This window comes from Megascapheus bottae, chromosome 17 (genome assembly GCF_031878675.1).
Source record: "Megascapheus bottae isolate mThoBot1 chromosome 17, mThoBot2.hap1, whole genome shotgun sequence".
NCBI lineage: Eukaryota > Metazoa > Chordata > Mammalia > Rodentia > Geomyidae > Megascapheus > Megascapheus bottae.
In genome coordinates this window covers 10363495-10607287 of record NC_143525.1, presented here as the reverse complement: position 1 = coordinate 10607287, position 243793 = coordinate 10363495, and the positions used below count along the sequence as shown (strand labels likewise).

The 243793-nt window shown below is 46.7% G+C and overlaps 5 protein-coding genes and 1 long non-coding RNA gene across 12 annotated transcripts; 2 read left to right on the top strand and 4 right to left on the bottom strand.

Moving 5' to 3' along the window:
- Window positions 1-421: 421 nt before the first annotated feature.
- Window positions 422-12905, bottom strand: Ccdc42 (coiled-coil domain containing 42). Of its 4 annotated transcripts, XM_090349575.1 has the most exons (9): window positions 12493-12905; window positions 11966-12133; window positions 11605-11717; window positions 11220-11325; window positions 10787-10891; window positions 9220-9417; window positions 4009-4230; window positions 3733-3891; window positions 422-674 (listed from the first exon to the last, which is right to left on the bottom strand). In XM_090349575.1, exons 1-9 carry the CDS (start codon window positions 12514-12516, stop codon window positions 600-602), a joined length of 1170 nt encoding a protein of 389 aa, XP_090205701.1. In that variant the 5' UTR covers window positions 12517-12905; the 3' UTR covers window positions 422-599. The 4 variants fall into 4 exon arrangements, with proteins under 4 accessions (XP_090205701.1, XP_090205702.1, XP_090205704.1 ...); XM_090349576.1 differs by lacking the exon at window positions 12493-12905 and having other exon boundaries at window positions 11605-11722; window positions 11966-12055; XM_090349578.1 differs by lacking the exon at window positions 12493-12905 and having other exon boundaries at window positions 11921-11977.
- On the top strand, window positions 12092-35925 carry LOC150050955 (uncharacterized). Its single transcript, XR_016538277.1, has 3 exons — window positions 12092-12150; window positions 18442-18605; window positions 35771-35925. It is a non-coding gene; the product is annotated as an uncharacterized LOC150050955 (long non-coding RNA).
- Window positions 22074-24351, bottom strand: Mfsd6l (major facilitator superfamily domain containing 6 like). Its single transcript, XM_090349573.1, has one exon. It carries the CDS (start codon window positions 23903-23905, stop codon window positions 22187-22189), a length of 1719 nt encoding a protein of 572 aa, XP_090205699.1. The 5' UTR covers window positions 23906-24351; the 3' UTR covers window positions 22074-22186.
- On the bottom strand, window positions 27640-45996 carry Pik3r6 (phosphoinositide-3-kinase regulatory subunit 6). The gene is given in 15 exon segments (XM_090349574.1): window positions 27640-28081; window positions 28535-28647; window positions 29766-29864; window positions 29866-29885; window positions 32607-32697; window positions 33673-33743; window positions 34022-34109; window positions 35488-35598; window positions 37551-37673; window positions 39000-39078; window positions 39357-39768; window positions 40791-40877; window positions 41740-41908; window positions 44904-45087; window positions 45929-45996. Coding segments are annotated over 15 exon segments (1857 nt in total). The 5' UTR covers window positions 45982-45996; the 3' UTR covers window positions 27640-27924.
- A 23473-nt stretch (window positions 45997-69469) lies between these two features.
- On the bottom strand, window positions 69470-127244 carry Pik3r5 (phosphoinositide-3-kinase regulatory subunit 5). The gene is made up of 19 exons (XM_090349572.1): window positions 127171-127244; window positions 88193-88308; window positions 86769-86869; window positions 86026-86094; window positions 85027-85165; window positions 79031-79100; window positions 77958-78132; window positions 77520-77673; window positions 75972-76055; window positions 74944-75688; window positions 74681-74831; window positions 74250-74375; window positions 73741-73869; window positions 73459-73552; window positions 72938-73014; window positions 72651-72744; window positions 72483-72565; window positions 71901-72013; window positions 69470-71735 (listed from the first exon to the last, which is right to left on the bottom strand). The coding sequence occupies exons 2-19, from the start codon at window positions 88293-88295 to the stop codon at window positions 71594-71596; spliced, it is 2649 nt and encodes an 882-aa protein (XP_090205698.1). The 5' UTR covers window positions 88296-88308; window positions 127171-127244; the 3' UTR covers window positions 69470-71593.
- An 8538-nt stretch (window positions 127245-135782) lies between these two features.
- Window positions 135783-216296, top strand: Cdrt4 (CMT1A duplicated region transcript 4). Of its 4 annotated transcripts, none has more exons than XM_090349569.1 (3): window positions 135783-135869; window positions 214098-214173; window positions 215778-216296. In XM_090349569.1, exons 2-3 carry the CDS (start codon window positions 214134-214136, stop codon window positions 216230-216232), a joined length of 495 nt encoding a protein of 164 aa, XP_090205695.1. In that variant the 5' UTR covers window positions 135783-135869; window positions 214098-214133; the 3' UTR covers window positions 216233-216296. The 4 variants fall into 4 exon arrangements, with proteins under 4 accessions (XP_090205695.1, XP_090205696.1, XP_090205694.1 ...); XM_090349570.1 differs by lacking the exon at window positions 135783-135869 and adding an exon at window positions 136201-136287; XM_090349568.1 differs by lacking the exon at window positions 135783-135869 and adding an exon at window positions 184565-184722.
- The last annotated feature ends 27497 nt before the right edge of the window (window positions 216297-243793 follow it).

Sequence of the window (243793 nt, the reverse complement as noted above, 5' to 3'; positions counted from 1 at the left end):
ATTCCTCAGTACCACATACATAGAAAAAAGCTGGAAGTGATGGTGGCTCAAGTGGTAAAGTGTTAGCCTTGTGCAAAAGATGCTCAAGGACAGTGCCCTGAATTCAATGAGGAGGAGGAGCCAGACTCTGAGTTCAACCCCAGCACCAGTGTTTGTACACATGCACACGTATACACACACACACACACACACACACACGCGCACACACACACACACACACGAAGTGACAGAGGAGAGAAAGGTTCTTTGAACTGTAATTACCCTATCCCAGACTTTTACTATGTTTAAGTCCAAAGACTGTGAGACCTAAGGTCTAGTTTCCAGCTCTGTAGCTGCCTAAGTGACCAGCTTAAAAAGTTTTCTCCATGAACAAATGGCCAAAGAGAAAGAGAGAATTTTGTAACAAACTTCTAATAGCCTTTAATGTTTTCAGGGCTGGGGTATACACAAGCCTGTGGTGAGGGATGGGGTGGGGGGAGGAGGAGGAACAGCAGTATTTGCTGGCAGAAAGCAATCAGGTCCTCTGTGGCTGGACCACAAGTTCACAAGGAGCTTTGTCAGTCTCCTATCTCAGAACATTCTGGAAACATGCTACCTTCTCACGCCCGGGATATCTGTTCTTTCTTCTTTACCTCTCCCCAGATGTCTGATAGGTCTTGGATAAATTCCTGGATCTGAGAAGATATGGAGATCTGGGTTCATCCCACCAGCCGGAAGCTGCCCCCCAATCCCAAGATAGAACAGCTCCTCGGACTCAAGACATCTCTCCCCTACACCTGCCTTCGCCTGAGCCTACACCACCTCATTTGATCTTTCTCCCCTCCCCGTCCCCAGGAGAAATTAAGTAATAAGGTTCCTATTCAGTTGAGTATGGCTACTATTCCATTTCTAGTATCTACAGTAGAAGGGAGAAGAGAGAGAAGCCATCCCAGATGGTCCACAAATAACATTTAACAGGCAGGGCCCACAGATGGCCCTGACCAACTTCAAAGCCCTGGGAGGTGGTCGTGGACTTGGAACCCAGACCTGATGCTCGTTATGGCCATCTTGAATCATCAAGGGAAGTTTAAATTCTATTCGCTGACTTCTGTTTTAATGAGCTTGCAGGGAGTGTGACATAGCAGTGCCACGCATATGAGAAGCCCCTGCTGGCCTTCCCGTGCAGCCCTGGGGAAATGACTTCATCCTTCTGGAACTCCTCCTTCTTCCCTTCCCCCTTCCTTCTCCTCTTCCCTATCTTTTCATTTTCACTTCATTGTTTTTATCTTCTTTTTGCAGTGTCTGGGATGGATATCCAGGGCCACACACATGTTTGCTGAAGAGCCGCATCCCCAGCCCTGTTTCTGCATCTTTAAAGGTGTATCTCAGAGGTAGAGTGTGTATTTAAGCTCTGGATTCCATTTTTTTTTTGGTCAGTTGTGGGGCTTGAACTCAGGGCCTAGGCACTATCCTTGAGCTCTTTTTGCTCAAGGCTAGTTAGTGCTCTAGCATTGTGAGACACAGCGCCACTCTGGTTTTCCAGTGATTAACTGGAGAGAAGCCTCTCACGAGGACTTTTCTGCCTGGGCTAGCTTCTACCCATGATCCTCAGATCTCAGCCTCCTAAGTAATTTAGGATTGCAGGCATGAGCCACCTGTGTCCAGCTGGATTCAATTCTGAGTATGGGTTCCAGGATGGGCTGCCACAACAGACTGGACACAGAAGCATATAGGACAGTCCACCTAGTATTTATTAAGCTAGATATTAAGGAGATGTGTCCAAGTGATCAACATTGACACTCTCCTCACAATTTTTTAAAATCTGTTCATGCCAGTACTGGGTCTTGAACTCAGGATCTAGGCACTGTCCCTTATCTTTTTCACTCAAGGCTGGTACTTCACTTGAGCCACAGCTCTACTTCTGGTCTTTTGGTTGTTAATTGGAAGTAAGAATTTCATGGGGGCTAGGAGTTTAGCCTAGTTGTAAAGTTCTTGCCTAACATTCACAAAGTCCTGGGTTCAATTCCTCGGTACCACATACATAGAAAAAGACAGTAGAGCTCTAGTCTTGAGAAAGCCCAAGGACAGTGCTCAGGCCCTGAGTAGAACCAGCAGGAAAGAGAGAGACAGAGAGACAGACAGGGGGAGGGGGAGAGGGAAAGAGAAGAGTGTTTTATGGACTTTACTCCTCTAGGCTTTCTTCAAACTGTAATACTCAGATCTCAGGCTCCTGAGTTGTGTAGCCACAGTGGCTGGCTAAAGTTAACGCTCTATCACTTAAGCTACAAATCCACTTCCAGGAGTTTTTTTTTTTTTTTTTTCTTCCCCAGCTAGCTTTAAACCATGCTCCTCAGATCTTAGGCTCCTGTATAGCTAGAATTATAAGTGTGCCACCAGCATTTGGCCAGTAAACACATTTTCTCTTATAAATTTTTTTATGATTGTTTTGAAATGAATCGGTTACACAAATAGTTTTGACTTTGGGATTTGCTAATTATCCCTAGCAATAACCTATAGAAAGAAATGCTCCCTGGTCATTGCTGAATCTTTACAGTGCGAAGGTATCCTGCTACCAAAAATAAAAATAAGATTCTGAGAATAAATACCCACTTTTAGAAGAAACGTTCTGGCAAATCCCCTTCTGTGGACTAAAAAACAGGTTCCACGCACTATGCCTTAAGATGCAAGCTGAGTATTTTTCCTAGCCAGTTATGGGGGAATTTGGATCCCATGACTTCCATTTCTTACAATCACCCTGTCGGTAGGCCAAATAACTGTTGAGCAGCCATTAGTTATTGGCTTGGGTTTCACATTGACTCACCAAATACTCAAGTGCCTACTTTCCTGTCAGGCAATGTCTGAACAGCAACAAAAATCTCTACCCTTAGGAGTGTTGTAAAGATTCGAATAATTCATCATTATTCTCTAAATGCAGCAAGAACTATGGAGGGCAACTGGGGTACTTTCCCTCAAAGTGGGATTTTAGGTGGCACACATGGGTGGCATTAAAGAACGCTGAATCATTCAATGAGAAATCTATTTCCTTTCTGCTTTTCTCTTTCATTCCTTCAAAGAACATTCTAGTTTGGTTGCTAACGTGACTAACACTTGGTCTCAACTTGACAATGTTGCTTTTTAACAAGAACCGGGCTTCTAACTCAAGTGTCCAGCAAGCCACAGGGGCTCCTTGGAACTTAATCAAGACTGTTTCGCACAAATAATGAATTCAATAGTGGGTCCCTGCCCTTGCCCCTGTGGTTTGGGGCCAGAAAGAGCTGTGCAATGACCCTTGGAAACACTTCAGTATTACTTGGGAACTTGCTGACTATGCAGATTCCTACCTTTTCATGGCAGAGGCCCATCTACTGAGTGGGGTAGTGGGATGGGATCCAGCAAAACTCCCCACCCCACTACCTGCTGATTCTGTTGGTGGTGGTGGGGCTTGAACTCGGGGCCTGGTTCCTGTCCCTAAACGTTTCTTCTCAAAGATTGCATTCTACCATCTCTGAGCCACAGCTTCACTTTTGGGGTCCTGGTGGTTAATTGGAGATTAAGAGTCTCATAGACTTTCCTGCCCCCCTGCTGGCTTTGAACCGTGATCCTCAGATCTCAGCCTCCAGAGTAGCTAGATGATTCTACTGATGACTGCTAGTCATAGTCCAGAGCCTCAGCTCTTCTTGGCTGAACTGGAGATGTGAGCCTGTTTGGTCCCCTCCCTTCATCCACGGGGCCCCAAGCGCTGTCCCCCCCTACCATGTCCAGCTGTTTGTGGGTGTCCTCCAGGGACACTTGGGCGGCCTCCTTCTGCTGCTTGCTGACGATCTGGAAGAGGTTTAGCGTGGCCATCTTGATGGTGCCAAGGAGAAGGGTCTTCTTGGCGGCGGTGTTCTGGATGTGCGCCCAGCGCGATTCCTGGGGAGGTGGTGTGGACAGGGGTGTGTGTGTGTGTGGCCCAATCGCCGCCATCAAGCTCCCAGATGGCCGCACCATCCTTCCCTCGCCGCGCGGGGCTGGGCCAGGGCTGCTCACCCAGAAGATGACATCGCTGCGGGCCCGGTCGAAGCGCATCTGCAGCCGCGCCAGCTCGTTGTTGTGCTGGAGGACCTCGTCGTCCTTCTCCTCGGTGTAGCGGGCCAGCCGCGCCTTGGCGCGCTCGATCTTCTCCTGGCCCTCCTGCGCCGACTGCATGAGGTCGTGGCGCATGCTCACCAGCGTCTTGTAGCGTGCGATCACTTCGTGGATCTCCTCGAACTGGAGTGGGGAGGGGGAGGCGCGCTTGGGGTCGGGGCACCCATGGCCCTGATGCTCAGGCCTGTCACCCTGACTACTATGACAGGAGGCTGAGATCTGAGGATCACAGTTGGAAGACAGCCAGGACATGAAGGCCTGTGAGATGCCCATGTCTAGTAAACCACCAAAAAGCCAGCGGGGAGCCGTGGCTCAAGGGGTAGAACAGCATCCTTGAGTGACAAGGCTAAGGGATAGCACATAGGCTCTGAGTTCAAGCCCCAGTAATGGTGTACACACACACACACACACACACACACACACACACACACACACACACACACACAACCAAAAAGCAAAGGAGGGGGCTGTGATATATGATAGCCACCTGGGGCAGGCAGACCCAGAACCACAGTCCAAGATAGGCATATGAGGACTTGAGTCTCTCGATCCCCTGTACCCACTCTTAGCGGATGAGTTGCACCCCTGGAGGCTCAGATTAATAACAGGTCTGACTTGGCGTCAGGTATCTAGATATCGCAAAAGATGTCCCAGGTGATTGTAAGCACAAGCAGGGTAGACAGTTTTGCTTGGGAGACATTTGGAGATGGGTGGATAACCATTGCAAGCCCCAGCAGGAGATAAAGAAAGCTAGCCTCTTCTCTGAAGTTTACAGCTGGGAAGCGGGGAGGGGTGAGGTGGGGGAGGCCAAAGGTGCAAATAAGTCACTGGGCATTCAGAGAGTTGGGCTCACTGGAGACTGAGGCAGTACCTCTGAGCCTGGTACCCTGGGGATATCGGTTCACCATTGGCAGTGGGAGAAGTAGGGGTTGGAGAGAGCCCACCAGTGAGGCAGGTGACCTGTTAAGGTCAGCTTGCCTCCTCCAGCATAGTCCAGAACCAAGCCACGCTCTGGCCCTAACCCACAGACTCTGCCAGCAGCAGCAAAGCCATACCATCCATCTTCTTCCTAAGACCATCTGAGCTCTAGTTCCAAGATGCCGCTCCCCCACCTCACCCCAGGGGCTCATCCAGGGAATGTCAGCAGAGACATTCCCTGAGTGCTTTCCTCAGATCACGACATTTCCCAGTGACAGACTGTCTGGGAACTACCCTGTAGCCATTTCCCTCAGATATGCCCTTGGGAGGCCCCCATGGCTCATGCCTGGGATCCTAGATACTCAAGCACCTGAGATCTGAAGATGGTGGTTCAAGCCAGCACAGACAGAAAACAATTCCTGAGATTCTTACCTTGAAAGCTGTTAGTGGAGATGTGGCTCAGTGGCAGAGTGAAAAAGAGTGGCATGAGTGAAAAAGCTAAGGGTATGAGATTCTGAGTTCAAGCCCTGATATTGGCTTAGTGCGGGGGTGGGGGAGACATATCTTCCAACTAGTGCTGGAGAAGGTGGGAACAGCCAGAAAAGGGTTCATAGAAGAAAAGATGGCTGAAGTAAGAGAGGAGTTACATATAGAAGGCAGTCAGAAAAAAGCAGGTGGAGGAACAGCTTAGAAAATGAGGAATGGGGACATGGAGTGATTATTTGGGAGGTTCAAGGTAGTAGCACTCATAGAAGTGTAAAATGTAAGTACTTAAATGGATTTAATAAGCTCTCCTCTCTATTTTGTATATGCTTGTATTTTTCTATGATAAGAATATTTTTTAAATTAAGCTGGGTGAGGTGGCTCACGCCTGTAATCCTAGCTACTCAGGAGGCTGAGATCTGAGGACCATGGTTCAAGAAGCCAGCCTGGGCGCTAAAGTTTGTGAGACTCTTATCTCCAATTAACCATTAGAAAACTGGAAGTGGTGCTATAGCTCAAGGGGTAGGGTGGTAGCCTTGAGCTGAAGAGCTCAGGGACAATGCCCAGGCCCAGAGTTCAAGCCTCACACAAAAAAAGAATATTTAAAAATTATATCATTGAAATCAGATGCTGCCAGGTCACACCTGTAATCCTAGCTACCGGGAACGCTGAAGAATGAGATTTGGAAGGGCACATGGGAGTTTCAACTGCCAGTAGTGTTTCCTTTAGGAAAAATGAACCAGGAAAATATGAAGATTTGACAAAGCTGTGTGGGGAGTGCCCAGGGCTGTTTTGTTTCTCTAAACTTCTAGTATGCTATTTTGAACAAAATAACGAGAAGAGAGGTGAGGAGACAAAAAGAAAAAAGACCCAGAAATAGAGAGAGAGAGACAGAGAGAGAGAGAGACAGAGAGAGACAGAGAGAGAGAGAGACAGAGACAGAGACAGAGAGACAGAGAGAGAGAGAGAGAGAGAGAGAGAGAGAGAGAGAGAGAGAGACAGAGAGATAGACAGAGAGAAGAGAAAGGATGAAAGGGAATGAGAGAGAAAGGAAGGGAGGAAAGGAAAGAGGAGACATGGAGGAAGGGGAAGAGAAAAGATGGTAGGGAAAAGAGGGAGAGAGAGAGGAAGAAAGAAGAGAGGAGGGTGAGAGGGAGGAGAAACAGGAGAGAGAGGGAGGGAGGAAGGGAGAGAGAGAGCATGAGAGGACGTGTGTGTGTGTGTGTGTGTGTGTGTGTGTGTGTGTGTGCGCTCATGTGCACAAGCATGCTTCAAGCTGGCTTGTAAATGCCAGCTGAACAGCAGGCTGGCCAGGAATGGCCCAGAGCTGACTCTAGATGGACCCTGGAGGACAAAGCAGATAGACTGGATTCCAGGAATACTTAGGAGGCAGAATTGACCAGATCTGTTGATTGATAACAAACTGTGGGACTGAGTGAGAGGAAGGAGTCAAGGGGTTCTGGGTGGCTGTGGATAGGTGGGTCTGCTACGCACCCGCATAGGACCCAGCTGAAGGGCTGGCCTGGGACTGGCTGGAAGCAGATGGTGTAGACAGGGTGGGTTAGGCACCAGGCTTAAGTTTAGGTGGGCTAGTTTGCTCATTGTACTAACTCTGATTCTGAAACATATCCTAAAATTTATTTCCTACTTCAATATGGTGGCTTTGTCCTACATTCCTCCACCACAAACCCCTAATTGTTCAGTGAATGACTTATCTTCAGCAGGTAATACTTTGTTTATTTTTGTGGCAGCAGGGATTGAACCCAGGGCTCTCTTGATGGCTAAACATCCTACCATCTATACCTCCAGCCCTAACAATTTCTAGCATTTTGCTGGCTAATTGGAGTCTCATGAATTTTTCTGAACTGGCTTCAATCCTCAGATGTCAACCTGCTGAGCAGCTAGGATTTCAGGCATGAGTCACCAGTGCCTGGCTTTTGTAGGGACTTTATTTATTTATCGTGCCAGTCCTAGGGCTTGAACTTAGGGCCTGGGCATTGTCCCTGAGCTTTTTGCTCAAGGCTAGAACTCTACCACTTAAGCCATAGCTCTAGTCTTGCTTTTTTTGTGTGATTAATTGGTGATTAAGGGTCTCAGACTTTCCTGCTCAGGTTGGTTTCAAACTGTGATCCTGAAATCTCAGCTTATATCTAGGATTACTGGCACGTACAACTGGCATCTGGCTTGTCTGCAGGGACTATTTATTTATTTATTTTTGCCAGTCCTGGGCTTGAGCTCATGGCCTGAACACTGTCCTTGGACTTTCCTCAAGGCTAGAACTCTGCCACTTAGCCACAGCACCTCTTCCAGCTTTTTCTATGTATGTGGTACCAAAGATTTGAACCCGGATCTTCACGCATGCTAGGCAAGCAATCTACCACTAGGCCATACTCTACCTCTAGGTTACACTCCGGTCCCGGGAACAGGATATTGATGTGTGGGTGCCCATAGGAATTGATTTGTGCTGAGACAAAGGCTCTGGAATGTGTAAGGAAAGATCTGGGGAGAATGGGCCTGAGGGGAGGCAGAGGTAGGAGACAGAAAGAGTCCTAGCATCATGACACACATCTATGTCACATGTCACAGAGGAGCAATGTGGCAACAAATACTGCAAGAGGGCAGCAGGCAGAAGGCCTGACCTCTGACCTCAGGACCTGGATATGTGAGTGGCTCTTTGGGCATGATAGGGCTAACAGAAGAATGGGGAGGAGGAAAAAAAATCACAGCCTTCTGCCACTTACAAAGCTATGAGACCCTGAGTGGGTGCCTTGATCTCTCTGAGTCTCCATCTCCTCTCCTCTGCTCTTTCCCAGAGGCTATGAAGAGGACTGACCAAGGCCCCCACACAGCCAAATGCTAAGAACTAAAGCTTTGTAGTAGGTTGAGTGTGTTTTCAGTCTCTTTCCTGTGTGTGTGTGTGTGTGTGTGTGTGTGTGTGTGTGTGTATCCCACTATGGCTCATACCTGTAATCTTAACTACCCAGGTGGCTGAAATCTGAGGATCCTGGTTCAAAGCCAAACTCAGAAGGAAAAAAAAAAGCCAATTTTTGGGCTGGAAGTTTAGCCTAGTGGTAGAGTGCTCACCTAGCATGCACAAAGACCTGTGTTTGATTCCTCGGTACCACATACATAGAAAAAGCCAAAATTGGTGTTGTGGCTCAAGTGGTTGAGCTCTAGTCTTGAGAAAGCCCAATTACAGTGCTCAGGCTCTGAGTTCAAGCCCTAGGACTAGCCAAAAGGAAAAAAAGACAACTCTAGGCAGAAATGTCTGTGAAACCCTTATCTGCAGCTAACGACTAATGGGGAGTTATGGCCTTAAGTGATAAAAGTAAGGGACAGTGCTTAGCCCTGAGTTCAAGCCCAGTACTGGCCCATGCAAGTACATATATACACTTGCACACACATACACACACAGACATAAAGAAATCCACAAACCATACAGCTGCATTTTACTATTACATGCACAAAGACACCTGAAGGATTCCACCATACTCTCCACCTTTTGAGAAGCACACCCAGCCTCAGCAAGGCTCGGGGCCAGCTGCCTTCCAGAATTGCTCCTTCTCTTAGCAGAGAGACCATTCCTGCAGAGGCTCTGGGGTCCCTGAGGCGCCCCAAGGCTAGCCAGCTGAAGCTCGACTCCACCCTACAACCCCAGTTCCTGGGATTAAGTAGAGGGCCAAGGTCCAGTCCCCTGCCCTTGGGACCCACCTCAGAGTTCTCCACCACCTTCTCCAGGTACTTCCTGAAGATAGCATAGTCCTGCAGCTTGACACTGAGCCGCTGGTGCTCTTGCCGCAGGGCGGCCATCTCCTGCTTGGCCTTGGCCAGTTCCCGCAGCCTCTGCTTCTTCAGGTCCCGCTCCTTGTTGGCTTTCTTTAGGGCTCGGATGCGTTTCTGATCATTTTCCTGGGATGAGGGAGGTAATGTGATCAGCCAGCTTTCCGGCGTCCCTGGAGTTCTGGACTGGGTGAGGCTGGTGATACACCCTCAGTTGCCCTCATCTTCAGAGCTCAGACTACCTTGAAAGACAAGCCAAGCTCAATTCTGGTTATTGACGGCACTTGATGAAATGAAGGGATTTCCATGGATGGCTCAGGCCAGTACTCCTAGCTACTCAGAAGCTGAGGTCTGAGGATCATAGTTCACAGTTAGCTGGGGAAGAAAACCCCGTGAGACTCTTATCTCCAATTAACCAGAAGGGGGAAAAAAAGCTGGAAGTAGCTCAAATGGTAAAGTGGCAGTCTTGAGTAAAAAAGTTAATGGACAGTGCCCTGGCTCTGAGTTCAAGCGCCAGTACTAGGACAAAAACAAATAAGCAAAAAGCTATTGACTCATTGAAAGTCATTAGGAGAACCTCTTTCCTCAAATCTCATGCCACACCAGCTTTTCTCTGGTCTTGATAAAATGGACCATAAGAGAAACACGCCCAGATGCTCAGATACCTGTCCCACACAGCAGGACAAAGCAGCTTAAGATCAGAAAGTAACTGGCCTTCTCCATCCAAACCAGGTCCCTCAGAGCTCCTTTAGAAACCAGGACAGGATTTCAAATCAAGAAATCAGTGTGTGTGTGTGTGTGTGTGTGTGTGTGTGTGTGTGTGTGTGTGTGTGTGTGTGTGCGTGTGTGTACATGTGCTAGTCTTGAGCCACAGCTCCTTTTCCAGTTTTTTGTTTTTTGATTTTTTTTTTTTTTTGGTGTTTAATTGGAGATGTGTCTCACAGATTTTCCTACCTGACCTGGCTTTGAACTATGATCCTCAGATCTCATCTTCTTGAGTAGTTAGGATTATAGGCATGAGCCACCAGTGTGTCCAGCAAGAAATCTGGATTTTAAGATGATTAAATTAATCCTGGGAGGACTGATTGAGGGGGTTGTCTTGGAACATTCTCTGTTACATGAACTTTTAGTGGTGCATCATTTGCATCCACTCTCCTATCTTTGGTGGGAGGACAAAGACAGGTAGAGTGAGGGAACTAGAATCCTGACTCATTCATTGCTGTCCCCAAATGCTTATCCTTGACAAGGGCATATCCATCCATCCATCCATCCACCCATTCATCTACCTATCCACCCATCCACTCATCCATCCACTGGATAAAACTCTGCTCCAGGAAATACAGAACAGCCATCTAGAGAGGGCAGAGATTGACAAATAGGACATCGAAAACTTAAGTGGGGAGACATGAATGACTGGGGAAGTGCCAGGTGTGAGGACCCCATGACATGGACATGGCAGAATATGGACCCACTATGTTCTGCCTTCCCTCTTTTGTACCTGGATGAATTGCTCAAACTTCTGAATGTGGGCCTTCAGCTGTTCTTCCTTGACCCCAAGTTCTTCCCAGCGCAGGTTCAGGTTTTCCATCCTGCGCTTAAATGTCTTTGGGGGTGCAGGAACAGAGAGGTCAGGAAGACCCTGACATAAAAGCTCAAGAACACCCCACCATCCTCTACCCCGGAACTTCTATCTCCAGACTCAGAGAGGGGTAGGAGATCTCTCAGGTGCTCTGGGTAAAGCATCCCAGAACATTGGAAATCCCAAGACTTAGATCTTTTCTGTTCTCCACAGAGGAAAGAAACTAGAATTACCAAGCAGGACTCCACCTCCAGGGCTCCCTCCCACAAAGTTACTCTCTCCAAACCTGAGCCACATCCCTCTCCTATTGCACAGCTCCATACTCCTCCCTGAACCCGCTCCCCTCCCCAACCTCTTTCTTCTGTTCCATGGCATGGTGCATGATCTTAGCCTCCTTTTTCTTCTCCAGCAGTCGGATAGATGGAGAATCTGACTGCTCCTCCACGCTGGGGAACTTCCTGCCCAAGACACGGACAAGAGAGCTGGGCAGATTATGCCTGAGGCCAGGGGCAGGCTGGTGCAGATGGGTCTGGAGAGAAGGGGGTCTTCACCCCTCAATCAGAATGAAAAGAAGCAGTGTGATGAGAAAGAGAGACGTGTGCTGGTATTTAGGGGGAGCAAAGCATGTGAGGGTGATGGGGCCAGGTGACTGGGGTGCTGGGTTTACAGGAGAAGAAGGGTGGTTGGAAGGTGAGGCACAAGGTGCATGGCAGTGGTCTCAGACCCTAGACACTCACTGGAGCAGTTTCAGCAGCCGCTCCCCATACTGCAGCCGGAAGTACTCGGCCAGGTCTTCCTCCTCCATGATGCCCAGGCTCATGGTGGCAGTTGTCTCAGGGCCCAGAAGGGCCTACACTTCACAGAGAAACAATGAGTGGCAGAGCCACAGGGGGAGGGGGACTCAGGGGTGGTGTGGGGGGCACCTTGATTCTTCGGGTCCTCTTGCTTTCAAGGTTAGGGGGATGGTGAGATTCAACAAAAACCAGGCAGAGGCCAAGCAAGGGCGGGCGGCTCAGGATAGGGCGGTGTGGTGGGAATGGGAGATCCCGTTACCTAGCAACAGGCTCCTGAGTTCTATGGACCACAGCTGGAACTCACACTGTGCCCTTTGCCCTCTGTCCGCTCGCACCCGACTTCTGCTGGGATCCTGCGTCTCTGTCTATTCCTGACCTCTCCCCTCAGGAATTCTGAGGACGACGGTAGGCCAGATGGCCCTCCGGTTGTCATGGCACCCGTGGTAGAGAGGCAGAGTACGGGTAGCGGGAGCTGAAAAGCAGAAATTGGTAGGGAAGAAACTGGGGCTGTGTGGATCTGGGCTCCTGAGGGCTCCCCTTCCCAGGTTCAGGGGTGGGTGCGGGAGGAGGGGAGGCTGGGTCTCAGGGGACAGCTCTGGAGAAAGGAGAGGGGGAAAGGTGGGAGGGGCGGGGCAGAGGCCTGAGGTTCAAGTGCGCTGCCACCCAGGTGTGGGTGCAGGAGGGGGCGGAGGCGTGGGGCCCGGCGAGGCGAGGGGGGCTGGACGCGCGGGGACGGCACGGCTCTCCGGACAGCCGGGTTCTGAGGTTCGCAAAAGAAAGGGGAGGAGCGGGGGAATCTTTTCAAACGTTTCTAGTCTGGAAACGGTTTACTTTACAATGGCGGCGGTCCCCCATGCCGTCAGCAGCTGCCTCGTCCAACGAGTCCCCACCCACGTGGTAACCTGGAGACCTCGCGTGGGGGGCAGGTCCCCGGGGGCTCCTGCTCCGAGCCCAGCCCTGTGGGGCGGCGGCGTGGGGAGGGGGACCCCCGCTCCCTCCTGGTCTGGGCTCCTGGCTCCCCGCGCGCCTTCCGCCTCTCCTCGACCCGTCCTGTCCTCCTCGTCCTCCCTATTTGTCTGCAAGCCGGAGTCCGCGTGCGTCCGTGGAGTGGAAGTGGGGTGTGGCTGGGGGTGGGGGGGCTCCCCGCGGTGTCGCCAGCGCAGCGCCGGTTGTCTGGTGACCCCTGCCGGCGGCACCACGCAGCGACCGGAGACCCTGCTGGGAGGAAGAGACACCCGGGGCGCCCGGCCCCCCTGCGCGCGAGGGCGCCCCCGACCTGCCCGCCCCCCGCACGCGTGGGCGCCCTGCCCGCCCCGGATCTGACCCCCTGCACGCGTGGGCGCTCCCGACCTGCCCTCCCCCCGCACGCGTGGGCGCCCTGCCCACCCCCCCACCTGGCCCCCGCACGCGTGGGCGCCCTGCCCACCCCCCACCTGGCCCCCGCACGCGTGGGCGCCCTCCCCGCCCCCCACCTGGTCCCCCCGCACGCGTGGGCGCCCCCATCCTCACCCCCGCACACGTGGGCGCCCTGCCCACCGGACCCCTCTGCACAACCTCCCCTTAAGAATCAACCCTAACCCCAGACGCTGCCCGCCAGCCTGGTGGACGAACACCACCTCACTCAGGACGCACACACCCATGTGCGTCCCCTTCACCAGTTTGGGGCTGGGGGTCTATGTTATGTGAGGCTATCTGCTTCTGGAATCTTCCGCTCCCTCTGGACTGTTTACGACACCTCCTTGCTGCTCGGAGGCGGCTGGGTGGGGACCAGGCCGGTCCACGCAGGTGGCCAGCATCAAGAGCCGCGAAGATGGCCTTGCTGCCCACTCCCCCTCCCGCCTGGAAGCTGCTTCTGCGGCTTCATGGAGGGCTTGCACGAGTCAGGAGGACTTCGTGTTTCACTGGCCATCATCCTTCACCAGGGGTCTCAGTGCCTTTCTCCACCCTATGGAGCTTTCTGGATTCACACAAGGCTGTGGCTCCCCAGCTTCCCCCCTTCCTCCCTCTCTCCCTCCCTCACTCCCTCCCTTCCTTCCTTCTCAGCTTTTCCTACTTTGAGCAAAATCCAACTAACCAACCAAACAAGAACAACAACAAATCCTCAGGGCCGGTGTGCAGACCCTGAGTTTAAGCCCCAGGATTGGTACCAAACAGTGTCAACACTCATCCTTAAAAAAAGTCACTTTATGAACATGATATAAAATATCTGAAGCCAGCGGACAGCATTTACATCAATGACATTCTTGTTAAAGATAGAGACAAGACAGAGCTTCTGTCTCACTGTGATCATTCAGCATTGTTTTGGGGGCCTGGGCTAGGACAAATGAGAAGAAAATCAAGTTTTTCCTTTCCATCTTTCACACAATGGCAGATAGCTGTGATCACATACTATGGAAATCCAAGAAAATGATTGATGAATTAAAATACCGTGAATTTAATGTGACACTGTGCAATTTGCAGGAAGAACGAGGTTGATTTTTATGCGTTGGAGGAGTATTGGTGATAAATTCAGTTACAAAGTGGCACAAGCCTGTAATCCTAGCTACTCAGGAGAATAAAATCTGCGAACTGAGATTCAAAGCCAGCCTAGGAAGAAAGTTCCTAAGACTTTTTCTCCATTTAACCACCAAAAAGCTGAAAGTGGGGTTGTGGCTCTATTAGTAGAATACTAGCCTTGAATGAAAAGGAACAGTTAAAAAAAAAAAAAAGAAAAGGAACAGTTAGTGTCCAGGCTCTGAGTTTAATCCCCAATATTCACACACACACACACACACACACACACACACACACACACACACACACTGTGAAGTAGACAAGGACTGTTTAATGAAATGCACACAAATCGTTAACTACACCATTCACACAGCATTTCACGCTTAGGAGAGGCATCTGTGGAGTTGATATTCTCACTTCTCAAGAATTCCTAACTAGGTCCAGATTTTTGAAGGAAAAAAGAAAGCAATTTGTAAATTAAATGGCATATAATTTCAAAAGCAAAATTATACAAATCCTTTCCCTTCCTTCCATACACATTATTTTTAACATCCATAGAGTGCATTTTAATGGATTTGTTACAGCAGCATTTAGGCTTGGTACAGGAGCCCTATTGGGTTAGGTTGTCTAAAGATGATGCATTTTCATAAATTCATCTTTCTATTATTTGCTAGTTGTGGGTCTTGAACTCTGTTGGACTCTGTCCCTGGGCTCCTTTTGCTCAAGGCTAATGCTCTGCCGCTGAGCCACACAGCACCACTTCTGGCTTTTTTAAATTTTTCAGTGATTAATTGGAGATAAGAGTTTCATGGACTTTTCTGCCTAGGCTGGCTTTGAACCATTGATCCTCAGATCTTAGCCTCCTGAGTTGCTAAGACTACAGGTGTGAGCCACCAGTGCCCAGTTCCTCTTATATAAATGTTCCTGAATGAGTACATATGCAGCAGAAATGTTAAGAAATTCCATGAGTAACAAATAAATAAAATAATAACCCGCTATCAGTGGAGTCTTGGTGGGGTGAAGGGAAAGCTATCGGTGCATGGAGGCTTAGCTTGCTATGCATTGGTAAGATGTTTGTTGCCAATGGTATGTCCTTTGAGATTTATGAAATATTTGTAATATTTCAGAAGTTTTTTTTTTTTTTTGTTTGCGGGCCATGGGACTTGAACTTGGCCTGAGCATTGTCCCTGAGCTCTTAAGCTCAAAGCTACCGCCCTCCTCTTGAGCCAAGCCCCACTTCCTGTTTTCTAGAGGTTAATTGGAGATAAAGAGTCTCAGGTCTTTTTGTGCCCAGGCTAGCTTTGAACCTTGATCCTCAGATCTCAGCCTCTTGAATAGCTAGGATTGCAGGGGTGAGCCACCATGCCAGGCAATCTTCTTCTTCTTTGTAGACATGTCCTCTCCTCCTCCTCCTCCTCTTCTTCTTCCTCCTCCTCCTCCTCTTCCTCCTCCTCCTCCTTCTCCTCCTCCTCCTCCTCTTCCTCCTCCTCCTCCTCTTCGTCCATTTTTTTTGTTTTCATAGTCTTCATTTTCTTTCTATTATTTTTTTCTGGCACCAGGGCTTGAGCTCAGGACCCCACATTTTTTTGCCAGTCCTGGGGCTTGAACTCCATCAGGCCCTGGGCACCGTCCTTTGGCCACTTTTTGCTCAAGGCTAGGACTCTGCCACTTGAGCCACAGTGCCACTTCTGGCTTTTTCTGTGTAGGCAAGCATGCTACCACTAGGCCATGCTTACAGCCCCAAAGTCCCCCCTTTCTCATTTCACATTCTTGCTCACAGCTTATGACCTACCACCTGAACAGTTCCTCCTACTGAGTACTTTTTTTTTAATTAAAAAACTTATTAACATTGATTTTTATATCATATTTAAAATGACGTGTTTAACAAGTATTCAAGAAGGGAATCTCTATATACAATCACTGGCACTTAGATTTTAGAATTTAATCAAAATTAGGCTGAGGGTTTGTATGTCATAGATACATAATAGTCTATGTAATAAAACATTATGTCTATAGAGTAATAAGTTTTTATTTCTATGTACTTGTGTTTGTATTTCCAGTACCATGTCCATAGCATTGGGTGTGCAAATATTGAGTCATCGCTCTTGTACTGTTTGGATCTAATAGCCACATATTAAGGATACCATGCGCCTTTTGTTCCTCTGGTCTTGACTTGTCTCACTCAACATGATTCGCTCTAGATTCATCTACTTCCCTGCGAATGCCATTATTTTATCTTGTCTGTTGGCTATGTAGAATTCCATTGTGTGTGTGTGTGTATATATATATATATATATATATATATATCACATTTTCTGTATCCATTCATCTTCAGTAGGGCATCTGGATTGTTTCCATCTGCACTATTGTGAATAGTGCAGAGATGAACATAGCTGAGCAGGTGTCCTTATCATATCTTGGGTTATGATGTTCAAGGTAGATGCCCAGAAGTGGTATGGCGGGATCATAGGGAAGGTCTATTTTCAGTTCTTTAAGGAACCTCCACATTGCTTTCCAGAGTGGCTGAACTAGCTTACAGTCCCACCGGCAGTGCAGTAGGGATCCTTTTTCTCCATAACCCCGCCAGCATCTGTCATTGTCTGAGTCCAAAATCTTGGCCATTCTTGCTGGGGTAAGGTGGTATCTTAGGGGTTGTTTTCATTTGCATTTCCTTTATGACCATGGATGATGAACATTTTCTCATATGCTTTCCTGTCATTTTAAACTCTTCTTTTGATAAGTCTCTCTTTAGTTTCCTTGCCCATCTAGTGAATGGTTTTTGGGGTTTGTGGGGGATTAGTTTCTTGAGTTCCCTGTAGATACTGGATATTAAGCATTTGTCAGATGTATTATTGGTAAATACATTTTCCCAGTTGGTTGGCTGTCTCTCTACTTTTGTGGCTATGCTTTCATCTGTGCAGAAACTTTTTGTTTTTAGGTAGTCCCATTTATCGAGTCTCTCTCCAATCTGTTGTGACCCTGGGACTCTGCTCAGGAATCTTTTGCCTATGCCTACGAGTTCCAGTGTCTCTCCTACTCTATCATGTAGCAGTTTCATGGTTTCTGGTCTGACGTTGAGGTCTTTGATCCACTTTGAGTTAATGCTTGTGCATGGTGAAAGGCTAGGGTCAATTTTTAGTTTTCTGCATGTGGCTGCCCAGTTTTGCCAGCACCAATAATTGAATAGCCTGTGTTTCTTCCACTGTATATCTTTGGCTCCTTTGTGAAATACAAGCTGACTATAGGTATGTGGTTCTATTTCTGGGTCTTCTATTCTGTTCCATTGATCTTCTGGTCTATTTTTGTGCCAATACCATGCTTTTTTTTGTTATTATGGCTCTATAGTAGTGTTTGAAGTCTGGTATTATAATACCACCAGCATTGCTTTTTTTTGCCTAGAATTGTTTTGGCTATTCTAAGTCTTTTTTTGTTCCATATGAACCTTTGGATTGTATCTTCTATTTCAGTAAAGAATGTCTTTGGGATTGCATTGAATTTGTATATCAATTTTGGCAGTATAGCCATTTTCACTATGTTGGTTCTCCCTATTCATGAGCATGGGATGTCTTCCAATTTCCTAGTGTCCTCTTTAATTTCTTTTGTTAGGCTTTTATAGTTTTTATTAAATAATTCCTTTACATCTTTGGTTAAGTTAATTCCTAAGTATTTTATTCCTTTGGGGATATTGCGAATGGGATCGTTTTCTTGATTTGGCCTTCTGTTTGTGTATTGTTGTTGTTTTTTTTAACTGTATTTTTTTTGTCTTTTTTTTTGTACTGGGGATCGAACCCAGGACATACTTGTTAGGCAAGTGCTTTGCCACTGAGCTACATTGAGATGAATACTTTTTCTGGTTAATTGACAGTAGTCTCCCAGACTTTTCTGTCTAGGATGACTTCAAATCAGGATCCTTCTGACCTCAGTCTCCTGAGTAGCTAGGATAATAGGTATGAACCTTTTATACTTGCCCAAATCTCCCCTTGATCGGTATTTTCCCACGTTTCCTGGGAACACCTTTTGCCAACACCTTGCCCTTCCCTGCCTTCCCTGAACCTTGACTGACACCCATCCTCTAAATCTGACATCTGTTCATGCTAATAACTCTCCTTTGCTAAGTATTTCCCCCATTGAGTCTCTTTATCTCCTTGGAAGCAATAGTCTTAAAATATTTCAATATGCCTTACATGAACTACCACTGCTTCACTCCCCATGCACACTCAGAACTGCAGAGCTAGAACAATCTACACTCATCTGTTCTCAATTTCTCATCATATCATTTTTTTAAAGGAAGCTCAGAGAATAAATCTCATCTTTGGCCACAGCAAAGCCAGGAATTCCCCAAGGCTGAAAACCAGGAAAAGCTCTTGCGTCCTGCTCTCGAGGCTACTGGGATGCAAGGATGGGTGATGGGTAATTGGAAATCCAGACAAAAATGGAGAGGACCTCCTAGGGTGAGTGATAGATGTGAGGGGATGGCACGGGGGCTGAGCTGTGCTTTTCTTCTCATTCATGTTTTCCTGGCAACACAACTGTGGCAAATCCTGTCACCACAGGATGGCAAGAACCAAGCAAGCCAACACCAGCTCAGCACCCACTCAGTACCTCAGTTGAGAGGATAAGGACGGCCAGGTATGCTTCTATGTCCCCTGAAGGGGACAGACCTATGCTCCTTCTTCTGCGGGTTCCTTGGACTGAATTGGGTCCCCACCCCTTCCATTTGTGTGTAGAAGCCTTAACTCCTTTATGTGATTCTGTTTGGAGAAGTGAGGTCCTAATCATGGAATCCTAACCCCATGATGTAAGAAGAGACGCTCAACAGCTCACACAGCAAAGACTGTTACCACACTGTGGGAACGTGGCTGTCTACAACCAAGGCAAAATCCTCCAGACAGCAATCCTCCCGACAACATCCTGATCCTGGATGTCCAGAGAAAATTGTGTGTGTGTGTGTGTGTGTGTGTGTGTGTGTGTGTGTGTGTTGGTACTGGGGCTTGAACACAGAGCCTGGGTGCTGTCCCTTAGCTTTTGTTTGCTCAAGACTGGTACTCTCCCACTTTAACCATAGCTCTACTTCCAGCTTTTTGATGATTAATTGGAGGTTAAGAGTCTCACTGATATTTCTGCCTGGGCTGGCTTTGAAATTTGATCTTCGGTTCTCAGCTTCTTGAATAGCTAGGATTATAGGCAGGAGGCAGCAGCACCTGGCTTGAAAATTGTCTTCTCTATATGCAACAAATTGCAAGTACTGTTCTGTTTTTCCTTCCCCTTTCACTTTTTTGGGTGGTGGAATCATTTCATGAAGTTAAATGCAATTTTTGTTGGTCATAGGGCTTGAACTCAGGGGCCTGGGCGCTGTCCCTGAGTGTTTTCACTAAAAGCACTCTACCATGTTGAGCCATGGCACCACATCCAGTTTTCTGGTGGTTAATTGGAGAAAAGAATCTCATGGACTTTTCCTGCCCAGGCTGGCTTTGAATTGTGATCCTCAGATCTCAACTGCCTGAGTAGTTAGGATTACAGGCGTGAGCCACCAGGGCCAAGTGAAAAAGCAATATTTTTGCCTCTCCCCCAAGTCATCTTTTGTCATTAATAAATGTTACTCCCCCTTAATTCCCACAATCCTTCAGATTGCTGCCTCCTGAGTGGTAGGGATTATAGGTGTGAGCCACCACACCTGGTTGGCTACTGGCTATCTGAATTTAGACGATCTGTGCTTTCACATTCTTTAGGGATTGGGGCTAGTCCAACACTAAATAGCCAAGTATCTGGACTTTTAAATCATTCTTCTATTTAGCTCCGCTGTCAGTACCACCCACATCTCCAGCTCATTTTAGTTCAAAGGGATATGAAGACATCCATATCTAGGCATTCTCATGGGTCATGTTTCATTAGCCTGATCCTATAGGAGCCGTGCTGTGGACACAAGCACGTGGCAGTGATTCCTCCTTCCTTCTTTTCTTCTTTTTAGTCACACTTAGTATCTTAGCTCCTTTGCCAGTTCTTCTTGGTGTAGGTCAGGAGGGCATATCTGTTTATTGCAGCATTATTATATGCTCTGCTGTATTGTAAATACTAGATACTATCCATTTTTCCCTCTCTCCACCAAATTCTTAGCTCCAGATGATTTACTAAAATCTCAGGTCCTGGTGCCACTCAACTCAGCCACCCACTAGCTGTGGGGAGCCAGCTCCTTGAGTTAAAGGGAACCCAGGCACTGGAACGAGGCAGATTTAGATATGAATTCCATTGCCAATGTAGTTGTACAAGTTCCTAGTTAATGATTTCATATCCACCCTCAAATATTAACAAAATCATTTTTGCTTGGGGTGCCACTGCATCCAGATGAAAAGACTCTGCTTTTCAGTCACCTTTGCAATGAGATGGCAAGATAACAGAAGTCATCCAAGAAGTTCTGGGGAGGCTTCTGGAGGTTTTTTTTGTGTGTGGGGGGGTCATGGGGCTTGAACTCAGCCTGGGCGCTGTCCCTGAGCTCTTCAGCTCAAGGCTACCACCCCCCCTTGAGCCAAGCCCCCCTTCCCGTTTTCTAGAGGTTAATTGGAGATGAGTCTCAGGTCCTTTTGTGCCTGAGTTGGCTTTGAACCTTGTTCCTCGGATCTCAGCCTCCTGAGTAGCTAGGATTTCAGGTGTGAGCCACCATGCCTGACACTTTTTTTTCAAATCTCATTTCTCTCCATTGCTCTATTGTCCTTCCTTTTGCTTCCTGCCTAGAACATATGCAAGAATCTCAGAAGGACAGCAGCCATCCTGTCATTGTGAGTACAAATATGCGAGGGGAAGATGTCAACAAGCTGAGTGTGACAATCAGGAGAAGGACTCTGTCCTCCTGGTGTCTGCAGCAGCCACTTGAAATCTGGGTGGTCGCTGCCTTTACATTTCAGGGGAGACAAATGGATCTCTAAGGTAAAGTGATTTCCTGTTAGTTATTTATAACCTAAAGTTTCCTAGGGAGAAAATGAATAAAGACCCTAGAACCATGTCTCCCCAGTGAACATTCATGTACTGCTGCCTCTCCTCTAGCTCCGAGTTACAGCTACATTGGTGCAACAAGGCTCCTTCTAAATCTGGATCATTTTTGATTCTCAGATAGCACAACTGGGCTACTGAAGACTGGCCTCTGAAATAAAGGGCCAGGGAAGGGGGCTAACATACACATTTGAGAGGAAGAACGAACTCCATCACTTTTTCTAGTGCGTGTACTCTGTGTAGGTGTGTGGTGTGTGTTGGGAGAAGGGTCAGTGCTCAGTACCTTCTCACCCAGTCTACCCGAGCTTTTACAGAGCAGCCCACTTCCTCTGTTTTTTTCTTGGCTGGTACTGGGTTTCACCTCAGGGCCTTGTGCTCTTGCTTGGCTTTCTTTCCTTTCTGCTCAAAGCTGGTGCTCTACTGCTTGAGCCACAGTTCCACTTCTGGCTTTTTGATGGATACTTGAAGATCAGAGTCTTGTAGACTTTACTGACTCAGCTGGCTTCCAGCTGTGATCCTCAGACCTCAGCCTCCTGGGTAGCCAGGATTGTAGGTTTGAGTCACAGCCACCACTTTTAGGAGTCCTGGGAACGTTCATGTCTCAGCCAGGCCAGCCTCCCCCACCACTGCCTACGGCGCTCTGCAGAGCCCCATTGCCTTCCTGCAGCTGCCACTGCCCTGCCATCATGTCATCTATTCCTGGGACTGAATGTCACACCAACCAGTGCAATGAAAGCCTTCCCAGACCTCTTCAAAACAAAGTGCATGGAAAGGAATTTTTAAACGAAATATATTATTCTCTATTATTTTTTTAAAGACTGAATGGCAAAAAAAAGAGTCAAAAAATTTTTTTTTACTTCAAAAGAAAATTATAGAATGAGGTGATCCTGTTGGGCCTCTGCACACACCCAGGCTCTCCCAGTCCAGGAGTGTGTGTGTGTGTGTGTGGTGGGGGGGGATCCCCTCCTCCTCAGATCCTGCCTCCTGATTGGACTACATTCTGTCCAGTCCCCCAGTGCCTTTCCCCGGTGGGCCTGCGGTGACCTGCTCAGCCCTTCCAGCTCAAGTGCTCCACCTTCATGGCCTTCACCAGCCAGTCCCGCTCGGACCCCTGCTCCGAGTCGCTGGTGTCGCTCCCCTCCACCGCCAACAGCTTCGAGTAGTTGATTCTCTTCCCTTTGGGCAGCCTGGATTGGACCGACAGGAACACGGCCAGCCAGACCACGAGGATCACGCAGCACGACCGGTAGAGCACCGCCAGGTTGAACCGCATCACCACGAAGCCCCCCACGAAGCTGCCCACGCTGCACCCCCCCCCGTAGAAGTGGCCTTGGAACATGGTCCCCAGCGGCCTCTCGGTGCCTGGCGTGGCCCCCTCCTCCACGGAGGCCGCCACGGCCCACCACAGGGCCCCGCCGCTGAGGGCCCCGAGCAGCTGCGCGGGGAGCACCGACCACCAGCTCCAGAGGAAGGAGTAGTAGAGCAGCTGCGCCGCCAGGCAGCCCAGCCCCAGCCCCAGCACGCCCTCCCGGGTCAGCTTCCTCTGCAGCGCCGGCCGCAGCGGGTGCAGCAGCAGCTCGCCCAGCAGGCTGAGCGCCACCGAGGCGCCCATGAGCAGCTCGCTGCTGCCGTGGTCTCGCATGTGCCAGAACAGGAAGTTCTGCACCGTGCTGGCCACGGCGCCCAGGCAGAACACCGTCAGGGCCAGCAGCACCAGGTGGGGGTCGCCCCCGACCACCGACAGGGCTTTGAGGGTCTTGGAGCTGGCCTCGGGCCGCCTGGCCGCGGGCACCGGGAAGGCCACGCTCACCAGCGAGGCCAGGATGCTGACCACGGAGTAGCTGTAGAAGTGGAGCACGCCCCGGGGGCCGGTGATCGTGGGGAAGCAGGCCAGGCGCCCCACCAGGGCGGCGATGGCGCACACGCCGGCCGACATGCCCAGCAGCCTCCAGACCCACAGGTGGCGGAAGCGATCCGTGGCGTCCACGAAGTCCAGGTATTCGTAGAGGCTGTCGTCCGCCACCTGCTCCAGCGGGGCGCTCAGCAGCTCCCAGAACACCAGGAAGCCCAGGGACAGGAGGAAAGTCCACCGCAGCCCTTCCAGGGACAGACCCCAGGCCTGGGCCGACTCCCGGACCCCGGACTCGTTGTGGGCGGGAGGGCCCGGCGCCGGCCCCCAGGGGAGCGCCGCCTCTCTCCCCTCCGAGGTGCTGGGCCGGGCCAAGGGGGTCGTGGTCCCGGGGTCTCCGACGGGGTCCGCCCAGGACCGCCGGGGGTCACTCGGGCGTGCGGGGTCGTCCTCGCGGGGTTCCTTTCCGAGGTCCGGGAGGCCCGGCGCCCCTGCTGGCGGGTTCGAGGTCCACTCTCGGGCGGAGATGGGGACCCCCGGGATCGCGGGCCCCCGCGGCGGGTCCGTGGCGGGCACGCCGGCGCTCTCGTTGCAAGAGCTGTCCAGCAGGTGTCCATCCATCGGGGGCACCAGGACCATGAGCAGGCTGGCCCCCGCCGAGCCCAGCAGCGAGCCGACCAGGAGCATCCGCCTCTTCTGGTAGCTCCTGGCCAGGAAGGTGCAGACCGGAGCCCAGCAGGCCGCCACCAGGTGCTTGGTCCCCATGAGGATGCCCACCCAGGGCGCCGCCAAGCCCAGCTGCCGCAGGTACAGCGTCAGGAACGGGGTCACGCAGGCGTCCCGGACCCCGCACACCAGGTGGAAGAGCCGGGCCACCCCCAGCGCCCTGCCGACGTCCCACTGGGGGTTGGCGCTCATGGCCACCCAGCTCCGTCAGATCCCGACCTGGGGACGGCGGAGGGGAGCGTGGCGCGGGCGCGGCGGCGGCCGGGGAGGGCGCGGCTCCATGACCCCCGGGGAAGGAGGCTAGGGGAGGGGGGAGGGGGAGTCCCGGCTCCGGGCGAGCCCCACTGCGGCCGGCCTCCGCCCGGGGGCGGCGCCGCACTCACCCAGTCAACGGCCGCCCGCACCCGGAAGCGGCCCCGCCCCGAGGGGGCGTGGTCCGGAGGGGGCGTGGCAGGGCGTGGCAGGACCCTGTGGGCGTGGCGTGGCGGAAGTGGGCGGGGCCGGTGCACCTGTGCCCTGCACCTGCCACGTTCTGCAGGTGGCTTTCTCCGCTGGCTGCCCTCACTTGCCTGGATGTGCACAGGTGCGCGACAGGCGAGATGGAGTACAGGCTCCACCTGGTCCCTGCGTGTCCTGTGACTTCCTTCCAGGATGTCCAGGCCAGGAGGGGGAGTGGAGGTGGGAGGAGAGAGAGTGGAGAAGAGCTCTATTAAGCTCCTTCCTCTTTAAAGCGTTATAGAAAGGCTTCCCAGTCCATGGCACCGACACAGAGATCCCCAACCCCTGTGCACCAAGTGAACGTGTAACCCCAAGACTCGCCTCCACCCCCTGTTTAAAAGCTCCTACATCGGGGCTGGGAGTTTGGCCTAGTGGTAGCATGCTTGCCTAGCATGCGCGAAGACCCGGGTTCGATTCCTCGGTACCACATACATAGAAAAAAGCTGGAAATGGTGCTGAACCTCAAGTGGTAGAGCTCTAGCCTTGAGAAAGTCCAAGGACAGTGTTCAGGCCCTGAGCTCAAGCCCAGGACTGGAAAAAAAAATAAAAAAAAATAAAAGCTCCTACATCTTTGTTACTGTCACGTGTTCTGCCCTCCTAGGTCTTGTATTTACATTGCTTATTGTTTCCATGCAATCAAAGCTTCAGAAAGGCAGGTATTTTTTCTCTTTCTCTTTCTTTTTCCTTCCTTCTCCCTCTCTCTCTCTCTCTCTCTCTCTCTCTCTCTCTCTCTCTCTCTCTCTCTCTCTCTCTCTCTCTCTCCCTCTCTCTCTCTCTTTCTTTCTTTCTCTCTGCCAATCCTGGGGCTTCAACTCAGGGTCTGGGTGCTATCCTTGAGCCTCTTTGTATTCAAGGCTGGTGCTCCACCACTTGAGTCACAGTGCCCCTTCTGGCTTTTTTGAGTTTATTGGAGAGAAGAGTCTCATGAGGACTTTTCTGCTCAGGCTAGTTTTAAACAGCCATCCTCAGACCTCCTGAATAGCTAGGATTACAGGTGTGAGCTTCTCTTCTGTTTTTCATAGTGCTGGGCATTGAATCTAGGACCTTGCACGTGCTAGGCAAGTGTTCTACCACTGATCTACAACCCTAGCCTTGGCAGTGAGTAGGGTTGGGGTAGGAATATTTGTTAATCTCTCTGCTTGCATAGCAGAATTTGGTCTAAGACTTGGAGTTGTTAGAGAACTGGGGAGAAAGCCCAGTGCTTTTTGCACCTTAACAGCCAGAAAATTCTAAACATGTCTACTTAAAGACCTCGTGAATATGAAAAAGTTTATTTCCTGCCAATACTGAGTAAAAAGGAAAAATAATTCAGCTGCCACCTGGCAAACTCACCAGCTTCAATCATACTGCCTGGAGTCACTTCAGGTGTCGAAATACCTCAGCCACACTGTGGCCTGTCCTTTGACCCTGTACTGGCCAAGTTCTTCGTCCATCTTTGTCTTGGTCGTAACTTGTCGCAGGCTCCTCTGCCCTGGGAGGCAGGCACTCTGCCCACTACTCTGCCTCAGGCACTCACATCTACATTTGGGCTCCAGGTTCTGAGCTTCACACTACTGATCATGGCCTACCTTTTCCCCTTGGACATTCCTGTCTACATGAGGAAACTGGGCCCAGTTCCCATGGCCCCGGCTGAATACCTGCAGGTACAAGTACCTGCTAGGTACTTGTCTCAATTCCTAGGACACTGAGAAGCCAAAATGGAACACACATATTGTCACTGTGTGTGTGTGTGTGTGTGTGTGTGTGTGTGTGTGTGTGTACCAGGGCTTGAACTCAGGACCTGGGCATTATTCCTTAGCTTTTTGCTCAAGGCTGGTACAGTACCACTCGACTCACAGCTCCACTTCCATCTGGAAGATGAGAGTCTCATGGACTTTCTTGCTGGTTTTGAACTTCGATCCTCAGATCTCAGGCTCCTCAGTAGCCAGGATTATAGCCATAGGCATCACCTTTCTACTCTTATATTTTCACACATCAAAGGGCCTCTCCAAATACTGTATGCCTGCAGAGACTTATCCAGGGGCCAGGCTGGGCTCAAGTCTTTGCCTTCTCTTGGTTAGTTTATCCTGGGGGTGGAAATTGCCTCTTCATGGTGGGAATGTTAGGCTAGTTGTCATTAATTATTCCTGTTTTTATACCTGTATGTTTACATTTTGAACTCCAATGTTAAGAATTGTGGTGTCTTCAATCTCAAGATCCTTGGAAATGACCGAATATTTCCACTTCTGTTTGGGGAGGGTGCCTTGTCAGGACTGTCCAAAGCTAATGAGAAGGTCTGCCCTCTGATTTCTATTATACTATAAACATGGTTGGGTATTAGACAAAAAGCAGAAAGATTTCAGTGTGCATGCATCAACTCTGTCATTCTTTTCTTCAGTGGGAGAAATGTGCCGTGGCAAGGATGCAGTGAGCAGTGATCTGAGGACAGGAAGCGAGCAGACCCAAGAGGAAGTCACTATGCTCACCTTTGACCTTCTTCCATCTTGCCCCTTGGCCCTAGAGCAATGGCTGAAATAGCAGCTCTGATATTGGCTTTTGTTTTTCATTTAGGTTTTTTAAATTGTTGCTATAAAGTTGAAACACAGAGGTGAACATAAGTAATATAAATGACAGTTACATAAATCAAGTAAAGAGTACATTTCTTTTTGGATAATGTCAATCATTTCATTGCTCTTTCCCAGTTGTTTCTCTTCCATAATTGTATAGTTTGTTTTCTCTTTCTCTCTTCCTTCCTTTCCCTACTTTTCCTCCCCCTCCCTCCCTCTCTCCTCTCTTTCTCTCTCTTTCCCCTCCTTTCTCTCTCTCTCTCTCTCTCTCTCTCTCTCTCTCTCTCTCTCTCTCTCTCTCTCTCTCTCTCTCTCTCTCTCTCTTTCTTGTTCTGGGGTTTTTAGTTCATTTTCTACATAGTGTCTAGTGGGTAGTACTGCTGCATTTGTTCGCCTTTTGTCCCTTCATTTCTGTGATCCTCTTACTCCCCACCCCCCTCAAAACATAGAAATGAACCAACAAGACAAAAAGAAAAAAAAAACCTATTCTTGTTTCCATATCCTGGAATTCATTTCAATAAATATTATTTTATATGATCAGCAGCACAGAGGCATTATGCTTTTGTGTTCCTCTCCTAAGAGTATCTGATGCTGTTTTTTTGGGGCTGGGTGGTCAGCTTCAGTGGCCAAAGACAAGGGTAGAAGGGAGCAATAAAAAACAAATGCAAATTGGGCACCAGTGGCTCATGCCTGGAATCCTAGCTACTCAGGAGGCTGAGATCTGATGGTCTCAGTTCAAAACCAGCCCTGGTAGGAAAGTCTCTGAGACTGTTATCTTCAATTAACCACCAAAAATCTGGAAATGGAGCTGTGGCTCAAGTGGTAGCCTTGAGTGGAAAAGGTTCAGGAACAATACCTAGGCCCTGAGTTTAAGCCCAAAAATGAACACAATGGGTGCTTCACAAGAGGTGCATGTTTCCATTCCATCTCAGCTCAGCTCTACTCAGCATCCGCTGGCCCTGGTCTGCAATCCCCATCCTCATACATCCCTCCCTGGCCGGGTCTCTGAGCTTCCAGGTACTCTCAGACCCCTGGTCAAAAACAGCTCTTCAATGGAGCCAGGCCTTTGTTTCAGCTGTGGGTATGAGTCTTGGAGAGCCTGGAAATAGTGTTTCTTGTTAAGCCTGCTGTCATGGTTCCAATTCTTCCACTTTCCTGGTAGAGGGTTCATTGGATGATGCCAGAGAAGGTGTTGATGGGCATTTGAAGGGGATTGGGCATGGTTTGAGTCTGTTCCATTGTCTTCTGCTCTTCTGGATTGAGCCATGGCATCTTGGATTTCTGGGTCCTTAAACATGGCTCTGGGCAGGGATCAACCTCGAATCTGTGGTGGGGACAGACCAGATCAGAGGACCCATCTGAGGTCCTCTTGAAAGGTATGGAAGAGGGTGGCATGTGGAATGAAGAGGAAAAATAGAAAGGAGAAAGAATTTCATGGGGAGGAGATGGGTTTCTGTATCTGTCTTTTTTACTAAACATACATTCCTAGGTAAAGCCTGCAAAGGTCATGTTAATTGGTGGCACGGATGCTCCTGGATGCTCCCTGGGTGGAAGGCCCCCCAGTGCTAGTATGAGGGGGTTGGGTTGGGAGGGTTGAATGTGCCCTTGGGCGTCTCAGCCTCTTCCCAGTGCCATTCTCTGCTACTTAGATTCAAGTCATCAGGACATGTGTCTGGTGACAGATGTCCTGGTTTGTGCCATGGAGCCTGGAGTCCTGGGCTAGGGGGAGGGAGGGGGAGGGGTGGGGAAGGGACAATGTGTGGTGGGCCCAGCTCACCTAACCACATCCCTGAACATACGCTGATTGTCCTTGTCCAAACACAACATCAGTGGCCTCTGGTCCTGGCTCTGGACCTGGATACTGGAGGTCCGGAAGGTGTTGGTCACCATCTACACACAGAGACAGAGCATGCGTGTGTGGCCATCGCTCAGCAGGTGGCCCTGTCCACACCTCCTGCTCTGGGTATGTGGCTGCTTCCGTGCCCTGCTTGCTTCTTGGAAATGACTCTAGGTAGTGACACCCCAGCCTGTGCTGCCTCCCCATTGTCCCGGACGATGGCTCTCAAATAGATTCTGAGCTGCTTCTTCCAGTCTGAATGCCACGGCCCATGCATGCTAGACTACTATAATTCCTGGGTTAGCTTGGTAAACATTTAGTAGTACTTCTACATGACCAACTGAATGGCTAGGAGCACTCATTTCTCAATATGAAATTCCATAAACAATTTCCTTATCTTTTGTTGTTGTTGTTGGTTTAGGGGCTTGAACTCAAAGCCTGCGCGCTGTTCCTGAGCTTTTGTGCTCAAGGCTGGCATTCTACCAGAGTAAGCCACAGCTCCACTTTTGCTTTTCTGGTGGTAAACTGGAGATGAGAGTCTCATGGACTTTCCTGCCCAGACCAGCTTTGAACCCTGATCTCAGCCTTAGGAAAAGCTAGGATTATAGGTGTGAGCCACTAGTGCCTCCCATTTTGTTTCCTTTGGTACAGCACTAGGGCTTGAACTCAGTGTCTCCTGCCCTCCTGCTCAAGGCTGGTGCTCTACCACTTGAGCCACACCTCTGCTTCTGGCTTTTTGGTAATTAACAGCAAATAAATCTCATAGACTTTTCTGCCTAGGCTGGCTCTGAACATGGATCCTCAGATCTCAGCCTCCTGAGTGGCAAGGATTACAGGCGAGAGCCACAAATGCCCAATAAAGACTGATATTCTTTAGGAATCTGGCTGCTGAGTGGTACTCAGGGATGCTGGGGGCACTTATGGTGGCTCCCGGGACATGTCACAGGTCCTCAGATGGTCCTGGGATGGAGGACAGGGCCTTGACTCTTTGAGTGCTTTCCTTAGCCTTGGTGCTCTGTGTTGGAAACAAACTTTCTGATCAGAAGCTCCATTTCTATGGTGAAGCTTGCAGACTCTGGTCCTCTCCTGTCATACCCTACCTGCACACAGGCTCTCAGCCACCCGCCAGCTCCCATCTGCCTGTGTCCTTCACCTCTCCACTGGAACATACCGAGAAGGACTTTCCTGCCAAGTGGCAGGACTTGACAACCTCCGAGACGCTCACATTCAGACACCTGTGGTCCATCGCAGACGCAGCCACTGGAGGGAGGGCAGTGGGGGAACACCAAAACTAAATTAGATAAGGGAACTGTGAGTGGGACTCCTGAGAAGTGTCCACTGGAGATTCTGGGTCCAGAGAAGAGCATTCTAGACCCAGTTCACCTCATCCCCCAGCTCCACCTCCTGGGCCCCCACTTCTGGATTCTTTCTTGCACTAGTTAAGTTTCACTTGCTTTCCCATCACCCAGATCCCTGGAGAACCAGGTAGGTTTCTGTCTCCTCAAGACCAGGCAGCCATTGTCAACCCCAACCCCTCCCTTCAGTGCTGTTCTCTGTCTCCTGCCCCACTTTGTCAAAGGAAGAATGCTCCACTGGATTCTCTGGTAGCCACAGACACCATGAGAATAAAAGAATTGCTAGCCAAAAGCAGTGTGATGAGAGAGTATGTTCTTCCTTCTTTCCTCTGACTGTGGAGCGAGCGTGTGTGTGTGTGTGTGTGTGTGTGTGTGTGTGTGTGTGTGTGTGTGTGTGTAGGTCAAACCCAGAGTCTTAGCTTTCTCATTCAAGTCTAGCACTCTACCACTTGAGCCATAATTCCCCTTTAGCTTTATTGTTTTTTGCTTTAATTGGATAACTGGAGATAAGAGTCTCATGGGACTTTTCCTGCTAGGGCTGGCTTCAAACTGAGATTCTCATATCTCAGTTTCCTGAGCCACCAGTTCCCTTGACTTAAAAAAAAATTAAAAACTTATCTGTAGTGCTGGGAATTGAACCCGGGACTCTCCCATGCCAGGAAAGTCTACCACTGAGTCCCACTCCCAGACCTCCACTAACACAATCATAATGACTGTGTGGCTGGTGTCAGGCTCATTTCCCTCCCTTTGGCTAAAGGGGGGGTTGCTCAGGCCAGTGCCTCTGAGGGACACTCTGGTGTTACTGCTCCAGATCTGATATGGTTGGGTGCAGGGGAAACACAAGTAATTCAGTTATAATTATAAGCTCCAAGATTCCATTCTATCCAAGATTTACTCTGTGTCACAAATGAGTGTTAGAAATCTCTTTTCAAATGCAGAGAAGTCACAAGCAACTTTCACAAGGTCACCAGGTGTCAGGTGGCAAAGCCAGAGCTCAACCTCTGCCTGTCGGGGTCTGGCCCTGCTGATCCATGGTCTGTACCTACCTCTACGCCAGCAGCCACTGTGTCTCCCATGGGTTTAGGGACCACAAGGAGAGAACGTCTGTGAGTGAATTTCACATGTCACTCATAAATCTACCTCAAGTGGAGCTCTTGTGTCCCTGTAAGATCCCAAATGTGGTTTGACACTACTAGCCTATAATCCTAGCCATATAGGTGTCTGGGATCTTGAGAATCAAGGTTCAAAGCCAGCCTATGCTGAAAAGTTCACACGACTCATCATCAAATTGACTTGCAAAAGGCAGAACAAGTGACAGGCCATCAGCCTGTACGAGCACAAAGCCCTGGTACCATCAACATAAACAAAGGAGCAGACACAAATGCAGGAGGCTGAGGCAGGAGGATGTTCTAGACCAGCCTGGGTTATCTGGAGAATTACTGTCTCAACTAAACAAAAGAGCACAAATTCAGTAGACAGAGAATACTGGTACTAAGGCTTGAACCTAGGATCTGGGTGTTGTCATTTAGCACGTTTTTGCTCAAGGTTACTGTTCTACCACTTGAGACTCACCTTCACTTTTTGGTGGTTAATGGAGATAAGAGTTTCACTGACTTTCTTTCTTGGGCTGGCTTGGAGCCTTGATCCTCAGATCTTAGTTTCTTGAGTAGCTAGAATTTCAGGCATGAGACACCCACACCTCACAGGGTAAATCTTCTTCTTCTTCTTCTTCCTCCTCCTCCTCCTCCTCTTCTTCTTCTTCTTCTTCTTCTTCTTCTTCTTCTTCTTCTTCTTCTTCTTCTTCTTCTTCTTCTTCTTCCTCTTCTTCTGCCTCCTCCTCCTCCTCCTCCTCCTCCTCCTCCTCCTCTTCCTCCTCCTCCTCCTCCTCCTCCTCCTCTTCTTCTTCTTCTTCTTCCTCCTCCTCCTCCTCCTCCTCCTCCTCCTCCTCTTCCTCCTCTTTCTCCTCCTCCTCCTCCTCTTCTTCTTCTTCTTCTTCTTCTTCTTCTTCTTCTTCTTCTTCTTCTTCTTCTTCTTCCTCTTCTTCTTCTCCTCCTCCTCCTCCTCCTCCTCCTTCTTTGCCAGTCCTAGGACTTGAACTCAGGGCCTGGACTCTGCCTTTCTTTTGTTCAACACTAGCACTCTACCACTGAGTCACAGTGCCACTTTTGGCTTTCTTCTGTGTAAGTGGTACTGAGGAATCAAACCCAGGGCTTCATGAATGTTAAGCAAGTACTCTACCACTAAGCCACATTCCCAGCCCATGGGTGAAAGTTCGTTGGCTCAGAAATGACCTTCAAGTCTCTGTGTTCATGCCTCTGAAGTCATGTGTGAGACTGGGTGTGGGGAACAGTACGCCTTCACAGCAGCCTTCACAGTACCCGGGCCCAGCTTTGATGATGCCTTTTAAATCTCCAGGTGCAGAAGCCCAGGCCAGAGTCTGGGTTACTGACAATGAACCAATAAAGAGCCGAGGTGCTGCTTCAGTCAGGAGAGGACAAAACTCAGCTTGTCCCAGCTGGAGTTCTGTGACCAGATATAGGAGCCCCCCCCTCCCCTTGCTGGCTCCTCCTTCTCCTGTCCCTGTTTCCTTCTCTCTCCCTGACTTCCTTCTCTGCCCTTCTCTCTCCCTCTTTGCTCTGCACCCCCTGGCTCCTTACCTTCAGTGTCACTGGCAGGAATGGCCTTCAAGATCAGCCCAGTGGCCCTAAGGGAGATGGTGACCTCTCGAGGGCGGTGGCTCAGCAGGACCTGGGGTGGAAGTGGGGGTTGAGGAACAACTGGGGTCTGGGTTGTGCCTCTCTCTTCTTGCACCCTCATATCTCCAGTCCGGTCTTTCCTGTGTTTTATCCTGCCCCGAATGCTGCCTGTGGCACTGTCCTGAACAAGCCAGGGGAGGAGGCATGGAGTCTGTCTAGTTTGCCATCTTCCAGCCCACAGGTTCAAGTCCCCAGTAGGATTAGTTCAGGCATTTAGTCAGATTTGGAGCTGGGTTGAGGAGAGTGGGGGGCAGCCCTTTCCTTCTATTTTTTTTTATTAAAGAAATTATTAACACTGATTTTTACATCATATTTCAAATGGCATGTTTAACAAACAAGTATTCAAGAAGGGAATCTCTATATACAATCACCAGCACTTAGATTTTAGATTTTAGAACATAATCAAAAGTAGGCTGAGGGTTTGTATGTCATAGATACATATGAATCTATGTAATAAAACATTGTGTCTATAGAGCCCTTTCCTTCTTTAAGTTCCATCACCGCCTGTCCATACCAGTCGACCTTGACCCCTTCTCTCCCATCTTGTCCCTGAAAGCCCTTCCACGGCTGAAAAGCCTAAGAGCTGCAAGGAAGGTAAAAGGAGCCTGTTACCCACTGCTCAAATCTGAAATTCCAGCTGCCCCAGAGTCTGAGATCTGAGTATCACACATCAAAACCAGCCCAGGAAGACAAATCTGAGAGACTTTAATTCCAATCAACCAGCAAAAAAAAAAAAAAAACCATATGTGGGAGTATTTCTCAAGTGGTAGAGTACCAGCCTTGAGTGAAAAAAAAAAGAATCAAGCCAGAGTGACTCTGAGTTCAAGCCCCAGTAATGACACACACACACATACACATCAAAAAAGAAGGGAAAAGAAAGTTCCTTTGGCTCCTTCTGCCCTTCCAGATTCCTGAAGCCACCAGCGGAACCTCCTGGCCCCCTCCTGACCACAGCCAAGTCACTGACCTTCCGGTAGCTCAGGGAGAGCTCAGCACCCAGGCTGTCCACTGCTCCTCGCCTCCTGGGTGAAGTGCCCTCTGTGAAGGGGGAAGAGAGGAGGGTGTAAACTAGGGGTGAGGTCCTCTGCACACTGAGGCCAGGCTGAGCTGCTGGGCTGACCTGCAGATGCCCTGGGTGCTAAGCTAGGTAGCATCACAGGGGGACCAGGAGGGCTTCTCGGTTGCAGGAGCCCTAGGGAGGGAGGCAAAGGCAGCCCGGGTACTGGCAAGAGGCAGGGTTGAGCTGCCGGGGCAAGAGGTGGGAGAGTTGAGGGGAAGCTGAGCCTGAGCTTTGGGAAAGGGGGAGCACTGTTCACCTTTGGAGGGTCTGGTGTCATGAATCTTCACCTTCAACTCTGTGAGGAAAACGTCCTCTGTAGGTTCTTGGCTCAGATCACTGAAGATCTGGAGAGAGGCAGGAGAAGAACGGGAGGAAGGAGGTTTGGTTTGGAGAAGGACAGCTCACGGGGCCTCTGCCTCACAACAGCCATGCTTTATTCTTTATTTTAATTATTTATTATTTGTGCTGATACTAAGGCTGGAACTTAGGGGCCTCAGGCTTGCTTAGCTTTCTTCTCTGTTCAAGGATGGCGCTCTACCACTGGAGCCACATCGCCTCCGGGCTCTCCGTTGGTTCATTGGAAATAAGTATCTCACACACTTTGCTGCCTGGTGGCCTTGATGTGGCTTCTCAGATCTCCATCTCCTGAGTAGCTAGGATTACAGTCGTGAGCCACTGGCGCTGCCTGGCTATGCTAGATTCTGAGTTGAATCCATCTACCGCTACAGAAATTCATTATATATAATTATAACATTGTAAAATACAATGTTATAATATTATATTATATAACTTATACTATATAGTATAATAATATAATATGTAATACTATACCTCTCTCTCTCTCTCTCTCTCTCTCTCTCTCTCTCTCTCTCTCTCTCTCTCTCTCTCTCTCTCTTTCTCCATGAGCCAAATGAGAGATAACTATGTTTTGGTCTATAACAGAACACACACACATACATAGATTGCATACATATACGTACACATGTAATGGATCTTGATCCTATGGATTGTAATAGAACTGAAAATTCTCCCCACCTAGAGGTGTCATAGCTATTGCACACATTCGTGTGATGGTGCTGGTGGAGATACACCTACACACTGCCTATTGAGTAAAGGGAGAGCACACACAATCACATCTCTGCCTGATCGTGAGAACACTTTGACTGACTGTACATTTGGTCAATGCTCTACCATATGCTCCTTTAATGTATAAAAGAGTAGTTGAGCCGAGTAGAGATGCCTTATAGCTGTCATCCTAACCACTCAGGAGGATGAGATCTGAGGATCATGGTTCAAAGACAGCCTGAGCAGAAAAGTCTGTGAAACTCTTACCTCCAATTAACCAGCAAAAAGCCAAAAGTGGAGTTGTGGCTCAAGTGATAGAGTGCCAGGCTTGAGTGAAAAAGCCAAGGGAGAGAGCTCAAAGACTTGAAACCCCAGCACCAGGGGTGGGGGAGGGGGGGGAGAGCCTTGAACTAATGGGAATTCGTGGCTCTAAGATTGGAAATGAGCTCAGAGTGTCCTGTCCTGGATCCCCCACTCTTCTGCGTGGATCTGAGCCTTAGATATTCTCGGTGATCGGATCCATCAAGCCACTAAGAGATAAGGCATTGTCACTGAGAGCATGGGGGTGAGTCTGTGACTTGTAGCACAAGGGATCCAGTTCCCAAGGGATCCAGGTTCTGACGTGGCACCCCTAGGGGTGAGGCATGGGAGGTTTACCTTGACCCTGTAGATCTGGAAGTAGATAGGTTGGGTACCCATGCGAACATAGTAAGTGATGGCATCCAGGATGAAGGGGTCGACCGCCTGCGACGTATCCAGACAGGGAGGCTGTGAGGGAGACAGAGGTTGCCTTCAGCCAGTTTTATCCAGGCTACTAATGAGGCGCCGTTTCTCCAAGAGACTTCACAGATTCTCCACAATGCACAGACTCAGCTGGCCTTTCCACACACCCCAGTCCTTCCTGAGCACTTGATTTCTACTCCGTTTCTACTGTTCACAGGGTCTGCTATTGGCTTATCAAAGCTGAAGAATGAGTTGAGGAAGAAATGGACAGAAGCTAAAAGGACAAAGAAGCGAATTCTCCAGCATTCTATTGTAATTCTCAAAATCCCAATAGAACTTAAAACCCAAAACAAAACATGAAAGGTTAATTCTATAATTTATCAGGAGGAATAAAGAGTTGGCATGTTCTGATGCATTTTATAAAAGAAGGACAATGGTAGAAGCTAATCCTGGCAAATATTAAAATCAAAGGGTAGATTTCTACCAGATCCCAGAGAGAGAGAATGAGTGTCCAGAAATAAACTCAAGCAGATGTAAGAATTTAGTCAATGATAAACAAATATGACACGTGAACAAGGCCAGGAGACTAATGCAATAAATAGCTTCAGGACAACTGGCTAAACCTTTGGGGAAAAAAGCAAAATGGCTTGCCTTATGTGAAACACTAAAATTAATTGCAGATGGGCTGATTAGCTAACTGTAAAATTCAAGGCACTGGAAGTGTTAGAGTAAATCAACAGTGAATATTTAATTTTGGAGTAGGGAAGGACTTTCAAAGCAAGACACTGAAAAAGAAGCCCCAAAGAAGAAATGTGCTATGTCTGACTACATTACACCTTTTAAGTAAACAAGAAAACCCAGACACACAAGCAAACACACACAAAAAAAAGCCTGAGCCAGTGGCTCGGGGGGCCCTAAGCCTAGCTAATCAGGGCACTGAGATCTATAGGATCCAGGTTTGAGGCCAGCCTAAGCAGAAAAGTCGATGAAGTTATCGATCATCTCCAACCCACTAGCCAAAAGCTGTGCTGGAGTTGTGGTTCAAGTGGTAGAATACTATGCATGGGTGGAAAAGCTGAGTGAGACCATGAGGCCCTCAGTTCAAACCTTAAAAACAATAGAGAAAACCAAGAGATAGGTAATTTACAAAGGGGGGAAAAAGCATGAGCAATGTGTGTATAGCTGTGACTAGCTGAAAACCCTTATCAGAGTGTTTTTGTGTAGCAGAGGCCTGACCTGGAGCCAGGCCGCTGAGTACCTAGGGCCCTGCACAGCTCAGCTCATTTATTACTAGTCTCTTTCTGCCTCAGTGACTTGTCCTGCACAAAGGGGCTGTGTGAACAATAGCAGCTTGGCGTGAGAGGACCTGACAGGGAGGCAAGGAGAGAACTAAGCAAGTGAATCCCTTCTTAGGAATGCTTTATATGCCAGGTATTGGGGCTCACAACCATAACCCTAGCTACTCGGGAGGCTGAGATCTGAGGATCATGGTTTCAAGCCAGCAGAAGAGTCTGGGAGACTTTATTTTCAAAAAGCCAGAAATAGAGCTGTGGCTCATGTGGCAGAGCACCAGTCTTGATCAAAGAAGTTAAGGGACAGCGCCCAGGCCCCGAGTTCTAATACCATTAGCAACACACACACACACACACACACACACACACACACACACACACACACGGGGAGGTGCCTGGATTAGTGCTGGGCATATAGTAAATGCTAGGGAGTGCCAGCAAATGATCCCAGAAAGGTCCCAGAAAATTTCCTTCCCTAAAATGGGTTTATTCCACCCTTTCCACAGTACCCGGCTCCAGAGAAGGCTCAGAAAGTGCTTAATCCCAGGATATCCGAGTACTGGCAGCACAAGCCTCCCTGGCACCTGTTCCTGGCCCATCCTCCCTTCCCTCCTCACTGGGTTCTTTGTGCCCCATCTGTGCAGTCCTATATCTCCCTCCCTCCCTCCCTCCCTCCCTCCCTCCTTGCATCCGAGGAGCCCATACCATTTCAGCCAGCTTGTGGATGGCAGGGCACAGGGTATTGACTGTGCTCTGGTACCAGGGGTCTGCCTGGCCCAGGAATGTGGCCAGCTCTCCCAGCTCCTGCTGCCTGGATGCTGCAGGTTCCTGGAGACAAGAGGATGGATTTAAGAAGTGGTGCTCTGGCTCAAGTGGTAGAGCACTGTAGCCTTGAGCTAAAGAGCTCAGTGACAGTGCTCTGGCCCAGAGTTCAAGCCCTACCACTGACAAAAAAAAGGATAGGTTCATCCCTCAGGTCTGCCTCCTGACCTGGGGTTCCCCATACCCCAGCCTGTGCTTTTTGAGAGAGGCCAATCTTGAACATTCCAGGGCCTCATCTTGCATACTGTGTATAATTAATCAGAGTCTGCTTCCTGAGCTCAGGGGAGGTGGGGAGGGCTTTGGCTGAGGGTCCCTTGCCAGGGATGATTGAAAAATAATCCTTAGCCTCAACAGGGGAGAGGAGACCAGTTTTGTTTTGATCTTCCTGCCAAGTGGCAGGAAGGGAAACCACAGGTGACTTTCTACTCTGAGACTTCTTTCCATGCTTTTCTCTTTTTTGGGGGTGGGGGTTCCTGGGACTTGAACTCAAGACCTTACATTCTCTCTTAGCTTTTTTTTCGAGGCTGGTGCTCTACCACTTGAGCCACATCTCCACTTCCAACTTTTTGCTGGTTAACTGGAGGTAAGAATCTCATAGGCTCTTTTGTTCTTGTTGGTTTCAAACTTCAACCCTCAGGTCTCAGCTTCCTGAGTAGTTAGGATTATGGGTGTGAGTCATCAGGGCCCAGCTTTTTATGTTTTTATGTGATCCTTGAAAGTGTACATGTGTGAAAGAGAGAGAGGAGAGAGAAAGAGAAAGAGAGAGAGAGAGAGAGGAGGGAGAGAGGAAAAAAACCCTATGTTTAAGGAGAAGCACAATCATATTCTACTACAAAACCAAGCTGGATAAGTGGCTCCTGCCTGTAATTCTAGCTACTCATGGTGCTGAAATCTGAGGATCACAGTTAAAGCCAGAAGGAAATTTCATGAGGCTCCATCTCCAAAATAACCAGCAAAAAGCAGGACTGGAGGTGTGGCTCAAGTAGTAGAGTGCCAGCCAAGGAAGAAAACAGCAAGTGCCAAGCTCTGACACTTTCAAACTCTGATATTGGAAAAAAGAAATCAAATGAATACAAAACTAAAACCAGACGCAGCCGCGGACAGCAGGCAGGCCTGTGTGGTGAGAGACCCTGTCTTGGCCGCTTGTGGTCCCTAGCACACTCTGGAAATCTGTCCCAGCTCTGCATTGGCAGTGGAGTGACTGGCCCCTGGGTAATGAGATTGAGATTACAGAAGGATTCTTACCCCTCCCTGCTCCACCCAGCCCTGCTCCTGACCCCATCCACCCCTTTCCCACGCTCCCCTCACCCACTCCGCTCCCTGTCCAGTCACCTTCGAGGACAGCACAGGGATGTAGTAGAGCTGGAGGCTGAGTCTGGGGGTGAGGCAGAATTTCTGGGATTCCTGCTTCCTGGGAAAGTACAGTCAGAGTAGAGTGGGGAAGGGGTCACAGCAGGGAGACAGTAATTCTTCCTCCCCTCCCCTTCCCTCCCTTCCCCTCCCCTCTTGTCCCCCTGCCCAAAGATCTTGGGTTTGAACTCGGGGCCTGCACCCTGTCCTGTAGCTTTTTTGCTCAAGGCTGGCTCTCTATCACTCGAGCCACACCTCCACTTCTGGCATTTTCCTGGTTAGTTCTGCCTTTTCTGCCCGGGCTGGCCCCCCACCCGCGCCTGCTCCAGAGGGGCCTACCTGAGCCTGCAGTAGGCCTGGGCCAGGCGCCCCAGCATCCGGTCGTCTCCCAGCACCAGCACCCGGGCGGTGCGCACGCGGGCCACGCCGGGCAGCAGCTCTCCATCCCCGCCGGGCCTGGCGGTCCTGCGGTGCAGCCCCGGCGACCCGTCCCAGGAGAAGTCAGGGGGCCACAGGCGCTTCTTGATGCCCCCCTTGCGCTGCAGGGCAGCCCGCTCCACCTCCGGGCTGCCGGGGGCCGGGATCTTCTCGGTCCCCCAGGGAAGGTCCCGCTCGATGCCGCTGTCGGTGGACAGCACGGACACGCGCGCCAGGTCCGGGTCTGGCCCCAGGCCCTGCAGGTCCAAGGCCTCCAGGTCGGCGCTGAGGCGCAGCTGGGATGGAGAGCGGAGGAGGCGTGCCAGCTCCTTCCCTGGGGGCAGGAGAGCAGGGGTCCCCTCAGAAAGGCCTTCCAGGGTTGCTTCGCTGCAAGGAGCTATGATGGACAGAGACTCCTAATCCTGCACGCTCTGCCTACCCCTGTTGAGAGCAAGAGAAGACCGCAGAAGTCCTGGCCTAACTCCTTCACTTAGCTCAGCGGGGACCCCTCCTGGGAGCTTCACTCCCTGAAGGCCCCTCAGGGACACACATTCTTGTCATCGGCACCAAGAAAGGAGCCAGTGGGTCTAACCCACTGTGCGTGCGTGTGTGTGTGTGTGTGTGTGTGTGTGTGTGTGTGTGTGTGTGTGTGTGTATGTGTGTGTGTGTATTCTGGGCTGGAACTCAGGGCCTGGGCAGTATCCCTGAGCTTTCTCACCCAAGGCTAGCATTCTACCACTTGAGCCACAGCTCTACTTCTGGCGTTTTGGTTAATTGCAGATAACAGTCTCACAGACTTTTCTGTCCCAGCTGGCTTTGGGTGCTGATGCTCAGATCTCAGCTGAGTTTTCTTTTTAATGTATTGCATTATGAGGACAGTGTGGCTTAGAGAGAAAGAAAATCGAGTCCATCTAGCGTGAGCCAGCCTACAAAAGCATATGAAAACTATTAGGACTTGAACCCAGGTCTCTCTCTCTCTCTCTGGCTGGGGGCTGGATATCAGGTATTAGAGGTTTGATGAGTGGGGTCTCCCTGAAAAAGCCTCCCCAGCTCTAGGTGCTGTGTAAGTTCATGTGAACCTTCCTTCCTCCCTCCCTCCCTCCTTCCCTCCCTCCCTCCCTCCCTCCCTCCCTCCTCTGGGAGCCCTAGGCCTGCTAGCATCAACACAAGCTCCTGGCCGGTGAGACCAGAGACACCAACCCACAGCTATTCCCACCTCGACACCAGCCGTCCTTCCAGCCACTCAGTGAGCAGCCACAGATGCACATACAGACACGGGCACAGACACACATGTGCACCCTCCCCCCCCTGCCCCCCCACCCCAGCCAAGTGCAGCTAGCTCCCATGGACACGTACAGAGCTGCTCCTGGCCAGTCCACAGATGGAAGGTGATGGTGGGGCTGGGTAGTGGGCTGCCTGGTGGCCCGTCCTGGAGAGGGTCCCCTGAAGAGAAGGGCAGCCTGTGTGAGGCCCATGGAGACAGGGCTGGGGGCTTGCTGCTGTCCTCCCTGCCCAGCTCCTGAGGTGGGTGGGCATGGATAACAACCCCTCCTTCCCCTGCTTCTAGAAACTCCATGAGCTCCATAGAGATTCCAGAATCTTCCGAACACTGCTGGGCTGCTGTGAATTTCCCTACCCACATCGGGTCTGTGGCTATTATGACATTAGCTTATATGTAAATAGAATCTTGAAGAAAATTGGTGACGTAAATGTTTCTGATGTCTGCTATATGAGTCTTTCTGGACACCTGGATTTGCATCTTGGCACTCCTAGTTTTATTGGACAAGGTGTTTTTGTTTTGCCAGTACTGAGACTCGAACTCAGGGCCTTGTACTTTTGCTCGACTTGAGCTGTGCTCTACCACTTGAGCTGTGCCTCCAGTCCAGCTTTTGGTTGATCAGTTAGAAGATGTAGCCTCACAAACGTCTCTACCTGGGCTAGCTTTGAACCATCATCCTCCAGACCTCAGCCTCCAGGAGTACCAGGTGGGGAGTCACTAGGTGCCCAGCTTGGGCAAGATTTATGTTCTTCACTTTTATTTTTCTAACTCAGTCTCCTCCCCAGTAAAATAGGGGTGAGGGTAGATCCGAATCTCATTAGTTTACTGTAAAAATTAAATAATTTATTATATGTAGGTGATTCAAATATACCTAAGGAATCAGTCACCTTCTGGGGAAGGAAAGGGTGCAGCCATGGCCCTAGGCTCCTGGAACCTCAAGTCCTCATGTCCGAAATCCCAGCTCCGGGCGGGCACAGCGCTGCTCCCCAGCGCCCCCTGCTGTCCCCGGCCGCCCAGGTCGCTTACCTGCGCAGCGCGCCCTGGAGGCCGCCGCGGGCCCCAGCAGCGAGCGGTAAATCTCCTGCAGCCTCTCCAGGTGTCCAGCCGGGCCATGGCTGCCCTCGCCGCAGGCCACCTGCTCTACAGCTGCCACCACGGCGTGGAAATAGTGCTCCAGGACGCGGCGGGAGCTGGCCTGCGGGGAAGGGGGTCATGTCAGAGCCCAAGGTCCAGCCCAACTCGGGGGTGGGGGGAACCCCTTTGTCTCTCACATCCTAGGATGGGGAGATAGCTGGTGGCCTGTCACTTTAAGGTGGGGGTCACATAGAAAGAGAATTACTCTGTGCACACACCTGCAGCTTGCTATGTTTCTTGTGAGCTTCTGTGGCGTTTTCTTCCATCTTTTAAATAGCTGTGTAAATATTCCACTGACTGAGCCTGGTGCTACTGTAATGTTGCAGTGAATTTATTTTGTAGTCTCTCTCTTTTTAAAAAATATGCTTTAAGTGAATAAGACACCAATATTCAAATGTTCAGAGGGTGTTCTTATTTTCTCAGAAAGAATGTAACAGAAGATTAGAGGAAGAGTTGGATTGGAAGGGCTGGGGAAGAATGATTGAAGAGGTGCTATCCATCAAGATGCACTGTGTTTATCAACTGATTTTTTTTGCCAGTCCTAGTGCTTGAACTCGGGGCCTGAGCACTGCCCTTGGGCTTTTTCAAGACTAGAGCTCTACCACTTGAGCCACAGCACCACTTCTGGCTTTTTCTGTGTATGTGGTACCAAGGAGTCGAACCCAGGTCTTTGTGCATGCTAGGCAAGCACTCTACCACTAGGCCAAACTCCCGGCCCATATATAAATTGTACCTTTGGTACAATTACTTAAAGATAATAAAATAGTTTTTAAAAAAAGAATGAAAAGACATTGCCCAGATGCCCACCCCTCCCCCTGCTCCCTCTCTGCCAAAGAATACAAGATGTGAGGTCCAGAATGGAGGTTTCAAGATAGAAAACTGCAAGGAGAGCCACATGTATTAGAATGGGCAGAGCAGTATCCTTGCTTGGAGCATGACAGCAGGGACGGATGTGGACAAGCAGTGGACAAGCAGTGGACAAGTGGACCCTTAAATGAACCCTCCTTTCTGGGGGCCTGGCCTCTCCCACACAGGCAGCTCCCGGGCTCTGAGTCTCAGCAGGTCCAGCCTTAGCCATTACTCACTTCAGTCTTCTCCACCTTCCTGAGTCCCCAGACTACCCACAAAAGGTCACCCCAACTGACAGGAGCCCTACCCCTTCCCAAAACTTAAACACCTGTGGCTGACCCTCTGCTGGAAGGTCACCAGCCTGCTGGGTTTTCCCAGGCCTGTGCAAAGTCTGGAGTTAAACCACAAACAAGCCGGGAAGTATGGAAGTGTTGGGAGTTGGCAGATTCTGCAGGGCATTGGCTATCTATAACAGCACATGCATAAGACAGAATATGTTCTGAAGCCATCAAACGTGTACATTTTCTATCCAGATATGGTGATACAGGTCTGTGGAACCAGCTACTAGGGAGGCAGAGGGAGAGGACAGACCCTACAAAATTAGGGACACCTTATCTTAAAAAATGCAAACATTATAGAGATTTCCTTCTTGAGTACTTGTTTGTTAAACATTTGATGGAAAGACTTGGAAAAAATCATATTAAGTGAAGTAAGCCAGACCCAAAGGAATGTAGGCTCCATGGTTTCCCTCATCTGTAATAATTAGTACATTTCCAAAACTCTCCTAGCAGAGGATTACAGTAGCTCAGACCCTAGATACATAAGGCCATATAGGATGAGGCCAAATGAATGGACCTCCAGGACATGGAAACAGGAGCTGAATTATGTGACTGTTATTCTTTATGTATTATGTTTTTCTCCCTTCTCTTGTGTTGTCCACTTTGTTACCTGGTATATTACATAGATGTTTACCTGTTTATTTGAAATAGGAGGGGAAAAATGAGGGAAGGGAGTGGGGGAGGGAAATGGGGACAAAAACATAAGAAGGGATATCAATGTGTGAGAAGTAATGCACCCTCTATCTGGCGAATATAACTGTAACCCCTCTCTATACATTGAAATAAAAAAATGTGGCTTCAAAAAAAGAAGAAAAATGACATTTGAAATATGACGTCAAAATCAGTGTTGATAAAAATCTTTAAAAAATGCAAACAAAAGCTGGGTACTGGTGGCTCATGGCTATATTCTTAGCCACCAGAAAACTGGAAGTGGCACTGTGGCTTGAAGTGGTGTAATACTAGTCTTGAATGAGTGAAATGACTCAAGTGTTACAGCTGTTCCAGCACTTCTGGGAGGCCCTGGGTTCAAGTCCTAATACTACAGAAAAGTATATAGTTTTGAAGGACAAGGTTCTCATGTGCCATGTCTCCAATAGTGTTATATGTTATATCAATTGGTGACAGAACCCAGCACGGTAATCCTAACTACCCAAGAGGCTGAGGTCTAGAGGAACATGGTTCAAAGCCATCTCTAGGCAGAAATATCTACAAGAATCAATTACTAAAATTCTGGGGGAGTGGCTCAGATGGTAGAGAGCCAACCTAGGAAGCAAGTTGAACAAGTGAGAATTGAAATCCTGGTACTGGCCAAAAATAAAAATAAATGAAAATAGTAAAAAGTAGTGACAGCTTTTGACTTCTCCATTTTTTTCACAAACGAATGGGGATGGAAGCCGGAAGATGACAGAATATAGCTTGATATCAGAGAGATCAGAGTTCAAGTGCTGGTTCAGTCCCTTTGCAGCTTATGTGACTCCCAAGTAAAAATTTCAGCCTCTCTGGGTCTCAGTTTCCCCATTGGTTAATGTAGAGGGTAACTGCATTCATTGCATAATGTTGTGGGGAGAGTTTCACAATGTGTTATCAAGGGATGGGCACAGTGTTTAGGACCCAGTCGTGAATAAAGCAATGAGCTGTTCCAATATGGGTGCCATTATTAAGGAAATAAACCCAAATGTTATTTGCTATGGTTTCTAGGCAGAGAAGCTGAGTCGTTTTCATTTTTCTTCTTTTTCACATGCACATGGCTCAGCAACCATTTTATTATTCCTTGCTGATCTGTAGAGGGATTTACAGGGCAAGGTGACAGGAACTGGAAGTGAGTGGTGATGATTGGCCTGGACATACAAGGACCCGGAGGTCAATTACCTGCAGCTTCCGGTGCACAGCACCCACGTGGCAGGCCTCTCCCAGAGCGGCCTGCAGAGCGTGGGCCACCACGTGGCGCATGCAGGCCTCGGGGCTCTGCTGCTCCTGGGCCGCCTGGATCTCCAGCAGCAGCGCGCTGCACACCGAGGCAGACACCAGCTCTGGGTCCACGAAGAGGAGCACCCTGGGGGCAGGGGCAGAGGGACAGTGGTGGCCACCACAAACTTGGTGGCTCCCCCCATCCACCTCCAGCCAGGGGACTTGGTTCTTTGAGATGGTGAGCAACAACTCTAGAAAGAAGAGCTTCATTCAAGCCAGGCGCTGGTGGCTCAAGCCTGCGCCGGGCTAACCAGCGCCTTGGCTACTCAGGAGGCTGATAATTGAAGATCATGATTCCCAGCCCAGCCCAGGTAGGGAAGTCCATGAGATTCTAATCTCCAGCTAGATCCCAGAAGACCAGAGGAGGCTCTGTGGCTCAAAGTGTTGAGCAGGAAAGTTTAGGGACAGCATCAGGCCCTGAGTTCAAGCCCCATGACCACCCCCCCCCCCAAACAAACAAACACATAAATAAAAAAAAATTCAAATTCAGGAGAATCAGAGTGAGATTGACAAGGGCCCAGGATGGGGTTCTCAGCCATACAGATCCACTGTTTCCATTAGGGGAAGATATGGAGTCCTGTGTCTATGGGAAGTCTAGCGTAAACACATCCTCCCTACCTGGTCCAGGGATATTTATTTATTTATTTACTTTTGCCATTCTTGGCTTGCACTCAGGGCCTGAGCACTGTCCTTGGGCTTTCTCAAGGCTAGGGCTCTACCACTTGATAGGCCACAGCACCGCTTCTGGCTTTTTTCTATGTGTGTGGTACCAAGGAATTGAACCCTGGTCTTCATGCATGCTAGGCAAGCACTCTACCACTAGGCCATGCTCCTGGCCCCTGGTCCAGGGACTTTTAGGAAGCATCACAAAGTTCCTCCAGTACCTTCAGAAGGCTGAAGGGAGCAGCAGCCCCAGGCCCTCTCACCTCTCCTGGTAGGGGTACAGTTCGCTCCTCAGGTTCTGTTCCGCAATGACCATCCTTTGGTACAGAGTCCCTGCAAACCAGACCCTCTGTCAGCAGCCAGCTTTCCTCCTTACAGGGTGCTGCTGAGAGTAAAGAGCACCCTGGCATCCTGGAGAAAAGAGGTAGTCTTGGAAGTGGTGCTTGTCTTGTAGCCCAGGCCTGACGGCTCTCACCTGGGACGGCTGTCTCTGTTTTCAGCTGTATGGCACAGTCCAAGGCGACTGTGCAGTAGGGAGCAGGCAGGGTCAGCAACCTGGTACACAAGGTGTAACTTCTCCGGTATAGCTCTTCAGGGATGCCTGTAGCCTGGGTGAAAGGCAGGAGTTGGGGTACGCAGAGAGCCTTCATTCAAGAGTGGTTCTGGGTAAGATGGGATGGGTGGGAGGGAGGGGGAGAGGAGGGTGGCTTCTGAGGGGCTCTCTGCCTCTCCCCATTGTTGGGGTTCACCAGGCTCAAAAGCTTGGAACTCTTTCTGGGGTCTCCTTGGCTACTCCTTTCATTCCACAGGTACAGATACCCACAATGCTCTAAGGCTGTCCTTGCTCCCTAGCCTCAGTGGGCCCTGAATGCCTGGGGCCCCTCCCCAGGGCATGCAAACCTATAGGGACCAATAGCGTAGCGCATGTATGAACAACACAAGGATACCCAGGGATCACTGAGGCACTCCTTGCCCTCCAGCTTCATCTCTGGGGAGGGGGAAAGTGTATGGGGTGCTGCAGGCAGTCTAGGAGTTGGCCTAGGCTCCCTCAGGCAGAGGTCAGGTGCTTGCTAAGGGGAGAGGAGAGTGTTGGGTGGGCTTCGGCACTCGTGGCCGCCTCCCTCCAGGCCTCCAGCTTACCTTGGTGAGCTCATACATTAGCGTGTGCAGCAAGGGGATGATAATATGCCTGTGGTCCTCGCTCTCCGCCTGCAGAACAGGAGACACCAGCTGGGTAACCCTACCTACTCAGGAGGCTGAGAGTCGAGGAGTGTCTGTGAGACTCTTATCTCCAGTTAACCAGCAAAAAGCCAGAAGTGGAATGTGGCTCAAATGATAGAGTGCCAGCCTTAGGCACAGCACCCAGGCACGGAGTTCAAGCCCCTGTATCCCCCACCCCCCTCACACATACACGTCTATATAAAAAACGAAGCCAATGACCCACATTGGGGGGGTGCTGAGTGGCTGGACTGAGCCCCATCTCAGCGGCCCCCTCTCTTCCTTTCACCCCCTCAGTCCGTACACACTCACCTTCTCCAACTCTCGGAGCAGAATGCGCACCAGCATTGGGCTCTTGGCAGGATCACGATCCACCTTCTTGTGCAGGGCCCATCTCCACATGCCTGGGCCAGGGAACAAGGGAGCCCGGCGTGACGAGGCAGGCTGGGGGCTCTTACAGGAGATAACCTGGAGCCCCACGCCCTAGACTGTAACTTTGACCATGTGGCTAATGTTGGGTCCACATGTGACGTGGGATCTGCAGTCTGGGGCAGAAAGAGGGGAGGGGGCCATAAGTGGGGACAGGTGTGTGTGTGTGTGTGTGTGTGTGTGTTGCAGAGAAGCCTCTGGACTCTCGGGGCTCCAGGTATTTCTAGCAGGAGGGGGTGGATGGACTGGAAGCCCCACCCTGGGACCCTCTCCTGAGATGCCCTTCTGAGGGTAGAGTGGGGTAGCTTACACCTATGCACAAGCTCTCACCCTGGTTGCTCTGCAGGGCTGGGGCCGGGGTGTTGAGCTCCCTCAGCACAGCCTGCACGCTCCTTTGCAGGTCCAGCTCTATATCTGCAGGAGGAGACATTGAGGAAGAGAGCTTTGAGGAAATCCCCTGGTCCTGGGCAAACTGCTGAGAGCGAGCTGCCAGCCAGTGTTCTATTCAGGGTGGGGAGACACAGATTCCTTTGCTGGCCCCATGTTCTTGGTAAAATTGGCATTTCTCAACCTGGGCCTCTGTGAAATTCTTCCCTGACCCGACATCTTGCTTTATGTAGCTGCAATCTACTTTTGGTCAACTAAATAAGCCATTTTATGGAAAACTCTAGAAACGAATAATTTTCCCTCCTCCTTTTTTTTTCTCTTTGGTCATGGGGTTTGAACTCGGGAATTGGGCGCTGTCCCTGAGCTCTTTCGCTCAAGGCTAGCACTCTACCACTTTGAATCCCAGCCCCACTTCCAGTTTTCTGGGGGATAAACTCTAAGGCTGGCCTCAGACTGTGATCCTCAGATCTCAGCCTCCTGAGTAGCTAGGGTTACGGGCATGAGCTACTAGTGCCCGGTGGCAACAATTTTGAATAAAGTCCTTTGTGTGTCATTTTGACACGCATCAGGGAAATTTCCCCTGAATCATGGTCTGTGGACAGGCTGGGAACATGGAGAAGGGACACGAGGGAACCGTGCACAACCTTGATTGCCCACACAGGCAGTGTACTTGACTGTGGTGCCAGGCTGCTGGCAAAGTCATCCCTCAGTGTGAGACCACACCATGAGGGGTAATTTTGTCCCCAGCTTTTCTGACCATGTGATCATGCCTATCTCCCAGTCCCAGTTAGTCTAAGGCTGTCTCACCCCCCCCCCCCGTCTCCTTCATTGGGGGTGGAATTTGCCTCCCAGCCAAACCCCCATGCCCTTCTTGTAGGCTAGAAGAGCTAGAATTCAGAAATCAACATTGCCTTAATGCCCAGGCACTGGTGGCTCATACCAGTTATCCCAGGTACTGAGGAGGCTGAGACCTGAGGATTGAGGTTCAAAGCCAGCCTGGGTAGGAAAGTCCGTGAGACTCTTATCTCCAATGAACCACCAGAAAACAGAGTGGAGCTGTGGCTCTAAGTGGTAGAGCACTAGCCTTGAGTGAAAGAGCTCAGGGACAGTGTCCAGGCCATGAGTTCAAGAACACCACTGGCAAGAAAGGCTGGGGGGGGCAGAGGAGGAAGGAAGGGAGGGAGGGAGGGAGGAAGGAAGGAAGGAAGGAAGGAAGGAAGGAAGGAAGGAAGGAAGGAAAAGAACTTTTAGAAAAAGAAAGGGGGAAGGGAAGAGTAGCTCTCTCCCTCTGACCTTGTCCATGTGCCCAAATAATTAGTGCCTTCTAGAAACAGAACAAGGATATCTTAAAGAAAGATCCTGCCTTGGGTCAAGGGGAAGGGAACAATTAGGATAATGACTCTTTGGGCATGAAATATGCTTTCAAAGGAAAATATGTATCTCAAGGATAGCCACTGGCTTTAATGGGAACTTCAGACAGAATCCATGCTTTGTTTAGAGGAATGCTTAAGCATCTATGTCACAGACACAAACGTAATAAGTGAAACCAACTTTGAAATCATCGGGACCAATTAATAAAAGATAATGGATGTATCAACAAGAGTGATGAGATACAGCAGGTGTTGGAACAAAGGGAACTCCAACTTTCCATTATAAACGTGTGATGTTAGAGTCCCCATTGTGTTGGCTATCCGATGTCTGGGTTGGGTGTGATCTTGTGAGCTTTCCTTTGCTTAGCTTTATTAATATTTGCTGTCTTGTTCTGTACTGTGATACATCCTAATACATCAAACGAGACACTTAGCGCTCTTACTTGGCTTTTTCCACTCAAAGCTGGAGCTTTATCACTTGAGCCACAGCTCCACTTCTGACTTTTCACTGGCTATTTGGAGATAAGAATCTCATGGACGTTTCTATCAGACTGATTTTGAATTGTGATCCTCAGATCTCAGCATCCTGAGTAGCTAGGATTCCAGAGCTGAGCCACCCACCAACCCCTGGCTCTAAAATTCTTTTTAGTGACAACATCATGGGGGGGCCAAGGACCTGGAAAAGGCTTCCCAAAGCATCGTCGATTCCAGTATCACTCGCACATCAAATCCATATCTTTTCCGAAGAACCAGACAAGAAGCATGGGAGACCTCCCCACATGAAAATCCCCCTTGGCAGCGAGCTCCCACCAATGGCCTCTGTACAAAACAGCATGTGGTTTCTAGTGGCCAGAAAAAACCCAACACTTGTGAGGGTTTCCCTTTTTGATGTGGCCATTGCAGGCCAATTGGGACCCATTGTAAAAAAAAAAAAAAAAAATGAGCTTAGCTCAAGGGGCAGGAACCTTTCCTCTTGGGTGCTTCATCATGGTTAGCCTCTCTCTCTCTCTCTTACTCCCTCCCTCTTTTCCTCCCATTCCCCTTCCTTCCTTCCTTCCTTCCTTTCTCTTTCTGTTTTCTTCCTTCCTTCTTTTTCTCTTTTGTTCTCTTGCTCTCTGTGTCTCCTTTCCTTCCCCTCTCTTTCCTTCCGCCTTCCCTCCCCCCTCCTCCCTCCCTCCCTTCCTTCCTTCTTTCTTTTCTTTTCTCTTCCTCTCTGTGTCTCCTTACCTTCCCCCCTCTTTCCATCCTTCCCACATCCCTTTTTCCTCCCCCCACCTCACCTCTCCCCTTTTTGTGGGCTTCCCAGAAAGACCTAAAATGGTGACAACTTGATTTCTTCCTCATTAGAAGGGCAGTCAAGCCCTAAGTTCCCTGTTTTGCCAGAGGAATTACATTTTTATGGTTCAAAGACAAGTTTGAGAGAAGTTGCCAGTAGGCTGGGGAGACAATCTTGAACAAACTTTGTTTTTAAAAGTCAGGACAACAGGAACAAACCCTTAGGCTTCCTTCCTCCCAAATGTGGCTTGCAGACATGTTTTGTTTGGGTTTGTGGAGTCTCTCTTAAAAGATAAATTAGCTCCAACACTCATGAGTCAGAAGATTTTGAATGGAAGTTTGAGTGTCTGGCAAGTCTAGAAAACCAGAAACTGGATTGACAGGGCATGCGCTGTCTGTGTTCTGATGAGGGCTGGCTGAGGGGATTGGGACAGATGCTTCTTCCCAGGTTGTTTCTCTACTTCCAAGTTGCCACTCTCTCCCTCTTCCCCCACCCCACATCCTACTCTTCTGTTTGTAACCCCTGCCTGGCCCCTGGGGAGCCCCCCAGTTAGCTAACTGGGCCTATCAAGCTGGATTGTCACTGGAGGGTGGGAATGAGGACAATGGTTTTTAGTTAAAGGTGTTTTCTTCTTGTTGTCGGTCATGGGGTCTGAACTCAGTGTCTAGATGCTGTGCTGGAGCTCTTTTGCTCAAGGCTAGTGCTCTACCACTTGAGTCACAGCACCACTTCTGGGGATTTGGTGGTTAATTGGAGATAGGGATTGAGAAATGACACAAGAGGCTAGGCCCAGGAGAGACTGTATGTCAGTCAGTTATGTACTCCTGGGGTTTGAAACACAGAAACAAACACCCTTGAAAATGTTCTTATATCCAGAGCTAAAAGACCACAGGGAGGGAGGTAAAGGAGACTGTGGCAGAACCCCTCATAGTCTAGCGCCTGCTCCTCAATTCCAGGCCATTCAAATCTGTCTCAAGACTTCCCTCTTGCTGCCTTCCTTTTCCCCATGGCCCTCCTTTTCCTGTGACCGTACACAGAGAAAAAAATCCCTTCTTGGCTTCTTTCCATAAGAAGAGTTTACCTTTCCACACACTTGAGCACCTACCACAGCTAAGGGTATTAAACAGGCCCTCCCCATTAAATCAGATCTTCCGGGGTGGGACCACATCACAGAACTTTTTATAGTCCCCCAGGGGCTTCTGACATGAAGCTCAAATGATCATGACTGGCCCAGGTGGACAGACTGGAGTTTCGTGTACTTGCTGTGTTAGACAAGAAGGGAGTCAGGTGGCAAGATGCTCAGTGCTCACAGAGGACATTTATCTGAATTGAGGAAGGTCACTGCGTCAGGGCAGCAGCAAAGAGGCTCCTGGTTTGTCCTCAAGCAGTGGTGGGAGATTTAGATGAACAAAAACTGGAGAAAGTTTATATAGGTATATATGTGTGTATATATATGTATGTATATATTGTTGATAGCTTGTTTTGTGTTCAGAAATGTGACCTTGGAGCCAAATGGTAGATAGTCGCCCCCTAATTCCTTTAAGAATCCACTCTGATTTGCATGAAACCTGAGAACTTGTTTTCAAGAAAACTGATCTTTCTTCTCTTCACATCACCCTACTTGTCATACTTGATTCTTTGAATTCACTTGACTGGACCATAGGATGCCCAGGTAGTTGGTCAAACATTACATTCTGCGTTGGTGTTATTGGATGTGATCATCATTTAAATGGTTAGACTGAGTAAAACAGAGTGTCTTCCTTATAAATTGCTCACTTTTTTTTTTTTTTGGTCAGTCATGGGGCTTGAACACTGGGCCTGGGTGTTGTCCTTGAGCTCTTCAGCTCAAGGCTACTGCCCTACCCCTGGAGCCACAGTGCCACTTCCTAAATGTTCACCTTTTACCATATCTCTTATTACAATAAAAGACACAATAATACCTGTTGAAGGGGAGCAAATCAGTTCATATTTGTCAAGTGCTTTCATTGATCCTTGGTATAAGGTAAATATCAGTTCTTGTTTATCCACAATCATTTAATGCTAAGCCTTGGCTCTTTTTACTACTTTCCCCATTGCCCAGCTTAGCAACCTGTAAGGGGACAGGGCCACATAAAACTTGTGGATATCCATTGCTCACGAGGTCCTCACCCTGGGAGGGAGGGCAGCTGAATTGGAGACTGGAAACTTGGATGAGTGCCCGGGTGGTCCTGCCAGTCCCAGGGTTCACCTGCCTGTGCAGGAGTTCAGTCTGGCTCGCTAGACCTTCCTCTCCACCACACTCACCTGAGCCCTCCATGGAAGCCTGTGGGGTCTGTGAGGAGGATGTGGTTGTCTCAGGAAGAAGAATGGAAAGTGGCGTGGTTGTTCTTTGCATAGAGAATCTGCAAAATAAGAGGCAGATAGTGAGGGCCTGTGGTGAGTACAGAAAGTGCCTATGTGTGATACATGGTGTGTCTCCCAGGAGACCAGGTGTCTACAGGTGTCTAGTGTATGGGAGGAATACAGACATTTAAATAAGAAACAAACTCCGGGCCTCATACTTGCTTGGCTGTCTCACTACCGCTTGAGCCATATCCTCAGTCTTGATTTTTGCTGGTTCTTTGGAGATGGAGTGTTATGAATGTTTCTGCCTGGGCTGGCTTCAGTTCCCTGGATCTTAGCCTCCTGAGCAGCTAAGATTATAGGTGGGAGCCACCAGGCCCCAGAAGTCATGCTTAAATAATGTTGATATATTTAAATGGTGAGAAGACTAGATTTGTTTAGAAATACAGCCAGCTTTCCAGATATTTGAGTTTTACAACCCTTAGATTCAACCAACCGCAGATGGAAACCATTCCAAACCCCTTAGCATCCATACTACACACATAAAAGTGTTCTATTTTCTTGTCATTATTCCCTAAACAATGTTTAGGACAACTATTTACATAGCATTTACATTGTGTTGGGTATAGTAGAGGTGATTTAACGTCAATGTTAGGGTGTACATGGATTATGGGAAAGCATCATAGCAAATTATACAAGAGGCTTGATGTCTGTAGGTTAGGCTACCTAAAACCAATCCAGGATCAGCTACCCCTAATTGTACTTAATTACTTAACGGGTGCTTATTACATATGGAACACACACTGACATTTTAAAAATACCAACTACTCTGTGTGTGTGTGTGTGTGTGTGTGTGTGTGTGTGTGTGTGCGGGCGCGCACACACACGTGCACACCAGTACAGGGGCTTGAACTCAGGGCCTTTTGCTCTGACTTGTTTTTTTCACTCAAGGCTGGCTCTGTTGAACCACACCTCCACTTCTGGCTTCCTGTCTTTTGGGGGTGACCACACCAGGGGGTGGGAGGGGAAGGGACAGGGGAATCGGCTTGCACTGGGGACAGGAAATGGAAACTTTGTTCATTCTCAAAATTTATCAACAGCTCATTTGTCTCTGCTGCAGGCAGGAGATATATTTCTTAGCAGGTGAAGTTTCCCTTTTCAACACAAAACCAAGGCTCCAAGAGTTGTGTCTAAGACTCTCCATGGGAGCTGATTGGACTTGGCCACAAAACAGAGAGGCACACAGGGGCTGTGTGGGCAAGGCAGTCCCCGGCCTTCCAGCCAATGACTCTTGTTCTCAGACTTCTGTGTGTTTCTCAGTTTCATGATGCTGACTGGGTTCTGCAGACAGGGAGTGAATGGGCCCCAGCCTAGCCTAAATACTCCAATGACCTTTCTGCAATTTACCCAGAAAGGGAAGGTTCAGTTTTATGTATCTGACATTGGTCTGCGAGAAGGGACCTCTTTCTGGTTTAAATAAATTGCCACTGGCATTGGTTTTAGCTCTTCCTTAGTCATTTTTGCACTTCTACACAACAGCTAATTTTCAGAAGGTTGGGAAGCCAGCTAACCTTATGTAATTGTCTTGAGCATAAAGATAACAGAAAGTCAAAGAGGTTGACGTATGGAAAGAGAATAAGATTTCCTTTCTTGGATTACAGCATCTCCTCAGGGGGATCAGAGGGCCTCTCTGGTTCTCTTCCTAGGTCCTACATCCTTGTGCCTGAGATTGCTAAGTACAGCAGAGCATTTATGGGACACTATCTGTGGGGGCAGGATATTGTGCAAGAATTGACAGTTTAGAGATAAATAAATGAGACGTTACTTACAGGAATTACTGGTCTACCTATCAGTGACTTTTAAATACCACAACGTGTCTTTAGTTGATCAGGGCTCTTAGAGCAGACTTCCCTCACTCTTGGACTATTACTAACACATGAATCAAATCTCACAGATATAATGTCAGTAACAAGCAAAATTATGGGTCATCTTGATCTTGATTGGGTTGGGGATGCTCAGATAACTGGCAAAACATTATTTCTGGGTGTATGATATTAGAGTGTGTGTTAATCATCTTTCTATTACTGTAAGAAAATGTCTGAGATGGTTAACTTATGCTTAGAAAAGGTCTATATTTTTTTTTCTGGTCATGGGGCTTGAACTCAGGTCCTGGGTATTGTCCCTGAGATCTTTCTGCACAAGAGCAGTCTAGTACTCTACCACTTTAAGTCACAGCACCATTTCTGATTTTCTGGTGGTTAATTGGAGATAAAAGTCTCATGGACTTTCCTGCTGGGGTGGGGTTTGAAACACGATCTTCAGATTCTCAGCCTCCTGAGTAGCTAGGATTATAGGGTGAGCCACCAGCACCTGGCTGGTCTATTTCATGGTACAGTTTTGAAGGTTTCAGTGAAGCTTAACTTTCTATGTTGCTATGGGCCTATGACGTGGCAGCACTTCGTGATAGGAGTTGATGACAGAGCAAATCTGCTCACTTGACAAGCCAGGGAGCAAAAGAGAAAGAGGAAGGGTCTAAGGTGTCACAATCCTCCTTGAGACCACACCCTCAATCCCCCAAAGACCTCAACTGAACCCGTCTCTTAAAGGTCTCTCACCTCCCAGAAACATCACCACGGATACCAGCCATGACTTTAATAATGGTTCTTTGAGGGGACATTCAACACTCCAACGATGGCAGTGTTTCTAGAAGAGTTGAGCCACTTTCACTACTGGACAGCTGTGGGATGGGGAGTGAAACACCACCCCATCTTTTGAGAGCCTAGAGCAAAAAGGTGAAACAGGGTAAGTGTGCTCTCTGCCTGAGCTGGGATTCCCATCTTCTGCCTTCAGACATCAGGGCTTCTGGCTCAGACTTATACCTCACTCCCTCATTACCCTGGTTCTTATACTAGAACTACAGCATGGAGCTGGATGGCTCACTCATGTAACTTTAGCTAATCAGGAGGCTGAGAGCTGGGGAGATCTTGATTCCAATCCAGCCTGAGCAAAAAAGTCGATGAGACTTCTCCAGTTAACCAGCAAAATGCAAGACTAGAGTCGTGGTTCAATTGGCAGAGCACCAACCTTGAAGAAGAAAGCCAAGAACTATAGCATAATGAGCTTAACTGGACCTTCAGCTTATTGATGGCATATGGTGGGAATTATCTGCCTCCTTACTCATGTGAGCCAATCCCACAATGAATTCCTCTTCATATGTATATGAATATCCAGTGGATTTGGTTTATTGGAAACACACTACCTACTCTAATGTTTAACAAGTCTCCTTATCCACAAGGAGACCCTGGAGATTACACCTGTCTATAGTGTAAAAGGCTGAAAGGCAAGCATCCTCTTCACCTGTCCTCTGGTTCATCTAGTTCTTGTTCCTAGAGGGAGAGCTGACACTATTTAGAAATCTCAATCTGTGGCCAACATTGAAAGAAAAAGTCACAATTTGGAAGTGGCGCCATGGCTCAAGTGTTAGGCCCAGAGTTCAAGCCCACGACCTATCCCTCCCTCTCCCCCCCAAAAAAATTCACAATCTGCTATGGATGCTGGTGGCTCAAACCTGAAATCCTAGTTATTCAGAAGGCTGAAATCTAAGGATGGAGATTGACCTGGCTAGACAAATCTGAAAGGATCTTACTGTCACTTAACCAGTGGAGGTATGGCTCAAAAAGTAGAGTGCTGGCATCATCGAGTGAGAAAACTAAGCAGCGAGAGTTCAAACCCTATTTCCATCCCTCTTCTAAAAGAAAAACAACAAGAAGTCGAGAGACAGACGTAATGGCACAAGTGACATTGTGCTTTGTCACACTCACATGGTGGTCACTTTAGTGGTGGCTTATCTAACTCAAGTCCCATCTTGGACTTGCTGCTATTGTGCCACAAAATGATGGGCAAAGTGCATGTCACAGTCTCTGCCCTCTCTCACTTTTCACAGGAACCACCAGGATGCAGCTTTGCAGGATAGCAGGACATCAAGCTCTGTAAATTCAGGAAGAGTTTCAACAGTGGGCATGAGCATAAATGCTAACATCAGGGACTCCAATCTCTTGCTTCTACTGCCGGAAGCATCTATTGGCTGTCATTCATTCACACGATGTATTATATCCTACTGACCACAGGAAAAAATCTAGGTCTTCACTGAAGACTGCCTAAGTGAGTGGATCCATCCATCCATCCATCCATCTATCCATCCATCCATCCATCCATCCATCCATCCATCCATCCATCAATCCAACAAATATAGAATTCCTTCTATAAGGCAGACAATGTTCTGGGTCCTGCAGATATAGCAGCAAGTGAAAATAAACAAAAATGCCTTTTATAAAGGTGTATACTAAGGGTGCAGATAATCATCTAAATAGTTAAATGGTTTTTCAGAGGATGATAAAGTGTCAAAAAAAAATCAAGTTGGGAAGTGGAATGAGAGGCTCCAGATTTCACTTTGAGTTTATTGTATACATTGTTTTTAACTTTAAAGGCCAGGTTCTGGTGGCTCACATCGGTATTACTAGCTACTCAGGAGGCTGGACAAGGTCCAGGCCAGATGTCAAGCCTCAAGACTGGCATACACATACAAACACACACAAATGTATGATCATCACACACTGTGGCTGACATGGGGAGAACAGCAGTTCTAGGCCACCAGGACAAAAACATTCATGAGCTGGCCTGGGCAAAAAATGAAAGTTTATCTTAAAAATAACCATCATAACTCAGGGACAATTGCATACAATGGGTCATTATTAATTACAGTTACAATGCTATGCAAAGTATCTCATATAACTTATTCCAAGTAAAACTTTGTGCCCCTTCACCAATGTGTCATCTCCTTGACCCCCAAATGTGTATACCATGTTTGAAAGAGTAATCTGAGAAAAGTTTCCTAAGACATTTGAGTGGCATATAAAAGAGATAAGGAGCGGGTACCAGTTGTTCATGCCTGTAATCCTAGCTACTCTGGAGGCTGAGATCTGAGGATCACAGTTCAGAGCCATTCCAGGCAGGAAAGTCGATGAGATTCATTTTTTATTTTGGGTGGGGGGGTCTGTTATGGGGCTTGAACTCTGGGCCTGGGTGCTGTCCCTGTCTTCAGCTCAAGGCTACTGCCCCACCCCCCCTTGAGCCAAGTGCCACTTACAGTTTTCTAATGGTTAATTGGAGATAAGAGTCTCATGGTCTTTAGTGCCTAGGCTGGCTTTGAACCTTGATCCTCAGATCTCAGCCTCCTGAGTAGCTAGGATTACAGGCATGGGCCACCATGCCTGGCTATGAGACTCTTATCTCCAAATAATCACCAGAAAACTGGAAGTTGGGCTGTGGCTCAAAGTGGGTAGAACATTAGCCTTGAGGAACAGTGCCCATGCCCTGTGTTCAAGCTCTTGATCAACAAAAATACATAAATAAAATAAAAATAGAAGAGATAAGGGATACAGTGCTATATTTACAGGAGAAATGTCCCAAGCAAAGAGAACAGTAGAGGTCAAGTTCTGAACAGGAGGAGTGGCTGGCCTACTATTCTTCAGGGGACAGTACAGCTGGAGGTGGGGAGGGTGTTGGGAGATGATTCTCCATAGGCATGGTTTATACAGCTTAGGGTGTCTTCAAAGTCGCCTTTTCAAGAATGGGTGGCGGCTGAATGCTGGTGGTTCACACCTGAAATCCTGGCTACTCAGGACTGAGATCTGAAATCACAGTCCAAAGCCAGCTAGGGCGGAAATGTCTCTGGGCGCTCTTCTCTCCAATTAACCAACAAAAAGCTGGAAGTGGAGGTGTGGCTCAGCCTTGAGTGAAAACGATAAAGGAGAGCATAAGACTCTGAGTTCAGGCCTTAGTACTGGTACACACACACACACACACACACACACACACACACACACACACACAGATCCTTTACTTTGCTTGAACAGCGGGATGAGATCCAAGTTAGAATGAATCAAATAAATGAAGACAACAACCAGTGAACTGGGGTCTAGAGAGCATGCATTCTCTCTTAAATCCAGAACATTGGCCAAAAAATACAATATTGCTCTCAGGGTGCATACACAGGCCAGTGGGCAAAATAGGACCAAGAACCCACTTTAAGGGGGTAGGGCCAAGTGAGCGAGAGCACTGGCGTACTGTGGCTGGTGTGGGGAAGAGGCTGGTTAGAGGATGGCTGAGCAAGAGGAAGAGGAGGAGGACGCTCCTGGCTCAGTTTCAGGATCAGATTTCAGCTCAGTGGAGCCCAGGCCTGCCAGCCCCTGCCTTCCCGCACCTTCCTCCATTCCCAGCTCCCAGTCACAAGGCCTAGACAGAAGACACCAACCCTCAACCTCCCTGTGCCCACACCTGATGGGCAACCCCCGAGAGCAGCCTCTGCCAGCCCCACACTCCAAGGGGACTCTAGAGCCGGTGTGCCACTTCCCCCTTGGGGTGCTCCTGGAAGTTCCCTCACCCCAGAGCTGTGCTTCCCTCTCCTCACCACACTCCCTGGCCCTGGGTTTCATGGGCAGATCAGATCTTGGACTCAGCTTATACCAACACAGGCTCAAGACGGCTAGAGGAAGGAGGACCCTGCTTCTTTGCCCTCCCCCTTGGCTTCCTCCCTGGCTGGGAAGGAAACACCTGGCTGGGAAGAAGCCTCTGTGTGTGTGTATGTGTGTGTGTGTGTGTGTGTGTGTGTGTGTGTGTGTGTGTGTGTGTATCAGCATTGTTCCGAAGGGCTGGGTGTAAGGGAGCTAGATGCTGAGTGAAGAGTGGAAGAGGGGTGGGTGCTCCTGAGCCATGCCAGCCAGGTGCCTTCTGGGAGACAGTGGCGAGGGAAGGATGCAGGGGTGGGGGATGCTTCACAGGCCCTAGTGCAGAGGAGGGGCAGGGTGGGCTGGGGGGAAAAGCACAGCACTATAGCCAGGGGCTGGTATGTCTTGTCACTAGGATCATTTGGGCTGGTGGCTTTACTTGGTCACTGAGGCTGGCCTGCCTCAATCCTTCATTTTTTTTTTTTTTTTGCCAGTCCTGGGCTTGAGCTCAGGGCCTGAGCATTGTCCTAGGACTTTCTCAAGGCTAGAGCTCTACCACTTGAGCCTCAGCACCACTTCCGGCTTTTTTTCTATGTATGTGGTACCGAGGAATCGAACCCGGGTCTTCATGCATGCTAGGCAAGCACTCTACCACTAGGCCAAACTCCCAGCCCCCCAATCCTTCATTTTTAAGAGACTTGGTTGCAACATTTTCCTCCAATCTTCAATTATCCACCAAAAAGCCAGCCAGTGGAGGGGGAACCATTCAATTGGTAGAGTGCCAGCCTTGAGCAAAAATACTAAAGGAAAAGGAAAGTTCTCTGTCCCTGAGTTCAAGTCTCAGTACCAGCATACCACCCCCCCACACTAATATGAACATATGGCATGCAGCTGGAAGAATCTCTTTATAAGACTGCCATGAAGACTAACTCACCTGTTATTTGAAAACCACATGGAGAGCTCAGAGTCTAACTCAAGAGAAGAGCTCCTGCCTAGCAAGTGCAAAGCCCTGAGTGAAATCCCTTGTGAAGAAGAGGAGGAGGACAAGGAGAAGGAGGAGGAGGAGGAGGAGGAGGAGGAGGAGGAGGAGGAGGAGGAGGAGGAAAGAAGCAACAGGAGGAGAAGTAAAGGGACAGGAGGACTACTACTTTGAGCTCAAGAGCAGAACAAGCCCCTATGACCAGCACAAACACCTCTGTGTATCACAAAGAACCTCTAGTGAGAAGCCTGACCCACACACCCACTGTCCTGTGACCTCTGCCTCCTCTCTGCATGTCAGGCCCACCCTCTTTCTTAGTGGCATTCAGAAGTACATCCCAGAGTCTTTTGCTGACTTTGTGCCTGGGCCCTCTCTTTTCCACTTTGGCACAGCCTCATCTTCCTAGGCCTCCTATTACATTTTGCTTTCTGCAGTCTTGGCTGTGTGTCAGCTCCCAGGGCAGGGAGTTTGCTCTTCGGGGAGTGACACCACTTCTTTATCAGGCTCTGGATTGGCTACCCACCAAGACGTCTCATCCACATATGCAGAGAACATCAGCCTAGCCAGCATGCCATCACCACAGGAGAGGGATGGACACAGAATGCCCAAGAAGGAACATATATCGGGGCCAGGCATTTCCCTTTGGATCTTGCCACTCACTTAGCCACTCTGCCATCTCTGAAAAATTGCTGCATTTCTGAGCTTCAGTATGCTGACTTTTACTTTTTTTTTTTCTTGCCAGTCCTGGGCTTCAGCTCAGGGCCTGAGCACTGTCCTTGGATTTTTCTCAAGGCTAGAACTCTACCACTTGAGCCTCAACACCACTTTTGGCTTTTTTCTAAGTATGTGGTACCGAGGAATCGAACCCGGGTCTTCGTGCATGCTAGGCAAGCACTCTACCACTAGGCCAAACTCCCGGCCCTATGCTGACTTTTAAAATGGACATGAAAACCTTTCCTTCCTGGCACTAGCGGCTCACACCTGTAATCCTAGCTACTCAGGAGACTGAGATGGGAATATCACAGTTCAAAGCCAACCCCAGGAAGAAATGTCCATGGGACTCTTATTTCCAGTTAACCACTAGAAAGCCCAAAGTGGAGCTGTGGCTCAAGTGGTAGAGCGCTAGGCTTGAGCAAAACAGCTAAGGGAGAACACTTAGGCTCTGAGTTCAAGCCCCAGTATTGGCACAAGTGAAAACAAGAAACAAAACACACACCCATTTACCACTAGAGAGAATCAAGTGGGAAATAAAGGTATTTTCTACATCTTGGCACATGTATGATTGGATCTATTGTCATTGGCAGTACAGGATCTCAGGGGGAGAGCTCCTTTCATAGGGTCCTAGGCTGTTTTCATTATTTGAAAATGATCTGAGCAAGCACAAACAGAGGTAATACCCACCACATTTGGGGGACCTTTAGGGCTTCAGACTTGCTCTCTAGATCTGGGGTCTTCTCCCCACCTGCTGCCTTAACTCAGCTCTGGATCTCCCAGCTCCTCCCCAGAGACCCCCAGACACCTACCTTGATTTGGCTTGGCTTCTCTGCTCCCCAAATCCTGCAGTCACTGAGTTCCCTAAAGTTCTGTCCGGTGACTCCCAGCTGCACTGAGGGACCAGCTGTCTTGCAGGAGTCCTATCTGTCCAAATCTGCAGAGAAAAAGTCTTGTGTTTCATCGCGAGCCCTGTCCCTCCTCTTCCTTCCCCTTCCTCCCTGTGGCCTTCAAAAGCTCCTCCCCACCGCTGCAGCTGGCTGCAGGGTCTCTTCTAAAGAAGCCACTGTGGTCACTTAGAGGTTCTCCATTGTGATCTATGCTACTGAAGTCCTTGGGAGGGATGGGGCAGCTACTTGGCCCTGCACTGGTACTGATGGGGTTGAGACAGAGAAGTCACTCCCCACCACCCTCAGCTCTGCTCTACACTGGTGCTTCTCAGTCTATCTTTATTTGTAAAAAACAAAACAAAACAAAAAAACAATTGTACACACACACACACACACACACACACACACACACACACACACACACAGCCAGACTCCAGTGGTTCACTGTAATCCTAGCAACTCAAAGGGCTAAGGACCTGAAGATCAGGGTTCAAAACTAGCTCAGGCAGGAAAGTCTGTGAGACTCTTATAAGTCCAATTAAGTGGCAAAAAGCCAGAAGTGGAGCTGTGGCTCAAGTGATAAGAGTGCCAACCTTTGGCATGAAAGCTCTGTGACAGTGGCCAGGTCCTCAGTTCAAGTCCCAAGACTGACATTAATAAAATAACTGAAGTGAATTTGATTTTTTTATTTTACTTTGCTAGTACTGGGACTTGAACTTGGGGCCTGAGCACTGTCCTAGGGCTTTCTCAAGGTTAGTGCTCTACCACTTGAGCCATAGACCACTTCCAGCTGTTTCTGTGTATGTGGTACCGAGGAATTGAACCCAGGGCTTCCTGAATGCCAGGCAAGCACTCTACCACTAGACCATGCTCTCGGCCTGCTAATTTGACTTTTAAAAGCAATCTCTACTTAGTAATAATGTATACTTTATACAACTGTAAGATGTTGATATTTGATAGTTGAAACAAAATATCATTCATGTCAAAATCATGTTTAGCATAGAAAGTTTAATTGGAAAATGCATAGTTCACACAAGCACATGCATTTTGTTGACAGCTTGGGAAGGTTATTATAATATTACTTAAGATACAAAACAATAGGGTTAGAAGTGTGGCTCAGGTGATAGGATGTCTACGAATAAGGCTAAAGTGTTAGATACTCAGTTCAAGTCCTGATTTCCAAGCCTCCCCCCACCAAAAAAAAAATCCCCAAATTCACAGTTAGGCTTGAGAGTTAGTACTGTAGAGTTCAGTACAGTTAGGACTGTAATTTTGTTTATATATGCACACACATATATACATGTATGTATACATACACTGATATACACATATGTACATACATACACTTACATGTATATGTATATATTTACACATATACATAAATATAGGCAGCGGGAGAATAGCCAAGAAATGCAAATTACTTATTCCATGACTCTGCCTCCTTCCTCCCATAGGTCTTTCTTTTCACTCCCATCATATGACTAGAGTCACATTCTTTCTTCCGTCTTTGTATTGGCATTCTTAGGTCACAGGCCCTTCTCAGGATGAATTCTGGGAGAGCAGTGGTCAGGTGGTTCTTATTCACTATTCTACCCTCCAGAGAACAAGAGATCATTGAGTGCGCTCAAGTATTCAATAAAGCAACTGGATGAATGAATGGATGAACAAGTGAATAATCTAAGGGAGGAATGAGAGAATGGGGAGGGGCTGAGTTACTGAGGGGGATGATAGAATGGATGAGTGACTGACTAGAATGGCTGACTGGAGAAATGAGGGAATGAGGATGAATCAATGAGGAAATGAGTGGAGGGGTACGTGGGGGGAATGTGAGAATGGGGGAATGAGTGAATGGAGGATGAGTGGATAGGAGGTGAGTGAATGGGATGAATGGGGAACTAAATGAATGGGGGAACGATTAAATGAAGAATGAGTGAATGACGGAGTGTGAGTGGATTAGGGGTTTGAATGTAATGAGTAAGCCCAGGGCACGACAAAGGACCCAGATCTTGGCCCTGTAGCCTCAGCAGGAGTTGAGCAGCGTCAACCTAGCTGTCCCACTGTGAACTCTGGTTATCAGCAGTGATCTAACTGAAATAGAAAATCGCATGTCAGTGCTGGCTTCTCTTACCCTTCTTATCACCCATGGCTTCCCTGTAGTAGCTTTGGGTGTGGCTTGTGTAGTTCTCTCTCCTCAAGCTCTTTAGCTCCTGGTTCCTCCTTTCTTGATTTTTTCCCCCCAAGAAATTGAAAGTGTATTTAGAGTACTTCAGTTCTTTCACTTTCTAGTTTTGACATCCATCCAATAATGCCCCAAACTAAGAAGGATCCCAGGTTGGTCTGATCTATTCTTAGAAAATTGTGAGAATATGGGGGAGGTTTAGTCTTGTGCCTATACAACTCAGAAAGGAGAATGATCATAGTTCAGGCTAGCAATGGTAAGCCTAAAAAAAAACTTAAAAAAAACCCTAAACAGCAAAAGGACTGGTTACGTAAGTGTTAGAGTGCTTGTGCTAAGCCCTGAGTCCCGTTTCTAGTGCTGAGTCCACAAAATGGTGATTGCAGGTCAGAAAACAGCTTTGTAACGTATTTTACCTCCTTTGAACAATATGGTTATAGAGGTGGATAAAGAAGAGTTGAAAGTTCATATCCCTTGTGGAGGTGAGACTGAAAGCAGGAATTCCTAGTATACCCCGCTAAACAGGAAGACCTTCAGGCTGTGCCATTGTGAATCTCAATCTCTCAACCTCAGTCTAGGAAGACTAAGACAGTGGCACACTGATAAACACCTCTGCTTCTAGGGTAACCCCTCTAGCCGCCGCCCATTTCACCCAGTGACAGTGAGCAGGTAGACAATGTCTAACTCTAAGCAAATGATACCTAAAAACATGGTCCCTGGACCAGCAGCATCAGCATCCCCTGAGATTCTGTTGGCAACTAGAACTGTCTGCTGTGGCTGTGGAAATGGAAGAGCAGTATGTAAGGTGGGGATTTGCCTTCCTTTCCTTCCAGGAATGCAGTTCTATGGGATATGTGTGCTGCATTAGGATGGGCTGGGATAATACTGAACAGAAGCAGGCTTTCGCTTCCAAGTATTCATCCCTTCATCCACTTAAATGTTTGGTGGTAAGGAGGAGAGTTAAATCCCACCAATGTTCTTTTTAAAGTTTTAATGTTTAAAAAAACTAATTAATTACATAGTGTCTGGGGATGCAGCTTAGTGGCAGAGAGCTTACCTAGAATGTATGGAGCCCTGGGTTCAATTCCTCAGTACCACATAAACAGAAGATGCCAGAAGTAACTCTGTGACTCAAGTGGTAGAGCGCTAGCCTTGAGCAAAAGAAGCTTAGGGACAGTGCCCAGGCCCTGAGTTCAAGCCCCAGGATTGACAAAAATGATAATAATAACAATAATAATAATAAATTAATATATATTCAGAGTAATACTAATTCCAAACATTGGAAGGCATTGGAAAGGTAGCTCAAGGCTACCACCCTATCCCTGGGCCTGGGCATTGTCCCTGAGCTCTTCAGCTCCAGGCTATCTCCCTACCCCCTTGAGCCAAGCCCCACTTCCTGTTTTCTAGAGATTAATTGAGATAAGAGTCCCAGGTCCTTTTTTTTATTAAAGAATTTATTAATATTGATTTTTACATCATATTTCAAATGACAAGTTTAACAAACAAGTGTTCAAGAAGGGAATCTCTATATACAGTCCCTGGCACTTAGTTTTTAGAACTTAATCAAAATTAGGCTAAGGTTTTGTATGTCATAGATACGTATTAGTTTATGAAATAAAACATTATGTCTATAGAGTCATAGGTTTTTATGTCTATATAGTTATGTTTCTATTTCCATTACCATGTCCATAGCATTGGCTATGCAGATATTGAGTCCTCGCTCTTGTACTCTTTGGATCTAATCCCAGGTCCTTTTATGCCTGGGCTGGCTTTGAACCTTGATCCTCAGATCTCAGCCTCCTGAGTAGCTAGGATTACAGGTGTGAGCACCGCACCCAGCCTGTTCTTTCCTTTTCCCTGACAGCCACTGGTAGTAGTGGGAGATGATTGTATACCAACTGCTACAAAAAGAATTGTTCCTTGACTTGCTTGTTTCCTGGGAGTCCATTAAAAAAAAAATCTATACTCAAAGAGCAAACACATTCTTCAGTTTAAATGTATTTATTTATTTATAACTAGTAGCACATTTACAAAGTTCCAAACGGGAAGGACAGAGAAAATTAGTGCACTTCACTTGGAAAGCAGCCCTTCCAGCTGGTGAGGAAAATACTGTGGCCCTTTCTTCCAACTCCTGAACTCCTCTTCCAGGACCCTCCCTCCTCAGGGATACCTGGGGAATGGAGTGAGGAGCTAGAGGAGTCAGGCTTCCGGTGGATGGGGGGGCCTGCCCTCTTCTTCCTCATTCTCTTGGCAGTCCTGAGAGGAAGGCCACGTGGACCATCCTTCCAGTCCCCAGCCTTGGTCTTTACCAGAAGCTGAGCTTGGCAGCAGCCTATGAACTTCTCAGGACAAGCTGGCGGTTCCAAGGTTTTCTGATCTGCATAAAGTACACACTCACTGTTGCTTTCTGGTGAAGGAATTCCTACCAGGAATGGGGACAAGCCTGCAAAGGAACCTTTAACCTATGCATATGGCCTCCATGCATATGTATGTGTGCGAACACACAGGTATTTGTACACAGGTACACAAGCTCGAATAGTCACCAGGGCCTCAGTTTCCCCCTCTGTGAACTGGGAGAGTGTGTTTGTAGAGGCTCTCCAGCTTCCAAGTCTCACAAAGGATCCTGGTTCTGGTCTTAAAGACTCATGACCCCAGTTTTGCCCTGAGAAGCCTCTGGACCATGGCTATGAAAGGCCCTTCTCCTTGGATGTAGGGACTGGGAGTGGAATCCTCTCTGTTCCCCTTTTTCTCCTGTCCTTCAGGGACCATATGAGGCCAGTTCTCAGGCCAGAAGCTACACTCAGGTTCCCTTCCTGACAGCCACCCCCTGAGCCCCACCAGCCCTGTCCTGGACAGCCTCCCTCTTCCTCCCCCTCCCTGATGGAAATTGTCCCCACCAGCCCCCACCACTTTCCTCCTTGCCCCATGGAAACTGTCAGAGTTCCTTTTGAACTACATTCAAATGAAACCATCCTCCTAAGATCTCTGAGTGCTGGTGTTTGAGGGGTGGGTGCATGTTTAATGACTGAGAGCCCAGGTTCCAAGTTGAGTGCCAGTGGCTCACCCTGGTAATCCTAGCTATTCTGGAGGCTGAGATCTGAGGATCAGGGTTTGATGTCCCTGAGACTTCACTAAACAAAATTTGTGGCTTAAGAGTTAGGACACTTGCCCTGAGCAAAAGAAGCTCAAGGATAGTGCCTAGGTTCTGAGTTCAAGTCTTAGCACGCACACACACACACGCATGCACGTGCACACACACACTAGGACTCCAGAGTTGACTGTCTAAGTTGGAATCTTGTTTTTTATATTTTATTGTTTGCCAGTCCTAGGGCTTGAACTCAGTTCCTGGGCACTCTCCTTGGGCTTTCTCATGGCTAGCATTCTTCTCTTGAGCCGCAGCACCACTTCTGGCTTTTTCTGGATGTGTGGTACCGAGAAATCGAACCCAGGGCTTCGTGCGTGCTAAGCAAGCACTCTATCACTAGGCCACGCTCCTGCCCCTTCCCCATTTATTTTTTTCAAAGGTTATTTATGTGACCTTGGACAGGTCACTTCATTTCCCTGTCTCAGTTTCTCCATCTGCAAAATGGGGATAATAGCACTCATGGGATTTGCAGTGCCCATGAGGTTCCTGGGAGGCCCTGGGGAGCTGATGTGAGTGGGAAAACCCAGGTGTGCACCTGCCTAGCACACAGGAAGGGTGCTGGGAGGGAGGTTTCTGGAATGGCCAGGTAACTGTCACTAATGCAGTTTTGATTTCTAAGATCCCTCAGAGGGACACACAAGTGATGGTCACAGCCACAGCCAATTTACCCGGGATTATACACTCAGGATCTCAGGGACACACACACTTGCACGTGCACCTGCACATGGAATGGAGAGAAATAAATGGCTGCCTTTGGGGACAATCTGCTTTCTGCTCATTCCTCCCCCCAGAAGAAGGTAGAGGACACGTGCTGGGGAAGTGTGCAGGTGCCTGGCATCCGGTACCCTGATTTTACTGAGAGGGCTGGAGGAAAAGAGAGCTGCAGAAAGGTGGAAGAAGGAGGCGGATTGTCCTTCAGGAGAGCTGAAAGCCCTCCCCTTCCCCTTCTGGTGTTGGAGTGGAACAGCAAGAGAGTGGGGACCACTCTCCATCTCCTGTCTCCTGGAGAAGCCAAGACTGGAAAGTTCTCTGCTTCCTCTGCCTCCAGCCGTTCGGATGGCGTTGTGGGCCTGGGGACTTGTGAGATGTGTGGATGGGGAGGCTGGGCCCACAGGAAGCATGGAGCTCCCTGAGGGAAACAAGCAGGAGCCCCAGCCATTGTTTCTGGAGGTGCCTTCTCTTCAGGAAGGCTCCAAGCTTGGCTTTCTGTTCCCAGGGACCCCTGGGGCTGGCAGGCTTCCTTCCACTTCACTTCCTCTCATATTCCTCCCCCCCAACCCCCACCATCCCCCCTCCCTCCAGGACAGACACTAAAGTACCTTTCAGGGTGAGAAAATACCACTTGGCAAGGGCTGGCCACACCAGCCACAGCAGAGGAAAGCCCTGTTCCTGCCAGGCCTCTCTGAAATCAGTCCCAAAGATCACCTCTGATGGTCAAGGGGCAAGACAGCTTCGAATTTAAGGACCTAGCACATTACATTAAGTGAGGTAAGCCAAGCTCAGAGAAACAAATGATGCACATTCTTTACATATGTAGAAGCCAGATCCTGTGTGAAATTTAGAGTTTATTGAGTCTGTGGGTTGATATGCTTTGTGGACCTTGCCCAGCAAAGAGATGCTGCTCCAATCGCAGGCCTCCGCCCTTGAAGACATCACATGGTTGGTTCTGGCTTGCCAGTCCAGGAGATCTGAGAAACCTGCTGAGAACATGGGGACTCAACCACAACACCTCTTCTCAAGTCTAAAGGCAGTCCCAGATGCAAAGGGATGGGAATGAGTTCTCAGTTGCACAGTGGGCCCAGGGGGTCTCTGTACTATTTATCAGTGGGAGTAGCCTTAGGCCCACCCAGTCCTGGGGCTAGGGTACAGGAAACCCAATTGTGGACTTGAATAGGGTTTTTGTTGTTGTGGTTCAGTGAGTCAGCATATCTATGAGGCTCTCTCTCTCTCTCTCTCTCTCTCTCTCTCTCTCTCTCTCTCTCTCTCTCTCTCTCTCTCTCTCCTGTCTCTCTGCATCTTTCTTTTGCTATCCCTGGGTCTTGAACTTTGGTCCCACGAGTTGTCCCTGTGCATCTTTTGCTAGAGCCACTCCCAGCTTTTGCAGAATAGCTTTTTGGAGATGAGTCTTGTGGATTCCCGCCCCCCCCCCCCCAGGCTGGCTTTGAATCTCCATTCTCAGATTTCAGTTTCCTGAGTAGGTAGAATTACAGGCAAAAACTAGTAGGGCCTGGCAAGCAAATGTTTATTTCCTATAGAGTGGAAAATAATCAAAAGAGTGACAATGCAACCTTCCCCACAACAATCTTCTATAAATGAAGTGGTATGTGTAAACTGTCCAAATGGTAGCTAATTGTCATGCAGCAAAATAACCATAGGTCATTAACTATGAGACAAATCAAGTTTATTGGACAATAATATTAAATGCCATTTATTATTCTGTTGATTGCATATTAGAACAACACAGTAGATAAAAAAAATAAGGTATTAAAGGACCAGGTGCTGGTGGCTCATGCCTGTAAAGCTTAATGACTTAAAAGGCTGAGACCCTCAGGATCATGGTTTAAAGCCAGCTTAGATAAGACAAACCTGACAGATCCTTATCTCCAACTAACCAGCAAAAAGCTGAAAGTAGAGGTCTGGTGTAAGTGGTAGAGTTTTAGCTTCCAGTTAAACCTGGTAAGAGCACAAGACTGAGTTCAAACCCCAGTACTAGTACTACACTTCCCCCCCCCCCCCCACACACAATGTATTCAAGGTACATAGTCAACCATTCTTTCAGCACCTAGAGCAAATACAGATGATTAGAATGAGGGAATGGTGACATCATGGCTCTGTCCTCTTCTTTCAAGTCACGAGTCCTTTAGACTAGGATTTTATGAACTCTTATAATCCCAATACTTCTGAAACAGCAGGACAGGAAGCAGGAGCTATGGGTGGCATACAGCATTATGTTTCTACAGTTTCTTTTCCCTGCTTGAGCCAATGCAAGTCCCGTTCAGCCATCTACCACTCTGGACAACCTCTAACTGCTTCAACCTGGTTGGTTTCCATTCTAGTCCAACACATTCCATCATATGCTAGAAGTGTCCTGTGCTTGAGTCCCATAACCTCCATCCCCCACCACCTCTGACCAGGCACAAGTTCACGATTCCAGTTCCTCCATCCTATGGTTAGAGGAGGCCCAGAGCCCCAGATCTTCTCTGAAAAGGTTAGTTCCCTGTTTCCTCTCCTCCTGCTGTGTAGAACTTGAGATGCCAAGTAGCCAGGCTTCTGCCCACATGCTGGGCTAGTCCTGGTGAAATTGGGAGGATAGAATTGTTCTGCACACAATGTGTACCAGTCCCCTGAGGAAGATGGAATGGGGGGCACTGAGACTAGCCTGATTGGGGGAGGGGTAAAGGGCAGCCATCCCTTGACCTTGACAAAGGCAAGTCTTTTGGAAGATACAACTGATCACCTTAGGCCCTCTGTCTGGGTTCTGCCTTATCTGTGCACTGGGAAGGATCACCTGAAGAACTTCCCAGAGGCAGGGAGAGTCTCATTGTGGCCAAAAGGCAACTGTGAGCAAGGCACTTGGGTGAGGTGCTTTTGTGAACACTTGTGGACTTTTTCTTTTTGGGGAATCAATTGTGGGTCTTGAACCCAAGCCCTGGGTGCTGTCCCTGAGCTTTTTCTTGCTCAAGCTAGCACTCTACCGCTTTGAGCTTCAGTGCCACTTCAGGGTTTGCTCTGGTGGTTAGTTGGAGATAAGAGTCTCACAGACTTTCCTGGCTTTGAATCGTAACCCTCAGATATCAAGCTTCCTGAGTAGTGAGGATTAAGGCCTGACCCACTGGTGCCTGGCTACTCGTGGACCCTCTAAGAGGAACTTATTTCCCTCCTATTTTAGTGTGGGGGAAATGGAGGCTCTAGATAATTTCCCAACTTCTAACTGAGCTGCTACAGAATGTAAACCTGCCCTGTCTCCCTCCTGTCTTCGCAGGACAGGGGAGCCAGAGAGGGGCTCAAGAGACTCGGTAACAGTGCCTGGTAAAAGACAAGGCAGATGCTAGTGCTGTGTTTCAGAGGATCCAGAGCATGAAAGTGTGTCTGTATGTGTGCATGCACCAGAAGGGGGATGGGATGGGTGGAAAGATGGCATTGGAGGTCAAGCAAGAAATCTCACCCACATTTCTCCCCACTTGAGCCCCAGAGTAGAGAAGATAGAACTCCAGACACAGAGCCCTTGGGTCTTTGACCTAGAAAGATGTGCCACCAACCAACCAAAGGCTGGAAGAGGAGGCCTAGACCATAGTTAGAGGCCCAGAGCCTCCAATCTTCCTTCACAGGTCAATTCCCTTCTCCCTCTCTTTCTGCTCTGTGAAACTTGACAGACCAAGTAGCATGGCCTCTGCCCAGATGCTCATTTCCTACCCAGATCTCTGAGGTCACAGAAGAACCCTGACCCAGCACAGGGCCACAGAGAGAGGTCTAGAGGAAGCCACGTGGGGCTTCGATCCTGTCTTGTGACAGGACCACGCTAGGGCAGAGCTCCGCTGAAAGTCATGATAGGCAGGCAGAGAAGGGAGCAGAGGTCAGGCATGGCCTGGGCCGGCAGGTCGGGGAACCTCTGGGGTGGCAGGCTGCTCTTCTCTGGCTTGTAGCAGGGTGACACCTCACACCTAGTGGGAGCAGAGCAAGGGGTAAGGAAGGCCCCGTCCCTCCCCCTCCACACACAAGCACCCCCCTCCGCCCCCCTGCCCCCGGATTCCTTCCAGGCCTTGGTTGTATTCCTGGGATCTCCTCCCACCTCTCAGCTGGAGTGCAGGGCAGGGCTTCTTTCCTACCTGACCACACTCTGCAGGATCTTCCTCTCATCCTGGTCCAGACACACAGCGAAGGGGCAGCTACTGGAGCCCATGATTTGCACCTTGTCCACTTTAAACTGCGATGTGCTGATCTGGAAGGGAGAGCCACTGTGAACCCGGGGTGCTGGCCACATGGACAGTCAACCTTCAGTGCCATGTCCCTCACAACTGCCCAATAGGTGTGTGTGGGGGGGGCAGCTGCTCCAGGTAACACCCCCAGCACGGAGCCCACTCCTCCTTGGGCTCAGAGCTTCCCTGTTTCACATCCTTTCCAAACCCACACAGTCCACAGGTCCCACCATGACACCCACCATGGTCTCCACCTGTACGAACCCCAAACCAGCCATAGCCCTCATCTGTCCTTCTTCTCCCAGCCACAGGCCCGGCCGCTGACCTCCTTTCTATTGTCTCTCCCGTCGTGCACATGGACACACATGCATGCGACACATGATCATAAGCACGTACGGGAATGCGAAGACATGTGTGTGCCTGGGTACATGGGCCCACGACACACCCTGGGATGTGTCTGGAGTGTGTCTCCAAGGAGAGGGGACCCCTTACCTGGTTAAAGCCCTTCTTGGATTTGGGGGTCTGCCTTTTCACGACTTCTGTCAGGGTTAGCATCAGGGCCTCCATGCTGGAGTCTGGAAGGCAAGGGTGGCTCAAGCCATGCTCAGGACCCTTTCCTGGGACCTCCCTCCCCCCAGCCTCCAGCCACCCCCACCTTACCTAGATCCTCTAGCTTTCGGCAGGCCTTGTTGAGGTTGACGGAGGTACAGACCTTCTCCAGGTTGCTCCAGCGGCTCCGGCCACTGAGGGACCCCTGGAACAGCACATCCAGACCCCTCAGCCTTGTTAGGAGGCTGCAGAGGCCAGAGGGGAGTGATGTCTGCCCCCCTGGCTGGCCACCTCTCAGCACCCAGGGGGAGTCTGGAAGCCCTGCTGTGTGGTTCAGGGTTCCAGCTGCGGTGTGGTGGGGGAAAATCAGCCGCAGACCATCCAGGGGAAGCCTTTACCTTGCTGTAAATAATCTGTAGTGTTAGAGGGACAGCCTCCCGGTCGCCATCGATGCCCAGTCGCTTGCTGCCGGGACCTGTGCCACAGACAGACACACTCTTCACATCCTCTTGCTTAGCTTGGCCTACCCAGGGGCCTGCCATCTGCAGCCTCAGCACCGTCAATTCCATCCTCCCCCAGGTCTCAGGGTGGGCCTCCCCAGGAGCCTAGGGTGCGCTGGCCTGGTCCTAAGGACACCTTCCTTCCCCAGACCCCCTGTGGCCCCACTCCCAAGAGTCCTCCCTTCCCAAGCCCCTCCTCCCACTGGCCCCGCCCCAGGTTCCTCCCTTCCTAGACCACACCTCCAGGATCCTTTCCTCCTCCATCTGGCCCTACCCCAGGGTCCCTCCCTCCCCAAATCCCTTCCTCTGGCCCAGGGCCCAGCTCCAGGTTCCCCTCCCCACTTCCTCTGGCCTGGTTTCCAAGGTTCTGCTTCCTGTTCCCTCCTCCAGCTTGGGGCTCAGGGCTCAGCTATACCCACCTGAGGCCTTGATAGCTCGAGTGGCAGCCGAGTGACCCAGCTCCAGGGAGTGGATGAAGATCTCTGAGGTCTTCTCCCCAGAGACAAAGGTCAGCTGGAGAGGACAAGGAGCAGGTGGGTCACGTGGGTCAGAATGGGCCTCCTGGGGGTGGGGCGTGCTGCCCCTCCAGCACAGTTGTGACCCAGGGGTGGGAGTGGGGGTGCAGCTGGGACTACCCATGCTGACCTCAGGAAGGGTTCTAGAGGAAGGAGGGGGTGGGTAGGTGGTCACTGTGTCCTTACCTCTGCCTGATAGACCTGCAGCAGCACGGGCCTGGCGGCGAAGCGGCAGTAGTAGAGCAGCATGTCGGCCAGGATGGGCAGCTGGGCGGAGGAGCCCTCCAGGGGCTGGGATTCGACCTTCAGGGATTGCTGTAGCCCATTGGGGAGCACAGTGAAGGAACAGAGTGGGCCAGAGAGCCACAGGCCAGGAGGGGAGGGCAAGATGGGCCCAGAGAAGGAAGAGAGAGAGGGTGTCATGGAGGCCATGAGAGCAGCTTTAATGCCTCTCAGGTGGCACATGGGGCTCTAGGGAGGTAGATCCCTGGTCAGTTGGGCCACCGAGGAGCCCAGGAAGGGAGCTAAAATCAAAGGTCCTCCAGACTCTTCTGAAGATCTTCCCTGTCACCCCTGCGACCCCCATTCCTCTCCTCAGGATCCCCATCCACTTCAGTCCTGCTTCTTGTCAAGCTCCCTCTTCAGCATCTTCCGAGGCCCCTCCCTTCTCCCTCCCCCCACCATCAGCCACTTACCTGGCATAGGACTTCCGGGGGTAAGTGCATGAGGCCCAACACGTTGCGCTCATACCAGGGGTCCAGCATGCCGAGGTAGTGGGAGATGTCATTGGTGCTGTCCTCCCACAGGGCGGGGCCCAGCTCCTAGGACAGGGGACTAGAGTCATTCCCCAGAGACCCAACCCTCTTAGCTGCAAGGCCCAGTCTCACGGCTGCAGGCAGCCCCAGCCTGGCCATGGTGATTTTCAGACTTGGTCTAATGGCAAAATGTCATGGCCAAGAGCAAAGGCAAGGAGGGGAAACTGAAGGAGTGAGGGTCAGGTAGGAAGAGGCATCTTGCAAACACAGCTGATCAGTTTGGATGACATCCAGCATCCTTCAGGAAGCTAGAACCTGCCTTATGGCCATTCCACTTTCCCACCCCATCCGGTCTAGAGCTGGAGACATACCGCAGGACAGGGGTGCTTTGGGGAGTCTGTAGGGAGGGGAGACGGCTGGTTCCGAGGGACTGGGCTGGTTCCTTGGCTTCGCTTTACAGGCACATAAAAGAACTGAAGCTTGAAGAAGCGTGTGAGCAGTGGACAGTTGTTCTCCAGCTGCCTGGTAAGGAAAGATGGGTGAGAATCAGGGCCGTGGGTTTAATTCCTGGACCCTGAGGCTCAGGCCCTGGATTCCATCAGACCATAGACACACAGGCCCTTGTGGCTCTTACTGGAGATTGCTGTATGCCCGAGCCACCTTCCCCGAGATGCGATCGGAACCAAAAACCACAACTCGGAGTGTGGAAGCTTTGGGGTCCTCATCCCCACTCAGGAAGGGGCGGCGGCGCTGGTGGCCAGAAGCTGGGGCCAGGAGCCAGCTGGGAAGCTGGGTGTTGAGCCTGGGCTGGGGCAGGGATTGGGAGCGCTGGGCACGGGAGGGGAGAGCTGTTGGGCAGTCCAGAGGGCTGCAGAAACTCCCGGCTCTTCTCAGGGGCAGGGGCATGGCCGTGTCTGAGCCACTCTCCAGGCTCTGAGAATCCCTCCGCATGACCAGCTGGCTGGTGCTTTTGAAAAGTTTATAGATCCTGTGAAATTTCTGCCTGGGCCGGCGGTGGACTCGGTGTCCCTGGCTTCCGGTTCTCTTGGGCCCTTCCGATGAACTCTCCTCGCTGTCTTCTACGTAGCCACTGTCCATGCCATCGGAGAGGCCTGACACGAAGGACGTCAGTAGATGTGAAGAGAGTGCTGGCCCTGAGGCCTGGGGGGAGGCAAGTGACAAGGTGGAGTCACTGGACACCAGGGAGCTGGTGGAAAGCAGCGAGTCCCTCTCGGCACAGTGCCCGTCAGTTTCCAAGTCCTCCTCCTCTTCCTCCTCCTCCTCTTCCTCCTCCTCCTCTTCCTCCTCCTCTTCATCATCCCCCAGGACTCCTGGCTGCAGCAGCTCTTGTTCCTTGAGTAGGATTTCCTGCAGGATTTCTAGAGGGACACAAAGACACTGTCGGGGTGTGTGTGGCCTGTGTGTGAGTCCCTGGGGAGAGTGGCCGGCTCCCTCAGACTTGAGGAGGACCAGGAGAGAAGTTGGGGCTGGCACAGGACGAGAGTGCCACTCTCTTCACACCCTCCCCAGAGATCCCCTCAATTTAGAGCCTGCATGGTTCAAGGTGGCAAAGCTCCCTCCACCCCCCACCCCCGACCAGAAAGAGAACTTGAGCAGTACTGGTGGATGGGCAGGTGGCCCAGGGCCCAGTTCACTTCTTACCAAAGCTGTCCTGGTTCCAGCTGTAGGTATAGCACCTGGCCACAGGAATGGGGATGGTGTGGAGCTTGCCCGGTTTCGTGGTGTCTGTAGGAGCAAGAAGGGAAAGGGAAGGAAGCTGGGGACAGGCTTTGTAGACGGCCAGCCTGGTTCTCTAGCCTCAGCGAGAAAGCCAGAGTTGGGAAAGGACCATCCGGTCCACAGTGGCTGGACCAAATTGAAGCCAGGCAGCCTGTTTCCCACCTAGATGGACTTCAAGTACACCAGCCTAGGGACCTCATTTTTCCACAGCTACATGGGAAAGGACGAGAGTAAGCCAAGTGCTGGAGGATCGATCACACCTGGCATCCAAGCTACTCAGGAGGCTGAGAGCTGGAGGATCAAGGTCTGAAACAAGCTTGGGCAGAAATATCCCTCTTCAAGGAATCAGCAAAATGCCAGATTGGAGGCATGGCTCAGGCCAAGCAAGCTGAGCAACAGCTGGAGGTCCTGAGTTAAAGCCATGGTACCAGTGCACACATCCCACAGGCATAGAGCTACATTAAATCTCCCCTCCCTTCCTTCCTTCCTTCCTTCCTTCCTTCCTTCCTTCCTTCCACCCTCCCTCCCTCCCTCCTTCCCTCCGTCTTTCTTTTCTTTTTTCCCTTCCTCCCATCTGTCTTTTCTGTTATACTGGAGTTTGAACCAGAGGCCTTGTGCTTGCTAGGCAGGCACCTTACCACTTGAGCTATGCCCCGAGTCCTTTTTTTTGCTCATTTTTCAGGCAATCTTGCTTCAGATGTCTATCCACCTATCTAAGCCTTGCATAGCAGGGATTACAGACATGTACCACCATACCCAGCTGGATAGTTGAGATGGGGAGGGTCTCTCTAACTTTTTTTTCTCCCAGGTTAGCCTTTAACTCTGGTCCTTCTCACCTCCACCTCCAAAGTAGGTGGGGTCATACACCTTGCCCAGGCCCCAGAAAGGTTCTTATGAAGGATAGTACAATGGGAATTGCTAACTGGCCCTCAGTCTGCTCCCTTATTCTGTCTGGAGAGCTGCTGGGAAGACATTTTCCAGGATCATTTGGGACAAGATGTGGTCATTGCAGCCAGACACTGGGGACTTACACCTACAATCTGAGCTACTCAGGAGGCTGAGGTATGAAGAGCGTGGGTTCAACAGCCAGCCCCAGCAGGAAAGTCTATTTTCTCTTTGGTTGACCACCAAAAGCCAGAACTGGAGCTGTGGCTCAAGTGGTAGAGCACTAGCCTTGAGTGGAAAAGCTTAAGGACAAGTGCTCAGGGCCTGAGTTCAAGCCCTGGAACCAGCAACAGAAAAAGATACTAAAGTGCAGATGTGACATGTAGCTTCCTCTTCAGGAAGCCTGTTCCCCTCCCGGCTTGCTCCAAGCTGCCTCCATGCCAGCAGCTTGCACCCTGCATATGGAACTGTACCCCAAGGCTGTGTGGAGCAGTCACCAGACCCACAGAGCTGTAAACCCAAAGGTCCAGAACAGGAGACAGGGAAAGAAGGCAGAGCCTCCCTCCTCGCCTGCCTGAGCCTCACCTAAGACTCCAGGGAAGCCAGCTTTTTCTCCCACTGCCTGCAGCTTGGTCCTGAGCCACTGCCGGGCTTCGGCTGAGTCCGGGATGCGAGCTGCCAGTTCTTGGGCCTCTGCCGTCTCTGTGAAGATGTCTTCCAGCTCTGCTAGGGTCTTGGACTGAAAGCCCAGGAAGACGCAAGATGTGGTCTGGCCCACAGAACCTGCCCCAGTGGTCTCCCGGCCCTCCTCCCCAGCTGCTGGCCAGGATGACTGGCCTCAGAGCCAGGACTGCACGCCAAGCCTTCAGCCCAGCGCACGCTCAGGGCCTCTTCCAAGGCACCAGGCATGGGCAGCTGAGCCTGGTGCCTGGGCACCACCCAGCACTTAGGGGCTCTGGGAACTGAGCACTGCCCAGCCTGGCACTGCTTCTCCCCAACCACAATGCAACTTGAGGGTCCCACCTGAAGCCTGCGGTGCAGGCCTCGGAAGTCACAGTGGGTGCCAAAGGTGGCCTGGAAGGCATGCAGGAGCAGAGTGGTGTAGGCGCCGTGGGGTGAGTGGCCAGGTGCGCTCAGCTGGTCAGCCACGGTGAGGAACTCGGCCTGCACCTCTAGTGGGTTCAGCAGCAGCACGGTACTGGGGACACAGAGGGGGATGCTAGTGGGCCATGGCACCTGACGCTGGGTGACAGCCCCAGGGTGCAGCTCCTCAGTGGAGGCCCAGGCTTTCTCTCAGCCCCGCAGGGCTGCAGGAGGGATGCAGCAGCGGGGAGAAGATAAGGCTGGGGCAGGGAGGGTGCTGGGAGGTCATCCGAGCCCCGCTACCAATAACAAGATTAGATTTATTCCGTACATGATGTTTACAAAGGATCTGTCAAAATGGATCTGAGGTTTCAAAGAAAACCTCCCTCCCTCTCTCCTTTCTTTCTTTTTCTTTGCCTGGGCACTCTCTCCCCCGAGCTTTTTAGCTCAGTGGTAGTGCTCTGCCCCTTCTGGCTGTTTTGGGTGGTTAATTGGCGATAAAGAGTCCCATGGACTTTCCTGCCTTGGCTGGCTTCAAACTCTTGATTCTGGATCTCAACCTCCTGGGATTACAGGCTGGAGCCGCTGATGCATGGTAGACAATGTACCTTTTGTGTAGGTACACAAAAGCTTAGAAAATGTGGTTTCAGTAACAAGAGGAATATAGTTTGTGGAAAGATACCAAGTTAGACTGCAGCTCAAATCCTTGCCAAAACCCTCACTGTAGCTGTGTGGCTTTGGGGAAGTTCCTTGGCCTCTCTGCTCTCGAGTTTCTTCCTCTGGGGCACAGGAATGAAGGGAGGGAAGGTGGTTCCAGTTCTGGCACGAATGGTGGAGACCCTCAGCCCAGAAAAACGTACACCTAAGACATCAGCAAGCAACTCCAAAGCATCTAGGCATCCAGAGAAGCTTGGTGGCGGTGGGAGAGTGTGTATATGCCATGATGGGCGTGCTGGTGTGCAAGGGATAGTGAAGTGGGGTCCCTAGCCCTTTTCCTCCGCCCCAACACTTACACAGTGGAGCTGCGGTGACTTCTGATGGACAGGCCCTGCTCGGCTCTCACCAATCGCTGGTAGGAGATTCCTGTGGGAAAAGCGGAGATGGTGGGCTCTCCTTTCTCCTCACCAGCCACGATGCGTGCCTTGCCACGTGAGCCAGGCACTGCCGCTCAGACTGGGTTTCCAGTGGGGTTCAGGAGAAACCTGGAGAAGACCTCAGCCATCTGTGTGGCCCCAGGCTGGTCATTTGACAGCTAAGCCTCGGTCCTCCCCCCCTCCCACTCCCCCATGTAAAGGGAAGCCCAGAGCTGTGACCTCTGGGGCTTCTCAGCAGTCTGTGATTCTCAGAGGCTTCGTGGCTGGGAGGCAGAGCACTGTGGAAGGGACAATCCTGGGCCCAGGAGGCTGCTAGTCCCCATTGCCCAGACATTCCCAGGTCACTGGATGTGCACTCCCAAGGGGCTGGCATCATTCTATAGTGGGGGAATGTGGGAGACAGGTGCCCACCTCCCTGCCCCCTCCATCCCCCCTTCACCTGTAGCACAGCCAGGTAGAGGCCTTCCAACTTCCTCTGCCTGAGCTGGGAACCGAGGGCTACCCTTCTAATAAGGGAAAGCCAAGATGGGGGGTTTAGAGACAGTGACAAACACGAAGGCCATACATTCTGTTCAGTAAATGGCAGAAAATTGCCAACTCATACTCATCTAACCTAGGGCGGGATTGCTCTAAGCATTGGCTTTTGGGGTTGTTTAGCTTGGGTTATGTTTAGCAGGATTTGGGACGCCATCTAGTGGCCATTCTAATACTTTGCAGAGAAAGCACTATCAATGCAGTGGAACCCAGACGGGTGCTCCCCCTCCCCCAACCTCCCTGAGCAAGGCACACAGGCAAATAGTCCCCTTTTTTTTGCTACTACTTAAATTATTTTGTTTGTATGTGCTGGGGATGGAACCACGAACTTGTGAATGCTAGGCAAACACTACCACTGACCTGCATGCCCTATTTAGTGTCTCCATGGCATAACCCACACTCTACTAATCCTGTGCATCTTCACTCTGTTCTGTTCCCACTGACCCAAGGCATGCAGCTGTCACACTGCAGGAGCAGCAAGCCGTGGAGTCACTCTCTCCACGTGAGGTTTCTCCCTGAAATACTGGGCTTTGAACTCCTGCTCCGTGCCCCCATCCTAGTGACTCACATGCCAGTTGCCTACAGTTGTTGCTCAGGATTGCAGATCAGTCCTTTACCAGGCAAGGTTTTGTGGTGTGCCCAGTTGATACTTGAGAAATCTGGCACTGACATGACATTTCTGGCCACCCCTAGAGGCAGGCAGGCACAAGGTGACCCTCTTGGAGGGTAGAGCCAGGAAGTAAGAGGCATCCCCAGCTTTGATAACCAGCCCACTTCCTCTGCCACCCAGCCACAGTCTCCATGGCAACAGGATCCCTAGTCCTCCATGGGGTGAGGGGAGGGTCTAGCTCCCTGGATCTTGTGGTGGTTGTCTTTCCCCTGGGACCTGTGGAAGCTCACATTTTCCCACTGCCAACTTCCTTCCATGATAGGAAATCTAAACAGGAAACCTCCATCAGGGAATGCTCTGACAGGAGGTGCCATTGCACAGATGGGGAAACTGAGGCATGCATGGGTAAGTTGACTGTCTTGGCAACCCAGACCCAGGTCTTGAAACTGCTAAGATCATCCCGGAGTTTAGCCTAATAGTAGAGTGCTTGCCTGCCATGCACGAAGACCCAGGTTCAATTCCTCAGTATCACATACATAAAAAAAGCCAGAAGTGCTGCTGAGGCTCAAGTGGTAGAGCTCTAGCCTTGAGAAAAAAGTCCAAGGACAGTGCTCAGGCCCTGAGCTCAAGCCCAGGACTGGCATAAAAAAAAGAAAAGAAAAGAAACTGCTAAGTTCTCTGGCTTCCATTCCAGCCTTCTCTCCTCTTTTGCTTCTTCCATTCTCAGCTGGGATTTCTGGAGAACTGGCCAGGGTGGTGGTGGGGGGGGGAAGGGAATCAGGATCATCAGATGCCATAGGAAGCCTTTTCTGACAAACCCACCTGAGGGTCGTGGCTGGAGCTGTCATTGTACTTAATTGCCTATTCCCTGTGGACCAGGGTCCATACCTATGAAACAGACTTGGGGAAATGAGTGAAGCTGCAATGTTCCGTAGAGAAGATAATGTTCTGGTTTTATTCCACTATAGCATGACTCATTTTGCGCTTCATTTTGCCATCTTATTCTGGCTTATATGAGGAACGTTGTTTTATTTCATTTCTTTTTTTTTGGTGATTTGGGGTTGGAATTCAGGGCCATACACTCCATAGACAGATACTCCAGCACTTGAGACACAGCCTAGTCTTTCTTGCGTGGTTACTTTTCTCTAGTTAGTATGATGATGATGATTAGGATTCGGATGATTGTTATATTTTGGCCAGTTTGAGGGGTGAACTTGCACTCATCTGGCTTGCTTGCTTATGACTGGTGCTCTACCATCTCCCCAGGTTTTGCCTCTAGGTTTTTGCAGATTTAACTAGATCTGGAGTCTTGTAGACTTTTCTGCCTGGGTAGGCTTTGAGCTAGGATCCTTTAGATCTCAGAGTAGCTAGGATTATAGTCCCGAATCACCAGTCCCTGGCTATTTTTCCAATAAGGTCTAATTTATGCCCAGTCTGGCCGGGACCATAATCCTTCTACTAATGCTAGCTGGGATGAAAGGTGTACTTGACCACACCCAGCTTTAAAAATGCTTTTCTTGGTTGGGATGGAGGCTTGCACACTTTTTGTCCTGGCTGGCTTTGAACTGTCATTCTCCTGATCTCTGGCTCCTTAGTATTTGGGATTACAGGTGTGAGCTACCAAGCCAGATTTCTGGTATTTTTCTTTCAGCCAGTTCTGCCATTTGTGCTATTCCCTCAGCAATGAGTGGAACACATGCCAGCACAGACTCATTGTATATTTAAATATGGTTTAAAAAATGGATTCCTGACACGCAAGAGCTAATGGTTTCCTAGTTCAGTTCTGCTTTCCCTGGAAGAGAACTTTCTAGCATGGGCAGCTTCGCGTGAGCTTCCGTCTCCAGGCGTCCAACTTCTCTCTTGTCATCGGGAGCGCAGAGGTGTCACATGGTCCCGGGTGGGGATGGAGTGGGGGGAGAGCGGAGCAGGTCCTTAGCAGGGAGGGAGGGCGCGAGGGCTCCCAGAATCCTCTCTGCTTTGGGCCTTCATTCTATGTGGACCTCCAGTGCTCTGCCTCAGGCCCAGCTTTTCATCCTCACTGATTCTATGCCTCACCCCTGCCTGCCTCTCCACTTCACATCTGCGTGGACGGCTGCCAGCATCGCACCACAATACTTCAAGGCATAGCATGCATTCAATGAGGTGAACCAGCTCTCCTTAAAATTGGGAAGTGGTCTCCCCACAGCTGACACCCCTCTCAGCCAAAAAGTCTTTTAAATCTATCTATCTAGCTATCTTTGGTGCTGGTACTAGAGCTTGAACTCAGGGCTGGCTCTTTTGCTTGGCTTCTTCACTTAAGGATGTCATTCTACCACTTGAGCCATATCTTCACTCTGGCCTTTTTGGTATCTGATTGGAGATAAGAGTTTCTTGAACTCTCCTGCTTGCCTGGCTTTGAACTTCGATTCTCAGATCTCAGCTTCCTGAGTTGCTAGCTACCAGCACCTGGCATCATTTAAATGTTTAGTATGCACTAAAGGCCCCGTCGAGGCATTTGTATTTTGAATTCTTTCCCTTGAAATTGTAGAAGGAAAGAAAAAAATTTCCTTCTGTGGTTAGGGGTCAAGAGAAGTTGGAAGTGAGAATGAAGGAGGTTTACCTTTGGCCTGTTCATTTAAGATGCCTTGGGAATGTAGATTGACAGGAGAGGGCTATTTAACAGGTAGACTTTGGGGCTGGCTAACTTGACTTGCTCATTTGTAACAACAGAATTTTGATTGGTTGGGAGAAGACAGATCAATTGATTGGTTGGTGGAAAACAGATGGCTAATTGGTTGGGAGACGGGTAGGTAAGCTGATTAGTTGAAGAAGGAAGCCATGAACCTTCTAAAGGAATTCACAAGCAACACATCAGGCCTGAGCTTTTTAGGGAGCATGAGTTTGGGGAGAAGTTTTTGGTGTTTCTTTTTTGTGTTGTTTAATCTAGATGATGGCAATTAGATGCAGTTAATACTAAACAGGACATAAAGAAGGCAAACACTATAATGGAAAAACAAAGTTGAACTACAAGGTACATGAGGCCTGCTTTTTTCTTTTCTTTCTCCTCTCTTTCTTTTTGAGCCCCATCTCCACTTCTGGCTTTTTGGTTGTTTCACAGTCTCACAGACTTTCCTGCCTGGGCTGGCTTTGAACCTTAAACCTCATATCTCATCCTCAGGACCAGCATACACCCACCCCCCCCACACACTGCATAATAAATGGACAAATAAATGCTATTGTAGAGCATTTATGAAACAGATGAGTTATTGTGCTAAATTTTAAAGTGTTGGTATTTTGATCATGGTTGCACTTAACTTTCCTAGCACCTGATATTATAATATTGATTCAATCCACTAGTGATATATGTTCAACTATTTATCCTTTAGGAAAGTTTATTTTCTTTAAGCAGAATATTCACTTTTTTTTACTTCTCTTCCATTGAAAAAGTATTTTAGGTCAGGAGTTTGGTCTAGTGGTGGAGTGCTTGCCTAACATGCACAAAGACAGGGGTTCAATTCCTTGGAACCACATACATAGAAAAAGTGGGAAGTGGTGCTGTGGCTCAAGTGGTAGAGTTCTAGTCTTGAGAAAGCCCAAGGGCAGTGCTCAGGCCCTGAGTTCAAACCAGGACAGGCAAAAAAAAGAAGCATTGTTAGTGACTCCTATCATAGCCTTCACTCATCAACCGAATCACCAACACCCCAAACATATAACATCAGCTGTTAAATGAGCTTTTTTTCCCTCCCATTATATTTTCTTACTGGTTGGTGTTGGTATACAGCAAAGTTCTAGACCTATTTGTTTCTGCAATCCTGATAGTTATTCATCCAGGCAATTCTCTTAGACTTGACAGATAAGTATTTGCTTGAAATTTAAATGATTAAATCATTATTGTCTCCAGGTCTTCATTTTTTTTGACTTTTTTGCATAGGCAAATACTTATGAGCAAAGACAGAAAGATAACTGAGACAGAAAGTAGAGGAAGTATCTCTAGTTTTTCACCTTGGCCTCTTGCCATATTTAAAATACTGCTCTGGCAATGCTTTTCATATATTGAGGGGTTTTGAATACTAGTAATAGGTGAGGAGGTTTACCAGATGTCTTAGAGGCATCTATTGCGATGTAAACGTGGCTTTATTCCTTGCCATATGAGCATGGTGAATTACTCTAATTGGGGGGCTACCTCTCAGTACCTATGCTTTAGTTACATTTTCTCTGACTTTATTCTCATGTCTCTAAATGGCACTTGCAGTCTCCCAAGAACTTCTTTTCAGACCTCCTCTATGCAAACTTGATGCAAACCAAGACCATGTCCAAACTGTCATGGTCCCCAACAACCTGGCACCACCAAGGCGGAGCCACTTCACTCACACAATTGCCTACTTGCTTGTGTTGCAAAGAAAACACATAGAGCCTGATGTGAGTGCCCTGTAGGCTCTGGTGTTGGATCCACACGACCTTAGAGACCCTCTTTGTCTAAGCTCTGCAGAGGAACAGACCAAGTGGTGGGGTCTCCCTGTTCTGAATGCTGCCTCTATTGCCCCCCACCCCCCGCCGGGGTGGTTCTCTCCTGAGTTCCCTCCCATGGTTACTGTATTAGCTCATGCACACACAGATCCACTCCCGTGTACCACAAAGTGGAGACTTCAAGGCTGTGACCCCCAGGAGGGGTCAGTGATGAACCACAGGTTGCAAGGTGAGGAGCGTCAGACCTGAAGAACAGTTTTAGAAGAGCTACAAGCATCTGGACCACATGAACTCTGCCCCTGGTACCAGTGTCCTGGATGCTTACCTGGAGCCTTGAGCTCGGCATCGATGAAGGTGAGCAGTTCTTGGCAGATGCTGCAGTAGGGAATTGGCCATGTGAGGAACTGGTGGTAGGTTCTGGCCGCCTTCAGAAGGAGATCTGACTCTGGTGGAAAGTGTGGTGTCTAGGGAGGAAAGAGGGGCACTAAGCAGGAAAGTCCACGTGAAAAAGAGCTCATTGGTATTCCAGGTCAGTCTCTACCTCTTTTCTAGAAGGTTCCATGATGAATATATATTTTGTGGGATCAGTTTGCCCCAGGCCAGGATAAGGTCAAGAAGATCTAGAAGTGACTCCCCAGGGAGTAAGTTACAGATGGGCAAGAGGGCACTCAGGGGGTCCCCAAAGTAATGTCTTCCCTTTCTTTAAAAAAATTCAAAGCCACAGTTCACCCATACCTGAGAAAGACTTGGAAAAGCTGTCACCTCACCAGTCATTTTAAATGGTGCCATTGCCGCTATTCATATTGGGAACACTTTTCAATGTTTAAACCATTCTCACTACAGGAGAATGCTTATTCTTTAGGTAGATTGATTCTGTGTCTATAGAGTCATTCAGTCACCAATCTGCTGGATGAAACTGACCACTGGGAATTTAAAAAAATGAGGTGACACTTGAATGGCTTGGGAACACACGTGGACACAGTTCTTCAGTGAACCCCGAGATGCCAGGCACGATGGCCACCACATGGAGGCCTGTCAAGATGGTGGCTCTGGTGGAGAAATGTGGAGCATTCATTAAGAAATGTATCCTGTATTCATTTAATCACTCACTGTGGGAGAAATATGTATCCTGTACTTGTGCAAAAATATATCCTGTACATAGCCTGCATTCATTAAAAAGTATATCATACACACACACACACACACACACACACACACACACACACACACACACACACACACGATGGCAGCTCGGAAGGCATCAGCGAGTTGGAGGCTACTCTTCTTTTTCCTCCCTCTCCTGTCTGGGCCCACCTGGACTTACACAGAGGACGGTGGAATAGAAGAGCAGAGCCAGTGGGGCAAGGAGGTCATAGGTACCCATCTCTTGGACCTGTGGAGAGGACAAGGAGGTTACAATGCTAAAAATCCCTTCACCCATTCTGGAAGTCTGAGGACTTGAAGCACAGGTGAAGCTCACTGCCTCTTCTGTGTTATAGTATTGGGCCTTAGTAAGCTCAAGTTTAGATTGTTTCCTTCTCTTTATCCTGAATAGATATTGTGTGTGCCACAATAGGCTTTTTGATCCCTTCTACAAAACCTTCCTCTATGCCAGGCACTGGTGGCTCATATCTGTAATCCTAGCTACTCAGGAAGCTGAGATGTGAGGGTCCTGGTTCAAAGGTATCTGGGAAAGGCAAATCCATAAAATTTTTATCTTGAAACTAGAAGTGGAGCTGTGCCCCAAGTGGTAGGGCACCAGCCTTGAGTTAAAAAAAAGAAAGCTAAGGGCTAGCATCCAGATCTTGAGTTCGAGCCCTAGTACCAGCACACACACACACACACACACACACACACACACACACACACACACACTCTCACAGGCTTGAACTCAGACCCCTGGTGCTCCTGTTACATACTCACACTTTCTAGAAACCCTCATTGCACAGCTCTGCTGAAAGATAAAAGTCATGGGTTCAAGGCCTTGGCCATGCCCCTCTGGTGGTCTGGGCATGCACTCTCCAGGGCCAGCACCAGCTGTGCTCTCCACTCTGTAGCCGGCCTTACCTGGCGGGTCTTCTGTAGGATCTGCTCCAGGAGGATGAGGAAGTGGCCTGGATCCCTGCTCACCAGCTCCTGCAGACTCCAGCAGTTCAGACACAGCCCAGCTGCATGCAAGCAAGAGGCCTGGAGTTAGCCCAGGTCGCTGGCTGCCCGCAGGCAGGGCCACAAGCAAGGGCGTTCTGAAGCATAGATCTTGAAGCATGAGGGCAACACTCAACCCTGTCATTTCCTACCCAGACACAAGGGCCCATTTTTCCTCTCCTTTTCCTGCCTGACAGGAAGCTGTATCACACAGGGATCACAGGAACTGGGATCCCTGCAGACACCTGCCAGCTGGCTGAGACTCTTCTGTACCTCTGGCTTATGGTCCTATGGTGGGTGCCCAGCCCTAAGACAGTCAAAGACATTAGATCAGAGGCAGATCATTCTGGAAGAATAGAGAGATGCCATGACAAGAGCCACCCCAGTCCCAGGGGAGAACCATCCTAAGGTTCCCAGCAGAGGCTGGCAGTGGAGACAGGAAGAGGAAGCTGAATTCATTTACAGTTGAAAACAGCTCCAAGGAGCCTTGAGTGTCACTGTAACTTCCCCAGAGGATTTTTCCGATTTGTCATTCTATTTCCCGAAGTCAGCACGGGTAAACCCCTAAAAATGAAAGGGTGCTCACGATGGGGAAGGCTGTGTGTGTGATGGTGTGATGGGGGAACTAGACTAATCCATACAGTTCCTGAAGCTCAGGTTCCCAGTTGCCTCATCTGTATAGGGTCTGGGTTTAAAAAAAATCACAGACTTCAGATATTCCCATCTTTCTCTCTCTAAAACTACATAAATAAATATGTAAGTAATAAATATGTAACAAATAATTCTTATGAATCATTTATATGATGTTCTTAGTCCTGGGAGCACAGAGCAAAGAGAGCTCCTGCTCCCCTTGGCTCTGGTGAGATTCTTCCTTGTTCTACCTGTAAGGAGAGTGCAGAGCAGGGCTATGGAAGGAATTAGAATCAAGGAAACAGATTTCTGGGGCCAGCTGCCAGCAAATCCCTAGCAGTTGTGGCTAAGTGGGCTTGATATCTTCTTTGGGTCCTTAAGCTCCAAATGAATGAGAAGACAGAGGCGAGAGCATGAGGAGTGGACAGGAGACGCAGGCCTGAGGAAGATGAGGAGGACATTATAGAAAGAGCAGAAAAAGCCACATACTGCTAACTCACACTGTACTAGGTGAACACCTGCTCAGGTAAGGGCAAAGAACTTCTTCAAGTTACACACACACACACACACACACACACACACACACACACACACACACACACACACACACAGAGTTGGACCTAGAACGTAGCACGTTCCACTCCTGGTCCAGAACCCACCTCAGCTCTCAGGCTTCCCTGGGCTCCCATACCTCCCAGCAACGCATCCAGTCTTACCTGACCAGGAAGTGGAGCGGCGGCCCAGGCTGAGCCCGTGCAGGCAGCGCTCCAGGGCGTGCTGGATGCGGTCTTCCGTGCATGTCGTGGCTCCTGGCTGCATCCTGAGTCATCACCTGTGTGGGGAACAGACACTGTCACCTGCCCAGCTCCCTTCTCAACAGTAACCAACCCTGCAGGGCATTCAGTCCCCCCATTCCCCCAAGCTCAGGGGCTCAGTGGCAAGAAAGGTAGGGGCTTCCAGCAGCTTTTGGGGTGGAAGGGCTTCTGGAAGGCATGTGTGCTCATCACGGGGGAGCATTCTTCTGACAGCATCAGGGAGGTGGAGGAAGAGAAGGGTCAGGGGTGGCGTTCCACCCGGCAGATAGGAGGAACACTAAATGCCCAGGGAATGCCCAAGAATAGCCAGACCCCACGTGGCTGGCTGGGCAGGGGACATCCAGGGGAAAAATCAAGATCTCGAAGGGGATTTTATTTAAATAAAAATTCCTTCGAATTTCTAGACATTCATCCTGTGATCCTTCAGGGAGGGTGTGTGTGCAGGATCTCCTTCCATGTGGGTGCCCCAGTAACAGGGTACCAGGATGGGTGTCCCCAGTCATGCTTCCATCCTCTGCCCCCCAACCCAGGTCCCAGGCACTCCTGTCCTTTGAGCTTTAACTTCTATTGTTATTATTATGATTATTTTATGTTTTTATTTGTTTGTTTCGCCAGTCCTGGACTTGGGCTCAGGGCCTGAGCACGGTCCTTGGACTTTCTCAAGGCTAGAGTTCTACCATTTGAGGCACAGCACCACTTCCAGCTTTTTTCTAGGTATGTGGTACCAAGGAATCAAACGTGGGTCGTCGTACATGCTAGGCAAGCACTCTACAACTAGGCCAAACTCCCGGCCTTATTATGATTATGATTATTTTTATTTTAATAAATAGAGGGGTTACAGTTATGTTCACCAGATAGAGGGTGCATTATTTCTCACACATTGATATCCCCTCTCATGGTTTTGTCCCTATTTTCCTCCCCCCACCCCTCCCCTCATTTTTCCCCTCCTATTTCAAATAAACAAGTAAACATCTATATAATGTACCAGGTAACAAAGTGGGATACTGTAACAATATGAGATTAACCAAGGGGCAACACAAGAGAAGAGAGAAAAACATAATACATAAAGAATAACAGTCACTTATAATTAAGCTCTTGTTTCCATATCCTGGAGATCCATTAATTTGGCCTCATCCTGTTATCATGATTTTTTTTTAATGCTGGTACTGGGGCTTGAGCTCAGGACCTGAGAACTGTCCCTTTGCTTTTTGCCCTCAAGACTAGTGCTTTACCACTTGAACCACAGCTCTACTTCGGGCTTTTATTTTGCTGGTTAATTGCAGATAGGAATCTCATCTCCTTGCCCTGGCTGGCTTCAAACCACAGATCCTCAGATCTCAGCCTCCTGAGTAGCTTAAGCTGATAGGGAGGGGTTGGTCATAGGTGCAGGGCCTCATGTTGCCATGTTTTGTTTTTCCTTTCCTTTCCTTTCTCCCTTAGCTGGAAGCTGGGCACTGCAGTGAAGCTTACTTGTGGCATCCAATCAACCTGGGTTTGAATCTCTAGGCTACTATTTGCCAACCATAAGATTGGTGCATATTCTTTAGTTTTGTTTTGTTTATTCCTGTCAACAGTGGGGCTTGAACTCATGTCCCTGAGCTCTTTTTGTTTTGCCCAAGGCAAACATATTCTTTTAACTTTTCCAAACTCAGTTTGCTTATCAACAAAGTGAGGACGGCAGCGGTGCAGATCTCCCAAGGGCTGTTGGAGACATGAAATGTCACAGGGGGTGCACAGAACAAATGCCCACTCTAGGATCACTCCCATGCTGCCGTCTTTGCCACACTCATCTCTGGCCTGGGGAATTTCACAGCATTCACCCCTTTGCGTGAGATTCCATCACTGGGCAGTCAGATGAGATCATCTAGCAAGTGGAGGAAGTTGGTGGACCAGCTCGGCGGATCTGGGGATGGACCCAGGAAGCCAGAAGAGGAAGTGGAGAGCTCACACCGAAGTATGCAAATGACGAGCAAAGAGATGTGAACTCCTAACTCAGGTTCAACTGGGCAACAGGAACACTTGGGGCAGAGGGCCCTATAGAGGCAAATCACCATACTTCCGCAGTCTGGGGTGGGGATATGGGTCCTGTAAGGAACAAGCCCTAGCGATCTGTCCAGCCTTGCCCCATGGAAGTAGAGGACACAGTGTGGGACACAGGGAGTGGCACCTGTCATCTAGTCCACCACTGGCTTCCTGTCCAAGAGTGTGTGTGCTTTGGGGTGACTGGCCTTGACTGCTATGCAAAGGAGGAACTCTAGAAGGATGTGAAAGAGAGGATGATGCTGGAGGAGACCACAGGGAAGCTTGCTGTAGTTATGTGTGTGGGGACTCTGAAGGAGAGTCTAGGGATAAATGAGGCAGAGATTTTCATAAAGAGGAGAGGGAATGGAGCAAGGCTGAGGAGTAGGGGAAGATGGCCCAGGATTGGAGCATAACACCAGGGGGCGGGGCTGGCCTTGGACAAAGCCTACTTCAGGTATCACACCTTTGGCTGCAGGGGTGATGACTGGGTTTTGGAACTGATCATCATCAGACTGGGATGAGGAAAAGGAGTGGGAGGTGGGGAGCCTTCCGGAAGGCTCTCCTTTCTCTTCCCAAAGCCAAGATCCAAAAGGACTTCAAGAGAATCCCTTGTTTGGACTGGAACGCCTGCAGGTGAAGGTGCCGCCACCCCATTTCCAGTTCGCTATCTATGTAGCTGGCTATTTCTGCTACCTGCTGAAGCAAGGGTGGGGCTCAGCATGCGCAGTTTGCAGGTCTACCATGCAAGTCAAAGTCAAGTATTCCGGTCATGGAGGAAAGAGTATCCAGGAACGAAGCTAAGCTGGAGCATTCCATTGTGCTAGCAGTTAAGAGGCTGAGTGCTCTGGCTGAAGGCCAGGCACTGGTAGCTCACACCTGTTAGCCTTTCTGCTCAGGAGGCTGAGATCTGAGCATCGAGGTTCAAAGCAAGCAAGTCCATGAGACTCTTATCTCAAGTTAATCAGCAAAAAGTGGAAAGTAGAGCTCTGGCTCAAGTGGTAGAGCACCAGAGTATGAGGCTCTGAATTCAAGCCCCAATACTAGTGGCACAGAAGAGGCAGAGGTGGGGTTGGGTGCAGGGTTCAGCGGGGGGGGGGGGGGGGGGGAGCGGGCTGAAGGCTGATTCACCTTTGTGAGGCAAGCAGAAGAAAAACAGGGAAGTTAAACAACTTGCCTTAGCTAGCAGCTAGGAAGTAGTAAAGCTAGGATGCAAACCTGGGGTGCTTGAGGTTTATCCACTACAGTATATTGGCCCTTAAGTATTCAGAGGAGAAATAGGACAACTTTTGTTTCTACCATAAGAACTGAAGATTCAATTGTCATGATGCCTTTTTTGGTGATGGTAGGGTTTGAACTCAAGTCTAGGCAATCTTTCCACTGAGCCACAGTTTCTGGTCTGACCCTGACAGGGTCTTGCTTCCTGCTCAGGCATACAGTGAGAGTCCACTTATACAGATTTCTTGTGTGGCCTAGGATTATAAGCATGGGCTCCTACCTCCAGCCCTTTATTGAGAAGGAGTTGCCTGGCTTGCCTTCATTCTTTGATTTCCCAATGATCTCGGCCATCCAAGTAGCTAAGATTCCAGTGTGAGTCACTGGCGCCCCACTCAATTGTCACGATTTTGCTCAGAGAAGTTTACACTCCCACATGTGAGGCATCTGTGTGTTATTCTACTGATCTCTAACAAATGTGCAGCATACCTCTGCCCCCTCAGAGAGGGAGGAGGCTCTGTGTGCCCAGAAGGAGCACCTGGCATCAATCTCTTGGAAGTGAGGACCAAGAGGCTGCACAGGGCCCTGGACCCAATGTTTCTAGCCTGAAGAACGGGCTGAACACACATTCTCTCTCTTTCTCTCTCTCCCCCCCGCTCTGTGTATGTGTGTATGTATTGATGCCAATACTGGGGTTTGAACTCTGGGCTTGGGCATTGTCCCTCATCTTTTTGGCTTAAGTCAGGTGCTCTACTACTTAAGCCACAGCTCCACTTACAGCTTTTTGCTGGTTAATTGCCAATAAATGTCTCATGGTTAGTTGCCTGAATTGGCAACTCAGCCTCCAGGGTAGCTGGCATTACAGGCATGAGTCACCAGTGCTTGATTTGTACTAGGCTTTAAGTCACCCTCAGCCCAGCCCTTAATGTGAGACAAGCAGGAATGAATTACTTACATGTGCCATGCCATCCTGATGCTAATGTGACACAAGGGAACCTTTCAGAACAGTATTTTATTCTTAAGGGCATCAGAACCCAGTGTCTGAGGCAACTTCGCAGAAAAGCCAACCCACCCAGCACCCCCTCCATTGCTGTGACCCTGGCTTCTCCATCCCTCTCCCTCTTGGCCTCCAGATCTTCTGATTTGATGGGGGTCATAGAGTCATTCTCTGTCGGGTAGAATTGGGTACCCCAAGGGTTTCTGTTGTGCTGCCTTCACTGGTATTGTAACTCCGGCCCAGACTCTTCGGAGGCCGGGCATGCCTGAGCCCTGGACCCTGAGGCTGAGATGCCTGGAGCAGAGGCCCCACAGCTGAGCTGCATGGAGGTCAGTGTGAGAATGTGGCAGGAGCCAGGCTCAGTGCCTGGCCCTCATAATGCTCTTTCCGCCTGGTGATTCAGCCAGTCATCAGCCAGTCCTGTGACTTGTTGGCAGAACCCCACTGGCTTTGGGGAGGAAGGTACGGGGGAAGATAATGGGATCCCGCCCCCCCCCCAAGAAAGGGTTTTTCCTTTGGTGAAATGCTTGACAAAGCAAGGTCAGGCTTCCTTGCTACCCTATCCCAATCCTAACCCTAACCCTCCTCACCCCCCTATTCCCTACCCCTGGTGAAAAGGAGCCCACATTGTGAAATCCTAGCAGCTACCCGGAATGCCTCCCCCCTCCCTCATGGGGCAGTGTTGAAATATGAAACAACGGGGCCTCCCCACTCCAAGTTCCTCTTCTGAGCTGCCGCAGAGGACTTCCAGTCCTTATGAGGACCCTGAGTGGGGCAGAAAGGCTTAGACTGGAGGATGGATAAGTCTGTGGAGGCCCAGACTTCACAGGTCCATCCATTTCCCTGAAAATGACATAACAGTATTCTTCCTGATGGATGAATAAAATTCCACTCGCAAATATTTAACTAAGCCCAATCGCACACCTATTGGCAGTTTTCTGGATGTGGAAAATGATTGTGGCTCCAGTATATTGCTGCTCACATTCTACAGACCCACTCTTATCAGGTGTGTCAGATAGATGTGACTATTTCACAGTTTGGGGCAAAGGAAGTTTTGTTCCTTGAGAGCACCATGACTTATGGGTATTTTACCAGCGCTCTTCTCCTGTAGCTTGGCCCCTCCCAGAGTGACCCACCATTGATCACCACCCTCCCCAGAAATCTCACAGCTGCAGGAAACCTGCTCTCAATCATTGATAAAAATAATCTCCTCCTCCTCTTCATCTTTCTTCATTGGTACTGGAGCTTTGCTAGTACTAGACACTGCCCTTTAGCTTTTCCCCAAGGCTGATGGTCTACCACTTGAGCCACACTCTCAATTCTAGCTTTTTGTTGGTTAACTGGAGATAAGAATATCACAGACTTTCCCACCTGGACTGCTTTTGAACCATAATTTTCAGATGTCAGTCTTCTGAGTAGCTAGGATTAACAGGCATGAGCAGGTGCCTGTTTCCTTTTTCTCTAGACTTTTGCCCACATGCAGAAGAAAAATCACCTTCCTCCTGATGTAATAAATAAGGTTTCTTTAGTGTGAGCCAGACCTCCCTAAGAAGAAAACAAGGCACCAAGGCTGTGAACAAGGACTGAAATCCATCTCCAAAATAATCATCAAGAAGCTGGGGTGTAGGTATAGCTCAGGTGGTAGAGCACCAACTATGAACAAGCAATCTAAGCACACAGTTTAGCCACAGTACTGGCAGTACAAGAAAATAAGATGCAATTAAAATTTTTTCCTATATACATGTTATAGTTATTCCTATGTAGACCTTTTTTTTTAATCACACAAAGAATGATGCTGTAGATGAAACACTCAGTCAAGGTTCAAGTAGAGATGTCTTTGCCTGATGCATCTGACATACCTATCCATCTGCATGAAACTCATGCAAGACACTTCCAGGGCAGAGGCAGGCAGACCAGCTAGGGGCCTCGGTCCCTGGAATGGCTGATGAATAGGTTGGCAAGTGTCTTGGGCTCTCTTTTTGCCCCCTCCATTCCAGCCTTCGAGCTGAAGAGCTAGCAGTCTGGAAAACCCAATGCATAGTTGGGAAATACTGACTCTCCCCAGCCAAGTCTAAGGAGAGAAGCTGGATAAAGAAAGAGGCCATTTAGCAAGATAGGCAAGAGATGTTTGATTCCAAACAACTCCACTGGAAAACCCAATAATAGTTCCTCAGACCCTGTAGCCCCATCCATGAGTGTTGTCTATGAAAGCCCAGCAGGAGCCCCTTTCCCACTGAATTCATGCCAGTGGATGCTGGGTCCTGTGTTACCTCTGCCTCCACCACCACTCTGTCCACCAATGGGATGGGGTTGGGAGGAGCCTAAGTGAGAGTTTGGGCTTTGGCTACTGCCCAGAAATAATGAGGTCACCCCTCCTCTCGTCACAGTGACACTAGAGCAGTAATGACACAGTAGTGTGTCATTACTCTGTCTTCCTCTCAACCCACGGCCAGTGAAGGTTAAGTAGGAAGTAGAGCTCAGGTGGTATGGGCAGAGGTTGAAGTGTGGAACTGGGATTTTCACCCTACTTGGCTCTGCAATGAGACAGTACTCCCACTTCTCTGCTGGGAGGAGTGTGAGAAATCCAGCCCAAATGGAAGTGTTGAAAAAGATTCAGATCCATTTACCTAATTCCCCCAAAATGTCCAGGTCACATTCATAAATCATTTGTCACTTCAAAAACAAGGAAGGTTTCACATTTCTAAGAACAGACCTCCACTGGACTGTGGTGGCTCAAGTCTGTCATCCTTAGCCACTTGGAAAATGGAGAGTGGAGATGGTGGTTTAAGGCTAACCAAGACAACAAGCAGTTTTGTGAGACTCCATCTGGAGCTATGGCTGCACATGGCAGTCTATGTGTGTTATCTCAACAGTGGAGAAGTACAAAAGCTAGGGACAGCGATGCAAGCTGACCACCTCAGCATAAGTCAGAAGCCTGCAGTCCACGGGGGCCTTGGGAATAAAGTCAGCCCCTACCTCAAAACCAGACAATGTAAAATGGGCTGGAGGCATGGCACAAGTGGTAGAGGACCTGCTTAGAAGTGTAAGGCCCTGAATTCAATGTCAAGTATTGCTAAAAAAAAAAAAAAGGTCAAGTGAGGCCAATACTGATGAGAAATATTTTAAAGCAGTCATTGGTAAAAATGTTTTGATACATCACGAGAAATGGAGTAAAGTACAAAATAAAGTCCTACCAAAAAAATGGGCAATGAAAGTCAGTACTAAATGGAACTGACAACTGAAAAATAAAATAACTGAAATAAATTAATTCAGTGAATGAGCTCAATCACAGAATGCAGGGAATAGGAGAGAGAAAAATGAATGAACTTAAATCCTGGATAGTGATATTATCTTACTTGCACACTAGATAGAAAGCAAACTAAAGAGAGAGAAGCTAAAGGTCTAAGCCTCGTGTTATTGGAGTCTTAGCTAGAAAGGAGAAAGAAGGCCAGAATGAAACAAAGACTGAAAATTTGGCAAATCTTGCAAAGTAAAGACTCTAGAGTCATAAGCTGAGTGAACCCTAAAGACAACAAAGGAAAGAAATATGCCCCAAGACAAAGATTTAAAAAAATAAAAACTATTCCAGTATTGGGATTTGAACTCAGGGGACTCTGGCTCACTCATGTTGCTAGGCTGAGGCTCTACTCATTGAGCCATGGCTCCAGTCTGCCTTTTGCTAGTTATTTTGGAGATGGAGTTTCAAGGACCGTTTTACCTGGCCTATCTTTAAACAAAATTTCTCAGATCTCAGCTTCTGATTAAGTAGAATTACAGGCACCACGCTCAAGGTATTTTCTTGGCTCAACTTACAAACACTCGAGACAAAAAAGAAAGCTGTGAAAGTGGCAGGGGAGAGTCATTGCCTTACTTCAGACTTAAGAAACACTAACGTTATCAGAAATCTCAAAGGCAAATAAATAACTGAAACCACATTTTTTCAAGTGATGAAATAAAGAACCGCACACTGAAAAATTCCATAGTGAGCAAAACAATAGTAACAACAAACAAATAATAAACCACTACAGGAACAAGTGCGAGATCGATGCATGGTCAGATGAAGGACAAGTGAGAGATGTACAAACACATACAATACTTGAGAAGAATGGTTAGAAGAGATGGTCTAAACAGAAGTAAGATTATAATGGGAAAAATATTGGTTTATCAGGAAGAAAAAAACCTGGTAGGCCCAAACCTGGGTAGCGGCAACAGACTTGACATGTCCCATTGAGTTTTCTAGATTGTGTTTGATGGTTGAATAGAAAATGATAATCCGTCTGATGTGGTTCTAGCTGTCTGCAGAGCTGAGGCAAATATGTATGTGACAAGTAGGGAAATAGAGGAAATGAAGAAAGGCAAGTTTACTACGCTTAACTAAGGCTGACAACAACCATAGGCTCCTAAGTTATGCATGTACAATGTGGTGGCATGCAGGAGACAGGGACAAGGTAAAACATAAACATCACAGATCAAACAAGATGAGCTGGGCGTGGTGGCTCATGCCTGTAATCCTAGCTACTCAGGAGGCTGAGATCCGAGGATCATGGTTCAAAGCTAGCCCAGGCACTAAAGGCTCCAAATGAGAGACTCTGATTAACCACCAGAAAACTGGAAGTGGCACTGTGGATCAAGGAGTAGTGTGGTAGCTTTGAGCTGAAGAGCTCAGGGACAATGCCCAGGCCCAGAGTTCGTGTCCCACACCTAACCAAAAAAAAATGTCCCCAAAACAACCAAGATGAATTCTAAAAACTTATGGATCATACATGGAGCAGAAAAAGGAACACAGAAACAACTAAAATAACAGGGAGAAAAAAAATCCCCTAGGAAATGAATACGATAACAGACTTAACCCTGGCATATTAATCATTTAAATAGATTAAAATTAAATGACAGCAATTAGAAATGAATTACTCAACACTGGCTGACAAGAAACCCACTTCAAATATAATGATGTAGGCAGAACTGGAAGTAAAGGGATGGAAAAATACATGCCATTCAAACATCAACCAGAAGAAATCAAGAATGGCTATATTATATCAAATACAGGGGGATTCAGAGCAAAGAACAGTATAAGAAACAGGAAATGAACATTGTATAATGACCAAGGCACTGATTCCCCCCAAAGATAGAGTAATCCTAAATATGTACACTCTAGAGATTTAAAAACACAGGAAGGAAAAAGACAAAGTCATAAATTACAGCTGGAGACTTCAACAATTCCCTCAATAATACATACAATAACTATTAAAAAAACAACAACAACTACTACATTGCGCTGCACCAGTTACTCATGCCTGTAACCCTAGGATTACAGGAGGCTGAGATCTGAAGTCCAAAGTTCAAAGCCAGCTCAGGTGGTGAAGTCCATGAGATTCATTTCCAATTAAACAGCAAAAAGCCAAAGTGGAGCTATTGCTAAAGTGACAGAACTTCAGCGCTGAGTCAACAAGCTAAAGGGACAGTGCCTAGGCCCTGAGTTCAAACTCAGTATTCACACAAAAAAGAAAACACAACGCCTTGCCCTACAAGAGCAGAATATACATTCTGTTCAAGTCAGAGCAAAGGACAAAACAGATCATAATCTGGGAATAAAACCAACCTCATTTTCCATTACCTTAAAATAACGGAAATCAAACTGAGTGCATTCTATGATCAGAATGGAATCATTACCAGGAACTTGAGCTAAATCACCCAGGAGTCATAGAGGAAGGCTCAAGGAAACTCTAAAAATTCACCAATGGAATGGAAATGAATATAATATCATATCGAGATTTGTCTCACACACCTAGCATAATTCTGCAAGAGAAACTTGCAGCTCAGTATGTGAAATTAAAACCTATTACTGACCTGTTGTGGGCATTTATCTCACAGAAACACAAACTTACATTTACATAAAAATGTGCACATGAATATTTGTTAGTAGCTTTATCTGTAATAGTCATAAATGGGCACAATCCACCTGCCTCTCATTGAGACAGCAGTTCATAAATGATGACATACCTCTACCATGAAAGATTATTCAGCAATAAAGAAAGAACTATTTACTGATACATACAATGGCCTTGGTGAATGTTTGGCAAATTCCACTGAATTGAAAAAGGTCAATGCTGAAAAACTGTGTACTATAAAGATTGCATTACATGATTTGATTTGTAAGGCATTTTTGAAATGACAAAGTTATAGCAAAGGGGAACCTATTTGTGATTGCTAAGGATTAAGGAGCTGAGTTGAGGCAGGCGGGAAGTGGCTGTGGTTATAAGAGGGTAATAATATGGTGGTTCACATTGTGGTAAGGGAGGTATATATTGACTGCACTCATATTGATATTTTGGCTGTGATTTTATACTATCGTTTTGCAAGATGTTACTTCGGAATCAACTGGGTAAAGACTACAAGAAACCTCTGTTTCTTTTTTTCTCTTTTTTTTCTTTCCTTTCTTTTCTTTTGGTCGGATATGGGGCTTGAACTCCAGGTCTGGGTACTGTTCCTGAATTCATTTGCTCAAGCCTGGTGCACTGCCACTTCGAGCCACAAACTCCACTTTTGGCTGTCCTATGGTTAATTAGAGGTAATTGTGTCATGGTCTTTCCTGCCTGGGCTGGCTCTAAACTATGATCCTCAGATCTCACCTGCTGAGTAGCTAGGATTACAGGCTTGAACCACACGTGCTTGGCCTCTGTTGTTTCTTACATCTACAAAGAAATCTACAATTATCTCAAGGAATGAACTAATTAAAAAGCAAAAACTAGGGGTACAGATGTAGCTAAATGGTAGAAGGTGCACTGCTATGCTTGTAGTCCTCTGTGTGATCCTTCCTGCAAATCTCAGGAAAAGAAAAACTTAAAATCTTGAACAGATAAGCTTCAGAAAGCTCAACGATAAGCTTTAAACCCATGCAGAATAATCACTGTCAATATTCCAATTTCTATCTTCTAAAAATCCTTTGATGTAGTGACTGCATTTCAATCATCTTATGAAAGAGTCCATATTTAAGAATCTATTCAGGGAGCTGAGAGTTTGCCTAGCGGTAGAGTGCGTGCCTAGTATGTACGAAGACCCAGGTTCGATTCCTTGGTACCACATACACAGAAAAAAGCTGGAGGTAGTGCTATGGCTCAAGTGGTAGAGCTCTAGCCTTGAGAAAGTCCAAGGACAATGTTCAGGCCCTGAGTTCATGCCTCAGGACTGGCAAAAAAAAAAAAAAGAATCTATTCAGGGAAAATTTGCATGAGCAGAGTTAAAGGAGTGACTGGTCAATGTGCCCTGTAAATGGATGTAAGGAGACCCAAAATGTACGAAGCAGTGCTTTGTACAGTCACCAGGCAGCCCACCGGGATTGCCACGTCTGAGAGAGGAGAAATAAAATACACAGGATAAATGACCCTTTTCATCTCTCCGGCTTTCTGCTGGCAAGCACTTCCCTGAGGATGGTCATGGAGAAAAAAATCTGAGCACACCACCAGGCTCCTTCTGACCTGGGAAGACAGGAACTCGAGCTTGGCACTCCTGAGATGGCTAGAGAACTAGCAAAGATGGAATTGGGCAAAAGAAGAGGTCTAGAAATCTGTGAGGGGGTCTTGTGAGTCATAGCATATGAAACAGCATGTAAGGGACCAGACCTCGTGAACCTGAAGACATAGGAAGCCTCAAGTGAAATGAAGGTTCTAGAAGTAACACCAAGTTGAGAGCCATCAGATTTTCCATCAGCCAGCATGGAAGTACCTTCCTGGGTACCACAGGCATTAGCTGACATTCTGGAAAGACAGTTCTAGCTCAAGCGACGACAATGCAATTAACACCCTGACTAAGCTCCACAAACACCCAAGGATCAAGTAGCCTGTATACAAACTGTGTGCCAGCATAAAAACAGATACCCTCAATGGAAAACGATACATTTCAGACTGTCAACAACATGGCGGCCACCAGACCCAGGATATAACTATTTGTTAAATGACAGAGAAAAATGTATCTCATCACATGGGAATGAATGCAATAGAAATAAATGCAAAAGATGAAGCTGTGTAGAATTATAATATAAATACGTGAAATGATTATATATTAAAATATATTCAATATTATGTATTACATATGTAATATTATCTATTCTAATTATATTAAAATATTTCAAGGACAGATGACATAAGGAGTCAATGGAGAAATCTCTGAGAATTGGAAAATTTAAAAAAAAAGTTGAAATCTAGAACCAAGAACTCGTGTCTGAAAAGAAAATTCATTGGACGTACAAAACCCAGATCAAAAAGGAGATCAAGTCCAGCACAAGTGGCTCTTGCCTATAATCCTAGCTACTCAGGAGGCTGAGATGTTAGGATCATGGTTCGAAACCAGCGCTGGCAGGGAAAGTCAGTGAGACTTTTATCTCTAATTAACTACCAGAAAACTGGAAGTGGAGTTGCAGCTCAAAGTAGTAGAGCAAGAACCTTGAGCAGAAAAGCTCAGGGATAGTATCCAGGCCCTGAGTTCAAGCCCCATGACCAACAACAACAAAGAAAACTCTCAATGAACTTAAATATAAAGTAATGAAAATTGCTCAGACTGAGGACAATGCCTCCACTGATGACAATGTTGTGTTACCACACTCATGCCACGCCTCCAGTGTCTGACACACGGGCTGCACAGACACCCTCTGGACAGAGAGTTCTAAGAGAGCGTGAGCCAGCACCTCGCCCAAGTGCACGGCGTGAGGTTATGACCGTATGAGCACAAGGAGGGTAGTTCTGAAGACTACAGGAAATTACATTGATTGTGACACCGAGTGAGTCACTTGGCAGGGGTGTTGATTCTGGTCACCCATGGCGTTGCTCCTGTTGCCTGGGAGACCAACATCTTCCTGTATTTCCTCTACTCAGAGCCAAAAGAAGAGGTGTAGGTCAGAACCTAGGCTTCCTGGGAGTTGTCGCTAAGCTCAGAATGTGAGTACAGAAGAGTAAAGCCTTCAATGAATGCCTTCCCTGCTTTATCCTCTCCTCTCATCCCACTGTCACGCTAACAAAGGCAGGCAACCCTGAGGAGGTTGTGTGATGGCAAAGCTCCTGGCAGGATGGGGCAAGCAGTGGGGCTTAGTTGATGTAAAGAGAGGGCTTGGGGTATGGCCCAAGTGTTAGAGTGTCTTCCTAGCAAGCATGAGGCCCTGAGTTCAAATCTCTGTAGTCGAGAAATAATCTACCAATGTAAGTGGTTGTTTCTCTTTTCTCCCTTTTAATAGATCTTGATTCTTATCTCCTATTAGCTTTAATTTTTTTTAAAAAAAAAACTTTAAATAGTTGTTCAAAGGGGCTTCAAGTCAAAAGTCAGCTTATGTACCCCCACCATCCTGCCCTTTAGTCAATTTGTTTGTGTATATATTTACATTATGCTCTTTATGCTTTCATATGTGTTTGACAGATCCTTTGTTAGATATGTGCATACCAATATCTTCTAATTGCAGGCTTGGATTTCACTGTCTTACCTGTGTTTTTACAAAGAGTAGAAGAATTTTAATCAGGTCCAACTTCTTTACTTTTTGACTTATGGATTGTGTTTTTGGTGTTGTCGTAAACTGACTGTCGAAGCTACTTTGTCTTGACTCAGCATATCAGGGACAGTAACCAGGGGTATGACTGCTCCCGTCACGGTCCCTTCCTAAGCCCAGGCCAGCAAGCAGGAGCGGATTTCCATCCATGTTAGCCAGGCTGATATCTGGATCGGGCAGTGCCTGCTGGGAGCTCTGTTGTTTGGGACACAGCATTTAGCCCCCTGGCCAGATGTCACATGACAAACTCAGTGGAGGAGAATGAGGTGACACTGGCAAGCATGTTCCCAGGGCAGGGTTTGTAGTCCTGGAGCCCAAGGTCATCGAGAAAGTTTGTGTTGTCACTGACGGCCGTCTCTCCCATCCTGGGCAGCTGCTCACGGGTGAGAAATATGCTGCCAATCACCAATGCCACAGGTGAGGAGATCACAGACCTCATCTCGAGTAGGATATGTAAACTGATGTGACCAGTGCACAGGTCTCAGGGATGCTTCAGCAGCGAAGACCTGGTAATTGTAAACCATCTCTGTGGCTCACAGCAGCAAGGCGCAGCTGTGGTTAGTTCTTCATGTAGTCAGCCCTCAAGTTTCCACTGCTGTCACTGAGCTCTCCCACTCCATCCTTGCCACCCCTGGAGCATTCCTATGGTACTTTTTGTGGTAGACAATGGAAGACAATTTCACAGAAACTTTGATATTGAGCACTCAGCCTCCACTAACCTCAACTGTCCAGCTCACCACCATGGCATCTTCTCTCACCACTTCCCATAGATTTGATGGAGCCCTAAAAGGTGATCTGAAAGAATGCCAGCCCAACTGGGCGCCTGGGTCCATATCTAGTTCTGCATCTGGCATCTCTGGTGATGTTTCACCATGACTAACTTACTGTGAATGAGGTCACCAGAGAATGAGATGTGGGCCTCACCAGGGTAAATGGATGGCTTGTTGCCTGTCGTTGTGGCTTGGCCCCCACTTTGGCCATCTCCAACCCCAGCTTTGAGCAGGCATCCGCTACCAGCCTCTCACCATGAGACCTGGTAGAGACTTGGCTAAAGTGCAGTGAACTGGCACATGCTCAGTGGAACCAGAGTCATTGCAGAGGCTAGGGATCAGCTGGTGTGACCTGATGTTTGCTAGAGCTTTCTGAGCTGTCAGTGATCTATTTTTGGTGTAGAGGGAAACAACTGGCTTTTGCATATCAGTCTTGCATCTTGCCACCTTCCATAATCCATAATTAATTCTAGGAGTTTTATTATCTATCCTTTCAAATCTGATTACATGGACAACCATGCCATCTGTGACCAAAGCATGTTCTGTCTTTCTTCTCATTCTAGTTGCTTTTCATTTCCTTCTGTTTTTGCAGTAGCTGTCATTTCCAGTGTAAGCCTGACCAGGTGTGAACTTATCCCTGATCTTATGGGAAAGCCCCTATTTGCTTGACATCAAGTATGATGCCAGCTATAGTTCCCCCCCCCCCCAGAAATGTTCTTTATCAAGTAGAAGAAGATCTTCTCCATTCTTAATTAGCTGAAAATCTTTGTCATGAAAGAGTGCTGGATTTTGTCATTTCCTTTTCTGCATCTATGAGTAGGACACTATGATTTCCTTTCTTTTTTCTTCTGTTGATGTCGTAGACTATACTGATTGGTTTTCAAATGTCAAAGAAGTCTTATATGCCTGGAATCAGTCCCTTTGGTGATCCCGTGTAGGTTCTTTTTACACATAGCTGGATTCAATTTGCTGGATTTCTTTTCTTTATTGACGAGAGATACTGATTGGTAGCTTTACCTTACTCTAATATCTCTGTCTGGTGATGGTAGTGGATAATGCTGATCTCATAAAGTAATTTAGGAAGCCTTCCCTCAATCTCCATATTCCAGAATAGATTTTAGTTGACTGGTATCCTTTCCTATGAACTATTCGTTAGAAATTGCTAGTGAGACAGATTGCCTGGATCCAATACTTTCTGCTTTGAAGAATTACTGTTCATTCATTTTATTTAATAGACATAGGCCTATTCTGATCACGTAATCCTTCTTGTGTGAATTTTGGTAGGAATAAAGAGTTGTTCCATTTCACTGAAACTGTCAGATTTGTGGACCTGGAGAGGCTCATAATGATCCTCTATTAACTTCTTACTGGGCATGGGATTGTCATAGGCTTCAAAATTAAGATATAACTCATATTATATACAATTTAGTATTTTAAAGTGCATTTCTTACTTAGTATATTATGCAGTGGTTACCACTGTATAATTCTAAAACACTTCTACTACTCCCAGAAAACCCTCTTAGTAGTCAACCCTCCATCTCCTTATTCATCATTTTGCACAACCAGGAATCTACTTTCTATTTTTATAGACTTACATCTAGCTTTGTGTGTGTGTGTGTGTGTGTGTGTGTGTGTGTGTGTGTGTGTGTGTGTGTGTCCTTGTGTGGGAGGGGGCTTGAATTCAGGGCTCAGGGTCTGGGTGCTATCCCTGAGCTTTTTTAGGTCAAGGCTAGCACTCTATCACTAGAGCCATAGCTCTACTTTCAGCTGTTTGGGTGCTTCCTGCTTGGGCTGGCTTCGAACAGTAATCCTTAGAATTCAGCAACCTAAGTAGCTGGGATTACAGGTATAAGTTACTGGCACCCAGCATATCTGGCTTCCCCTCCCCCCCCACACACTTAATATGTTTTCTAGGTTCATCCATGTTGTTACACGGGAAAGGCCTTTTTTTTTATAACTGGGTAATATTCCACTGTGTCGATATGCTCAATATTTCCTAAGTGATTGAATTTATGAGCCAACATTTAAGCCTTGGGGGATACTTGCTCCTAAGCTGGAGTGAAAAAAAAGATGAGAGATATTATCCAGGTGTGACTCAAGTCTGCCCTTCAGTGTGAAGGACTGTTAAGGCACAAATCTAGCTTGGAGTTTCCCCTGTATTAGAGAGGCCTTCTGCTTGAGTATTCTGTGCTAGGCCATAGTTACCACACACCGTAGAACTCCCCTGCCTGCCAACTGATGAGCAAGGCAGGCACTTACTCATGGAACAACCTTCCAAGGTGGGAATTCATCACCTTACATATGAGGAAACCACAGTTCTGAGAGGTACAGACCAGCGATGAAATTCAGATCTGCTCAGCAATAAAGCTCTTCTTACCTAGTATTCCTGATTGTGTGTGTATATGTGCATGTGTGTGTGTGTGTGTGTGTGTGTGTGTGTGTGTGTGTGTGTGGTCTGCCACAAGTTCATCTGACAATCTGGAGAAATCCCTCAGTCCCTCTTCAGAATAACGTGTTGCAATACATCACAAGGGATTGCAAACTGAAAAACAATTACCACACTATTTAAAAAAAATATATATATAATCAGACAGTGGTAGTTGAAGATTGTTCTGATGAGCCCATTAAATAACAACACCTGACAGTGAATCTTGCCACTACCACCCGTCAAAAAAAACATTGAAAAGCACAAAGGGCATTTGAAGTATCGGCAGCAACTGTGGTGAAATAATACAAACACATCTGGACTCCTGTTGGTGACAGTTCCAGGTGTTGACAATACGACTGGGGCTCCTTGCCCACATTCATCACAGAAGTTAGGCTGGGAGTGACTGAAACTAGTGATGTCATGGGTTCCCTATCCAACTTCATGGGTCCTGGGTGAGAATCTCTGCTCCCCTCCAAGCCAGGCACCCCAGAAGGATAGGAATGTAGGCTGGAGGATGAGGGAGGACCCTCCTCTCCTGGGGTTTGCTGTCACTCATTGATGTCCAGGAGAGGTGGTCACTTTCCTGACACTTTAGTCCAGGGTGCTTTTCTGGGGAGCTCCCTAAATACAGTATGTTTCAAGTCTCATGTGAATCCACCCCGGCTTCGTTTCTCACATTCGCCCTCTCTCTCTCTCTAGGCAGTTAATTCCTTCTCAAAACAGCACCTTTAGAGAGGTGTGGGGAGTTTCTAATCGCTCATATCAGACTCCTAATATGACTTCAGAAGGGTGGCCGCTAAGTCCGGCTCCCCTAGGAGAGGGGGCCCAACTGAAGAGGTGCTGCTAAGCCCTCATCCCCACCACAGTGAGATCAGGCCACCTCTTCTTCCTGTTTCTCCTCTTTACCCAGGGCATCCAACCTGGGGTTCTCGAAGGGTCTTCTTCCCCCCCCCCTTTCTCTCTCTCCCCACGAGTGAAGGGGTGAAGGGAGGTCTGCAGGTTCTTCCAGCTCCCCCTGACTTGGTAGGGATGGAGAGCTTCCATCATGAACAGCATGGGCAGTGACAGGCAGACCTGGGTCTGGGACTGTGGCTGAGACAGAGCTGGCAGGGGGAAGGACACCAGGCTCTACAGAAGTGCATGCGCAGGATGTATCCATCACTCTGGTTCCATGGTTACTTCCATTGGTCCCGCCCCATAGCAATGTCCAGAGCTTTGAGAGAAGAGAGCAGAGGCTAAGAAGGAAAGGATAGAGAGGCTATGGAGGTGAAGAGAGGGAAGAAATGGCGAGAAGAGGACCTCCAAAAAGGCTTGCACTGAGACAGATGAAAGGAACTCAAAAACAAAAATAAAAAAAGTCAAGATGCACACCAGCTGCCCCCAGGTTTCCTGTTTTTCTAACAAATCACTGATGATTTCCAAGAAAAGAAAGCTGCGCTGTGCTCACTCAGGGCACAGCCACAGAATTTGCACATCTGCCCTGTGCTTCGAGAGCAGCCTCGAGGACAGGGGTACAGGATGTGGCAGAGCAGGCGGAGGCTCTGTAGTTTGGGGATCCCTAGAGCGGCTGGGTTACAGGCCTCCCAGGAACCTCCTGCTGCCCCATCCCCTTCAGGCCTGGGGCCTGGAGATGGTAGCCAATTCCTATCTTCCAGCCAGTTCATCCTATGACCTCCTTAAATCCATCCTGCTGCATTCAATGGGGGAAGACAGAGAAATCGGAGAACCTTCTAGGAAGGTTCTATGGTTGGGGGCTTCCCCAGGCCTATCTGAATTCTCTGTCATCAAGAATTCAGTCAAGTGGGTGCAAGGGCTTCAGGGAGACCCGATGGGATCAGGTGTCCCAGCGGATAGGGGCTCACAGCTCAAGCAGAATTGAGGGCACCCTGTAAGCTCCCCACAAAGGTCCGATCTTTCCTGGTCTTCACAGGGAGGATGAGCAGGCCCAGCTATTGCTGAAGCTTCACCCAGGGAGCTAAGGATCTCTCGAGCCTCTTTCTATTTCCCAGCCTCTCCAAAAGTTGCATCCTGCTGCTGCCTGCCCAAAGCCAGCCAGAAAGACACCACTGTGTCTGGAGAACTCCTCACCTCACACCATACTTTCTCTTCACTCCCTCCACACCCAGAGCCCCCATGGCATTCTCTCACTCGTATCCCGATGGTCCTGGCTTGAGATAACAGGCCACACTCCCTGCCAGCCTCCAGAGATTGGGCTGGAGATTTTGCTTTATGTAGTCAGGCTGCTTCAGGTTTGAACAAGCCTAGCCCCATTAGGGTGTAAGATATGTTGAGGGGACTCTGAGTCAGGAGGCAGGGAGGGAAAGCGGACAGGAGGAAGGGAGGGAGGGAGGAAAAAGGGAGGGAGGGAGAGAGGGAACAAGGAAGGAGAGAAGGGAGACAGAAGAACATTTGCAAGCTTCATTCTTCCCTCAGTCTTATTTCTATTTGTCATCTATCCCAGCTGAAAAGGCTGGATCCTCATTGAGGAAACACACACACACACACACACACACACACAGTAGTGAATTCACTGTGTACGACACTGTGATGCACACCCCTCCCCAACACAGTCTGTGCATTGTTTATCTATAGGGATGCAGTCTAGGAAGGACATCCTTGGGAATTCAGTCCTTCTGCAAGTATATCACCGAGCGTGCTCACACGATGAGGGCGTGGGAGGTGGTGTTGATGTAACCTGGCACTCTGCTTTACGACGCTGCTTTACGGTAACTGCTGATTGACAGCTCACTCCAAAGTACTGATAAAAAGTGCAGCGTAGCCTAAGCTGGCGACATATCTACTGCCACCATTAAGTGTTTACACTTTTTTTTCATATATTTTTTATTGTAATTAATAGAAGCGGGTTTCATGATATTTGCCAGACAGATGGTGCATTAATTCCCATACATTGGTACCCTTTCACATGCCTTGGTCCCCATTTCCCTCCCCCCCACCCCCAGGGTTTACACCTTTTTGCATCCGTCCTGTCCTTTCAGTGATGGGCAGTGAAGGAGGATGGGCTATGCCAGCATTGATGCAGACACACAAGAAGGCACCAGCTGTAGCATCTGGTGGCCATGGTGTCACTAGGCAGTGGATGTTTTCTACTTCTTTGTAATCTTATGGGCCTAACAAAGCAGATGAATTTTGTTGTTGATGGAACATATCTATGTAGACAGAACCCTGCCAAGCATGGTGCGATACCAGGAAAGCAGAAGCTATAACATAATACCATAACGCCCACAGGTGGTCAGGAGAACATCTCCCAGCACACAGCCCCTTCTGATCCTGGTATTGCCATTCCTCAAGGGGTGAGGTGGAACTCCTCTCCCTGTAAACCTAGGTGGTCTGGTGACTGCTTCAAAGCAGCAGTGGAAGGCACGCAATGCCAGCCAGGTGCAGTGAGTAGAGGATTGTCTCCTTTTCTAGAAGACTTGCGCTTGGAGCTTTGAGATCCAAGCTTTGAGGGGAAAGTTGAGTATCCTCCTGGATGGAGGATGCCATGATGTAAGGAAGCACAACCCACACGGAGAGGCCTCCTGCTTTCCAGGTCCAGTCTGCAGCTCTGTGTGCCTCCCCTGCTGGGGCTTCAGGCATCACTGACCACAGGCAGACCTGATGATCCCTATTGGGGCCTTGCAAAGGCCTGACCTACTCAATCCAGGAGCATAATAACATGGCTGGCGTCTTAAACAACTGCATGTCTACTATGATTATGACTGTTTCACAGTAATAATGTTTGCAGCATAACACTTTGATAGAGATCAAGCCTTGAAACCATAAATTATTGAACCACATATTCAGAAAAGTCCAGAAAGTAAATCTAGAAGAAAGCTACCAGGCATTGAATGTAATCACAGAATTTTAGAGGTAGAAAGTCCCTGAGAGATTGTTTAACCTAAGTCTATTGAGTCAAAATAAAAACCCTTCTTATTTAGTGATTATGACCACAAGAAACCTGGCTGCATGCCATGGGAAATACCAACATGGAAGTCACCTCCTTCTGAGGACTAGAAGAATTACAGTAGCATAACATACAGTCCTGCCCCAGGACCTATGCACTTGCCATTCCTCTTCCTGGAGAGCTCTTTCCTCCAGATATCTGCTTGCCTCACTCTCTCTCCCTTCCTTCCAGTCTTTATGTTTTCAACGAGCTCTCCTGATAATTCCCATCAATGGCAGAGCCTGCCTTACTTTTTTTTTTTTTTTTTAAATCACAGCTCCATCACCAAGTGTTTTGTGGTATGCATTTTACTTTCTACTGTGCTGTCTTTCACTTGTAGCCCCTATGGAATGTAAGATCCATGAGGGCTGAGAAGCATACCTGGCACATGTGCTTAACGAATCAATACATGAGGGGATAAGTCAGGGAATGAGTGAGCAAGTGAATGCATGAACGAACAATGAATGAATAATCGGGAGTTGCGAAGAAATAGGAATGCATCAAGGAGTGCTGAATGTTGGATATTACTTTTCTCATCTGGGTCACAATGTTGATGAGCAGCTCAGGTCCAGGAATGGCTGGCAGGCGCTTCACTGGACAGAGGCTGAAAGATTCTTAAGGTGAAACCAGGAGTGTAGACTACTCCTTACCACCTGCTTCCCTTTTCTCTTGGAAACTACAGACATTATGAAAATTCCTGTCTTCTGTTTTAAATTCTTACCAAGAACAACACAAGGCTTATTGTAAAACAGTAGTGACGGAGGATGACGGGGGGAAAATGGCCTCATCCCCCAATGTGTAATCACCCTGAAATGAGAGACTAAGAACAGTCAAACGTCACAGATTTTGAGGAAGCAGATTTCTAGAGAGGGCAGGAACCAGAGAGGATGGCTTTATGGGGAAAGAAAACAGAGAAATAAAAACCTGACATGAAGTCAGTCACTGTCACAGGGAGACTGTTAAGGAGCAAAGACGACTTCCTGAGGCCTAAGTAAAGGTAGAAACAATGTTGACAGCTAACAGATGGCTGGGTGCTGGTGGCTCACACCTATAGTCTTGGCTACTCAGGAGGCTGAAATCTGAGAATCATGCTTCGAAGACAGCAAGAAAGTCCACGAGGCTCCAATTAATCAGCAAAACTCTGGAAGTGAAGTTGTAGCTCAAGTGGTAGAGCACTAGTCTTGAGCACAAAATCTCAGAGACAGTGCCCAGGTTCTGAGTTCAAGTGACAAGACTGGCACACGTGCACATGCACAGAAGGGGGAGGGCGGGTGGATACAGAAGAATGACAGGGAACATGTTTCCAAAGCAAGGCTTGAGCAAAACACTGAAAAAAATCACAAAAAGTCATATTTTCAACATCCAAAGCAGGCCTTACTCTTATAAATTTTGTCTTCATTTTCCTCAAGAACCAGGGTCGCCTTTCTGCTGCAAAGTATGGTCCAAAGTTGGTTTATTCAGTCAAGAGAAAAATGCGTATGCGGGTGTATGACTTGAGGGGTTTGAGAAGTCACCAGAGGTCTAGAAATACAATGGAGTTCATCACCGAGGAAACACCGAACCCTGAACAATCACCATAGGAAGCTGACCGCACACAAAGACAACCCTCTAGAAACATGGGCGAAAGGCTTGAACAGATACTTGATCAAAGGACAACCCAAAGGCCACTCAACATAGAAGAGATGCTTCTATTTCACTAGTCCTGTGGGAAATGTGAATGAAAGCCACAATTGCCTCCCGCACACACCCGCTGTAATGGCTCAAATGAAGAAGAGGGGGGAAAATGCACAGGATTCTGGGAAGATGAGATGCCAAGATGACCCATGGCTGACTCGAACATGAGGCTTTCCAAATGGAAAACCATTCATGGGTCCCACTGGAGATCACTCTATGCTGTCCCCAGGACTTAATGTAGACCCCAAGGTCACAGGAAAGGGCACACCCAGTGTAGGGTCAGTCCTATGATGGGACAGGTGTGAGAGGAACTTTGGAGAAGCCTCAGTGTCAACTGGCCTCATTTCTCCAGAAACTTCTCAAATCTTCTGGAAGGAATTACTACCTAGGGGAGAATCAAGCATGGAAAAACAGACAGAAGGGAGAGACATGAGGCAGAATATAGTTCCTTTAGGGAGGTTCTGGCCACTCTCTCCATTGGAGGGTAAAGTGTGGCATGGGTGTGGTGGGGATGCAGCAGTGATCTCCTGTACCCAGCTAAGTGGTTAAAGACTTACCCAAAAGCCAATGCTAAATTTTGAGCTGGTGGGTGACACATTTGGAATTTAGAAGCCATTGGGGTGAGAGGAAGATTGGGGATGGAGCCTGATACGAAAAGATCTGAAATCAAATAGAACCTGGCTGCTTGTTTCTATTTCTTCCCTGTGCTGGTGAATGAACCCAGGACCTTGTGCACATGAAGTCACACCCCCAAGGTCCCTACTGCTTGAATGAGTCCCGGACTGCAAATGAGGATAGGTGCAATCAGAGTCAGAAAGAAACTTTGGGTCATAAAAGGGAACTGCCACCAACCATCTTTGTAAAATGGGAGAAGATGAAAGAGAAAGACTCAGTCAGAGAGAGAGGAGCAAGACATCAACAGATTGGAAAAGAAGTCTCTCCTCATTTCAGGGAATGGAAAAAGAGAATCCTGGAAATCTGCCTGTGACTCCTCCAGCCTTCTGACAGGGCTCTCCCCACTCATACTCAAGAGGAACTTTGACAACACCAATGCGTTGTCTGGGGCCCACCAGAGGCTTCAAGGGATCCAGGTGCTCAATTGAGCAAGTAATAAAAAAAATGCCACAAACATAACACATGTAAACTTTACCAAGTCTTGTGATCTCATGACCATGGAAGATTCTGACAGCTGGAGGATAACACAGACTCAAATAAAGGCTGTTGAGTCCCTCTATCATTAGGGACATTTCTACTAAAATGCCAGAAACTTGGATATTGGTCCCTTATATCATGCCGATAAAATTAGGTGCTGGTGGCTCACGCCTATAATCCTAACTATTCAGGAGGCTGAGATTGGAGGATCATGGTGAAGCCAGCAAGAGCAAGAAAGTACATGAGACTCATATCTCCAGTAAATTACTAAGAAAAGAGTTTAGAGACAGTGCCTCAGCCCTGAATTCAGGCATCAGGATCAGTGCGTGCGTGTGTACACACACACACACACACACACACACACACGGCAAAATGCTAGGTTCCAGTGGCTCATGCCTGTAATCCTAGCTACTTAGAAGACTGCAGATAGCAGTTTGAAGCCAGTCTGGGCAGGAAACCCCATGAGATCCTTGTCACCAATTAACCACCAAAATGAAAATGGAGCTATGGCTTACATCAGCCTTGAATGATAGAAGCTAAGACAGTGTCCAAGCCTTGAGTTCAAGTCCCAGTACCGATAGATACACACAGACACAGACAGACAGACATGCACACAGACAAATTGTGGCAAAATGTACCTAACACAAAACTTGTCATTGCAATCACTCTTGGACATACGGTTCCGTAGCGTTAAACACATCCTTGTTGTTGTGAGTGTCGCATCGGCACCATCCCTCGCACAGCTTGTTCCTCTCCTCAAACAGAAGCCCTGCCGCAATCAACACTGACTTCCCATCACTCTTCCTGCGCAGCCCTTGGTCACCTCAATGGGATTTTCTGTGCCATGAGTCTGACAGCTCTGGCTACATGGTGTAAACGGAACCAGGCAGCAAATGGCTCACTTTACTGCGCATAATGTCATCACACAGTAGCACGTGTCAGCGCTTCATTCCTCTTTAAGGCTGAAGAGCATTGCATTGTTTTTATTGACCTATTGCATCTGCACTAACTCCCTTTAGGTATGTATGTCCCCTTAGAGTTTTCAACAAGGCTTAGAAAATACACTTGCTCCACAGCTATTTATACAGCAGGGAAGATTCACAAAGATCCCAAACTCATGGAGTTTGAACCTAGATGGGACTCCCAATTATTCTTACCTATCCACTCCCATCACTTTTCTTTTGGTGACCTTTAGGGGTTGAACTCAGGCCTTGTGCTTGCAAGGTAGATGCTCTGTCACTTGAGCTACATCTCCAAGTCCTTTAACGCTTCAATTATTTGTCAAAAAGGATCTAAAATGTTTGCCCAGTCCTGCTTGGACTGTGATCCTCCTATTCGTATCACTTGTATAGCTGGGTTAGCAGACACTTAGTGGTCAAAATGGGATTTTGCTAACTTTTTGGCCTGGACTTGCCTCAGAGTGAGCCACTCATTCTCCTTTCTTCTATAGTAGTATTTTTTTTTTGCCAGTCCTGGGCTTGAGCTCAGGGCCTGAGCACTGTTCTTGGGTTTTCTCAAGGCTAGAGCTCTACCACTTGAGCCTCAGCACCACTTCTGGCTTTTTTCTATGTATGTGGTACCGAGGAATTGAACCTGGGTCTTCATGCATGCTAGGCAAGCACTTTAACCAGTAGGCCAAACTCCCGGCCCTAGTATTTTATTTTTAAAGAATGTTTAGATTGCATTTCCCAAACTCTCTTACACCTAGGTATTGCCATGAAATTACAGCGAGTTGGCATTAGTAAATGCAATTTCTAAGTCATACATTTAAAAAGAAGCATGCCCTCCCCTCCCCTACTTTCTTCCCCTCTTGGGAACCTGAATGCTAGGTGTAATGGCAATTTCTACAACATGACCATGAGACACAGACCTCAACCTTGAGCACGACAGAGGAAAAAGATCAAAGGAAATCGCCTCTTATGTCAAGTGTGAGTGACTTATGTTCTGACTTTGATCTCAGTGAGAAATAGACTTCTAGATGGCTGAAGATACTAGTGTTTTAGGTCTCTGTAATACAACAGACAAACCAGGAGGCTAATTTGCATTTCAGCCAAGGCTGAGCTGTCTAGTAAGTGAAATTATCTTTCCACTTACCTGTTACCACGTCACTTATATATAGCACTGTGGATTTTCCCCAGGTTTGTAGAGTATGGTTTAGAATCTGACCTTAAACAGAGACCACGTGGTGGCATACCCCAAATTTCCTTGAATGGGACATCTAAACGTGGAAGGCATCTCCTGGAGAGGCAGCATAACTTTCTGCTATGAATTTCCCTCTTCTGTGTGGAGCTTAGTATTTTATTTTACGGACAGCACTGGGGTTTTGAACTCAGGGTTTCTGGTTTGCTAGGCAGACAGATGCTCAATCACTTGAGTCATGTGTCCAGCTTTAGTTATTTTTCAAACAAGGTGTCCTGCAGTTTTGTTTTCTCCTGCCTGCACTATGATCTCCTATTTGTATCTCTTGCATAGCTGCAATGAGAGGCACACTCATTCTGCTCATGTCAGTTTCGTGGTTGAGATGGAATCTCATGTCTCCCAATCCTCCCGCTCTCCTCCCTCTCAAGTAGCTGAGATTAATGGTGTGACCCAATATACCCAGCCATTCTCGTGGTGTCAGTCCTGGATCTTGAACTCAGGGTCTGGGCTCAAGGTTAGCGCTTTATCACTTAAGCCACAGGTCTACCTCTAGCTTTTTGTGGTTAACTGAAAATAAGAATCCCTTGGACATTCCTGCCTGGGTTAACTCAGAACCTCCATCCTCAGATCTCAGCCTCATGCATAGCCAGCCACCATCACCCAGCTACAGCAATAACTTTTAAGGAAATTTAGATTGCATTTCCCAGATTCTCTTGAGACCATAGAAATACAAGTAGACATTAATGAATGTAGGCAGGCTTAGGCAGGTGGTTTTATTGCTGGGCCATGCTCCACCTCTACTTTTTTTTACTATTTATTTTTGAGATAGGATCTTACTTCTCATGTAGATCTATAATTGAGTTATTGTTTACATACTTTACACTACCTGTTAGCAGTGGACTCACAGAAGTGTACCAACTCATCCAGCTTTCCTCTATGGAGACGCATCCAGCTTTCCTCTATGGAGACAGAGTATCTTGAACTGTTCTACCTGTGCAGGCTTTGAGCCAGAGATCCTCCTGATCTCTGCCTCCTCCCCCAGCTAGCTAGGATTACAGGTATAAACCCATTGGTATTGGTTATTTAAAGGGAAGACGTTATCTGGCATACAGTCTTGGCTAGCTGGTATTGAAGCACAGCAAAGCCAGTGAGCTACCATTTTAGTCAATGAATTAGAGATGATTTTTTACTGGTCACTAAGGCGACATCATGAACCTGACAGGCATTCTATAAAATATTTCTTCCTTAAACAAGGCCCAATGTTCAGTGAAAGGTCTCAAAAGACTTTCTGTCTGAGAGAACGTAGGAGAACTGTAGCCACTGAGAAATAATCCTCTGTCTTTGGAGATACTGAATGAATGGCAGCCAGAGGGATGCTGGGAGTCTCTAAGATGGGAAACTGAGCTCTGGACCCAAGGCGGAATGGTGGTCACTTCTCACATGTTGCCCACAGTTCTTTTTTTCATATATTTTTTATTGTAGTTAATAGAATGGTTATATTAGATTCACCAGATAGAAGGTGCATTACTTCACATACATTGATACCCCTTCTCATGTCTTGGTCCCCATTCCCTCCCCCACCCCCACATCTCATCTTGTTTTCCCCCCTTCACTATCCTACTTCAAATAAGCAAATAAGCATATATACAATATATCAGATAACAAGGTGAAATACTGTAACAATATGAGATAACCAAGAATAGCAAAAGAGATGAGAAATAACATAGTACATTAAGGACAACAATCTCTCATTATATTGTTGCCCACAGTTCTGACCCAAGTCCCTAGATAGCATGCATGCTGAAGCACCAGTGGAGTTGATCTACTAAGGGGTGATCTCCACCAATCACAGCAACTGGTAAGAAAACATGGTGCCCTGGGTTAGGTGGTGCTGGGCTGAAAGGAATGAGAAGTTGGGGCCAGCTCCTTTCATACTCAGTGCCAATGCAGTCTTTCTTTTCATCAATATCTTTAAATACAATGGAGTTTCAACATGCCAGTTTATGAGCACAATGCATCTTGATCAATGCCACCTCTTCCATCATCATTCTCCCTTATCTCTCCCAACCCTACCCATTGCTTCAGTTTCTCCAGTTCCATTTTCATGTATATTGAATATTATGACTGCATTCTCCCACCATTCTCCTCTCCATTCTACAACAACCTCTTGACTCTACTCCAAGTATCTCAGATGCCTTGGGACTGAGTTTCTTAGTTATAAGTTTAAAAAAATGTGTTTTCTTTTGCTGTAGGGTCTTTGCTATCTACACCACGTCAGGCTCCTCAGTGATCCAGTAGACAGCTTTAAAAGGCACACCCTTACCATTCCTTTTACCTTCCTTTACATGAGGCAACTGCCTCACACAAACCAATCTTTTTGCATCACGGCCTTCAGGACTGTGTGTTGCTGTTGACACCCTGGCCTCATGGGAAGATTCGGGAAAAGGATTCATCCTGGAAATCAACTCCAGATCTTCACAAGTGAGGGTGTGGGAGGGCCCTGTTTTTTGTTCATCTACTCTTGGATCATTCACCTACAAATCAGGAAATATAGGGAATCTTCCTGTGCTCGGGGTCAGGGACTAAAAGAGGCTCTGGACACAAGCTCCCATCTTGAAGATGTTCCCTGTAGCTTTGGTTCCAGGCTGACAGGTGGCCCCGCCCCCACATCCTTCGAGGACCCAGGAAAGCCAGTGGCCTATGTGCACGCCCAGAGAAGGGTGCTGCTTGCCATTGTGAGTAATCTCCAACTAGGAACAGGACTGCTCTGTCTCCTGGGAAGTTGATCTATAGCTCACTCTATCCCAGAGAGCCCTCCTTCATCTTCAGAGCAGACCCCTTGGAATGTAGGAAGAAAGGAAGGAAGAAGGGAGAAGGGAAAGAGGCAGAGAGGGAAAGAAAGGCAAAGGGAAGGAAGGAGAAGGGAAAGATAATGAAAGGAAGGAAAAGTAAGGGAAAGAAAAAGGGAAAGTGAAGAAAGGAAAGCGGAGGTGGGCACTGGTGGCTCATTTCTGTTACTCTGTCTACTCAGGAAGCTGAGATCTGAGGATCATAGTTCAAAGTCAGCCCTGGCAGGAAAGTCTGTGAGACTCTTATCTACTACCAGAAAACCAGAAGTAGAGCTGTGGCTCAAAGTTGCAGAATGCTAGCCTTGAGCAGTAAAGTTTAGGGACAGCACTGCCCAGCCCCTGAGTTCAAGCCCCATGACAGACCAAAGGAGACAGAGACAGGAACAGAGACACAGAACAGACAGACAGAGAGACAGACAGACAGACAGACACAGAGAGAGAGAGAGAGAGAGAGAGAGAGAGAGAGAGAGAGAGAGAGAGAGAGAGAGAGAGAGAGGAAACTTTGACCTTGTTTACTCTGACTTATGACCCCTGCCTGTGAGAGAAAACAATTTTTTTTAGTTTGTTCTAACATGCTCCTCATTAGACTAAGGGCCAATACCTGGGAAAGACACTTGGAGATTTTACCAACTATAAAGGACAGCATACAAAATAAGCACAATTATTAGCAAGACCTCCTTTGCTCCCAATGTAAACAAATGTATTCTGAATTTCCCTTAGCCTCTAGGTAGGTAGCACCCCATGGATGTTTGAAGATTCCCCAGAACCATTATTCCTCTAATCACTTCTTTGCTTCAGTCCACATGAGAACTCTGTCCCTAGTTGCAGCATGGCCTGTCTGCTGAGGAGGGGGGAACTGGCAGAGGACAGGAAATCCTGGGCCTGGTAAGCCTGGCTGGTGGTGCAGTGACACTTCCCCAGGCAAGCTGTGGGTGGAGAGGGAGTGGCCTATTGGGGTGTGTGTTTGTAAAGATGTTGCAGGGCTTCCCCGACTCTGACTCAGAGTACCATTCTTCTCATTGCTGACGAATTGGAGAGTACAAAGGAGATCCCACTCCCCTCCTCAAGGAGGGGTCTTGAACACTTGGGGTTTGGCAGGGCTCTTGTTTTGAAGCACTCCCAGGACACTGGGAGACAACCACATGGGTGTCTGAAGCCCCTTCAGATGCCTCCAGGAGGCCAGTGAAATGCATAAGGGGAGGATAGGCAAACCCCAAGGGGTCTCATTGCAGCCAGGCTATCACCAGCATGGCAGGCTGAGGGCTTGGCCCCTGGGCTGGCTGCTCCACTGGACAGTCACTCATCCAGAAACATTGGGGGACCATAGCCATGTGTGGCCACCACACAGTGCTGGGGGGGTCAGCAATGAACCAAATGTTTGGAGGGAGTGAGAGGAAGAACATACATTAATTTGGGGGTGGGGATGGGGTTGAGACTGGCAGTGAGCTGGGGCAGATTAAGATTCAGGAAGAAAGGGTGGGATATGATCCTACAGGGAATACCAAGTCCTCTAGAGATATTTGCCCTGGGAACCACATTCCTTCAATAGCTTCTGAGCACGGAACATGAGGTTTCCAAAGAGGATTCTTGTGGTAGAGCAAGGGAGAGCCTGTGGCAGGGAAGAGAGTTGAAGGGGCTGGCAAGGAGCCAGGAGAAAGAAGCATAGGGCTGAGGGCCTGAGGGCCACCATCGTGACTGGCTGGCATGTGAACAAGGGAGGGCACAGGACAGACAGACTTCTCAAGACTTGGCGTCTGCAGCAGACAGAAATGGGGAAGTTTGTGGAGGAAGCCTGCCCTAGGGATACAATGAGGCTCCAGATGCGAGAAGACAGAGATGGGCATTCAGGTAAGGAGCACAGAAAGGCTGGGCAGGTAAGAGTTCTGGTAAGGGAGAACACACAGCTAGGGAGAAGAGGAGCCAGCAGGGGTGAGTGGTAAGGGAGGAGCTCCCAGTGGGAGGAGCTAGCAGGGGTGATTGGTGGCTATCACATATTACAGGAATCCTCAAGGAAGATGGAAGTTAGGAAGAGGCCATTGGAATTTTGCCTGTACAAAGCTTCCTTAAAGGAAGCCATCTCATCACAGACAGAAGGCTGAAGGGACGGACAGCCACTCTGGGGTCTGAAGAGGACCTGCCTTGGGGAGTCTTGCCATGGGGGACACCACGAGGAAGGGAGTAAGTCTCTGACAGCCATCAGAACAGCTCCTACCCAGCTTCTTCCAGGGAGCAGGTGTGTGTAAACCCCAGATCAGAATCCATTTGCTCTGGGAGACGACAGACAGATGGAAAGATGAGGGGCAACAGGGATCCAGGATAAAAGTCCACATCTCTTCTCATCTAACAGCCTGAACATAACATCACAGCCTCCCGGTGTTCTCTTCAGTGCAGTAAAAGGCAAAGGAATGCTCGGAGATTCTAGATTTCTCAGAATGAAACTCCCGAGATGTCAGTACAGAAGTGAATGCAAAATTCAAAGGTTTATGAAACACCAGCTCTGAAGTCCCACAAACAAGCCCCACAAACATACAGCCCAACCCAACTGGAGGCCTGGTAGCTTGGCCACCTGCAATACCCACAAGGACCTTAAAAAAAGCTCAATCTTGAATGTCCAGGGTGTCTCACAAAAACAGTGATGGCTTCCTGCTAGGAACAACAGGATATAGAACAAGGATATGTCATGTTTGAGGGAACCACTCAGCCTTGCTACTTATTAATCCAAGGCCACTGGACTTCCTAAATTCAAATTGTTTTCAGAATGATGAATCTTTATGCAACTGCTCAGACGCTGTCACTATGAGTGGTTTCTACAGTATCTGCCATGGCTTTTCTCTGAATACTTCCTGCAATTGAGAACTCTGGTACAATAAGCTCTGTTTTGGATTTCTCTAAGTATTTCCTTTTAATGGTCCCTTTTCTATCCTGGGGCAGGACCTTTACCTTTCTTTTTCTTTACATCCTCTCTTCTCTTCTTCTCTCCTCTTTTTTCTTTTTTCTTTTTTTTTGCTAGTCCTGGGGCTTGAACTCAGGACCTAAGCACTGTCCTTGAGCTTTCTCAAGGCGGGCACTCTACCACTTGAGCCATAGCACTAGTTCTGGCTTTTTCTGTGTGTGTGGTACTGAGGAATTGAACCTGGGTTTTCATGCATGCTAACAAGCACTCTACCACTATGCCAAATTTCCACCCCACCCCCTCTTTTCTTTGTTAATGCTGGTAAAAGGGCTTGAAGTCAGGGCCTAGGCACTGTCCCTAAGTTTTATTGCTCAATGCTAACACTCTACTACTGAGCCACATTTTCACTTCCAGCTTGTTAGTGGTTGATTGGCAATAAGAGTCTCACAGACTTTCCTGGTGGGTTTGATTTTGAACTGCAATCCTCAGATCACAGTCTCCTGAGTGTCTAGGATTACTGGCATGAGCCATGGCACCCGACTTGACCTTTTTCCAAAGGACACTGCTCTTCAAACATGAAGACAGGCATTGCTTCTCTCCTGTCTCTTCTTCTTAGAGAGCAGTGTCTATGTCTCCAATAATTTCATATTATGTCATTTCCCCCTTGGTCCTCTTTCTCTGGATACAAACTGAGTGGTTGATCAACATTTTCCATGAAGGTGACTCACAGGGTTGAGCTTTAATCCAGATGAACCTACCCTACTGTGTGGAACTGGCCTTCTCATAAGCGGAAGGGCCATTATGTAAGGACTCAGGGACTTAGGGACTGATTGTTGGGTCAGGGGTCAAGGATGACTCTCAGGTGTCAGATAGGGGAAATTGGTTTATAGGAATGTACTCAGAAGAACTGAGGAAGAAACACGAGAGGGAGCTGAGGAACTGGCAATCCAGGAACCCACAGGAGGCCTAAACATCACAGTGGTTCTCCCAACTCTTAAGGGACAAACTGTTGCCCTGATTCATAAACTGACCCAAAGTATAGGAAAAGATGAACTGCCTCAGTTTGCAAAGCCAGCATACGAAAGACTATTGATGGCAGTACAGAAAAAGGAAACCAAGGGAAAACTCACTTAGGAGTTATTGTTCTTGGGATCTTAAATGTCTCTCCAAATGGATAAGTGAAAGGCTTGGACCCCAACTTGGTATTACTGTGGGGTGATGAACCTTTAGGAGATGGAGTCTAATGGGAGGTCTTTAGGTAATTAGAAGTGTCCTATTGGTTACGGTGGGACCGGCTTTGTCTCTCTGTCTTTATCTTTCTCACTGGGTCCTTCTTTCTCAGTCTTTCTAGCTCCGTTTTTCTCTTTTCTTTCTGTTTCTTGCTTTCTTTCTTTTCTCCTGGCTACCATGAGTTTTGCTCTGTCAAACACTTCTACCACAATATGTCACCTCACTGTAGGGCAAAAGCAACAAGGCCAACCATTGGTCAGTTGAAGCCTCCAAAACCAATCTTTTCTTTACAAGTTGGTTCTCTCAAGTCTCTGTGATAGTGATGGGAAGCTACCATCTGTGCACTGATGAGAGAGTTCCAAAGAGGGCCACCAAAACCAAAAGCAGCACTGAATTAAAAGAATAAAATGTCTTGACGGGAAGCACTTTATTCCTTCCAGGAATGCAAAGACCTGTCTCATAAACCTATTACAAGGTGAAAGAGTATAAACATTTCCCACTTCAATGTGCTTGACATCTCAATGTCTGACATGTTTGCCAAGTTCCTTATAAATAAGGAATTGAGAAAACTTCCACTAGACATCACACTTGACTCCTGACAGCATGATCAGAAGAAACAAAGAGAAACAGTCTCAAGCTTATGAGAGGCTCTATATATATGTTGCAGAGGAAGAGTATCTGCAGGCCTCTCTAATCCTAGGTGATTTCTACTCATGCAAATGGACACAAACACATTTTTCTTTGTCTTTCGTTCTTAGCCATAAATCTGGTTCCCTGTTTGGGGGTTAGAGCAGAAAGGCTTCTTGTCAGATCTCTGAGCAAAGATATTGCTCAAGTATCATCATGGAAATGGGCTGAATTCAAAGCTTGGCTAAAAACTCCACTCACAGAGATGGGTTAGTTTATGACCAGAAAGCTTCACCTCTAGCACACCACCTTGAATTTTTACTGGTGACTCATAGGGGGTGTCCTCTGCATATTTTTCACTATCTATCACCACCACCTCCAATCTGCCTCTGTCAACAACTATCACTGTGCTGGATGTTATTTTAAAAAATCATCAAATTATGCTTTCTAGAATGTGGCTCAAATGAAGTTAGGTTCCTTATTGGAGTACAAAAGTCAGGGAAGATTCTGGAATTTTATGCAAGAGAGATGGGAGGGGGGGAAGGAAATAGAGAAATATGTGTAAACCTACATTTAGGCATATTTACTGATCTATTACTTCCATCTGTCTTTCAGAGGGGCCCACAATCTAGAAAGAGTTTGAGACTTCTTGGAGAGCTGCAGGTATAGATATGATCTGACTAATGTGAGAGTGCAAGGGGAAGACTGGCCAGGTTGGCCATGTTGGGGGGGGGGAGTGGTTGTATGAAGATTTGCCTGACAAGAGCCCAAACCACCAAGTCACACAGAACCAACACTCAGACCAGTGCTATATCTGTAGAGACTTCACAGTGGGAAGGACAGCTTTGGATAGAGATGGCGGGTATGGGAGTAGATGAGGTAGGTGACTTCCTATATAATGCATGATTCTCAAGAGCTGGGTTTGGCAGCCCTATAAGAACAGTGACTCAAAGGCCTGACAGGAAGAAGGTGTGGCCAGCAATGGAGTGGGGTTTTCCATGGATGGAGACTTCTTTTACTGGTGATGGAGAGTGGCAAATTCAGAGGATCTTGAGAGCCACTGATCTCTTGGTGAATAATGAAAAGGAAGAGGGAGCCCTCATAATGACATTTAGAACCCGACTGTCCATCAACTAAACTGTGCAGCATGGAAAAGGAAATGGCAGGAAACTGAATCCTTGGTCTAAGCCAGTTCCTGGCCAGTTCTGTGTCTATTTCTAGCTATACTGTCCATTTCCCATGGAAGAGGAAGCTCACCTAATCCCCCCCCCCCCCACAGTTGCTGAACAGTGCAGGAAAGAATGCACCTACAGGTCCCTAAGCAACTATTTGCTAATTGTTAGGTACCATTGTGATCTTAAGTATTCATTTCCTTTATTTCCTATGGCTCAAGTTTCAATTCAAATAGAAGCTTCTCAGGGAACTTTTTTCCTAACTCCAAACTGTATGTGGCTCCCTCCACAGGGTACTCTGTGATTCTCTTGGCTATAATGAAATGATGTGTGTGTGTGTGGGGGGGGTGCCTGTTCAGTGTCTGGACCAATAGACTGTCATCTCCAAGAAGAGCAAGAAGGTCTGTCTCTGTGTCCTTGGCCAGTGCCTGCACAGGTTTCCATGCAACAACACTGGAGACAGGCAGAGGTCACAGGCAACATGGAGCCCCATACTTCTGTTAGGTGGATGAGAAGCCCTACATACAGGGAGGCCCATGAACTGAGCCAAAGTCACGTGGCTAGGAGCAGCGGAGTCAGGCAAGAAGCAAGGCCTTTGGCTTCATGGAAGACAGAAGCTGGAAGCCACCTTCATTCACCTTGATACCCTTCCCCCCCCCACTCCTGCCATGAAGAAACCACACTCACTCATTTGCCTAGGTCAACAACAGCAACAAGAAGTCTCTGAAGAACATGAAAATGAAAAGCACACCACTCCCTGTGGACCCCACCCGCTGTCGTCTGCGCTGTCCTGCATCTGGGGCAACTCCCACTGCGGTAGTGTGCACTGATGGACTTCCTGGGAAGACTTGAGGAGACCAACAATCTGATGTCGCTGCTGGCTCCAGTGAGTGGGCAGCACCTGTGCCAAGTCTCCAGCCAGTCTCCTGTAGACCAGGGGAGTTGGTGCTCTTGTCCTGTGAAAGGCCATAGAAGGCTATGGGGGACAGAAGCTTAGTACTGTGGGGTAGGCAGAGAGGCAGGGTAGACGTCAGAAGGTGAGGCTGAAGTGGGTATAGAAGGAAAGATTTAGAGTTGGCTTCCCAAGAGAAGGCAGGAGGGGGCCCTGGGCTGCAGGGCAGAAGGCCTTGGCTCCTGTGCTAACAGGCATGCCCATTCACAGCAGGGCAGGGGCAGCTCTGTCCCTGCATCTCTGCAGGGTCTCCAGTGATGATGCAGCTCACTTAAATTACCTCTTTTCATATTGCCCTTTAGGGAAGAGATTAGAAGCAGGAGGCCAAGTTCACATATCCAACCTGGCAACTCAATAATAGGCTTAGGAGACTCTGCAAGATTTATTATTGCTCTGTCAACTACTTTCCCCATATGTCTCCCCCCTCTCTTCTATTGTGCCTTGTTATAACTGCCTTCCTTATCCAAATGATCAAAAGAAACTAGTTGCTAGAAGCAAGCAGAGATAGCTAACATCTGTGGATGGCCACAATTCATGCCCCAGAAGTACAAGGCATGTGCCTGACACCCACAGGCTGCCACTCAAGCTTTGTTATCTAGGGCTAAAAGCACCTGCCAGAGTCAGTCTAGCTCTGGCAGGAGGAGTGGCCTCAGCCCTCAGTTTCCTTGTTTTTAAAGAAATGATGTAAGATGTGGATATCTCAGAGTGTGCCTGTGAAGATTAAAAGACACACAGCCATTGCTGGCTGCCAGTAACTCATACCTTGCATCCTAGCTACTCAGGAGGCTGAGATCTGAGGATCACAATTTAAAGCCAGCTCTGGCAGAAAAGTCTGTGAAATTCTTATCTCCAATTAACCACCCAAAAGCCAGAACTTAGCAGTGGCTCAGGTGATAAGAGTGCCAGCCTTGAGGGAAAAAGCCAAGGGGCATCACCTAGGCCCTGAGTTCAAGCCCAGTACTGCCACAAAAATAAAAATATAAATGAATGAAAACCTCAAAGATGCTGCCCGTTGTAATAGCAGCATTATTTTGTGCATCCATTATAATTGCAACATCTCATAGAAGAACATGTTCATGGTCAAAGTGAGAACATATCCTTATATATAATAGATGTCTCCTTTAGCAGTGTTAACTCAGGGGAGTCTCTCCTCCCATCTATATGAGAGACTCAGTAATCAAACTAGTAAAGTGCTCCACGACTGAGCTGCACACGTACAGGGTTGTGTCTCAATAGTACAGTGTGCACTCTCAAATGCAGAGCCCTGTATGGGCAAGGGTGAGGGCTGGGGAGGAGAGGAGAGGACCAAATCTCTCTTTCTCTCTCTTGGCCTGCTGATGCTCATTAAATTGTATCACTCTAGAAACTTCCTCCCTTCATAAATGGATTTAGAATTTCAGTTCACTGGTTGAAGCCAAAACTCTCTTCTGGGTTACAGGGGTTTTATAGGGCTAGCCAATTCAGCCCCTTAGAATGAGACTTTCGGAATGAATGCCCTATCAGCCAGCTAAACTCAAGCTGAGGGTTCCAAATTTTCAGGCACCCAGGCACAATTTCACATCTCAGCCAGGAGCAGGTCCTCAAGCAATGCATTTGTTCCTGATGTAGGTGATGGAGAAGCTTCTGTTCTCAGCACCTGGCTTCTCACACTTGCTGTCTAGTACTACCAGGGGGCTTCCAGTCTGATGACTCTCAACAGAAACAAAAGCCAGTGGGTAGGAAGGAGGGTGGCAAAGGTGGTTTGCTTCCACTGCAGTCTGGGGAGGGGAGATAATGGATTATTCCTGACCTAAGCTGGAAATGAGAAGAGATGGATCCCTAAAATCCCCCAAAAGCCCATTACACAAAGACCCTGAGACTCCCTGCCTTTACCTCAGGCCTGGCTACTACGAGTTTTCAAGAGGCAGGTGATGGTGAATATTGTAAAACAGAAAGAGCTTGACTATCCAAAGTTGTCTTCTGCAGGTCCTTGGTACAGAGCCCACACTGAGGAAGGAAGGACAAATGACATGGCCGCTTCGGCTTTACAAACATCCACAGAGCATCTCCCATGTGCAGCTGTTTGCGTCACACATGTCACCTGTCATCTTCCACACAGACCCAGGTGGGGATCAGTAGTAAAGCCCTTTCCTGAGGAGACCGAGACTGGTAGAAAGAAGCTGAAGGCCACACCTCTGTATCTCGGGTCTCTTTCCCACATCACTTAAGCAGTGGTTCCCAAGCAACAGATTCCAGTGCCATCAATTAAAGAACTTCCTCAGTTTTTAAAATTTACACAGTATTCTATATGTCACTCCCGGAATGCCATGCAGTGTTGGGCTGGGGTAAGTGTGTGTTAACAAAGACTTCAAGAGAACAGCTCAGGTCTGGGAGGGAACCAGCAAGGAGAGAGAGAGGGAGGGAGGGAGGGAGACAGAGAGAGGGAAAGAGAGAGAGTGAGAGAGAGAAGGGAGAGAGAGAGAGAAAGAGAGAGAGAGAGAGAGAGAGAGAGAGAGAGAGAGAGAGAGAGAGAGAGAGAGAGAGAGAGAGAGAGAGAGAGAGAGAGATAACAGAACAGCCTATGGGAAGGAGGAGGAAGAGAATGGCCATCCAGAAAAATCTTCCAGGCAGACTTGGCCTACTTTCAGCCCTCTTTAACCCACCTCTCCTCTGTGGAGGAGGCTTAACTCTTTACCACATCCTGCTGCTTTCATCTCGCCTTCCTTTTCCCTCCGAACAATCTCCTTCCTCCTACTGTCCCTGAACTTCTTGCACTTTTTTTTTTGTCTTAGATGGGTCAACGCCCACGCAGGCACAGAGCACGCTCAAACACATGTATACACACGCACCCCCTACACACACACACACACACACACACACACACACACACCCCAGTGTGCAAACACTGATCCCTCAGCGCCAAAGACGCGATCCTCTAACGCAGCAGCTGCGGTTTGGGGGCGAGGGGTCCACGTTCACTAGCAGGGGGGCACCCCAACACCTCCCTTCCAGGATGCCCAGATCCTGGTGGTGGCAAAGGATCGATCCCTCACGCCCATGCTGCCCAGAGGGTTTCGAGATGGACAGGTCCCGGGGATGGGGATGCCCGGTTTGCCTCCAGGACCCTCTGCAGCGTGACCCGCGGGCCCGGCGCCTGCCTCCCGTGGACGTGAGCTGATGCCGGGAACGGGTTTCGGGCGGCGGACTGTGCGCAGGGCACTCTCCGCTGCGTGACCCTCCCAGCCCGCTGCTCCCCGGCGGTCCCTAGCCCGTCCCCGCTGCGCCCTCCGTGCCCAGCCAGCCACACACACCTGCAGAACCCGCCGGGCTCCGAGCCCCTCTCCAGCGGCGACTCCGAGCAACGCGGGCGGCCAGCCGGACCTGGGCTCCACGGCTGTGGCCGGGGCAGCTGGTTCCAGCATCTGCCCGAACGCCCAGACTCTGCGGGCTGGGGGCGGGGCCTGCGCGAGGGGCGGGGCGGACACGCCCACTGGGCGGGGCAACACTTACTTGAGGGGCGGGGCCAGGACAGACTCGCCAATGGGGCGGAGCTTGCTCGGAGAGGGGCGGGGCCAGGCGCCCGGCCCGCCTCTTCCCGCCACCTCGAGTTGGCACTGCCTGCTCCAGGTGCAGCAGGTGCAGCGCGTGTGGCAGGTGCGGGCGCGGCCCGGGAATCCGACCACTCGGAGCCTCTGGGTGGCAGCTCAGGCTCAGACCCCGCCGACCCTCGGGAAGAACAGGCTCCGGCCCTTGCCTGGAGGGACCTCCCGACACCCCCAGGAGTACGGCGAGGGTCCGCGGGGTGCGGAGGACGGATGTGGGGCGAGCTTGAGGTGGGGGCTTCGGGGAAGGAGGAGAAAGAGGAAGCTCAGACGAGCTGTTTCCTCCTCTCACTGCGACCCGGCGCCCCACTTCCTCCTCCGAGTTCTATTTTCTTTGGGGTGCCTTTAACCCTTAAAATGCCGGCACTGTCGCTTGGGCTAATGACTTGAGGTCTTGACCTCCCCCTCCCTCCGGGCTCATTTTTTTTTTTTTTTATAGAAACCTAGAAATCCCTCGCCAGTCTAAGCTTTTCAGCATTGCACCTCTGTGCCTCGGACCAGACCTCCTAGAGGGCCAGCTTCGCTTCAGCTGGGTCCGCTTCACCCTCCCCACACCTCCCCCCCCCCGTCCCCCATTAGATAGATGTAAGCATCCCAAACCTGCCTCAAGGTCGCGGTGTTAAGTGTTGGGCAAAAGCCACAACCCTGCCTGAAACTTTGAGAGATGTCAACACCAGTGAGTTTTCTTTCCTGACTCCCTAAATACCAAGAAAAAGTAACTTCCTCCCTAGGGCAGAAACAGAAAGTCCCCTTGGGTGGGCGGGCACAGAGGACTGGTTCCCGGCTGCCCTGAAATGAGAAGGGTTCTGTGCCCACCAGGTGCGTCTTCTACTCCACCTCCCTCCCCCCTCCTCCAGGACCCATGTTCCAGGTGGGAGGGCACTGGGAAGGCCCCACAATTTGGTAAGGTAGGCAAGGTCTCCCTCTTTGTCTCCCCAGCCCCTGCTTAGCAGAAGAGGAGAAAGGTAGAAAAGCCCAGAGGTGGTCAGGGTAGAGAGAAGGACAGAACCACCCTGGAATCCAGAATCCAGGAGGAGAGAGTGTAACAAGGTATGGCAGATCATAAAGATGGATGAAGAGAGCATTTTTTCCCCCAGTGTGCTCTTATCTGGGTCTTGAACCCAGGGCCTCACACTCTCACTTGCTTTTTCCACTGAAGGCTGGCATTCTACCACTTGAGCTACTCCTCTACTTTTGGCTTTTGGGTGGTTACTTGGAGATAAGAGTCTCATGAACTTTTCTGTGCATGATTGTCACATCTTAACCTCCTGAGTAGCTAGGATTACAGGCACGAGCCACCAACACTAGACAGGAGAGTTCCTTCAAAGGGGAAGAAATTGTTAGAGAAGCTATGGGAAGCTCAACTTCTTCCAGTGCTTGCATTCCTAAAAGTGAGCCTGGAAGAAAGCTGAGAAAAAGAGTTGCTCACTAGAGCTGACTCCAGGGTCAAGTTGATTGGATCAGATTCTGTCAGAGACGAATCCTTTCTTTTTCACTAGCAGCTGTGGTCCAGATGTTGAGTTGAACCATCCTTATCTCAAGAGCACCCAGCATCTGTGTGTCAGCGAAAGCTCAGAATAAGAGCCAGAAACTCCTCCAGCACAGTGGGGAAGGTCTGGAGCATGTCACTCACTAGGCACCTGATTTCTACAGTTCTTTTGTTGCTTTGTTTAAAAATAGATCTATTTGCAATCCCTCCTTCCTTTCATTGCCCAGTGTGTTCTAAGGACAGTCTACCCTGTCTGTACTTCCTCATCTTAGATTTATTTCGTAGTGCTCTGAGTCTGTCACACACACACACACACACACACACACACAAAACCAACTCAAATGCCATGTGTAGTGTTGTCATTTTTCTTTTCAGAGACTTGACTTTCAGCTTGACTTGAAAATCTCCTCAACCTCTCACCACTCTTGACTCTCTTGCTCTCCTTTCTTCGTGGTTCCTGAATCTCTCGAATGCTTGAGATTTCAGATGAAGCTGTGCCTCTTTTTGGATCACTTCATCCATCCTCTGTGCACTGAGCATCCTTAGATCTAGAGCCCTGACTTCTGCCTTGATCGCTGACTTGATGGTTCCCAGTCTGCACTGTACATGCGGATCTCGACAATCAGTCCAAAGGCCTCTATGACCTAAGTCCTTCCCACGAGACCATGCTTCTCAACAGTCTCACTGTGGACCTCCAAATGTCCTCATACTTGGGGCTTAGCTTCCAGTAATAGGGCAGGGGATGAGAAGATGAACCACATCCAAACTCAAACGTTGCAGGTTCTGCCTGCTCTTTGCAAGGTGCATCTCAGTATGGACAAGAAGGCCAGCACTAAGGGTTTCATTCCTCCTTGTCCTTCTGCTCTCAGATCCTTTTGCTTAGATTGTCTCCACTAACTTACCCAACTGATTCATTACTGTGTATTCACAACTGTCAGGACGGCCTCCTTGGCTCCTGAATATAAACTCTTATGAAAGATAAGAAAACAAAAAGACTTTGAAAAAAGCTATGTCATTAGAGAAAGGGGGACTGCACTGAAAATATTTCTCATTCACATTTTCCATTGTATCTGGGAGGCTATTGTATACGTAAGTGTCACAGATTTAATTAGTAAGACATGAAAGGTGACAATAGGAAACTTTGGCTTGCTAAGTTTAAAGCTAGTGAAAACAGGAAACAGAAGATTGGGAGCCAAAAAGAGCTCAATATGTGAGTTCAAACACAAAGCTCATCCTTTATCTTAGAATTCAGAGAAAAGATGAAGGATGAAAACTGAGAATCAAGATAAGCTGCCATGGGTAACAGATAGAGAACTCTGGAGAGCTAATGCATGTGTCATAGCAATTCCACAAACAATGGGGGAAAGAAATATGTAGCAGAAGAAAGGTTTTCTCAGCTAAAAAATATTTCCTGTTTTACTCAAAATTTTCACTTTACTAATGAGATATAAATGACCTTCAAAGCAACATTATTATTATTATTATTATTATTATTATTATTATTAGCCAGTCTGGGGCTTGATGATTCAGGGCTTGGGCACTGTAGCACTCTGCCAGTTGAGCCGCAGTGCCACAGCCAGCTTTTTCTGTGTGTATGGTACTGAGAAATCAAACTCAGGGCTTTGTGTATGCTAGGCAAGCATTCTACCACTAGGCCATACTCCCGCGCCCTCCTCCACCCCATGACTTTTTAAAAAGACACTTTTGAAATGACCAAAGATCTTCTCTCTTAAAGTCTGTGTGCCTCATAGCTACATGAATGACTTTTATCAAAATTTAAAGACTGAGGGGCTATGGATGTGGTAGAATGCTTGACTAGCAAGTATGAGGCCTTAGTTCAGACCAGTACTCCCAAAATGTGTGTATATGTGAATGCACAATACCAGGGCTTGAATTGAGGCTTCATGCTGTCTCTTGGCCTTCCTGTTCATGGCCAGTATTGTACCCCTTGAGCCACACTTCCAGTCCTTCATTTTGCTGTTAATTGGTGACAGAATCTCACAGGCTTTTCTGCCCAGGCTAGCCTTGAACTTTCATCCTTCAGGTCTCAGCTTCCTGAGTAGCTGTAATTACAAGTATGAGTTACTGGTGAATAGCTGCCAATTAAAGAAGTTTAAAGACCGCATGGTACTTTGATCTTTTGGTTTTTTACTACCATAGTGGACAGCGTATGCTATGTTTCATGTAAGAAGGTAAGGATATAAGCAAATACAAATGTTAGCAGGATATGGTGGCATATGTCTGTGATGTTAGCACTCTGGAGGCTAAGGAAGAGCATCACATGTTTGATACCAGATGGAGCAATGTAGGGAGACCCTGTTTCAAAAACAAAATGAAATAAAACAGAATGTATCTGATTATTTGTGGAAAAAGAAATATGAAAAGGAGAGGCTGGAAGTATGGCTCTGTTAACCAGTGAGCAAAAGCATCAGGCATTGAGTTGGAGTCTCAGTTTTGTACCTGAAAAGAACATACAAAAATAAAAATTAAAAAATTAATGAGATGGGGCCGGGAGTTTGGCCTAGTGGTAGAGTGCTTGCCTAGCACGCACAAAGACCTGGGTTCGATTCCTTGGTACCACACGCATAGGAAAAAAAACCAAAACAAACGGAAGTGGTGCTCTGAGGCTCAAGTCTTGAGCTCTAGCCTTGAGAAAGTCCAAGGACAGTGCTCAGATCCTGAGCTCAAGCCCAGGACTGGCAAAAAAAAATTAATGGGATGAATTTCCTACAGTGAGTCAGTTGGTAGGGATGGCATGGAAAGAGAGAATAGACAGAAATGGAGTTAAGAGGCACAAAGGATAGTTCTCTGAATATGCTTGCTTGTATTGTCTTATGTACTTGTTTATTTATTTGCTTATTTACTTTTGGTTGTGGAGCTTGAACTCGGGGTCTGGGTACTGTTCCCTGAGTTTTTGTACTCAAGACTAGCACTCTGCCACTTAGAGCCACACTCCTCTTCTGGTTTTCTAGTTAATTGGAGTTAAGAGTGTCGTGGACTTTCCTGCCTGGACTGGCTTTGAACTTTGATCTTCAGATCTCAGTCTCCTGAGCTGGGATTACATGAATGAGCTGTCAGAGCCTGGCTTGTTCTAAGTTTTAGAACCACGGCAATGCTTGCAACTCTCCCTGTCCTCACTAAAAATATGCAGCTGAACTCAGGATATGGTGGGAACCCAAAATGGGCCATAAAGAATCTAACTCTGTGACAAATTAAAGTGACAAAAAGAAGTAACCCAAGTAATCCAGGGAAATCATATTTTAACTACACAGTAAGGTGAAAGATAAAGAGATGTGAATCATACTGAGAATGGATTGCTGCTTAAGGCACCTGGCCTTGAGTTAATGAATTTGTTTCTTATGGGGGTATGAGTAAGAATCTTAGCTTTTCAGTCATTGTGACAAAACACCCGAGGAAAGAACTTCAAACAGGAAAGGTTTACCTTGGTCCATAGTTTCAGAGTTTCAGTGCATGGTTGACCAGTTCCATTGTTTTTGGGCCTATGACAAGGCAAAATACCACCATGACAGTGGGGTATGGAGGAGAGATGCTCTTCACTCAATGGTGTCTAGAAAGCAGAGAGAGATTTGGTGAGGGGGGATAAGAGGGAGGGAGGATGAAGTGGGGGCAAAATACATCCTCCAAAGTCACACTCCCATTGACCTCCTTTTGCCAACTACAGCCCTCCTCTGAATAAACCATTATGTCACAAAATTGATGGATTAACCCCTGCCTGGGGTCAAGGCCCCATCCTGAAGGCTAAGGCCCTCAAGATCCTGGCACCTGCCCATGGCCCCACTTTTGATCCTCTGCAGTGGGGGTCAACTCTACACACATGAGTCTCTTGGAGGAATCCGGATCTAAACCATAGCAGGAAGAATTTCTGAAACTCTCTGAGGTATATGTTAAGATTGGACAAATAAGTAGGTCTATTGGGGGCCTGTCTTGGGGCCTGGGTGCTGTCTTTTATTTGCTCAAGGCTAACTAGCCCTCTACCACTTGAGCCACAGCTCTGATTCTGCCTCTTTGGTGACTAATTGGAGATAAGAATCTCATAGGCTTTTCTGCCCAAGCTGGCATTGAACTGAGATCCTCATGACTCAGCCTCTTGAATAACAGATTATAGGCGTGAGCCACTGGTGCTCCACAGCTTGGCTTTTTTTTTGCTTGTTATTTTGGAGATGGAGTCTCTCATAGACTTTTCTGCCTGGACTGTTCTGAACCATGATCCTCCAGATGTCAGTTTTGTGCTGAACTAGAATCACAGGTGTGAGCAACTGGCACCTGGGTTCCAGTCATCCAGCGTGTAAAGTCCCACTGGTCATTCATGCAAATGCAAAGCTGTTGGTACCCACAGTCCAACTTTGTCTAGGAGCACAGAGCTTTTATTTTGTTTACATTGTGCTAAAATTTCCAGGAAGCCAATTTGGAGTATCCTGTTCCCTGGGGCAATGTCATACCAGGTGTTTGGATCACCGGTTCAGCAGATCTCTAGCAGGCCATGCTGTTGTCATCCACAGGGAGAGGCAAGAGTGTGTTTACTTACTTCTTATGCATTGTGCCCAAGCATTCGCATATTAGAATGCATGTGGTGTCACTGTCTTTGACTTCAGTGAGGCATTATGTTGGAAGGAAGGCATCATGTTAAGGAGGAGGAAGCCAGGGCTGTTTGAGGGCTGTTACCATCTGTAAATTCCATTCTGCTATTATACTGGGTTAGTTACAAAATATTTGCTCTAACTCAGCAGATGGTGTTGTGAGAAAACTCAAATACAGCTTCAGTGTTTTATTGGGTGACAAGGATATAAGCTGTGATGAAGGTGACGTTTTCCCAGGATGCACCCTGGATTGGTAGAGCCTGGTTTATCTGGGTTGAAAAAAACAGTTTTTTTTTTCCCAGTGAGTAGAACTGGTTAGAGAAATCTGTTTCATTATGAGTGACGTTGCTATATTAACCTGCACATGCAGCCACAACCACAGCACCAGCAAACCACGCCAGTCTTTATACATGGTACATTATCTTTGTTACTAATGGATGAGTAAAATTCCATTGTGTGTATATACATATCACATTTTCTTGATCCTCTATTGAGAGGCATCTGGGCTGATGCCATCCATGCCTTGGCTATAGTGAAGAGTGCTGCAGTGAACATGGTTGTGCTGATGGCTTTAATGGAAAGCCTTGGGGGAAAAAGTATGTTAAGTGAAGTAAGTCAGGCCCAGAAAGACAAAGGATCAGTGTGTTCCCTTTATACGTGGACGCTAGCTTTAGCACACAAACTAGTAGGTAAATGCATTGGAATACAAATACATGCTAAGATATTAAATGCGAAGATATTAAACTAGTAGGTAAATGTATTGGAATACAAATATATGCTAAGATATTAAATGAAAAATGGTAGATTCATGGGAGATCACCAATAGTGGAACTCCTTGGAAAGGCAAAAATCAGAGTTTAGCAAAATAAAACAACATGAAGTGGGTACTCTAAAGAGGTTCAGGTCAAGGGGAAAGGGATAGACAATGAAGAGAAGAGGGGGAAGGTGCAGACAAGAATCCAAATGAAACCACAAAATTGAGAGAAGGGGGTGGGTCGGGGAGGGAGAGATGAGAATGTTGAAAGGGGGTGACATTGATCAAGATATATTATATTCATAAACTGCTTTGGGAACTGTACAAGTTCCTAAAGATAAAAACAACCACAACAAAAAACTAACGATCGGGGCCGGGAGTTTGGCCTAGTGGTAGAGTGCTTGCCTAGCATGCATGAAGACCCGGGTTCGATTCCTCGGTACCACATACATAGAAAAAAGCCAGAAATGGTGCTGAGGCTCAAGTGGTAGAGCTCTAGCCTTGAGAAAGTCCAAGGACAGTGATCAGGCCCTGAGCCCAAGCCCAGGACTGGCAAAACAAACAAACAAACAAAAAAACTAACAATCATGCCAGTTATCATGAAAGCCCAGTGTTGGCACTGCAAGTCCATAGTCAGTTTTGTTGTCCGAAGTGGCGCATGTGCGCCACCTAGTGCTCGATGGGAAACGAGCAGATTCTTGGTTCAGTTAAAGAACCTTTGTTGGCAGATAAATGAGAGGGAGAAAAGTGACAACATACCAGCACTTTACGTGTATTGGCTCATTGAATACCCACAACATACGCATTGTTATCCTCAGTTCGTAGTGAGGAGACTGAGGCACAGACAGAGGAGCTAAATGGCATGACTGGGTTCAAGCAGCTAGGAGTTAAGTCTGATGTCAGGCCTCACAATCGCTGCTCTCATAGCTTATGGGCTTTCAAGCAGCCGCTGTCTTCAGAGACCCTAGTCTGAGAGGCAAAGCTGTACTGAGCCGTTCGTTTCAGGGCAGTAGGAGGAGGTACAGGTTATTTTAGAGGCAGACATTGGAGTCGTGGCTCTAGGAGGGAGCCCTGGTCCAGAACTCCATAGTGAGCAAGAGCCGAGGGGCCCTGGTACCTGATGGCAAGGCCTGGCGCCCCTTCTGGAACTAACAGACAAGGTGGTGTCCCCCACATCACAGACTGCAGGATTCCCATGATGCCAACAGTGACTCAAGTTCCAGGGCTAGGCCAACCTGACCCGCAATGGGAATCTTCTCTGTACCTGTGAGGAATTGATGGGAAGAGGGTTTATGGAGGAAGATCCAAACGGGACCCGACCAACTCAAATGCCCTAGACACCAGGGAGTCCTTATCCCTGGCCTTTGGACAGGCTGGCTGGCCCCGCCCCCAGCGGCCGAGCCCCGCCCCCATCGGGCTGAGCCCCGCCCCCATCGGGCTGAGCCCCGCCCCCTGGGTCCCTCTCGACCCCGCCCCCCGCCAGGCCCGCCTCTCTTCCGGTCTCTCGGCGTGGCGGTTCCAGCCAGGCTTACTCGAGGCGGAAGTGCGGCGGGGAGGTGGGCCTCAGGTACATTAGCTCCTGCTGCCTGCGTCCGTTTCTGAACGGACTCTGGAAGCGGGGTCCGGCCGCTGTGTTGCCTCAGGCGCCGGGAAAGGCGGCGTCCCGTCAGGGTCTGGCCCGCTTGGCCGGTGGGGCGAAGGCCGGGCGTCCGACGTCCGCGTCCCCTACGTCCCTGGAGTCGGAGCCCAGCGGGTGGACGGGCAGCTGTGACGGGCCTCGAGGGCCCCGGCGGAGGGATGGCCTCGGCGGCCCTGAGCACCGGACGCGGTGGAGAGGCCGGCCGACCTCCCACCGACGCGGCGCGGGCCCGGCTGCGGGCACGCCCGGTGCGGGGGTCGGGGGCCCGCTCCGCCCCTCGCTGCGGCCGGCCGGCCTGCGGGCTCCCGGAAGGCCTTGGAGACGCGGCCAGATCCTGGTATTCAAGGTTCTGTCCCCAAACCTGCTGAGGATGGGCGTGTGTGTGTGTGTGTGTGTGTGTGTGTGTGTGTATTCATGCTAGTAATGCATAATCAAGACATGGAAAATAATCACCCAGTTAACTCCCAAGTGCGGTGTCCAACAGATATCCCCTTGGCTCCCCATTTCCCCGCTCCCTGAACTCATTACTAGCTATGGCAGTGAGATGTGAGTGTCATTTCCGGAGGAGTAAGATGGAGCTCTGATGGGAGGTTCTTCCATCTTTTGCCCCCTTTTCGTGGCAAGTAGTGCTGCTGGTGGGGAAACCTTTGGTCACCTGGGGAGTCAGGTGACTCAGAAGAGATGCAACTCCCATGTGCACCTGCTGTGTAAGCGGTGTGTAGAGCCGCTTGATTTCCTGGCCTCAAGATAGACACCACGGCACAGACCTGACCTGACCTTGCAGCCTGTTCCAATACAGTGGAACCCCTGATCAAAGATACTTAGGTCACTCATCTTTCCGTTGCTCTTACTTTTTTCCCATTGGTTAAAGAAGTTGGCTTCCTTGTCCCTTAGGGAGTGACCCCAGTTCTAGTGGAGCCACACAGACTAGATAGGTGAAATGGACCAGGTGAGAACCTCTCATCTCCCGCCATCCGTGGCCCCTCACACCCACGGTCTCTTTCTAGGTGTTGCAGTTTTTCAACAGAAATTGAAATCTTGGAGATGGAAGAAAAACCACACATGAAGTCAGACTTAGTATGTTATAGGCTAGATTGGGCTGTCCTAGCCTTTTCTATAGTGTTGTGGTTTTCAAACTTTTCAAAATAATGTTCTTTCCCTTAATTCAGTCTTCTATTAAAGCTTCAAGCAGAGGTTCTCTAATGGAGGCTGGATAGGGAGTTCTGGGCTTACTCACTTGGCCTTCATCACCAACTTTTTTTTTTTTTTTTGGTTGGTTGTGGGGTTTGAACTCTGGGTCTGGGCGCTGTTCTTGAGCTCTTCAGCTCAAGGCTGCTACCCTACCCCTTGAGCCGTAGCATCACTTCTTTTCTGGTGATTAATTGGAGATAAGAGTCTCACAGTCTTCAGTGCCCAGGCTGGCTTTGAACCATAATCTTCAAATCTCAGCCTCCTGAGTAGCTAGGATTAAAGGTGTGAGCCACTGTTCTCAGCTCATCACCAACTAACTTTTTTTTTTTTTTTTTTTTTTGCCAGTCCTCGGTTTGAGCTCAGGTCCTGAGCACTGTCCTTGGACTTTCTCAAGGTTAGAGCTCTACCACTTGAGCCTCAGCACCAATTCCGAGGAATTGTGTATGTGGTACCGAGGAATTGAACCCGAGCCTTCGTGCATGCTAGGCAAGCACTCTACCACTAGGCCAAACTCCTGCCCCCCCAACTGACTTTTAAAGAGGTTTCTGGGCCTGTTTGAAATCAGTGCTAAGAAGTGAAACCATAGCTATTGAAGAGGCTGAGATTTGAGGGTTGCAGCTTAAAGCCAGCCCAGCCAGGAAAATCTGTTGAACCCCCAGAAAAGTGGACATGGCATTATGGTTCAACATGGTAGCATGCTAGCCTTGGGTGAAAATGTTCAGGGATAGAGTTCAAGCCCTCTGACTACACATAGTGAAACCAGAGTATTCCTAGCTTTGATGAATGCATCAAAGAACTCTAGCATTTCTCATGAGGTTATAACTTAGTGCCAGGAAAGATAACTCTGATTTCTTTCCTGCCGTGGTTAATTTTTAAAAAGTCACTCAGGCTGGGTGGGGAGTTTGTTCTAGTGGTAGAGTGCTTGCCTAGCATGCATAAAGACCCAGGTTTGATTCCTTAGTACCATGTACATAGAAAAAAAAAAGCCAGAAATGGTGCTGTGGCTCAAGTGGTAGAGCTCTAGCCTTAAGAAAGTTCAAGGACAGTGCTCAGGCCCTGAGTCCAAGCCCAAGACTGGCAAAAAAAAGTCACTCAGGGCTTGAAAAAGGCAATGAAGTCTCATGCTATCCGTCAGTTCTGTTTTCCAGAAGCAAAACATCTTCAATGATTTCATATTTTGGAGTAGTTGACTTCCGTGCTACTAAATACTGTGCATACTTGTCCTACTAACTGTTGATAACTCTTGGTATCAAAGGGAATGGTTTAATTGAAATCTCTCCCCCATGTACAGGATGAACACTTTTTCTGTTGTTCAGTTGGTTGTAATATGAAAAGTTTTACACAAACAGTATTTCCCTAATTTCTCTGCCATTCTGTTGGTTTCTTCCATTAGGAAATGAATTTAACTAGAAGATACAGAAAATCCTGTAAATAATGGAGGCCTAAACAAAAAAGGGCTTGTGTTTTTCTTACAAAGGAAGCCTCCAAGCAGGCACTTGCTGGTGTTAGGCAGCTACTTAATTCCATGAAAGACTCCCCATGCTCACTGTCCCTATTGAGCTGACTGGTCCCCAGTGCTTATCTCATGGTCACAAGATCTCTGTTACAGCTGAAAAATGACACATCTGTTTTTAAGGAAGGAAAGAAGATGGGCATTGCCGTTAAATCTGAGAGGGGAAAAAGCTTTCTCAAAAAGTACAAGACTTTGCTTCTAGTTTTAGTTCTTTGGCCAAAATGGTCTTACTCAGGTGAAAGCCTACTGGGAAAACAGGTTGATTTTGTTAGTAAGGAGAAAGGTGGAGGATAGAAGAGTACCACACAACGTTTTCATTATGCAAGGATGCCAGGTACCATGGTGACTAGTGCCTCAGTATCCTCTCCACTTAAATAGCTTTTCATTGAAGCACACCTTGGTAAGATAGTTCTTTGAGGGCGAAGGCTGTTATACTCTTATCTCTGCTTACAGCAGGTCAGGTTCTAGGCTTTCTCTTAGGACTTTCCTGGTGTAGGGTGTCTCTAATTTGGTTGACATTGAGATTGGCACAGACGTTCCTGCAGAGAATAGGACAGTTACATATGCAGAGAATTTTGCATCTTTTGTAAGTTTGATTACTCTGTACACACTACTGCTGTACATGGATATTCAGTTTCTGATGAAAAAAAAGCTAGAAGTTGACTAGTAAATAGGCTACATTCTCCCATTGAACTGAATTCATTTTGTTCACCTACACTTGTCATGGCCACTCTGTGATGCAATCAAGTAAGACAGAAACCACAAAAATGGCCAAACATCTCTCCCAGCTTATGTGAGCGACACTACTCCTTTACCTATGACAGCTTTCAACCACTCTGCTTCTCTTGCTTATGTTAAAATGACTAGATTTCTATCAAAGAATTGCCCTGGCTTCCTGGAGACCGTCCTCCAAGTAGAGCCAACTATGACTCCTTCAACCCTTCTCTGACCACAGTGGAATTAATTTGAAATCAACCACAAAGGGAGTTGGGAGAATTCGCAGATACAGGAGAGTTAACCAGCATACTGCTAAGTAAATAACCAGTGTATCAGAGGAGGTAAACCACAAGGGAAATTAGAAAATACTTGAAGATTTATGAAAATAGACACACAACCTCCCAAAACTCAGGATGCAGCTGTATAGCAGTGTTGAGAGAAAGAAATAAAAGAAGAGAGAAGCAGGAACACTGATGAGATCAACAGTTGGCTCCAAGAAAGAATGATCAAGTTGACAAGCCTTTGCTAGAATGAGAAGAAAATGAAAGAAAGCTAAGATTATTGAAACCAAGAATGAAAGAGCACATCACCTCTGACATCACTGTGAAAGTCCAGTAGTAAAGTGAGTGGACACCTGTTTTAGTAGTTAACCTTCTGTTCTACCAGTATTCCTACATTTGCTTTCCCCAGAATTACTTTCCTGGAATTGTTCCACCCTCTCACTATTCTTCAGTTCTGGAGCTTTTGTATGGAGTCAGGTAATCATGAAGAACTTGGGTTTGGTTCAGGCAGATCTGGATTGTGGATCCAGCCCTGCATCATAGCCATTCACTTTACTTCTGTTTCTTTCTTTTGTTTGTTTGTTAGTTTGTTTGTTTTTTTCAGATGAGGCTGAGGGTCAGATGTATAAATCTCTTCATGCTTTTCTTTATTGAGATATCTATGCAAAATATTCAATGTAGTCCCAAACCCACCATAAGGATGAGTGAATGCTAGCTTAGGATATAAAACCAAGTTCCTCAGCTCACTAAAGTCAAGTACTCCAGACCCTCATTGAGCTCTGTTTAACTTCCTGCCTAATAATGTGGCATGGAGAATCTAAATGGAGTTTAGCAGTGATAGGAAAGAGTGCTGACTTTAGTTTTTCATTTTGCTTAGAGCAAGTTAGAAATGATTTTTAAAAATTGACAATTTAACAGTCAATTTGAGGAAAGAATGGCTTATGAGTCAGAGAGCCTCAGAATGAGAAGAGATGCAGAGCTCTGCTGGACAACTGAGGGAAGAAAATGACACACGGATTGCTTGTTTCAGTCACTTTCTTTGTAAAGGTGAAAGCAGAAGGAACTTCCCTGTCCTGTTCATGGTCTGTTTGAGGACTTCGCTGTTTCCTGTCTCCCCTGATTTCTCAGAAAGGCAGATTGAAGCAGGAGGATAGGTCACAGAAGAGGAGCCATGGGAAACAGCAGACAGGAACTCGGTGACACTATTAATAGTTAGCTCCACTAGACGTGCACAGGCATTAGTTTCTTTGTGTTAAGCTTTGTGCTTCCACAATTTAAAAAGGCTGAGGGCAGAGGGAGCTCTCTCCCTCTGACCTTGTCCATTTTCTCAACTAATGAGTGTCCTCTGGGAGTGGGGAAGCCACTTGTTCTTAGGGGAGAATACTTGGGAAAATGACTCCTTTGGACATAAAAAGTGCTTGCAAAGGAAAATTCTTGTCTCGGGAATGGATAACTTCCCTGAAGCACTATACTTTGTGAAAAGAGATGCTCAACTAAGAATAAAGAGCCATTATTTGGCTCATGATGATGCAAAGTTAAAGGGATATACTAGTGTTGAGATCTTTGGACCCAATAATAGAACAGTGTGGAATGATTTGACATCAAAGGAGGCACGTATCCTAACCTGCCTTTGTGCCAAACCCCCAAACTACCTTCTACAAATCCTGTGACCTGCTATCAGATGTGCCTGACCTTGTCTGGGTGTGCATGATCTTGCATTTGCTTTGTTTTACTAATAAACAGTTTTGGGCTCAACCTTGATGTGTTCTCAATTTTTTTTTTTGTGATGGCGTCACAAACTCAGAATCTAAGGGCCCAGACCTCCTCTCTTTTGGAGGCCTTTCTGGAGCAAGATAACCAACTTTTGGCTTGATGGAATGGTTTAGCATGAGTCACTTCTCATGCCCAGTGCATGAGCTCCATCCAAAATGAGCCCCCTGTGAAGTTATTCACTAGAGATCCTAAGAAAGTGAGCTGCAACTTACCACAGTGTTCATTTCTGCTAGTCGGAACACATGCTGGTTTTTTTTTTATGATTTTCAGATACTTGTTGAAATTTAGCAATACTGTGGATGAGGCTTCCTATTTTTAGACACTTCTTCCAGGACGTTACTTTTCTCTGCAGTCTTTGCTCCCTACTTTCCTTATAATTTGCACATAGGCCACTAGATGGCAACAAACCAATGTCTGATGTAAACAAAATAGGTGTGTAAGTAGCCAGTTCACTCCAGTTACATAGGAAATATTAATTTATTCTAGTTTGCAAATAGTGTAGTTAGGGCTAACCCCATTTCTCCTGTTGTGCAGTTAATTAAAATCAATGCTGATGCAGGAGCCACTTCACATCTGATTTTTTTCCTAGTTATTTGGAGATGAAAGCCTCATGGAATTTACTGTCTGAGCAGGCTTCGGATCTTAGTCCTCAGATCTCAGTTTCCTGAGTGGCTAGAATTATAAGAGTGAGCCACTGACACCTGAAAATTAAATATACAATTAAGTACACAAGCATGTAGTTAAGTTTTATAATAAGTAAACAAATGATCCTGGCTTGGGACTCCAGTATAAAGAAAGATGTGCTGACTGTAAGCACTCATAATTGTTCCTGATTTGAAGGTCTTTTATTTTTTGGTAAGATCACATTTAGAGATTAGATTTTAAAAGCACTGTTTCAACAACATAGAGAGTTCTAGTTGCATCCATAATATGGCAATTCAGGACTGGAATTAACCACTATAAACAACTAGTATATGAATAACTTCTTTTGCGTGCATAGGACAATAGGCAGTGCATTATTGTGATCTCTAGGAAAGGGAGGAATAAACGGAGAGGGGGGAATAAATAGAATGAGCTGTGTAATTGCCTTAGTTTTCTGCCTGAGGCTCAGTTCTAAGCACAGGCTTCACAAGAATGAAGGTAGCCTCTCTGATCAGCCTCTCTGATCAGGAGGCCAAAGATAATCCAAAGACAGGTGACAGCAGCAGGTGAGGTGATCTGAAACCTTGTCATCTCTAGAACAGAAGCCTCAGGTGACAGGAAAAGTCTTCAGAGATAATTATATTTTATATAGCGTGGAAGAGGGACTTAGGATGGTTGGATAGACATGAAAGGAGAGGATTTGGGCTGAGTCCAGGTAAATAACTTCCTAGCCATCTTGGCTGATCAGGCTGGAGAACACTGCTCTGCTCGGAAAGAATCATTGATTGCTGATTCCTGCAGTGGGCAAGCACCTGAGCTAAATAACAGTCCTGACCCTTCTAGTCCTAGAGTTTTTGTAGCTTAGCCCCCATAAGAAGCAGCTGACATCAAACTATATTTTCAAGCATGCTGCAGAAACAGAGTCTCTGATTACTCAGTTTAAAAAAGAGTAGCTAACAATGGTTTCCCTCATTCGTCATAATCAGTAGAAACCTTGGGCTCTACTAGCAGAGATTTGCAATAGAGCAAAATCTTGATACATAAGGCCATATAATGTGAAGCTAATTGAAAGGACCTCCAGGATAGTGAAACAAAAGCCATATAATGAGTAATTGTTGTCCTTAATGTACTATGTTGTCTCTCATCTCCTTTGCTGTCCCTTGGTTATCTCATATTGGTATAGTATCTCACTTTGTTATCTGATATATTGAATTTATTTGTATTTGGATATTTGAAATTTGATAGGGAAGGGGGGAAAACCAAGATGGGTGTGGGGTGTGGGGGGGGAGGGAAACGGGTACCAAGACATGTGAAAGGGTATCAATGTATGTGAATTAATGCACCTTCTATCTGGCAAATATCATGTAACCCTTTTACTAATTACAGTAAAAAAAAAGAGTAGCTAAAAATTTAAATCAGAGTACTATGGTTTCCTCTGTGAGTCATTTAGACTTACTTCCCCCTTCCCTACCCTCTGGCATGGAGCTTGAACTCTGGGCCTGAACGTTGCCCCTGTACTCTTCAGGTCAAGGCTAGTAGCATTCTACCACTTGAGCCACAGCTCTGCTTCCGGTTTTCTATTGGCTAATTGGAGATAAGAGTCTCACAGACTTGGTGCCCAGGCTGGCTTTCAACTGTGATACTCATATCTCAGCTCCCTGCATAGCTAGGATTACAGGCATGAGTCACTGGTGCCTGACTAGAGTTACATTTTTATGATTTTTTCTAATTTGTATATGCCTTTTTTTGAAGCAAAAATTCAGTCATATCCATGTTTTTGTGTCCCTGTAAAAAGCCAGCAGTACATTGATACCAGCTGCTCCCTTAGCACCTGAATGAATAGTGTTTGGCAAATATGTCCTACTCCACTTCTTGTGCCCTGATAGACACTACTAATCAGCCACAGATCTCTTTTCTGTCCATCCAGCCTCATCTTTGCCATAGAATTCTCTGGAAAATGCCTACTGTCATACTCACATGGTGGTTTTCTTGGATCAAATCCGCAGGAGCAAACCCAGAGATAAGCATGAGAGACCATCATGACCTGCTAAGGGAAGATATTTTGGTTTTAAAGAGTATGCTTACTGTCTGTCATTGGATGATCCATAAAAATTCATCCTCTCTGCTTTGAATCAACAAGTATCCCAAGGCAAGTAGCTACACCTCATGTGTAGAAAAGTTCTCGGTGATTTTCAGAGGTACCCTCCCATGCTCTGTGGCATTCTGGTAGGGGACAGACCCTTAGCCTCCCCTAGTCTCTGGGCCTGCCTCACCATCTGTCTGCCTCTGGATTCAGAGCTTCCTGGAGAAAACTAGCTCCTGTTTTTGCTAAGAGCCAAGGAGGGGTTTACTTCACTGTCACAAACTCTTGCTTTGAATCTGTCTCTGTGTGTGTATTCCAGTATGGATTTGAGAACACTTCTTGCCATGGTGATTAGTGGGGTGGAATTGGTGGAGACGGTGGTTATGGTAATGCTGGTGGAGGTGGTGGTGGCAGCCGTGGTAATGGCGCACACCCAAGTGGACTTTATCCAACTATCTATGCATTGATTGCTTATTTCTTGCTGGGGAAGCTGGATGAAACCAGAACTGAGCATTTGACACATACTGATCTAGCTCCTGGATGAAAAGAAAACAAACATACTGTCCTGCTATTTGATGCTAAGAAAGAATTCTCAGACTATCAGAAGGAAAGGAAAAAAGCATTTTACTTCTTCGCTTTGGCAGTATAAATCAGTTGGATGGTTTAAGCCTGCAAATGTCTGTCCCTGCTGTGGAATTTTGGCCTGACTAGCGCTTTGGGCAGTGATGTTCAACCCCCTCTGAGGGTTGTGTTTTCTCCAGACTTCTCAAGTCCAGCAGTGAGAATCTAAAGAAACCCTCGATTGTTTTCACATAGAAAGTTTTATAAAGCAAAGTTTAAAATGCAGTCCACTTGTGGGATATTTTTAGCCTCTTGAGAATGTTCCAGATCGCTGACTCAGTAAGCCCAGGCTCTTAAAAATGTGCGGTATTAAACTCCACAATGAGACATTGTCTGAGGCCTTGCCATTTGAGACTGGCCCTGTATTGAGGCCTGCCTTGATTTCCTAGGGACTGTGTACCACCCTACTGAACACCAGATCCCCCTTTACTCACCAGTGAGGACAAGGCGCTCCTCCATAGCACTGGGAAAAGGGGGACTAGAACTACATGGGAAAGGATAGAAAGTTACTGTGTTTATGGCTCAGAGCCAGGAGAGCTTCTGAAACTTAGCATCCTGGCTTTGCAGAAGACAGGAAAGCCCAGGAATGCAAGGGCATTTGTCCCAGGTTCGCTGTCTCCTCCAGCCTTCCCAAGTGCATAGGGTGGATGGTCCATCTCCCCTTGGATTAGTGTAGCTGCTAATTGGGCACCTTCCCGTGGTCCAATTAGGTTTAGTCATTGCAATAAGGTATAAGGTACTGTGCTTGAAGCACAATGGCTGCTGTAGGAGTTGGCAAACGGAGTATAATGGGTATTTTCCTGTCAGGCCTATATAATATTAGTAGAAATATATCAGTTATCTTCTATGCGCTCTTTGAAATTCACATAGATGTATTTTACAAATGAGATCTGCCAGAACGTCCCTATATGATGGTTTGACTTAATAATGGTATAAAACTCACAACCATTTTATTTTCCTCTCTCAGTGTAGTACTTAATGAATTAGTGCAAAATTGGTTTGGGGTTAGATGATTTTGTGTAACACCATGTGCTAATGTAAGTGCAGGTAGACTAGGCTGAGTTACAGCGTTCATATTCAGTAGTTTACATGTATTAAATATATCTCAGTTGAGAATACTTTTCAACTTGTGGATTTAATCAAGAGATTACCCCATCATAAATTGAGATTATCTATCTATCTATCTATCTATCTATCTATCTATCTATCTATCTATCTATAATCTAATTACCTACCCACTTATTCCAGAGTATTCACAGAAGAGAAGACAGGCTCTCAGTAGTATAAGGATGAGAACAACATCTCATTTCTGTGTGTGTGTGTGTATGTGTATGTGTATGTTGGTTGGGGGCTTGGACACTGGGCCTGAGTGTTGTCCCTGTGCTCTTCAGCTCAAGGCTACCACCCTATCCATTGAGCCACAGCCCCACTTCCAGTTTTCTAGTGGTTAATTGGAGATAAGAGTCTCACAGTCTTTAGTGCCTGGGCAGGCTTTGAACCTTGATCCTCAGATCCCAGCTAGGATTACAGGTGTGAGTCACTGCGCCTGGCTATCAACACAAATTTCTTACCACTCAGGTGTTAGTTATTCCCAGTGGACAACAGAATATCTTTCTTAGGAGCCTCTGGAGCCCTAGGGTCACATGAAGACAGGTATAAGCAAAGGATTGTAGGTCTCATAAGTTCTGGCTCACAGCTAACTTAAAGAAAGGCATCTGGCAGATATTTTTCAAATGCTCAATATTACAATGTCTGTCCCAGTATCTTCCCTTTCTTCTTTCCTTCAGCACCACAAAAACCTATATCCTCAGCAAAACAGGAGAGGTAGCTGCTGGACCACTGAAATCACTCTACTTTGAGTGCTCTTGATGTGTGGTTCCAGGACCAGCAGCTTCAGCATCCCCTGGGAGGTTACTAGAAATACAAGCAAGGTGATCCTACCTATTCCACAGTTCACAACTCTAGGTTGATGCCCCATGGGCTGAGCTGTGACCTGTATTGCAAGGGGGCTTGTGAGAACTGCTGCCCCTACTCAAGTGAGTCCGAAGACTTCCCAGTCCTGTTATTTAGATTTGATGTTACATGTTATAGATAATGGATTCTTAGCCTGTGCTGGTGGCTCATGCCTGTAATCCTAGCTACTCAGCAGGTTGGGATCTGAAGATCAGGGTTGCAAGTTAGCCTGGGGAGGGAAGTCCATTAGACTCTTATCCCCAATTAACCACCTAAAAAAGCAGGAAGTTGTCAGGCACCGGTGGCTCACACCTGTAATCCTAGTTACTCAAGAGGGTGAGATCTGAGGATCATGGTTCAAAGCCAGCCCAGGCACAAAAAGTCTGTGAGACTCTTAACCACCAGAAAACTGAAAGTGGCACTGTGTCTCAAGGGGTAGGGCAGTAGCCTTGAGCTGAAGAGCTCAGGGACAGTGCCTAGGCCCAGAGCTCAAACCCCACAGCCGACAAAAAAACAGGAAGTGGAGCTATGGCTCAAGTGGTGTAGCCCTAGCCTTGAGAAAAAAGGCTCAGGGACAGCACCCAGGCCCTGAGTTTACGCCCAAGATCACACACACACACACGCAGACACGCATGCTCGAGATACCACCAGATTTTTAGTTTTTACTCATTAGACATTGGAGCATTTCATAGGATAGTTACACCAGATAATTTCATGTTACATATTGAAAGCATTTCACATTTCCCCCCAAGAGTTTTGAAATTTAATCAAAGGGGAAATGAAGAGGACAACAGTGTAATTCTTGAACTATGAAGCAGAGACAGGGAAGCTTGTGGGTTAGCTAAGGCCACTCAGATTTAGAGGAGGACCAGGACTGCTATGATTTCCTAATTAGAACAGAGAGATGGGAAAATGGGACCAGTGTGGAAAAAAGGTCTACATTTCAGCTTCTGGAGTGGGCTGAGATCTTACATTGTAGAACCACAAGAGCATCTATGGATGCTTTATTGTTCTTAATGATTCAGGATCTTGAAGACCTTCTTTCAGACTTCTGAAAGTGGCAGAAACATTTTCAGATGCTGCTCTATTAATGGGCTACACTTTCATTGTTTTCTGGAAGTTTTCAGAATGACAAAGTTTCTGTGCTTAAGATCAGAGACTCTTGTTTTCGTACTTGACACACTGGAGTGAAACAAAATGTGTTCCCTTGATGACAATGAGCTCTTTCACATCTGGAGTGTCACTGTCATCCGGAACGACCCTCACATCTGTTCCCTGTTGTTTTCTATGCTCTGACATTCAGTCTTGTATTTTTGTCTTTATAATACATCTCCAATGTTAATAAGGTACCTGTAATTTATATTGGATACACCATTTCCTTAGCTATGAAATGCAAGAGGCAGTTTGTTAAAGGTCCTGTCATCTGTACTGAGGCTTCTCCCATTATCCTTTTAAAATTAAAGAGTGTCCCAGGTAATTTGAGGGGATGGTGGGTCTGGGAGAGACAGGAGTGGAAGGGGTGATATAGATTAAGATGCATTGTAAACTTACATGTTAAGTTGGAACCCCTTTGTACAACTACTTGATTCTGCTTTTGCAATTTTTTTTGCCAGTTGTCGGTCTTGAACTCAGGGCTTGAGCACTGTCCTTGGACTTTTCTCAAGGCTAGAGCTCTACCACTTGAGCCATAGCACCACTTCCAGCTTTTTTCTATGTATGTGGTACCGAGGAATCAAACCTGGGTCTTCGTGCATGCTAGGCAAGCACTCTACCGCTAGGCCAAATTCCCGGCTCCATGCTTTGGCAATTTTTAAAGAATTTTTGTCTTGATGGCTCTTGGGCTTGAACTTATGGCTGAGGCTCTGTCTCTGAGCTTCTTTTGCTCAAGGATAATCACTTTACCACTTGAGCCACAGCTCTATTTCCCACTTTTTCGGAGTAGTTTATTGAAGATATGAGTCTCATGGACTTTTCTGCCTGGGCTGGCTTTGAACTGCGATCCTTAGATCACAGTCCTAAGTAGCTAGGATTACATGTGTGAATCTCTGGTGCCTGGCTGAAATACCTAATTTTTATAAAAGTACTACATGTTGTTAGAACTCTACAAGTGGTAGTTATCATCCTATTATCTCCTTTAACTTTTGTGGTTTTTTTGGAGGGGGGAAGGGAGTTTGATGTTGTGAAGTTGGCATTGACTAGATGGTCAGATTCTGCTTCAAACTCCTCTTTCGGAACCACGAGAAAGCAGAGGGCAGACACATCTGACCTTGAAGATTTCTTAGATTTACATGCTTCTCCTACCTTCCTGCAGCCCTCACTCAGCCTTTCTACTTCCTCCCTAGAGGTTTGCACTCAAGTCTTCTCCAAACCTAGAAAAACTGTCTTCTGTTCTTTTACCACCCGGAAGCAGAATTCCAGAGGTGGGGTGAAGACATAGGTGCAAGTGGGGTGTCATCTTACACTTCATTCACCTGAGCAGTGGTTCTGTTTTTACTTTGTAAAAATTTGACCTCTCTAAAATGGATGGGTATAGTTTGCTGAAATGCTCTTCCTTCCTTCCTGCCTCCCTCCCTCCCTCCTCTCTCTCTCTCTCTCTCTCTCTCTCTCTCTCTCTCTCTCTCTCTCTCTCTCTCTCTCTCTCTCTTTCTTGTAGGTAGATAGAGGAATGATACCTTTTCCAGCCACAGCATCTGAGGTGGTTGAAATGCAGCCATCTCTCCTCTCAAGGCCTGCTGTCTTTGCTCATGGTAAGAGAGAAGACACATGGAGAGCCAGGAACCATGCCAGACTGAGCATAGACCTAAAGGAAAGCTACAGGAGTATTATGGTTTAGATATAACATGGCTTCCAAATTGTGTCAGGTGCTGGGTGCTTGGTCCCTAGCAGGGGGTGCTATTTTAGGCGCCTCTGGAGTCTTAGGGAAGTAGGGCCCAGCTGGAGGAAGTAGGTCCTGGGAGGCTGTGTGAAGGCATGTCCTTGAGTACTGTCTCTTGGCCTGCCCCTCTTTGTCTCATCTCTTTGCTTCCTGTCCACAGTGATGTGTGGGGTGAGTGGCCTCTGGCATGTGCTCCTCGTACTACAGTGCTCTGCCTTCTTACTGCTCAGAGTCCGCAGAGCCAAAGACATCAACCTCTGTGACCATGGGGCTAAATAAACCATTCATCCCTGTGGCCACAGCCAGGGAAGGCCAAGGAACCCTGGGAGAGTAGCAGTGCCCCGGAAGGAGTGCTTCCATCTAACCCAAGCAGCAGAGGCTCTCTGGGAAGTAGGAGGGGCGGAGCTCCATTTTTAGGCCCAGTGGAATGAAAAGGCAGAGGAAGGGTGGGAGGGTGGTTCCCTCAGGAATGGGAGAGGCAGGCCCATAGCTGCCACCCATTGGAAGGAAGGCAGAGCTGGCACTCAGCATTACTGGGGATGTTCAATTTCAGAACTCTCTTCACTAGACAATCCCAGGTGTGACTTGGGATTTCCAGCTATGGGATGGGGCAAAAGCAATACATAGTAGAAAGCACGTGTTGAATTCGATATTGCCTGGGGTTGGACAGCAAGGGAAGGTCTTCCTGGATGCTGCCTGTGGCAGCACCTGCAGCTCCCATCCCAGTCTGGGACCCCCAGTGCACAGTGCCTGGTGCTGCTGAGCGAGGACATCGGGGAGATGAGGTGTGTGAATGCATTTGGACTTCCCTTTTTGTCAGGGCAGAACCCCATCACGTGTCAAGGAACACCTGAGCTTGTAAGCAGAGGCTGCCCCAAGCCTCTCGGTGCATCCCTGCCATCTGGGCTGTCCTCCTGCCCCAGAAACCCTACAGCCTACCCTCACCTCAGCAATGAGGGGCTCATGCTGGCTTATCTTGTGCCCCAGGTCCCCCTGGTTGCCTGGCTGGGGCCAGGTTGTCCCCATGTATAAGGTGATGTTTACTCACTTTAGCTGGGAGGAGAACCATGCTGGGGGCAGATAAAGCAGGAAAACCCACCCGAGGAGAGGTCCTGTCACTGGCATGGTGGGCTAGGACTCTGATGGTTCAATCTCAGAGATGAATCTCTGAGACTTATCTCCTATTAACCTGCAAAGATCCAGAGTGGAGGTGAGGCCCAAGTGGTAGAGCACCAGCCTTGAGTAAAAAATCCAAACAAGAACACTTGGGCCTCAAGCCCCAGCACACACACACACACACACACACACACACACACACACACACACACACACATGCACGCACACCAAAAATCAATATGTGTCCCGTATTTGCTCACACAGCAGCTATGTATTTAAATATAAACGAAAATAGCTGTGATAGACTATTATGCATACACATGCCCAGAAGTAGATGAAAAAAATAGATTAATGAATTGGAAAAGGATATTTTAGAATAGTTAGAATATTCTCTGTCCATACTGCAGTGTTCATTGCACCCCTGGGCTTGGGTAAGTGGACCCCATTTGCGACAGCTCTACTGGGGCAGTGCAGATGCTGGGGCTGTACACCGATTTTGCCTTTCATGGAATCTGGCAGGTGACATACAGGGGAGGTAAGGCCATATAATATGTGACTAAGAAGTAGATCTGGACTGTCAAGGAATATTATTAAACATTATAGCCCTGCCTCATTCTGGGCCGTTATAATTGGGTCATTTTCCTCTTCCCGAAGCAACATGGCAGTGTCAGTGTGTGTGATTATGTGGGGTGATAGTGCTTTGGGTGCCACAGAAGAGAAGGAAGCCACAGGGTGGGGAACGAGGGCCTGGATAGAAAGGCCTTCTAGGAAAGATCAGCTGGGTTCCTAATCTCCGCAGGAGCAGCAGGGTGAAGAGTGTAAGAGCAGGTCCACCCATAGGATGAGTGCCAGACTATGAGCCTCAAGATCGAAGCCTCCTGGGTAGCTAGGATTATAGGCATGAGCCAGTGGTGCCTAGCTTAGCTTAAATTATTTTTTTAAAAAGAAGATGTGAGTTTATACACCTACATAAAGCTCATGCATATGTTTATTTTAAAGCCCTCTTGATTGCAACTTTAGTTCTTTCTCCTCATCTTCTCACCCTACTCCAGGATCAAACTCTAACCGTGTTCTGAAACTGATACAGTCCAAGCTGGAATCTCCAGATTCTGGGCTGGCTGTTACTCATGCTCAGGCCCTGGGGCTTCAGGATGTTCAAACAGGCTTAATTTTATGGGCTAGACTGTGCTCAGGTGAAGCTTACAGTTAGCGAGGGTTGCACACTATATCTGGAGATTGGGTTCTTTATTTTGAATTTCCTTGAGAAACCATCTGTTGGTTTTTGGTAGGCTCTTTTGGCTGCCAGACTGTGGAGTTCCCTGGCTTTAGAACTTCATTCAGGGGCCATTCTTACCCTCCTCAGCCTTTCTTTCTCTTCCAGCAGACTTGAATCCACTCCTAGAATCAGGCTAACTCACCATCTTAAAAGAACTTTGCCTTCTGAAGTTAGAACTTCCATGATCTCCACCCTACCCCGAAAAGCCTTGCTATTGCCCTTTCCTAACCATAGTGGAACAGTAAAAACCACCCAGCTAGGTTTCAGACTGTAAAAAAAAAAAAAAAAAAGAAAGAAACATGACATAATGATGGCAGAATGAAGCCAGGAGGGTCTTTGGGCCATTCTCTAAGTCCTTAACCCCTTTATGGTTTAAGTCAAAGGACAGAAGCTGTCTAATTTTATGCAATTTTCAGCCTTAAGGATTCCCATCAGGAAATGGAATTCTCCAAAAGACTCCAGAATTGATCTGCTTGCCCAACCAACCCCACCTTAAAATCCTCCTCTCCTTTCTTAGGCTTCAGGTTGCAGCCAGCAGATGGTGCTCGTCTGCCTTGTTTGTCTCTCAGGCCAGTAGGGCTGGAGAGGAGGAGGTGAGAGGGAGAGGCCCAAAGGCAGACGAACGCCTGAGCCCTGGCCAAGGTTTCTCTGGCATCTGGAATGCATTAAAAACATCCTACAAATCTGAATCTCATTCTCCTTTGAAGAGACTGAAGGAGAGAAAATAATAGAGAGAGAAAGGGAAGGAGGGAAAGGGAAAGAGGAAAGAGGGAGGAAGAAAGGGAAAGAGGGAGGGAGGGAGGGAGGGAGGGAAGGAGAGAGAGAGAAAGAGGGAGAGAGAGGGAGAGAGAGACGACAGAGAGAGAGAGAGAGAGAGAGAGAGAGAGAGAGAGAGGAGAGAGAGAGGGAGAAAGAGAGAGAGGAAGCCTTCATTACTAGCACAGAGGAAAAGGTCAGGGAGGAGTTGAGGAGAGCCAAGGGTCATCATTGCTGGGAAGGGTGTGTCCTCTCTGTTGATCATTCTGTTCTGGGGTGGACAGGGCCGTGCAGCCCAGAGGAGGAAGGAAGCAATGAGCCAGAATGCTCTAAACAAAGGGGTAGGATGGGATCCCCGCTTTTATGGTTTGAGGCTCCTCCTAGGAGGGATGACTGAAAAGAGGTGGAGGACTTCCACCTTCCTACTGTGCTGACGGGCAGTTGTGTCATCTTAAACAGGACATACCCTTAATTCTCAGGTATGACTCATGGGCAAGGCTAAAAAGGGCACATTTCAGAAAGTATCTATTATCCTCTACCTCTGCAACATCCAATATGACCCCCCCCCTCTTTCTTTCTCTCTTTGTTGTGGGACTTGAACTCTGGGCCTGGACATTGGCCCTGGGCTCTTCAGCTCAAGGCAACAGCGCCACTTCCAGTTTTCTGATGACTAATTAGAGATAAGAGTCTCACAGACTTTTTAGTACCTGGGCTGGCTTTGAACCGAGATTCTCAGATCTCAGCCTCCTGAGTAGCTAGGATTACAAGCATGAGCGCGTGCGCTCTGTCTCTCTCTCTCTCTCTCTGTCTCTCTCTCTCTGTCTCTCTCTCTCTCTCTCTGTCTCTCTCTCTCCCTTTCTCTCTTTTTTTTCTTTTCTTTCCCAGTCCTTGGGCTTGGACTCAAGGCCTAGGTACCATACCTGAGCTCCTTTTACCCAAGGCTGGTGTTCTATCACTTGAGCCACAGCTCCACCTCCCCCCCCACTTTATCCCTCTTCTTAATTGGAAATAAGAGTCTCATGAACTTTCCTGCCCGGGCTGGCTTTGATTTCAGCCTCCTGAGTAGCTGGGATTACAGGCATGAGCTATAGGCTCAGGTCTTCCCAATCTTCCAGCTTTTCTCTGGTTCTTTTAAAAAGCAGAAATGTTCTTCGTGATGGCCATCTCCATGGTTTAGAGCTCAGCAGCCTTACACAAGCACAGGGTGTCTAGGCACCACTCTGAGTGGGGAGGGAGTTTTCTAGGGTACATGATGGGGAGACAAGGCTGCTGAGCCTCGTGGTGACTGTTCTTAGGCTTAGGTTCTTTTCCCTACTGCTCAGGCCAGAGGCTGCCTTTATGGCTAAATCGGGGGGAATATCAAGGCTGGCTTGTGTATAGATCACCCACCAGGAGCCCACAACTGTCTTCAAGCTGGAATCATCTCTGAATCTGATCACACATACCCTCTCACCTCAGTCATGTCAATTCCTCTGTGTCTGTTGGCATGGCTGGGCTTTGTCCTCCAATGGCTTGTGTGCCAGAAGCTTGGTTCTCAATGTGGTGCTCTTGAGAGGTGGTGTGGAGCCTTGAAGAGACAGGGCCTAGTGGGAGGCGATTAGGTTATTTGGGTTGTGTCCTTTGGAAGGAATTAATGCTAGTCTTACTCAGGGAGTTCCTGTGAGAGTGGGTTCTGTCTTACCTGTGATCTTTCTTTCCTTTTTGCATGTCCTGGGGTCATTGTGATGGCACACCATGAAGTTCATATCATAGCAAAGCCCTTGAACTTCTAGAACTGGGTAAAGACATCTATTTCTTTTTATTTATTTATTTTTTGCCCTAGGACTGGCGTGAACTCAGGGCCTGCTGTTGTTCTTGAGCATCTTTTGCTCAAGGATAGTGCTCTGCCACTTGAGTCACAGTTCTACTTCTGGATTTTGGTAATTTATCGGAGATAAGAATCTCACAGACTTTTCTTCCTGGGCTAGCTTTGAACCTCGATCCTCAGATCTCAGCATCCTATGTAGGTAGAATTATTGGTATGAGCCACCAGCACTGGACCAATGTTGCTTTGGTTTATAAAGTACACAGCCTCAGGATATTTTGTTATAGTCACACAAAATGGTCTAACACAACATACCTGTGGGGCTGCCTTGTTCTGAATGATTATGCTCAATTTAATCAAGGAGTGTTCCAGTGTGAACAAGGCCCCGTGTGGGCCCAGGGAATCCTCTACATGGTGATACAGCTGAGCTCCAGTAGCTGGACTTTGAAGCCCACTGCACCTTTTTCACTACCCACCCTCCCATTTCCGTCTGCCTCTGTTCTCAATGCATCAGCTGCCTTCATAACTCATATTCTCTTGCCCCAGCTCTGACCCTCCTGCTCTCTCTTCTGATGTAGAAATCTTGCAAAGAGCAGGAAGTTCAGCCTTTCATGTTCCCTCTGGGGTCAGCACAGTGGAGGTGCTGACAGCACACTCTGGAGCCAATGAATGAGATGAAATCCTGTCCGGGGTTACACAGTCTTCATGAGCTTCAGTCTCCTTCTATGAAGGGGGGGGGGATAATAATAGTGTCTACTTCACTGGGTTGTTTGTTGCACTGAGGTAATGCATTTAAGTTGGTTAGTTAGTGCTGGACATAGGGTAGACATTCCATAATGTTAGCTGTTGTTAATAGCTTCCCATAATCCCCCAAAGCTGGCTCTTCTCAGAAAGTCTTGTTCTGTGGGAGAGGAAGTGGAGATGGCAGAGTCAGTCTGTGCCTAGTCTTCCAGTCCAGTGGTTGCCAAATAGGACCCACATACACTGCAATAGAGCTCATCTACTTTGGGAAGATATAACAAGGAGTGGAGGGACTTGATCTTCTGTGTCACAGTGTACTGGGTTCACAAAATGCCTATTGCCCTTTCCTTTTAGGCACAAGCTAGACTACATTTTCCAGCTTCTTTTGTAGTTAACCAGCAAAATGCCAGAAGTAGAAGTGTGGCTCAAATTGTAGAGTGCCAGCCTTGAGTGAAAATGAGATAGTTCCATCCCTGAGTTCAAGTGTGAGTACTGGCAGAAAAAAATTCTGAAAAGAGTATTAGCAATGGATAGGAGCAATCTGTTCTAGGACGTTGAAGACCTAAGTTTTAACTAAATGGGTAATGATGGGCCAGGGTGGAGTATGTGATCTACGGGTGTCTGAGTTCTTGTCTGCAGAATGAGATCGCTAGAGTGCATAACTGGAAGCAAGTCTCAGCCCTAACCTTTGATAAGTTCTGTAGTCTGTGGATGTGTTCTTAATTTTGTAGTAAGCTTTAAAGGATGACCTGCTCTCTCCACTTGCCAAGAGAGAAGGATTTTCTTTGAGTACAGCTCTCACCTGCTGGACTCTATTGTTGCTCTCTGGCAATTTGTGTCTGCATAGAAATGACAAGATAGGGCTTGTCTAAAATTGCTTATTTTCTTCTATTGAGAGAACCACACCAGCTCCTATGAACTGCAACTTCTTGTAACCATCTCCTCTTCCCAGTGCTTGGCTTTTATTCTGTTTTCTATAAAGGAAATTCTAGACCAAGCCATCGGTTCCAAGGACGTGTTCTAAATTACAGATGTTTGTTCTCAACTGGTCTCCAAATGTTTCTGAGGCCAGCACACTCCTGGCAGTCATTGTGTTATGTGGTGTTTAGGATGAAAACAGGGCAGGAACAGCTGCCCTCAGGTTTGGTTTATTTTTATTTATTTGCTCGTACTAGGATTTGAACTCAGAGCATTGTGCTTGCTTGGTTGAGGGTAGGGATGGGCGGGTGGTACTGAGAGGCACCAGCTGTAGGGTGATTATAAGTTGGCACTGGTGCCATTGATATATCCTGATCTTCATCTCATTTCACATCATTGTTTCTTATCTCACCATTTCTGCTTTAGTGTCTGGCCCTCGGATGTCAGGTCTATAGACACCCAGTCCTGTGTCTGCTCCCTAGTACATGGCATGGAAGAACATGTATAAAGTGCTCGCTTCACTCTAGGGGTGTACAAAGCTCAGACACAGAACAGAGACAGAGAAGAGGTGGAGAGGTGGGGTCTGGTTTTACAGACCTTGGGAGGACCTTCTGCCATTCCAATAAAAACAATTCTTCCAATTCCTTCTAGTTCCTTCTGCAGGCTAGACAACAAGCTCCCTGAGGGAAAAGGCAGGGTTTGACTCCCATTATTCTTCACCGACCCCACCAGAGGGCTCTGGCCCAAGTCAGACAGAGCTGTTGAATGCTCAAAGAATGCTGCTGGGTCAGCCCTGTTCCCTGTGTGACCAGAGACTCACTGTCATTGAAAGGTGAAATGTAGACAGACAGGTCCACAATGGCCAAGTCCTATGGCTTTATCCTCCTAGATCCCCTCTTTTGACAAAAGCTAGGCTCTCAGGCAGCAGTGTAGTTCAGCAATGGTCCCAGCAATGGCTCTGACAGCTGCCAGGGACAAGCTCTGGACCTCTTGGCAAGTTTGTTGCAACCCAACGGACCCAAGGCTGTCCTCTGCAGTCAGCAGCTGATTAGCCTGTAACTCAGATGCAGCTTAGTGGCATCTGTGAATTCTCTAAGCACACACCTATTACACACCTATCTCCATTTCCTTCAGCCCTCCTGCTATTTTCTCAGCTTGTGCTCCAACCACACACACACACACACACACACACACGCACACACACATCCATTTCCTTGGGTGGGGGGCATTGGGGAGTAATTTGTGGGCGCTTTAGGTATTGCTACTACTTTGAGTGACTCCTTAGGACACTCAGTGAGAGGCTGAACTCTTCTATGTTTACTATGGGTCTGTCTGGGAAAATGAGGATGTGAAAAATTAGCTTCATTTATTTAAGAACTATTTTCTTGCTGGATGTTGGTGGCTCATGCTTATAATCATACTTATGCAGGATACATAATTATTGTTCAAAGCTATCCTGGGTAGAAAGGTTCATGAGAGTCTGGCTCCAAAGTAGCTTCTAAAAAGCAGAGCCAGAGGCATGACTCAAGTGATAGAGCACCAGCCAAATAAGGATGAAGTCCCGAGTTCAAACCCTAGTAGTGCCAAGTTTTCTGATCTGTGTTTTGGACGTCTTGGCAGTACGTAGTGTTGATCAGGATAGTTTCAGAGCGGGTCTGGGGAGGATTTGATGGAAACACAGGTGGCAGTGCAGAAGTTGCTATGATCATCCTTCTGCTAACATTATAGACTTCCCATCTTCAGACACAGCATGTGTTCTCTCACTTAATTCCTCACAGTCCAGCCATTACCATTTTACAGAGAGACCTGAGAGGCCCGAGGTCATGAGCTCTGAGTCTGAGACACTGTCCACCAATCCTAACCCAGGGTCACAGTCACCCTGCTTAGAAAATCAAGGATTCCTGTATTTAGGCCATTCCCTAAAATAAAATACATGATGGGAAATCTTCCACTGTCCTTCTTCCTTCCTCCAGTGTCCAGTGCTGGTGAGGGCTGGGCTCATTCCAGCTCCAAAAGATTAGCCTTTGCACAATTTGCCACAATTTTTGTTTCCAACAGACAGCTGCTTAGATCCCTCACATAGTCTAAAGACTAGAGGAACAACAGTAGCTGTAAATATTTCCTTTCTTTTTCTGGCAGTAGTAGGGCTGAATTTAGGACCTTGCACTAGAACCATGTCCCCAACCCTTTCAGTTTCAGTTACTTTTTCCTTTTATTTCTGATTGGATTTCACATTGTTTTCTCTGTCTGTCCTGATGCTATGGTTATCCTGCCCATGTCTCCTCATGGCTGGGATTGCAGGCATGTACCACTACATTATACCAAGCTCATTTGTGGTGATGAACATATTACTTTTTGCCTGGGCTGGCCTTAAAGTGTAATCCGCATGCCCAATTACCTGGGATTGCAGATGTGAGCTACTGTTCACAACTTTTATTTTTGTTTCTTTTGATTTTTTTTTTGCCAGTCCTGGGCTTGAGCTCAGGGCCTGAGCACTGTCCTTGGACTTTCTCAAGGCTAGAGCTCTACCACTCGAGCCTCAGCACCACTTCTGGCTTTTTTCTATGTATGTGGTACCGAGGAATCGAACCCGGGTCTTCATGCATGCTAGGCAAGCACTTTAACCACTAGGCCAAACTCCCGGCCCCTCTTTTAATTTTTAATGGAGCGAGGTATCAGGGTTTTTAGCACTTCTTGCCTCCTGACCTGCAGGAGAGGCAAGGAGAACACGCCCCCACTAAGAAGAGACCCAGAAAGGTTAGGGCCGACTGGCTGCCTTCACCCAGCCCTCCCTCTCCAGAGGGAGACTGTGCCAGGGAGACTGTCACAGCAAGACTCGTTTATTGGGAAAGTACAAGGGGCTAAAGTAAGATGCAGAAGTCTATCAGCATACAGATGGGCAGGGCAAGGGGAGGTAGGTGCGGTCAGAGAGGGCAGCAGGGCCAATCCGTGGGTTTGAGGTAGTCTTATTTTACATCACAAACCACAGCCAAACCTCCCAAGGAGGCGACAGGCAGGTCGGCCATTTTCCTAATGTGACGTTCCCCACAACAAGGGTTCGAACTCAGGGCTTCATGCTTGTGGAAAGGTGCCCTATTGCTGAGCCATGTCTCTCGGCACTTTTTTTGTGCTGGTTATTTTTGAGATAAGTGTCTTTCCTCCTGGTCAGGTTTGTGCCTGGGTCACGATTCTTCTTCTTCTTCTTCTTCTTCTTCTTCTTCTTCTTCTTCTTCTTCTTCTTCCTCTTTTTTTTTTTTTTTTTTTTGCTTTCCACTATGTCTTGGATGACAAGCAAAAACAGGCCTAATTTCTTCAGGTGAGATGGAATCTCACAGAGTTTTGCTCCAGCCAGCATGAAATCTTGATTCTCCCTATGTTAGCCTTTCACATAGCTAGGATGCACCATGCCCAGCTTTGGTTGAAAAGGAGTCTCTAGTATATGTCTGAGCTGACCTCAAATCATGATCCTCTTAATCTTTGCTTCCTAAATAGCTAGGATTATAGGCTGGAGTCCCAACCCCTGCGCCCCCATCATTTTTATCTAGTGAGAGAGTAGTAGGTAGTAGCTAGCAAATAGTGTACAGAAGGCATCAAGAAGGGTCTCAGCATCATTCCAGTTTTAAAAGTTGGTTTGCTCAAGCAAGTTGCATCCAACACTTTTGCCAATTAGATAGATGCAAAATTAAGGCTGTGAGAGGAGCCTTAACCACAATTGTCGCTCATTTTCAACCAGGACCAGAATTTGGGTCTCTGCATCTTCTATCCAGACACCACATAGAAGGATGAGTCACATAAATCCTCTCCAACCCTGGAATGTTCAGATTCCTGCCACAGGGTGATACAGGGGGCTTGGAACATTCCAGAGGAAACTAAATTAAAGTAAGATGAGCAAAGGGGCAGATGACTATGGACACCAGGCTCACAGCTCATGGACCAGGGTGGCTGAAAAATGCCCAGGTCCAGGGACACCAACAGGAAATGCCACCTTCCTGGCCACCTTCCAGGCTGTCTTCACTAGGTGGAAACCTGAGCTCTGCCTTCAGGACTGTGCAGGACTGTGTCTCTAATGCTTCGAGAGAGTTGGTCTGTGGTGACTCAGACTTCCTGAGAAGTGTCTTATCTCAGCCAGCACAGACATCTGTGCCTTCGCCTGCCCAAGAAGTCACTCATTCAGGGACACTCCCTTCTTGGCCAGGGCCATGGGCCTTTTGCTCCTCCCTGGGGTGGTGGGGGAGGTTTCTTGCACAGCTAATGACAAGGCTTGGATGACTGTCTCTCTAGGATTTCTGGTTGTTTCCTCTTCCCTGGGCTCCACCCTCTACTCACAAGCTCCTGACAGCCTAGGAAGGATTGACTAATCAGACCCAGGAGCTTCTTGCCTGAAGGAAGAATGAGACTTCCACTCTACCAAACACACTTTGTAAGCTAAATAATGAGAAACCTAGAAGAGAAAGGGTGCTGGTGGATCCGAGGACCAAGTATTCTCAACTGATTTTATGAATAAGCTCTAAGGATACAATTAGCCCAGTAGGGAGATAGTATAGAGCTGGTACAACTTGATTCAAGTTGTTCCTAAGCTGAGCCTCTTTTCCTCAGTTATAATCTTACTACATACACAAACCTCCTGAAGACCACTATTTAAGAGGCTAGCTGGGGGATAAACAGTCTCACATGAGTTTGCTTGTGGATGGAGTAAGAGACCTCAAGGTTTTTTTTTTTTTTTTTATGAGACAGAACCAAGTGTAGAATAAATGTGTGTCATTAAGATGGCTCAAAGAAAGTTCTTAACAACTACAGATCAACCCTTTTGGGTTGATCTTTAGTCTTTGAGTTGTTAAAGTTCTCTAAACACTTTTCATTGAGAAGTGAGCATATAGTGTTGGAAGACATAAGTAACAGATCCAATCCTCTTTGTATTGATCTTCATCTGTCATTGTAATACCTGAGAGAAACAGGTTATACTGAGGAAAAGTTTATGTTGGTTCATAGTTTCAGGGGTCACAGATCTATAGTTTGTTGATTCTTTTGCTTTTGGCCTTTGGTGATCAGAATATCACAGTAAGCAGCCTGTGGAGCAGAGCTGTTCCTGACATCTGGAATAGAGTCTTTAAGGCTGTGCCTCCCAGTGACATAACTTCCTCCTCCTATGCTCCTCCTCCTCCCTCCTCTTCCCATCTACTATCTCATAACAGTGTCAAAGGCTGGCAACTAGCTTTTTTTAATCAGTTGATCATGAGGTTTGAACTCTGGACCTAGGAATCATCTCTGAGCTCTTCAGCTCAAGCACTTTACCACTTTGAGCCATAGTGCTACTTCCGGTTTTCTGGTGGTTAATTGGAGATGAGTCTCATGAACTTCTGTGCCCAGGCTGGCTTTGAACTGTGATCCTCAGATCTCAGCCTCCTGAGTTGCCAGGATTACAGGCATGAACCACTAGTGCCCAACTTTTCTTTTTTTTTTTTTTTTAGCTCAAGGATGGACCTCCACTACTAGAGCCATGCTTCCATTTCTTCTTCTTTTTTTTTTTTTCAGTTGGTCAGTTGTGGGGCTTGAACTCTGTGACTGGGCACTGTCCCAGAGCTCTTTAGCTCAAGGCTGCTGCCCTATCCCTGGAGCCACCATCCCACTTCCCATTTTCTAATGATTAATTGGAGACAAGAGTCTTAAATCTTTAGTGCCAGAGCTGACTTTGAACCGTGATCCTCAGATCTCAGGCTCCTGAGTAGCTAGGATTACAGGTGTGAGCCACCACACCCATCCCATATTTCTATTTCTAAGTTTTACTTTCTAAATAGCCCCTTTGAGCAATCAGTAAGTTAGTAGAAGATATCAGACTCAATATGACATGGCTAGGCCAGGATAATTCTAAACCTTGATCGCCCTGGTTTAAAACAGACTTTTATAGGTACTCCAAAGAGAACAGCTAAGAAAAAGACATCCAAGAAGACACCTCCCTCTAAGAAGCCAGTGTCTTTCCAGCCACAAAAGTCCACATGGAGAAAGAAGGCTGAAGGAATGAGAGCATGGTAGTTCTCTCCAGACTGCCTGTTAGGTTACTCCTCAGGAAGTGGGGCTACTACTCCCAGAGTCTTCACCTGCTGGAGGCCAGCCCTTGGGAAGCCAGGGAGAGACAACCCCAGTCTGGGGTTGGAAACAAACATCTTAACAACAGACTGAAACCCAAGTCTTGACTGTGACAGAGGATTTAGTTGTATCTGAAGTTCTATAGACACATAGAAGGATAAGAGATGAACTCAGAATAGGGAATCACGGAAGGGGTATAAGTTGGATTTCCTAGACAAGCAAGAATAGGGTTTCCATAGGCAGAGAAAGGGGGAAGATTCCAGAAGCCTGAGCTTGAGAGCATGAGACATTGTCCTAATTGCCAGAAGTCCTGTTTGATTAGGGCGGTGTTCCTAAGACTTGTTCCATGGAACTCTAGTCTTTGGAGATGAGCCACCCCAAAAAGGGAATCTTGGGTCAAATACTTCAGGGAGTGTTTGCTGTCTCCTCTGTGGCTTTCTTAGAGTTTTACAATGCATGAAGCATATTGAAGGCTCTTGGCAAAATAAGAAAAAATGAGATGGAATCGGTTTGGCTACTTTTCAACATGGCACCTCCTTCTTTTATTTCAGAAAGCATCTGCTTTTGTGTTGGGAATCGAAGTGCCACAGAATTTATTTTGGCCTAGAGCAGAAGGCAATGAGGAGATGGAGAGCTTTGGTTTTGGAAAAGCCAGGGCCTGCTAAAGAGTTTGGGATTTCAGCTGGATGCCTGTGGACTCACATCTCTAGCCCTAGTTACTTGGGAGGCAGAGATGGGAAGATGTGGTTTGAGGCCAGCTTAGGCAAAAAGTTCAAAAGACTCAATATCAACCAATAGCCAAGTGTGGTGGTATGGGCCTGTCATCTTAGCTATTTTGGAGGCAGAGTTTGGGAGAGGGATTGTGGTTTGAGGCTAGTTTTGGAAAAGAAGTTCATCTCAGCAGAAAAGGTTGGGCATGATGATATGCTATTATCATCCCTGCTATGACAGGAAATATAAGTAGGAGAATCATGGTCCATATTGGCTGAGGCAGAAAGTGAGAACCTTTCTCAAAACTAAACAAAATAAAAAGGACTGGAGGTGTGGCTCAAGTGGTAGAACTCTAAACTAGTAGTGCAAAGCACTGAGTTAAAACTTCAGTATTGCAGCTTGGGATTTAGTGCATAGGCAGACAGAATAATAGTAGGATCTGCCCTTCTCTCCAATATAAGTTCCCTGATGTTATAAATAATGCATATTTACTGTAGAAAACTTTCAGAAAGAGGAGGTTGCCTCAGAGAAGAGATGTGAAGTTATCTGGGAGGCAGCACACAGAGATCACTGTTTAATCACCGAGAACTTACATTTACTGGCTGTGTCCTGTCCCGGGCAATGTCAGCTCATCAGTGAATGCAGCCAATGGAACTTTCTCTACTCTCCTGCGATTGTGTGGAGACCTCCTAACTGTGGATGTGGGCAAGTATGTAACACCTGAGAACGATAATGGAGGAATGGAATGGGGAAATTTGTGGGGGCAGTAGAGTCAGTCATCCCCCATCCCCCAGGCAAGTAAGGAACACCAGGAGGGCCACACTGGCCAGGTTGACATGGCAACTTGTGGATGAAGACCCGAGGGAGGTAGTAGAGTGAACAGGAGAGCAGGGAGGAGGAAGATCAGAGAAGAGAGAGGGAGGGAGGGAGGGAGGGAGGGAGGGAGGGAGGGAGGGAGGGAGAGAGAGAGAGAGAGAGAGAGAGAGAGAGAGAGAGAGAGAGAGAGAGAGAGAGAGAGAGAGAGAGAGAGAGAAAAGGATGGGGGTCTCACAGGGCTAAGCTCTTGTCTCACAGATGATGTAGGATGACTTAGAGCTTTTTGGGGAGGGGGCGTGAGGATAGTCCTGGGGCTTGAACTCAGGGCCTGGGTATTATTCTTTTTTGTTCAAGATCCACCTTTGAGCCACAGCACCATTTCTGGCCTTTTGGCAGTTAATTGGAGATAAGTCTTATATGGGCTTTCTTGCCTAGGCTGGCTTCCAAGTGTGATCCTCAGATCTCAGCCTCTTTGCATAGCTAGGACTACAGGCTTGTGCCAAGCCATGATGGAGTTTTGAAACAAGAAAATGAAGATATAATTCATGTAGCACACAACTTATCTATGCAAATTGCATATGCAATTGTTTCATGCAGTGGTTTTTAGGATATCTCCAGAGCCCTGCAGCCACCACTAGTGTGCAATTTTCGAACATTATCCATATTAGCAGTCACTCCACTTCCTTCCCTCCCCTTCCCTAACCCTTGAAAAACATCAGTCTACAGATTTACTTGGTCTGATAACTTCATATATTTAATGTAAATATTATATAAACATTTGTGTGATGGGCTTATTTTCATGTGAGACAATGTCTTCAAGTTTCAAACTTTCTTTCTTTTTTTCTTTCTTTCTTTTTTAACTGGCTCAATACTATTCTGTACTGTACATACCACAGCCGGTTGTTTTCCATGGTAGGCTTTGAGCAGAGGAGTCATGGGATCTGATTTTGTTGTGGGTATTATGGTCACTGTATGGGGAGTAGATTGAAGGTGTTCAGGCAGCAGGAAACCAGGGAGGCTGGCTAGGAGATGTAGTTTGGTGCTTCAGTGATGGGCTGATGAGGAATGCCATGTGGGAATGCCCAGAACAATGTTTTAGTCAATAGGCACTACAAATAGGACAGTGGACTATCCAGTTAGATCACCTTGTAACAATGTAGTCATTGTGATATCTATCTATCTGCCTGTCTGTCTGCCTGTCTATCTATCTCTATATTGAACTACCAATCTATCTAACCTGTCTATCATTTATTGATTTATAGTACTGGGGATTGCACTCACAGCTAGGTAGTCTACCACTTAACCCACATACTTAACTTCTTTTGATTTTAGTTTGTTTTTAGGTAGGACTTCGTGCTTTTGCCCTGGCTGGTCTTCAGTCTCAGTTCTTCCACCTCCACCTCCCTCATATCTGGAATTACAGGTGTGCAGGTATGCCCAGCAACAATGTAGTTATATTTGTGTCAGTATACTCTGTGATGTTTGCACAATGACAACATATCCCAAGGACACACTCTTCACAATACATCCCCATCCTTAACTAACACCTCATTGTCTATACAAAGAATTCATAGACCACCAAGAAAACAGATTAGGCTAATTTAAAAAGTCAGCAAAAGATTCCTCATCAAGGGTGATGGTACAGATGGAAAATAACCATATGGAAAGAGGTTCCTTAGTGGTCTCAGGATCTTGCACAAGCAACCAAGTCACTACCAGCACGTACTCATTAGACTGTGATTAAACTCCAAGCACTGATAGCACTCAGTCTTACTGAGGGTGAGGAAGATCGTGAGGAATGTTCTCTCAGTACTACGGGAATGTGCAAAAGACCTCTTTTACCATTACTTATACAGATTTTTTTTTCTTACCCCACAATCCAGCAATATTTCTTTATTATTATTGTTGATTGATATTTAACCCAGTGAATTAAATCATGGCTTTATAAAATTATGCATACAAAAATTACAGATACGTTGTTCATAATTGGCAAAAAATAGGAGCAAAGGCCATATAGTATGACGCTAAATGAAAGGACCTCCAGGATATAGAAACAAAAGCCATGTAATGAGTGATTGTTGTCCTTAATGTACTATGTTATCTCTCATCTCTTTTGCTGTCCCTTGGTTATATCATATTGTTACAGTATTTCACCTTGATATCTGATATACTGTATATATTCATATTTGGTTATTTGAAATCGGATAGGGGAGGGGGGAAAACAAGATGAGGTGTGGGGATGGGGGAAGGGAAATGGGGACCAAGACATGAGAAAGGGTATCGATGTATGTGAAGTAATGCACCTTCTATCTGTGAATATAATGCAATCCTTCTATTAATTACAGTAAAAATATATGAAAAAAATAGGAGCAGTCTGTTGAGTGTAATGATGCCCAGTGCTCAGGAGGCTGAGGCAGGAGATGGTAATAAATGTACAGCATTCAAGGAAGATGTTAATGGAACCAGGGGCTATAAACTGCATATGAACTCTCCATACTTCTTGGTTTTTCTGGAAAATTAAAACTGCTATAAATTAGTTATTAAGTTAATGGGTCACACCTGTAATCTTACCTGTTTAGGAGGCTGAGATCTGGAGGATTCAGGCTCAAAGCCCAACCTGCGTGGAAAAGTCCACTAGATTTAATCTCCAAAATAACTAACAAAAAGCTGGCCTGGGGGCAAGATTCAGGTGGATAGAATGCCAGCCTAGATGCCCCAGTAAGCCAAATTAGCTCTAGGCTTTGAGCTCAATTTGTAGCACCTCTCCCCCAGGAAACAGCTTATTAAAAAAAATCAACTGGATACCAGTGGCTCATGCCTGTATTCCTAGTTACCCAGGAGGCTGAGATCTGAGAATCATGGCAGGAAAGTCCATGAGACCCTTATCCCAAATTAACCAGCAAAAAGCTGGAAGTGGAGCTGTGGTTCAAGGTGGTAGAGTGCCAGCCTTACAAATGCTGAAAGACAGGGCACCTGACCCTGAGTTCAAGATTCAGTACCAACACACATGCATACACACACATTAAAACCCATCAATAACTTCTCCAGCACATCAAAACATATGCTTTCTCTTCTTCCAGAGTGTTTCACCTCAGTCAGTAGTTTTACTCACCAAGTGTCTAATCATGACATCCGTTCATTTACCTTGATGCTTTCCTCACATTCAACTCTGCCATATCTGTCTCCTTGACTTCTATCACCATCCCATGAACCACTACAATAACCTTTTCACCCCATTTCCACCCTTGTCTGTCTTTTATGTTGCCCTGGTGTCAAAACACAGATCCAAGTGTACTCTTCATTGCCTGGAATGTTTGGTCACTTCTGGTTGCTCTCAGGATGAAGGCAGAGGTTTTTCATGTGGCTCTTCTTTATTGTCTGTCTCTGCTATTTTCTCCAGCTCATTTCCCACCACCTCTCGAATTTCCTTAGTGTATCTCAGACTTGCCGGAGTCTTGTTCTTTTTTGGTCCTGCCTTACGTTCATGTGGTCTCCTATAATAGTTCCATCTCCAGTAATAGTTCTTTTCCTTTACCTTTCAGCTGACTCCTTCTACTCAGCTGCTGAACTTTGGTGGACTATCACTTCTCTAGAGATCTCTTCTCTGAGCTCCTTGATTAGGCCACATTGCCGTATTTAGGCTTCTAAGCAATTTGTAATAATACATTTATGCATGATCGATACCCTTCTACAGGTTGTATAAACAGGTCATAAGCTCCGTGGAGGGATAGATTGTTTTCACTCATTGTCTCCCAAGCTTGGGTCAATGAGGTCTTGAAGGTAGTGAGCTTATCCTAAATCCAGTGCCACCCGCTCTGCCCTGGGCTTGAGGCACAAGGGCCTGTGTCAGTGACTCAGAACTTCACAGACAGCCCCGTGTGTGTGTGTGTGTGTGTGTGTGTGTGTGTGTGTGTGTGTGTGTGTGTGTGTGTGTGTGTGTGTGTGTGTGTGTGTTGGCTGCTCTTTCAGAGCTTCCCTCCTGCTGAAAGCTCACCAACTCAGCTGTAAGTACTCACTCTATCCCTGACCTCATCCAGGGAGGGAGCATTTTGGATTCGAACACATTTGGCTGTGGAAGAGTCCTGGTTGCAAAATAGGATGACTTCATGCTCCTTTCTTTTCTTCTTAGAACAAGCACAGTTCTTTTTGCACACTGGACCAGCTTGGCAAGGAGGTCCCTAAAGGAACAGAAAAACAGCATTTCTGAGACATCCAGTTTTAACTCCATAAAAGGACAATTGTCCCGGGGTTCTTACATGTCCATGTTTCAAAAATCAGCAATAGATCCTCCCCATAAGAACCTGTTTGACTCTACAGTGTTGTAGAGCAGAGCAGGACAGAGCAGGGCAGAGGCTGGCTCAGCCTGGGGAGTTGGTGTCTTTTCTGTGGCCAGTGCCATGAATTGACACCTGCACTTCTCTGCTCTGTGGGCTTCTGAGGTAACCATGGAACATTGAGCATCTCCTCATCTCCCTTCCATCTCCCTTCCTTTCCCAGGGGCTGAGCTGGCAGCCCGGTAAAGGAAAACACAGACTGGCTTGTTAAGGAGCTCTCATTCTTTCTGTTTTATTATGGGTCAGCCCATCCCCGTTTGTAGAGTCCAGGCCCTGTGGTTTACAGGGAGAGGGCAGTGGGGAGAAAGCCTTGCTCTCTCTCCTGCTGTTCTTGAGCTGAGAGGCCCACTATCCCAGCCTGCTCTGGGTAATCGACACTTCTCCCTTAGGAAGTCTCTAGCCTGGGCATCTGCAAATGAAGAGGTGTTTCAGGCCTGCCTGAGAGTGTGGATGGAATCCCATCCACACCAAGACAGCACATCCAGATTTTCTTTCCTTGTCTGCAGGCAGGCCAGCTTGCTATGAGCAGGAGTGGGTCCCTGCCCTGTGCTCTCTCACCATCGCCAGGTGCCTTTGCATCATATTTTACCCAGACACGGTCCTCAAAGTACTGCACATCCTCATCTTCCGTTGCCATGGCTCCCATACAGCTGGTGATTTAACCTTCTTCCAGAGTCTGTTTGTGGAACCAGTGTAGACCAGGGGCTTCCCAACCCCTCTGGGTTAAGCAGCCTTTAGTCCCAAGTTTTAAGAAAAATGTTCAATCATTCCCTGCAGTACACACAGATTTGTAAACATATCAAATGTTGTAGGTGCCTCTAACTTAGGTGTTGGTGAAGTTTTCTGGAAGAGTCTTTCAGCTTTCAGACTAGACAGAGGCTGATCCTTCGGAAGAGAAGTGAATCTCAAGGAAATAGAAGCGATCTCTGTTCTGTCCTGGGAATGAGGGCACAGATGAGCTTCTTAGCAGGTCCAGCTAGGTGATTCACAGCTGCAGGGGAGGACTCTGGGGTCATGCTCACACGAGAACAACCTTGGCTCTGAGGGGAGGCTTAGGTCTGGAGCTTAGTCTTGCTGTTTTGCAGGGGTGGTGTTCACTGGACTCAGTTTTCTCATGTAGAGTCATTGATTTAAAATGTACCCAGTGCAGAGTGCTGGTGGCTCACACTTATAGTCCTAGCTACTTAGAAGGATTTTTGGTCTTGGGCCTTGAACTCAGGGCCCAGGGGCTGTCTCTGAGCTCCTTCACTCAAGGTTAGTGGCTTTACTACTTTGAGCCACAGTGCCACTTCCAGTTTTCTGGAGGTTAATTGGAGATAAGAGTCTCATGGACTTTCAGGCTGGCCTTGAGCTGTGATCCTCAGATCTCAGCCTCCCAAGTCACTAGAATTACCAGTGAGCCACTGGTGCCCAGCCTGTGAGACTCTTACCCAATTAATCATCAAAACCTATAAGTAGAAGTGTGAGTCAAGTGACACAATGCCACCCTTGAAGTATAAAAGTTAAAAGCAAGAATACAGTTGTCCTGAATTTTAGTACTGGCAAACAAAAGTACCTACTCTGTAGGTATAAGGGAGTGGAGTTGATTAAGGTATAATATACATTATACATTATAGGTAAGATAATAATGTATGTCTGTGTATAAATGTCATAATGACCCCCCTTGTCTAAATAAATCGTGCTAATAAAATTATGGTGACATTTTGGTAATTATGTTCTCCAACCATTGAATTGCCTTCAGCCTTTGAATGGGTGAAGTTTATGATATGTAACATATCTCCCTAAAGCTGTTGAAAAAAATTTAATGGAACCTATGCTGAGGTTGTTAGATGAGATAGAGGAAGGGCTCTGGGAGAGCCTGTGGAATATGTTCTTGGCTGCTATAACTGAGTACCACAGACAGGAAGAGATGCTTGTTCAGGTCCCTGGAAACTGGGAAGCATAGGTGTATGGGGAGCCACAGCTGCTTTGCAAGCCTCACAGGAGGCTACAGGGCATCCCACAGAGAGACAGAGATGATGTGATGGTTCTCGTCTCTCTTATTTTATAAAGCTACTTAGCACCATCACAAAGGGCCCCCTCTTCACCACCTCACCATACCCTCATTACCTCCCCAAAGCCTCACCAGATAGTAAGAAAACGTTGGTGGTTTGGTTGCCAAAGCACACCCTTTTGGGGGGGGGCATATTTATAGCACAGCACAGCTTGTGTGTTTTAGTGAGTTGCATTGGAGCCCCGTGCATGCTCTGTGCCCTGTAGAGTAGCTCTTCTGTGGAGTTGCTGTTTCTCCCTGGGACTCGGGCATTGCTTATGTTGTAGCAACTTCACTGAAGATGCTTCTAAATGTTTACGTGTAGCCGAATGAGAATCAAGTTGAAACTGATCAGAATAATATTAGGAAGTTGATTACGCCTGTCAGAAGGTGTGGCTTTAAAGGCTGGCATGACCATTCTCTGGGTGTCTGAGCAAATTTCTTCTCCTGACCCCTTTTTTTGTGCGCTGGATTCTTGTTGTCATTCAATATAAATGTCCCACTCAGAAAGGAAATAGCTCATAATCACAAGATTGGCTTTCTACTGGGGAAGATGTATAGGAGCTAGAATCAGAGCCATGATATTTAATGATTACTTTTGCTTGTTAGAAATTTCAAATAACATGAAAGAAATTATACTTTTAAGTTTTTTCAAAAGAAGAATTAAAACAACATCAAAAAAGGAGTAGGAGTCCACCGTACCACACCATAAAATTGGATTTGACTGTTACTTATGTATTATTAACTCTTGCTTCCTATATTGAACATGGTCTACCTCAAATATTATTGGCACACAAACAGAAGTACTCTCTTCTCTCTGATCTGCCCTCTCACACCCCTACTTACAAAGGAGAAGCTAATAGCAAAACCCTTACATCGACCTGGTCCTTACTGACAGCTCTGAAATTATTTTTTAGTCAGATACTCAAAGCACTCTCACAAAGTGAATAGGGCAGATGTTACTATGTTCTCTCTTTATAATGAAGAACTCAGGCTCTTAGTAGAGGAGATACCTTCCTAAGGCCACAGATATTATTAGAAGGCTGAAGCTGGGCTTCCAGGTGCTGGTAGCTGTGGCAGGAATGACCTAAATCACTGCCTATTAGGGACTCATAAGCAGACATCTCTCTGTGGGACAGATAGGGGCAGATAGCATGCTTTAATTGCAGGCAATGAAAGAAGGAGAGAAGTATCAACTTTGATATCCTCTTTAAAATTTTTTATTTTTTAAAAAATGGTCAGTTCAGTGTGTCAGTTTATGAGTGCAAAGTATCTTGATCAATGTCACTCCTTCCATCTTTCTTCTCTATCCCCACCCCACCTATCCTTCAAGTTATCTGGTTTTATTATCACATTATGTACATTGAATATTTTGACTGTATTTGCCCCCCCCCTCCCTTACGGCCTCTCCTTTCATTCCCCTCTCCCACTTATTCCGACCAAAACATTTCAGCTTCTCAATATTCTTTTTTTTTTTTTTGGTCAAACTGTAAGTTAGTTGTTCAAAGGCGTTACACCATTGGTACTTACTGTAAACACCCACTAGATCCTGGCATCAGTCCATCTTCCAGGAATTTCACAGTGAGATGGCAACTGGTCAGTCATGGTTTTCTGAATGCTTTTCTGTGCCTAGGCTACTTCAGGGTTCCTGGAATTATAGAAAGTAGCAGTGAGCAAAAAAGGCTCCAGAGGCTCAGTGGCATTCTTGATGTTCACATTGCAGGGCCAAAGCTTTTCAATACCCCAAATGCAGTGCTTTACCTCTTCCTCCTTTACAGCAGGTGGCAGGCCATTCCTTTCTGTCTTGGGTTCAGCAATAATATAAGCCATCCATCATCTCCTGGGGCCTACTGTCAAGGGGAACTACTGACAGAACAACCCGACAAAGTGCAATGAGTTAAGAATGGAGTATTAGGGGAGTCCCAAGAGGGAGTGAGGAAGGAGTGGTCAGAGGAGAACTCAGAAAGCATCAGAGGAAGGGCCAGGATCCTGGATTGTGAAGCCCTGCTCTTCCTCCCCTTCCTGTCTCTGTTCACACTCATTGCACCAGGCCCTAAGATCCTCTGGTCTTAGTGGACCAGAAAACCCTCTACTGGCTGGTTTGCCCATTTTTCTTTCTAAACCATGGATATTATTGGACTTCTTTGTGGTTTCTTGGAGCCATTCTGTGTGAGAGAAGAAGCCGGTGGGGATATGTAGGAAATAAATGAATTAGTACTTTAAGATTCAGCACTACTTGGTGTGGCCTAGATGTAGTTAGAGGCCTGTGCGAGGAGCCCTGGGGGAGGGGGAGGTTGAGATTCAGGGGGCTGCAGGCCCTCCTAGGAGACAGGTAACTTGTGAACATGTTCCTGGAAGCAGTGCAAAGACAACTCTGCGGCTGAACGTGGGGCTCGAGTGACAGAGTACCTGCCTCACAAGAGCAAGACCCTGACTTCAAACCCCAGTACCACAACAAAACAGAACAAATAATGGTGGCAGTGGTCATTAAACAATGGAGAATGGCACGCTTAGAGCGCACCTCCTAGGAACAAAGTGGACCCCACGCCTATTTCAATTTGGATTTCATCCTTGAGGGGCTGCAAAGGATGAGTGGTGAGACCACGATAAGAACAGGGCAGGCCTCCAAGGTGGTTCAACATGTCGTGAAAGCCGGAAAGGAGGCAAGGGTGGAGTCTTTTAGGAATGCTCCCGTGATCAACATCCCGTCCTTCTCCCTTCCTTCTTAGCCTTTGCTACCACCTTTCTGCTATGTTTTACAGGACCGACTTTTTTGAGATTCCATGTTTAAATGAGATCATGCAGAATTTGTCACAACTTAACATAATGTCTTCCATCTGTTGTTAGGAATAACAGGAACTTCCTTCTTTTTAAAGGCTATATATTAGTATATATTAAGACATAGATCACATTTTCCACTGGTGGACACTTAGCTGGTTCCACAGTTGGGCTGTGTAAATAATGCTGAATGAATATGGAAAGTCAGGTCTCTCTTTCACAGGCCAATTTCAATTCCTTCGGCTATGTACCCACAAGTAAGATTGCTGGATCATAGGACAGTAGCATTTTTAGTCTTTTTTTTTTTTTTTTGGTATCACAGTGGTACTGGGGTTTGAACTTAGGGCCTTGAGCTCAACTTTTTTTTTGCCCCCACCTGGTACTTTTCCTCTGGTTCTGGCTTTTTGCAAGTTAATTAGGGATAAGGCTCTCCTCTGATTCTCCCCTGAGTTGGCCTTGTACCATGAGCTTCATGTCTCAGCATTCTAAGTCGCTAGGATTACAGGTGTGAGCCACTGGTACCAGTGGCTTGCTAATAGCCACTCTAATAGGGGTGAGGTGTTACCTCATCATGATTTTAGTGTGCGCTTTCTCAGTGAATAGGAGAATTAAAGTATTTTTCATGTATTTGCTGATCATTGAGAAATATCTGTTCAGAACCTTGGCTTATTTTTAAACATGATTATCACAAAAAGATGCATAGGAGAGGTGATAAAAATGGGCCATTAACTTTTCTGTAATGTACCCTTAGATGAAAACATTATATTGCACGTCATAAACAGACACTAGTATTAGCAGCACAAAAAATTAAGTAAAACACAAAGCATCATTTAACAAAAGCTAAAGCTTCTTAGACTGTTCTGCAGAGCTAGTGAGCCTGCATTCTTGGGTGTAGATTAGGGAAAGCTCCCATCATCTGAAAGTGCATTCCATGAGGTGACGTTTGGGAACATAAGGTTATAATAATGAGTGGCGAGGTTTACAATAATGAGGGATTGAGAAATACTGGACAAGAGGCCAAGATATGAGGCCTAGTGTGGGGAGGGTCTCCCCTTGCAAAATGTGCACACTTCAGTGCTTGCCTTCCTAGAAATCTTTGTATGATGCATGGGATCGTGAATCTGTACACACAAGTTCATGTGTGGTATCCACTGTATGGAGACAAACAAAGGATAGCATTTCACCACTGGCCATCTCTTCCGGTCTCAAGGCCCAGTGTAACTCAGGGGTGTTTCTGGGAGTGCAATCTCATAGGCACAGTTGCCAATGAAAAGTGGAATTAATTTACTATGAGACTTTTGCAAAATAAATTACGTAATGTGTTCAAAGAGGAAAGAAACTCCCCTGGGGTTGTATGTGGTCTGGATCACGACAGTGTGGTATTCCTGTCTGCACTGGGAGCAAGGGGCTGACTGGGTGTCACTGCCTGGGTCTCACCTGGAAAACTCAGCTGGAAGTTGTGGGGACTTGATGCACACCTAAGAGAAGCAACAGAAAATTAGAAAGATGAGGGTGGGCAGAAGTGGTGAGAAAGGACTGAGCAGTAGTGCATGTGTGGGTCAGGCTCAGTACTCTGTCTTGGTTGTCTTTCTAGAAACTTAGTTTTGTTCACTGTTTGTTGATTGATCTCTGCACTCTCAGGAAGGATGTGAGGTGAAAAAGAAACAGAAATGACATCCCTGGATGATTGGGTAAATGCCAAGTAGTGGAATTGCTGGGTCATAGGGAAGCTCTATGTTTAGCCCTTTGAGGCACTGCTACACTGCTTTCCATAGTGGTTGAATGAGTTTGCACTCCCACCAACAGTGTAGTAGTGATCCCTCCTGGCCACATCCCCTCCAGCATCTGTTGTTATTAGTTTTCTTGATCCTGGCCATTCTAACTGGAGTGAGGTGGAATCTTAGAGTTGTTTTGATTTGCATTTCTTTTATGACCAGAGATTTGAGCATTTCTTCATGTGTCTATAGGCCATTTTTGTTTCTTCTTCAGAGAAGACTCTCATTAAGTCTTTGGCCCATCTTTTAATGGGATGGTTGTTACTTTGGATATTAGTTTTGGATTGATTCAATTTTTTGAGCTGTTGATATATTTTAGATATGAGGCCTTTGTCTGTTGTATGGTTGGTGAAGATCTTCTCCCACTCTGTAGGCTTCCTAATTAATTTACTAGCTATATCCTTTGCCCTACAGAAGCTCTGCAGTTTAATGCAGTCCCACTTATCCAGCCTTTCACTGATTTGTTGTGATTCTTGGTCCTTATTAAGAAAGTTTTGACCTGTGCCAAGGAGGTCTAGTGTATCTCCTATTCCTTCTTGTAAAGTTTACAGAGTGTCGGCTTTTACCTCCAGGTAAAATACCTCCAGGTATTGTTACAGTATCTCACTTTGTTATCTGATATATTGAATTTATTTGTATTTGGTTATTTGAAATTAGATAGGGAAGGGGGGAAAACCAAGATGGGTGGGGGGGTGGGGGGGAGGGTAATGGGTACCAAGACATGTGAAAGGGTATCAATGTATGTGAATTAAGGCACTTTCTATCTGGCAAATATCATGTAACCCTTTTATTAATTACAATAAAAAATATTAAAAAAAGAAAGTTTTGACCTGTGCCAAGGAGGTCTAGTATATCTCCTATTCCTTCTTGTAAAGTTTTCAGAGTGTCGGCTTTTACCTCCAGGTCTTTGATCCATTTGGAGTTAATTCTAGTACAGGGTGACAAAGAAGGATCCAACTTTAGTTTTCTGCATGTGCTTAACCAGTTCTGCCAGCACCACTTGTTGAAGAGGCTATCTTTCTTCCATTCTATTTTTTTGGCTCCCTTGTCAAAGATTAGGCAGCCATAGGTCTGCAGCACAACAATGTTCATTGCAGCACTATTTACCATAGCAAAGATATGGAACCAACCCAGATGTCCCTCAGTTGATGAGTGGATCAACAAGTTGTGGTATTTGTACACAATGGAATTCTATGCTGCTGTCAGAAAGAATGACATCGCCCCATTTGTTAGGAAATGGAAAGACAGAAAAAATCATATTACGTGAAGTAAGCCAGACTCAAAGGAACTTAGGTTCAATGGCTTCCCTCATTTGTCATAATTAGTAGAAACCTTGGGCTCTCCTAGCAGAGATTTGCAATAGAGCAAAACCTTGATACAAAAGGCCATATAGTAGGATGCTGAATGAAAGGATCTCTAGGATATAGAAACGTAAGCCATATAATGAATGATTGTTGTCCTTAAGGTACTGTTATCTCTCATCTCTTTTGCTGTCCCTTGGTTATCTCATATTGTTACACTATCTCACTTTGTTACCTGATATATTGGATATATTTATATTTGGTTATTTGAAATTGGATAGGGAACAGGGGAAAAGAAGATGAGGGGTGGGGGTGGGGCGGAGGGAAATGGGGACCAAGACATGTGAAATTGTATCAATGTATGGGAATTAATGCACCTTCTATCTGGCAAATATCATGTAACCCTTCTATTAATTACAATAAAAATATATGAAAAAAATGACATCCCTCTTTCGCTCCACTCCCTATCTATCTTTTGATCTATCTCTCTAATCATTGTCTTCTATCATCTATGTATTATCTGTCTACCTAATCATCTATCTATCTTCTAGCACTATCTATGTATTATCTATCTTATTAATTATGTCTTACACCAATTGCCTTTTTCATTGAAACTTTGATTTAGAAAAGGATAATGTAGTAGTTTGTTTTAAAACAACTTAGTGAGTTTGGCACACCTGTAATTCTAGATACTCAGGAGACTGATCTCTGAAGATTAAGGTTCAAAGCCAGCTTGGGCAAGGAAGTCCGTGAGATTCTTACCATCAATAGCCAGAAAAAATCCTGAAATGGAGCTGTGGTTCAGAATGCTAGCCTTGAATAGAAAAAACTAAGAAAGCCGGGTGTGGTGGCTCTCGCTTCTAATCCTAGCTACTCAGCAGGCTGGGATCTGAGGAATAGGATTCAAAGCCAGCCCCAACGCTAAAGAATGTAAGACTCTTATCTCCAGTTAATCACTAGAAAATGGGAAGCAGGACTGCATCTCAAGGGATAGTGTGGTAGCCTTGAGCTGAAGACCTTGGAGGCAGCACCCCGGTCCAGAGTTCAAGGCCCATGACCTACAAAAAAAAAAAAAAAAAAAAGGCTGAGATAGTGTCCAGGCTTTCACTTCAAGTTCTAGTATATCGGCACAGATACAGACATAGACACACCGACACACAGACATATGGACACACACACACACACACACACACACACACAGTTTTATTGAAACAAACAGCAATAAAACTGGTAGGATGTGGGAAAAATGAAATGGTAATACCCTGTATATTAGTATAGTCACTATAAAGTCAGTATGGAGGTTCCTCAAAAAATTAAAATTGGAACTACCATGTGATTCTGCTGTAGTACTCTTGGATATATATTTAAAGGAATACATGTCAGCATGTAATAGAGACATTGTGCATTCATGTTTATTGCTGCACCATTCACAGTGGCTATGGAATCAGCTTAGGCGCCCATCAACAGATGAATGGACAAAGAATATACGGTATATTTGCCATAAAAAGTCATAAAAGAATGAAATTATGATACCTATAGAAAAATGGCAGGAACTAGAGATCATCAAGTGAAGTCAAAACAGCCAGTCTTAGATAACTGCTTCCTTTTTTTCTCTCATGTAAATCTGAAACAAAATGAGTGACAAGTACAAATCAGAAATTGTTTAGAGGGCTGGGGTCCAAGTGGGAGGGTAAAAAGGGATTGTGAAGTGGGTTGAATAGGATTGAAGTACTTTATGTGCGTGTATAAAAATAGAATAATGAAGCTGGATGCCAGAAGCTTATGCTTGTAATCTTAATTATTCAGGAGGCTGAGATCTGGAGAATTGCAGTTCAGGGCATAAAAATCATCCAGATTCATCTCCAACTAACCAGAGAAAAACAGTCTGGAGGTGTGGTTCAAGTGGTAGGGTGCTGGCTGTAAGCAAAAGCTGAGCTGAGAGTTCGGGGCTCTGAGGTCAAGCCCCAATACCAGTTTGTGCACGCATGCACATGTGCACATACACATGCACGCATGCACATACACATACACGAAGCACATACACACACATGAAGCACATTAAAATTGTTTCTGAAGTGGAGGAGGGGAGATAAATTGTAGTGGGGGGTGAATATGATCGAAGTGTACTGTATGCACGTATGGAAATACCACAGTGAAACCCTTAGCATAATTCATGTACACTAACCAAAACGTTCATCTGTATTACACTGCTCATTCCAAATAACTCATCAACTTAACTCACACATTTCAATGTTAAGTATCTTCACAGGGTGGCCGGCAAATCCCCACAACCTGGGTACAGTTAGAATATTTTCATCACCAACCAGAATCTCCTTGACCTTCACCAGCACCATCCAACTCTCCTGTTCTCCTTCAGCCTGAAGCAACTGTATGTCCAGTCTCTCCAGAGTTGTCTATTCTCAACATTTCAAAGGAATGGACCCTGTGAAATGAGTCAGGAATGACATGGAATTGACTCCATATAGTATCATAAAAGTAAGGAAAAGCCAACCAACCGGGTGCTCATGCCTGGAGGCTGAGATCAGAGAATCAGCATTTAAAGCCAGTCCAGGCAGGAAAGTTCTTGAGACGTTTATCTCCACTTAGCTACCAGAAAACTAGAGGTGGAGCTCTAGCTTTCATGGTAGAGTTTTGGCTTTTTTTTAAAAATAATGTTTTTATTAACTTTAAGTAGTTATACAAAGGACTTTACCATTCATCAAAGCATTTTATGACTGTAATATGTCTTGACCAATGTCACCCCTCTTAACATCCTCTCTTGTCCCTCCCAACTAACCCCTTCCCTCGCTTTTCTTTTTTTAATTGTATTTTATTGTTGGGATAATGTATACAGGGGTTACAGTTACAAAACCAGGAGAAGGGGTATCAAGGTTTGAGAAGTAATGTACCCATTGCCTGATGAATGTGGAGTGCTAGCTTTGAGCAAAAACACATAAGGAGCCAGGTGCAGGTGGCTCATATGTATAATTATCGCTGCTCAGAAGGCCGAGTTTTGAGGATCCTGTTCTGTAGCCAGCCTTGGTAGGAAAGTCTGAGAGACTCTTTTTAACCACCAAAAGAACTGGAAGCAGAGCTGTAGTTCGAGTGGTGGAACACTAGCTGAGAGAGAGGGGGGAGGGGCAGGGGGTGCCTCAGGGACAGGGTCCAGTTCCTGAGTTCAAGCTCTAGGACTATCACACACAAAGAATATGGAAAAATGTGCACTTTATAGTTGCCCAATAAGTGTTGTTGAATTAATTTTGCTTTGTTAACGTGCTCAACACTGAATCTACAGGTAGGTAACAGGACAAAATGAAGTGTAGGTTAAGCAGGTAGATTCCAGAGCTAAGCTTTCTGGACATGCATCCTAGGTTGATGCACCCACAGTTCTGCAAGATGTAGCATCTCAGGCACATTATTCACTGAAATCAGTATCTTTATTGAAAAAACAAAGATAAAAAATGACAACTTAGACTGGGTGTGGTTGTCCTCGCCTACAATCACAGCCACTTGGGAGTTGGAGATAGGAAAGTCTCAGTCTGGGTAGAAACCAGCCTGGGTAAGAGCCCAAGATGTCACCTGGGAAAAAAAGAAAAACTTCAAGAAAACCCTAAAAGTCAAAAGAGAAGGAAAGTGGGGCTCTAGCAAGTGCAGAGCCCTGATTTCAATCCCTAGTGCTGCCAATTGCACCTTAGCCTTCCGTTCAGGGTGCTTGTGAGGCTCTTGGCAGGTTGCCTGACCTCTGATAAGCCTGTAATAAAAGCTGGCCGGATGGCTTTAAATATTCAAAGGGCTGCAAGTCCAGAAGCACATGAATGACTTTCAATGTATGATCAAAGGGTGAATGTTTGTGGTGGGTTTCAGGGCAGAGACTTGTTTTTGCAGAGCCTAGATCTATCTGTACCTACTGAGTTTACAACTGAGTTTTGGAGCTGCTGTCTTATTTTGGATCAAGCTGCTTTGTTTGGGACTAGTGAACTCCTGGAGATCAGTGAATAACTGTACCAGTAGAAGATGACCTTTGGCCTGGAACTTAAAAGCTGGTTTTGAATAAACCAGACTGGGAGGGACAGGAGCAGAGTGAGTGTGATGGGGATTTCTTGTTTGCTGTTCTTACACACAGATGATTGGTTTCTCTCCCTCCCTCTCTCTCTCCCTCCCTCCCTTCTTTTTTTTGGTACTGAAGCTTAAATTAAGAGCGTGGAGCTTGTTTGGCTTGTTTGATGACCTGGTTGGTGCTCTACCACATGAGCCATGCCTCCAGCCCTGCTTTGTTTTGTAGAGGAAGTCTCACAGACTTTTCTACCTGAGCTGGACTCAAACAGTGACCTTCTAGAGCCTCAGATCTCAGGTTCCTGAGTAGCCAGGATTACAGGAGTTGCCCACCAGTGCCCAGCTATGTGCTTTGATGCCTTTAATTACAAATTGAATGTTGACGTGCATGGTTTTTATGATTTGAATGCTTATCCTCCCCTCCCCCACCACCCAGCCCCCCAGTTTGTGCATTGGAAACTTAATCCTTAGTATTCTGGCAATGATAATTGGAGGAGGTGGTGTTTAGGAGTGGGTCATGAGGCTCTGCCCTCATGAATGTCTTGATTCACTTGTGGACTAATGAATTAAAGGGTTATGGTGGGATGGGATTTGCTGTGTAAATGAGTTCTCTTCTATTATATGCTTACTGTGTCTCCCCGTGTGACACACGTGTGATGTCTTGGTGTGTATGAGGCTCTCACCAGAAGCTGAGATGTGGTGCCAGAACCTGGGCTTGGCAGCCTCTACAACATGACCTAAATAAGCTTCTAGCTTTATATAAATTTATTTTTATGCTTTGTATACATTCATTTACATAGTCTGATGCATTTTATTACAGCAACAAAAAAGAGACCACTAGCTGCCTGTGGGGCCTCCAGTCTGTAAACACAGCATGGTGATGGGAACTTTGGGTGTGAAGCCCACCTGGGCTGCTTAGGGAGACTCCATGTCACATCCACAACTGCAGACACAACAGGAAAACAGATTAAGACAACAGACAACGGAATTTTTGTGGGCTTCAGTTTCATTATTTTATAAAACGGGGGGTCGAGTGGTAGATTCTTGTAGGTGTGTGTGTGTGTGTGTGTGTGTGTGTGTGTGTGTGTGTGTGTGTGTGTGCGCGCGCGCGCGCGTGTGCGTGCGCGCGCCCGCGCTCGTGCGCTCCTGCTTGTGTATACCAGTCCAATGACTTGAACTCAGGGCCTGGACATTTTCCCAGTGCTGTTTGGCTCAACCCTAGTGCTCTACCTCTTGAGTCACAGCTCTGTTTCTGGTTTTTTGTAGATACGATTCTCATAGACTGTCCTACCCAGGCTGGCTGCACACATGGATGTTTCTAATCTTACTCTCCCGTGTAGCTGGGATTATAGGTGTGAGCTACCATTCTGTCCAGGCTGCAGGGACGCCTGGGAGGTGAAAGGGCTCACCAGCAAGGAGGCTGGTTTGTACATGTTTGGCTTACCCCTTCTCACAGCCAATGGCAGCCTGATCAACCCGGCCGCATGCCAGGCTGACTCTTGGGGAATTTCCTGCCCACACTGGAGGGAAAAATGCACTTTCCCCGAGCCAGCACTCAAAGGCCAGGCAGGCCCTGTGGGAAGAAAATAACTCAGGCTATGGATTTTCTCTTCTAGGTTTGGAGCCCTGCCATGAACAACACAGAGGCAGACACAATTAGCATTCTGGTGTCCATGTGCATTTGCAGGTGGCCAGGATAACGCTACTCTCAAGTGACACTTGGTCCCAGGCTCTGTCCCTCATCTAGGCCCATTTCTCATGCAGTGCTAGTTCTAGAAGTAGCTCAGAATCATGTCAATCAATGTGCAGCAGACTTGTGGGCTGACTCTGTGGAGGTTCTCGTGGGCTCGCTGTCCAAATCTGTGCTTGGCCTTGCCTTTGTCCACTCCACAAAGATGTCTACTGTCTTCCTCCACTTTGCTAGGAGAAAGGACAGTGCCATTTCAGACTGGCCTAACGCTACCCCCGTGTTCCCCCACCTGATCCTGCTGGACCAGCTCTTCCCAGCCTCCCCAAACCTCTGGGCCTTTTTGCCCCTCCTTGGAGATGTTGGCCTTCCCTCCTTCCCTCCCTCCCTCTCTCTTCTTTCTTTCTTTCTTTCTTTCTTTCTTTCTTTCTTTCTTTCTTTCTTTCTTTCTTTCTTTCTTTCTTTCTTTTCTTGTCAGTCCTGGGGCTGGATTTTATTCAAGGCTAGCTCTCTGCCACTTCTGCATATGCGGTACTGAGAAATTGAACTCAGGGCTTCACGCATGCTATACGAACACCGTACCATTAGGCCATGCTCCTGGTCCCCCATGTCCTTTCTTGATGTGAAAACAAGCATATTGAAAAGACGTAGTGATGACTCTTGGGGTACAGGGATCCCTGGAAAGTATACTCCGGGAGGCATGGCTCAGCTGACTTGAGCGCTGCAGCATGAGAAGGGACTAGAAGGAGTTGAAGGGCTAGACTAGGAAAAGAACTGGAGCTTACGCAGAGCTTTTGGAATGAGAGCAGCAAGCAGGGCAGGTAGTGGGTGGGGGCGTGAGGAGATGGGAATTCTAGTTGGGAACTTTTTTTGTTTCATTACTAATATTTGAACTTAGGACCTTACACTTGCTAGTCAAAAGCTCTACCACTTGAGCCACTCTGCCACTACCTTACCTTGTGTGTGTGTGTGTGTGTGTGTGTGTGTGTGCATGCACACGTGTGTACAAGTGCACACATGCTGATACTAAGGTTTGAACTCAGGGCCTTGGCACAGTCCTGGAGCTCTTTTGCTTAAAATTAGTGCTCTACCACTTGGGCCACAGCTCAACTTCAGGCTTTTTGTGGTTAATTGGAGATCAGAGTCGCACGGACTTCACCTACCCAGATTGGGTTTTGAACTACAGTCTATAGATTGTAGTCTCCTAAGTAGCCAGGAGACTGCAGTCATGAGCCACCAGGCTGCCAGTACCTTTTAATATCAGTTATTTTCCAGGTAGGGTCTTGCTTCATACCTGGGCCATCCTGGCTTCAGTTCTCCGTCTTGTGCTTCCCTGTGTCTCTGGGGCTGACAGGTATCTAACACTATGTATAGCCACCGTGCTTCCCCTGCAGTTAGGATAACAGTGAACAATTACCATGCCCGAGCTCTAGTTGAGATGGAATCTTGAGAACTTGTATATCTGAATTGGTCTCCAACCATGATCCTCTGATCTTTGCCTCGGGGTAGATTACAGATTTGCCCCACTGTGCCAAACTGTGATAGAAGCGATGCATTTTCCTACTACTAAATGATAACATTGCAACTAAAACATAGATCTTATTCCTTCCATCCTGGGCTCTATTCAGACCTCACTTCTCAAGATTATGAAGAACCCAGAAGAAGAGGGATAGTGGAAACAGCTGGTGATTTGAGGAAAGTGCTTGCTTTGCTTACATATTAACTTTACCATTTTGCTTGCCCAGAAGTGAGACGACTTCAGGTTTCCTGCCAGACAAGTTGAAGGCAGAGACTGGAGAAGGTAGAATAAAAAAGATGGATACCAAAAAGCTGCTCAAGAGGTGGAAATAGGAGCAACACAGGTGGTAGCTGGCCCAGGCAAAGTGAGGGAGACCTTAGCTCAAGAAACAAACCAGGTGTGGTAGAACACACTATAATCCTAGCTGCTAGGGAGGCAGAGGCAGAAGGATCGTAGACTGAGGTCACTCTAAGAAGCAGCATGAGACCCTATCTCAAAACAACTTAAAGAAAAAAAAAAGGGTGGGGATGTGGCTTACATAGGGGAGCCTTAGCCTAGCAAAGGCAAAGTGAGGCCTTGAGCGCGATCCCCAGGGCTGCCCCTCCCCTGGGGAGGCTCATTTCAGGGCTAGAAGACTGGCATAAAGAAAGTCCAGTCTGGGTCCTGAATCGCCAATAGACAACCACAGTTACGCTGCCAGACTTCACAGTTTGCTCTACATCTCCTTTGAACTTGAAGTGTTGTTCAGAGCAAGGGTCACAGGAGAGGTTAGGTCCAGTGATCCTATGGTCACACCTAGACAGGTCCGTGGCATGGAAGGGAAGGGGTTGGATTCTGATTAGCCTTTTGCAGAGAACGAGGCTCTTTCTGGATGCTCCTCCAAATACTTTGTTTCTGAAAATGTTGGGAGCTTGTTGGGAAGATCCACCCCAGCTCTGGATCTGAGGGTAAAGCCCAGCTTCTTGGGTTCTGAGAAAGTGAACCTCTGGACTCAATCTGTGTGTGGCCCAGTGTTAAATGAAATCAGTTCTACTCTGCTGAGCTCAGAGTTTCCAATGAAGTCAGGCCAGGCACAGGAAGTACTGTTTTGTTTTGTTTTTTTTTTTGGTCCCACATGACCTAGTCTTTCCATCCTGAGGGGAGGGATGGTCCTTCCCAAATCCACCACTGATCACTGCCTCTCCTGAGCCAGCTGGGCTCCCCGAGACCAAGGGCAGCAGGTTCAGGCAATTGTAACATCAGCATGGTAACTGGTGATGTCACAATGTCATTTAGCAACTCAACCTCTTCTTGGCAGCAGCAAGAGGATGGTTGGCTGCAACAAGGAGAAGGGGGACATGGGAGCCAGACTGCTAGGGACAGCACAAGATAAGAAATAAGCCCCAAGAAGAGCACGGCCAGGAAGAATGAGAAATCACAAACACTTGTCAGGTAACAGTCTGGGCAAGGTCGTAATTTCTCCAGCTAGAGCATCTGCCCTCTGCGGACTCCAAGGACTGAAGGCAGACTGGACTTTGAGAAGGTCATTCCTGCCACTAAAGGACAGTCTACCTGCTGGTGAAAGGGTTTCCCGTCTCCACATTCCTTCCCTTTCTCCCAATCACAATCTGGCCCCCCCACCTCACCCCTGAGACTGTTAAACATTATAAACCAAGCTCTGCCCTCACCCCTGAATTCTGATTTGCTTGGTCTGCAGAGCCCTCAGGCATGGGTGTGTTTATACAAGTGGTCAGGTTATTACACTGTACAGCCTGGGAAGATGACTCTATTTCTTAAAAGAAGAAAAATAACACAAGAATATAGGCAGATGCATTTCTCCTGGAGAGATGGAACGGAGGGTCTTCTGTCACCAGGTCCTTTGCAAACGTGTGACTGGGGCCCAGGGGAATACAGGATCAAAATGTTCAGCTAGAGCTCATTGAGGTTTTTCTTTACTAAGAGCATACTGAGTGGGCCAGCATCCATCGCTCACTCTTAGCTACTTAGGAAACTGATCTAGAGGATCAAGATTTGAAGCCATTCTGGGCAGAAAAGTCTATGAGACTCTTATCTTCAAAAATACAAGTAACTAGCAAAAAGAAGGGTTGGAAGCACCAGTACTGATCAAACAACCTGTAGGAAGGAAGATAATTAAGAGAGACACAAGTAATTAATGGTATTCAAGTAGCATATTTTTGTAGCCTATGTATTTATTTATTTTTGCCAGTCTTGCAGTTTGAATGCAGGGCCTGGGCACTGTTCCCAGACTTCTTTTGCCACATTCTCAGTCCTAATTAATTAATTTTAAAATTTGGTGCTGGTCCTAGGACTTGAGTTCAGGGACCAGGTGCTATTCCTGATCTTTCTGTGCTTAAAACTGGCACTCTGCTATTTGAGGCATAGCTCTAGTTCTGGGTATGTTGGTCTTGAGGCTTGAACTCATAGCCTGGGCACTGTCCCTGAGCTTTCATTTGCTCAAAGCTAGCACTCTATCATTTTGAACCATAGCTCTACTTCCAACTTTTGGGTAGTTAATTGACGACAAGAATCTCATGAACTTTGCTGCCTGGGCTAGCTCAGAACCACAATCCTTAGATCTCAGCCTCCTGAGTAGCTAGGATTATAGCCATGAGTCACGGTTACCCACCTCAAGTTGCTTATTTAAAAATAATTTGGCCATGAGCTCAAGCCCCACAACCCACAAAAAATAAAAAAATAAAAATAATTCCAAGTAGCTGGATGCCAGTGGTTCATGTCTGAAATCCTAGCTATTGAGGGGGCTAACATCTAAGGAGTGCAGTTTAGGCAACAAGTTCATGAGACTCTTGTCTTCAATTAACCATCCAAAAATCAGAAATAGCGCTGTAGCTCAAGCGGTAGAGAGCAGCCTTAAGCAAAACAATAAAAAGCTTAGGGACAGTACCCAGGCCCTGAGTTCAAGACCTCGGACCTGCTTACATAAAAAAATTCAGAACAATGGGGCCTGGGGTTTGGCCTAGTGGTTAAAGTGCTTGCCTAGCATGCACAAAGACCAGGGTTCGATTCCTCGGTACCACATACATAGAAAAAAGCCGGAAGTGGTACTGAGACTCAAGTGGTAGAGCTCTAGCTTTGAGAAAGTCCAAGGACAGGCCCTGACCTCAAGCCCACGACTGGCAAAAAAAAAGATTCAGAGCAAGTATTAAAAGATACCAGTCAAGCCAGATGCTGCTAGTTCATGCTAGTAATCCTAGCTTCCCAGGGTGCTGAGATCTTAGGATCAAGGTTTGAAGCCAGCCCAGACAGGAAAGTCTTTGAGACTATTATCTAAAATTTACCAAAACAATAACACTAACACCAACAAACCAGAAGTGGAGCTGTGGCTCAAATGGTAGGGGGTTAACTTTGAGCCTGGACAACATCCAGGCTCTGAGTTCATGCTTAGTCTATATGCGTGTGTGTACACGATATCAGTACATAAAAAAATCTTAGTATAAAGCTTTATAATGAAACCTTAAGAACAAGGTTATAAAGTGTATGGATGGAGACTCTGCCTCTGGATGCATGAGTCACCCTTCTTACCCAGATTTACAAAGACAGGGCCAGCACCCAGGCTGCCTGCCACTCCAGGCTAGGGTTTTTAGGATCCAGGATCCCTGGAAATCTCCAACAGGCTCTTTCCAGATTGGCTTGTGTGATGTTGAGTTCATGCATGTGAGAGAGAAATAGAAGTTGGTTAAGGAGATGGGAAGCTGGAGGGCCTGGGTTCACATTGAAACACTGCCACCTGTCTGACTAGTTCGCACTGATTGGCCTTGTGAGAGAGCAGGCTGTCCAAAGCTCAGGTGACCTCCTGTGTCTCAAGGTCACAGCCAGGGACCCTGACTCACATTGCCACCCTCCCTGGTGGCACGTGTTTCTTCTCAGTTCTGGGACTCAGGCAGGGCACAGAAAGGCCTTTCCTCCTAGCTGTAGACCCTCAGGCCCAGGACACTTGGGCCCCACCCAGCCCTAACAATTCTAGGACCCTTCTCCTCCCTGGCAGCACCCTTAGGGGTCTTGAGTTCTCGTAACAAGCTGTGTCAGCACACAGTGGATGGTTCTGGGCTCCCCTCATCGCTCTGCAAAGTGTGGGGTTGTTGGCAGTCATATTGAAGTGGGCTGCTGTGTGTTTGTGTGTAAGAGTATCTTATATGCATGGTATGTCTGTGTGTGTCTGGGTTGGAGTTACCTGGGTTTCTCTTTGTGGGTTGCAGTGTGTTTATTTCAATGTGTGTCTATGATTGTGTGTGCTAGGGGATTTTTTATGTGTGTGTATGGATCTGAATCCATATGTGCACTTTGGAGCCTCTGTGTGCTGCTGTACTTTCCATACCCCTCCCATCTCCCATAGCTGTTCTTTCTGCTTACACGTCATCCCTCCAGATCCTCCTGCCAGAGCCATCCACCAGAAGGCCCCTGGGTCAAGAGGATCGAGGGACTGCTGGGACAGTCATCCTCTGGAGATTTGGGAAGAGAGAAGGAGAAAATAGAAGGAAGGGAAGCTTAGGGTCAAGGGAAGAATGTTTTAGGGGAAGGAGACTTGGGAATGTTTGCAAGTAGGAAGGAGGGGTGCAGCAGAGAGGGAGAAAAGCTGGGAACCATTGGTGAGGGAGGTTTGCCAGAGCCAGCACCCAGGAAAAGGATGTGGGAAATAAGGGCCAGGGGCTGCCGCCTGCCCCAGGGCTTGCGTCCCTGCCTCTTGCTAGGGTTGAGGTTTCAGGGCTGTCACTCAGGAGTTGGCTCCATGAGCTCAGTAAGGGATAAAGAAGCAAGCTTAGAGCAGACAGCCAGTGCCTCAGGGAGGTCCGTGTCCCACTCATACATATTCATGTCTTCCTGCCAGGGGCCACGCCCAGGCCAGGTGCTAGTCTTTACCTTAGACAGGCTCAGGGTCTATTTATGATGTTTAGATGTCTCAGGATATCATAGATGTCTCAGTCTCCTAAATCTGCTGGCTTGCCTGGCCCAGAGGCTTTCACCCCTCTGGGTCACATTTCCATTCCTCTTCTCATGCTCAGGACATCTCAGCAGAGAATGAGGATAACGAAAGATCATGCCTTCTCCAAGTTCTCACGGCTGGAAAAGGCCGGAATCAAGACTTAAACCCAGCACTGACAATAGCATACAACATATGTGCTCCTCTTCTATGCATATCTTATGATGGCTCTTTGTCCCTCAGTCCTGTCTGACCTCTGCTTGAGCAGGCTCTGCCTGCTTCTGCCCAGGTGGACCTCAGCTGATCAGATGTCACCATCTTTCCCCCTTCCCCCGGCCCCCACCCTACACCCTGGGCCTTTGGAGCCTTTCACTGTCTCCACTGTTCTTGGGGTACTCATGTTCATCCCTGACAACAGAACAATGAGACACACACACACACACACACACACACACACACACACACACACACAGAGAGAAAGAGAGAGAGACAGAGACAGAGAGAGACAGAGAGACAGAGACAGAGAGAGAGACAGACACAGAGACAAAGAGACAGAGAGAGAGGTGAAAGATAGACTCAGGAGAGGGTGTTAGAATGGCCATCTTAGTGTCTGGTGGTTTCTGCCAGGGAGATGGAAGCTGGACAGCAACCTCCATGGCTCAGAGAAGGCATTTCTGTGATTTCTGTGTGGAATGTGCCAAGAAGGCATGGAGAAAGGGGAAAAGCCTGGCAGAATTTCAAGAAGTGCCTGGTTGAAACCAGACACCAGGAATGTGCTGCAGGTCAGGCCTGTTGTCTGGGAGATATTTAGCCTATTTTGATTTTCAGTTTTCATTGTTTATTTCTAAAACAAATATTTATTTTACCTTTGTAATTCTTGAGAGGTTTTTAGGAACATGGGAGGGGATGGTTTTGTTCTGGTTTTAAACACTTCTAGCCTTAGAGAGACACTGGCCAATTTGCTAATAACAGCCTAAAAGGCAGTGGCTAATGGCCAAATCTGTTTTCTTTGATAGGTACAGGCTGTTGGGAGGACATGACAGCCTCATGGTTGCTTTCACAAAAGCCCTCATGTACCTTGTTTTCTCCTTGTTTCTGCCACACTGGATCCCCTCCACTGCTCTCCCTTGTAGACTGAGATCTCAAGGATTGAGGTTCAAAGCCAGTTTGGACAGAAAAAGTCTGAGATTCCATCTCCAGTTCACCAGCAAGAAGCAGGGCTAGAGGTTTGATTGAAGTGCTAGAATACTATCTCAAAGCCCTGACTTTATTTGCTGGTCCTAGGGCTTGAATTCAGGGCCTGGGAACTGTCCCTGAACTGCTTGGACTCAAGGCTCTACCACTTGAGCAGCAGTGCCACTTCCAAGCTTGTCTGAGTAGTTTATTGGACATGAGAGTCTCAAGGACTTTTCTGCCAGAACTGCCTTTAAACCATGATCCTCAGATCTCAGGCTCCTGAAGGTATAGCTAGGATTACGAATGTGAGCTGGCTCTTTTTTTAATGTTGCCCTTTTATGTAGTAAACTTTCTAAACCTACTAATTCTACTACTTTATTTGTAGATTATTTTGGACTTCTAGATGTAAAATTATAAAGTACTAGTTAATGGTTTTTTGAATCAGCTTAACGTGGTTTTAAATTTGTGTGTGTGTGTGTGTGTGTGTATGTGTGTGTGTATGTGTGTGTGTGTGTGTGTGTGTGTGTGTGTTGATTTTAGGGCTTGAACTCAGGGCCTGGGTGCTGTTCTAGAGATTTTTCTTTTCTTTTTTGCTCATGTTAGTGTGCTTCCATTTGAGACTCGTCTCTATTTCTGGTCTTTTTGGATAGTTAATTGGAAATAAGAGTGTCATGAACTTTCTCACTTGGGCTGGTTTTGAACGACAATCCTCAGATCTCAGTCTCCTAAGTAGCTAGGATTACGAGTGTGAGCCATCAGCACCCAGCTAATTTTTAATTTCAAAATTATCTTTTAAGTAGTTGTACAGAGGGGTTTCACGTCAACATGTTAGTTTAGGAACCTAGTGCATGTTGACCAGTGTCACCCTTTCATCATTCTCCCCTATCTCTCCCAACCATAGCCTTCCCCTTGATGTTCTTAGTTCCATTTCACATAGGTATATTGAATAGGAGGACTGCATTCTCCTACCTTTCTCTACTCCTTCTTATTGACCTCACCCAGCTGACACTTCCTGATATTCATTTGGTTAAGAGGGTTAGTTAGTAGTTCAAAGTAGTTATACCATAGTGAGTCTACCCTGGGTACACTTTAGCTAATACATTTGTGTGCATGTGAGATGATCCTGTATAGCTTGACATAGCTACATTTATGTTAGGTCTAATTTGCTTTTGTATGTGAGAGAAAACATGCATCGTTTGTCTCTCTGTTGGTTTTTAGTTACAGTCTTCTAACCTCGCTAAATATATGAGTTTTGTAAAAATGATTTACTTTTTCTGAAGCCCATTTTGTCTCTCTCAGGAATGGAGAACCTTTTTTTCTGCCAAGGGTCATTTGGATATTTACAATCATCATTTGAAGGCTAGACATAATTATCAGTGCACACAGATGGGCCCTGGCAGATGACAAGAAACATGTGACTGTTTTACCATGTACCAAATGATTGATGTGTGTGTGTGTGTGTGTGTGTGTGTGTGTGTACGTGCATGCACATGCCAGTCCTGGGGCTTGCACTCAGGGCCTGGGCACTGTTCCTAAGCTTTTTGGCTCAAGGCTATTGCTTGACCACTTGAACCACAGCTCTACTTCAGGCTGGTGTGTGTGTGTGTGTGTGTGTGTGTGTGTGTGTGTGTGTGTGTGTGTAGTTAATTGGAGATAAGAGTCTCACAGGCTTTCCGCCACCCCTCATCTTGTTTCCCCCTTCCCTATCCTACTTACAATAACCAAATAAGCATATATACAATATATCAGATAAGGTAAAATACTGTAACAATATGAGATAACCAAGGGACAGCAAAAGAAATGAGAGATAACATAGTACATTAAGGACAACAATCACTCATTATATGGCTTTTGTTTCTATATCCTGGAGGTCTTTTCATTTAGCATCATACTATATGGCCTTATGTATCTAGGTTTTGCTCTCTTGTAAATCTCTGCTAGGAGAGCCCAAGGTTTCTACTGATGATGACAAATGAAGGAAACCATTGAGCCTATGTTCCTTTGAGTCTGACTTACTTCACTTAGTATGATTTTTTCTAAGTCTTTCCATTTCCTTACAAATGGGGCGATGTCATTCTTTCTGACAGCAGCATAGAATTTCATTGTGTATAAATACCACATCTTGTTGATCCACTCATCAACTGAGGGGCATCTGGGTTGGTTCCATATCTTTGCTATGGTAAGAAGAGGCAATCCAAAATTTCATATGGAATAATAAAAGACCCCGTATAGCAAAAACAATTCTTAGCAGAAAGAACAGTGCAAGAGGAATTTCAATACCAAACTTTAGGCTCTATTACAGAGGTATAGTGACCAAAACAACTTGGTATTAGCACAAGAACAGGCCTGAAGACCAATGGAATAGAACTGAGGACCCAGATATTAACCCACAGACCTATGGCCACCTAATTTTTGAGAAGGGAGACAAAAAAATAGAATAGAAGAAAGACAGCCTCTTCAACAAGTGGTGCTGGCAAAACTGGTTAAGCACCTGCAGAAAACTAACGTTGGATCCTTCTTTGTCACCCTGCACCCAGATTAACTCCAGATGGATCAAAGACCTAGAGGTAAAAGGAGATACATTGAAAACTTTACAAGAAGGAATAAGAGATACACTAGGTCTCCTTGGCACAGGTCGAAACTTTCTTAATACGGATTTAGAATACTTCTACAAGTGGAACTGACATGACATGCTGATAGATTGGAACATGAGGGAGAGGGAGAGCAGGAAAGATGTCTGGTTCATTACTGGTCTCCTTTGATAAAATGGAAAAGCAGTGGAGGAGCAGGTTTGGAATGTGATGGGGAGAGGGTGTTACAAGTTCAACTGAACAGAATAGGTGAGAGAAGCCTAGAAAATATCTAAGAAGAGATATCCTACAAGATTGGGTTATAAGCCTGGGGTTTACTTGAGTTGGGACTCAGAGCATGAGTCTCAGAGAGTGCTGGTGGGGAAGTGGAGAGTGCCTGAGACAGAATGTGGGGCCCCCTTGCTCTAAAGATGGACAGAACACCCCCAGAAAGAAGTCTTGGGAGGAGGTGGAACCCTGGAGAAGGTGGCAGGCAAGTTCCTGTGTAGCCCATAGTTCAGACAAGACAAGCTCTAAATATAAAGTAGATGACTGACCTCGGCAGTGTAAAAGTCACTTCCAGAATGGGTGGATAGAATGTTACTTCAGCAGATGGCTAGAACAGTCTTTTCCTTAAGCATCAGCTACAAAAGCTGGCCTCACTTTGATGCCTACCAGAAATGAGATGAAGTGAGTCTTGAGGACCACAGTGAAGACAGGCTTCTCACAATTGCATAGTACAGACTAGCAAAGTGCTCACCAGGCTGCTTGCTGCATGTTGTCAGCAATCGCACAGACACTTTCTGCCTTTTCTCCAGAGCAGAGTTTCAGCAATCATCATTATAAGGTGGCCAAACCAAAATGGAAAAAAAGTTATGTCTGCAATGGAGGATAAAAAACTTTTCCAATGACACCACAGTTTGGCACAGCTGTTGCTTGGTCGGGGAGCACTGGAACCTTAATGGTATTTCTGTGACCTCCCCCAAGCATACCATGACACATGGATTTCCTCTACTACCCAATCCTCCGTCTCAACCTCTGGTGGGCAATGCGCTCCCCAGATGGCTTGTGAGATACCTAGGGCTGCGATCCTACTCTAGAACTTCTGCTTTAGCGGCCAGGGTGGGACCAGATATTATGACTGCCTTTCCAACAAGCCTCCCCCTCCCCTGTGCTTCTGCTGGGGCCCCAAGACCACCCCTCAATAACCTCTGCTCTAGATTGCACACTCCCCAGAGCAGGTGGGGTCCCTCACGCCCCCTGGCTGAGGAAGAGGCACTCATGACACTTATAATGTTATTTATAATACATTTATAAATGACAGGATTAAACATCCCTGGGAGGGCTTGCTCCCTCAGGACTCAGGAATTGGGGTGAGGGCAGTAGTTTGGGTTAGGAAGAGATGGCATACCATGTCTAGCTTAATTATTTCTTTAGTAATTACAACATTCTTTTACTTATGAAGTTTGAACACAGAGCTTTGCATATGCTAAGCAAGCTCTACTACTTGAGCTGTGCTCCTCCTTCCTCTGGACACCACACAGAGCTCTGATCTGCTGCTGTTGCTATGACCTCAAGACTTCCAGGCACTCCTCTGCTGAGCTGGACTCTACTCAGAGCTTTTGAAGGCAGAGTGGCTGTGCTAGAACAAAATGACTGAGGTGGTTCATTTATGAAGACTAGAACTTGTTGTTGTTATTGTTGTCATCATTTTTTTGGGGGGGGTAACTCTTCTGGGGCTTGAACTCAGTGCCTGGGTGCTGTCCCTGAGCTGTTGTGCTCAAGGCTAGAGCCTCTATCACTTGAGCTACAGCTCCATTTATGGCTTTGTAGTGGTTAATAATTGTTGAGTTTCATGGACTTTTCTTTCTGGAAACTCTGGCAAATCTTCGATCTCAGACTCCTGAGTAGCTAGGATCACAGGTGTGGACTCACTGGTGACTGACTTAACAATTTTTTTTTGCCAGTCCTGGGGCTTGAACTCAGGGCCTGAGATGTCCTTGGGCTTTCCTCAAGTCTACCACTCTACTACTTGGGTCACAGCACCACTTCTGGCTTTTCTGTATATGTGGTATCAAGGAATCAAACCTGTGTCTTCGTGCATACTAGGCAATCACTCTACCACTAGGCCAAACTCCTGGCCCCTAACTTAATTTTCAATGAGGACACTGAAACCATGGCAATCAGTGGCTGACTTTGGACATTTTGCTTTCTTCTTGAACCAGTCCTAACTTTTTTTTCCTGCACTGGGACTCACACCATTTGTTTCAGGTGTCCATCTTTCTCCCTTCCTTCCTTCCTTCCTTCCTTCCTTCCTTCCTTCCTTCCTTCCTTCCTTCCTTCCTTCTTTCCTTCCTTCCTTCCTTCCTTCCTTCCTTCCTTCCTTCCTTCCTTCCTTCCTTCCTTCCTTCCTTCCTTCCTTTCCTTCTTTTCTGGTAGTTCTCAGGGTTTGAACTCAGGGCCTCAAGCTATTGCTTAACTTTCTTATTCATGGCTGGTACTCTACCATTTTGAGTAATGTCTCTAGCTTGGCTTTATGCTGGTTTATTGAAGATGGAATCTCTCAGACTTTTCTCCTGGTTTGGCTGTTTGAACCACAATCCTTTGAATCTCAGCTTCCTGAGTGGATTATAGGTGGGCATATTGGACTTGCAACTTTGTGAGGAGAATTTGGGCATCACTTTTGGTACAGGGATCCAGACTGATGATTCGGTGTGAAATGATTTGCTGGGATCCATTTTCCCTGGATAAGGCCCATACTTTTCTCTTTCCAGAGTTAGAGGAAGTGGGGTGGGGCCCTTGGCACATGGCTTTGGGGAGATGGAATTTGTTAATGCTCCATCCCAAGAAAATGAATGTCGGTGGCCACATCCCATGGAGCCGGGCGCATGCATCTTCTGGCCCGGGGACACAGCTCCCTCACTGCGTCCCGCCTACCACAACACAGAGCCTTCTTTCTTCCTCAGGAAAAGTGACTCTTTCACAGGCTCAGGGAGGCAAAGGAAATGGAAAGCCTCTCTCCGGGCAGGAGGGCACCCTGTTTCCTTTGCCTGCCTGTCTGAAGGTCAGATCCTGGGGAAAACAGGAGCTTCAGGCAGAACTTCCAAAGTGGGGTGGGGGGTGGGGGGCTGTGTGAGCCCAGCCCCCTTAGCCTGGTCCCTGTGTGAGCCAAGAGCCTCTGGGGCCTGCCCTGCCCTCCTGGTCTGCAGCCCCAAAGCAGAGTGGGGCTTAGCAGGGGCTTTTCTGAGAAGCTGTTGAGCTCAGACCCTGCTGGGTGCACATTTCTGCTGGAGGATGAGGGAGGGATTCCAGTATTTACTTTGAACACTGTTTTCCTGTGTCTGCATTGACTGGGTGTTAAATTCCTCCAGATTTCTGGCTCCAAGGTTGTAGCTTCAATGGGTAGAAATAGATTTAGGGCAGCTGCCAAGAGAGCCCAGGGTGGGTGGGCCTGGGCACCTCCTCTGCCTGCAGTTTTCATTCTGCGGATGGCAAGGGGGTCAGGGCCTTCTCTGCAGGGGCTTCCAGCCTGGGAGGGGTTGGTTGTGGTCTAGACTCACCAAGGTTTGGGTTTTTCACATTTCCTACCCTAGAGGGCAAAAGTTAGCTTTGCTCCTTTTGGAAGGCATGCAGGAATGAAGACACGCTGAGTTTTTTGAAGGTCAGGGTTTTGTATAAACCCAGAAGTTGGGCTCATAAGGAATTCATTTGGTGGGATGTTGGGAAATCTTAGTACATTCCAATTCCTGGGGCCTGATGGGCCTCAGAGGGGTCGGGAGTAGCAGGCGGCTAGTGCTGGGAAACCCTGTGCTGTATGCCCTGGGAAACAGAGGTGTAGTGAAGCAAGGTGACACGGGAACCAGCTTGTCCCCAACACAGCTTGTGAAAGCTCTTCCTGCGAAGTTAGGACCCTGGTTGAGGTAACCTGCGACTACTACTGCCTCTGAAGCAGGTGACTGGGGGTCACCCAGCAGCTACTGGGAGGAACAGAGAGGACAAATTTTTCCTTATTAAGTATTAATCAGGGTTGGGGCATGAATCTGAAGGTAGAATGCCTATCCAGCAAGTTCAAGAGCTAGAGTTAAAATCTCATTGCTGCCAAGATAAATATATAAACAAATAAATATATCAACCAATTAGTGATTAGCCAATTTATCAATGAATCAGTCAGCTAGATAATTAGCTAATTTGTGAAGTAATAAAATGTTGATGTCATGAGCTGGGAGTTTGGCCTAGTGGTAGAGTGCTTGCCTAGCATGCACTAAGACCCGGGTTTGATTCCTTGGCACCACATACATAGAAAAAAGCTGGAAGTGGTGCTGAGGCTCAAGTGGTAGAGCTCTAGCCTTGAGAAAGTCCAAGGACAGTGCTCAGGCCCTAGGTCCAAGCCCAGGACCGGCAAAAAATAATGTTGATCAGTGGTGCTAAAGACACAGTAAACGTCAGAAAATTGAAAGGATCACTTCAATGATAAAAGATGCTGGTCTAGTTCCACCATGCCCAACAAATGACTTATTCCCACTTTAGTTCTAGGGTGACGAATGATTCAGGGAAAATTCTCAGGGGACCCTGTGAGAGGCTCCAGGCTCCAGGCTCCAGGCTGGCAGCCTCTTGATCAGAGAAGCCCATAGCCAAGCAGGGCCCAGAGGCAGGTGTGCATTAGTGTTCTTAAACCCTCAAAATCTACCCCTGAGCCTCTTTTCATAGTAATGGTGTGTGTGTGTGTGTATGCGCGCGTGTGCGTGCATGTGTACGTGAGTGTGGAAAGCGAAAGGGGTGATTGTTAATCATTTTCCTAACTTAAATGTCTAGGCAGACCCCAGATAATGTTCATGTATAAGTGTTGGATAAAATAGTCCTATGATAGCCTTTTTTTTTTTTTTTTTTACAAAGCTAGTACTAGGACTGGAATTCATAAAGCTTTGTGCTCTTGTTTAGCTTGTTCAGTCCAGGCTTGGTGCTCTGCCATTTGAACCACACCTCTACTTCTGGCTTTTTGCTGGCTAATTGGGGATCATCATCTCTTGGATTTGTCTGTTCAGGCTGGCACAGAATGGAGATCCTCAGATCTCAGCCTCCAGATGGCTAGGATTACAGGGGTGAGCCACTGGTGCCAGCATTCCATGGGTATTTGATCTCACTACTTTCCCAAGAACATTTTACTTGATCTTCCGGGGAAAAAAAAATCACAAAGTCATAGCTTTCTATACCTATTAAGCAAAGTGTGAGGTAAGCACTTTAATGCCATTATTGAGCTCTTTCTCACATCTGTAGCCTTACTGGCCACATTGATATGTTCATTGTGTCTACACAGCCTTGTCCATACTGGCCTTGCAACAAGGGCCCCTTCATTTCCAAAGTATGTGAGAGGCCCAAGTTCCTTACCTACGTGAATTCACTTCTTTGAGTAGAACAAGTGTGGTGTCCTCTGGAAATGGAAGTGGACTGGAGAAAGACAAGTTACCCAGTGAGCATTCTCCTAATACTGCCAAAGCCGGAAGCCCTCTTCTGCCTCAGCCTCAGGTTCCTTGGACCGTCAGATGTAAAGGTGTTGCGCTGTTATCTTTTGCTTTGTAATGAATGACTCCAAAATTTAGTTTGTTTGTTACAAATGCTTTTACCTCATAGTTTTATGGTTCAGAAATCTAGGTGTGTGCCCCACTGGCTGCCTCTGTCGCAGGGACTCTCACAAAATGGTGGGAATTGAACTCGGGGATTTGTACTTACTAGAGAAGTACTTTACCTCAAGCCTTGTATCCAAGCCTCTTTTCTCATTGGCTATTTTTGAGGTAGAGTTTTGCTGAATGGTTGGACAGGCCTGAGCTGCAATTCTCCTATGTGAGCTTCCCGGTATTTCTGGGGATGGCAGTCCACATCACTGTGTCTGGCCATTGTGCTTCCCTGTGAGATGGGGTAGCAGCAGCAGGCCACAGCCCTGAAGCCACTGGCTGAGAATGGAGTCACCAGCTCATCCTCCCCAGATGCTCTAGACTTGAGCCTCTTTGCTCAGCTAGTAGGCGGTTTTTATAATGTAGTCTCCAAAGCCACATCCTGTCCCGTTGACTGTATTCTGTTTCTTAGAAGTGCAATCTCCAGATGCAGCCTAGGAAGGGAGTCCCTAGATGCAGGGCAGGGAATTTCACAAGGCCGTGATGAACAGGAGGTGAGATCAAGGGAAGCAAGCTGCAGTCTGCCTGTCACTGGCCTTAGCAACCCAAGTCCTGGTGAGTGTTTGTTCAACCTGTGGGCCTTGCTACCCAGCCCTTCTGATAAGCCCTGAGACTTGAAAGATGAGGAAATGAAGACCAGGATTTCCATTGCTTTTCCTGGGACGTAGATAACATCCTTAGCATAGCTTTCCAAAGGGCTAAGTACATACATTTCTAGACTGTTACACTTAACTTTTGTCCCTGTGCTCATACCAGCCACCCCTAGTCTGTGGTCTAGGCTACTCTCTGAATAATACAACCCTTCAGTAGTCTTGGGCGGTCATCTCATCCTCACCCTTTGGCAGAGATGTTATTTAACTTTCTTGTAACCAAAACAAGACTGGGTCAGCAACAACAGTGCAAGATTTATTCTGATAGTTCAGGGCTCTTGTCTTTACCACAAAAGCCAACAGCCATGAGGCTCTTTTAGAGATCACGAGACACTTTCTCGCCATCCATCGGGCCGCCCCTCACTGGTCATGAGGCAGATGTTGCCCATCTCCAACGCAAGGAAACAGGATCAAGAGCAACTGAGAATCGCTCCAAGATCAGACAGCAAAGAGCTTTTGTAAAGCAAGGGTGTTCAAATTAGTTTTCCTAACTCCAGATTCTTTACTCCACCCCGAGTACCCTTCTACATTGTTTGCATATCTCAGTCCAAGTTTATTCCAGGAGGAATCCAGGGAGATTTCTTGGCCCAGTTTTATTTTGTTAAACCATTAGAGCTGAAGAGACCTGAGAGGAGAGAAAGCATACGAGGTCAAAAATGGGAGTAGAATGTGGGCAGGAGATTGGGTACACAGCAGGCCTGGCTGGTGACTTTGAGGAGTTGCACAGCTGCGTGTGTGTGTGTGTGTGTGTGTGTGTGTGTGTGTGTGTGTGTGTGATGTGCATGCCAGTGCACATATTCAGGCATGCATGTGTGCATAGTTTGTAGACTCTCTTTTTCATGCCAAGGACTACGTGAACATCCTGCTAAGGGCTACTCATGCCATGGGCATTTGTGCAACATGTGACAGCAGGGGGCCACCCATGCCCAGAATCTGCCTGGCTCCAGAGCAGCTCTACAGAATGTCCTTTTGGTGAGCAGATGATGTCAGCGGGACTGTAGGGATCTGATACATGGTGCGGGTGGGTGCAATGGATAGTGTGGGGAACAACTGTGTCCTTTGATCTTCTCCTGCTCCAAATCCCTTCCTCGATTTTCTGCTTAGTGGCTCATTTGGGGCAAGATGTTTTGTCATTAATGTTTGCTGAGCTTGAATCTGGACCGTATTGTTTTGGCACGGTGGACAATATGGCCATTATGCATGTGGCAGTAATAGCAGCCTGTGGTTAAAGGCTCTTACCATTGGCTCTACCCTGTGCTCCATGCTTGTTACATCATCTCATTAAATCTTCATGTCACTCAAAGGAGCGTGAGTGCTTCCCATTTTCTCTTGTTTTCTAAGAGAGAACTTTGGGGCTTGTAAGAACTCCACAGCTAAGTCCTGTTCATAACTCTACCATGTGTTTCATTCAAAAGTTGTATTATTGCCTTGGGGACCTTGGGGAATTCACCTCTCAGTTGCTCTCTGGGGGAGTAAGAGGAGGCTGGTTCCCCTGTGGTCCTCTGAGGCAGGGCCTCTGCTGGGAGAGGATTTCTACAGGGCACTCCCCATGAAGGGCCTGTTCCCCGATGCTAAAAATATTTGGTGCATCCCTCCACCATGTTGAGGAGACACATTCGAACCTTTGTTGTTGAGTCAGTTGGATTTCTGATTCCACAAAACTCCCTTTGTCAGAACTTCATAATTTCCTGGCATGTTACCACCCATATTTTCTCTGTGGCTAGCAGTTAAAATTCTGTGGTGTACTCTTTGTGTATATTTATGCCTAGAATGATTCATTTGAATCTAATAATGACAGATGTCTCCTTAATTATTTTCAGTGACCTATTTTGTGACCTCCAAGGAGTGGAGTCTTGCTGTTTTCACTTTTTTGTTGTTGTTGCAATATTAGCGTTTGAACTCAGAGCAGTTGAGTCAAACCTCCAGTCTTTTGGCTTTATCTTTTTGAATACAAACTCATGTTTTTGTTGATGGCCTACCTGAATTGCAATGATCTTATTCCATCTATAGCTGGGATGTCAGGCATATGCCAGCATACCCAGTTTATTAGTTGAGATAGGAGTCTCACTAACTTGTTGCCTGGAACTGGCTTGGAACTGTTTATCCTCATGATGGCTATCTCTTGAGTAGCTGAGATTACAGGGGTGAGCTACCATCTTGGATACTACTCTTGTCTTTGTTGGGTCAGGGTTTATATATCCCACTATCTATCTGTTCTCTCTATAACTAACCGCCTTTGTTAGGTTTCATTTTTATCTGTTGCACTTTCCATCCTGCTTCCCAGACCCATGGTAAAATGAAGAGAAGACCAGAACAAATCTGGCCTTAGGTTTTAACCATGGTCGGTCCTTACTATGGCCAAGCTGTGGCTGTGGTCTTGGAAGAAAATCCAAAAGGAGTAGAGGCCTCAGGCCATATGTATAAATTTACAATCATTATGCCAGAAGGAAACACATGAATGGGCTGGGGGTGTGGCCTAGTATTGGAGTGCTTGCCCAGCATGAATGAAGCCCTTGGGTTCCATTCCTTGATATCATATACACAAAAAGCCAGAAGTGGTGTTGTGACTCAAGTGGTAGAACACTAGCCTTGAGTAAGCTCAAGGACAGTAGCTGAGTTCAAGCCTCAGGACTGGCAAAAGAAAAAAAGAAGAAAAGAAAAGAAAGAAAACACAGGAATGGAGAAAGGTGGCTACTACAATCTAGGGCACCCAAATGATTTATTTTTACTGTTGCCAAGATCTGGGGCTGTGGTTCATAGGAGGGGTGGGGGTGGGCTGCAGACTGGCCCAGTGGAGAATGGAAACAGAAGTGTGGAGGAAATGTGGAGGAGGCTTCAGCTGGAATTGAGCATGCTTAGTTCACATGGACTTTAGCCTATTAGACAGGGTTTTCTTTTCCCTCTCAGCAGAACTCAAATCTGGGGCTGTTGTGTCTGCAAATGTTTGAATTGGTGCTGTCTCTTGTGGTGTGCCAGCCACTTCCCCTGTGGTGTGTCAGTGCGTTTTCACAGGGAGCCCACAAGGCAAGTGTTCCAGTCACGTTTTACACATGTGGGAAAAATAAAGCTCTAAGAACGAGAGAGAGGGAGCAAAGGCAAGTTATTTACCATGTACGTAAGCACAGGCAGGATCATAATCTGCTTGTAATTGTGGGCTGTTTAAGGGAATTAGAAGGGGGATGGTGTTGGAGAAAAAGAGAAAGTTAGAAGGTAAACAACATCAAAATAAACTGCATCTGAGAATGAAGATTGAAAAACTAGACCCACTGAAGGCTGTTGCATAATAGGGACCCGGGAGAGTGGACACACCAGGAGATCCACCTGCACGTGTGAAATACTATGGCGAAATCCCTTTGAACACAAAGCATATGCTTACAAATTGACAGGGATGTAAAATAGGTCTTTAACAGAATCATAGGAAGGAGTGTGGAGGGGGTCAAAAACCTTTATGTCTGTGTCAGGTAATGGAACAATAAAGCTTGCTGAAATTGGTTTGGGAAGGAGGAGTAGAAAAGAAGGGGAATAGTGGAGTGTGAGTCTGATCTAGACACAGTGTATGCATATCTGGAGAGGTTGATATGAGCCCCCCAAATTATGTGAATAAGAAAGGAGCCACCTAAGGTTTGAACTCAAGACTTTCCATTTCTGTTTGCCCTGGTTTTAGGATCATGTTTCATGTCCCATGTTCAACCTTTATTCAAATCAGCAGGTTCAAGATTTCCACGTGTCCTGTGTAAGTAGGTAGCTTTGAGATGATTGTATTCCTTGGAGATTTCAGGGCAAGTTACCTAAGGCAAAGGCAGTACCACCTATTTATCTAATGTTGATACATATTTTGACGAGGAGGACATAAACAGTATGTTCATGGCACTGGCCATTGTCCATGTGACACACGCGTGTCCTGATGGTTTTTCTCAGCATGGCAGTGAGTGGCTTCACTTCCTCCTCACCATCCTCCAGCAGTCGCAGAGACAGCCATGTATGGGAAGGAGAATGGCACTGCGCATGCGGGGTAGATAGTCCCCGTCACCTCATCTTCTAATTTTGACAGCGCTTAGGATCCGTCTTCAAGCTCACCTTCTCACCTTCTTTTCCTTCACTCCAATATGGCATCTTCCATCTGTTTCATTCCCCTTTTGTGAATGATCCTAGTATGCCACTTATTGCTGGGTGTGAAGGAAGAGTGCACAGGAACAAACACAGTCAAACTCTTTCATTTTCCCCAGACAATGGGGAGTGTGGTTTAGTCATAGTTGGAGTCAGCTTCTGCAGGACAAGGCGCAAGCTATGGCATAGGTATTTTCTCACACGGTCATGGACAGGGACAACTCTGTGCTACTGAGGGCATAGTGTGTCTTAGGCTGATGGAATAATTAGTTCATCTAGAAGGTGACTATTTCTTTGCTTCTATGAAAAAAAAATTCAAATGCCAGTCACTCTCTTCAATGCCAATATTGGATTCAAAAGCCATTGGTGAGCTAAAATTTAACCCAGTATTTGTAGTTTGGGAAATTTGCCTACAACACCCCTTACTTCAAAGCCCCGCACCATTCTCAAGGCCCCAGATCCTAACCTTGGAAGTAATTGTTAGTTTTGATGGGCAGCTAGGTTTAGTACAACAAAACTGAGTCTAACATTCTTCTTTTCATTAAAATTCTCTGTAGTTTGAAAAAATCAACTTCATATTTCAAGATGTGAGCTACTGTGTATGTATGAATAGAGAAGAGGGTTTCTTTTTTTCACAGACCACCATATTAATACTGACCTTGTTAAAACCATGTCTTTTACTATATTAAAATTGATTAAAAACTAACTGTACTGAAGGAAAACACATATATCAAACATGCTTTGTGTAGTAATCACATAAATTTAATACCTGTCTGGATTACCTCTAGAATAATAAATCAATATTTCTTTTGAAAAAAAGCCAATATTGGCTTGAATTATTAGTGTGTTGAACATTTGAGAAGGTGGCCTGAACCGTTGACCGAAGCCAGTCTTGGGAAATGACTGGCCATTTCCCCATGTGTTCTGTGGGCTCACAAGGTCCTCATTGTTCCAACTGAGCAGGACTTCCTTTTTCTGACTGATTAGACATCGTGTGGCCACACATTTCCACAGCCTCTTTGTGACCTAGCTGTCAGGCAGAGAGAGAGAGAGGGGCCCTGAGCATAAACTGCTTCAATCTTTAGCTTCCTAAATATGTTATAGGGCCCTTCCTTCCTTCCTTCCTTCCTTCCTTCCTTCCTTCCTTCCTTCCTTCCTTCCTTCCTTCCTCCCTCCCTCCCTCCCTCCCTCCCTCCCTTCTTTCCCTCCCTCCCTCCTTCCTTCCCTTCTTCTTTCCTTCCTTCCCTCCCTCCTCTCTCTCTCTCCCCCTCTCCCCCTCTCCCCCTCTCCCCTCTCTCTCTCTCTCTCTCTCTTTCTTTCTTTCTTTCTTTCTTTCTTTCTTTCTTTCTTTCTTTCTTTCTTTCTTCAACATTCAATAAAGAGAAGAGGCAGGCTGGTGAGCTGGGAGCACATGCCTATAATGTTAGCTACTAAAGAGGCTGAGATGTGAAAATTGCAGTTAAAAACCAGGACCAGGCAGGAAAACTTGTGGAATTTTATCTTCAAAATGCTGAAAATGGAAGTGTGACTCAAGTAGTACAGTGCCAGCCTTGATCAAAAGACTAAGAGAGGATTTCTTTCTTCAACAATCTTGTTGGTTGTGGGGCTTGAACTCAATGCCTGGGCACTGTCCCTGAACTAGCATACTACCACTTGGAGCCACAGCTCTACCTCTGGTTTTCTGGTGGTTAATTGTAAACAGAGTCTCACTGGGACTTTTCTGCCTGGATTGGCTTCATACTATTCTAAGATCCTCAGATCTTAGATTCCTGAGTAGCTAGGGTTACAGGCGTGTGCCTGCTTCTTTACTAGCTTTTCTATTTGCCTACACAATTGTTGTGCAAATCTACTCTGAATGGTATTTGGGAAGAAATGGCCGAGGAGCTCTCTTTTGGCTATGCTTATTTGTCTTGATCTGGAGATTAAAATTTTAAATTTGAAAGTCTATTGATAATATGGCTGTGTTTCATGACAAAGAAGTCTTTGTACTGGTTACATTTTAAAATAGGAATTTAATATTTATGATTGGATATTCATATAAATATTGAATATTCAGATAAAATTCTGGTGTGTGTGTGTGTGTGTGCATGTGTGTGTACACCAGTACTGGGGCTTGAACTCAGGGCTCATGTGCTTAGGTGTTTTTTTTTTTTTTTTTTTTTTTACTTTTTATTGTCGAGGTAATGTATAGAAGGGTCACAGTTACATTTCCCAGGTAGTAGGTGCATTACTTCTCACACACTGATATCCCATCTCATGTTTTTGTCCCCATTTCCCTCCTTCCACCCCCTCCCAATCATCTTGTTTTTCCCCCTTCCCTTTTCTATTTCAAATAAACAAATAAACGTCTATACAATATACCAGGTAACAAAGTCAGATACAGTAACAATATGAGATTAACCAAAGGGCAAAAACAAAGAAGAGATATAACATAGTACATTAAGAACAACAATCCTCTCTTAGTTTTTTGATCAAGGCTGGCACTGTACTACTTGAGTCACACTTCCACTTTCAGCATTTTGGAGATGAGTCCACAGGTTTTCCTGCCTGGTTCTGGCTTTGAACTCTGATTCTCACATCCCAGCCTCTTTAGTAGCTAACATTACAGGCATGAGCTCCCAGTTCACCAGCTGCCTCTTCTCTTTATTGAATGCATAAGTGCGGGGAGAGGCAACAGTGAAAAGAAGTGAGAGATAGGCAGAGATTGCCTCTTCTTTCTGGAAAGATCCCCTTGCTTCTCCTATCCTCATCTCCTCTGCTTCATAATTCTACAAAACTCCCTAGAGCAAAGGGTATGAAAGACACACCCAGCCATCCCCTTTCTGTGCAGACTGGAACCCAGCAGCTGGTGACAGCAATGAGAGCTTCCATTGAGCGTTCACGCCACAGGCTATACTTATTTGTGAAACAGAACAATAATAAGGTGAGATGCTACATGAGTGTGTGCTCAGTGTATCCCAGGCGTGCAATGAAGGGAGCTTGTACGGCACGGGGTGTGGCAGGCTCTCTGTGCCTCTTGCTAGATCGTGGCCCACAAAGTACATACTGCATTATTTTGATTATCAGGTCCACATTCATGTCTCTGGATATTAGAGATAAGCTTTCCAAGACACTTCCAATCTTAATGGCAGCTTCCCTGGATATTAGAGATAAGCTTTCCAAGACACTTCCAATCTTAATGGCAGCTTCCTCCTCTGCCCAAAATAAACAAGGAGTGGCCAGAGGGCGGGGGAGGAAATGGAAGGCTGAGAAAGAGAAAATGCCAAGATGAGATGAGCCTTTGCATCAGGCCAAGGCTGTGGAAGAAAAGTGATTGTTTCTAGGCCAAATAAGACACTTAGACATAGTGCAGGGAAGAGCATGAGAGAAGGGTCTGGAAGATTTTGTGGGGCTTGGCTTGAGTGCAGAGGAATGAGTTAGAGGAGTCATAGCTATGCATTAAGAAATTTCACCTTCAATCTTAGGAGAAAAGCACCAAATTGTAATACCCAAATACTTCTTTGTATGTGTATAAAATAATATACATACTGAAAAGAACCCCCAAAGATCAGGAAACAAAGGACCTCTTCTTAATCTGTCTTCTCATTTCTAGATGACTCTGTATTCTTTACCTCATGTATGGTGTATACTCAAGCACATCTGAGGGAAGGTGGGGGTGGGGAAGGGAGGGAAGGGGAGAGGGCACAGAATCAGTGGAAAGCAACAACGAGGGAAATAGTGAAGTAGCAGGGCCCATGGCTGCACTGGACACTGATGAAAGTGAACCAAGCAACTCATGGGTAGAGATGGAGGGAGGGAAAGAGAGAAAAGTAGGGAACAGCTGATCCTAAGCCAAAGGAAAGAAATGTACTTGGCACCCAATATATGTAACAGAAACATTGCTGTATAGGGGTGATAACCTCTAAACAATAAAAAGAAAAAGAAGCCTCATCTTTTTATCTTTGTAGTATAGAACATTCCTGAAGCTTGTAATTCTACCACAAGGGATGGAGGACATTATTTCAGAATCTACCCAGTGATTCATTGGTTTTTAATCTCTTGAGATGCATTGCCCAATGAATGAATGAATGAGTGAACAAATTATCCATGAGTAAAGATTAGAAAATACTGCAGAGTCATTCAGCCTATTCCAATACCTTTAGACATCTTTTCAAACTTGATGACTTCAAACTTGATTTTGAAGGCTTGAGCTCTTGCACAGGTTAGGCTCTGTGCACAATGATTCCGGGGCTAAACCATCTTTTTGGCCATATTTGGAGGCTCTTGTCATAAGCTTTTATTTTTATTTTTGCCAGTCCTGGGCTTGAGCTGAGGGCCTGAGCACTGTCCTTGGACTTTCTCAAGGCTAGAGCTCTACCACTTGAGCCTCAGCACCACTTCTGGCTTTTTTCTATGTATGTGGTACCGAGGAATCCAACCCGGGTCTTCATTCATGCTAGGCAAGCACTCAACCACTAGGCCAAACTCCCAGCCAATTTTATTCTTATTTTTATTTGTGATATTGGGGCTTTGAACTCAGGGCCTAATGTTTGCTGGGTGAATGCACTATTACTTGAGCCACACTCGCAGCTCTTATACTTTGTGTTCAGATAATTTTCAGATATTTTTTTGTACAAACCTGCTTTGGATCTTGATTCTTCTTGTCTCTGTTTTCTGAGTAGCTGAGTAGGGATTAAATGCACCTCCCCCAACGTGTTTCCTTTAAGGAACACATAGGAACATCTTACATGATATGGGGCACAGTATGGGAAACCCGGAATTAAGATAACACCAGCCTCATGCCTATAACCTTAGCTACTTAGAAGGCTACAATCTACTGGACTGAAGTTCAAGACTAACTTGGGGAGAAAAGCTCACTGGTTTCTTTTTTTTTTGATATTTTTTATTGTAATTAATAAAAGGGTTACATGATATTTGCCATATAGAAGGTGCATTAATTCACATACATTGATACCCTTTCACATGTCTTGGTCCCCATTACCCTCCTCTCCACTCCTCCATCTTGTTTTCCCCCTTCCCTATCCAATTTCAAATAACCAAATACAAATATATCCGATATATCAGATAACAAAGTGAGATACTGTAACAATATGAGATAACCAAGGGACAGCAAAAGAGATGAGAGATAACATAGTACCTTAAGGACAACAATCATTCATTATATGGCTTTTGTTTCTATATCCTAGAGGTACTTTCAATTAGCATCATACTATATGGCCTTATGTATCAAGGTTTTGCTCTATTGCAAATCTCTGCTAGGCGAGCTCAAGGTTTCTACTTATTATGACAAATGAGGGAAACCATTGAGCCTAAGTTCCTTTGAGTCTGGCTTACTTCACTTAATATGATTTTTTCTAAGTCTTTCCATTTCCTAACAAATGGGGTGATGTCGTTCTTTCTGACAGCAGCATAGAATTCCATTGTGTATAAATACCACACCTTGTTGATCCATTCATGAACTGAGGGACATCTAGGTTGGTTCCATATCTTTGCTATGGTAAATAATGCTGCAATGAACATTGTTGTGCTAGTGGATTTAGTATGTCCTTGTTTCTGGATGATTGGGTAAATGCCAAGTAGTAGAATTGCTGGATCACAGGGGAGTTTTATGTTTAGTCTTTTGAGGAACTGCCATACTGCTTTCCATAGTGGTTGAACGAGTTTGCACTCCCACCAACAGTGTAGTAGTGATCCCTCCTGGCCACATCCCCTCCAGCATCTGTTGTTATTAGTTTTCCTGATCCTGGCCATTCTAACTGGAGTGAGGTGGAATCTTAGAGTTGTTTTGATTTGCATTTCTTTTATGACCAGAGATTTGAGCATTTCTTCATGCATCTATAGGCCATTTTTGTTTCCTCTTCAGAGAACACTCTCTTTAAGTCTTTGGCCCATTTTTTAATGGGATGGTTGTTACTGTGGAGATTAGTTTTGGAGTGATTCAATTTTTTGAGCTGTTGATATATTTTAGATATGAGGCCTTTGTCCAATGTATGGTTGGTGAAGATCTTCTCCCACTCTGTAGGTTTCCTAATTAATTTACTAGCTATGTCCTTTGCCATACAAAAGCTCTGCAGTTTAATGCAGTCCCGCTTATCCAGCCTTTCTCTGATTTGTTGTGATTCTTGGTCCTTATTGAGAAAGTTTCCACCTGTGCCAAGGAGGCCTAATGTATCTCCTATTCCTTCTGTAAAGTTTTCAGTGTGTCAGCTTTTACCTCGAGGTCTTTGATCCATTTGGAGTTAATTCTAGTGCAGGGTGACAAAGAAGGATCCAACTTTAGTTTTCTGCAGGTGCTTAACCAGTTCTGCCAGCACAACTTGTTGAAGAGGCTATCTTTCTTCCATTCTATTTTTTTGGCTCCCTTGTCAAAGATTAGGTGGGTTAATATCTGGGTCCTCAGTTCTATTCCATTGGTCTTCAGATCTGTTCTTGTGCCAGTACCAAGATGTTTTTGATAATTATAGCTCTGTAATAGAGCCTACAGTTTGGTATTGAAATTCCTCTTGCGCTGTTCTTTCTGCTAAGAAGTGTTTTTGCTATACGGGGTCTTTTATTATTCCATATAAAATTTTGGATTGCCTCTTCTATTTCTTTAAAGAATGCCATTGGGATAGTGATGGATATTGCGTTGAATTTGTAGATAGCCCTTGGCAAGATTGTCATTTTCACAATGTTGATTCTTCCAATCCAGGAGCATGGGAGGTTTTTCCATTTCCTCAGTTCTGCTTTAATTTCCTTTTTCAGGGTTTTAAAGTTTTCATCCAAAAGGTCCTTTACATTCTTAGTTAAAATAATTCCTAGGTACTTTATTTTCTTTGAGGCTATTGCAAAGGAGTTGCTTTCCTGATTGTTGCCTCATTCCTCTCACTGTTGGCGTAGAGAAAGGCAGTTGATTTTTGAGGGTTAATTTTATACCCTCCTACCCTTCCAAAGTTTTGAATCAGCTCAAGGAGCTTGGGAGTAGAGTCTACAGGATTCTTTAAATACAGAATCATGTCATCTGCAAAGAGGGATAGTTTTACCTCCTCTTTCCCTACTTGGATCCCCTTTATGCTTGCTTCTTGCCTTATTGCACTGGCTAGGAATTCTAATACTATGTTAAAGAGGAGTGGAGAGAGTGGGCATCCTTGTCTCGTTCCTGATTTTTAGAGGAAATGGCTTTAGCTTTTCTCCATTAAGTATAATACTAGCTGTGGATTTGTCATACACAGCCTTTATTATATTGAGGAATGTTCCATAGATTCCTAGTTTCTCTAGAGCTTTTAACATAAATGGGTGTTGGATCTTGTCAAATGCCTTTTCTGCATCTATTGAGACAATCATGTGATTTTTGTCCTTGCTCCTGTTGATGTGTTGAATTATATTAATTGCGTATGTTGAACCAGCTTTATAGTGTATGATTTTTTTGATGAGTTGTTGTAGATGGTTGGCCAGTATTTTGTTGAGAAGTTTTGCATCTATGTTCATCAAAGAAATAGGTCTATAGTTCTCTTTCTTTGATGAATCTCTGTCTGGTTTAGGGATGAGGGTTATACTGGCTTCATAGAATGAGTTTGGTATAGAACCTTCATTCTCAATTTTGTTGAAGAGCTTGAGGAGTATTGGTGTGGGTTGTGTTTTGAAGACTTTATAGAATTCACCTGTGAATCCATCTGGCCCTGGGCTTTTCTTAGGTGGAAGGTCTCTTATTGCCATTTCTATTTCAGTGCTTGAAATAGACCTGTTTAGTTGGGTTAGTTCTTCTTGGTTCAGTGTGAAGCTCACTAGTTTCTATCTCTGAAAATAACCAGCAAAACAGGACTGGGGGCATGGTTCAAGTGGTAGAACACTGGCTGAGACAGGTAAGCTTTGCAGACCTGAAGCCTGGAGTTCAAACCTCCCTCCCCTTTTTCACCTCCCCTACTCCCGACAAAAGATAGCATTTACCATTATAGGCAAAGAAACAGCACTATTTTCACAGGGCTAGGAGGGCAAAATGTCTGAGTGGGGTTGGCTTGTGATAGTACCCTAATCCAGCCGCCCTGACTAGAACCCACAAAATCCTTCTGTCAGATGCTTTCCTGAGATAAGGCTGCAACATGGCCACAGACAGAGTGAGACCATTCGTTTTGTGTGAGAATTCCACTGACAGCCCATTTCTTTAGCTCAGGGCTTTAAGCCCTTGGTTTTCCTGCTCCTATGATCTAAGTTAATTCTGGTGCTAGCAGGTAGTGACAGAGGAAGAGCTGCTGGGCCCTTTTAGCTGTCTAAAGGCCACTGAGATACAGCAATGGATATACATAATAAGTAATTCTTGAATGAAAGCTTGTGTTTTAAAATGGCAAAAGGCTTGAAAAGGTCTTTTTGTCCCTAGTAGCTAAATAGACAACTTTTTTTTTTGGTGCTACTGTAGCTTGAAATCAGAGCTTTGTACTCTCCATTAGCTTTTTCACTCAAGGCTAAGGCTTTACCATGTGAGCCAAAAACCTAACTAATAATATCTATTAAAGTTTTAGTCATTTTCTAACATTTAGATTTTAGAACAGGAGGTTGCAAGCTTTGCTACACATCAAAATTACCTGGGAGTCTTGCACTTTGTGTGTGTGTGTGTGTGTGTGTGTGAGAGAGAGAGAGAGAGAGAGAGAGAGAGAGAGAGAGAGAGAGAGAGAGAGAGAATCACTTAAAATTAGGGCCCTGAGCTCTTGCTCACCCTGCTTGATCACAGCTAATGCTCTACCACTTGAGCCATGGCTCTTGTCTCAATTTTTGCTGGTTAAGTGGACATAATGAGCCACACTCACTTTTCTACCCGGGCTGGCTTTGAATTGTGATTCTTAGATCCCAGCCTCCTGAGTTTAGATTACAGATGTGAGCCAATAGTGTCTGGTGAGGTTTGCTATTTTCCAACCATCAAGGCCTCTTCATGCACTTTGAGACAATCTCAAACAGTCAGGCATGATAAAGACCCCCACTGCATGTCATGGTCCACCAGTCACAGTCACATGGTGGGGGCTGTTAGGAAACTCAGATACATTCTTTTTTTTTTTTTTGCCAGTCCTGGGCTTGAGCTTAGGGCCTGAGCACTGTCCCTGGACTTTCTCAAGGCTAGAGCTCTACCACTTGAGCCTCAGAACCACTTCCGGCTTTTTTCTATGTATGTGGTACTGAGGAATTGAACCTGGATCTTTGTGCATGCTAGGCAAGCACTCTACACTAGGCCAAACTTCTGGCCCCAGACACATATTTTTTAACAACCAGGGTTCTCTCATACTTCAGTTCAACAACCAGAAACTCAGAAGCAAGGATCCAAAATCTACATATAACCACCCCAAAATGTGCTCTGAGCATCTGGCATGCTTGACTAGACCTATTTGACATCTGGGAGAAAGCATACATCTAACAGCTCTGCAAATATGGAAGATGAGTTATGTTTCATTGGACCTGGACAGGCATGGGGGTGGGGCGATCACTTCAATGGCCTTTCTGAGACAGAGGGCTTGAACTCAGGGTCTCATGCTTTTGCTCCGCTTCCTTGTGGAGCAAGGCTTCTCTAACACAGTAGAGTGAACTCAGGGCCTGTGTACTGTCCCTTGAGCACAAGCATTCAAGACCCAAGACCAGTACACACAGATTATAGACACACAGATACAGATACAGAAACACACACACACACACACACACACACACACACATGCACGCACACTCACGCACATGTATCCCATGAAACTCTGTTTCTGGGTTAGAAGAGTATTTCAACATTGCTTGCTTGTTAGCCTTGGCAAAATAGTACCATGAGTTCTTTTAAAACTGCATTCTGGGGGCTGAGAGTTTGGCCTAGTGGTAGAGTGCTTTCCTAACATGCATGAAGATCCAGATTCGATTCCTCGGTACCACATACATAGAAAAGTCAGAAATGGGGCTGTGGCCCAAGTGGTAGAACTCTAGCCTTGAGGAAAGCCCAAGGACAGTGCTCAAGCCCTTAGTTCAAGTCCCAGGACTGGCTCAAAAGCAACAACAACAAAAACTACATCATGCAAAGTTGTCACTGAGACTCGATAGGGCATTCTAGTGGACTTGGATTTAAATAGATTCAACAAAAACAGCATTTTTCTCTTCTTGGTAGTATAAGCAAGCCTCTGGATGCTAGCCTTTTTTTTTGGTGTGTTCAAATAAGATGTCAAAATATGTGAATAATTTACTTTATGAAAATAATAAGATTTAAGGTTACTCTTGTCATTGACATTAACATTCCACAATAGTCTCTTGCTTAGAATTAATAAAAAAGGGGGAGGGGGAAACCTAGGAATTGCCTATACGGGGGTGTTTTACCCATGACCAAGTCAGCTCTACATATATCGTAGTTGAAAGAAAAGGCATCATCTGGTCATTAGTTGAAAAAGCAAATTCTCAGTTGGGTGCCAGTGGCTCCTGCCTGTAATCTTGGCTACTCAGGGGGCTGAGATCTGAGGCTTGAGATTTGAAGCCAGCTTGGGAAGAAAAGTCCATAAGAACACACTTATCTCCATCAAGAAAAAGCTGGAAGTAAAGCTGTGGCTCAACTTCGAGAACACCAAGCTATGAGCAGAAAGCTAAAGGACAGCACCTAGACCCTGAGTTCAAGAGCCAAGCCTTGAGTTCAAACCCCAGGACCAGCATGGAGAAAAACAAACAAAAAATCCCAAAACCGACTGAATCTGAATTCCTGCAGGTAGAGCTCCCACATCTGCTTCGACAAACACATTTAGCATTTGTCAACATTTAAGAGGCAATGTGTTAGAGCAGTGCTTCTCAGTGCATCACTTCCAGTGGCACAGCATCTGGGAGCTTAGTAGAAACCCTTTGAAGCCTTTATTTTTTATTTTTAGTGGGGGAGGGCCAGTCCCAGGGGCTTGAATTTAGGGCCTCAAGATCTGTCTGGGCTTTTTTATTACTCAAGGCTGACGCTCTACCACTTGAGCCACACCTCTAGTTCCGATCTGTAGCCCTGTATGTGACAGTGTAAATGCACTATAGAAAAAGGACTAAAAGCATCCATTCCTGTTTCCTGTGTCCAGCTAGTTAAAGGCCACCCCAAGGCCCCCAGTTTTGTCTTGCCTTCCCCTTTCAGTTTAGCTGGACCCCCTGGAGCGGGGCCAGGCAGCATGCAGTAACAGGCTCTCCAGGGCAGCTGCACCGAAGGCTGGAGAACCACCCACTCTAGTTGTAATCAAGTTCCCACCTGCCCTGCTCTGGAGATCAGCCAGGCTCCACCACTTGAGCTTGAACCTATGGCTCCTGTAGATGATGCCTGGTCGCTGTCTCTGCCCATCTGATCCCCAGTTGCAGGAGCAGGATTATACTCAGACCTTTTAGAGAAGATGACATGGCTTTATAATGTGGGCTCTGCTCTCCCCCCACCCTCCATGTTTTCCTCTGTGGACCAACCTGCACACTGCCTGGTGGTGTTCAGATCTTCACCTTAGGAGATGAGGAAGCAGAACATCTGCCAGGAATTCATGGCAACCGGAGTGGCTTGTGTGAGCCAACATCTGCAGGCCTCAGGAGCTCCACAGCCTCTTTCAGCTTCCCTGGAAAGCATGACCTCTTCTCTGAGGGAGGGATTGGCGTCACCTCTATTCAAGGACTCCAGATCCCCAAAAAGACTACTGATGGCTTTCTTCTCAGATCACTTTGAAGAGGCCCTGGTTTAACCTGTTTGTGTATTTTTTTTCTCCCATAGGAGTTTGGATTTAGGACCTAAGGAAACCTATAAAAAATGAGTGACAAAGTGGATGAAAGAAAGTTGAAGAAAGAAGGTAGGCACTGCAAGTGTGAACTTTGGAAGATCAGTCAGTTGGGACTGGCCAAGATTGGAGAATCGGGGATGGGCAAAGGTGGGGCCCTGTGGAAACTCATTCTTGTCCTGGTAGAGAACACAGCATGATTGGAAGATGCAGAGATTACTGACAGTTTTACATGTGTGTGCGTGTCTGTGTGCATGTGCGTGTGCGTGTGCATGCACATGCACATGTGTTGATACTGAGGTTTGAACTCAGGGCTTCATGCTCTTGTTTGTCTGCTTTGCTCAAGACTGGCACTCTACCATTTGAGCTACACCCCCATTTCTGGCTTTTGGGTAGCTAATTGGAGATAAAAGTCTCATAGACTTTCTTGTCTGGGGTGACTTCAGCCTGTAGTCCTCAGATCTCAGTTCCCTGAGTGGCATGAGTCACTAGTGCCTGGCCCAGTTTTAATTTTGCCTCTGCCAACCATGTGACTGCCCCAACCCACAATGTCCTTGTATTCTGCCTTTGCCTTTAGGAGTCTGTACTTGAGAGCTCCTGTGCTCCTTTTCCAGTGACTGGCATTGCCATACATTGTGTCTTTCTTCAGCTCTTATTGAGAGGTAGGAGCCTTGTACCAGTGTACTCTTTACTGACAGGTTTCTCCCCAGACAAGATCCAGGTCTTGAAAGTCTTAAGGGCAGCCTGGAGATAAGCCTGTCCTGGAGCCACAGGACTGGCCTTTGCAAGCATTTCTAGTATCTAGAGAATGGTGGGCAATGAGTAAAAGGAAGTATGAGACTGCCCATGATTTGATTCCTGCAAAACAACAGGTGATTGACGGGCAGAACTTCGATGGGCAGAACTTCTAGTAAAGTGAACCTCCTCTCCCAACCCAGTGCCTGCGTTCAAGACTGCCACTAATCAGTTGGTGTTTTTTGTCTGTTCCAAACTTAACTCATTAAAGGAGGCTGTTAACTACCTTATAAGATAAAATAAGGATTAAATACAGCAGTGCAGCTGAAAGGCTGTGCTCACTTATAGCTTATTACGAGTCATCCACTGCATGCTAAAGGCTTCACAAAAAAGATTGCTAAAAGATTACACAGGAAATCTCTAGGGCCTGTAATCCTCGCTACTCAGGAGATTGAGATCTGAGGATAGTGGTTTAAAGCCAGCCTAGTAAGGAAAGTCCACAAGACTCTTATCGCTAATTAACCAACAAAAGCATGGAGGTGGAGTGCGCCTCCATTGGTAGAGTGCCAGTCTTGAGCAAGAAAACTAAAGGAGACCATGAGGCCCTGAATTCAAGCCCAGTACCAACACACACACACACACATGCGCGCGCACACACACACACACACACACACACACACACACACACCACATACACATACAATTTTATAGATGAGACAACAGTTTAACTTGTTTGTGATTTACAGCTTATAAGTGGGGGTAGAGTGTTCTGAAGTGACTCAGTGAGGAGCCTGAATTTTATTCTAGCTAAATAAAGATTGAGGTGGGCATAATAAGGGAAAGATTTCAAAATGTGGGTTCCAGTCCCCTTTCATTTTTTGAGAAAGTGAACGACTGTATAGGTGAGTGTCTAAGTTGCCCATATTTTCCTTTGTTCTTAGGACGCACGGAAAATATTGGACTCCCTCTGCAATTGCTTGAGAAACATGACCCTTGGCCAGCTTACGTCACATATACTTCCCCGATTGTTACAAAACTCATCGAGAAGAGCAAAATCAGAGAAATGGAATATGCGAGGATTTTAGAGGAGAGTCGGCGGCGCCTGGCAAAGTCAAACAAGTCTGGCAACATCCAGCTGAAGAGGAAAAATTCATCCAAACCATCTGCGGAGCTGACGCTGCAGGACGCGCTGTCAGAGACGATGCTGTCCATATGGGGTCCTTTCCCTTTCTCAACCATTGGGTCCATTGCCTCAGAACCCATGAATTTACAAATGGAGTCCAGAGAAAATCCCACCACAAAATACAACAAGATTGTTTTTGCCCAGAAACCTATGACAAGGAAGCTTCCATATAACTCACGTCAGGCCGGCAAGGAGAAACGGGACAAGAATTAGCCAGCAGTCTGGTGTGCAGCCAGCCCCTGAGAGTGTCCAAGAATACAGTTCCATTTACTACAAACTGAACTATGGTCTTTAATCTTGAACTTGCTCCTGATCTCACAGAGGTTATCAGAGAAGTCCCATCCTAATTTGCATGACAGATGATTGGCTGTTTTAAGCGTTAGTTTTTGCATAGGTGTTTGAGAATTTGACTATGAGTGTTCATCTAAGTTCAAGTTCAGGCAAGGTCAGACAAGTCACATCCATTACTTTACTGGAGATAATTTAGTAGAATTATGAAGTAGGTAAGGAAAAAGGACACAAAGAAAATCCACAGGTAATAATGGAGGCAGCCTTTAGGGAAGTAGTTACTGCCTCTAAGGCCAGAGCAACAAAGAGGAGGTCTTGGACTTAATAAATAGGATGCTTGAAAAATAAGGCATGTGAGCTGAAACCCAGACTATCTGAGTAGGGGTTTGGGGGTGCTGCTCAGTGTATGCTAGTGATACACAAGCCCTGGGGTAGGGTGGGGTCCCTGCAGGGATGCTCTCCCACCCACCTTGAGGTGGGGAGGGAAGGGGGGCTGCCTCTGGGAGCTTTGGGAAGCCCCAAATCAGGAGGAGTTGCAGCATTGCCTGGGTGAATGCAGAGGGTTGCCTAGGGGAAGCCGACAGAAGTGGAACTTTCTGATGTACTCAGAAAGTTCTCTCTCTCCCCTCCGCCACCCCAGCCATGCAGATTCCACCTCATGCCTCCTAGAGGTGGCCATTAGCAAAATGCAAAACAGGAATATGACTTAGGGATCCAAATACAAACATATGCGAGAGGATGTGAAGCCAAAAGAAATTAGCTTAGCAGCCCACTTGGTGTAATTCTGATGCTCCTTCTGACAAATGAATGCAACATGGGCGTGCTTTCCATTGTGGGGCTTACAGATTGTAGTGGAGGCTGGAGAGTGCATCCCTCTAATTCCTTCAGGCTTGCCTTGCAAAGCAGAGCTGGAGATCGAGAAGTCCCTAGCTGGACCCAGCTGTTATGTGTCCAAGGACAACTAGACGTGGCCCACCCAGGCTCTGAATTAGCCCCAAAGAGAGTGATGCTAAACTCTCCTGTCTCCAGGCAGACAAGCTTTATCTTTAAACACAAGCAGGATCCAGTTGGGACGGGGCAGATCCAGCAGGACTTGCCAGTGGGCAAGTGGTTATCCACTGGAGTATGGCTGACCTTACTGGCTTTGTGTTTGTATTTACAAGGCAGTGAAATCCCAGCTGGCTTCCCCCTCGAAGGGGAGTGGAGGATTTGATGCACTTAATGACCTAAATGCTATTTGCATAGCATTTCCCCACAATGCATTTCTTTCCACTCCTGAGTCTCATGTCAACATTTGTAGTTGCTAATATAGATGCAGCTTTTGAGATGCAGCTTATATCTGGATTCTATGCTTTTGAATCGGGAAATTCACATTTGCTCCCAATTCCTTGGCCAGAAGACTTAGAAAAAAAAGCAAACTAGCAACCATATAAATATTCTCCAGTAGAGCTCAATACTTCATGATCTGAAGACCATGAAGGCAGATGATAGATTCCTTCAGGGAGTTTTATCTCTTTTATCCCTTGGGTGTTTATGGCTAGGGTATACATGGGATTGTATGGATTATAAGCCCCATTGAGGGATTAGATTAAGTTAGTAGGGATTTGGGATTATTTCTCCAATCTGTTTAAATGCAGTGTGGTATAGGTGGTATAGTAATTTACCAAAGGGCCACCATTTATTTATTTTTAAAAATATTTTAGGGATTTAATAAATTAATTTTCATGCTAGTGTTGGGGCTTGAACTCAGGATCTGTGCACTGTCCCTGAACTTACATTTTGCTTGAGGCTAGCCCTCTATCACTTAAGCTTCAGCTCCACTTGTAGCTTTTTGGTGGTTAGATGGAGATGCATCTCACAAGCTTTCCTGACTCAGCTGGCTTTGAACTGTGATCCTCTGATGTCAGCTTCCTGAGTAGGAAGCATGAGCCACCCACACCTGGCTAATAGATTAAAACGAAACAAAATAATATACTCTAAATTGAAACGATTATTTTATGGTTAGCATTATTTAAATGAACTCTCAACAAGGCCTGAACTGAGGGCATGACCCGCCCTTTCTGCTCCGAGGAAACCTACCTGCCTCTTGTGACTGCCTTCTAGATATTTCTCCTGAAGCCCTAATGAGAAAGGGGAAACATTGCGGGAAGCCACAGGCTGGGACACGTGGGGCTGGCCAATGCCGGGGCTGGATGTTAATCAGCCATGGTGCCCTTCACCTGAGGACAGGGAGGCTCTTAGGGAGGATACCCAGAGGGGTGGGGATGTGGGAGAAGACCATCTGGACTCCTCCGGAAGCTGGTCAAGGGGGAGGAGCCTCAGATTGACTTAGGGTGTCTGAAGCTCAGATGTCTGCTAGACCTCAACCTCCTGAGTGCTAGGGAGTGGGGGATACTGGGCCATTCTCCAAGGGGCTCTTTGCCTAAGATCCTGGAAGGCCCTGGAATACCGAGGCCAAGGAGCAGGGCAGGGGGCAGGGAATCTTGCTTACTTGGAAACCCACCAGCACACAAGTCCTGCTGCCCTGGGTGGGATGTGAAGGGAGCTTTGTGGAGCCCAGTCAAGACCAGCTTTGTTCCTGAAGAACCCCCAGATCCATCTCTGGTGCTCTGGGGAATAGGCCTGGTGCCCTTCCTGGGGGCCCAACGCACATTCTGAGCTGGCAGGGCATGTGCAGAGAAGAATGTGGAATATGCATCTGAGCCCTGGGATATCTCAGGTTACTCTAAACACACTTCATGTCCATCCCCATGCCAGCCCTCCCGCTCTCCTATTTATCTGTGTATGTGGAGCGCTCTGATTGGCAGGAGTGCTGGTTCATTGGGGAGGGGGGGCTCCCTGTTCCTGCAGGTCTGTGAAGCAACAGTGTGTGTGTTTCATCAGTCTGCCTGTGTTGCTCTGTAACTAAGGGCCTGACACACGTACCAAGCAGCTGTTTTGAACAGATTCTTTGGCTCCCTGTCCAAAGTATGGGTATTTTTACACATTCTGAGAACTCCATGCTTGGTGTTTGAACAGTTGATGGTCTAAGCTCAGCCTGCTGGTCATTTTCACTTTTCTTGGGGATGGTGAAAACATGTAACAGTCCCACATTCTGTGGGGTGGTATCTGGATGGAATCTAAAAAGTATACCTGGTGAACAGTGGGTCATTTGAGAGTGAGACCAGCCCTGTGCAATCAGCAAATCTTGTTCTTTACTGTGGGCCCAAAGTGCTTGTATAGGGGAAAGCAGTGCCACCTAGTACAGTGTAGGTTTTCCCTATTTTTTTTCCCCCTTTGGTGCTGGATCTTTGGCTTGAACTCAAGGCCTGAGTGCTGTTCCTGAGCTGTTTTGCTAAAGGCTAACACTGTACTACTTGAACCACAGCTCCACTTCTGGCTTTTTATTTTTTATTTATTTTTTGGTGGTTAATTGGAGATGAACTTTCCCACCCAGCCTAGCTGACTTTGAACTGTGATCTTCAGATCTCAGCCTCCTGAGTAGCTAGAATTACAGGCATGAGCTACTGGCACCCAAATCCCTAACTTCTTAAAAAATTAAAATTTAATTTTTTTATCCTTACATTGTGCAAAGGGGTTTTAATTCACCCTATGTATTTATGAGTATAATGCATTTTGATTGGTGTCACATGGCTTCTTTTTAATCCAAGGAGAACAAACTGGGTTCTTGGAGGCAGTGAGCTAGAACATTGCTTGGTGTGTGTGTGTAAGGGAGGGACAGCTAGCCAGGAAGTCATGTGAAGCTGGGGACACAGTACAGGACAGAGCCCCACTCTCTGCACTGGAATCCCAGCCAGAGTCCAACAGTGAATCCACGGAGATGAGTTTAATATAGAGCCTGGTTCCACTCCCCCAGCCCAGCCCCAGCCCCAAGGCACTCCCAACCCCTACAGTGGTTGTGAAAAAGCATATGGTACTTGTAAGTGGTATCCTAGCAAATGTGCCTATGTGTACCTTTTTTTGGATAGACTATTCCTGAGCTATTCTTGCTTAAGGTTAGTGCCTTACCACTTTGACTCACAGTGCCACTTACGGTTTTCTGGTGGTTATTGGAGATAAAAGTATAGATTTTCTTGCCTGAGCTGGCTTGGAACCACAATCTTTAGATCTCGGCCCCCTGAGAAGTTAAGATGATAGGTGTGAGCCACCAGAACCAGTTTTTTTTTTGTTTTCCTGAGCCATTTCTAGATTTTTGAAATTCTCATACACTTCAAGGCCAAAGGGCACATTTTCCTTTGAAGCCCTTCAATTACCAGAGCTAGATAAGGGAAGATAGAGTGAGAATTTCGGGGAAGGGATGGGGATTAGGGTGTAGGAAAGTGAGGGTAGAGTGGGGGAAGGAAAGTAAAGAGCTGAGATTGACTGTGATATGACATTGTCAGAGCTTAGATTGAAGCTCGGGGTTAGGTTTCTGTTCCAAGTAATCAGAAAAAAATTTCCTTCTCTCCTCTACTGTCTCTTATCATAGACCTTGGGCCTTAGCTAGTTACTTAGATATTTGGAAATCACCAGACAGCATTCTGAATCTATTAGGGCTTTGCAGGGCTGGGCCTGGGTGTACATGGGAGCCACATAAGCAGAAGCAGAGAATTCAGAATGCCTCTGCTTCTCTGTATTTCTGTCTTGCTCCCACCGTGACCTGAGTTCCTCATGGGACAGGGAAAAACATGAAAATGGAAGCTGGGCACCAATACCTCCCACCTGTAATGCTAACCACTCAAGAGGCTGATATGCTGATATCTGAGAATCGCAGTTCAAAGCCAGCCCAAGCATGAAAGTGCCTGAGGCTCTCATCTCCAATTAACCACCAGAAAACCAGAAGTTGTGCTGTGATTCAAAGTGGTAGAGTGCTAGCTTTGAGCCAAGGAACTCAGAGGCAGTGCCTGGGCCTTGAGTTCAAGCCCCATGACAGACTGCTATGTGGTATGGAAGGACCTTGGAGGACTTGGTTAGCAGACTCCATCTGTCTCTTCTAGGTTTTGTATTCTAGGACCAATAAAAATTCCTACCCCACCTGGCCTTTGTTGTTGTTAATTACGTTTAAGTAGTTTACAAGGAGGTTACCATTCCACAGGTCAGTTTTTAAGCATAATGTATCTTGACATATCAGCCCTTTTATTACCCCCATTCCCAGCCCCACCTCACCTCTCCATTTTCCTAGTTTCACAGAAGATCAGTTTGGCCTTTCTAAGAAGCATTTCTGGGGATCCAGCAAGACTACAGGTAGGCATACTTGCCTTTCTAGATTCAGTTGTTAGCCACCCAGAACAGTCCACTAAGTTTTGATGGACAAAGGGCTATGAGAAGCCATAGCATTTTAGGGGAGTTAGGAACCTGGCTTCTGAGGCCGTGTGCATACACATGGCAGTTGGGAGGATTTTTTGGTGGAGAATGAAGTTAATACCAGAGCAAGTTACATTGGAGAGAAGCTGGCCGCGGTGTGTCCAGTACCCTGCTCGCCCTGTTATATATGGGAGTTTGTTCACATCCAGTGATGGGCAGCTCAGGCCCAACCTGGTTACTTCAATAATAACCAAAGTGGCAGAGCTGCTTTGAGATTGGATCCTGAGTCTGTCAATCTGCACATCCTGTACCACCACCTCGTAGATTTTATCAATGACAGCCCTACTTGTAGTATCCTAGGCAGGGCACAGTGTCATCTGTTGGGAAGTAGCTTCATGAGAGGGCCCTCAATATGGCCAGCTGGTTGTGTGGCCTGGGGTGAGATGATGAGGTTGCATGTGCTGGACCCTCCACGAGGCTGCCCACGTTTACCCATGGTCTCAGAGCAGGGCTGGGCTAGGGCTCAAGCCCTAACCTTCCAATCAGAATGGATAGGAAGAAGTTTCCTTGTCTCCAGAGGCTGGAAAATGACTTAGCTATTGTAGGAAGTTTGAGGCATGGTGTACACAGCCTTGCTATGAAGCTTCTAGTATAATTCAAATAAAATCTTCAAGCCAGGTGGTTCACACTGTGAGGCTCAAGAGGCTGAGATCTGAGGATTGTGTTTCAATGGCAGCCCTAGCAGGTAAATCTGAGAGACTATTTCCAATTAACCAATAAAAAGCTGGAATTGGAAGTACGTGACTCAAATGTTAGAGAATCAGACTTGAGTAAAAGAAAAAAGCCAAGCAACAGTGCAAGGTACTGAATTCGAGCCCTACAATGTGCATAAGAATATAAAATATACAGGAGGCATCTTGCATGTGCCTTTCCATTTTACAATATTAGAGGAATGGAAGAACATGAGGCAGGATGTCCTAAAACTCCATTTGGGTTAATCTGTTCTCATAAATGGCCAATCTATATCCCCTGGATACAATCCAGGTCCATTATGTTTCTTGCTTGGCTTTATCCGAAGGGACAGAATTTCACAGCCTGGACACGTTCCCCCATTTCCCTGTTAGCAACACGTTGACAGGCATTTAACAAATGTGCAGAGAGAGCTTGCCTGGGCCAGGCGGCCTGCCAGGGCTTGCTGTGGACTCCGGAGGTGCAGTCTGGCTTCTATCTGGCAGTGAGGATGCCAGTTGCCGAGTAAGCCAGTTGTGCGAAGTGTGTGGCTTGATGTTTGTGTGCGTGCTGGCCTCCTGACCTGTACTCTCAGCCTCCTGCCCTGGGGATTAAAGGAGGGAGGATTTGGTATCAGAACAGCTGCTCATAAAAGAGAATGAGGTCATGGTAGAGTTGTGGCCAAGTTAAGTTTTCGTGAGCCTGATGAGTTTTAAAAACCTTGCCAAGCCGCCTGAACTTCCATGTTTGTTTCTGCTGCACCATGGAGCTGGTCCCTTGCTCAGGCTGGTGTTGGGGGAAGAGTATTTTGCTCTATATCCCTAGCAACAACAGACTTGAGGCCTTCTTTGTATCCTCTCCTGATCTGGGCAGGTGGCAGATCCCAGCTTCCCATGTCTGGCCAAGCCCCACCCATACTTCCCTGGATCTCCTTTGAAAGGGACCGTCCTGTCCTTCATTTCCTTTCTACACAGTCTCTGCTTCTGACTGGTGTTTCCAGGCTTCTGTAGCCTAGGACAGGGAGTGCTTTTCAGTCTTGACATTGTTCTTTCCTTCCCTTCTCTCTTCTCTTCTTCCTTCCTCATCTTCTGCATCTCTCCCTTCCTTTGCATCACTATTAATTTGGGGGGATTTCCAAAATTAAACTGGTTATAAATATATTGGGGTTCTTTTCTGTACCCTAAAGTCTGACTCTGAGGCATTCTGTTAATCCTGTAAGCCACTGTAGCTGTGTCTGTCTCCCTGGCCACTCATCCCATCCCAGGAGCAGCTGCCGATGGGGCCTCAGGCAAACCGCTATCTGTCTGTACCAGAATGACTGGGGACCTCTACCCCTTCCCAAAGCACATCTCTGCCCTGATTAGAAGAGCCAGTAAGTCTGCCTTGAAGATTGCACTGAGGGAATTGTAAGTTGCTACCAGAAATGGGTGTCTGCTTTAAGGCAATCGTGATCTATTTTGGTTCCCTGTCTGGATAACCAAATCCAGCATGAATGTCAGCACATGTATATGGAAAGCCATGCGGTTTCCACTGAACCAACTTCTCCTGTCTCTGCTGATAGCATCTTTTTAGTGGGGTTTTTTTTTTTGCTTGATCACAAATGCCACTGAGACATCCTGGCCTAGGAAAGACAGGGATAATACTCAACAGAACATTTCCTGCTGCTTGCTCAGATGTAACAGTGCACCCGGGATCTCAGAATGGAAGACTTTTGGCTGGTCCTCCATGGGTTTCTGCTACGAGAATGTGGAGAAGTTACATCTTCTGATCCATGGGCAGCTCTCAGAACCAATCACTGCTGCTACCACCAGTCACCCCTCACTACAAATCACCACCACCATCACCATCATCATCACTCACTCACCTCTCACTGAAAGTGTGCATTTCCTTCAATGAAGAATTATCAATACCATGGCTTAGTGGGAACCACACATTTCATACATCACAAGAGAGTTGCAGGTTATCTTGTTAGTTTTTAACCAGAATTTGAACTCAGGCATCTAGCTTGTCAGCTTGATTGTTTGGCTAATGCTGTACTACTTGAGCCATGTGTCTACCCTGGCTTTTGGCTTTTAATTAGATGTGGAATCTTATAGACTTTCCTGGCTGCATAATCCTCTAGATCTCAGCCTCCTGAGTAGTTTGGCTGGGAATGCAGGAGTGAGTCACCAGTGCTGGCTAAGCAATTCTTTTTTTTTATTAAAGAATTTATTAACGTTGATTTTTACACCATATTTTAAATGACAAGTTTAACAAGTGTTCAAGGAGGGAATCTCTATTTACAATAACTGGGACTTAGTATTTAGAACTTAATCACAATTAGGCTAAGGGTTTGTTTGTCATAGAAACATATTAATTTAAGAAATAAAACATGTCTATAGAGTCATAGGTTTTTTTGTCTATATAGTTATGTTTATATTTCCATTACCATGCCCATAGCTTTGGGTATGCAGTTATTGAGTCCTCACTCTTCTACTCTTTGGATTTAATAGCCTTTTGATCCTTAGGTCTTGACTTGTCTCACTCAACATGATTCGCTCTAGATTCATCCACTTCCCTGCGAATTAAGCAATTCTTTTATTCATTTACATTTTTTGCCCCCCACTTCTGGGATTTGAACTCAGAGCCTCATGCTTATTCATCTTGCTTGTTAGACTTGGGATGGCATTCTAGTCTTTACCCATGCCTCTAGCCCACAGATATATTGAAGCATTTCTGCTTAGAGCTTCATTGAAATTATGGTAATCATTAGAGTTACTGCTGAATCTAACGTTTAATGTACTCACAGGTAGCAGACATCTGCTTCAAAGATATTTTATTTAGCTTCCATATAATTAGCTTTCATTTTTATTCTTAAATATTTTATTACTGAATGTTAAAGAAAACAACAACAAGCTCCTGGGATAAGCCAGATTCTCTTATAACACCTTTCAAATCTTGCTTTTATTGACATCTTCCAAAAAATAAGCATTGCTCACAACTTGGAATATAGCCATTTAAATTCATTTTTTAAGTCAGTGTAAACACACATGTGCTCAGCATACACACACATAGAAAATACCCACATACAGTGAGACAGCTATTTTTAATAAGATCCCAGACATTTTCTGTGTCTTGAGTTTTTGTACTCAGAATATTTTCCTGTGGAGGAAAAAAAAGCCCCACCTTTTTGAGGCAATTTTGAGATTTGAATGTTAGCCTTGGGCCAGTTAGGCTTGCTTGCTTGCTTGGCTGGTGCTTCACCATTTGAGCCATGCCTCCAATTCAGTGTTTTTGCTAGTGGAGTCAATGACTGGGTCTATTCAACTTTTCTCCCTTGGCTGGCCTCTAACCACAATCCCCAAGCTTTCCTTCATTCTGTTAAGTCACTGTGAGGGACCAAAGATCACTTTTTTTTTATTCACTTCTTCTCTTAAGAGATCTCCAGGTTGATTTTAATTTCTCCACTGCATCTATTCCTGTGGTAGGGCTTCCTCCTTTCTGAGGCATACTGCTTCTCATCTTCTCCAGCCACTACCTTGAGTGTCTCACTGGCTTTCTTGGTTTCATTCCCGAGGAGGATGAGATGGATGGATGTGGTGTATGTATGGGCACACGTACCTGAGCTCTCGGGAAATCCATGTACCAATGACTGGTGGAGTGCTGACTTCTAGAATGCTCACATGGGATGACCAGAAATCCTGCTGCTGTAGCGAACACAAAACACAAACCATAGCAATGCCTCAGTGGCTCACGCCTGCAATCCAAGCTACTCAGGGAGGATGAGATGGGAGAACGGTGAGCCAAAGCCAGTCTTGGCAAGGAAGTCTAGGGGATTCTTAACTCCAATTATCAGGCAAGAAGCCACCAAAAGTGGAGGCCTGGCTCAAGTGGTACAGAGCTAGCTTGAGTGGAAAAAAAACACAACCCACAAAACAATTAAGGGACAGCATTAGGCTCTGAGTTTAAGCCTAGTATTAGCACAAAGGAAAAAAATACCATGAATTAATTCCCTTGGAGAAGGGAAACATGACAGGCTTAGCCTTGTTTGTAGAAGTGAACTGTAAATATTACTGCTGTGAAAAGAATCTTTGTTTTCACAAAGATAGGATCTTACAAAATATATGTCTTTTGTTTTTATTCCCCTTAAATAATGCTATAATAGCCTCAAAATCTATTGACTTTAGGTATATGTTGATACCTAACTCACTCTGTTAAGTCACTGAGTGAGGTCTCACAGTAATCAATACTTCCTCGTTTGACTTAAGTATTTTATTTTGGCAAAGGAATCTTAGAGTTAATGTGACTTCCTGCCTTGCTTGTGCTCAGACTCGGCAGCATTTAACAATGCCTTTCTTGATCTGGTTTAACTGTTATAACACCAAAGACTGTGGACTTCGAAACACTGTAAAGAGAGACTATAAAGTCCAAGACGGAGGGAGGGACCTGTGGGGTTCATTTCATTATGTAATCATTTATTTCCTGCTTCAAAGATGGGGGAAAGTATAGCAAGCCTGCTTGGGCCTCTTTTGGGGGGGGAAGGGGGTGTTGTGGGGCTTGAACTCAGCCTGGGTACTGTCCTTGAGCTCTTCAGCTCAAGGCTATCACCATACCCCATGTCTGGGCTCTGTCCCTGAACTCTTCAGCTTACAACTACCACCCTGCCCTTGAGCCAAGCCTACTTCCCAGTTTTCTAGAGTTAATTGGAGATAAGAGTCTCAGGTCCTTTTGTGCTTGGGCTGGCTTTGAACCTCGATCCTCAGATCTCAGCCCCCTGAATAGGATTATAGGTGTGAGCCACCAGTGACAGCTTTGACTTCTTTTATAAGAACACTAATCTTTGTACCAAGCTGTCACCACCTCCAGACTCACACCTCCTAAAGCCTCCTCTTGCAGGTGTGCATTGTAGCATCTGAATTCTGGGAGGAGACAATACGCCCTATCACTGTCTTATGAGGTGGTCATGGTGGTTGGTTGGTATGTGTGCCAAATTGGTTTTCAATCCATGGATGCCAAAACCTGAGCATCTTCAAGTCCCTATACCATAAAAAAAGTGGTACATTTGCATATGACTTACTCATCTCCTACCTGTGTACCTGAAATCATCTCTAGAGGACTTAAAACACTTAATCCAATGTAAATGCAATGCAAATACTTGTTATTTTATACTGTCTAGGGAATAATGGCAAGAAAGAAACCAGTGTGTTCCATACAGATACGTTTGTTTCCCTAATGCATGCATATGGCGGCCGACTGTGCTTATACGGAAAGCATACACATTGCTTGCTTGCTCTCGGATGATGGTGACTGAGACAAAGACTGTGCTGAGCTTCATACGATAGACAAATGGCGCCTTCTTCCCAGGCCTCTGTCTTTCTCAGTAGGCCTTGCAGCTTCTCCCGCGGGCACTGCTATCTCTGCCACATCTTCAGTAATCTCTCTGAATCATCCTCAATCTGGCTTACAGCTCCTCTAACAAGAAGCACAGTGCAGCCACCAGCCCAGGACACATGTGCCAGGTGTATAGCCATGGGGGTTTTGCCCCAATTAGTCACAACTTGGATTTCTCAGGGCTGCCAGTGGCCTGGAAGCTGTGCAGACAGAGACTGGACCTCAGCCAGGGCTTTGGGTTTGGGCTGAAGGCTCCTGCAGGGGCTGGGTGTGGGAGGGCCGCTGTGACAAGGCCCAGCACTGGTGGGAAGCTGTGCAGGATGGGGTCCCGGGGGTTACCAGGCCCTTTCTCCTTTCAGCTGTCAGCCAGCCAGGCCTCCTGCCTGATAGGGACAGAGTTAGTCTTACAGGCCACTACTGCGATATTAGAAATCTGAATGCAATTGTGTACTTGCCTTATAGACTGCTTCTGTTTTTGGTTCACCTGCTGGAAAATTGTTTCAATAAAGATACAGATTTTCAGTGGTGACCAGGCAAAGGATGGCCCTGGAGTTGTGCGATTGCACCTCCCCTCCCCCCTCCTCTACCCACAACTACATTGGGCAGCATCAGAAGGAAGCTGTTTTCCGTCTATAGGTCTTCCCCTGGTGCGTGTGTGTGCACGTGAGTGTGCACGTGTGTGTGCACATGCATGTGCACGCCTATGGGCTTGTAGGTGTGTGTACTGGATGTGGGGGTATTACACTTAGGAAAAGTGGCACTTTGCTGGTGCTGGTGGCTCAGACCTGTAATCTTAACTACCCAAGAGACTGGGATCTGAAGGTCAGTTTGAAGGTCAGATTCATGGGCAGGAGACTCCATGAGGTCCTTATCTCCAATCATCCAGTAAAAATAGGAAATAAGGGCATGGTTCAAATGGTACAGCCTTGAATGCAAAAGCTAGACAAGGGTAAAGGGCTCTGAATTCTAGTCCCAATACTGATGTGTGTGTGTGTGTGTGTGTGTGTGTGTGTGTGTGTATACACGCATATGCGTGTGTATGTGGTACCAGGGCTTCATGCATGATAGGAAACCACTCTATCACTAGGGCACATTCCCAGTCCCCCCACGTTTTTAATTTTAATTTTTTTTGCCAATCATGGGGCTTGAACTCAGGGCCTGAGCGCTGTCCTTGGACTTTTCTCAAGGCTAGAGCTCTACCACTTGAGCCACAGCACCACTTCCAGCTTTTTTCTATGTATATGGTACTAAGGAATTGAACCCAGGTCTTTGTGCATGCTAGGCAAGCACTCTGCTACTAGGCCAAACTCCTCACCTCTAAAACACTAAGTAATTTTGTTTTTGTCAGTTGTGGGACTTGAACTCTGGGCCTGGGCGCTGTCCCTGAGCTCTTCAGCTCAAAGTGGCTTACACTTTGAGCCACAGCACCACTCCCCCACCTTTTTAATATATAGCCACGCTTCAGTTGCTCACACCTGTAATCCTAGCTACTCAGGAGGCTGAGATCTGAGGATCAAGGTTCAAAGCCAGACTAGGTAGAAAAATCCATGAGAATCTCATCTCCAATTAACCACCAGAAAGCTGTAAGTGGAGCTATGGCTAGAAGATTCTAGAACTAGAAGATGAACTAGAAGATTCTAGTTCATTCAGAGGATGAAATTGGCCTTGATGGGCAACTCTGCACTCTGGGGACAGACCTCCAGGCAGGACGTGTTAGCTTGGCATTGCTGGAACCAGAGGCTTTGGAAGAACAATTTGAGGGAAGAAATTGGGGCTCGTGAATTCTGTCTGTTGTAGGCTGGATCCATTGTTTCTGGGCCTGAGGAAACTGAGCTGCTCAGTTCATGGTGGTGGGAAAGAGAGAGGAGAAGAAGAAGGAAGAGGAGCAGAAAAGGGAGGGCACAGACAAGGCACACCCTTCAAAGAAATGTTCCCAGCGACCTATTTCTTCTTAGCCTGTTTGGCTATGACCTAGGCAATGGATTTATCCACTGGTGGAGTTGGTACCCTTACGAGCCACCAAGAAGGACCCAAGTATTCCACACATAAGTGGTTGGGAGATATTTGCCACTCAAGTTATGGCACAGAGCCATCCAATCCCTCACCACAGACACAACAGGTTTTTGGGTTCCCCGCCCTTCAGGTCCTGGGATTTGAACTTGGGGCCTGGGTGCTCAAAGCTAGCACTCTAGTTTGGATTACAATCATGAGCCACCAACTCTGGGCTGTTTTTTAAAAATCTATTTTCAGTTGTAATTTCCTTCACTAAAAGGCACAAATGAGGATTGTTTGGCTCTCTATCCTATCAGGATTAGCTAGTTTTTCCAATAATACTCATCGAATCATCCATCTTTCTTGCAGTGACCTAAGACTTGCCTTCAGGATCCTGTTGTATATTTCCCAATCTTCCTTGGACTCTGTAGTGTAACTCCTTGATCTCTTTATTTGTGTGAATCAAACTATGTTCCTTAGCATAACTTGAGAATGTCTCTTAATGTCTGCAGAGAGGAGCCGCAGAAGGCCTTTGTCAAGTGTATTTGGATGTTCTTGAACTTGTTGGCAAGAATGAAAACCAGGTTGAGATGGGAAAACAGCTGCTTTGTTTGGTTTTGTTTTTCTCATCAGTGACAAGAAGAGTGAATGAGACATAGGCTCTTCAAGGCAGAGAACAAGCTTCATTTTCCTGCAGAATGGCCAGGTTTCAGAACCAGAGGATAGAAAGTAGAAGTTGCTTGTGTTCCTTTAGTCCCTGGAGTTTACAATCCTCCCCTCAGCTCCTCTGCTCTCTTTCCTCTCCTCAACCCTTTCATTTCCGTCTTCTCTTGGCCTCATCTTCCCCTCCTTTTTCCTTCCCCATCCCTCCCTGTTCCTCCTATCTCCTCTTCCTGTCCTCATTTCTCCTGTTCTCCTAGCCCCTCCTCATCCCTCTCCTCTCCTCATCTATTTTCTCCCTTCCCCTCTCCTCCCCTCACCACTCCTCCTCCTTTTCTTTCCTTTCTTCGGGGGTGGGAATAAACCCCAGGTCCATGCCCCTGGGCTGTCTCTCTGTAGCCTAGAGTATTCTGTGCCTTGATTGGCTTCTAGTAAGTAGGAGAGGCAGACCAGAACTGGGATTTATCCATTTATATAACAGTCTAGAGATGCACCTTTTCGCTTACAAATAATGGGAACATAGGAAGACAATGTAAATCAAAACTAAATCCCTGTCTTGATATCCTTGGCACAGCCTGGCCAATAGTTCTATTTAAGAGTGCCTTCCTCCACAGGCGGGTGGCTGGCTTGTGCTGATGGGGCCCTGCTGGACTTCCCGTGGAAGGAAGGAATGGCCCCAAGTCTCTGATACTGACTCAGTGGGAGCTTGGTATGAAGTTAATGTTTGGAGTAGGCGAAGTGTAGGAAGCATAAATAGATCTTCAGACTTTTTTCTTCTTCTTTCTCAGAATAGAATAGTCCTGCCTTCCACAAGAACAGGCCCTCATTGTGCCCTCCTGGCCAGAGCAGCTTGGCAGGGATCCCATCTGCAGACTCCAGAGAAACCATCTTTCCTCTCCCACCCCTCGACCTCAGTCTCTGAGCCTGGCTCCCCAGAGAAGCACCTACAAGACAGCCCAACTTACCCCAACCCCTTACCCTGGGGTCACTCCAGTCACCTACTAGATGGCTGGGTCTCCTCCTCTAAGCACTTATTGTGGCAGGATTCCCAAACTTCAGGCAATACAAGTGTTCAGTGCATGGGCGTATTTAATGCAGGAGGGGTCTCCCCTCTCTCCTCCGCACAGTGGAGAACACCTAGATACAGACACATAGAAGGGCAACTGGAGGACAGGAATGGAGATGAACAGACACAGCAGTGATTCTCACTGGCTATAACATGAAACATGAACTACATGACTTATGGGTGGTGATGAGAGGGAAACACTGGGAGAGAGCAAAGGAAGGGGTGTCACTGTCCCAAAGAAATGGACTCATCACCGGACTTATGTAACCATAACCCTCTGTACATCACCTTTGTAAGAACACTAAAGAAATTAAAAATTAAAGGGCAGCTGGGAAAGTGAGAGCTCCCTGGGCTACCTGACAGAGCTGTGAGTCCTATGACAAAAGAATCACCTGGGGCCGGGAGTTTGGCCTAGTGGTTAAAGTGCTTGCCTAGCATGCATGAAGACCTGGGTTCGATTCCTTGGTACCACATACATAGAAAAAAGCCAGAAGTGGTGCTGAGGCTCAAGGGGTAGAGCTCTAGCCTTGAGAAAGTCCAAGGACAGTGCTCAGGCCCTGAGCTCAAGCCCAGGACTGGCAAAAAAAAAAAAAAAAAAAAAGAATCACCTGTTCAGTGCTCCCTCAAGCCAACCCACACCACCACAACATCCCATCCAGAATTCACTACCCAGCAGGGCTCTAGGGACCTATAGGACCTGCCCCAGAGGCCCGGGGCTCTTAGACTCATGAGCCACCCTGGCTACGGGATACTCTCATGCATCCTGCTGTGGAAGGCACACCTGGGTTTACCACCCAGAACCAGTGCTCTGCCATTGGAGGTGACCCCTGCCTCGTCCCTCACTCAGTGTGTCCTCCTCTTAGGCAAAGTATTGCTGTCCATTGCAGAAGTCTCTTCCAACATTGTAGTCTTGCGAGATCTCCCTATTATCCTCAGGGAGATTTTAGAAATGAGGGTTTGACACTTCTGACCCGAAGTATTATTGATATGAATTATTAATCTACAATGGTGATCATTTCCCAAGATCCTGTACCTGATGAGATGATTTTTTTGTGTGAGAACAGGAGTCAAATTGGATTCATTTATTTATTCCATAGCTATGCATTGAAACCTCTCATGTGCTTCAAAGGAAAGCAGAGGCTGTGGGTCAGAATTCTTTCCCAGGGCATTTTGGGGGTGGGGGGTGAATGGCTAGGAAGAATCCATTGAAAGCTTGCACAAGGAGGATGGGATGGATGGGCTTGCTGATAATTCTAACAAGGGGAAGTTGGCGAGTACCACAGAAGTTGAATTGGAAGACATAGGCTGAAGCTCAGCAGACATAGTCTCCATCCATATCTGTCCTTTGCATCATGGGAGAAGTACAAGGAGGTGAGCTTCATTAGAATTCTCAAACTAAATGCCTCCAGGCTGAGCCAAGCTGAGCTTAGGGGTGAAGGAGCAAACCTCATATCTAGGATTGGGTTACCACAGGAATGGACTATTGAGGACATCCTGAGCTTTGCTTTGACACCCCCCTCCCCCCGCCATAGCACGGACTGTTCTCCTTAGAGGCACATGCTGTGCCCTGAGGCTCTTATATGCATGGGCGCAGAGTGGCCACTGGCCTCTGGCTACTTGAGCTGTAACCTGAGGCCCTGGAATCCCCAGTGCTTGAAACTCTGTGCATGCCGGACAAGCCAGACACAGGGAACAGCATTCCATGGCCTTCACACTCTGTAGAGTCCAGCAGCAGGCTCTATGAACCAATGGACACTCAGGAGTCCAGGCACTGGGATAGGGAGTGTCCTCTCTTGAGGGTAATAAAAAAAAAGCCACTCAGCAAGGATGTTTTACAGGTGCTTAATGGCATTAGCTCGGTGTAAGGTTTAATCGATGTGACAGTTGTTTCTAATGCTGAAATCCTAACCCTTTGCAAGAGTTCTCCAGTGCAGGGTGATGATATTTATAGACAAGGAATCCATGCGCAGTCATGCAATGCAGTGGATGTGAATTTGCTGTGGTTTCCAGAAGCCTTCCCTGGCTTTCCAACCAAACTTACATTCCTCAGCCACAGGGCAGTGCACCTTTAAAGTAGAGCTCTCCAAACGACATTCAATCATCTGATCTTGACTCTCCCTCTGGCCAACTGCCCTGGACTCTCTTAAGGACAAAGATCTTCCTTTCTCATCTTCGTTCTCCAGCCCTTTTCACTGTGTTTGACTATTGGATGTGTTCCCTAACACGTAGGCCTCTCCTTTGCTAGGCAAGTGCACAACCACTTGAGTTATTCTCCTAGTTCTTTTGCTTTTAGTTTAGTTTTCCTTTTAGACTGTGTGTCACACTTTTGCCTGGACCAATACTGGACCTTCACCTTTCTATCTTTGCCTCTCATGTGGCTATGATTACAGACATGAGTTAACCACGCTCATGCCCTTTGAAACCCCAACAAGAGCATGTTGGGAGAATGAGATGCAATCTTTCCAACATTTTTTTTTCCTGGTTGGCCTTAAATTGTGGTTCCCTGGATTCCTGTCTCCTGATTAGCTAGGATTATAGGCCTGATCCACATATCTGACCCTTCAAACCACTCTCTTTAAAAAAAAATCCCTATAATAACCAGTCTTCGAAGACATAATTTATTTTTCCCCCAATGTAAATTGTTATTTTCATGACCCAAACATCCCACAATAATTTGGATATTAGCACAAGGTTTTTTCACTGAACTCTTTGACCAATGACTTAAGTTCCATCATCATCATTCTCCAAGGAGCAAAAGACTGGAGCTTTAAGAAGCAGACACATCCTCTAGCCTCCCCTTACTGACAAAAAAAATAAGGCCAGTGCACAGCCCATCCGAGGATAACTCAGGGTATCGACCCTCTCGCGGCTTCTGGGGAAGAAACTGCAAACAACGGCCATGCAGCCACAGGAAAGCGTGGCTCAAAGAGGGTTTGGGGTCCTTCCATGGCATTCTCCTCTCTCCTCAATCCTGGTAGATGTCCAGATGCCTATGCCAGAACGTCATAGTAGATGAAAATGGAGAAGGTGAGTCACCAAGCCCAGTCCTGGGGGATTTCTACAAAAGTGTGGATAAGAAGGAGAAGGCAACCTTTGGTTGCCCATATGGTCAGGGGGATGGGAAGTCAACTGGCTAGGTGGCTTTGGGAACTGAGAGAAAGCACAGGCCGTGACGCTCTCAGTGGTTATCATGCCCTGAACCTGGTCCCTCTCGCTTCCCAAATTGAAGTCCTGATTTCTGGTAGCTCATAACATGCTCTGGCTTGGAGGGGTAGTCCTCATAGAGGTGAGCAGATTCATCAGGGTGTGTCTTAGTTTCGTAGACTTGGACACAGAGACAGACGTGCTGGGAGAATGCAATATGAACATCGCCAAGCCATGGCAAAGGTCATGGAAACGACCTTTTCAACCTCACAGTCCTCAGAGAGAGCCTGTCTTGCTAGCATCTTGACCTTGGATGTGCATCCTTTAGAGCTTGGAGAGTCAACTTCTGTGGTGAAAGTATCCGACACCCAAAGTGACTGGCTTTTTGTTACAGCAGCCATCAGGAACTTATACCCAGAGGTCTTGTGGGTTGGTATTGGGTCACCAACAAAATGGAAATACCGTGCTAAGGCTCATGTGAAGGGAGCTGGAGCCTTTGGAGTTCTTGTGGGTGGGGGTGGGGGGCAGGAGGGAGACCAGATGCCCCAAGCTGCTCTGTAGAGAGGAGCTAGGTTGGTGATGGCTGAGGCTCCTATCCCAGGCTTCCTCACAGCCCTTCAGCTTCCTGGATTGCCTATCTAGCAAAATGAGATGAATCCTGATTTGGCTAAATTTGGCCTCCTTGATTTAGCTGTGAGTGACATCTTGCAGCTAATATATCCCAAAGAGACACACAGCCAGAAGAGGAATGAACTCTGTCCTGAATGCAGCTTATCTCCCTTCTTATCTCCACTTCCTCTTCTCCTCCAGCCCAAGGACACAGCAGATGCACAGCAGCTTCCTCCTCTGTGCTCCTCACTTTCATTAAAAAATACAAAAATATAAAAAGACTGCCAGCTGCCCCAGCTTTCCCCCACTTTCCCTCCCTCCCATCAAACTCTCACTTCCTTCCCCATCTCCCCACTTCCTCCTTTGCCCAGAATACTGTATTTTCCTCTGTTCACAGGATTCCTTCTCTTTCGTACTCTTCCTCAGGCTGTATCCTGGCAGGAACAAAGGCAGGGCCTGGAGATGAGCCCTCCCTCTTTCTAAAAAGAAAGTTTCAAGGTCTCTCTGCTTCTCTTTTTCATCTATCAACCAGTCTATGAGTCTATCAATCCATTTATCATCTACCCATTTGTAGATTTACCAATTTAGCTTCAATCTATCATATATAAACCAGTCTATTGGGCCAGGAGTTTGGCTTAGTGGTAGAGCGCTTGCCTAGCATGCACGAAGATCTGGGTTCAATTCCTTGGTACCACATGTACATAGAAAAAGCCAGAAATGGTGCTGTGGCTCAAGTGGTAGAGTGCTAACTTTGAGAATGCCCAAAGACAGTACTCAGGCCCAGAGTTCAAGCCCCAGAAACAGCAAAATAAATAAACTAGTCTATCCATATATCATCTATCTACCTATCATCCTATCATCTATTTATCTGTCGTCTACCTACCCCTCATCGATATGCTATCTATCTATCTATCCATCTATCTATCTATCTATCAATCATCTACCATTTATCTATCATCCATCTATCTAAAGGCTCTAGCATTCCATATAATAACACATTTTAACAAGAGAAGAGAAGTGTTTAAATGCTCCAACATAAAGAAATCATGAGGACATGGAAATTCAATTACCCTGATTTGATCAATACACATTTTGTATCACATTATACCCTATAAAAGTACAATTATTCCATATTAATTAAAAAGGAAAGGTTAAAAAATTTCAGTTACTCGGGGCCAGGAGTTTGGCCTAGTGGTAGAGTGCTTGCCTAGCATGCACGAAGACCCGGGTTCGATTCCTCGGTACCACATTCATAGAAAAAAGCCAGAAATGGTGCTGAGGCTTCAGTAGTAGAGCTCTAACCTTGACAAAGTCCAAGGACAGTGCTCAGGCCCTGAGCTCAAGCCCACAACTGGCAAATACATACTTAAAATACATAGAAATACATGCCTATACACCTATGTGATATATGTATGCATGCTTGTTATACATTACCATATATTATATAACATATAATAATGTATCTACTCTATAAATACATATACTATATAACTACATACTACATCTACTACATAGCATATTATATCATATATAATACTATATTATATAGTAGATATTTATTATATATTATTATACACACATACTTTTACACTTCTTTAAATGGCTACCAAAATTATGACTGCCTCCTCACATGAGAGTTTCTCTTCAAAGCATCTTTATTTTCCAATTTCTCACCCAGTGCATGTTTACTCTAGAAAAAGATACAGACCAGTGTCAGCTCACACAAAAAGAAAAATATACAGAGGAGCTAAAAGAAAAAAAAGTTAATTCCACCACTTCGGCAGTCATCATTATGAACGTTTCGGTTGATATGCTTTCAGATTTTGTTTTATTGTGACTTACCAATGAGTATCTATAACTACATATTTTCCAAAGTGAGATGAAATACCTTCTACTTATGTGTTTACAAGGATAGAGTTAAATACATGCTCCTTTATAAATCCTTCCATCTTTCCATGTTAATATGCATATTTACAACATTATTTTTAAGGGCTGATTGGGCCGTGTGGAGGGCCAGGGCCAATAGTGTTCTTGCTGAGGGGAGGAGAGAAGGGGGGGGAGGAGGCTAGGAGCAGCACATTGCCACATACCTATGCACGGGTGCTCAGGAAATATTTATTAATAGGCTGAGTTTGTAATTTGTTTAGGATTAATTAAAATGCTGTTTTTAATGCAGGGCCTCTGGCTCTCTCTCGGCTTGCTTGCTCATAGCTGGCACTCTGCCACTTGAGTCATACTTCCAGTCCCTCTTTTTGCTGCTTATTTTGGAGATGAAATGTCACGGAGTTTTCTACCTACTCTGGGTTTGAATTGTAATTCTCTGGATCTCAGCCTCTGAGTAGCTAGGATTACAAGCATGAGCCACTTGCACTTGGCTTCCAGTAACTATGGTAATCGAATTTTACCTGGGGGAGTGTTACCTTATCTGATAACACATACTTAGCTACTTTTCCCAGCAACTCTGTCAACCTAGGACTGTGGAGCCATGTCGAAGCTGAGTTTAAAAATATCCTACATTGTGGATGACTGGGTTAAGCAAAATGTGATTTTATTCATGGCACTTTATTCACCCATCAGCAATAATAATATCATGTCATTTGCAGGAAAATGAACTGGTCTGGATAAAAAAAAATAAGCCAGGTTGAATGAGGTAAGTCAGGTTCAGAGAGACAAGGGGTATATGTCTTCAAGTTAGATCTAAAATACAAACAAATATGACAGTGTCTTGAGCATAGATACATAACCAAAAGGATTAAAGCGTGAAAACCAACAGAGGAGGATTCCAATGGCGTAACCCCTCTGAAGAAGTAACTCTCAGTTGAGCAGAAGAGATACTTGGAAGCTGGAACACGTCCTGTCTCCAGGGAGTGGGGTTAAATGGGAGAGGACAGATGAGTGGAGAGAAGGTAGGTAAATACACTCATCATATCAATGGACACATGTGGAGATAGATGGGCAGAGAATGATGGACCAGATGACACTGATCAAAATACACTGTACTCATAAGGTGACTTGTTGAACTGAAACCCCTTTTACACTACATAAAGATTACAAAAAAAAAATTGTGCTCACACGACACCACCCAGCTGTCAGAACTCACCGAGGAGAGCGTTGAGAGACAATGGTGCTCAGAGAAAGCGTTCAGTCTTCGTTAATGGACCCAGGAAATTCAGTAAATCTGGACACATTTAAGGAACCACCCACACTTTGGGGAACTCTTATTTTTCACAAAGCTTTCTGGGGTTACTGCATCATCACACAAAAATTTCCCCTGGCTTACATGACTGAGGAGGAAAACAATGCTGGTTTTCATAAATAGTTGAATTTCTTGGCTCCCAAACCAGTGGTGGAGGAGACACCATAGGCCACGCAGAATCCTCGAGGCTTTCTTGTTGAGAGGAGGCGAGCATAGCAGGTGCTGTACAGTGTAAGTCCTGTGAGAAAGGCAGGATGGGAGAGTCTGAAGAAACCCTTGAAATGAGCTAAGATATTTTTGGCACTTTGATTTTTTTTTTGCCTATCCTGGGCTTGGCCTCAGGGCCTGAGCACTGTCCCTGGATTTTCTCAAGGCTAGGGCTCTACCACTTGGGCCACAGCACCACTTCTGGCTTTTTGCTATGTATGTGGTACTGAGGAATCGAACCCGGGTCTTCGTGCATGCTAGGCTAGCACTCTACCACTAGGCCAAACTCCCGGCCCCACTTTGATTTTTTTTTTTTTTACAAAAGTATTTTTGTGCTGGTATGGGGCTTGAACTCAGGGTCTGTTGTCTCTGCCTTTTAGCTCAATGTGAGCACTCTACCACTTGAGCCACAACTGCACTCCCAGAATTCTCCTGGTGAATTGGACATAAGAGCCTCCTGGACTTTCCTGTCTGAGCTGGCTTCAAACTTCCAGCCTCAGATCTCAGTTTCCTGAGTAGCTAGGATTGCAGGCTATGAGCCACTGGTCCCAGGGTGATTCTGATGCTTTTCCATGCAGTTCAGGGTCTTGTGGCCAGCCTATGTGAATTTAAGGGGAAAGGTATAATTATTGTTAGGAATGCTTAAAAAAAATGGGTCCTTGTCAGGGAATCTTTGGTAACTGGATGGGGGGAAAGGCCTCACTTGGCACTTCCTTCTTCCTTAACCCCCATCTTGATGGAGTGGCATAGAAGTCATTTCTTTGGAGAGATCAGTTTCTTAGGGTGCAGATAGGACCCCTGCTCTATCCTACTCATGGAGTCTTGTCACCCTGATAAAATTAGAAAATTCAGGGTTGTTTCATGGGTATAATTGAGGTGGTCTATAATCTCCTCTCCCCCTATAGATTTATAGGAAAACTGGTAACTTTGACGATACTGTATCAAGAAGTTTGTCCTCCATGGCTAAGCCCAAGTCACAGACTAAGTAGCTCTGATGAGTGGTCCCTGGGATTGGTCCTCACTGTCTCTGGCCCCTCCCACTCCAGGCATGACACATCGAACCACACACCAACTCTGATCCTCACCATTATGCTTTTGATCACAAATGGCTCTGTCATAACGGGTTCAGTTTTACTCTTGGATAGAAGAAAGAGAAGCCACGAGAGTGAGTGATAGTTTTGAGGTGAGGCTCCCATGGTGACCTCTGTTCCTGGGGCCCAGTGCCTTGGTCAGGACTATGCCAGCCTCTGACTCCATCACAGGTTATTTTCCCGAGCCCCTTCCCCTATTCACGTAATCAACAGCTTGCTTCTTCTTCTTCGCCTTGTAAATCTTTTGTTCTTTTTGTTTAAAGTTATAACCTTCTGAGTTTTAACATTTCAAAGCATTTAAATATCATAATGGAATGCATATATCATAATATTCACCATCTTCATTAACAGGGTTTTTTTTTTTTAATGTGTGGTATGGGCAATTGAACACAAGGTCTTGTCCTTGACAGGCAAGTGCTTCTGCACACAAACTGCAGCCCTGCAGCCCAGTTCTCGTCTTAGCCTTTTGGGGGCGGGGAGGAGGAGTTGTTGGTCATGGGACTCAATCTCAGGACCTGATTCTATCTATGAGCTTTATTGTTCAAGGCTATCATGCCACTACTTTGAGCCACAGTGACAAAATGGTTTTCTACTGGTTAGTTGTAGATAACCATCTTATGAACTTTCCTTTGTGGGCTGGCTTTGAACCATGATCCTCACATTTCAGCCCTCCTGAGTAGCCAGGATTACAGGCATTAGTCACCAATGCCTGGATCTATCTTCGCTACTTTTTTTTTTTTGCTAGTCCTGGGCCTTGAATTCAGGGCTTGAGCACTGTCCTTGGTCTTTCTCAGGGCTAGAGCTCTACTACTTGGGCCACAGAATCACTTCTGGCTTTTTTCTATATATATGGTGCCAAGGAATTGGACCCGGGTCTTCATGCATGCTAGGCAAGCACTCTACCACTAGGCCAAACTCCCAGCTCCCATCTTAGCCATTTTTAAGTGCATCATGTGATAGCACTAAGTACGTTCACAGTGTTGTGCTACCACCCTCATCTTTTGGTTAGGGAACTTTTTCATCTTAAACCCGAATACTCCATTCTTCTTACCTCAGATGCTGGAAATCACCAACCTACATTCTTATATTAACTCTGTAAATGGAGTGATACGACATATGTCATTTCAAAGTTGGCTTATCTCACTTAGCATAATGTCATCAAGATTTATCCCAATAGCGAACACGTGTCAGACTTTCCCTGTTGTATGAAGTGAAATAAATATGTGCATACCATATTTGGCTTACTCTTCATCCATCCATTCTTGGGCATTTAGTGTTCTTTCACACTAGGGCTATTTGAGAATAAGGCTGGCATCAACATGGGTGGATAACTATAGCCTTTGAGGTGATCACAGCTGCACATGTATTTGTCAGACATAACATAGCTAAAAATATATGTGTACATGCACTCATGTAGCTGTGCGTGCACATTGTACAGTGGTTTTGTGCAGTTTTGTCACACGTGTTGGGTTCATACACACACGAGTGAAGTGATGTTATTTCATAATAAAGGATTCCTGGTGTGGCCAGATGCATGCTCAGCCCTAGACGTTCAGTTGCATTTCTGAAGATGCCCTATTTTTAGGTGCTCCTCCTGCCTGCACAGGACTACATTGGAGAGGTCTGGGACCAAGCGAGGGCTTCCCGACTCACCGTGTAAGCCTTGTTTTCTGGGGTGGTGGAAGGGCAAGGGATGAGAGAGGTGGCCCTTTACAGCACACACCACCTCAGTGCACCTCCTTTGTGCTTTTACATCTGGGTGTCTGGGCCATCCATCAGCAGGGACCCCAGTCCCAGCTGGTGTCACAGACATGATATCCCAGGAGACCGAACAAAAAGCCACCAGGACAGTGATGCCTAAAAGGAAAAGAAAAAAAATAATAGGAGTCGTTATGTAACCAGTTTCAGGTAGCTGCAGAAGGATGGATGGGTGATATTGATCAACTCTCACTGCACAGCCACTCCTAGATCACAAAACAAGCAAACGGAGGCCGAAAGTGTTAATAGCGTTTTGTTGAATAAGGGCAAATGTTATCACTTCACTATGGAGTCCATACAGACTTTTCCAGTGAGGATTTTTACAGACTCCCTTACTGGCTTTGACACCAGGAAAGCAGTTCTAATCCATCTTGGACTTACCACAGAGGAGCCAACATGCACCTGGCAATCAATAGAGTTGTAGATCCAGCTGTGAGCAGGACCACCTGCTACAGGAGGTGCGCGTTCACTGCGTCGGTTGTCTCAGGTGGCATGATGAACATGCAGGTAAGACACAGCTGATCACCAGGAGACACAAACGTTGCTTGGCAGAGTTTGTTTTCTTGGAAACTTGCCATGTATCAGCAGGCCTAATAGGTCTAACCACTTCATGAACTCCATGAACTCCGGTGTGAAACTTATCTACGAAGTCAGAGAGGAAACATCCCCTGAGAGAAGCCTGTTAGCATATCCGTGTGTGTGTGCGTGCGTGCTGATACTGGGCCTTGAACTCAGGGCCTTACATTCTTGCTTACCCTTTTTACTTTAGGTTGGTTACTCTATCACCTGAACCACACCTCTTTTTTTTTTTGCCAGTCCTGGACTTGAGCTCAGGGCCTAAGCACTGTCCTTGGGTTTTCTCAAGGGGAGAGCTCCACCACTTGAGCCACAGCACCACTTCTGGCTTTTTTCTATGTATGTGGTACCAAGAAATCAAACCTGGGTCTTCATGCATGCTAGGCAAGCACTCTACCACTAGGCCAAACTCCTGACCCTCTGAACTTCTACTGCTAGTCATTTGCTGGTTAATGGGAAATATTTTTCTTGGCTTTGCCTACCTGGACTAGTTTTGAACTGTGATCCTCAGATCTCAGCCTTCCGAGTTGCTAGGATTACAAAGTGTGAGCCACTGACACCGTGTTAATATCTTCAGGGAAGATGCATGAAAAATAGCAGATAATGGCTCTTCATGGAATTACAATGGAATCCCAGACTCCTGGAAAGGAGTGTAAATCTGGAACTTGGCATAGCTCTCCAAGTTAGTGTAGCACCCTAGAGCCAAGGGGCTTGGGCATTCCTCATGGGTCATCTGGGCTGACCACTGGTGTCCTTCAGTGTGAAGGACAGGCCTCTTTCCCCCCACCCAGGCAGTTCTGTCCCAGCATTCCACCCGGGAGTTGGCACAGCCACCCACACCCAGCCACCTCAAGAGATAGATGGAATACCAACCAGCCCACAAGTATCTTGTGTCAGCTAAAAGCTCCCTGGAAATGGGTGGCTGGATAAAAGGTCCTCTGTGTGTTGTAGGCTGGGACAATGTCTGCCGCAACCTACACGTTTATTATGGAATAGTTCTCTATAGACCAATGGTCGGAGAGAAGTGCAGACTTGCAGCACCAAGTGTAGTTCTGTGGGCTTGTGATTGATGGCTCTCCTAGGACAGGCCCTTATTGCTGCTATTCAGAGGAGGCTGGCTCTTGTCCTGAGTTGCCTGCTCTCATCTCAGCCAAGCCCAGAGAGCTTTGACTTGGTGGGTTGCAAGGTTGTACCCAGAGACTGTTTATTTTATGCATAATGGATTAAATAGAATTTGTGACCAAACCTATCATATATCAAATCTACCATGTATCAAATGTATCCAATATCAAATGTCATTCTTTAGTACCTGTTTCTTTGGACTTTGACATATGGCTACTCAGATATGATCAGTACACATGCGCCTTGCATTATATGGCTGTCGAGCGGTATTTCTTTAGTGGAAGCCATGGGAGGACATGCTGGGCCTAGAGTCACAGGGTCCAACTTTTTGTCTTATCTATGGCCTCAACTCACCCAGAGGCACCTCTGGGCCTCAGTTTCCTTATCTGCAACGCAGGAGAGCGGAACCAGATCCTATCAAAGCTATTGACAGCCTTCAACTTGTCTGCTACCCGAACATCAGAAAAACTAGAAGGAAAAATGTTTGGTTGACGTAGCCAGCCTCCATTTCTGCACAAGTGCAGGCCTTGTCTCCATGCTCTTGTATAACAGGTGAAGCACGGGTGCAGCGTGAGTGGATAGTGGTATGATGAGACCAGTCTTACGAATGTGCCACCTCCCAGCTGAGCTCCCCAAGGACACAGTCTCCTCTGGGAAACCCAAGATCCTGAGGCTCAGCACAG

Coding starts and splice junctions, on each gene's coding strand:
- Ccdc42 (XM_090349575.1), bottom strand. CDS start 12,516: ATGGGGGACCGCCGCCATTGTAAA. Junction 11,326..11,604: donor CGGCTGCTGAAACTGCTCCA/GTGAGTGTCTAG, acceptor TGTCTTGGGCAG/GAAGTTCCCCAGCGTGGAGG. Junction 9,418..10,786: donor AGTTTGAGCAATTCATCCAG/GTACAAAAGAGG, acceptor CCCTCATCCCAG/GAAAATGATCAGAAACGCAT.
- Mfsd6l (XM_090349573.1), bottom strand. CDS start 23,905: ATGAGCGCCAACCCCCAGTGGGACGTCGGCAGGGCGCTGGGGGTGGCC.
- Pik3r5 (XM_090349572.1), bottom strand. CDS start 88,295: ATGCAGCCAGGAGCCACGACATGCACGGAAGACCGCATCCAGCACGCC. Junction 79,101..85,026: donor TGCCGAGCTCAAGGCTCCAG/GTAAGCATCCAG, acceptor CTTTTCCCACAG/GAATCTCCTACCAGCGATTG. Junction 72,014..72,482: donor CCAAGAAGGGCTTTAACCAG/GTAAGGGGTCCC, acceptor TCTCCCTTCCAG/ATCAGCACATCGCAGTTTAA.
- Cdrt4 (XM_090349569.1), top strand. CDS start 214,134: ATGAGTGACAAAGTGGATGAAAGAAAGTTGAAGAAAGAAG. Junction 214,174..215,777: donor AAGAAAGTTGAAGAAAGAAG/GTAGGCACTGCA, acceptor CTTTGTTCTTAG/GACGCACGGAAAATATTGGA.